Raw genomic sequence first — 288,358 nt, 5'->3', positions numbered from 1 at the left:
CTGTTTTGCACAGTCTGATAGGTGATTAGGCACCGGGTGCAGCCGGTGTCTATTATGGCCTCTAGGTCCCCATGTGTTCGGGGAACCACTATATGGGATTTTATGGCGAAGGGACGGATGGCTTCACTTACCATCGAATCCTCCTTGCCACTCCAACTGGGGTCGGTGTCCACCTGAGCTGGAGTTTCCCCCTCCTGGGACAGCAAATGGGGGATCTCCACGGCCTGACAAATTTACCTTTGTATTGCAGTTTTCTGCGAGTTTTCTTTCACTTTGCTGTCGCTGGTGTTCGCACCTAGGAGATTGGAGCTGGTGCGAAGCATTCTGAGACTCAGTGGCCTTGCTGGCTGCATCTGAAGCACTTTATGCCTGGCACAGTTGCTGTTCTTGTCTCAGCTACCGGATTGCTGGCTATTCTGCCTCCCAGTGGTTGCTTAGGGGTTTTCTCTGGTGTAGATTTTTGGTGGGGGTGAATCTCCAAGTCCATAATCACTGCCATATGATGCCAAACTTGGATCCGGTTAGGTATCGCCCTGTAGGCACACGCTTGCCTAAAGTCTGGACCCAGGGCCTCTTTAAAATAGTGAATAAAAAGTCACTCAGGCCAGTCCCGTAACTTGCTGGCAACCCTTCTAAACTGTCAGAGTTTATTGGAGAAATCAAATCCAGAAAGCACACACAGATGACTGATTCAGCAGGATTCAATAATTTCTTTATATACATAATTATTAGTAAATGTACAATACAAATAGTAGATTCTTCCAACATGGTAGTAGTTACAGACAAGCCCAGACAAGTTTGCAGCTTCAGAGCTCAGAGCAGACTAGTTTCAGTTCTCAGCACAGCACTCAGAGCTGCAGGGCCACACCCAGGCTCCTTCAGTTTCAGTTTCTAATTCTCACACAAACTCCTTGGGGGAATCGACTGCTTTAACCCCGCACAGGCGCAGTGGCATGGTGCACTGTGGGGGGATCGTGCGTGCATGTGCAGGGGATGTGGGGGGGGGGAACCCAGCATGCATTGCCTTCTGGGTGCTGGCATGTAAGCATGAGTGCATGAGCACGCACACAATTATTGGCATGGGAGCCAAAAAAGGTTTGCCACCACTGCCCTAGACCCACTAAGTTCTAGGAGTCTTGATGCCCTCCACTTGAATGCCACTACAGGCTTAGGCTGGCCTAACATCTCTGGAAGAACTGGGGCTCCCATTGCTCTAACTGGTCCGATATCCCGCCTTTCAGGACTGGGCCCGCTGATTGGGATTGACCCATCGTTATCTCCTTGGGTCAGGCACCCCTCCAGAGCTCGGCCTTTGCTGCCTCAGCCTCTGTGACCACAGAAGTTGATGGGTAGTAGACGACTCCACCAGCCTCTTCAAAAACGGACTCGGTGGCTTCCTCAGGAGTTACTCTTCTCTGCTCCATCTTCTCTGAGTCTTTGTGCTTCCCAGTAGATTGGGGTGTGGCTGGGGCTCAGGATCCCAGACCGTGGTACTGCTGTGCGAAAAGCTGCTGGAATTTTCTTATTTGGAGATTCAGGTTAATGTCAGCGTTCCAAGTAAACCCTCTTTTCAATTCAGAAATCTGAGTCAAAGTCCATCAAAATAAGAATTTATTAGAGAAATCATGTTGGCACATCTGGGGAAAACTTAAATCTGAAATCCCGCGTTTTCCCCCACCCACACTAAAAATCACACCCTGCCTCATTCAATGACATTCACATCACATAGCCCAATCCATCTCCTGCCTCAGCTGCCGCCAAACTTCGGTCACTCCCTTCCAGGTGTCAGCAGCTCGTCCTTGATCTCATGTGAAAGAATGTTGTTATCCCTTTGCCACTCTCCCATTCCCACAGTTCGCCCATCCCCCGCTGTGGCAACCCTAAAAATCTTGTCCCAAGATGGATCCAGGGCTGACACTTTCTATATTTTGCATACAGTATAATAATCTCACTGCAGTTACTAATATGTACAAAAACTCCCACAGGACTTTTCTCATTGTCTCTCCATTCATCCAAGCAAAAAAGTTCTGCTTTCAGTTGATTAATATATAAAATTCTTTATATCACTGTTTTTGAACCCAACATTTCCTAGCTTTTCTACAAACATGATAAAAAGACCTTTCATATTTTCCACATATCCAATATAAATTAATACATCTGAAAAAGTTTCCCTAATGTCGTATACCAAAGGAATGTCAATTTATAAACATTTTCTTTTAAACTGTAACAGGTAAATTTCTAAGGTGACCAACTTTTTTACAATAAGGAGACACAAATAAATTGAAGAAAAAAAACAAAGCCACTTGCACACAGCACACACTTGCGCGTGGTACACTCTCTCAAAACAATTCTCCTGTGTGGAGCGCCTGCGTCCCATAATCGTGTCTCACCGCACTGTACCGAGCCTTGACGAATTGCCATGTCAAATACAAATATGTCACATCACACACAACGGATCGGCTCAGCTTCGATCAAATATGGAGATTTACAGATTAGTCTTCAAATATTAAAAAGAAAGACATGTAGGACACTTTTTGAGACAGGACAGGGCATGTAGGATAAAAATGCTTGTATCTAAATCAAATCTCTCGCATTCAGAATCACTGAAAGTGTACTGTGGTTATTCAATAAACTGGTTCAACGATGGCTTAGCACAATATGTAATCCTGGGTACTTCCAAGTGGAAAATTTATTTCAAACAAAAAGCATTCCATAAGTATGCTCCCTTTTTCTGCTTAACAGATTTTATTTTATGTCACTGATGAAAAAAAATATATGACAACTGTTCTTGATCTTTAGGACCCACAATGGAATTTAAAATAACGTGATTCTACACTAAAACAGTCCCTATCTGAAACACACATTGTATTTATCTCCCATCTAGAACTGGCAAAATCTTTATTACATATATTTCAGATTATTGAAATCAGAATCTTTTCTACTTCATAAATTAAAAAGCAGCAATATGCCCTAAATTGAATTAGATCCTTACATACTTAAAAGTTAATTATTTTTTCACTCCAAGGCATTTTCCTCATTAAAGTTTTTCCCAACTATTATTTTGCTACTTAACTGGAAGAACAAGATACCCAGCCTCCAACTCCTTTTGATGAAGAATATCTGAGCTTCACTAACAAAATCAAATTTAAAATAACGAGGAAGATTCTCATTATGTGTTGCTTCTATCGTGACAATTTGTTTCTTTGGAGTACTTTTGAAAAAGTTTATAAACCATGTTATTATGTGGTGTAAACCTAATTAACATGATTTATTAAATAGACATTAGTGCAATGTGTGAAGGATTGTACGTATGTATGTATGTACGTATGTGTATATATTTTAATCACATAATCTAGAAACCTGATTTCCAGTCATAATGCAATCATTTGGCCCAGGAATTTCTTTGTCCTATGTTCCCTTGGCTTTAGTAAATCAGTAAAGATGAATTGATTTTGGTAGGCGTTTAATGTTTCTTTAGCAGTATTTAGCCTTTGCATTGAGTTATTCATTAGTCATCTTAAATGCTCATCTGAACATAGCGATAGGATATAAATTGAATGATCTATTTATTCAATTAATAACTTAACTAAGCAAGATTTATAAAACACAAGTTATTAAATACAGTACAGTCTTCTTCTGGCTTTATACATGGATTAAGCCACAAGCCAGTTCACCAAGCACAGAGTCTAGATTCACACAATATACTAAGGGAACTAAAACTAACTATATCATGACAATGTAATGCATACCATATGCTTTTTTTAATTCAAGAGATTCAGTGATTCACATAATACACTACCAGTATATAACTACAGCTAAATTGATATGTACCCTAGATCAGGGGTCACCAACCTTTTGGACCTCAGGGACCACGAAACTCATAATTTTAAATCCCAGGGACTACTAACTGGTTTTCTGGGCATGGCCTAATTTGTGGGTGTGGCTTGGTGATCATGTGACTGGCTGGGCATGGCTTGTATGTAAATATTATAAATATTTGTATAAATATTGAATATTTTATTAAAAAAGAGAGCAACTTTTACCCAAAATCAGGCAAAGCAGGCAGGCAGATTTAGTTGCTCACAGAATCACAGATTCATTCAGAGATCTATCTATCTGCCATTGGCTAGCTCAATCTGTCACATAAAATTTGCTTGCAAGCAAATTAACTCACAACACACTATGTATGTAATATTGGTGGGGTGGGGTGGGGAGAAAACTTGCCTTTAGGAGCGCCCTGCAGGTAGCCTAGACTAGAATACCCCGATCTACTACTGATAGAACATCAGCCGATAGAAGGTCCCCAAAGGCAAAGTCACCAGCCACTTCGATCAGCCGGTAGAAGCGGCCTCGGGGCGAGCGCCCATGCACACTCCCCTCGCCCCGAGGCTGCTTCTATTGGCTGATGAAAGCTCCCCAAAGGCAGAGTCACCAGCCGCTTTGGGGCGAGGCGTGGCTGCCTGCAGCCCCTTGCCATGTGGCAGTGTCTTTCAGGTGATAAAAGCTCCCTAAGGGCAGTCACCAGCCACTTCAATAAGGTAGAAATAAGAAAACACACCTTTATATAAAGCAATCATTAGATGGAAAGATTGGCAGTTAAAGATGGTATTATTAGATATGTTTAAATAATAGGATCATTGGTACTAGAATGGTATATTGAGACTTTGAATAACCAAATCATGAAGGACTATGTCTTAATATAAACCTGTGTATTAACTCTAGGATTAGTAATGGTGGCCTGATTAGATACTAGAATAGAAACAGAAATAAGAAATAGGAGGAATATTAGCAGATATAATTTTTATATAATAGTATATAAGTAATAACTAGATGGAAAGATTAGAGGTTGAAAGATGGCATCACTATGTATGCTTAATAATACCATTAGCATTAAAATGGAACATTGAAATATTGAATAGCTACTCTAAAACAAACATGTATATTAATACTTGGATTATGTAAATTTGATTAATATAACAAATATTATTGCTACTTGTATCAAAATAAATTATACCTAGAGGCCACACTGTTCATGTATTGATATTGATGTATATTTAAAAATAAAAATCCAATAAAACTTTTTAAAAAGTTTGTTACTTTTGCCCCATTTTTAATCTTTCCTGACACTTCTTGTTAAGTGAATCACTGCAGTTATTAAGTTAGTAACACAGTTGTTAAGCGAATCTGGCTTTCACCATTGACCTTGCTTGCCGGATCACAAAAAGGTGATCAGGTGACCCCGGGAAACAGCAACCATCATGAGTCAGTTGCTAAGCATCTGAAATTTGATCATGTGACCATGAGGATGCAAGAGTTGTGTGAAAAATGGTCATGCCACTTTTTTTCAGTGCTCTTGTAACTTTGAATGGTCAGTAAATGAACTGTTCTAAGTTGAGAATTACCTGTATAAAGCATTCATAACTGATTTTCCAGTGTGTGCTACCTCAAAGGGATGACAGCAGTAGAGAGATAATAATAAAGAGATATAGAAAACTAACTGCTAGAAGCTGCTATCAAGTGGTCACCTAGATATGTGTACATTCAAAGAAGCACTTAATCGGAGAATCATTTATGGTCCTCAGTATTTTCTCAGCATAACTTTTGATTAATAAATGGTACTTCCCCAATTTATTATATAAAATTCTTGTTTAATTTAGATTCAGAGCCATGGCGAGATAAAAAAAAAAGTACCTGCAAGTATATTTGATTGTGCCAAAATCCAATTCCTATTAATTTCTTAATGTGAAACATTAAATAAAACAGATCAAAAGACTTTATTCACTGCAGCATTTTCATATAATTATGTGCACTCCCCCACCCCCACCCCAAAAATTTTTTTGCCAGATAGTCAAGCCTATTTCCATGCCATTTTGGATCAACTATTGTAGATTATTCTTTTGAGCAGTAGAAGACCAAAAAAAAGTGGGGGAAGGTTATAGAAGGTGGTGACATTCCAAGATTTCCATTTGTGTGTTTGTGTAATACAGTAGATACAAGGAATTTTCACCTAAGGAAATCTGCAGTTCTTGTTTCCATTACATGTGTTAAACAGTACATGTCTTTAAACTTCTAAATTTTAATAAAAGTTCAGGCTTTCATTGCTCAAACCTGTGGCACAGAGGGCAGGAAGTTAGGAATGGCTGCTTTAGTGACATCAGACTTTTGCATTTTAAACAAATACTGTATATTGCTTTATTGAAAAGAATAAGAGAATAACAAGAGTTGGAAGGGACCTTGGAGATCTTCTAGTGCTAGTCCAAGCAGGAGACCCTATACCAGGAGTCCCCAACCTCCAGTCTGTGGACCAGCACTGATCTGCAGCATGCCAGAAACTGGGCCCCGCAAACTAATGAAACCCCATCTGTAGAATGCAAGCAGCACATCAAACCACACTCCCTCCAGTCACAGAAAAACCTCTCTCCAAGGAACTGGTTCCTGTTGCCCAAAAGCTTGGGGGCTACTGCCCTGTAGCATTCAGAAAGTGCCTGTCCAGTCTCTTCTTAAGAACCTCAAGTGATGAAGCGCCCACACCTTCTGGAGGCAAGCTGTTTCACTGGTTAATTGTCCTCGCAGTTAGGAAGTTTCTTCTTAATTCCAGGCTGTTTCTCTGTTTGATTAGTTTCCATCGTTTCTTGACCTGCCCTCTGGTGCTTTGGAGGGCAAGACAAAAAACAATGGATGGAAACTTATCAAGAAAAGAAGCAACCTAGAATTAAGGAGAAATTTACTAACTGTGAAAGCAATTAACCAGTGGAACAGCTTGGCTTCAGAAGTGATGTAACTTACAAGGAAACACGAGAGCTTTTAAAGAAGCGGGCAATCAACAAAGGAAATGTATGCCTTTCACGTGAGCGAGGAATTTTTGTGTGTGGCTGTTTTTGTACGAAAGTCACTTTTTAATGCACAGTAACGAAATATTGCACTGTATACTATATGCTTTATCTGAGACTGTGTACATTTAGCTTCTAAATACGGATATTTAGCTTGCTTGGCGAGTGCCCAACCGTGTGAAATGAAAAACGGAAACGATCATTTTTGAAGCATTAACTCCTGAAATACTTCCCGCTCTGAGGATAAGGTGGGCGACTGCGCATCTATAGGCCGCCGGTTTTCGTGGAAAAAAGCCGGCGATTCTGTGGCAAAGGAGGCTACGCAGTCCACTTTTTAAAAATTGTGCGCTAGTCATTACTTCCGCTTCCGGTCACCACCGGAAGTTCTCGTTGGAGTTGGTCGGGAACATGTCTCCCACCATGGCGGCAGCCGCGACAGGCCCTGATTCAGCAGCAGAGTTACTCTTACAGCGGCTGGAGCAGGTGGCAGCTGACGGAGAAGCCGGACTCTGCAGCCTGGAAGCAGCAGCAGCGCTTGGCCTGGAACACCAAGTTTTGGTCGGGGCCGTGAAGAGTCTTCAGTCGCTAGGAGAGGTAAGTCGGCAAGAAGGCAGAGTTACCACGCCCGAGTGGCGCCACGCAGGGTAGATGCGGCGCTCAAGCATTTGCGGCAGAAAGGGGCGGGTCTACCTGTTGTCAGCCAATGGAATGTGCAGGCTAAGGCTATGCCGACCAATTTATGGATTGCATGTATGTGGTTGTGCTGTCCAAGGCTACTCAGAATTGTAAAGAAAAAACAAAAACAAAAAAACCTTCAGAAAGCCCTCAAAGCTGTGTTTGTATTTAAACAACGCGCTGTACCACAAACTATTTGCTTTATGCCTTCAAGCCTTTGTCGACTCCTAGAGATTGCCAGGATAAGTCCCTGCAATTTTCTTTCAGAAGTGGGTTGCCAATTCTTTCTTCCTTGGGCTTTGAATGCATAAACTGGAGAACATGTTAAAAAAAAATCCTTCAGTTATAACATCTGTAGTATCACAATGAAATCATGAATTGTGTTTTGTGACTTTCTTTTTTGGACATGCCAGCAGTTGTTTATCTTTGTCTTTGCTGGTGGAAAAGATCCTATGCAGCTGTTGGTGTAGCATTGGATAAACAAATCTGATAAGTGGAAATGAACTTTTATGGCATTAACACAGTCCTTATTGATTGAATTAATAAAGCTATAGCATATGTCTTGATTGAAGGCAGGGGCCTTGACATGACACATAGAATAGGGGAAACTAGGACCCTCAGGCTGCCTTACACTTTGCTTTGCTCCTGGTCCTAGTCAAAAATGAATGGTATACATTTAATAAAATGCCATCAACAGTCCATGTTTCTTGGAGTGGTATTATGTCATGATGGGAGAGAAAGGAAAATAAGGGTCTCTGGTGGATATGGAACATGGAATCATAGGGCTGGAAGGACCTTGGAAGTCTTGTAAGTCAACCTTCTGGTCAAATGGTTTCCAGTCTTTTTTTGAAAGCTTTGAAAGCTTTTTGAAAGCATCAGTGATGATGCACCCACAACTCCAAGAGGCAAGTTGTTCCACTGATTAAATGCTCTCCCTGTCAGAAAATTTATCGTTACTTCCAGGTTGGATCTCTCTTTAGCAAGCTTCTATCCAACTACTTCTTGTCCTGCCTTCTGGTGTTTTGGAGAATTAAGTCAATCCCCTCTTCAGGTATTATTATGTCTATGGAGAGTCTCAGTCATCCAGGTCATGGTTGTCCCAAAGGTGCTTTTTCAGGCAACTGGACTTCCTTGTTTTTATTTGAAGGTTTTTTACTTCCCATACAAGAGCTGGAGAAGCTTCTTGGATGAGAAGCAAAACACCTTAAAAAAACAAAAAGTCCAGTTACCACCTGAAAAAGCACCTTTTGAACAGTTGATGTTATGGCTATACATGTACACAATGCTAAATAGATTGTTATAATTTCATCAGATTCTGAAGTAAGGCCAATATTTTGCTCACCTTTTCCTTGTTAATTTCTGTTGTGATTTTCAAGGGAAGAAGAAATATAGTACAGGTATAGTCCTCAACTTACAACAGTTCATTTAGTGATCAAAGTTACAATAGCACAGAAAAAGTGACTTATGACTGTTTTTCACACAATCATTGCAGCAACACCATGGTCACATGATCAAAATTCAGATGCTTGGCAACTGAGTCATATTTATGATTTTTCTTTAAACAAACTTTATTGATTATAGAACTAAAATATCAAACAGACACAACGCACAGAAAAAAAGGAAAAAAGAAAATGATTAAAAACTAACAATTTTACTATTGACAGTCTATGGTTCCTTATTTGTTATCAATATTGGTGATATATTTACAAATACATCTTATTGTGAATATATAATTACTGCCTCTTTTACATTTTACGTTGTTTACTAATATATTTTCTATTTTTGTTCTATCCAGTCATACCAGCATTCCCAGCTTCTATAATATTCTGATGTTTCTTTTTCCTTAAGTGCTAAGGTTAACTTATCCATCTCTGCACAGGCTATTATCTTCTGAATAACCATTTCCTCTGTTATAATATCTGCTTGTTTCCAACACTGTGCAAAGGTTATTCTGGCTGCAGTAAGAATGTGCAGTATTATATATTTGACTTTTTTAGAAATTTGTCTATTAAATATCCCCAATAAGAAGAATTCTGGTTTTAATTCAATTTTCTCCGCCGTTATTTCCTCTAACCATTTTTTTATTCTATGCCAGTATCTTTGGGCTTCAGTGCAGGATCACCACACGTGAAAGAATGTTCCCTGTTTCTTTTTACATTTCCAGCAATTCGGATTAATGTTAGGAGACATTTTCGCTATTCTCGAGGGGCAAAGATGCCATCTATAAAATATTTTATAGGCATTTTCTTTATATGTTGCTGAATTTGTAATTTTATTATTCCTTGTCCAGACCTTTTCCCATTCTAATAATGTAATGCTACGCCCTATGTTTCTGCTCCAAGCTGTCATGTTGCCTTTGACTACTTCCTCTTCTAATTCCATCTCTAATAAGTAATTACAAAATTGGGTTATTTTTTTTTAATCTGGACCTAATAGGATTTTATCTAATTGTTGTGCCTTAGTATAAATTCCAAAATTTTTCTTGTCCTGGCTATATCTATTTTGAATTTGCAAATAAGCCCACCGGTCTACATGTAGCCCTTGTTCTTGGAGATCTTGCCATGTTTTTAAAGTTCCTTGCGCATCAAGAAGATCTTTGTATTTTATCATTTTATTAAGATTTAGATTATTTGGATGTATCATTGCCTCCATCGTTGAGATCCAGATTGAGATTTTTAAATAATGTATTTTTTTTGTTCCAATTAGCCAATAAGGAATCTCTAATTATATGTCTGTGGAAATACTTCTGCTTAATTTTTCCAGTGTCCCATAAAAATGCGTGCCATCCCCTCTGTAAATCATGGCCTTCTAAAAAGAATATCCTTTTATTTGACCAGTTTACCCACTCTTTCAACCAAAGTAAGGAGGCTGCACTATAGTATAATTCCCAATTAGGGAGTGCCATACCTCCCCTGCTCTTCATATCTTGCATTGCCTTTAGGTTTAAATTTGGTAATTATCTTGTTAAGTTCCACAAAGTAATTTTTATGTATTTTTATTGGTATTGTTTGGAATAAGTAAATACATTTGGGCAGAATGTTCATTTTTATAGTGGCAATCCTCCCTAATAAGGAGATTTGCAATTTAACCCATATCTCTAAATCTTTTTTGACTTGCTGTAATAATTTATTATAATTATTTTCCATTAGAGTTTTGCATTGAGCTGTCAACCAAATTCCTAAGTATTTAACTTTTTTTACTATTTGTAATCCCATTATCCTTTCCAATTTTAGTTTTTGTTTTTCTGTTAAATTTTTAGTTATTAATTTCATTTTTTCCCTATTAATTTTAAGTTCTGTAACTTCCCCAAATTGATCTCACTCTTTCAATAGTTCTTGACCTGTTTCAATTGGTTCCTCTATGAAAAATACCATATCATCTGCAAATGACTGATGTTTATATTCTTCTTTTTTAATTTTTAGTCCCTTTATTCCTGGGTTCTGTCTAATTTGTGTAAGCAATGTTTCCAGGGATAATATGAAGAGCAGGGGAGATAATGGACATCCCTGCCTGACTCCTTTCTCTATTTTTATTGAGCACCTGTAGTCTCCATTAATTATAATATTCGCCTTTTGTGAATCATAAATTGTAGTCATGATGTTTTCAAATTTAGTGCCTAAATTCATATTGTAAATTTGTTGGATTAGGAATTGCCAATTTAGATTGTCCAAGGCCTTCTGTGCATCCAAGAATACAAGGGCTATTTGTTTTTCCGGAGGGGCTTCGTAGTATTCCAAAACATTTAATACTATTCTTAAACTATTCCTAATTTGTCTATTGGGAAGAAATCCGTTTTGATCTTTATATATATATATTCATTCAATTTTTTTTAATCTATTTGCTATAATTGTGATAAATATTTTATAATCAGTATTTAACAGGGAAATTGGTCTATAATTTTGTATGTCGTAAATCTGAATCTTCTTTCGGAATTAGTGATATCAGTGTCTCCTTCCATGAATCCAGCATTCTTGCTGCTAGTAGGACCTCATTATATACTTCCACCATAAGAGGTCCTATTTGTTCTCCTATTTTCTTATAAAGTTCCCCTGGTATCCTATCGGGTCCTGGGGTTTTATTGTTCTTTTGGTTTTCTATTGCTGCTTTTAACTCGGGGCATGTGATGTCTCTAGTTAACATTTCCTTCATCTCCTCCTTGATTATTTTATCTTTAGTAATACCCAAATAGTTTCTTATCATGTCCTCATTTACCTCCTTCTTTTTATGAAGATCTTCAAAAAATTTACATGCAATTTCTTTTTTCTGTTCTATCCCTTGTTGGGCATCCCCGTTCTCATCTATTAATTGGTAGATCAATCTTTTTTGTTTTTCTTTTTTAAGTTTATAGGCCAACCATCTTCTTGGTTTATTGGCCTGTTCAAAAAATATCTGTCAGGCTGTATTCAACGTTGAAACCATTTAGATATTATCTGTTTTTTCAATTTACAAACTTTTGGGGTGTTTTGCAGCTGAATTTCTAAATCTTTGATTCTTTGTTCTAATTTATTTTGTTGAGCATATTTTTCTTTATTTCTTTTAGCAGTGTATGATATCGTTGTGCCTCTTATTATTGCCTTCATTGTATCCCAAATATTCTGTTTCGTAGTTGCCTCATTATTTTCTTTTAAAAAATAGTCTAATTCCTCCTCAGGTTTATTCAAAAATTCTTTCTCTTTAATTAGCTGTATATTTAGGGTCCACCTTTTCCATGGTTTCTTCCTGCCTTTCCACGCTGAATCGGGTTGTGATCTGCCCATTCGTTTGGTAAAATTTCAATCTCTTTTAATTTTTTTACTAACTCACCATTCATCCACACCATATCGACTCGTGTCCATGATTGGTGAGGATTGGAGTAAAATGTAAATTGCTTTTTCTTGGGGTTTAATTTCCTCCACATGTCTATCAAATTTAGTTCAAATCATTTCTTCACATGTTTTCAATAGTTCTCTTTTTTTCTTCTTTTCACCCCCACTACTGTGATCTTTCTGGTGGTCCACAATAGCATTGAAATCCCCCAAGATGCAAATATTTGTTTTATCTAATTCCACTAATTTCCCTTGTAATTGTTTAAAAAATTCCTTTTGGTTATCGTTAGGGGCATAAATTACCATTAGTAGAATTGGAATTGATTTAATCCAAATTTGTAACACCAGAATTCTTCCATTGGGGTCTAACCAAATTGGCTCTGTTTTCATATCGTCTTTCACATATACTGCTATCCCTTTTTCCTAAAATCTGCTGGCGACGTATACAAATTCCCCAGCTTGGGGCCTTCTAGATATTTTTCTTCTTCCTTCCTTATATGAGTTTCCTGTAAACATATTATATCTGCATTTTGTTTAATTAATTTGGTTAATATTCTTTTCCTTTTTATCCTAGAGTTTAGGCCATTTATGTTAATTTATAGTATTTTCTTTTCTTCATCCATCACCTAATTGACCCTTGCTCTTTGTCTTGTAGTTACTCCTGTCTTTCTTTGTGGCTGATTGTGCGTCTTCGGTTCTTCTCTCTCTTGATATTGTTTGTTTTTCGAATTCCATATATAGGTCTGCTAATATACCTGCCATCACTTGTTCTAAGTCCTCTTCTTTAGATTCCGCTATATTTTGGAATCTCAGATATGCTGCAGCCTTGTCCATTTCCAGATATACCAAGGAGTCATCCATTTCTTTACTCACGTTTCTTAATTGCTCACCAACCATTTCCAGCTTCTTTTTCATTTGTTCCATTCTTTTCTCAACCTCCTTTATTGTTGATTCATTCCTTTCTAGTGCTTGCTGTATTGTTTCAATTTTTTGATCCAACTTTAAGATGTCTAATTTCATTTCTGCCTTTAAGTTTCCCATCTCTTCTTTTAGTTCATTTGTGTCAGCTCTTGTTTCGGTATGATTTTTCACCATTATTTCCTGAAGCTTCGGCATGGACTCTTGTAAAGTAAGAAGGGTCAAATGAATATTGGCATTCATTATGGTAGGTTGTTTTTCTCCAGGTAGAGTTTCTTCAATTGTCTTTTGTGCCATCACTGAGGTTGATGGCATTGGAGTTGTTTGTATTGAAGAAGTCTTCTTTCCAGTTTTAAGCGTTGTGTTAGTGACAGAGGTCATTTCTTGTAAAATTTGTTTTTGTTTTTGTATTATTTTAAATATGTTGTCCCAAATTAACATTCACTATTGAGAAGTATCAACTATAAATGGCCACTACACTAATTAATATGATAAGTTACAGGATTAACCACTCTTATCAATATATATATTCTCCAGAACACTTTTACAGCTAATTTCTAAATCAGATATTTGTAGATCTTAATAATATATCAAATTCCTCTATTTAAATTTAAATACTATTGTCCTGTATATCTATAAGTGCTATAGAATCCAAATCTCAAAATAGTGTTATGAAATAATATTTCAAATACTTGCAAATCTAAATAAAGATATATCAACCTTGCTTTCCAATAATTAATTAGTTAATCTGCAGTAATCACAATTAATCACAATTATTTAATTCAATCTAATCAACGCCTATAATCAAATATCTATAACTAAATAATTCATTAATTATCACCTCCCTTTTTTTGTATGTATTATATAACCAAATATAAACTTCAATATTTACTAATGTATCAATTAAATCATATATAAATTACATTTACCACATTCAAAAATCAGTTGAGTTGGTGTCAAGAAATAATTATTGCAATCCGCAAAATTTAAAAGCCTAAGGTGTCTTAATATGATTGTTCAGTTCTTCGAGATTCCTTCACTGAGCGCACCGGAAGCACAGAGTTGATGAGTAATGTCTCTGATTTCACTGTCTCACCACACTTTCCGCTGTAGCCGTTTCTCCTTTCGTTTAAAAGTTTTACAAGTCAATTTTTAAATTCAAATAGTCTCTTTCTTTAATAAATCTTCTCCACTTACTACAGCTCCAGTCCAATAATCCAAAAAGAGACCAGTAAATTATTCAGTTTCGTTCGTGGAATATTTAAAGTTGTAGTTTAATTCCTTACTTCAAGTCTCCCCCCATCTCAAGTTCATCCTTCCAGTTTTCCCCAAAGTCCACAATTCCAATCCTTCAAAGTTCCCTTAAATTAAATTGTTGTTCTTTCTTTCTTCTTCTTTTTTCTCTCCCCCAATTATCAGTCTCTCAAATCCCTCCGATTCTCTTATCTTCTCTGTCCAATCACTCGCGTCCTTAACCTCTTCCGCCTCACGAGCCCTTTCGCTTTTGCTGCCGCTTGTATCTGCTTTGGCCGCTGTTTTCAGGCTTCGCTCCGACTAAGATTCTCCAATATTCAACACTCAATCAGGATCGCAAATCCTTTCACTTGCACTCTTCATTCACCACAGTCTGTCACTCACTCGCTTCCTCTTGTATGCAACGATCAAGGCTTTAGGACCGCCATTACTGACAGTCTCTTGTTGTCAGTCTCCACAGGGTTTAACCTTTAGGTATAAATATATTTTTCCACATCCACAATCCAAGTAGGTACTACGAATCAGCAGAAGTTCTGAGGTACCTTAAAATTTCCTAAGAACTCCACAGACTTATGATTCTTTTATTAAACACATAATTCTTGTATTTTTATCTACTTTTTTGATAAAGGAAGATGTTTTTGATGTTCTTTTTAGGTGATCGAGGCTGAGCAACGTACATCTAAAAAGTGGGAGTTGACACCTGAGGGCCAAGAGATTATTCACAAAGGGAGCCATGAGGTCCGAGTATTTAATAGCATCCCCTCTGAGGGTCTGCTTCAGAGTGAACTCATGGTAAAAAAATTCCTCATCTCTATATGCTTATTGTATTAAATTTGTTTCTGAGAAAGTATTTGTTTGATGTTATCTGCTGTGGATCTATATTTAGCATGTATCTAAATTTAAGTAACTTGTTTTTGCCGATGTGATTGTATGTCTTCTGATCTGATGGGATAGTGTTTTCCTTGTTTTACTGTAGCAGCTGCCAAGTGGAAAGGTGGGATTCAGCAAAGCAATGTCCAACAAATGGATCCGGCTAGACAAGAGCTCAGAAAATGGCCCTAGGATATTCCAGGCAGTGAGTAATCAAAATTCCTATCTGTGTGGGGTCCCTGCTTCTGCAGCATGTCATATTTTTGCTCCCTCCAAAGGTGAGCAAAGGTAGTACATATTTAAGAAGGAACTAAGTAAATTCAGGATTGCCTGAATACTTTGAATCCAAGAAAAACAGATGGGAGTGAGAACTTTGGGCTTCTATTCACAGTTAGTTTCTTTTCTCTCCTAGGTGGAATCTGTTCAGGACACTGTAAGGGAAAAGCTACTTCAAGTTCAGAATGGAGAAGCTAACTGTTTAGAAGAGAAAGATAAAAATGAACTGAAGAAACGAAAACTCCTAGTAGAAGTGTGAGTTTTAATTCTAATATCTGTTGTAGAACGATCAGAGATGAGTTGGGATTGATTTCTGTGGCACTTTACAACTTCATAGGATTGAGAGTTTTTGCCCATTTATCAGCACAGATACTGTAATGGGATTTGTTTTATCTTTTTGTTTTTATTATTTTGTTTGTACTGTTTATTGTTTGTTTATGTCCTAATTATAGAATAATTAGGAAGAAGTACATGAAGCACTGTATGTATTGTTTTAAATACATACTCTGATGCTTGTTTTAAACCCTAGCTTTGGTTATTGGGCAGAAATGTTGGTTAACTAAATTGTTTTACAACTAAATATAAAACCAAAAAACCCTCAAAAAAGTAAAACAAGTTAATTTTTTAACATGATTATACAAGTAACACATTAAGCAACCACGGTAATGGTTTTTGTATACAATCAAAGACATTAAAATATGTTTGAAAAGTATGATTTTTTTGTAAAGGCTCCACGCTAAAAGGACCATAGCGGTAGTGATTAACAGGCCTTGCTCTTTGCACCATCACTGAAAAGTATTTTTCCTTATTGAGGGGGGAATCAAGCACTCAAACAAAGGTATCCAAAGATGGTCTTATATTGTTCAGATAAGCTGGTTTTGGTTGCTTGCTCCATTAGTATCCATGTTTGTTGCTTCTTCATCAATATTTGGTAGAAAATTTTCACAACAGAATTTTTGTAGCTTGATACACTATGTGTCTTCATAGTGAAATAAACGTTTCAATATGGGATAAAGGTAGATTATACTCCTATCAAATCTTATACTCAATACATCTTTTGTTGTGTAAGCTCTTCATACAAGTTTCTTAAGTTATGTTTCCTAGGTTATTCTTTTTCAAGTTTTGGATAATATTGGAAAGCGTTCAAGAAAAGAGGTAGTCACTCTGCAGATAATTACCTCATTTACATTCTTATTTTTTCCAACAAAGAGCCATGGCTCAGGGGGACTAGTTGAATAAATCTTTGGCTATGGGGATTTGAAAATAGATGGATGGATCTGTCTTTCTCATTAATTCCTACTCTTTGTGTTGATAACTCATTTCTTCTGGAGTTTTCATCAACTATTTGTTTTGTTTCATATATGTTCTGATTTGATTAATTTTTAAGGCAATTTGCTTTCATGTTCAGTAGAGAATCGTATGAATACATTGTAAATGCGTATGTGTATGTGATTTATTAATTTAAGGAATTATTCTAGTATGTAAAACTCTCATGGAATGCTCTGTAATAGAACTTTGAATGATTCTATTCTCTTCCCAAGAGATGATGCATCAAAACTTGTGTTTCATTTTAGGACCATAAAGACATATTGGGTTAAAAAAGGAAGTGCTTTTAGTACAACTATTGCTAAACAAGAAACAGATCTTACACCAGAGATGATTGCCAGGTAAGCAACTCTGGTGTCTCTTATAGTATGGTCTTGATTAAGCTTGGATCTGGGCCTACAAATTGCCATTTCTGTCTGAAATTTGCTTTTGATTTCTGCATGTGGACCTTGGCTAAAGAATTCTTGGCTATATAGAATCTATCTATCTATCTATTTATATAAAAGAATATTCTTCACTATATAGAATCAAGTTTCATCCATCACAGTCTTACAGCTGACAGGATGCTAAAATGGATTCATAGCTTCAAACCCTTCGTGGCAAAATTCTTAACCTCCCTGTTTTCAGTTGTGTTTGTGTTGACTTTATGATAATTTTTTTTTTAAATGAAGCTATATTATTGAAATAGAAGCTGTTCTCAAAGAAATCACAGCCTATTGCTAAATGAATTATCTTTCTTGTGTTCTTCCTGTTTTCCCCCTTCCTTGCAGTGGTTCTTGGAGAGATTTGAAGTTCAAGTCTTACAATTTCGAGGCACTGGGCATTATGCCTGAAAGTGGCCATCTCCATCCATTGCTGAAGGTCCGCACTCAGTTTCGGCAGATCTTCCTTGAAATGGGGTATGTGGGCAGGAGAAATATAGCTGCGGGAAGCTTTTAAAATATCTACTCAACTAGCTGAAAGAATTTAAGAAGTGTCAACTCAAACATACCCGTCTTTGGGATTCAGTAACATTTTATACAAAATAATGGCTGCTAGGAAAATCCAAGTAATTTATTTTTGTTAATTGGGTGTAAATAATTTCCTCTGAAAAGTAGCAGAATACTTTGGCTAGAGCAAATCCCCTCTAGTGACTATTCTGGCTACATGTGATGTTTTTCCTTGTGTTAATGTCAGAGTATAAGCTAGTCATGGGACCCATTCCCTTAATATTTAATTGAAACCTTGTTTCCCTCTTCAGTTTCACAGAAATGCCCACCAATAATTTCATTGAGAGCTCCTTCTGGAACTTTGATGCCCTCTTTCAACCACAGCAGCATCCAGCCCGAGACCAGCATGACACTTTCTTTATGAAGGGTTGGTTCCACTGCTTGTCTAAAATATAACAACTGTTATCTCTTGTTATGCTAAGGGTGAAGAATAAAAGTTTGGTCTCCTTTTAAGGCTGACTTGGAGCTGCAGATTCCTAGGCAGTTCCTACAGAGATCTGATCAGGCACATGCATCTGGGCCATTTCGTTCCCATCTAAAATGTGTAGCTGCCATTTTAAATAGTTCTAAGTGTATTTTTACAAATTGAGCTATAAACATTGGAGAATTTAGAATGCTGTCTGCATTCTATAGATATGAACCGAACAGCTCCATGTGAGGAACCTGCCAACATAAGGAGTAAAAATGAAATGTAGTTGTATAAGAAAGGATCTAATGGCAATCCTACAGTGTAGCCTGCTGTTAACACTGCACGTCAGAAGTCAAGATAAACATCCATCAATTTCTCCTTGTCCCTTCCCTTCCATAGAATTGCCCTTTCCTTGGACAATACCAAAAGTCCATTGCTTTCATTTCCCTTCCGACCCCAGACCTCCTCTCTAAATAAATTCATCATTCACATTTGTCCCAATTTCAGTATTCTAAATCTAACTTTTTATCATTTTGTGAATGGATATTCTCCTTACGACTTCCATTTTGAGAAGTTGTAATGCATATTACTACATAATTCCAGATGTATCCTTTGGTCCAAAAGGTTGGGGTCTTCTATAGAAATTCTTCTTTTTAAGATGATTTTTGTTAATATTCTAGGATGTGGCACCCATTTTTCTATGGGAAATAATAGGTGCGATATGGTTTTTATGTTCTTGCCTTGAGCCTGGACAGTGATGAATGCAGCATCTGCAAACTCTTCTTGCTCTTTTTGAGTGCATATGGAGGCTTTGCACGTCTGAATACTTTTCTACAAATTTATTTCAGATCCTGCTGAAGCAATTGACTTTCCCATGGATTATTTGAAGAGGGTAAAGAGGGTACATTCACAAGGAGGGTACGGTTCTCAAGGGTAAGTTCATTAACATGGTTTTGTCCTGACGTGCAAACCATACAATAGAAAAGCATGAATAATTGTTGTGGAGAGTTCAGTGCAACAACTGGCATGGAAAGACTTTTTTCTTGTTACTGAGTCTAGAAGATGAAGGGAGATACTTTGCTGTGAGATCTGTGACATTAGAGGAGGCAAAGATGGGAGGTTTGATGCTGACACATGAATTCAGTAGTGGAATCTTGGCATCTTTTGGAACTGGTTCATACTGAGTAAAAGTGCTATTGTATAGCAATAGCATTTAGATTTATATATTCCCCCATAGTGCTTTACACAACTATCTGGACAATTTATAGTGCTAGCATTATTTGCATATTGTCTCCAGCAATCTGGGTCCTTATTTACTGGCCTTGAAAGGATGGAAGGCTTGAACCCCATCAGGATTGAACTCCAGGCTGTGGGCAGAGTTTGCCTGCAAGACTGTTCTTTAATTAAGACTCTCTATACACCAGGGCTGTGTAAGGGACAAAAGTCCCAAATGCCTAATAGAAATGATAGAATTTTTAAACATTAGGTCTAGTGGACCAACTATTTTTTTTGTTCTGCAGAGAAATCACATTTATGCTGATTTCTCAAGTCATGTAACTCATATGAATTGCTTCTTCCAATTCCTGCATGTTTATGTTAATCTGTTCCCTTCCTCCCTTTCAGTTACAAATATGAATGGAAACTGGAGGAGGCTAGGAAGAATCTTCTTCGGACACATACCACAGCTGTCAGTGCCCGGATGCTCTATCAGCTGGCACAGCGGGTAAATTACTAGAGGCCTTTTTTTTTTTTAGTATTTTGAAGAATACTTGCATTGCAAATCCTTGTTACAAAATATTTGTGGGTTTAAAGCTGGCAGAACTAGATAGGCATAAAACTGGGTATTTGAATCAAATGAAAATGCCAAGTGATGATAATTGCTTCTACTACAGGAAAAGTTCACACCAGCCAAATACTTCTCCATTGATCGGGTCTTCAGGAACGAGACACTGGATGCTACACATCTGGCAGAGTTCCACCAGATTGAGGGTGTGGTGGCTGATTATGGTTTGACACTAGGGGATCTTATGGGTGTCCTGAAAGAATTCTTCACCAAACTGGGTAAGACATGGTAGAAAGTCAATGTGCAGGATAAAGGGCATCAGTTTAGGCAAGGAGCCTTTTAGGCGTTATTTTTCCTTTTCCCAGAAACCAACTTCTTCTTTCTATGTAACAGGAATCACACAACTGCGCTTCAAGCCTGCTTACAATCCTTACACAGAACCCAGCATGGAGGTTTTCAGCTACCATCAAGGTGAATTTTTTTAAAAAAGGATATGTACAATCAAAAGAATTGTGTAGTTGAACCATAGTTTTATCTATGGCAGAATTTGAATGCTCTTCCCTCTTCAAGTTCAACTCTTTTCCCAAATAACTTAGTTGATTTACAAAATACCTTTGGTAGTAAAGATCAATCATGCAAAGTACAGGTAATAATGAAAGCAACTTTTAAGGAAGTATCAGTGAGTCTGTTTTCAGCTTACTTTCTTACCTATAGAAAATGGTTGCTTCCACTTTCCAAAACTGATGTAGAGTTGCTCAAAGCTTAAGAAATCTGTCCTTGATTTAATCATGGAGAAAATTGAACAAGAGCTGGGTATGACTGTCTTGTCCTGTTTTACACCATTTCAGACTATTCCTTCAGCCACTAACTTAGCATATTTCTTTCTGCCTCTCTTTGTTAGGGAGGGACCTGCATTTCTGTATTGCTCAGAATCCCAGCAGAAAGTGCTGAATGGATTCCAATAACCAGGCTTGAGTCTATCCAGTAACCTGAAACCCTTGGCTTTGCGTACTCCCATTCCCACTTTATCAGCTTAACTATAGACATTTCCATTTTCTTTCAGGGTTAAAGAAATGGGTGGAAGTAGGAAATTCAGGAGTCTTCCGCCCAGAAATGCTGCTGCCTATGGGCCTTCCTGATGGGGTGTCTGTCATTGCCTGGGGGCTATCACTGGAACGGTGAGTGTCTTGGAGAATCAGTTAAGCTGCCTTGTGCTGTCTGGGCCAGAAGTCTCTAAAGGCCAAGGGCTACTTATATTTATGAGAGAAACTATGAAGTACCTCCCATAACTCGTCTTATACCTTTCTATGATGATTAGCAGATGAAACTATGGGAAGCTTCAATTTGCAATTTTTAATTTAGATTTATTTAAACATTAGAAGAATAACTATTAACATCAATCTCATCTAATACAGACAAATTGTACACTAAGAAAACTAAAGAGCAATTCTACAGAAAAAGACAAAAAGAACACAAAAAGAACACAACTGGAGAGCAACCAGAGACAGCACTGACCCTCAACCAACCCACGCAGCCTCTCCAGCAGTTCACCTCCCAATGACCCTCACCTAATGTAACCTACCCATCACAAGACTCTCACTGGTGACTCACACCTGACCCATCACAAGAGCTTCACCTGACATACCCAAACCTGAAGCTCCTATAAACAGAAGAACACTGCCATCCCCTAAATTCCACTGAAAATGTTACCTAGCCTGGTAATGAAACATTCGGAAACCAACCCACAAGCTCAGAGAACGAACCTTTGCCCTCAAAGAGCACAATATATTGATACAATATATAAGCATTTGTCTAAATAAAATCCTATTTAAGAAATCATTAAAGTCAACATTTGAACCAATTAAATATCTCCCGGATAGGAAGGATGGTAACCAAACCTTTCAAAATTCATCCACTTCATTTGTTCAGACATAATCAGATAGTTGTTTTAGATCAGGCTAGATTAGATCAGTGTCTTGGTCCATAGGATTTCAGTCCAAAGGGTGGTCTTTGTAGGGGTACGATAGATCACCAGTGAGTGTGGGGGAGATAGATGGACACTGTATTGTGGATTCTGTTCTAACTGTCCTTGTGTGGCTTGTTCTTTACCTTGAGTTTCCATTGTGATTCAGTGCATTATCATTGTCTTGTGCAGGGACGGGGAATAGTTAGCAACTGCTTCAGGTTGCCTGCTGTTTTGAACGGGTGAGCATTTATAGTTAAATTGTTTCCAACAAACTGTTTATGAGACTTTCCTCTGTTCTTTTCCAGACCCACCATGATCAAGTATGGCATCAATAACATCCGGGAATTAGTTGGTCACAAGGTCAATCTGCAGATGGTATATGACAGCCCGCTTTGCCGCTTGGATGCCTAGGACTTAGAAACCTGGTGGTCTCTTCGAGTCTCCTTATTTATTGCCACTGCTCTTTGCCAGTAAGCAGATTGGACCTCTGTACTCCATGCTGCTGGCTGCTGTAGGGAAAGGAGTAAGACCATAGGGAAGGTACCTAGTCTTCATTTAGCAGCATCTTGGATCAAGATTGAATGGATTCTCCTAGTCATAGTCCTATATGTTTCAACGTGAAATTGGAATGTGGTAATTCAAATGAATAAGGGCAGTTTCAGTTATCTGATTTCCTTGTAAGGCAAGTGGGCTAGTGTGCCATCAAGGTCTTTGGAATGAAAAAAAAAATCTCAGTAAAGTTATTTACTGTAAAGTGTACTTGTTTCAGTAAAGTTCTGGATTTTATTTTTATTTTTATTTTTAACAATTACAAGTAAAAGAAAGAATCCTAATGTGCAATGGAATCTGTGAACCGGCAATGGAAATGGAAAAAAGCAGCAGCTGCTTGTCTTAAGGATTGGTGACCATTGATTATGAATTAAAATACCCCAATTAATGACCATTTAAAAAGTTTCAGAAGGGCAATCTCTAGGCTGATGTTAAAAGGTGGAAGCACTACAACAGAGCAGTCCATAGCTTATTCACCTATTTAGCCTGCCTCTTTTTGCTATGACCAGACTTTCCCTTTCAGTTCTGGGAGCCTTGTTCGGCATAGCCATGTTCTATGTCTTCATCTTTGTAGTCCCGATGTCATATGCGGAGCTGCTTCTAGGGTTATGTGTACTTCCTCGGGCTGGGCTGGGGAACATGTGCAGGTGGGAGTTCTGGTCAAAAGTGAAGGCTGGAAACCTGAAACAGTTGAGGGCTCTGGTTCATCCTTGTCTGGATCCTCTGGCTGTGGCCCCAACAGGCAGTCTAAAAAGAGAAATTGAAGAGCATATCAAGCAGCCTTAGAGAGAGTGTTTTATCCTAATCTTTGTTGAGTAGTAGTAAAGATGACACATAGCCACACCATGTAATTGATAGGCTATAGGTAAATTCCTGTAATAAAGGAAAGTTAGATTGATCATAATAAAATAAGACAACTTTCTGTGATAGCTTCAGACTTTCATGACAAATATTTCTTGCAAATCTCTGTTCTACAAGTTCTATATTATAGTCATTCCTCATGCTTGAATATAGCATGTAAGTTATCTGAAAGTGCAGGGGTCAGGATAATTGAGTTAAATACCAAGCTCTACAGTAGTAAAAAATTTAATGGTTGTAATTCATTGGTAGTTATGAATTGAGTTTCGGTGTTATAGCACTTAACAGAAGAATTCTAGTGATTTCTTTGCTACATTTTTCCAGGTCAGGGAAAGGCCTGACACTGGGGAAGGGAGGGTCCAGGAATTCCAGATAATGTTGGAAATATTCTGCAAGAGAAACAACTATCAAAAACTAATTTCCTCCAGTGTTGAAAGCAAAACATATGAGCCATAGGTTATTTTTTTTCAAATAAGCTACAAACCTCAGAAATCCAAAGCTTGTGTGATATCTGTCCTGACCACACTAACATCAAACTCACTGTGAAAATTGCCTCCTCGTCTAGATTTTAGTACTTATGAAATAATTTGCAGTAATTATTATTATGGTTCATTACACAATCAACTAGATGTTTACACTGGATTTGGTATTTTTACCCATGTATTGAGTCCTTCCCAAAGACTTGGGATAAGTTTTTTGATGGTGTTATTTTTACAGGTTAGGAATAAATCAAAGGGAGTAGTGGTTTTCTTATTTTTTGCGCCCCATAGTTGAGTATGGGATTTGAAGCTGACCTCTTAAGAAATGGCATGAATTTACATATATCTCATGTACCTCAACTTCTGCAAGAGGAGAAGAAACCACAATTAGTAGTATGATGTGATAGGTATGCTGGGGACACTCTTTGGTCCACACTTGAAAATGTATTCCCTTGTTTTGGCCTTTAAGTTTTGCAATGCAATGTCTGTCTTTAAATGCTTCTAACATGTATATTAAATGTATATTTGCCATAAAAGTTTATTAAAATATATTTCTTTGTATTTGAAAGTGCAAATTAATGCAAAAACAGGATAGGCAGATTTATAATCATATTCAAAACTGACATACATTGAAGAACAGCAGAGAAGAAACGATTGTAGAATTACCCCAAATATAGTATTTATGATTATAGCTGTTTTAGGTGATGTGAGCATCAATTTAGTTTTGCAGTATTTCTGAGTACAGATCTACTCCCTGTTTTCCTGATGTAATGAAAGGCATATATTAGGGGAAAAGATTCTCAGCCAGGATGCTTTACGTAGGGGGGGAAATTATATAACTCTGTTTATATGTTGAAACACAGTAATCCACATAATTCTTGGAGAACAAGTCTTAAGAGAATCTTATAGAATGTCTAAAGCATTCTCCAATTCAGATATTAAGCACCAGTTGACCATACTGAGAAAGATTTTGTACATTGAGATGGTACAAGGACAGAAAAAAGATATGGAGTACAGAATTTCTGCTCCTCACCATTTCCGTTCTAAGAATATGTGTCTCTATAGGCCTATAAATATATTCCTGAAATAATAGGTAATATTTACTGAAAGAAAACCAGTAGACAATTAAGATTATGATTCTGTGATTGTCTTTGATGCCTGGCATGGCATATTGCCTTTTCCCATGATGAGCCATCAGTACGTTACTCAAAAATAAGACCAATAGTCCTCAACTCATTTGTTCAGCAACTGTTGTAAGTTAAGGTGGTGCTGAACAAAGGGATTTATTACCAGTCCCCGAAGTTATAATTGTTGCAGCACCTGTGCAGTTATTTGATCAAAAGTTGGGTGCTTCATAGTCTACCAGCACAGGGTAACTTCAGTTCCTTACCTCTTTCCCCACCCCACCTAGTTCCCTGCATTCTATGGCCCCTGCCATCCTTGTCATCTTGCTCCAGCTGATGGTCAAACAAGTTGTGCCTGGTTCTTTGTGAGGCGGTTGTTGGCTGCATGAGGCTTTCTTCCCCAGATCACCCACAGTGGTTTCCTCACAACACTGGGAAAGATGGCCTTAAAGTCAGATGGACAGAGCAGAAGGTGGATCTGGAGTGTAGGGTGATGAGGGGACCTGCAGTCAGACTAGGTTGGAATGGCTGCAGTTTTGCATAGTGCTGTGGCTCAGGAGCTTCTTGCAATTGAGCTGTAGCATACCAAGAAGCGTTTGGGGTCTTTCTGCTGGGTCAGCTGAGGCCTCAGGCCTGCAGCTCAGCAGGTTTTTGCAGTCCCAGTCCCATGGCATGCCAAGAAGCCTGTGAGTCCTAGCATGGCAAGCAGTCCTAGAACCACGTAGGTCTGGGACTGCTTGCTGCTCCAGAAAGTAGACTACAGGGTAGCGAAAGGGGAAGGGAGTTGAAAAAGAAGCCATCTCTTGGAAGAATCTAGACTAAGTCCAAAATAGCTTGGATTGGAAGAGGTCCTTGGCTATCAACTGGTTAACAACAGCAACAGGAAAGCGCAGGGATCGCCATTACTAAGCAATGTCACATCATCATTTTTGTGATTAACAATTGCATCGCTTGCTGCTGGATTTAATACTTGAGCACATAGGTGGTGCTGCAGAGTCTGGGTGATGCTAGCACAGCACACAGTATGGCTGTTTCTAGGGTGCGTTGTGTGCTTGCTACACAAGGGGGCACTAGAGGTTGCATAGCGAAGTCTGAAGACTTGAGGGCTAAACGCAGAAATATGCCTGTTAGTGTTGCTTGCTCAATAAGGTGGAGGTAGAGGTTGCGTAGTGAAGTCTGAAGACTTGAGAGCTAAACCCAGAAATATGAATAGCGAAGTCTGAAAACTTGGAGGCTAAACACAGAAATATGCCTGGAAGACACTGTTGCTACGCCCATGTTAGGTTGCAGTTAATCCTGGAACCTTGAATTAAATTGATTAAATTGTTCACAATAATTGCAAAAAGGTATTATCATTGGATAAACACTCTGGTCAAATTTGAGAAACTTTGTAAAAAAAAAAATCATATAAGAATTTGCAAACACGTACTGGAAACTCTGAGAAATTTTTCCTTGACCACCAGATGGTGCTAGACTCTAGCGGTTGAATGGCAATTGAGAAGGCTGGAAGGAAAGGTGATTACACAGACACAATGTTTTAGCATGTTGCATGGCCACCGGGGTTTCCTTGTAGATTGCTACTAATTTTGTTAAAGGAAAAATCCTTATTGACTTCAGCAGGATAGCAAAAAGCAAGATGCTGACTTTGTTTAAATCATTGCTAGATTAAGCATCTCCAGGGGGGAGGAATGTGCCCATTGCTCTGGAGACGGCTTTGGCGGGAGGAATTTTTATGACCCTGGCCTTTTTTATTGCTTTGCCACCCTTCCAGATGCGCAGAAGATCAGCTTTCGTTTTACCCCCAAGCACACAGGCGTGATTTCTCAGATTCTCTCACTGCATTTGTAAAAGGTTTCAAGACAGAGGTTTGATTTTCCTTTGAGAGTTGGGGAATCTCCAACTCTACTTGTTATGCAAATGGAGACTCTGAGATAGCAGGAAGACAAATTGAGCAGAGGAGGGGAGGGTTTACTGGTTTGCAACTGTGCGGTTCAGAAAGAGTTCTCTTTGTCTCTAGCATGTGGGGGAATTCCAGCCCCTCCCACCATCCAAACAGCATGTAAAGGGTTCCCTTGCTCACAGAGAAAGAGAGAAAGAGACAATGAGAAAATGCAGGCTTAGATTAACATTGCATATTCACTCCTGGCTTCAATATTACTTTGCTTTATCACAAATCCAAATTAACTATCTTTATATTGATGGGCTTCAGGACTTCAAATTAATCATCTTTTTACTGTTCTGTATTCTGTACAAAACAGTACAGATGCAGATAGATAAACTCAACAAAAGATCCATAACAAAGTACTTTTATTGGTTCATCAGGTATCCTCATAACTCACATTTATGATGAAGTTCTTCTTTAATGACCAATACTTTGCATATCTGTCTTGTAGGTAAAAAGATGGTAATCTTCTATCCTTTTTCCCCTCATCTCGTAGTGATAGAAGTAGAACAGTTACCATGAGTCCATGAGTTCAGCCAAGAGAGAGGAAAACTCCCCCAACCCATCAAGGGTCAATTCAGTGACCAATCAGGATAACAGATGTGGTCACGTGACATGGACTACATTTCCCAGGATACCTTAACTACATTTACCATGATGCATTCCCTTAAGGGGACAGCTCACAATTGCTATCTAACTATCCAATTCCCATATACTGGCTGGACAGCACACTTAGTAAATTCTGGTTGCAATTCTAGTTGTAAGTCAAGGACTACCTATAGTTTATATAATTATAATGAACTTAGCTTTTTGCCATAGAACAGTGGTTCCCAAAGTGGGCGGTACTGCCCCCGGGGGGGGTGCCTTAGGGGGGCACTAGGAGGTAAGGGTGCCGGCAAGGGGGCGTTTGAAGTGCCGGCCCTGCAGGTTCACCCATTGACTAGCACTGCTCCAGAGCCGGTGCCTCCAATGCGGAAGCAGTGGCATGTTACGTGCCGCCACGGCTGTGTTTGATGCGCTGCCCCCCTGCCACCACTTAGTGCCCCTCTGCTGGCCCTCTTGGGGACACTAAGAGGCAGCAGGGGGACATTTGAGGCACCGGTCCTGCAGGTTCACCCATTGACTGTAGCACCGCTCCAGAGCCGGCGCCTCCAATGTGGAAGCGGTGGCACGTTATGTGCCGCCACAGCAGCGTTCAATGCACCATCCCCCTGTCACCACTTAGTGTCCCCAAGGGGGCCGGCAGAGGGGCACTGAGAGGTGGCAGGGGAGGTGTTCAAGGCACCAGCTGGCCCTGCAGTTTGAGGCGCCGGCTCCAGAGTGGTGCTACAGTCAATGGGTGAACCTGCAGGGCCAGCGCCTCGAACGCCCCCCTGCCACCTCTTAGCATCCCCAAGGGGGCCAGCAGAAGGGCGCTAAGAGGCAGCAGGGGGTGGCACGTTGAATGCGGCCATGGCGGCATGTAACGTGCCATCGCTCCGCATTGAAGGTGCTGGCTCCGGAGCAGTGCTAGTCAATGGGTGAAACTGCAGGGCTGGCCAGCACCTTGAATGCCCCGGTTCTGGAGCATTACTACAGTCAATGGGTGAACCTGCAGGGCTGGCGCCTCGAACCCCCCGCCACTTCTTAGCGTCCCCAAGGGGGCCAGCAGAGGGGGGCTAAGAGGTGGCGGGGGGGGGTTCGAGGCGCCAGCCCTGCAGGTTCACCCATTGACTGTAGTAATGCTCCAGAACCGGTGCCTCGAATGCAGCAGCACGTTGGGAAAAGCCGCTGCCACCACTTTCCCAAAGTGCCACCACTGTCGCATTCTGTCCATCTGTCCATCCATCCATCCATCCAAAAGGTCTGTCTGTTTGCCTGCCTGCCTTCCTGCCTACCTATCTGCCTGCCTGCCTGCCTGTCTGTCTGTCTGTCTCTCTTTCTCTCCATCCATCCATCCATCCATGTTCAAAGCGCCGGCCCCGCAGGCACATCGGGAAAGTAGAGCAAAGCCAGTCTGAGAGGGAGGGAGAGAGAGAGAAAAGAGAGAGAGAGAGACCTGATGCATCAGATTGAATGAGGCCTAGTTTAGACTGAGGCCCTTTTCCACATTGAAACATCTTTGCCAGCACATTGAAACCTTTTTGGCTTTTATTAAAGGTTTTGTGGACCAAACATGGTCAAAACTATCAGGAAGCTCTCACATTTTGTTGAGGCTTTAAACAGGATCCATTGGATGAGATCTCCACCCTAAAAATTACTTTTCCCCAATGTATTACAGTGCCAATTCTGAAGAAGGCAAATTACAAGAAGGTAAATTACAAGGAGAACACACACACACACACACACACACACACACACACACACACTCCCTTCTAACCCTGCTGGAGCAGGTGATTGGACTAGAATAGATATCTCATTATCTTTCTCCTCCCTCCCTTCCTCCTTTATTTCTTTTTCTTTCTGTCCCTTCCATCCCCCCCCCTCTTTCTTTGTCCCTTTTTCTTTCTTTCCCTTTTCTCTCTTTTCTCTCTCTCTTTCCCTCTCTCAGGCTCATCCCTTTGGATCAGGGGCCGCCAAATTTTTGGACCTCAGGGACCACCGAACTCATAATTTTAAATCCCGGAGACCACTAATATGAATTTTGACTGACGGTGGCTTTCTGGTGTTGGTGGGAGACAGAGAGAGAGAGATCTGATCCAACCTCTCTCTCTCACACACACAGGCAGGCAGGGGTGGGATTTAGACCCCTGATCTAAAGCTGTCAAAACTCCAAAAACTGGTCAAGTAGCTCTGGGGAGGCCAGTCATAAATTAGAACATTTGTTAAACAACCGGTAATTAAGTTAGGACCACTTGTATTTGGTTTGCCAGTCACCTGGCCATGATCAGCAAGCCACGCCCACCCAGTCATGTGACCAGCAAACCACACCCTCAAATTAGGCCACACCCACAGAAATTTGAATCCCACCCCTGGATGCGGGGCACCGAGGATGAGTTTGTAGCACCAAGGGGGCAGTGTACCGGAAAAGTTTGGGATCCACTGCCATAGAACTTGCATTTAAAAGCTGTACATCTTAAAAGTGTTTGCCTCAGCAATATTGTCCTTACCTGCTAGGTCATGAGCCAGGTCCTTGATTAAATGACCAACGATAGCATAGGCCACACTCACTATCACCATGGCAGCCATGAGCATATAGAGCACAGCCTTGGACACAGGGATGAAATCAAGAGGTGTGGGCTGGTAGTCCCTGTAAAGGGGCTGCTCATCAGAGGAAGAGGAATACTGAGACAGAAGGGCCATGGTCTCTGTATGGTTTGAGATGCTGATGTTTGTTAGCTGTATCTGTGAGGCAACCTCCATACTCTGGCAATGTTGAGTCTGGCTACTTGTGAAAGGAGACTGCACAGCCTTTGAGGATCTGAAACATAAGCAAGAAGGAATATGTTTTAGTATATAAATAATGCATGGTTATTAGTAGCTTGACACAGACCATGATGTATCAAATTGTTTCCCCACATCAGAAATTTGGGGCTATGAGATCATTTGGATTTCTAACCATGGGTTCAGGATATTTTCATTTAAAGGTTGTTTTGGAATGCCACTATGATGTTATCCCTAGTTCTTCTCTTTGTTAGACCATTCATCATATGGTTTAGCCTCCAGATCCTGTATAACAGGGGCCTTCAAACTTGACAGCCTTAAGACTTGTGGACTTCAACTCCCAGAATTCCTCCTCCAGCCATGTTAGCTCAGGAATTCTGGGAGTTGAAATCCACAAGTCATAAACTTGCCAAGTTTGAAGACCCTTTCTGTATAATCTTTGTTGCTCTTCTCTGCACTCTTTCTAGGATCTCAATATCTTTTTTGTATTTGGTGACCAGAATTGGATGCAGTATTCCAATATGAAGGATAAAGCAGTGCAAAATCCTGCTACAAAAAGTCCAATTTGTTGCTTCATGCTATATATACTCTACCTCAAATGCTCTATATGTCATCGATATTTAACAAAGTATCTGGCATTATCTATATTTTTATGAATGTCTTTAGATTCAAACAGGACCTATAGGCAGTCTTAAGTTACAAAAACAAATACTGTAGAAATTATACCCTGCTAATTTTCTTCATATGACAATCTGTAAGAACTAATAAAGAATTAACCATTTTGTGTTAAGCTCAAGTTCATTAATTCTCTTTAATATTCTAATATTTGGGGGACATGTATGCACCCTTTAATAGAGCAATTTCAAGTAGGTGGCAGGAAAACTAAGTGGTAGAGTACCCACCAGTTATTTATCATGTACATACCAAAAAGAAGATGAAAATATAATAAAATCTGTTGCATTTATCTGGTTTGTCGTCAACATCAGTTCTGTCAGTGCTTTGCAAATGACATGATTGCCTAGGGTGTTCTATAAATTCATTTGGGATAATTTATGGTTTGTTGTATTTGGCACACTTGAAAAACGGATTGATCTAATTTGGTTAACGATCAAGGCAGCCATTGCAAGTCTTTAAAGTGTTCTATGCACGCTTGTAATCTGAATTTCCTAATTTAGTGTTCTCCATAAAATAATTGCAATTGTGGAAAGGAACTTCCGGTTGCAGGCTGCGGCGGCGGCATGAATTCACGATTCTGCGGGTCCCTGCTGTGCTCGCTGCCGAGGTACCCCCAATCCAACTGGATTTGGGGGTTGTCACTACCCTGGAGGGGCAGCGGAAGACAGAGGAGATCCGGGCAGGGGTCTGGGGACATCGCAACCCCTTTCCCCAGCCAGCTAGACTCCTTTTTCCTGAGGCGGTGGAGCGGCTGTCAGAAATGGCAGCCACAAAGGAATCTTCAACCGGGTAAGATTTGTGCAGGAGGAAGAATCAGAAGGAGAAAGTTTTCTTGGCTGAACCAGGACATGAAGATACTTTTAAACACCCTGGAAACCTGACTTTTCATTGATACATTTGTTTCCAAAAGAAGTTGTTAAAGCAGTGAAAGTGCTGAAAGGAAAGTTCACTCCCCTTCCTTATGGAGAAAGCAAATGAGCACTGAAAAATCTGCTTCTTTAAGGTAAAAATAAGCTCTTTGTTATAGGTGGGAAGGAGAGGACTAAAAAAATCTTTAAAAATTTGTTGGAGGAGACGCCTTGAAGATTATAAGACCAGCAACTAACTATAATACGGCTTTAAAATATATTTTGGGATTTTGCCCCAGGAGAAAAATTGCAAAGAGAAGAAGAGGAAATATTTTGTGTTTGTTTGGATTGTACGATAACTTTGACAACTGGAAATTACTTCAAGATTAAAAACATCTGGGTTGTTCTTAAAAATTTACAATGGCACTATCTGTGGATGAATTAAAAATGGAATATGAAAAATTAAAGGAAAGAGAACAAGAAGGCAAGGATTCTTTGGGAGCTGTCTTCCACTTTTTAGAAATGGCAGTTTCTACATATCAGCAGATACATGAGGGAGAAGGAGAAGGAGAAGGAGGAGGAGGAGGAGGAGGAGGAGGAGGAGGAGAAGAAGAAGAAGAAGAAGAAGAAGAAGAAGAAGAAGAAGAAGAAGAAGAAGAAGAAGAAGAAGAAGAAGAAGAAGAAGAAGAAGAAGCCATTTTTAATGGACAAAAAAGTTCAATTAAGAAAGAAAATAGGAAGAGAGGAAGGAAAAATGAGAATTTAAGATTTAATAAAATAACCAAGAAAAAGAAAAATATGGTGAAAAAAAGGTACAATGTTAGAAAGCAACAGAAAAGAGAAATACAACGGAGAGGGGAAGTCAAAAAGGTGGAGGTTAAGAGAGCGGGGGGCAAAAAGACCAGACTGGAGAAGAAAGGGAGGGAAAAAGGGGAAAAAAGTCACAAAGGTCTGAAACAAGATGTAAAAAAGCAGATCTTTTTCAGAGATAAAGGATAGAGTATAATTAAAGAAAGATTCTGCAAGAGTACATAAGATAGTATTGTAGTATTTGCATTTGAAATAGTCCATTGGAATATTATAAGATTTAACAAAATATTAAAATATTAAAATGCTTAATAATGACAGATTTCAATATTCAATAAAATATCAAAATGTGTAAAATTAATAATGTTTAGTTATAGTTTAATTTGTTATTGTCTTAATGTTATTATAAATTTATTGTTTCATTTTCTTATTTTAAAATAATGCATTAAGTAGAATTAGAATTAGAATGGAAATTATACATTTAACTACATTATAAATTTATTACTCCTTTATTTTAAAATGCAACATGTAGAATGTACTAAGCAGAATCAGAATGGAAATTATGTATTATTTTAAGTGTTAATTTAGGGGAAAGATAGAAAGGCATTACACTTTAAAAGTGATTACAGGGGAAATTTTCTGTTAAAGAGAAGTGATAAATAGATAATTGGAAAAGAACGGACAAAAGATACAAGCATAATGATTTTAAAATAAGATGAAATAAACAAAATATAATTAAGAGAGTGAAAAGAAGGGAGAAGTTATATAGAAAATATAGAATGGTAAATAAGATAAGAATGGTATACAAGGTGAGCATGAATTTGATTTAGGTCTGTAAAAAAAGATGTAACCTGGGGCTAAGCCACTTTTCAAAAGAAGTTTTATGTTTTGTGTTTTGGTTAGCTATGTTTGATTGAGAATTAATAAAACCTTGGAGGAATAAAACTAAAGGGAGAAACAATGAGAAATTTGGAAAAGACATGTACAAATGATAATTAAGGAGGTTTTATGTTTTTATGTTTTGTTTTATGTTTTGTATTTTGTGTGTTTATGTTTGATTGAGAATTAATAAAACCTTGATAGAAAGAAATATAATTGAATAAAAGTGAAGGGAGAAACAATGAGAAATTTGGAAAAGATATATATGTGCTTAAAGGGAAATGTGATAATCTGGAGCTATGCCTTAAAAAATAATGTTTTACCTTGTTAAAACTTATAAGTAAATTTTAGAAAGGAGGTTTTATGCCTTTATGTTCTATGTTTTGTTTGTCTTTAAAAAATAAATAAAATTTGTTTAAAAAAATAATAATAATTGCAATTGTTGATAATGTTGGCTAACAAAAACTAATATTTTTAAATAAAGTTTATTTCATTTTTTGCTACCAAATGCCTAATTTTTGAGTACCATAGAGCAGCACAGCTCTTCTCCCACAGGAGTATGACAATGAGTATTTATGGGATTATCCAGGGTTATCTACTGTCTATCCTCCACCCCCAATGAAATGCCTCCTAAACTGGAAGTTAAACTGGGGAATATCTGTTTCCCCAAAGTCACCACCCAACATCCCCTCCTAGATATGCTCTACAGCAGCGGTCACCAACTGGTGGGCCGTGGCCCACTGGTGGGCCTTGAGAAAATTTTGGTGGGCCGCAGAGAAATCTCACCCCCAGAGCACCCCCCCCAAAACAATTAATCCAGGCTGCGCAGAAACACAAGGGTATGCAGCCCACATGGCCCGCGGGAACCCTCCCTGCCCACTCACTCCTTACCCGGCAAACTTGCCTGCTAAATTGCTATTTTTCCTTTTTTTCCCCCGACCATCAGCTGTTCTGCTGTGCCGGGAGATTTAAATTAGCTAGGAAAAAGGAAATGGTTGGATTTCTTGCTTTCTACCTAGTCTTTAGATCTTCAGCTCTGATTTTAAGCACAGCCGAACCTCCCTTAGGACTGAAGGTTCTATTATTCAGTGCAGACTTACGGCAAGCAAATTTGAGAGACTGAGCTAGCTGATGGTAGATAGATAGATCACTGAATGATTCTGTGAGCAATTCAATCTGCCTGCCTGCTTTGCCTGATTTTGGGTAAAAGTTGCTCTTTTTTAAATACAAAATTCAGTATTTACATACTTGGTGTGTTGTGAGTTAATTTTGTGAGTTTGCTTGTAAGCAAATTTTATGTGATAGACTGAGCTAGCTGATGGCAGATAGATTTCTGAATGAATCTGTGATTCTGTGAGCAGAATCCTGCCTGCTTTGCCTGATTTTGGATAAAAGTTGCTCTTTTTAATAAAAAATTCAATATTTATATAAATATTTATATTATTTACATACAAGCCATACCCACACAGTCACATGACCACCAAGCCACATCCACAGATTAGGCCACACCCACAGAACCGGTTAGTGGTCTCTGGGATTTAAAATTATGAGTTTGGTGGTCCCAGAGGTCCAAAAGGTTGGGGACACCTGCTCTACAGATTACTTGCCATGGGAAAGCAGAAGGAGAAAGCAGGCAACTAGAGCAGGGGTCCCCAACCACCAGGCTCCAGACTGGTACCAGTCCATGGATCATTTTGTACCAGGCCACAAAGAATGAATAATCTTGATTAAAATATATATAAAAATATGTTTTTGCTTCCGGGTGTCTTATTTTGAAAGACAACCACTTCCGCCCTCGCCTAACTTCCGCCCTTGACTCTTTGGCGCATATTTATCCTGCATCAGCAATGCAAGCTAGCCCTCGCAAAATGAGCCAGAAACAGAGTTCACTGGAAAGTTTTTTTGGAAAGGGTAAATGAGACAACGATGAGACAGCAGAAGGGTCACAGACTTCCTGGTGAGTTGATATTTTAGTGTAATAGTTCATGAAAGTGCCTAATATAAAATGTAATTGTTGCATTCAGATCACATACTAAATATAATGATTAAGGTTTTTGTTATTGGAACCTTCACACCCCTACCCGGTCCTTGAAAAAGTGTTTCTGCGTGAAACTGGTCCCTGGTACAAAAAAGGTTGGGGACCACTGAACTAGAGGACCTGAACAATGAGGTGTCCTACATCAAAACAATTAAAATATTATATTGTAGATTGGTGCAGAGGGGTTAATACGAAATTCAATTTATTGGGGGGCGGGAATAGCATGGTTTGCTACAGCAATCTGTTTCAGCCCAATTGGCCTCTTGAAATTAAGTATTTTAGCTCATATAATCCACAACCAGAATAGCTGTTTTGATGTGGAATTAAGGGAGTTTAAAGATCAGCACACAAGTTATCAGGAATCTAATTGAAGCTCCCATTTCAGAAAATTGTGTTATTTTTGTTTACTTATTTTTACCTTTCCTGGGCAATTTACAACTACACATAAGATAATATTTTTTTCCCTTATGCTTAATACTATAAATTATTTGCTGTCCTTAGGCACCTGCAAAAATGATATCCAAATCCTTTCACTCTGATATAATTAATTGCCAAGCCCTATTGCACTTTAAAAACAGCAAGTATATATACTTCCATGAACTTGTGTCCACTTCATTACATTTATCCTGCCATTTGAATTTGTTATTTATATAACAGACCACTGTTAATGAACAGGTAATTATTTTATACTCTAGTCAGGCTCTAGTCTAACTGAGCCTGTTTGTTCACTTTAGATCTTAATTCCCTAAAGAGTTATCGCTTTGATCCATCTGGAAATATCCTGACTTGGAAGCCCTTTTTCTTAATCTCCAATATGTATGAATTCTGTTTGTTTATTTATATTTGTCAATTGCTTAAAAGATAATAGGTATAAGTAAAAACATAGTTATGAATACATGGATACATATAAGAAAAATAAAAAAAATAAAAAAGAAACAATAGGGCAGGGATAGTAGGCATGTTGGTGCACTTATGCACAGACCTCTTAGGAAAGGGGTGAGGTCAATAGCAGACAGTCTAAGGTTAAAGTTTTTGGGGTTTGGGGAAAAAACCACAGAGTCAGGTAGAGTATTCCAAACATTGACCACTTTGCTGCTGAAGTCATATTTCCTGCAATCAAGTTTGGTGCTATTAACCTTGAGTTTGTATCTATTGTTTGCTCTTGTGTTGTTATGGTTGAAGCTGAAATATTCATTGACAGGTGGGACATTGCAATGTATGATTTTATATACTATACTTAGATCGGACCGAAGGCGGCGTAGTTCTAGGTTTTCTAGGTCTAGAATTTTGAGTCTGGTAATTTAATAGTGAGGAAAATGCTCTGGGTCTGCTTATAAACTTTTATGATATAGAGACAGAATTGGCTTATTGCCAGTGATTGAGCCTGCCGTTTCTAGTAGAGTTGAATTTTGTAGTCTTTGCCAAGAATTAAAGTCTATTCCAAAACAATTATATTTTGCAGGTCGTTGCCATTGTCAAACAAGAATGTTTATTTCCCTTTAACATGGGGACAAGGTGGTGGGTTTCATTCTATAGATTAAGGAAAGCACCACAAAAATATTTGGTGAGTGACCTAATGCTAAAAAGTTTTTAGTGCCTTTATGTTATCTATATATCCAACAGCCTGTGTTAGTGATGCATTTTGCTCTTTTTATTATAAGTATTACATTTTTCTGCGTGATTCAGTGCTTCATGTCAGCAGTATTTCATGGGTTTTAAAAATGTTCCTGTTTCCTCACAAGGTGTCTATTTATTGAAAACACTCAGCATTTCATTTGTGGAAAAATACTATCCTGGCTTTCTTAGTTAGTGTCAGTAAGGCTGCTGAGGAAAGAGCAAGGGCTTTGTGGAATCCCATTCCTTTCCTCCTAAGCCTCCAAGCATATTAAGATTTACAAACCTTAAAATAGCTGCCCTTTTCACTGGTTGTTTTAGTCCTTATCAGTTATGGTTTAAACACCAACACAATTGGTGTTCCAGATCTGACCTTTCTAAATGAATAATACTTAGTGATCAGCTTTTGTTTATCTCTGTCAGTACACGGGCAGAAAAAGCTTCGTTCAAAGAGATCCAAGAAGCTCTTCGGAAACATTCACCAAGCCAGAGCAGCCAACGGGTTCCACTGTCGTTGGGGGGCCGTTCCCACCAGCGAGCAGATGCAACGCCGGTTCTCCCAGAAATAGTTGTGCGTAACTTGAAGGCAGGTCCGGAAAAATCTGAACACCCTGCCATAATTCTAACTTGATGCCCACGGCGCAAGATTTGTATTCGCAGGCTGCACGGTTATGAAATGTCTCTCCTCCCTCCCCTTCCCAAATCTCACCGGAGTGGCGGGATTTCCCCACCTCGGAGGCGCTCGACCGGTCTCCTTCAAGTTTTGCAGCTGCAGCTGTCACCCGATAGAAGTCAGGCAAGTCTGTCGCTGTGGCTCCTGTGGCTCTGCCAAAGCAGCGCGAGAGATTAAGAAACGGCAGGTTTCCATCTGAAAATCCGGCAGAAGACGTGCCGGGGAAACCCGGAGGAAAAGCTCCACCTACTTGGTGATGTCACTGAAGAGTTCCCTATTCGGAGGATCTAGTTTAGCTCTCGAAAACAACCCCTAGTACAGTATTAGATGAGAAATTACAGCGATTGACTTGCTCGGGCTGTTAAACTAAAAGAGAAGAAAGGTCTGATGGATATCAGCATCCCCCTCCCCGCAAAAAACACCTCATTCTGAGGATTTCCCCCAAACGTCCTCTCCAAGAAGCTCCTGGACCCCCCACTTTGGGATTACATTCCTTAACTTTTTGGAAACTTGGTAGACCTGACACATGTTATAACAAATAAATGCTCTGTCTTACATATTGGCCAAAAAAAATAGAAAATAAAATACAAGCTGAATAGTCAAGACCTTGTTGATGATCCAAACTCTATCAAGGACCTTGGAGTACTCATCTCTAATGATCGAAGTGCTAGAGCCCACTGTAACTACATAGCCAAAAAGGCATTAAGAGTTATTAACTTAATTCTACATAGCTTTTTCTCTGGTAATATTACACTACTAACTAAAGCATACAAAACATTTGATAGACCAAAACTTGAATATAGCTCATCAGTCTGGAACCCGCATTACGTATCTGATATTAACACAGTCCAGAAATATTTCACAAGAAGAGTTCTCCACTCCTCTACTTGTTGCAGAATATCTTATGCCACCAGACTTGAAATTCTAGACCTAGAACACCTACAACTATGACACCTTCGGTCCAATCTAAATATAGTATACAAAATCATACATTGCAATGTCCTACCTGTCAATGAATACTTCAGCTTCAACCGTAACAACACAAGAGCACACAATAGATACAAACTCAAGGTTAATCGCACCAAACTTGATTGCAGGAAACATGACTTCAGCAACAGAGTGGTCAATGTCTGAAATACTCTGACTGTGGTTTCTTCCCCAAACCCCAAAAACTTTAACCTTAGACTGTCTGCTATTGACCTCACCCCTTTCCTAAGAGGTCTGTAGGGGGCGTGCATAAGCGCACCAACGTGCCTACTGTCCCTGTCCTATTGTTCCTTTTTATTTCTCTTATATGTATCTATTTCATGTATTCATAACTATACCTGTTATCTTATAATCATTTGACAAATAAATAAATAATAAAAAATATGGTTTGCTCCACCCTTTAATTGCACTTCCAATGTGGAAAATGTTTGTGCAAATACACACACACGTGTGTGTGTGTGTGTATGTGTTGTTGTTGTAAGTTGTGAAGTTGTGTCCGACCCTATGGACAACCTTCCTCCAGGCCTTCCTGTCCTCTACCATCCCCATTAAACTCACACCAACTGTTTCATGACTCCATCCTGCCACCTCTGTGTGTGTGTGTGTGTGTGTGTGTGTGTGTGTGTGTGTGTGTAGAAGTCAGGAAGGCCTGGAGGAACGTCCATGGGGTCAGACATAACTTCATGAGGTCATGAAGTCAGGAAGGCCTGGAGGAATGTCTATGGGGTCAGACATGACTTCATGATTTATAACAACAGTGTGTATGTGTGTGTGTGTTGTCATAAAATAATTACTTAATAAAAAGTGTCCAGAAAAGAGACCTGAAACAAGATGGAGCGATGACATCAGCAAGTATTGTGGGCCCAATTGGCAAAGGAAAGCTCAAGACTGCATTAGTAAGGCACATATTATTATTTATTTATTGTGCAAACTTAATGCTACAAGCAAGATAAAAAGTTATAAATGCTAACTGCAGTGCACAATTCATGTTTCCAATCAAAATTAGTGTCCTTATGCACTAGAAAAAACCTTCCAGGAATGTCTAGTTAGTTGGGCCAAGGAGCCCTGCCTTGAAGGAACTATAATCCTTCTAGGAACTCTGCCCACAATCTAGTAATAACAGAGGAAAAATATATTAAAAAGCACTCAAGGATTATCTTGCAGGCTAAGATTTTCTTGTATTTTGCTGTTTGCTGAGCTGTAGCAAAACAATGGTAGAGTAGCAAGATGCTATCTGCATAAGATAATATTGTCAGAGCCAAGTCATTCTTTTTATTAGTCAAAGCAATAGGTATACATTTGTCAAGACTTATCAGGTATTTCTTCAAACTTTTCCTAATAAAGGAATCCGGTAAATCTTTAGGATCATCAAATCTTGTGATACCTCTTGTTGTTCAGGCTAGGAACAAAGGCCATTAATCCGTCCTAGACACCTGACTCAATCTTTCCCCCTTTCTTCTTTTTTTTGTGTCTCCCCCCACCTTTCCTGCTTTCTACTCATTTTTTTCCAAAATAGGATTGCCTGTTTTATTAATATTTTATAAAAAGGAAACCCTACCTCTCTTGTTTTGCCAGCCCATGCTCTCCTCTTATCTTTTTTTAATCTTGTCCCATAGCTAAAATCATTCAGAAGAACTGCCCAGACTTGAGCTATTCTCCTCACTTGCCAACATTTTGCTTATCTTGGAGAAAAACTTCTCATACTTTTGAACCCAGAATTTTTCCTCACCTCTGAAATTAGACTTGAGTCCAGCTAATGTGACCTTCATGCAGGCAGCTGCTTGTCTCATTCATTCATTCATTCATTCATTCATTCATTTATTCATTCATTGAATCAGACTTGTAGTACAACTGGTAGGAAGTTGCTTGGTCCTACAATGTTGCAAATGGCTCAAGGCTTTCCAGTATATTGCCTTCTTAGACAAGAAATACAGCCTTACTGGGTCTACCCAAACACATCAGATTCTGAACAGCTGCATCCAGAATTAGGCAAAGAAAGCACCATTTTATCTTTTGTCTCCAGCTCCGTGATTTTAAGAATTCAAAGAGCATGAGCAAAACAGTGTTGACAGGAACCCTCTATCTTCCCTGCCTTCTGACTATTGGACTCCATCTAACATGACTTTCAAGAACCAGAACTCTGATGAAGCAGCAAAGACATGATTCCTTTCTTTTCCCTCTCTTTTTTCAGTTCAAAACATTGTCTCTGCTTATTTCTCCAGAGCTGAAAATGTCAGACCTGCCTCAATCTGATACCTTATGAAAGAAAGACCCTGGACTCCCTTTGGGTGAAATGATATTCTCTTACTAGAAGATGCTGGCTGTAGTGAAATCAGGCTAGAACTAAAATTCTCGTATGAAAACATATAGGCTTCCCCCTTCAATCTGATCATTTCACCTTGACCAGTCCACTTTCAGCCAATGGATGGATGCCTGTTTTGGGAATGTTCAGTTTTTGGAGCATTCTGCAATCCATTCCCAAGAATCTCTGGCCTCTTAGTATTCTTGAAGACTGACATGAACTGGATCAAAGTATCTCTAGTCTTTTCCACGGTCATTCCCCACTCCCAATTTCCCAGCACTAGCCTAATACATGTTTATCACCCATTTGGTCCCTCGCTTCCTCCCCCCTCCCCCACTGGCTATTGATGGGAGGATGACGATAAGGCTTGGAGCCAAAGATGGCAGAATTGACAAAGAAGATAATCACTTTTTAAACTCCCTCGTTCTCCTGCCATTCTATGATCTCCTTGCTTTATCTTACAGAATCCAGTCTTTCTCTTTCTGAATTAAATGTGTTACTATCGATTATTATCGCCTCTTATTTAATTGCTTCATATGTCAACTTTAAATATTGATAGTTCTGCCCTTCCTTCCCTCTCTAGGAGATCTTGCAGCTCAGATCACAGAAACATAGGTGACCAATTAGTAAAAAAGAAAAACCTTAAGAAAGTACAGTGTTCTGGATAGCTCACAAGACAGTGGCAATTTACTACAAATGAAGGGCTCCCTGCCAGTATCTCCAAAAAGATATTACAAGTTTCAAATTAGAGATCACAGGAAATTATTTTACCTTAAAATTTCACATCTTCAGCCTCTTTTGGATAAAGATTGGATTTACATCTGATTTCCTAACATGTACTGAGAATCAAGAATGTGGGATAGCACAATATAGCAAACTAGAATTTAAAAATATAGCATAAATTATTGGTTAGATAATTTCTATTTCTAGAGAAATAGGCATTTTGGTGGGGAGCAAAAATTCCTGCTTCTCCAGCATCTTTGGAAATTCAAGTACTAATCAGGGGACTAATGGGGAATAGAAGCCTACTCCTTACTAACTATTCTGTGAAACTCTGCCCCTTTCTTTTAAAGAACTGGACTTTCTCCAACAAAATAAGGAGCTAACTTGACAATTTGCCTGACAGTTGTATCTCACTCAGGAATGAGGTCTGCCTGCAGGCTGGCAGCAAGGTTAAATTCACAAAAGCCTTAAAACCACATTCTTTCCAGCTTTCCATACAAACCACTGTCCATTTAGCAATCTGTCCAAGGTTGATTATGCCAAGTACTTTTGAAATGAAGAAGCTCAGAGTCTGGATCCCAAGGCAGACAGCTCCCCATCCCTATGTTACTCCACAGTTGAAGAGCTAGTGACTAGATATGAGTTGTTGTTCTGATAGCCAGAGACTACACACACAAATCAGTCTGGGGAGAAAGGATAGCAACAAAAGTAGCTCAGGGGGCTCTCTTGAACAAGTGGGAAGAAGCAGTGCCAGGAAGTTGCCTCAGCATCAGAACTGGATTACAAAATTCCAAAGGACAACTAGATGATACCAGTAGCAGACAAACAGGTAGTTTTCTGTCTCTCTTTGCTGCCATCTATGGGTATTGCTGGAGGCCTTGGTGCTCCCTGACCTGTTCTGTTTTCTTGCAGATGTTTCATTACCAAACTAGGTAACATCATCAGTGCATAGAGAGCAGCAAGGACTCCACAGTTCAATCCTGAGCTACATTATTCTGTTCTAGGGGTTCTTTAGTCAGCTATTGTTCCTATGCCTTGAAAAAAGACAACTGCCTGGGTTAGTCCACATGGAATATTTTTTACAAAGTTTTTCAAAAATGGTTTGCTATTGTCTTCTTCTTTCCAGGGCTGAGAAAAACTGCCCCAGGGTCATCCACCTAGCTTCATGCTTCAAGGAGAACTAGAATTCTGTCTTCTGGTTTCTAACCTGGGGTCTTGTTGGTAGCAAGTAACCAGGAGTCTGGTAGCCCCTTTTCCAGTTACTGTAACACATATTATTAGAAAAGGCATATACTTTTACAATTCCATTTGATCTGATAAAGTGAGCTTACAAAAGTTGATGCCTTTCATTAAAACATATCATCATAGTTGGGAAAAGGGCTATCAATTATCAGCTTTCTCCTAGGTTCATAATAGCAATAGTAATAGCATTTAGACTTATACACTGCTTCACAGTGCTTTACAGCCCTTTCTAAGCGGTTTTCAGAGCCGGCATATTTCAGAGTTGGCATATTGCGAACAATCTGGATCCTCATTTTACCAACCTTGGAAGGATGGAAGGCTGAGTCAACTTTGAGCCTGGTGGGATTCAATCTGCCAAATTGCAGGCAGCTGACTGCAGCTGAAGTAGCTTGCAGTACTGCACTCTAACCCACTGTACCACTGAGGCAACCTGCCTGCTTGAGGCAGATCAGAGTCTGTTTCTCAAAAGAGAAACATGTGCCAGCCTTTCCAAGGATCTCCCCCTCAAGAGGAGTTGGATTCAAACACCTATCTATCTTCCTACAGAAGTACTGGCTGAGAAACATAGGCGTTGGAGTCTAAGATGTCTGAGGGACATGAGATTGAGGGAGGCTGATGGACACAGAAGGCTTAGCTTGAGACCCTAAGCTTGAGGAAGGCTTATGGAGGCATCCTTCTTAGAGGATGTTTGATTTCTTTAAACTCACAGGCTCCTCCCACATCTGCAAATACTGTGAGGGGAGAGGGGGAAGGGAAGAATTTCTCCTCAGGGCAGAATCCGTTTGACCTTTTTCAAAACAGGGCAGAAAGTCAAAGAAGGTAAACCATAACTTTTCCTCCAACATAAATCTATGGATGTGTTTGTGTGGGTATCTACACACACACACACACACACACACACACACACAAATGGAAGGAGAGATAGAAATTGAACAAGATGATTTTTCTGTGGAACTCTCTCCTCTTCAGAGTCTATCTGAATTTTATGTTATTTTGTTTTATTTTATTTTAAATTTTAACCCTTATGGTAAAGCAGTTCATTAGAGCCAGTTTGGTGTAGTGACTGAAGGCATCAGGCTTGAATCAGGAGGCCTTGAGTTCTAATCCTGCTTGAGACATAAAATCAGCTGGCTGACCTTGGGCCAGTCACTCTCTCTCTCTTGGCCTTAGGAAAGAGGAACGATTTGCCCTTGTGAAAAATCTTGGCAAGAAAACTGCAGCGACCAGTTCAGGCAATTGCCAGGAATTATGTCTCAGAAAGTGCACGCGTGCACGTGCAAACACACACTCACACACACACACACAAAGCTTATAAAATATGAATTTGTAACATATTCTTCAGAATTTACAGATAGTTCTCACTTAGTGACTACAATTAGAGCTGGCAATACAGCAATTAAGTGAAGCAGTTGCCAAGTGAAACTGTTACTATACTTATAATCTTACTTCAGCTTTCCTTTGCTTTACATACTTGTAAAGGTCGAAAATGCAAGTATTGGTTGTAAAGCTATTTTTTCAACACTGCCATATTTGTGAATGGTTGCTAAACAAGGCAGTCACTAAATGAGGACTACCTGCATTATCAGTACTCCAAGTAGAAAATAGAAAATGTGGTTTTTTTAAAGACATTATATCTTTAAGAAAATGGAGAGCAGTATTTAAGGGTAGTCTGAAAGTTAGTGGTTGCCCAGTTTGATGACTGAGGAAGTGTTAAATAGATATTTCCCATGCTTTTGAGTTTTAAGATCTATCAATTCCATCCCACTAGCTATTCACTAGGATACTTTATGTTATTATTTTCAAATTCTGAAGAAGCAAATCTGGGGGCTACTATTTGCCTCTCAGCATAACTTTCCCTTACATTGGCATCCATTCACATACCTCTATTTTGTTTCTTATTGCAACACTGGAATATACAGGATCTGATGTCTTTAGAAAAATGATGGAGACTTACTGCTACAAATTGGTCATTGGAAATCAATTAGAGAATTCATAATCTTAACTGCTCATTTTGTCAATTTCAGCTATTCTAAGAGCAGCCCTTTGTGTCTATGGATGGGTGAATGAATTTTGGCAAGTGCAATGTGGAAACCTTGTCATAGAAATAAAGATGACTGCTATCAAAATATTGAAGCAATTTCTCAGAGAGTAGTGGAAAGTATCACAATTATAGAAAATCCTTTCATGTGAAATGGATTTTCTATTTTGTAAAGCTCAGCATGTGTCCAGAAACTATTGAATCGTGTTCAATGTATTTGAAATCAGGTTATATTTAAACTACATTAAAAGGATTATACAAAATTTTATCAATTATTTTTGGCTTTCACAGAAAGTTGATACAATAGCATGATTAACAAAAATGTGGATTAACTGCCTTCTGATGACATAACTTTTCTTCATCCTTAAAGGTTATTATGTCTACTGAAGAATTTCAGTTCCAAGAGCCAGAGCAAGAACAAGATAAATCAAACAGTCTATTCTTCACTAATTCAGAAAGAAATGAATTAAGTGATAATCCATTACGGTATGATTTTTAAAAGTATTGTGAAACTTTAAAATCTTCCAAAAGTCAAATGTGAATCAAAAATGGGTATCATGAGCCATACTATCTATGAACAAATTTCCCCCCAAAAGAGGTTGATTTTTAGCATAACATTTACTCAAATCTACAATCTTGCATCTATGAAGAAATAATGTAATAGTAATAGTAGCTACAATCACATAAAGTATCAATGATGCAAGTTTGTGCCCAATGCAACTAAAATGACATTTTAGAGATGATGTGCTTGCTGTCTTATATTGATCTTGTTAATATATGTTAATGTGTTGTTTGAATAACAATAAACCATAGTCTGGTTTACAATTTGCAATGGTTAGTTTCACATAACCAATTTATGCCGCAAACTGACTATATTATAGATTAGTATGATATATGAATGCAGTTGGAATAACTATTCTTATGCAATTTTGTCTCTTTGGGCAATAGCATTCTATAAGATAGATGTCTTACCAAATCCTCCTGACAATTTAAGTAAATAAAGATCTGCTGCAGTCTACCCCACTACCCTCGTTTGCTATGTGAATAAAAATAGGATAAAGACTAAATACTACCCTATGTTTTTTGGATAAAGCTAGAAAGATGAATAAAAGAGCAAACATAGGCTCAAATGAGTTATTATCGTAAATAAAAGTAGCATTCTAGAATGAAAAGTTAAAAATTTTAAAATAATAGATTGAGAGAATTGGTCATGTTTTTCTTTCCGTATCGTGAGGACAAGAATGTCCTTAAAATGATTCCCCTTTTTAATGGGATATGACTACGTAAATCTAGTGGACAGTATAAAATCAAATAAATTAGCTACATTTATGCCTGATGGAATGTAGCTCTACTTAATTCAAAGGTAACATATACAGAGGTAGGCTCTAGAAAAACAGATGAAAGTAAACAAAAGTGATAATGGAAAGAAATAATTTATGACATTTAAAAATTGATTTGCTATATTGGGGCAGTATAGATCAGGAGTAAACTCAAGGCCTGCGGGCCACATTTGGCCCGCAGGGTGCTTAAATCTGGCCTGCGGGGCTGGCCTGGAAATAGCAAAGGATTGGCCTATGGTGCTTCTGGTAGCCAAAATGGGGTCCCCGTTTTTGGCTTGGACGGCCTCCTGCAGCACTTTGCCGGCCAAAATGGGGCCCAGAGTACTAGAGGCTGTTCTCGAAAAAATCTAGTTTGACACCTCTGGTATAGATATTTTGTTAATTAAAAAACCTGAAGAAGTAACATGAAAATTATATGAAATACTATTCTCTGCAATCCATTGACTTCCATTGTTTGAATATGGTAAAGTGAGATAGTAGTCAAACCAAATTTTCTTGGAGTAGATCTGGCATGTGACTTGCATAGATTCAAAAAACTCCATAATTATTGTAATTTGCACACTTCATTATGAAATAATTTTACTTGTGATAGAATTAGTTCTACCATATCCCTATGCACAGAAACTATTAATTTTATACCGTGAGACATTTCATTTTTTATTTTTCTGAAAATATAGGAAAGATTCTCCAAAAACACTTCTTCCCAATGCAAATGTAAGCGGAGGAAGGCCAGATAGCAAAGCCTCAAATTACTTTATAGCCCTAGATTCAACTATTGAAAGTCTTCAGGAAAGAACACAGCAACTAATTGATAAGATTAATGAGAATAGGAAGAAAGACCATGTACTCATGAACAACTTCAGGGAAAGTCTTCTGATGAAGGTAAAACAGGAACAAATCTGGTGGTGAATACATTCAGAAGTTTTGAGAAATAGGAAATAATTATTAAACTTAATTTTCCAAATTATCCCAAAGAACTAATTCTTATGAGAGCCTCATTTTTCAAATACTCCGAAAAAGGTAACTAAATTCACCATGAATGTATGGCTGTACTTTCTACTCCTTTCCTAATCTTTGTTTGTAATTCATTTTCTTCATTATCTTTCTGCTTTTAATCAAAACGATGACAGTACCATGACAACATGACTAAACTTAAAAAAAATAAGCATGATCTAATTTGATTAGAACATGAAGAGGAAATCATTAGGAAATTCTCTGGCTGTAGATTAGACTGGAAACATCTTTTTGAAAAAGTCATATAAACATTTTCATATTCTAAATAGCTACTTTGACTTTGGATAAGCTGTTCCAATCTAATTAAGTCATTTCGAAGTTGTTCTGGTATTCCTAAGTTTGAAGTATCTCTTTTGAACTTGGAACATTCTGGAACTATTGGCAAGGTCAGAATTATTCTTTCCAGTTGAAACAACTTAATTCAAAATGTTTATGCTTTTTTAAAAAAACCTAACAAAAATTAATAATAACTACTTCTGTATTTTTGCAAAGAAACCAACCTGAACTCCTCACCTAAGAATCAAGCTAAATTTGAGGGTATTTTGGACAGCTAGAAGTATTACCTATTTTATGTTTTACCTATTCCTGGACTACTTTTAGCTATTGTCACTCATTATTTCATTTGGTGCATTTCTTCTATTTTTCACCATTTTCTTCAAATATCAGTTACATATTTTTATATTTTTCTTTAATAAGTGTGTATTATCTTAGAGGCAAGCTGGAGCAAAAATACATATGTAAGACATTAAAATATAGGCTCTTCAAGTATTCAAAGACAGAATATTAAATCAATAGTATTTAGCTCGATTACCAAATATATATTAAAGGAGTTTGCTTTTTTGTTTTAATGTAATATTTCCTGTCAAAAGAACTGTAATCACAATAAATCTATTTTTCTAATATTTTTATTATTTTTAACCTCTTACAGCCTTATGTACTTCTTACATAGATACTACTTTTATATGTATTTCCATAGAGTTATAAACTTCAATAGGATATTAATTGTTTATATTATACTGTATATCAGGTTGAATTACTTCAGAAATGATTTTAAATCTGGTTTCCCTTTAAGATTGTAATATTAAACCCTGTTGCTTCTTTGTTAATATTCTGAATTCTTACAACTCAATTTTATGATTCAATAAAGTTGGCCTTTGCTAAGAAATAATTCTTCAGTTTAAGTAACTTTATATATGAATTCTATATCTCACCTTTCCACTGAACATAATACAGTATGCAGCAATATAGTAAAACATTTAAAATTCAATAATCAAAAATAAAAATATGTAAATAATAAATAGCAGTGTTCTCTTGGAATATCCTGGAAAATATAATCAATTAGCAGATTCGTGAGCATCTAGAAATGAGCAAGGCAATTTCCAGAAGCCAGCATGGACTTGTTAAAAACAGATCATGCCAGACAAATCTTATTTCCTTCAGTGACTAAATTAGAAGTTCAGTGAAATTCTGTCGACATAGTTTACTTAGATTTCAATTAGATTAACTGAAAGTAGACCCCAGCTTACTTCTTAGTAAAATATAACTATGTGGGATATAAAGGACTACCAGTAGGATTTGCAGTCCTACCACACTCAGCATGTAGTCTTCAATGGAACTACATCTGCATGGACGGAAGCATACAACGGGCTACCTCAAGGTTCTGTCTTATGCCGAGTACTCTTTAACATCTTCATAAATGATCTAGATGCGGGGATAGAAGGGAACTCATCAAATTTGGAGATGACACAAAGTTGGATAGAATAGCTAACTCTGAACTCAAGATTCAGAAGGATCTTGGCAGATTTGAACACTGAGCTCTTTCCAACAAAATGAATTTTAATGGTGAAAAAAGTAAAGTCCTATACTTTGGCAAGAAAAAACAAATGCACAAGTATAGAATAAGTGGTACCTGGCTCAATAGTAATAACTGTGAGAGGGATCTAGATGTCCTAGTGGACCATCACTTAGGTATTGGCCAGTAGCTTACTAAAGCTGCCAAAAAAGCCAATGCAGGCCCAGGTTGCATCAACAGAGGGATAATATCAAGATAATGTGAAATGATAGAACTGCTTTATACTGCATTAGTGAGACCACGTTTAGAATACTGTGTTCAATTCTGGTCACAACAATACAAAAAGAATGTTGATACCTTGAAAGAATGCAGAAAGAGCAACAAAGATAAGGGATCTGGAGGCTAAACCATATGATGAACAGTTGAGAGAACTAGGTATCTCTAGTTTAATGAAGAGGACGTAGGGGTGACATAATAGCAGTCTTCCAATACTTGAGGGGCTGTCACAGAGAAAAGGGGTTCAACCTATTTTCCAAAGCACCTGAGGACAGAACAAGGAATAATAGGAAGATCATTAAAAAGAGAACCAATCTAGAATTAAAGAGAAATTGCCTCCCAGTGGAAACAATTAATCAGTAGAATGGCTTGCCTCAGGAAATTCTGGGTTTTCAAGAATGGAATAGGGAGTTGGACTAGATCTCCAAGAATCCTTCCAACTCTGTTATTGTTATCTTATATTATTCTTTATTAAAGTATAGCTGAACATTCCAATATAAGCAGCAAAAATACATCACAATAGTGGGAAAAGCAGAAGAGCTGCAAGGGCAATTATATGCTCACTACAATATCAGCCTGTTATATTAATAACTGTTGGGCTGTGTACACATCACAAAGGAATCAGAAAATGACCCTTCATCTTTGGCCTAAGCAATTTCACCTCTCCTTGGGCAGTCTGGCTTCCCAGTAGTCATCATATTGGTGCCGAACTTAGTACATAGTACTTATTATACTACAGCCCACAACTTCCAAGTCAAGCAATCTACCAGCTTTCTGAATATTTGAACAACCCAGTTGTTCCTGTTTGCTATACTCTATTACTTCGCCAGATTTTTGATTACTCTGTGAACAGTTACTCATATTATCATTTATTGTAAGTGGACACATTTATTACTATTTAGAATCAAAAGTAGGCAAAGAAATGTGCCAAGTTCAGTTTAACTGTTTCTTTTTTTCCCAAAGGTTTCAAGCTTGGCAGAAAAATTGGAGGAAAGTGTATTTCCTGTTTATGACCATAATAACAAGCTTATTCAGGATAAGCTGCAAGAGCTTTCTGAGATCATGGAGAAGATCAGACAGATTGAAAATGAACTCAAGCAGGTTTGTCATACCGTGGAGATGATGTATAAAGACCTGTGTGGTCAACCTGAACTGTAATCTCATGGAGAAAAAATAAAGGAGAGGGAAATAATACAGTAAGAAAGAAAGAATATATAAAATAAATAAATAAATATATCTGTGTACCAGTAAGTAGTAATTTGGCTTCTTTGAATTGCAAAATGGCATCCAAATCTATTCTGTTCATAGGTAAGTTTATTTTCTTGCATTCTTTTGGTTTTTCATTACTCATTTGCAAATGAGTTACTTTCTAGTTCATAATGTCAATAAAATTAATTACATTAATATACAGTAATTTACTTTCTTTTCAAAACATTTGAACTATTATCAGTATTTACAGAGGTATACAATCAATAAATACCCTAGCAAGTGTAGTCAGTATGTACCCATGTTTCCTTGAAAATAAGACCCAGTCTTGTTTTTTTAGGCTCTAAAAGGGAGCCAAAAATTATTAGGGCTTATTTTCCAGGAAACATGGTATCAGGGTGATGGAAAGGGACCAGTTTTCACCACCTTGCTCCAGCCTGTATCCACCCCCTGGCACGCACACAAGAGGTAGCGAGCATGCGGGGCCAACGATGGCCGGTAGCAACTTCAGCCCACTGCCCCCTTGCCCAGCACACCCTGGGGCGGCGCAGACTACGCAGTGCAGGTGAGTCCAAGCCTGGCTGGCCCTCCAAGCAGTAACCAAAGACAGAGGCGCAGGGGGAGGCATGCGATCCAGCCCACCGGATGTACTGCATGGCTACCTGTCCTGTCCCAGCTGTAGGCAACCAAAGACATGGTGGGATGGAGTGGACAGGCTACCATGTGACACATCCAGTTGCCCCGGATTGTGTGCCTCCCCCACCTCTGCCTCCACCTGCTGTCCTGGTGGTTGTAGCATTCACACTCACTTGCACGGTGCAGGCTGCGCAGGCCGAATGCGCTGACCAAGGGGCCAGCAGACTGCTGCTGCTGGATACCGTTGGACCCCGCGCACCTGCTACCTCCTGTGCTGGCCACGTCCCCCAAGAGCTGATGAATTTAACTGGGGCTTATTTTGGGGTAGGACTTATATTATGAGCATCTCAAAAAATTATGCATGGATTTTATTTTCAGGGAAATATGATACAAACATGATACTCATTTTTTCTCTCTTTTCCCTTTCTCATTCCATAAAATGGGCATTTTCAGCAAGGCAAATACTTGTTTGGCTGAGTTCTTTTAGTCTGATGACTATAATTAAGCCCAATCAGTGTTGATATTGTGCAATCTTTGAAAGTCATCACATCAAGAACATGAAGTGCTATAAGGACAGTTTAAGTCTGTCATCACTGACTAGATAAACATCTATAGGTATTCAGTTGAAAGTCTCAGATTTATAGTATGAAAGTACAAGAAAAAAAATAGCAATTATCTGTAAAAGTAATTAAGACAAAGATGATATCCAGTGTTCTAAGAAATAAACAAGTTATTTAAAACACGGTAAACATTAAATGTTTACTTTTAAATGTAATACTTCAAACATTAAATGTTCACAAACACACCATAAACTTCAGAAATAAAAATAATTTGTTGGTATTTCTTCTGTTATGATCTGTTGCAGTCAACCAGTTGTTTAGACTAGATTAGGCATTTTTATCCACCTATCAAGTTCTTTCAAGGACCTGATAGACAGATATTGTTTTGGTGATGTTAGAGGTATCATCACCACACCAAAGTAAGACCACACTTAGAGTACTGCATTTAGTTTTGGTCACTACACTATAAAAAAGATGTTGAGGCTCTAGAAAAAGTCCAGAGAAGACCAACGAGGATGATTAGGGGACTGGAGATTAAAACATATTAAGAACAGTTACAGGAACTGGACTTGGCTAGTCTAGTGAAGAGAAGGACCAGGGGAAACATGATAACTGTTCCAATATTTGAGGGGCTGCCACAGAGAGGAGGGGTCAAGCTATTTTCTAAATCTAAAGCACTTGAAGACCACACAAGGAATAATGGATGGAAACTGAGCAAGGAGATACTTAACCTGGAAATAAGGAGTAACTTTCTGACAGTGAGAACAACCAACCAGTGGAACAGCTTGCCTTCGGAAGTTGAGGGAGTGTCATCACTTGAGACTTTCAAGAAGAGATTGGACTGCCATTTGTCAGAAATGGTGTAGGGTCTCCTGCTTAGGCGGGGGTTGGACTAGATGACCTACAAGACCCCTTCCAATTTGATTATCTGTATCACAGGTTGTAAGCTGTTCAAGTAAAGCTGCCTTTTGCAGTTGACTGATGGTGAACTTATTAATACCAATGTTGTTCAAGTGGTGCTCTAGTTGTCTTGGGATTGCACCCAGAGGGCCTATTACTATGGGTACTACCTTTGCTTTCATTTGCCACAGTTTTCTATTTCTATTTGCAGATCTTTGTATTTTGTTACCTTCTCCATGTCCTTCTCTTATATTCTGCTATCTCCAGGTTCTGCCACATCTACTATCCAGACTTCTCTTTGTTATCAACAATTGTTAACTCTGGCACATAATGAGGCAGGTGCCTGTCTGTTTGAATTCTAAAGTCCCAGAACACTTTAGCTTTTTCATTTTCTATTACTTTATCTACTGTATGGTCCCACCGGCTCCTGCTTGTAGGCAAATGGTATATTTTGCAGATCTTCCAATGTACCATTGTTGCAACTTTGTCATATCATTGTTTGTCTGTGACATCTTCTTGTAGCAGCTAACCAGGTTATTTTCTGTGCTGTTATTTTTTAGAATGTATTTTTTTTGCTCATGATTGGCTCATGATTACACAATTTTTCTTGAGATAACAGCTTTACTTCTACTTTGAGTGGTATGATGAGACTTCTACCCCAAAAATCAGGCATAAGGAGGTTGTGGAGTCGTAAAAAAAAATGATTACATTTAAGTTGTCTTTAAATATAATCATTTTTTCCTTTTTATAATGTGCTGGCAATATTTGGTGGTCTCTGGGGGCTACATTCAAGGCTCAGAGATTGGACCTCATGTCTTACAGTCTTAACTGTTTCATAATGTAACTTCTGTTTTAGAAAATATATTAGTTATAGTACATAGGTTAAACAAACAAAAACCTTGACATAACACATAACAGATAATCAGAGTTGGAAGGACTAGGTCATCTAGTCCAACCCTCCACCTAAGCAGGAGACCCTACACCATTTCTGACAAATGGCAGTCCAATCTCTTCTTGAAAGTCTGAAGTGACAATGCTCCACAACTTCCAAGGGCAAGCTGTTCTATTAGTTGATTGTTCTCATTTTTAGAAAGTTTATCCTTACTTCCAGGTTAAATCTCTCCTTGTTCAGTTATAAACATTTAAAAGTGATACTGCATATAAAAAAATATAGTGAATTAAGAATCCAAATATATATTATATTTGAATTTTGATGATAGGGAAAATTTACTGAATTATATATTTGTTAAGAACCATACGAAATTATAAAATTCCCAGCTATTTGTGAAATATAACCCAATATCACTGATTTTGGAACACCATACATCAGTTTTCAAGCCACCTTACTACATTCTATCTAAACCCTAACAATAAGAAATCAGAATTGTCATACCCCACTCGTTGGTTTCTGAATTCTTAACCACAGCAGCAGAAGTGTAACAACCAAAAGCTACAAGTAGTATTTTACTACTTTAAATAAAGATAACTTCAAGTATTCTCTTACAAGTATAGTGACAAAACTCAATGCCTTTTTTAATTTTGTCACTATACTTATGACAAACGGTGTCACTCACAGTCTCCTTGGGTAGAAATGGACTGTTTTCTCTATGTAATCTCTATCCAAAGAGTTACATAATTAAAAGTGCTAATAAAGATGTGAAAGAACTGCTTACAGAAAAGGCCAATTTTCTTTGGTCACTAATATTAGCATATCAGCTTTCAACTAATTATCCTATACAAGCTACTGTTGGAAATTCATCACATTAAATTTATTTTTGAAAGCACAATGGGGACTTTATTCAAAGGGGCAAGAATCTGAGCTGAAATAGCTTAACACGCCATCAAAAATGTGTTCTAATATACAAAAATCAGTCTTTACTTAACATTGTCAATAAAGGCACTAAAAACCAGCAGCTAGTTATGTCACATGGCAGGAAGAGCACAGAGTAGGTAGTATATTCTGATTTTCGTCTTCTGTGTTTGCAAGTATTACAGTTTCCTCTTACACAAAAAGAAGAATCTTACCTGGATTTTTTAAAACTAAAAATTGTAGATTACTCACTCTGGTATAGACCTCAAGGCTCTGACTGGATCCTGGAACAGCAGTCAGCTTTAAAGTATCAAATTTCTTATAATTACATACCCAGATAGTTTGTCTCAAAAATAATTAGACAATTCCAAAACATTTTCTAGACCACAGTGTTATCCTTCTACCAATTAGAAAAAGTTTTTCCCTTAGCATAATGCAGCACTTTTAATTTCTTTCTGTATTTTTGGTGAACAACAAAGAATTTTTAAATGCCTGATTTGTTTCAGCTTACAAATAATTGAGTTGAACTGAATAATTTGATCACAATCTGATGAGCAGAAGCAGTCCATGCTCATCTTCTAGCATCATAAACCATCTCGAGTGATGTTCCCAACTGGAATCATGTAGAGGAAAACTAAAGTCTAGGGAAATGTATTTATTTCCCAACTGTGAATGCCTGAAGTCCAGTGATAGCTCTACCAAGGATGAGAGCATGGATGTCATGAGTCCCTGAAGACAAAAAGAGGAAAATGTTAGAATTGTCTCTTAAAAAAAAATAATATATAAATGAAGCAAAGTAATAGAACATGTTTCTAAATAACATGTTTGCTGGACACAATTACAATCCTTTTTTTACCTTCATATGTGTTTACTGCCTCCAAATTCATAACATGCCTGATAACATGATATTCATCTGCAATTCCATTGCCCCCAAGCATGTCACGGGCTTGCCGGGCAATCTCCAGGGCTTTCCCACAGGAATTCCGTTTCAGCATAGAGATCATCTCAGGAGTTTCCCTGGGGAACATAGAACAAACGCTAAAATCAAGCAAGGGTTGAAAGGGCTTAGTCCCTAGGCTTTTGTTAAGAATGTAAGTCACCTAATAGTTGGGTTGGAAAATATATAAACCAGGATAGACATTTTAATAAAATTGTAATTGGGTGTGGTTCCTCAAACGGCCATTAGATGGAGCCAGAAACCTGGGTTGTTCTGTCCTTTTCTTGAGAGTGTTGCTGTTCCTCCATTTTTCCCCATTGACTGTTATTCTTGGATTTGATGTAAGTCTGTTGCTGAACTGTTTTTGATACTGGACTTTGATATTTGGATTATCCCTGGACTGAAAACTGACTGCTTTAACCGTGAATGACTTGGACTGTTTTGTTGAACTTTGTTTAATCGTTTTACTGGAAGTAAAAAACCTACATTTTACTATACAGTGTGGCTGTGTGCTGTGTGTTTTATTCTTCACTACTCTCACTACATCTCCCTGTGTGCGCTCATTCTCCTAACGGGGAATTACCTCAATAGCTTTCATACAAAACAGATAACAAGTCAGATATGACAGAAATCACACTTAGCATAAGCACTTAAAAAAAATGGATGGGAAGACCAAGGTACATAAGATGTAAGAATTCCCCTCCCTAAAAATAATGAATCAGGGATGGTTTTGCGTGCACACAAGACACTTCCACAAATGCACCCACTTCCTGCTTGCCCACCACTTGCACGACCCAGTTCCCAAGGGGAGAAGCTTTACAGAATAAACATATTGCCCCCAACAATCTGGATCCTCATTTTATCGACTTCAGATATTTTCTTTCTACAGCTACCACCACAGCCAGAGTTTTATTGGGATTATGATGAAAAAGAAAGGAATGGCGATAACTAACCACATCTTGTGGTCATGCAATTTTTTCTTCTTCTTGCTATTAAAAGCACAGGTTTGAGCACTATAGTATCAGGCTCTTTTTTCTCAGTTGGTTCAAGCTTAACTGCAGCTTCCCAGGCACTTAACAGCATATTTCACAGATTGTCTTCTGAGAAATGAAACCGCAGCTCGGTTTTATATTCTCTTAAGCTTAAACTTAGCTCCTTTTTCTTCCTTCTTTCCTGAAGCTTAATAGAGACCTTGCTTTTTCTCATGCCTAGTATAAAATGGTAATGGGTTACTATATTTAGAGTATAATTTCTAATTTCTATCTTCTGCAATAGTCCTAGATGTGTGCTAGCTGCAGCAAAATGAGTAGAAATGATTTATTATTGTTGTTGTTGCACATAGCAATGCTGGGACTGAAAAACTAAAAAAATTACAATTTGTGGGTTAAAAAAAGGAGAACAATTTGATCCTCCCTTTTATCTCTATCTCTTTCCAGCAGAGAGGTACTGATCTTATAAAGTGTTTCCCCAGATACAAAATGAAGTAGTACACTCCATTTTATCTTGACTAAAACTTTTTTGAGAAAAAAAGTTCACTATTCACAATTCTGCCATTAATCACATATACAAATATATGCCTACTTGTCTTCATCTTTCAAGCGCCCCAGTTGCAGACAAGCCTGTAAGCCAATAGTGATCTCTGTGAGCATGTCAGCCAACTTCTTCTGGATCAATTGGTTTCTTGCCAAGGGGGCTCTGAACTGCATTCTAAAATGAATGGATGAGATAATTCAGCTAAAACCATTGCATAGGGAAAAAAGATTTGATAAAATACTGGAAACATCTGGAAGATCATCATGTAGAAGGTGATTCTATCTTACTGGAGAAGTTTTTAAGCACATCAAGTTAATTTTAAAGAAAATTTCAGATATAACAAAGAGCAGATGAAATAGCATAAAGTCATTTCTGTATCCTGTAAGATGCAAACTTGGAAAAACTCAGAAAAACTCAGTGGAAGAACAGCATACAAACAAACAAACTAGATATATGAGAAGCAACTTAATAACTTACAGAATAATTTCTGGGTACAAAGTCCAGCCTGAAGTATGATTTAGGACTGGAAATACAGTTTAAATAATATAAAGAGAATTACAGAAAATTATGGAGACATCTAAATCTGAAACTGAAGCTGCTTCTATTATTCAGTGATCCTAAATATGTTCCCTATAACAAATGACCATGGAACTATACAAATGAAAACCATCAATGAATAATCTTGAGTTTATTATTTATTTAACCCTGGGGACCTAAGGAACTGTTAAGAATCCATGAAATATAAATAAAATGTATAACTTTAGGGATCTCCTTTCATCCAATATATCCTTAGCAAAACTGCCATTGCTGGGTATCTTTTTTCAAATCTGACTTCAGTCAAGGATGCTCAGCATGATCTTGAAACAAATCTTCCACATGATTTGACATTGTGGGATCATATCACAGTCATAGTGTTTGTGTAAATGAAATAAAGGATACCTACATATTAGTATATAAGCATCATTGTAAGCACATGCCATTTCCTCTAGAATATCTCTCCAGAAATCTTGAAACTTTACCTATCCAAAGTATACTGCCTGGCTGTATGCATACAGAACTCAGCAGCACCCAGTGCTCCCCAGGAGATGCCATAACGTGCATTATTCAAGCAGCCAAAAGGTCCCTGTGGGAAGAGGAAGACATTACAATTCAGAGAAGGAATTTATTAATATTCCTTCTATAAATGTATATAATTAAAACATCCCATCCCAATTCAATTCTATCATTAATATTAATATTCATTAAAGTCTTAACATCTTTAACCTTACTTTTCAATTAAATATCATACTTCTATGGGAACAATTATAAGCTTTCCATAGTTAATTCCCCCTTCACTTATATTTTATAAAACATTAATTAAAATGTTCCCGTTCCTTCCTAATTCAATTTTCTCATTTATTTTATTTCACTTATTTTATTCACAAACATTTCACTAAATTACACTATTTTATCCCTCATTTTAATCATACGTTGTTTCCAATTTTCTAAAGTTATTTCTATTACTAATATAACAATACAATCTTATGTACCTTTACTGAATCCCTTTTTCAGTTAGATTTTCACCCATTATCTCTAAATAGGTCCTGTTTCTGTATATCTTGCTCCGGTCCTTTGTAACTTCTTTTCCTTTCCTTCTTCCCTCTCTTCTTCTCTCTCCCCTTTTTATCCCCTTGTCTCTCTACCTCTAATTCTCTCTTCTGTATTCCCCTTTTCTGTTGCTTTCCAGTATTATACTTATTTTTTGAATTATTTTTCTTTTCTTTGGTTGTTTTTTTAAGTCTTAAATTCTCCATTCTCTTTCCCCCCTTTCCTTTTTCTTCCCCACATAAAATTGCTTGTTCATTAAAGATGGCTTCTTCTTTGTCCCAGTCTTCTTGTTTTGCAGTCGTTTCTTGTTGTTTTGCATAGTTTCAAATTTCCATTTCTAAGAATTGAAAAACTAAGCCAAAAGAACCCTTCCCTTCTTATGCATCTTCTTTGTACTTTTTAAGTTCCATTTTCAATTCATCCAGAAGTGGTGCCATTATATAAATTTTTAAACAACCACCCGATTGATTTTAGTCATTCAAATATAATAACCAAGAATCCAAAGATCACCAAATAATCCAAATACATGCAAGCTGTTTCTTTTTTGCTCTTTTTTTTCACTTTCTCTTCCTGGGGTTACTATTTAGTTGCAAAGTTTCAATTAAAATGTATCTTTTAGAAGTCTTGAAGTTTTACTGTAGATTATTTTTAATTCCAGGCAGTCTCCTCCCTCTTCCAGATCCTGCCCTTATTCTTTTTGTCTCCCTTCCTGCTTATGAAAAAGAAAATTTTAATGTCCAGAAATCTTTATTATCCCTTTGGCATTTTGTTTTATTTTCAGCTTAATTGCCTATTGATGTCAAAGCGGATTTTTCCGATTTCTTATTTAAGTCTCTTAGTTGTCAGTATAGGGAAGGAGAGAGAAGAAAAAAAAAAAGCCAAATCTTTCCCTTATCACTTTCCTTCACTGCTTCCGACTCTTCTTTGGGAGCGATGTTATTTTTTGTAAGTTTAAATTCCAGGGTACCTTAGTTGCTGCTTTTACAGTTTAACCCGGTCAGCCAAAACTTACACTTCTTATCTTCCTCCTGCACATTCTTTTCCGGTCGAGTTCTCCTTTGTGGTGTCCATTTCTGACCACCGCTGCAACCGCCTTCGGGAAAGGGAGTAATGGCCAGCTGAGGAGGAGAGATGCGGCTCTCCTCAACCCTGCTGGCGGTCTCCCCCCTCTTCACCACCTCTACGGGGTGGCTTAGCCCCAAAACCAGCCGGCTCGGGGCGCTCCAGCGGCGAGCCCAGACAGAAACCGTGCACGATTGCGGATTTCTGTCTGTCGCTGAAGCCCTTCAAACTGGAAGTCCTGAAATTAGTATTTCATATGGCTCTTTTGAAGGAGGTTGTTCAAAGACAGTACCTCATAATATAAACAAATATGGAATACTAGATTTATATTTGTTCCTTAGTTGTACAGTTACTACTTATTGTCGCAATGCAATTTTCACATTTATAATGAAATAAACTCAAAACTTATAGCTAAGCTTCAACTAAAATGTATTTTCAATCTTTCTCAACTTCCCCTGGTAATAAACTCGGGCAAGCACTTCTTGTAGCATTCCTGGTCACTGCACCATTCACAATGAGTAGTCCTACTGCACATGCCAATGAGTATCACATGGACTGTGGAGAGATCTTACTGCGAGTCCAGACACTTTGGGTAGTAGATTCTCTTCAGGCACTTCTACATCTTCCATAATAATCATCCCAGTAAGTGAGGCACGTAATGAAAATTTGCCCTCAATTTTTGGGGTAGAAAGACCTTTCATTCCTCGTTCCAATAGGAAACCCCGTATTTTGCCATCATGACACACAGCCCACACTACACATAGATCAGCCACTGGAGAATTAGTGATCCTAAAAGAACAGCAAGTATATTGTCAATGTTTGACAATGTTCAACACATTCCTTATAGAAATCAAGTTAAAATTCAAGTAGCTAAAATGGCACACTCTAAAAGGGGAAATACAGTGTGAAAATTATCTCTGAACAGAGCAAAGCTTAGTTAGTATCTAATCTCTCAGAAACAAAATTTAATTCAGTCCTTTCCCCTCAAAACTGTTACCATAATTATCAGGGGCTTAAAGTTTTACAATTATTTTAAAATAATCCTAGCGGCCTAATTTACTTCCCTATCCTGATCTGCATACAGGAGGACAAGTGCAAACCTCACCAAGTCTTGGAACCATTCAGTGTGTAGGTCTTCCTGGAAGAGTTGTACTGGGCCCGAGTCTCCATGCTACCAGGGTCACTTCCATGGTTAGGCTCTGTAAGCCCAAAACAGCCCAGCAACTCTCCTTTAGCTATGATCAAAAAAATAAAAATATGAGTATAGCAACTCCCAAATTATCCTTCTCACTTATTCACTTATTCAAACAACTTCACAGGGATAAATCTACAGTGGTACCTTGCTACTCATCCACTTTGAAACTCATCAAATTTGGCATGCAACAAATTTTGATGTGAAAATTTTGTCCTGGTACTCATCCTTCGTTTGGTACTTGATGCACAAGCTAGAACTTAATTTCGATTTCAATTCAGAATAGAGCTGGAAGGATCAAACTTGTCAGTGTCAACTGCTTGTGATTCACTGCATTATTCCTTATGGGAATTTGTTTGATACTAATATTTTGGGTACACATTGTACCTCCTAGAACCAATTAACGATGAGAATTAAGCTACCATTGTACTATGGAATCTGGTAGGCAAAAAATTCACAAATTTTATCAACCAATTATATATATTATATAATTTACTTTTAAAAAAAGAGTATTCTTTAAACAAACTAAAAAAAAACCCTGAAGCTATCTTAATAAACTGTGGTAAAAAAATCAGCAGAACCAAAAAGAAAAAAATTGAAGTTGGTCTGAACTACAGAGCCAAACCAGAAGATGGAAGGAAAGTATTGGGAAATGGGGAAAGGAACAAAGTAACAATTAACTAAAACATGAAATTAAAATATAATTTAATAATTTAAAATAGGTAAACTGTAAAAATAAAATTATTAGGGTTAAAGAAATAAAAAAAACTCAGCCAAATTTAAATTGAAGGATAAAGAGAATCTGGAAAAGAATTACATCACTATTTTTCAGAACAGTAATGAGATACTGTACATGCTAAAATGAAAATAAAGGAAGAGATTTGAGATACTCAAGAAAACAAAACAGTAACATCACTGTCTTCTATGTGAATAAAGGAGATAATTATAATTTTGTATTGTGCAAGTTTTAACTGTTATTTCCAAAGCCTGCAAATCAAAACACTGTAAATCGGAACTTTTCTAAAATACAAAATATAGGATAAAAATAGATAAAAAAGAGAATTTCTAGTACAAAGAACTCTTTAAAATACTTTAAAAAAATCAAATGTAAGAACATCAATATGATCTGCGAAGCACACATTTTTAGGACATACAGAATGCTGAGATATCGGCTGGATAGAATAAAATTGGTTCCCTTCAGGATTAGGGCAAGTTTACTTCTGGTGAAAAGATGGCCAACAGACTACATGCCCAGGGAAGGATACCTGAGGTGGTTTCCCCTGGAATGTAGCTGCTTCAACTATCAACAGAAGAAACCAGCATTCCTTTAATTTATATGACTCTCCTGGGCTAAGGAAAGTCCCTCAAGATCCTCCAATACAGCAAAGGTCTGCAAGTAGCTTCAGGAGTTGTTCTTTGAAGCAGCTTGTGTGCTGAAAGCTGTGGAGGCAGAGCTGCAATCAGTTCATTGTTGAAGAAGTAGCCATTTTGGAATCAATTTTTCAAATTGTGCCTTTCACTTCTTAACCATTTTTAAGGACTATTAATCTTTATTAAGCTAAAAGAGGCTCTCTTTAGCTATAGCCTATTATTCCTTTTTGAAGATCTGTGCCATTTTGGGGATTTCTTCTTGTTAAACAACAAGAAAGAAGGCAGCTAAAATAAGGAAATGTGGACTATCTTTTTTTTAAAAAATGATGGAGAAATATAAGAGCAGAAAGTTGTGGTTCTAGTTTATTATTTTTAGTAATTTGTAGCTTAGTCTGCTTTGCTGGGGGGGGACTAAAACTTTCTGATTTTTATGATTCCTGATTGGTCAGCAATTCTTAAGTGACTTACAAAAAAGCTATTCTTTAGCTAAAGAGAAGATGGAAGAGCAAATTATTAGAGATTTGAAAAATCTTTAAATAAAATCCATCAGTTCATAGAACAGCTATGCTCCAAGGATGTTAAAAAGACTATTCAAACTACTTCAAAGATGCAAATATGTGTAGAAAGTTACCAAACCACTGAGGCAATTTCACAAATAGCTGACAATGCAGACGAGTCAACTGTAATTTTGCAATATAAACCTGACACCAATTTTTATTATGATGCTTTAAATAGAAGCCTCCCAATATAATTGAAATAAGAGCTCCAAAAAAATTGCAACTTTTAATAGAATATGTTTGGGACTTTTTTCACATGAATATTCACAAGGTTGAGAAATCCTTGAGAAAAAAAGAAGCTGCAAGGAGTGACTTAAACGTAATGAGTCAATGGAATTAGGATGGATTTTCATCAGTTTGATATTTATAATTGAAAGAAAATCTTAATCTAAAGTTTGAAAATGTATTTTTCCTTTATATATAATGCTTAAGTAATTCCTAAAGTTAGTAAAATATAATACAAAGTATATTGGAAAATATCTATGTTAAGAGAAAAAGATGTATTAGCTTAAATAAAAATCTAGAGTTTTAAGAAGAAAGTATAAAAGAAGAAAATATTCTATGAGGATAAGATCTAAATTTAATGAGGTAATTGGAGTTAGCTGGAATTTGATTGGTATGAATGTGGATTTTAAAATATATTATACTAAGAGGAAGTTAAAAAAAGATGTATGAGAATGCTTTTGAAATGTTTTTAAAGGAAAGCTTAGTGTTTTAAAATAGATGAAAAAATATTTTCCCTTTAATCTGAAAAAATACAGTGAATTTTAATAATATAAATGGTGATAGTTTATAAAAATTTTTAAGTGCAAATAGAAATACATATTATTTCAACAAGATAAAGCAGTAATGGTTAAATTGATTGTCTATTCAAAGAGGAGTATATATTTATGTTTTTTATTTGGATATCACTTCTGGATTTTGTGCTTGTGTTAAAAATATGAAGTGCTGACTTAGATTTGTTGTTACAGAAATGGCTAATTATATACTAATACGTAAAAGTAAAAAGTTGAGGTTGTAATGTTGTTATCTTGTACTGTGCTAAAAAGTGTCAGAAGTCAATCTCTTTTTCTTTCTTTCCTTGTATCTCATACTTTCTTTCCTCCTTTTGTCGGAGTTTAAATCTGAGGGGAAAGTTGACAGGGACTAGGACAGCAGCTGTGGAGGAAAATGGGGAAGGGCAAAGTCAGGCTGGGCACAGCAGGGGAGAGGTAGAACAAGAGAGAGGGGGTTCAGATGAAGACCAAGGCCCACCCCTTCCTCATCCTAGGGCACACAGGGAAGAACGCAGGAGAGAACAACGTGGGTTGCATGGCTTACGAGGAAGGAAAGGGCCCCAAATCCCTTTACAAGGCACACCTGGAGATGGAGTTTAAAGGAGAAGCAGTTGGGAGGGGCGTTTGTCAGGAACAAACACTGAATTCACCTCACACTCCTTCTGTTTTGTGAATTATTGACGTGCCTCTGCCTTGCTGGAATTATTGGGCTCATTATCTTGCCCTGCTGAAGTGGTTGATTGCAGTTATTCACTTACAGCGTTTGGCCTGGAATATCTGCAGCCAGAGGCTGTTGTAGGTTCATGGGAGAATTTTTCTCCAGGCCGGAGAGTAACCGGGATATTGGGGGCAAAGTTGGAGCAAATAAAGGGACTCATACTTATTTTCTGGCTGTGTTGCCTTCGTGCCATGCCCCGGGTCATCTCACCTTTCTTTTTTCTTTCCTTAATTTCCTATTTTTCTTTGTATTTTATACATTGATAAAATAAAATTTATAGAAAAAAATAAGAGGATTAGGGCAAGTTTAAATATGATGCAAATGTACATGCATACATAGATATTCATGTATGAGCAATAATAATAATAGACAAGATAAAACATACCAGTGTTGATGTAACTACAGAATAATCTTCTGCATTCAGTCTTCTAAACTATTAACTCACCTAGACCTGGAAGATATTTCTGTTTCTGCTTTTCTGTCCCATATGCATATATAGGATGCATCACCAAAGATGACTGAACACTCATGACTGACCGATAGCCACTGTCCACCCTCTCAATCTCCCTGGCCAGGAGTCCATATGCAACATAAGTGGTTCCTGCGCAGCCATAACCTAAGGCAAAAGAATGGAGAATCATAAACCCATCTGTGTCTAGAAATCAGCCTGTAACCCACTTAGGTACAATAACTCTCCTGGAAGATCCTACCTGGCAAATATTTAGAAAGAAACATGAAAATAAAGGGGATAATTTATTAATAATTTCGTAACAGTGACCTAATACTCCAAGAAGCCTCAAACATTTTATAATATATCTTACAGATACAAAGTAATTGTTACATCTTCAACAGTCCCTAATATGAACTAAAACCAAGTTTTACTAAGTCTCTAAAACTAGTAACCCTAGTATTTCAAATATGATAAATGATTGGTAATTTCTAAATCTGGATGTCAGCGTTCCAAGTAATGCACCCATTAAAAGCAGGACTCTGGGGCAGGTAGATTCCTCTAAGATCATGTTTATTGGATATATTGTATCAGCACAGCTGATGAAAACCAACTCTGAAGTTTTCCGTGGTTTTCACCTAATTAAAAGAATACCTCCCCACTCCCCAGTGTCAACAGTCCAATGAATACGGCTGGCAGGCTCCTCTCATCCTCTCCTTTCACCAGCTACCTGTTTGGATGACCTTGGTTCCCACAGGAAAACTTTTTATTTTGACTGAAAGCTGGGCTATCTACTTCCCCCCTCCCCTTCTTTCTCAGGCATCGTAGCAACTGTGAGGCAGGACACGATGGCTTCAGCCACATTTGCCTCAGAGTTGACACTGGATTTTAAAATTTTGTATCCTACCTTATCATCTTATCTTAAGAAGGTCTTTCAAGCATTTCACAATTCATAACAGGGCATTTAAAAACAAAATCTAATGTTTAATTCTGCGAGATAACCCACAACCAGATAGGAGCACAACCAAATACATCATATTGTTACACTTCCATACATACTTTATTCTTTCATTCATTGATTTGTAACTATATTTCCTCTTATAGGACAAATAATGAGTCACTGACTGAATACAAATGCAAACTAGCAGAAACAAAGAACTGATCAGTCAAATAAAAGAAGTATACAAATACCTATGGTAGAAAGGTAGTGCCAATGATTTATCAAATACTTAAACTACAGCTGAAATAGAGACATGATATATTCTGAACTTTTCCTCCCAAGAAACATGAAAAAGTTATGAAAAATCCTCCCTTTCTGCTACAGATATGAGCTCACTCACTGTCATGAAAATGTTTGACAATACCTTTAATGGTTGGGCCCAAGACACCAAGGGTCCCCATCTCTGACACAATTTCCCGGTGAAAGACTACAACGAAAATAGGAGAAAACCTATTTTAATATGCATTAAAATATCTATATTTTGCAGAAGCCTGTTATGCAACATAGAGGCGTGTTATAATACTGATAAGTAACTTTGATAATGCCTGGAGCCCCGAAGTCAGCAATTACTGAATTTACATGAAAACCAGTATTTTAATAGCAATAGCACTTAGACTTATATACCACATCATAGTGCTTTACAGCCCTCTCCAAGCACTTTACAGAGTCAGCATATTGCCCCCAACAATCTGAATCCTCATTTTACCAACCTCGGAAGGATGGGAGGCTGAGTCAAACTTGAGCCAGTGAGAATTGAATTCCAGGCTGTGGGCAGAGTTAGCCTGCAATCCTGCATTATAGGGCACATGGTGGTTCAGAGGTTAAGACGCTGGGCTTGCCAGCTGAAAGCCAGTAGCCTGGGTTCAAGATCCAAGCCCCACATGATGTGAGCTCCTGTCCTTGCCCCAGCTCTTGCTAATCTAGCAATTTGAAAGCATGCAAGTGCAAATAGATAAATAGGTACCACTTCAATGCTCTGTGACATCATGCTAGACACATGGCCCTGGAGATGTCTTTGGACAGCGCTGGCTCAATGGCCAAGAAACGGAGCTAAGCACCACCCCTATAGTCAGTAACGACTAGTGAAGTAAAATCCACAGGAGCCCCTACCTTTACTGCATTCTAATCACTGCATCACCACATTTGAAATAATAAATATTTAACAACACATACACAATGTATATTCTTTCAAGGGAGTCTTGATTTCTAATTCTGGATTAGTTCATGCAACTTTCTTGACAACAATTTAGAAATGGTATGCCTTCACTGTCTTTCTAGGACTGAATATGAGAGAATAGCCCCAAAGCTTGCTTTATGCCTGAGGCAGGATAAAAATAAGGCAGGATCTCCTGGTGTCCTTCATCACTGCACCAAACTGGCTCTCCTTGATTTATATACACACATATTTTCATTTCTGACATTTCTAGATAGGTGTCATTATCACTTCTGAGAACTTTAGTATCTGAAAGGAAATTAAAATAAGTAGAGATACTACCACTCCCTTTTTAAAACTGATTCAAAACAATTTCCAAATTTTTCCACTGCCCCCCATTCTGCTCCCACAGGGCTGCTGAATAAGTAACTTAGCTATTTAATGTATTGGCATATTCAGCAAATGCCAAACAGGAGATTCCCTATTTCTAAAGGGAGAACATGTCATAATACATAAAGCAATAATAGACCATCTATTGCCCTACATAGGTTTTGAATTTCAATTCCCATCATCCTCAGCTCAGCCAGCAGTTCCAAGGGATTGTAGCCTCAAAGTATGAAGGACATCACATTGTTAATACAAAGTTACCTTCATTTCGATTGGCCATGAGGATCCTGGGCATCAATTTTTCTTGGCAATAGGCACGAAATGAGTCCCGCATCATTATTTCCTCTGGAGTAAGAAGCTTTTCCAATTGTAGGGCATCACGCCAGTCAAACTGCGCTTTTGGAACTGGAAGAAGAAAGCTAGAGCTAGCCTAAAGAACAAAAGGACTGATAAAGAAATTCCCCCATCAAGCACCGTATAAGGCCTGCTGAAATAATGGAAGTACACAGTCCAACAGTTCTCCCTATAGACCAGTGGTTCTCAACCTGTGGGTCACGACCCCTTTGGGGGTCGAATGACCCTTTCACAGGGGTCACCTAAGACCATCTGAAAACACATATTTTCAATGGTCTTAGGAACCAAGCCATAATTTTATGGTTGGGGGTCACCACAACATGAGGAACTGTATTAAAGGGTCGCAGCATAAGGAAGGTTGAGAACCACTGCTATAGATAGTAACATGAATGCCACTGAAAAGTTGTGTAGTTGGCAAGTGCAAATCTGTATAAATCTCTGCCTAGCAGTACAGATTTTTCTCACACAAACACCCCAAGATTATTGTCCACTTTAGTGTATACAAGCAAACTGCAGAACTGCAGTGATACAATTCATTTTTCTTGAAACTATGTTTTGTATTTGGAATCTTTGCTTCAAGGTGTAAAAAATATTTTCTTAAAGGATAGTATGCATGATTCCAAGAGCAACATATACTGAGGAAAACTCTTATAAGGGACAGGTTATTTTTATACATATTCACCGGTTTTTCAAGTGTTGACTTGTAGCCTTAATTATTCTATTTCACCTATCTGCTTTCATTTTGGAATATTTGAAAAGTGTGCTAGGCTGAGAGACAGCAGCTTCCCTAAAATTATCCAGTGATTCCCCTGGCAAGGAGTGAATGCAAATCCATGTGTTTCTAGTCCAAGTCCATGCCTTAACCATTATACTATATGGCTCTGAAATATACATGTCAAAGTTTACATTCTATATAATTTGTTATTTGTTGCCAGGGTGGTGGGACTTATTTCTGGGAACACATATATACAACAGTTTTATAAAATTATCAATTGTGTTAGTGGCAGTAATGGTTTGTATTTTATAGAACAGACTATCTGGAACCAATTTTTGAGGGAATAAAATCTTTTAGTTATCTAATCAAAATCTAATCTATGTCTATAGATGCATAGATCTCTGGAAACTCACATCCTTCCTCAGACCCACCAAACTAATGACAAGGAATTAACAGTGATTGTGTATCTTATACATCAGAGCAAATAGATGTTCAATTTTTCCCAATGGAAGGATATATGAACTAGGAGGAATGCTGTTTCAAGAGTGACTGGCGATTATAAGCTCAGATATGCAGCTCTAAATCACAATTGGCAAGAAATAATCTTTTTACCTTTTGATCCATTCACCAAAGGTTTTCCTTCTTTTTCTGTAACACAAGTGACAAAATAAGCCCATTTCTCAATCCAACTATCGTGCTCCTTCCCCATAAAATCCAAGAATACTAAATAGGTTTGTCTATCTCTTAGCCATGGCCCTACTATCTCTACCCTCACTTTGATAGGAAAAATCAGTCACTGACCTTTTGGCACAGGTGCACTAGTGCTCTGTGTTCGAGTATCACAGAAGTTTGCTATACTGCCTCTGCATTGCAGAAATAGCCTGTTAGGTAACCTTAGCGCCATGGAGGATAAATTCTGGAAAAGGTCAAACGAAGAAAACTGTAAGATCCTAAGTCACTGAAGTGTTCAACTAAGTGCAGTTGTCCTTCTTCTCCAGCAAAATGCTGGAATAGAAGAATGGTGATATCCAGAACTCAGTTCAGTCCTATTTATAACACAGAAGCAAGAATTTAATTAAAGCACCACATACTAAACAAACAGGGCATAGTTCCTAGGATTAAAGAAATAAAATGAGGGGAAAGAAATGGGAAAAGGTATTCAAGGGCCCTTTAAATTAGGAAAACAGAGAATATGCGAGGCCCACTTCCAGAAACCCGATCCAACTTTGCGAGAAGGGGTCTAGCGCTCCGTAGAGCAGAAAACACAACTCGGGGGGTTTCTTCTGTGGGAGGCGGCTGTTATTAGGGGGAAAAGAGAAGGGATTCGGTCGGAGATTTTCCTTCTCCTACCAGCAAGTGCTGGGAACGCCACTGATTTCAGGGTCAGCACTCCGCCCCGTAGTTTAAAGGAATACTGACCGAGATTGGAGCTGATCGAGGATTTGCTTCTTCACGGTTTGCTCCCAGCTTTTTCGCGGAAGATTGACAGGCCGGTAAGTGAGGCGACGTCCCCTCCCGGGTTCACCACAGCCCCTCCTTAGGCCAATGGACTTCGCTTGCCCTTCCTTCCTAGCCGCGCATGGCGGCGCGCTCCTCTCCCATTGGCCAAGCGGAGGAGGCGTGTGGCCACGACGCAGGCGACGGGGGCGGGGTGAATTGGGCGGCCGGGGAAAGGAGCGCGGGGGGGGGGGGGGGGAGTGAGTAAGTCCCGAAGCGGCTCGGGCGGCAAATGCTCGGTTTCTGCTGTTCCTTGGCAGTTTTTTCCCCCCCACTCAGTTTTGTATTGCTGTTTCTTATTTTGCTTGTTTGCCTCATTTAACACATATATGACACTTTTCAAACGTTTCAAAAATTGCACTTTTTCTCGCTGAGCACCAATCCTGGTAAGAGCTATGCAGCTTAAAGGGGTGTTTCTTTGCATAGTGTGGAGGTCTTGGTTCACAGACCTCCAAACTATGGGTTTATGTGTGTGCTTTTGGGTCATTATTGACTGTAGCGATTGCCAGGACTGGTTGCTGCAATTTTCTTGGCTTGGACGTTGTTTGCCCTTGCCTGCTGTCTAGGGCTTAGGAGAACGAACATAACTGGCCCCAAAATCAGGCTTGGCTTCGTGCCTCAAGCAGAACTACAACTCTGAGTTGTTATTTTTTCCCTAACTTTTCTATCCATGTTAAACCTCTTTCCTTAGATTATTAGAAAATCATTTAAAAGAGTCCATCTGTTGCTAATTGTTCGTTCCATTGTCTTCATCTTAATTTCTTTATTGGGTATTAATAAATCTTCAAATGTTAACATTTTAAAATAACAGAGTTGGAGGTCTTCTGATCCAACCACCTAGTCATGCAGGAGCCTTTATATCATTCTGGAAAAATGGCTGTCCAAATTCTTAAATTTTTTTGTGTAGATGCATCCACAACTTCTAAAAAAAAGCTGTTCCCTTGATTAATTGTTCTAGCTGTCAGGAAATTTCTTGTTAGTTTGTAGGTTGAATCTGTCTTTGGTTAGTTTCCATACTTCTTGTCTTGCTTTGGAGAATAGGTTGCCACTCTCTTCTTTATGACAGACCCTCAATAATTGGAAGACTGCTATTATGTCATCCCTAGTCCTTCTGTTAGTTAGACTAACATACCCAGATTCTGCAACCATTCTTCATATGTTTTAATCTCTAGAGCCTCCATATCTTTTTTGTACTATGGTAACTAAAATCTGGTCAAGTCTGGTCATGCTAAAGAGTATAAGCACATTTCATTCTTTATGAATGAAATAACCCAAATAACTCATACTCTTGGGTAAAAAGTTTTTTGTGCAATGATCATTTTGGGCCAAATCCAGACTTACATTTGATCTTAATGTAACCTCTTAATGACATATTTTTCAGGTAATGATTTTTAAAATCTAAATTTCTTTCTCACAGTCTGGCAAGTCAGCATATCCAAAGAGGGAAAGTATCAATGAATGAAGGCAAATATATTTGTTCCAGGCTAATAATACACTCTGCAAGAGAGAAGTTTCCTGAGGATGGGCTCTAGCATGAGTCCAAAAGCTTGGAAGACTTAACCTCTGGTCCTGGTGACCAACCCAGATTGGATCCTGCAAAAATATCAGTGTTATATAGCGGTGGCTCATGTGGTAAGATGCTTGGTTTGCGCACTGCTGAGGTTGGCAGCTCAGCGGTTCAATTCACATGAGTGAATAAACCGTGCATGGAAAAAGAAAGGAACCTCCCCAAATGTCTACCAGCATTCAGGCGTTTTGTGGGTAAAGAAAACATCACCCCCCAAAAATTCCTTTCACAGAGGCAGGCAGCCACTTCAGTGACCCCTGGCTAACACATGCCATATGCTAAATAAATAAATAATCCGTGTTATACATTCAACTTGTATAAAATAAACACTTCTCTTCATCCCCAATTTGAGCTTTTAATATCATGGTAGAGCACAATATTTTAGCAGCTGCAGCTTATCTCTTTATAAAAGAACAACAGTTGGATTCTGCATGTCACTTGTTCATTTATTTTATCCCTTGAAAATAATTAAAGACACAGAATCTAACCCAAGTGTGCATGTTTGAAGTTAGGGGCTTTTATCCATCCTCATATAATTGCATAAAATGCAGAGTTTACTTACCCTTGCTTTAATCATAGTTTACTCAATTCCTGTATGTTTCTGCATTCATACTAAATCATAAATGAATCCCATTCATTTGCTACCCTAAGCCAGCCCTACCATAAGATTTTTATTCCTGTCTATAATTGATTTTCCTTGTCAATCCCATTAGGAAGGGCCAATGTAACCTTTTTTTCAAAGTGTCTCTCCTCTCAGTGGCAAGACAGTGTTAGCCCTCAGTACTATATCAGAACAGAGCCTGCTGCCAGACCCCTCTGAGACCTCCTGATACAAACCCAAGGCAAGCTGTTAATCTGTATTTATGCTTTTCCCCAGCTGAAAGCTGCCCGCTCTTTTGGCTGTCCTGTCCTTGCACAGCAGAGTTGCAATCCAAAATATCAGCCCGAGGCTAGTGTGGCTGAGGGAGGCGAGATGAAGGTAGAGTCCACAGTCTTAACTCCTCCACACACTTCTGGAGGACTCCTCCATTTGCTTCTGCCATCATTAGAGTCAGCTATGTCAGAAGAACTGAGGGCTTTCTTCCAAGTGCATGCTTAGTCATGAAGCCATTATCTCTCAGTTTCCATTCCCCTTATGCAAGCACGGATTAGGATCATATATCTTATCCTGAGAATTGCTCTCCATGTACAAGTGAAATCAACTCTTTTAAAAAGCCTTTAACATAGGAAAAGTAGTAAAGCACACAAGAACAGTAAATGGCCACCATAGCTGGGGGCCATAGATTTATAATCCAATAGCTAGTTTTATTAACTGTCTAAGTGCTGGGGTTTCTTGAAAACTCAATATGGCAGGTGACTTGCAATTTATCTAGAAAAATGACTAAAATGGGGAGGTAGGAAGCACTTTTGGGGGCTTAAAAGAGAACTAGTGGGAAACAACTTGCTAGTCAGCTTCAAGAGAAATAGGTGTTTTGTGATTATGATATATACCTTTGTAGAGATTTTGCAAATAAAACTCCCCCTCTCCCCCCCACGCCAGTAGCCTTTTTTCTGACAGTGTGCACAATATGAGCCATGAAGGTTCATTTCCCTTATAATCAATGGAGTATGTATTTTTATTTCTTATACATTACTTTATTGCCTTCTATATTGTGAATGTTGCTCCAAGGTTTCCTTTCAGTCATGATCTTAGCCTGATGGTATTTTAAGCTAGAGAGTGTAGAAAAATTCTTTCAAAGCTCAGAAAGCCAGACTACTATAAATCTGCATGTGTAAAACTGGTGATTCACTCACTCCCTGTTAGATCTGCAGATAGTTTTCTTAGAGACATCCCAAAGCTCTCACTTTATTTACCAAGGCATTTCTATAACTAGAGCCCGTGGAAGTTAGTGAGGCATTCTAGGTGTATATTTTAAAAATTGCATTATGTATTGCAGAAAGTCTTAAAGGACTTTCAGATGCAAACATATAATCTTTATTGAAATATAATCCAACTAAATTTAATGCAATTTACTTCTGAGTAGGTAATTATGACTGCAGGCTAATCCCTGATGGGTTTTAAATTGCAGTTTTGGGGTGCTAAATAATCTCCTCCCTCAAATAAAATGGCTACGGAAATTTTTTTTTTACTAATAACCTTAAATGCCGAAAGCATCTATAAAACTGCAAAATATATGCCTTCCTTTGATTCTTAAATTTGTAAAATACATAACAATATAATATATATTATAGTTTGATCTTTTTTTTTAACTTCAACAACAGTCCAGATTAGAACTATTTGGTCCACATTATTTCTTCCAGGGGTAATATATACTTCTATATTCTAAATAAACTAAATACATATAAATAACACACATATATACACACATATATGTAAATACACTCACACATACATACACTACACACATATAGTACACACACACACATATATATATATATGTATATAATATAAACAAAAGTTGACAATTGACTGAACTGAATTCATCCTTATCTCTTATTTAAAAAAGTAACTACTAAACCTGCTGCAAACAAGTTGATTGTGGTTAATCCTAATCCAGCTGCAGCTTGTTCCTTCACTAGTCACACCCCCTTCTTTTGATTGGTTTAGGTAGCTTCATTTAATCTTGTCTTGTTGAAACTGAGGAAGGAAAGAATTAAAAGAAGAAAAATATTGATGGTAACACCTAAAAGTAGAAAGGTTTGTTCTTAAAGATGGAAAGAAAGGGGTGATGTTTGGGTGGGGATTGTGTTTATATGAGAGAGTAACAGCAAACTTTTACACCTAAGAAGTGTGTAGCTAGGTATAAGCAAAGATTTGAGAGGTGGAATGCTACCTTATTAATTTCTCCTTCTTTTCTTTCAGGGATATAGCTTTTTAATAAGCCATGGCTTTCGTGGAGGCTGTGTTACCCCCAGCTGGTATCCTGGGCAGTGTTAACAACTTCCAGGATATACAATCTGAAGGTTTCCAGGTGAGAAGTTGTAGGGGATGCTGGCTGGCTGAATGTGTCCTCTGGTAAGAATTAAAAATGTCTGAAGGGAGGGAAGGTTCTAATAAATATAGGCTCCCAGCTGGACCAAGGCTGTTTCTTAAAAATCAGGGTTCCTTTGCAGAAAGATGTGGCAAGGTATTGTATATAAACCTTTGCATTTTAGGAGTTCCCCAAGTCAGATGGTGGAAAGAGAGTCTGAGGCATTCTTGGTCTTACCCCATTATAAAGAAAGTAGAACAGAATGTTTGGGGCACCTTTCTAAAGGGAAAACAGGACATTATGCTAATTATGGTACATAAATAGAAGTTGGTGATTTTGGAGCGCTTGTGCTTGTTTAAGCTTAAATGCAAAAAATGTGTAGAATGTTTGCATGTTTGGAACATATTTCATGTCTGTTTGGGAGAGATAATGTCATGTAGTTTTAGGGTGTTTTTCCCACCTTAAATTAAGAGATGTGTATGTAGATAAGACCCACACAAATAACTAGAGCTAAAGTCTAATCAGTGGGTCAAATCAGTGGATATAATGCTTCTCAGAAGGAACTTTCCTGAAGTCATCTGGAACTCTTGATATAATCTGGTAATCAATATGAAAGGAACAAAATGGCCTGCCTCCCATTGCCTGTATTTATGGTTTGAAAGACAAATTCATGATTAAACTATGTTTTAGCTGAATAAAATGCTGTAGCCTCACACTGGCTGAATCACGAACTATTTGTAGTAGCTAAATTTGCACCATGCTAGCTTGCAGTTCATGCTTTATTGGTCTGACATTGATTATGCATCATAGTTTACTTTTAAAGTCAGTTTCTTCACATTTTTTATTAGAACAAACTATATAGAAAAGGAGACTGCCTAAATTGCAAGGAATTATGACCTGTCCTTTGACACTTATGGTGGGATTAAGGTACTAATAGGGAGGAAAAGGAACCTTGTTGCACTTGGAAAGCAGAAGTTAGGGAAAAAAAGATAGTTTAAAACTGCCAAATTCCAAGCAGAAGCCATTGTATTATAGTTATACCTTAATTGAAATGCTATATTGCAAAGTGCATACATGTGGTTGTTTTTGTATAGTAACCTATTTTTTAAAATGTAGTTTATCCATAAAGAAAAATATTACAAGCTTACAGAATAATAGTTGAGTGGCATATTTTAGGCCCAGTAAAATGTGGCATGTTGTGGTGTGCAGAAGTCATCTTCAGGCAGATCTTGTTTTTTAAAAAATAGGAAAACAAGGAATTCAAAAAATTGGATGGGAATCTGTCCCTCTGACCTGGAGAAACCCTAAAAGTTTAGCTCACACATTTCTTGGACTTTTTTTTCTATAACTTCTTGCACTCTGCTCCTATAATTCTACTTATTAGTAGTAGTATCCATGGTTCTATGAACAGTTTGATTTGCTTCTTACTGTAGGAACTCTAGCATCCTTAGAGGAATTGCAAATTTTCTTTTGGCTGCCATTGCTTCACACAGGAAACTAACATTACTAATACTATTAATATTAATACATAACTATTAGTAAATACACACACACATATAAATACTATATTCTATATCTATATATAAAATTAGTGTGTATGTATATATGTTTGTATGTGTGTGTGTGTGTATGTATGTGTGTATATATATAATATATATTTACATACATATTACTTCACCATAATATTTAGTATGTAAAGAGTTTTTATTCACAACATAGTTTTATAATCTTGTCAATTAGTTTTTAATACTAAGTTTTCCTAATGTTATCTGCATTTATAACAATAGTGTCTATGCTTTTAATTCTTCTTTGCAGCATCGTATAATTTCATAAAATGGTGGCCAGGAGTCATAATAAATTTAAAACGATACTTTATCATACATTTTGTAGTTGCAAGTCAGAACCTGAATGCAAGCAATGGAGATACTGTATTTGTGATATCAAATCCAATTTTAGCAAGAAATAAATGCTGCTTCTATATTGATTACCTGGCAGTACTAATACACAGATCACAACAGATTTATTGTACTGTATTTACTCAGTCTTTACAATAATGTGATGTTCTTCAAAGAATAAATGTTAAATATTCAACTCTTCTAATCTGTAGTCCTTGAAAGTCTCCAGTAGAACAACCATAGGATGCTGTCCAAGCCTGAAAAAGCCTCTTGAGTAGTGAATGTTTCTGTTGCCTGTTTCTAAGGGCCAGTGAGATAACTAACATTCTGCCTCTCCCAACTGTAAGACAGAAACTTATGCAGCCTTGTGATAGTGGGCTTCTTATCTCCACCTTAATGGCAGGCTCCAGCCTGTGCCTGCCCTGGCTTCTGAAGCTCATCCATCACAACTTTTGTGACCCGCTTTTGTCTTTCAATTAGTGAAAGTCACTTACTAAAACAAGTCTATCAAGAGTCTGCTTGCTTCCCCATCTCCCAACCCCACCCCCAGCTTCTACCTGCACTTCATACCTGGGATGCAATTTATTTCATGAGCTATTTATTTGCTTTCTAGTGGTGGAAGACGGAAGACTGCCCTGAAACTCCATCTCTGGAGTTCTTGGAGTCAAACCAACCTGAGGGGATCCAGCATGTCAAGCAGGAGCATGAGGAAGCCTATTGGGATCTTGACTTTCTCCTAAGAAATTTTTCTACCTCGGGACGAAATGCTGGTCTTACTCCAGTTGACCAAGAGGACCAGATCTCGATGTCTGCTGTCTGTCAGGCAGAGTCAGTTGAGGAGGAATTCAGAGAAAAGCTCCCAGGAAGCCTCAAGGTTCCAGAACTTCCTGGTCCCTCAAGCTCGGAAGTCCAGTCCTTGCTAAAAGAGAACTCTGTGAACTGTAACCCGGTTCTACCCAGTTATATCCAGGATATAACAGAGCCCAATAAGGGCCTAGTATTTTCCAACAATCAGTTGCCACACTTTGCCCAGGGAGATTCTATGGCTCTTGTCGCAGCAGGGCAACAGCCCAGGGAGCGCAGACAAAGGTCTCTTGGCCAATATTATCATTTAACCTGTGAAGCCTATGTACAGCCAAGTCCTCACTTGCTAGGCAAACATGTTTCTTACAATCAGCTTCCACCAGCTGCGGTGGCTTCCCAGCTGCCACATTGCAGTCTGCTGAATGGTTACCATCCTTTCTCCCATAGTCCATATCAAGCCCGAGTTCAAATGTACCAGACTGATTCTGTTCTCCATGCTCTGCCACTCCTTGGTTTCAGGAAACCACCTTCACCTATTAGAGAAGCCATAGCCAAGCCAAGGAAGGGACACAAACAATGGCCCCACAAGCGGCCTGCTAGTCACATCTGCAGTCATCCCAGTTGTGGGAAGACATATACCAAGAGCTCCCATCTCAAGGCTCATCTTCGCACACATACAGGTAAGAAAGAATGATATGGAGCAGGAGTGTCAAACTCATGGCCCGTGGCCAGATGTGTCACATGCTGGCCCTGACCCTGCCCAGTTTAGCGAAGGGGGGAAAATACGTCAAGTGACACCATCGTGATGGTGAGAGTTTGACACCCCTGATATAGAGGCTGGGTGCAGCTGGGTATTGGATCTTGGAGCATTTTATCCTCTGCTCTGGGGCCTTAGAAATTGCTCACCTGTTTTGAGTGCACCTTCTGCTGTGTCCACTGAATATCTAAGGTTTGGATGTTTCACTATGTGGTGGCCCCTTTACCCTGAGACTTGGGGAGGAAGTGGGAAATCATGTAATTTTGGGCTGCTTGTTTCCTCAGAATTCTGTGCATGAATGTTAACCGTGTAACTTAAAATAATGACGCTCCTTGGGCCCAGTGGTAGCACAAGGACATAGTGGTACTATCTGTTTTACAGGAGAGAAACCGTATCACTGCACTTGGGAAGGATGTGGTTGGAAATTTGCCCGTTCAGATGAGCTGACTCGCCATTATCGTAAACACACAGGACAGCGTCCGTTCAAGTGTCACCTCTGTCAGCGTGCTTTCTCCCGTTCGGACCACCTCTCTCTGCATTTGAAGAGACATGTGTGACAAATATAAACATTTTGGACTTCAATGGATGTTCTAACTCACAAGGGAACCGCGTAGTGGGATAATGATTATGGGTGAGGGGGTCTGTGTTTCCATTTCCTACAAAGAAGGCACACCTGCCCCTGCCCAGTAGTATTAGTCAAGAGAATGTAATAGAGACTAGTTACCCAGTTGGACTCCCAGACAGAAGGATTTTGGAATCTCAGCTGTGTTATTCTATCACTACTACCATAAAAATTCATTTATATGATAACCATATTTTGAAATCTATGTACGTGTCTTTTTCTTCCTACTAAATAGCAGTCCAGACCACAAAGTTATTGTCATCTAGGATATAGAAGAACCTTTTGTATTTCATTATCCATGCAGTAAGGAGGGATCATCTTTTCCATAGTCTAAAACATTCCTGTAGGTATGATCTACTTCTATTTAATGCCAGTGATATGTGGAAGGGATCTAAGGCAGCAGTGCAGCCGAAGCAATTGGTCTAGCGCATTCTTGGATATATTTTCTGAATAAATGAAATTGGGATAAGGGCTAGGGTCTGTAACTAGCAGTATTACAACGAATGCATTGAAGTTTCCATCAACAGATCCTGGAAATGAGTTTTATCTGTATCTTCTATTAGGGTCAAATGTTGAAGAGGCTGATAGAGTAGTCCTTTCCCTGGGCTAAAAGATAAGGGGACAAAGGAGTTCCTTTATTGGATATGGCATAGTTTCATAAGTGAAAAAATGGGCATGCCTGCACCTATCAAATTGTTATTCCTTTTTTATATCCATCTAACTTAACAACTATGATGCAAAGGAGAACACAGCTCATTTTGAGCAGTTATGTGCTGAAGAGTGTAATTTCTTATGCAGATTAAACCAACTGAGAGGCTTGTATCTTGCAGCTATTAAAAGACCTCCACTCAATGTCAAATGAGCCTTTGGTTCTGTTACTTTAAGTGTGGGTTCACAATGCTAAGTCAAAATATGAGTTGCATATTTCTGGCATAATGTTATGCAACCCAGTAGGTGTGACTTCGATTGCACATGGCTTAGTATATTATGCATGGTTTATTCAATAAACCATGAATAATAAACCATTCTCATTGGCTCAAGGTTGACTTGGCCTTCCAAGGCTGATAAAATGATGACCTGGATTGTTGGGGGCAATATGCTGACTCTGTAAATAGCTTACAGAGGGCTGTAAAGCACTATGAAGTGGTATATAATCTAAGTGCTATTGCCAGTTGTTGTGTCACATGAATCCAGCCAATGTATAGTTGCTCTTCCTGTTCAGCTTATACTGTGTGAGAAGCAAGAGACATCTGGGAAATTGCTATGCAAAAGGTCTCAGCTGTTATCTGAATGCTTAGATACAGCTCCAACATGACTAATAATCATATGTAAACCTGGCATTTTGAAAAGGAACAAAAGTTACTAGCTGTTCTGAGCTGCCACAGGTCTACGGCAACAAAGTCTTATTCTTTGTATCAAAAGAAAAGCTGCAGCTTTTTTTTCTTTTTTGAGGGAACAGCTTTTCCTATGAGTTTGAAGAAGCTGCAGCTGAGCTTCAGCCTCAGAGTCGCTGGTTTCCTCAACAATATTCACTGAAAGATTACTTTTGGACACGTCTAAATACTGGCTCATCTTGCCTCTCTTACCCTCCACAGTGGTTATGAGCATTAATACCAGTATTCTCACTCTGAGAGGACCAAAAAGGGATCTCCCTCGTCAGTGAGATAGGAGAACAGACATTATAGCAAGCACTCTGCCACTTCTTTTCACTCTGGATTTGTTTTTGCAATGGAAGAATGCAGGATATTATGAGGGGGCTCAACTAATCTATACCTGCCCTCCTAAAGAGAGATCTGATGGCGTCAACACATATGGGGCCTGGGTTTTGAGGTGGGATGAGGATAAATTCCTAGAGTCCCTTGGCATGTCATTGGGATTCATTTCAGTGTGAAACTGCTTATCCCACAGTTCAGGAAAAAATACCATAAAGTTGTTGCTGCAGTTCCAGATGTCCCTCCAAGATAATAGGTGAAAAAGCCTAACCGATTTTGCCTGCCTTAGCATGCTGGGCTAAAAGGGAAATGTTCACTGAAGCAATGAAAATGATTTAAAACTGTTTCACTCATAGTCTGCTAGATGGGAGATGGAGGCAATATCCCTGGGGGCCAGTGAAAAAGCTATTGCCAGGGCGGATTGGTTCTAGGATTAGAGCATGTGAGGAACTAGCCCTATGTTTGAGATGCATTGGAGGATAGAATGGTAATGGTTGGCAGTTGGTTGCCAAGCAACATGTTCTTATGTGATGGCAACTGGCCTAGGGAGTGACTCTTAGAAGGTATATTTGATTGGCTTGGTGGTCACTAACTAATGTCCTGATGAATCTGTCCCTGAGTCGCAAGTACCAGGTAAAGGCCTCAGTTTCACGACGCACACACAAACATGCAAGTTGGCCATACAAAAATATGACTTACATCTGGCCAATTTTTCCTGCCTGCTTTTATTTTTGTAACATGTTTTTATGTATGCATTGCATCACATGCACAGCAATTTTGGTGTGTCCTTACATGTAAGTGGTTCAATATTTCTAAATGCTTGAATAGTTTGATCTTTTCTTTTTCAGGGTCTCCAATCCATGCTTGCAAATGTATTGATTTTCTCTAAGAAATAAATTGCCCAACTAAGGAATTGTGGAACATGAATATGGCGCTGAGTCGAAGCAGTAAACTCAAGCAAGGAAGTCCTGGGTGTGTTTTAACAACATTTCTTTGCAGCCTGATTGTGAGAAAGAGCTAATTGTGAATATGGGAAGTGGTCAGGCCATGGGAAATATGTCACAGAAAACAGATATCTTTAGCATACTGAATAGGGAGTGGTGTGGATCAAACTAGATACAATATTTACACTTGTCCCTTACCTGTACAGGAATAGCAATACCATCATCAACAATAGAATTATTTGGGGCTTTTCATACAGCTAGAAGAAACAAATTCAGCTTTTAGTACAGTGGGTATAAAAAGAACATACCTCTATTAAAATGAAAGGTTTTTGAAATATAAATTTCGAACCAAGATAAATCACTTCCGAATTTTTCTTCCTTTAACATATACTGTAAGCTGTACAGTGGAACCATTTGGGGCTTTTCATACAGGTACAAGGGCCTAGACCCAGTTTTGTATAATTGTTACCATTTTAGACTGGGACTAGAGAGATCCAGATTCAGGCTTGGGTTCCCATTCAACCATGGAGTTGGCTGACCAAATGAACCAACAGTACCTTTCAACTCACCTTACTGAGGACAAAATGGGAGATGTTCCATGTATAATATACTGCCTACAACACCTGAACAAATTGCAATAAACCCCCCCCCCCCCCCCCCCCCCCCCCCCCCCCCCCCCCCCCCCCCCCCCCCCCCCCCCCCCCCCCCCCCCCCCCCCCCCCCCCCCCCCCCCCCCCCCCCCCCCCCCCCCCCCCCCCCCCCCCCCCCCCCCCCCCCCCCCCCCCCCCCCCCCCCCCCCCCCCCCCCCCCCCCCCCCCCCCCCCCCCCCCCCCCCCCCCCCCCCCCCCCCCCCCCCCCCCCCCCCCCCCCCCCCCCCCCCCCCCCCCCCCCCCCCCCCCCCCCCCCCCCCCCCAAAACCACCTCTTTTGTTTCCACATTCTATTTAGCCAAATAACCTGTTCTCCCACTACACATCCTATTCGAAATTTGGGGAGGGAGGCTTGATTCACATTCCCTTTTGATTTGGATCACCCCTCCCTCTCTTGTCTGCTATTTATATAAATAATAGCAATAGCATTTAGACTTAGATACCACCACATAGTGCTTTACAACACTCTCGAAGCAGAGGTGGTATTCAGGAGGTTCTGACCAGTTCTGGAGAACCGGCAGCAGAAATTTTGAGTAGTTTGGAGAACCGGCAAATCCCACCTCTGACTGACCCTGCCCCCATCTCTTCTCTGCCTCCCAAGTCCCAGCTGATTGGCTGGGTCTTCTTTTGTTGCCTTGCACAGGAGAACGGAGCTAGAAAGTAGGTTAGTGGGGTGGGGAGGGAATGGAGATTTTGCAGTATCCTTCCCCTGCCATGCCCACCAAGTCATGGCCACCAAGCCACACTCACAGAACTGGTAGTAAAAATTTTTGAATCCCACCACTGTACTCTAAGCCATTTACAGAGTTAGCATATTGCCCCAACAATCTGGGCCCTCATTTTACCAATCTCAGAAGGATGAAAGGCTGAGTCAACCTTGAGCAGGTCAGATCAAACTCCTGGCAGTGAGCAAATTTAGCCTGCAATACTGCATTCTAATCTCTGCACCACCAGGGCTCTTTAAAAAAATGTTAAATACACATGGGCAAAACATGTTGGCTTCATCTTCACAGAACAAATAAAAAAACAATCTTATGCAATTGGTGAATATGGTCAGTTTTAATTATAATCAGCTGTTTCCCTGAATAAGCAGACAGTGTATGTAACAACTTATAGACCAAGGGTCTTCAAGCTTGGCAAATTTAAGACTTGTGGACTTCAACTCCCAGAATTCCTGAACTAACATGACTGGAGGAGGAATTCTGGGAGTTGAAGTCCACAAAACTTAAAGCTGTCAAGTTTGAAGACCTCTGTTATAGACAGAGACATGCTGAAACAAAGAATCTTGAATTTTTAGCCAAAAGAAAAGATTGGCAATAAGTTTACATTAGTATGAGAAAGGACATTCTCATAGTATATAAGAAAGGAAGAAACAAATTCAGCTTTTAGGAAATACAGTGGATATAAAAGAAGATACTTCTATTAAAATGCAAGGTTTTTGAGATGTAAAAATCAAACCAAGATAAATCACTTCAGAATTTTTCCTCCTTTAACATATACTGTAAGCTGTACAAGGGAGAAATAAAAATAATCTTACAATAAGGTTGCATAAGTGTGTACATCCTCTTATCAAGAGGAATGTGAATTAATCACATTCAAACTGATATTAAAATAGTGCACACTTGCCATAAATTAAAATGACTGATCAGACCTTATAAAGTTCAGCTGTTGTAGTAGGATTTTTCTGAGAGTTACTCAGTTGCCTTTTACAGCAGAAGCCATGGTCTGCTAAGAGCTTACAAAGGATCAAAGGGATGTCATTGCTGGAAGGCATCAGTCAGGAAAAAGGTACACAAAATTTCCAGGGCATTTGGGGGGGGGGGATACAAAAAACTTACAATAATGCAAACTTAAAAGTAGTATTTAGTGGAAGCACCTTTTGATTTTATGACAGCATCCAATATTTTGAAGTAGAAGCTATCAGCATGGCACATCTTGCCTTGGGAATCTTTGCCCCTCTTCCTTGCAAAAATGCTCCAAATCTGTCAGTTTGTGAGGGCATTTTCTGTCACCCCATAGATTTTTAATTGGATTCAGATGGGCCATTCCAAAACTTTGATGGTCTTCCAGCTAAGCCATTCTTTTGTTGATTTAGAGGCATGCTTTGGGTCATGGTCATTTTGAAAGGAGAAATTCTTCATTTTCAGCATTTTCACAGAGGCCTGAAAGTTTTGTGCCAGAATTGACTGATATTTCGAACTGTTCATTTCCCTCTACCTTGACTAATGCCCCAAGTTCCAGCTGAGGAAAACAGCCCCAAAGCATAATGGTGCCACCATGCTTCCCTGTGAGTATGGTGTACTTTTGGTGATGAACTCTGTTGCACCAAACATACTTTTGGAGATTATTATGACCAAAAAGTTCAGCCTTGGTCTCATCAGATCATCACACATTTTCCCACATGCCTTTGTCAGACTTGATGTAGATTTTGCAAAATGTAGCCAGGCTTGGATGTTTTGTTTGTAAAAAAAAAAAAAATGCTTCCATTTTATCACCCTACCCCATAGCCCAGACATATGATGAATATGGGAGATTGTTGTTGTAGTACATCACCAGTACTTTCCAGGCATTCATTCCTACAGCTCCTTTAATATTGCTGGAGGGCTCTTGGCAGCAATTCTCATTTTCTTCTTGTTTTTTCATCAATTTTGGAGGAACATCTAGTTCTTGCTTCTCACACTTATCAGTTGGACAGGCAGTATCACTTCTGCGACCTCTCGGTTTTACCAGAATGCCCCCCATCAACTCCTCATCAACTTTCTCTCCTACAAACTCAGGAACTTTGAAGATGAGAATGCTTGGCTACAAGAATGGATCCATGAAGAACTTGCCCACGGTGAGGTCTGGCAGAAGGAATATGAGGCACTGTTAAGACATCAGGCCCAGCTTTGTACCTTGCTACAGACCAAGAGGTGAGAGGCTCTCAGGAGGATCCTCCCCAATTTTTCCTGGCGATTGCTGATCCCTCAAAAAGCTGGAGAGAAAATGGGCACCCTTGAAAATTAATTATTCATAATTCAGCCTGCCATTTTTCTATTTAGTCAACAATCAGGAACCCTTTGTTCGATGTAGAGAAAAGTAAGGTTTTACATTTAGGCAAGAAAAATAAATTAGGTGAAATGTGGCTCAGTAGCAGTAACTGTGATATGGATCTTGGTGCCCTAGTAGACAATCATTTAAATATGAGCCAACAGAGTGTGGCAGCAGTCAAAAAAGCCAACACAATCCTAGGTTGTATTAACGGGGATAGAATTAAGATCACATGAAGTATTAGTTCCACTTTATAAAGCCTTAGTACCATGATGGCAAACTTATGCCATGTGTGCCAGAAGTGACACACAGTGCCATCTCTCTGGGCATGCCAGCCTTCGCGTGCCGGCCAGCTGGTCTTCATGCATGCAGGAGCACTGGAAACCAGAAGAACAGCTCCCCGGAGTGCATGTGCGTGCCGGCCAGCTGGTCTTCAGGCATGCATGCGCATTAGAAACTGGAAGACCAGGAGGCTGGTGTGCATGCGCACGCCAGGAAGCTAAGCTTCCAGTTTCTGGCGCTCCCATGCACATACATTGGGGAGCTGCTCTTCCAGTTTCTGGCACCTGAGTGTGCACATGCACTCCCATTTCGGCACTTGGTGCTGAAAAGATTAGTCACCACTGCCTTCGTAAGACCACATTTAGAATACTGCATTCAGTTTTGGTCATCATATTATAAAAAAGATATAAAGACTCTGGAAATAATATAGAAAAGAGGAACAAAGATGATTAGGAGATTGAAGGCTAAAACATATGAAGAATGGTTGAAGGAATTGGGTATGTCTAGTCTTGTGAAAAGAAGAACTAGGAGTAATATGATAGCGGTGTTCCAATATTTGAAAGGCTGCAACATAAAAAGAGAGGGTCAATCCATTTTCCAAAGCACCAGAAGGCAAGACAAGAAACAATGGAAATTAATCAAGGAGAGAAACAATCTAGAACTAAGAAGAAATATCCTTAACAGTGAGAACAATTAACCAATGGAATGGTTTGCCTTCAGAAGTTGTGGGTGCTCGATTACTGGAGGCTTTCAAGAAGGGACTGGATAGACACTTATCTGGCATAGTGTAGGGCAGGGATGTCAAACTCAAGGGGGCTGGATCCGGCCCATAGGGTGCTTAGATCTGGCCTGCAGGGCTGCCCTGGAAGCAGTGAAGGACCGGCCATGGTGCCTCTGTCAGTGAAAACGGAGCTTGTGAGGACTCCCCACGACCCTCCCAAACTCTGTTTTTGCTGGCAAAGTGCTCAGCCCACCACAGCCACCCCCAACACGAGTGATGTCATGCTGGCCATGCCCACATCGACCTCACGAGGTCAAACCCAACTCTGATGTGGCCCTCATTGAAATTGAGTTTGACATCCATGGCACAGGGTCTCCAGCTTGAGGAGATCTCCAAAGGCCCCTTCCAACTATGTTATTCTGTTATGGCTAAATTTAAAGCAATTTTTGTAGAGGTTTTTCTTTATAGTGATTTAACTGAAAAAATACTGCAAGGCTTTGCAAAGGTTAGCTGGGAGGGAGTAGGCAAGGCTGAGCTCAGTATGTTGACCCAGGTGTAAATGGAAGGGACAGAAATCTGAAGCAAGGCCGGGATTCTTCTGAGTAAGGTGCTTCGGAGATTAAATTCTTGGCATAGGAGATGGTGAGGAAACCTTCCCTTTTCTCCTGTGCAGTCTTAAGCCCCTGGAGAAGAAAACGCAAGCATTGCAAGAGGAGCTGGAGGAAATCCAGGGTGTTCTGCAGGAGTATCGGAACCGAAGCCGTCAACGCCAGTTGCATATACAGAAGCAAGTGAGCCCCTCAGGGGACCAATTTAAGAGCTTTGTGTTCTCTCCTCATTGTCCTCAGCTTCCCCTCCTTCCTCCTTTATCCTATTGTGTTTACCCCTCGGGGTGAAGATAAGAGAATTGGTTATGTCATGTGACATGGCTTTCTAGAAACCTTGGCCAATTTGTATTCTAGGAGAAACACAGATTGGTGTTAGAGTGGCTCTCTAGACCAGGGCTCTTCAAACTTGTCAGCTTTAAGACTTGTGGACTTCAACTCCCAGAATTCCTCCCCCAGTCATGTTAGCTCAGGAATTCTGGGAGTTGAAGTCCACAAGTCTTAAACTTGCCAAGTTTGAAGACCCTTGCTCTAGACTCACAGGAACCAATAAAGGGTGTGTGTTTTTTTGTAACGTTTGTAATTGCTATTTCAGTGTTCTGTTTTTAGTCTTCATTTCTAATGGCCAATGATACACCGTCACTTTTAGGCATGTTAAAACAACTTTTTAAAAATACCCTTGAGTGAATTGATCACATTTAGAGAAGTATTCGTGCCAGTATGTGGGTTTCTCATTATTGTATCTGATATGTAACATTTTGAAGAAATAAAAACAATGTCTTTGAAGATAGGCATTCTGGTGCTCTCTAAATGTTTTGGACAAGAGTTTTGACACTCCTTTCTCATTAGCCATGCCATCTTCCTGATGAGAATCTCAAACCTGCCTTTAGTATGTTTGCTATGGCAAATGCAGTAGAGATTGGATTCTTTTAAAAAAAACTACCCTTTTTGAGAATTTCAGACTAAGGCCATTCAGATCAAGAAAATAGTGCTAAATTTAATAAAAGTTTATATTCATTCTTTTTTAGTTTATTTTAGAAAATTTATATTGCCACCTATTTGCACATGGTGACTCAAGGTAGCTTACACAAATATAAAAACATATATAAAAATAAAACTAATAGAAGAAAATAATCACATAATAAATTAATAAAATAATAGTCCCCCACCCACACCCTGGTGACAACACATCACACAAGCCATTTAATGGGTTCAGGCCTGCTGGCAGAACCAGTGTCAGATCCCTAAAAGTGATACTGCCATTCAGTTGGGAGAAGGGAGCAGGGCTTGAATTTGATTCATTACTATTGCCTGTGACAACTGTTATTTTATAACTTGTATCCTGGTGTCAGAGATATTCTCACCTCTTGGGGAATATTTAGAGGGGAGGGCCGTGTGGGTTGTTTCACTTTGAAAGCCAGCAGAAGATGGCCATGGGAACGTGTGCTTCTCTGTTTCTCAGAGTGGCTGGTACAACAACATCTGCACACCAGTGGATTGGCTGAATTTGCATCTCGCTAAAGGGAGGGGTCTCTACTGCTTTAATTCTACTTGTCTCGTCTAAGGATATCCAGACACTGCTTTGAATGTATTGCTATCACTTCTGCTCAATAAAAGGTTCCTTTTGAAATACTTCGTTTTCAAGAGTTTTTACTTTCTTGAGTTAGAAAGAGAGGCAATTCTTACAACCAGGTCTTCAGCACCTTCCAGAAGAGTGCTAGAGTCGGGGCCAGTCTAATTTCTGGGGGAGTGATGTTCCAGAGAGAGGGAGCCACCACAGAGAAGGTCCTTTTTCTGGGTCCCACCAGATGTATCTTCCTAGGGAATGGGACCCACAGCATTCCTTGCCCCTCCACTCTAGTGGCACTTTTAGCCTGCAGGATAGGAATAACAATAATAATACTGACTTTACTGTATACAAATTGCATAAATCATGTTGAATATTATAAAGTGCAACACAGTATAATTTCTAAGTGTTAATAGTGCTGATAATAAAAAGAAAATACAAAACTAAAATTGTTCAACAAAAAAAATCTGAGCAGCAGGATTTAGATTGTTCCATTTCTTTGCTAAATTTCAGGAAAAGGAAAATCAGAAAATGGCTGAGATAGTTAAAGAACTGGAAAAAAAGGTGAGTACTTAAGAAAGGGCAGAGTTCAAGAAGATTGCTGCCCTTATTCTAGAATTCATTTGATTATAAAATAAAGGGATTAACTTTGGCTTACACTTATCAATTTATGCTCTGAGTACAATAAATAATAAAACATAAACTTGCAAAATAACAGTGGCATACCAGATTAAATATATTAATGTTATAGATAATGCCAAATTTCATTAACCAACATTTGAATATTCAGCTCTAAATTTGCAACCTGAAATAGAAATTTGGCATTGTACCTGCCATTTGACTCCTGGTGAATCTAATGAGATAAACCCATGTAGCTTTCTTAGCAGTTTCATGGAAAGGGTTTCTTATTGCCTCCTTAAAAAAATATATTCCCAATTCCCCAACTCCAAGATTTCCTGTTAATCTCCCATCCAATTATTAACTAGATTGTCTTTGCATGGCATTTGAAGATCTGCTAAATTTGGTTATATAGAAATGGTGGAATAGAAATGGTTATATAGAAATGGTGGAAAAGCAAGGATAATCATGGGAAGCCAGGAAAAATAAATGATTTATCTCTCTTTTTTAAAAAACAAATTTTATTCAGTTTTTCACATTAAAAACAAAAATCTCTTTTTAGTGGACAACATATTTCCGGGTCATCACCTTTACATACCAATATGACAGCAATTATACATTCATATATGCATACTTAATTCTATTATTACCTTTTCCATACTAAATTTTCAGTAAGGAGAGAAACACATTAATTCTAACCTCTTTCATTAATCTCAATCAAAACATCTTTTTGTTTCATTTCAATTATTTCAAATATAATCCTTTAATATTTATTTTAAAAATAAAGATAAACAATATGTGTTTGCCAAATAATAATAATAATAGTAATGATGATGATAATAAAAAAGTTACCAATGTCTCTCCTTGCTTTTAATAGTCTATATTAACTTATTAATTTAGTTGGCTCTTTAGTCTGTCATATTCCCTTTCCATTATACATTCTTTTTATAAATTCTAGATTAATACAAATTTTAACACTAAAAAAAAACCAAGTATAGGTTTCCCCCACTTTTACTGTTTTGAGTGTGACACCTCAATGATTAGAATATACCTTTATTCCCTCATCTTGATTCCCAATAAACCATTATTTTTAAGAAGTTACAATAATAATCATTACATCATTTCATTTGGATTCCACAGCATATTTTCCCCCCTTGATTTTTAATAAAAGTTATCAGTATCTATATTACCCTATTTTCTAAATATTTTTAATTGCAGAAATATTCTTATTACCCCTTGTCACCCCGCAGAATCCCCTTTTTAATTCATCAACCATTATCTCTAAAAAAACCAATTTCTTTTCAACATTTTACTATTTCTGTATTTCTTTATTTCATGCACCTGTTTCTTACTGCTTCTCCTCCCCCTCTTTTCCCCATATCTTTTCTTATTCCAGTTTATATCCCTCTTTTTCTTAATATCTTCCTTTCCCCTTTTCTGCTGGGTCTTTCTGCCTTTCCTGACTTCACAGGTATTCCCCCTTTTGATTGCCTTCTTAAGTCTCAACTTTTTAACCTTCCTTCTTTCCCCACTTCTTTGTTCGTGTTAATTGTCTATTTAAAATGTCTTCTCCTTGAGTTGACTCCTCCTCCTCTGAAGCTCTTTCTTCTTGTTCTTCAATCGCCATTTCCATTTTTTCTAACACAGAGCAAAGTGATTTGCTTCTTTCCTGTAGTAATTCTCTCATATTTTTAAGTTCCATTTTTAATTCCTGAAGAGATATCATCATTACACACTCTTATATTTTATGATCGTTAAAGTCCACACAAAAAAAAACCACTTTTACTTTCCTTCTTTCTTCTTTCAATTTTCTAAAGTTCTCAGTTATTCCAGCCCAGGGTCTATACCAAAAATATCAATCAATCCCACAGCCAGTCTTTCCTTGCTTTTTTCTTTATTCTGGTTCTGCTTTCACTTTCTAAGATTCTTACTTTGTTTCAATATTTCTTTAATGTTGTATCCACACAAGTTCATTCAGAAACAGGATGCTTTCCCTTTTGTTTGAGCTCAAGTTTTTGTCAAAAGGTGGCACTCTCCATTATACAAAGTCTTCACCTTTTCCCCCTATTTTTTTATTTAGGGTTTTTCGAACCTCAATATTCCAGCACAGTCCAGTCTCCAATTTGTAAACTTTATTATTATTATTATTTGACAATCTTAAGTCCAGCTTTATTTTATGCCTGTTTATTCCCAAAATATTTTAGTCCAATTTAGTTAAATCTTTAGTTCCAGCTTCTTCCTTTCCTGGTTCGAAGCCCCTCTTAGCTGTCAAAAATATTTTCTTATATTTTCCTGTCCCTTTGTAATTTCACCGCTCACTTTTCTTTTCTTAAAAATTCCATGTTACCTTATTCCCGGGGTACTTTTGTTTAATTGTATTGCCCAGTTGTCCTGGTTCAGTTGTTATCCACCTCTTTCTTCCTTCCTGCACAAATCTTAATCCAGCTGAGTCCTCCTTTTTGGGGTGGCCATTTTAAACCACCACTGCAGTCGTCTTTGGGGGGAAAAAGACCAAGCCCAGAGGGGGAGATGCGGCTCCCCTCAACCTAGCTTGCGGCTTCCCCTTACTCTACCGCCCCTCCAAGGCAGCTTCAGCCCCTAATCGTAATGATCGGGGTTCTCCAATGAAAGAGCATGGACCATAGCCGCAGAGAGTCACGATCTACGCTCTGTCAGCGAGGAGGCTCCACCTTCTTGAATGATTTCTCTTTTGATGGGAAGGGGGAGGAGTAAAACCTTAGAAACCAATGCAAAACACCAGATGCTAAATAAGAAACCAATTATAGCCGTGTAAGAATGATGAGAATAAATCAGCAATGCAACCCTGAATTTGGGGTAATGTTTACTTGGAGTGGCAATTTTCAACATGTAGCAAGACTCATTATGTCAATAAAAAGATACCAAGTCAATGTTAAATATGTATCAGAACTATACTTAGATGGTTAAATTAAATTTGGATATATGTTGCTTATCTAGCATTATTTCACAGTTGTAATTACATAATTAATGGTGATTGCACATACAGGAATTGTATGACACTACAAATCTAATCTAGCTTCAAATATAGTTCACATGAATCTGAAAATTCAGATCAGAAAAGCTAATGCAGTAATATAGTCTGACTAAGATACCAGCTACAGTGGCTAGATTTATAAAGATAAGGTCAACTTTCCTGTCTTATGTAGGATTCTGGATCTTTGCTGATTTCAGAAATCTGGAAAATCTCTTTCCACCCACTGCTGTTCTTATTTTCCCAAGCCAAATTAAGTTGGATGCAGGTTGGCCATCTCTGGTTCATAGGGGCCCTTTTCAGAAACAAATGGGGGAACAGGATATGAACATAGCACTAGCAGTAATTGTCTTTGATACGAGATTCTTCATTTGCTCATTCTTCAAAACGTAAAACTGTCAGCAGATGCAAAAGACATGTTAGTCTAGGAGAATCTGTTCTTGGCTCATCTCTGAGAGGGCAGGCTGATGTGGAAATGTATACAAGATCAAACAAGAAACCAGTATCCTGCTTCCTACAAAAGTAACCATCTATCCGTGAGCCCACATAACAGCAATGCCTTCTTCCCAGCTATAAAAACTTTTGGATTATTATTATTATTATTATTATTATTATTATTATTATTATTATTATTATTATTTGCAATAATTACAAGCAACAGGTCTTCAAGCAACAGATGGATGAGCAGTCCAACAAAGATGCTCTGAAGGAACTCAGATCAGAAGGAAATGAACTGAAGGTAATTTTCGCATGTCTTATATATTTGTTATAAGGACCTACTAGACTAGGAAATCAATACAGTTAATGTAAAAATGATCACAGAATTTGGAAGAATAGAAAGTCTAAGCATTGATTTGTTATCTTGTGTACTTATTTTGCACACACACTTACTAAATACAGTTCTGCTTCTTTGAGTAACTGTCCCTTCTCTTTCACAAGAGAAGAACCACTTAGCACAGGCAGGAGGAATTATATACTCATGTGTTTATATATTATGCCACATGCTACAGGGCCAGATTTAGTAAGACAAGGTAAGATTTTCATATGCAGCAGATTATTAAATTAATAGTGCTCTACTGCTGCCCTATTCCCTATAACTAGATGCTGTAGCTGTTGGGCAGTGAACAGCATGGGAAATAGGAAGTCTGTTAATTCATCTTCTGTTCTTTTCCAGGAAGTGGGAAAAATCTGAATGGAGATAGGCATCTCTGTAGGTCTCCTCATGGGAAGGGAGAAAGGAATGAGCTTTCTTGAGCTTGGAGGGATCCTCTGAGCAGGAATATTGTACCCATGGTTGGTTCCCTTCTGATCCCCAAAGTATAATAATGGAAAATGTCCCTACTAGGAATACATAAAGTTTAAAGGACACCTCTTTTTGATTCAGCTTCGAAACAAAACTACACAGCCCCTGCTTCCATGCATTGGAGAGCTGCCCTCCTTTTGCTGCTGTCCAAGCATGTAGTCCCTGGGCATTTCCTTTGGTATGAGCTGTCAATCAAGAAGAGATATGCAACTCAGTGCTTTGAGAAGTAGGGTGAAGCACCAAGGCAGAATACATTACAGTATGGCTTAAAAATGTGTTGGTGAGGTGGAAGTACAGTATTTGGTAGGGCAATTAGAGCTACTAGGGGAAAAAAGTCTTCATGTGTGAAGAGTTTGAATGCATTCTTGATGTTCTGAGAATATCGTTTCTCACCAGCTTACTTGTGGAAGATATTGAAATTACAGCTCCACAATTGTGTCTTAGTTTTGGGCCAGAAATAATCTCAGATGCTCAAGATATTAAGGGACAACTCATAATTGTGACTGTGTCTTTGCATTTCAAGACTGGAAGTTGCTGCAACTATATTATTATATATTTTTTTCTTCACCAACATAGAGGCACTTGTTTGAATGGGAAGCTAAGTGGCAGACAAAGTATGACAGGATCAGGCAGGTAAATCAATAATGTTTCTGGTTTCAAAGCTCCTTTGTTTTTGATACTAAAGTACTCATGGGTCTTTGGCTGAGAAATGTGAGTCAAGGTAGGGTGATTTTTTTTCAGGTCTCTATAATAATCAATTTTGTCAAAGTTCACAACCTATATATGTTATTTAGCAGACAGGGTTATTGTTCATTAGCTAACTCAGCTGCTTCTTCCTGGATCCTTCCAGTTATACTTTAATTTGAGAGACACGTCATTGCTTAGAAGCAGCTTCTAAGACTACAAGGTTCATTTATTCACAATAAAAGTAGTGTTATGGAAATATCGAATATAAGAATTTGAGACAAAGGCCCTGATGATACATATTAATTTCCCACAAATCTCAGCCAGGGAAGTCCCCAAATATTAATGCAATAACTTATTCCACTGCAAAGTACCACGTTGATGAAAGAATAATAGAACATAAGTACATGCTAATATAATTTCAAAAACTACACTTTTCAGTTACATATTTTAGCAAACTGGTTAGTGATTAGCTAAGTATTTTAGTATTTTGTAAAATACCGTACATTAACATCAAAGAAGTATAACACAACAAACCTGTTCACAAAGCAATTGCAATTCTCCCTGTAGCTTCTAGAAGAGTTAATTATATATTAATTCTATGGGTTTTTAGCATGGAAGCACCTCCACATTCATGCTCTCAAAGTCTGTAAGGCTCATTTCTTTCTACATATAAATAGAATAAAAGTCTTCTGATTTTTTGCATTTTAGAAACAGCAGCACATTGAGAAACTAAGCACGGTAATCCAAGAACTATCTCTGAAGAGTCAGGTATGACTCCCTTTAGGCCCAAACTTTGTTGCCTGCAACAGAGATGTCACATATATGAAGCTAACAGAATCTATGCAGGATCAAAGGGAATCACAAAGTAAGAGTGAATTAGTACTCAAACAAATGAGGCACTGCACTGTCTTCTAAATAAGACATAAACTTAGAAAATGTACCCTGGAGGGGGGGAAAAGACAGCAAAGACAGCTTCTGCTTTGGCTGGGTGCAAAAGGTAGAAGGTTGGTGCAGGGAACTGAGAGAGAAGGCAGGTAAGCAAGCAAATGTTTGCTGGGATAGACTCTGGTGACTGAGGCTTCCCAGGACATGGTTAGCAGCTCCAGAGTCACACAGTTCGGAGGCCACTTGCCACACCCCAAGGGAGGGTGCAGGATGGCCAAAATACAAAAAGCGGGGTGGGTGGGAAACCAGTGGTGTTGGGAGTTGGAGCCTGTCCTTTACCTTACTGAGGTAAGGGAGGGACCAAACCTGGAATGGCTTGAGTTGGAGTGGGTAGTTGAGTAAATACCCGCAATTCCTGTTTAATGACTGCAGTGGGGAGTGCTGGGATTGCCATCATATGTTGATATGGTCATGTGACATCTTGCTTTATGACTACAGTGATTATGACAGCAATCCTAGTCCCAACTGAGACCATAAATTTCGGACTATCTGTAGTTGCAACATCAATCTAAGTGCTGAAACAGTAGATAAAAGTTGAAGATTATGATGGAAATGGTATCTGCCAAATTCCTAGAAAAATTCTCTTCTACACTTGATTTCAGGTTTAGATTATTTTCAATTAGAATTAGATGGCATATAATGCAATTCAATGTAAACTATTAAGGATTAGAGATCTTCAAATTAATCTCTCTTCCTGTATCCTGTCATCTCAGGGCTTTCAGGAGAGTTTGAAGGTTAGTTGAACTAGTGTAAACATTAAGATAAAAATATATATGAAAGCCTAAAGCATTGTTGTTTTCTTTCTAAATCAATGAAGGAGCTGCACCAAAATATCATCTTCTTGGAAGACAGTGTGGTGGAAGTTCAACAGGAAATAGCACTGTAAGAATGACCTAATCAATCCTCTTAGTTGGCTATGATGATCAATTAATGAACTGAGAGCATCAGAGACTTAGACCAAATCTTGACCAAAATTAGTATGGTCACAATTTCTTGGACTCAGTTCCTCATCTGTAACAACACGAATAGCAGTAATATCCATTTTAGGGTTTCTCAACAAACAGGCCTTGGGAATGTCGGCTGAAAATAAATAAAAGCAGAGAGACATCCCCATAAATCTTTTAGATTTAGCACATGTTGTCATTGAAAATATCCTGTGAAGGAATTAAGTATCAGAGTTTGCTACATTTGACAGTGGAATTGTATTTATCTGCGAGAAACATTGTGTTTGTGTGTGTGTGTGTGTGTGCACACGTCCATGCATGCATAAGAGAGAAGATATTTTTGGAGACTTCAAACTTAAGTTTAATCAGCATCTTAAAAGACCTAGAAGCCAAGTTCATATTTTCCTATTATTCCAAGAATAAGTTACAGAGTTGCAAGTCACAAAATATTCTGTCCAAAGTTACATTCTCTTCTGTTCTGCTAGGCTTGTTATGCACAAGGAAAACATAGCCTACCTTTTTACTACTGTGTTCTATTTTAGTTTGCAGAAAGATGCACTGTCTGGAGAAATGGTGACCTCGGCAGGGGGCTTTCTTTGGGAGGAACAAGTGTGTGACCAGATGGTATGAAGTATGTGGGTGGGTCGTTGCAATTGTTCTTAATGCCACCTTCTTCCAAACACAAAACTTTGGATGAGTTGGCCAGTGCCTTCTCCAACTAGTCCCCCGTCTTGAGATACTTTGGTATTTTCCTCTGACCAGTCAGTATGAAAGGAGCTGTAACTCTGTTTTTTTTTTAAAAAAAAGATGGCACAGGATCATGATTTTAAGAGTGAAGAGCCAATGGGAATAAAACAAGAGTCTGTATCAATGGGAACCTTGACATTCTGACATGCACACTATAGACAGAGGTTGCAGTGATTTTAAGTATGTTGGAGCAGAGCTGGAAGTTAATACTTGTCCAAAAGGGTCTAGGACAATTTGTTATGACCAACTCGCTAACGGCCAACTTGATGCAGGATAACTCACCATGGGACAAGAGTACATTAATACCAAAGAAATGGTGGAGCAGAATAAGCAAAAGGAAGAACAGAAAAGGAGCAAAAGGAAGGGCAAAATGAAGTGTGAATGACAAAAATTAAAATATGTTTAAAAAATACTTTAAAAATTATTTTAAATAATTAAATCGAATTGTTGAGTTAGCCCATGGTGACTTAGCCATGGTGAGTTGGCCACAACAAGTAGGCCATGACAAATTGGCTGTGGTGAGTTGGCCGCTGCGAGTTGTCCCATTCTGTGTCCATAAGACTGGCAATTGCACTTGATCACACAGCTGTAGAACCAGTCCATGACAGCTGCAAATCCTATCTTTGGAGGGCCTTCATCTTTGCCACATTTTTCAGTTTGATACTTGCTTCTTAAAGGGGAAAGAAACTGTCAAAGGATACTCTTAGTTTGCACTCAGGTAGTCCTCAATCTATGACCACAATTGGGACTTCAAGTGATGCAATCATTGAGTCACCATGTGACTGGACCTGATCTTACCACAATTTTTTAATTGTGATCATTAAGTGAAACATGCAGTCATTAAGAGAAATCCAGCTTTCCCCAACTGAGTTTGCTTGCAAGAAGCCTGCTGGGAAAGTTGCAGATCATGATCATGTGACTGCAAGACTGTACAACAAGTGTACAAATGTAAGTGGTAGCCCAGTGCCCAAATTGCAATCATGTGATTGTGGGAGTGATGAGATGATTGTAATTCTAAAGACAGATGTCACAAATCATCACCTTTTTCTATGCCAATCATAACTTTGAAGTGTTGCTTAAAAATAGTTATAAGTTGAGGACTATCTGTATGCTCTGTTCTTTGAAATAAAGCAACACACTCTTCTTAAGTGTGCTCAGTGGAACTCTTGCATCTCACATCTTGCTTTTCCTATTCTCTCAGAAGAGACTTCCAAGTCTGGAACTATACAGAAGTACTTCCAAAGAGTACTGCTCATCCATGTAAGTGACCAATGGACTAACAGAGATATGATTTATTAACATTTTATACAATATTTTAATTGTATGACTGTAAGCTGCATAGAGTTGCCTTGACAAGTTGAGTGGCATATTAAGTCTAGAACTCCAGAAAAAATAAACATGCAGGTACTGTAAAATAGGTAGATGCAAAGCAGAAGAGTTGGAGGTGGGTGGGATGGGGAAAAGAAGGAAAGGGCATTGGCTGTATTCACACAACAAGCTTTAACCATATTAGTAGAAGACCAAAAGCTGAATTGCATGATGTATAAAGCTTACTTAATCTAAACTTTCACCCCAATTCTGTGTTAGGTGTTTTCTGTACTTTAAGCTATTAATCTCCCATGAATAAACCAGATGGAAATAAAGCTAGTTTAAGAAATCCCATTCTGGATTTCAGTTCCTCCCACTGCTTTGGCTATGATTGTGACCTGTTATTCTGATTGGTGATTCCTCACCCCCCACCCCCTTTAAACTTCTCCTGAATTAATTAAAAAAAAAAGACAGTACTACGGCTTCACCATTTTTTAAAATCCTTGGGCTATAATTTAGAAGAAAGTGATGACTCTTTTCAATTTAACCTGATTAAAAAAAGAGATGGTTCCTTCATAGCATTATTCCAATATTAAATCAATGACTTATTTTAAAAAAATGAAGAAAAAGTAAATCCACCTTTTCATGGTTCCACTAGGAACCACCAGCTGTATTTGATGCTGTTCTTGTGCCGTTGTTTACATGTCATTCTTTCCCTTTTTTTGTGCAGCACTTTCCCACGTCCAACTCTCCGGGCTGCCTGGAGGCTGCTGTGGGCCTCAGCCAAAGTCCTGCTTCTGATCCTGCTGTTAGTTCTGCCTCTCCATTTCTTTCATGGCGGGTACTCCAGGCAGCCCTGCTTGCAGCTGCACTCAACTCCCCTGCTCTACTTGCAGTCCAAGAGGTTGTTTCCCCTTTAGCTTCTTGAAGGCACTTATGCACCCATCTTTAATGACCTTTAATAAAACTGAATAACAATCACCACAAACTTCTCTGTTTACCTGAAATTGAAACTAGGTTGTGCAACTTTCCTTTATGTGGTTGTTGTTGTTTTTCATTTACAATAGCTAGACTAGAGTATCTGGTCTCAATTTGGAACCAAAAATTTATTGTTATGGTTCGTCGCACAGTCAGCCAGATCTATAGACTGGGTTTGGCATTTTTGTCTACCTATTGAATCCTGCCTATCTGGGATGGGAAGATGTGGATGTTTGATGGTGTTCCAGATATTGTCACAGGATGGAAGCTGTTCCCAATAAAGCCACCTTTTGCAATTGACTGATGGCAAATTTGTCAATGCCAATGGTTGTTGTTATTTAATGATTATTTAATCCAATTCATAGTTTGGGACTGGTAAAATCTTAACAGTTCAAGTACTAACCAAGGAGCTAAGAGCTGTTAAGGTAGTGTCTTAGAGTTTATAGGCAGTTCCGAATAAAGTGTTGTTTTTTTTTCAAAGTCAGAATATTCAGTCCTGATAAATTGAAAATTTCCAAGTATCTAGGCAACCCTTTGGGTATTGCTCTAAGGGCTCCTATTACTATTGGTACAACCATTGATTTCTTCTTCCTTCTCTTTCTTCCTCTTCCTCCTCTTCTGTTGCTGCTTCTGCTTGATCTGCTTTCTCTTCTTCATCCTCTTCTTCTACTTCTTCTACTCTTATTCCTTTTGGATACCTATTGAATGTACTATAGAAAATAAAAGAGGCATAATGGTGTATGTGCTGGACAAGAAACCAGGCAACTGTAAGTTCTAGTATCGCCCTAGGACATAAAAGCTGGCTGAGTGACTTTGAGTAAGTCCCTTTCTAGGCCCAACCTACCTCATAGGGTTGTTGCTTTGGGGTAAAGAAAAGGAGGAAGGAGTAATAGTAATATTTAAGTGCTATTGCTATAAAAGCAATGAATATATTTATACTGTACATTGCCCAGAGTCTCCCACTGAGGGAGATGGCAGCCTATAAGCATTTAATATATAAATAAATATATGTAAAAATAAAGGTGGAATAAAAAAAAATCTAATATAGAGAAGAGGAAAGAAAACGTGGATATTCTATCAATACTAGTTACAGTTTAAAATATTAAAAGTTACGTATTATGATTATTTGTCATTCTCATTCATAACATTGAAAATGACATGAAGGAAGAGCATACAGTATATCAAGATACTGGTTACGTAATAAATGTTTTGGTCTTAAGCTAAATAACTGAATATTGAAATTTCTTTAGAATCTTGTAGAAATTTTTGCTTAACACTAGTCTTTGTTTAACACTAGTTATGTTCCATATGAAGTTACTGTTAGATTCTTGCCATTTATGTGGAATTGTCTCAGAAATTATATTTGATACCATTTCAAATAGATTGTTTACTTTGCATAATAGATTTATTTTAGTGATTGCAATTGATCCCAAGCAAGATATGGATTTCTCCACCTTTCTTTTAATTCTTTAATCTTCTTGCCATCATTTAACATTGTTAACATAGTTACGTTTCTTGATTATTTGTCAAATGCAAACCAAAATATTTTGCTTAGTGGGCTACTTGACAGCAGATTCTTCTTGTAAAAAACAGAAAATCTCTTTCAGAGTTTTCAGTCTTTAAAGGTGTGTCAGGGCGTGTCCAATTATCCTCTTTTCTCCATGGTTATTTAATAATTAAGCATAGTCTAGGACTGTCATTAGGTGGCATGCAAATTGATTATTTATTTACATTATTTTTTACTCCTAGCTTTCACACAGATAGCTTTTTTGGGTGACAGCCTATCCCTAATCTCTTCCTTTAGGTTTCCCAATGGTGTACTCCTTGCCATTATCATCAAGTCCATCCACTTTGCTGCTGGTTGTCCTTTACTTTTCTTTCCTTCCACTTCTTTTTCCAGAGTGTTGGGTCCTTGCATACTGTGACTGAAATGGAGTAATTTATGGTCATTTGTGCCTTAAGTGAGAACTTTTGGTTGATTTGTTCAATTTTCTTGGCTGTCCACAATATTCTCATAAGTCTTCACCAACACCGGGGTTGAAAGAAACCACAGTACTCTTTCTATCCTGCTTCTCTGAAGTCTTTAAAGATACAGGAATAAATGACTTAAAACATGCAGATCGTGTGCTCTTGGCGGAAAGAGGGTCAGGATTCAGATTCTGAAGAAACTGCTCCAGCTGAACCTGCCAGGATGTCAGCTCCAGAAGAGCTCAGGCCACCAGTCATACCAGGCTGATTTAAAAAAAACAAAAAAACAGACACCACCTGGACAGAAGGACACATAGGACAACCAACAGCTTAAAAAGTCGGATTCGTTGCTGTGCTGCTTGTCTGGATCACCTCAAAGGCCGAGCTCTCGGATCTTGATCCATCCAAGGAATTAAAGCAGGGTCAGCACTTGTCGGCGCTGGGAAGATCGCCAGAAGATTCCCCGGCAGTAAATTTAATGGAGAAGCAAAGCCGCAGTCCGTGTAATTGAGGTAGTCAGCTCGAAGGAGCCTTGGCAACTACAACAAACTTTCCTACTGTTCTTTTCCGAAGAAACCACCGAGTAGCTACGACTTTCCCACCTAGCCTGCAACTTACAGCAGAGGCGGCTGGTGCAAATGGCCCTCCTCCCTCTTCCCATAAGCGCAGCTGCCAGGGCATATAGGCAACCGCCGCCAAACGCTTTCCGCCACCCCAGCCCGGCGCCTGCTGAGCTTGGTATCGCCTTCTCTTTCTGCCTGGGGTTTGCAGCAAGAGCCGCCGCCGCCGCCGTGGGAAGGGTGGAGCTAAGGCACATGATTGTCTTCTTCGTGGGGAAGTAAGTCCCGGACAGTATTGCTGGCTGAGCTTTCTCCTTCCCTTTCACCTGGAACGAGGCGGAGAAACGCGGCGCGCTCGGTCGGGCCCCTGCTAAGGCAGCTGTTTTAAGAGCCCAGTCCGCACCGTCCCCCTTCGGTGGCTGTGCTACCTGAGTAGTACGCCCTCCGGAGCCTCCGAAAAAGCTTTCAAGTGAGTCAGCCTCGTAACAGGCGACGCGAGGAGGAGCAGACTCCCCGGCAGGCGGGGTGGGGGGAAGAGGGCATCGTGCCCAGGAAGTTGAGTCAGAAAAGGATCCGCAAGCGGAGGGGAGCGCTCGCTTTCTCGGATTACAGAGCGCCGGGGCGAGCGCTCCCCTCCGCTCGCTCCCTTCTCGGTGATTTCTTCCGCTCCCGAAAGCTTTAACGCTGGGAAGAAAAACTCCCTGTCTGGCTGGGATTATGACTCAGCCTTCCCAACGCCCTTCAGCAGCGTTGGGTTTCTACTCCCATTTCCCATAATTATGCTTTGCAAGGAATGTGGGCACTGCAGTCTTAAAATAAGTGGAGATCATCAGGTTGGGGAAGGGTGATGTACCGGTAATTTCTCCGTGTTAATCCTTGGGCTAGAATGAGATGCAGGAGAGATGTAAATCTCTTTTTGGTTAGACCGATTCTGGGTTGCCTGTTGGTTTTTTCCTCTTTTGAGTTTTCTATGCCATGGCTGTCCTAATCTGAATCTTTGAGTTACTGGGGGGAAGAAGTAATAATTGTACTTTGATGAAAGATGAATTTTCCACCGGACTAGAGGCGCAACAGGTACTGACTCTAGGGGCAGTGCTTGCATGGATTGGTAGGTACAGTGGGTGATGGGTAAGACAACTAGTCTCTGTTATGCAAATCCAGCACATGTGGTTGCTTTATGCTTCAGTGTGAATGTATCCTTTGAACACAGTTATAAGTAGAGTCTGCCTGGTACTATGCAAGAGAAAGTAATTTCTATTTCTATTACAAACTCCATTTGCTAAATGGAGAAGTGAAAATATGTTGGGAAGAAAATTTAAGAGAATTGACTACATTGGACAAGAAGCCAGTTTTCCTCCCCTTAAAGAATATTTAATTAGAAAACTGCCCTCAGTTAAATAACAAAAAAAGAGAACCTCATGGGTATACTTAACAGATATATTAGGATAATGGTGGAATCGTGGTGATTGTTGTCCTGATTTTCATTTTTAGCCATACTTGTACCTCCTTCGGATTCTGCCGAATCCTGATGCTGCTCGTTCTGGCGTTGTCTTTGGCTCTCACACATGATGTTGCGTATGGGAGCATTTCCTGCTATGGCGACTCTGGGAAGCGTGTGGACTGGTATGTGTCTATTTTACCTGGCTTTATTTTTTGTCTTCTCAAAAAAGATTCCTTTCCTGTCTTTCACCAAAGTCTCTAAAGCAATTTACAAGAAGTAAACTAAATTCTCCACCTCTCCCTTCCTTTTTCTTTGGCAGTTTGTAGGCTTTTCAACTGTTTACCCCAACTCCTTCCCTGCAACCATCCATGAACAAGTGGTGTATTTGAAATGCCTTCTGCAAGCAGTACACTCTATCCTGGCTGCCTTTTAGTCAGAAATTGCATTTATTTATTGTATTTATCAACAACCACACTCTACATGGACTCTTGCTGGTGTACAATTAAGACAGAAGTACATATATACTGAAACAATTCTTAAAACTATCCAAGTTTTTCATAAATTACTACAAACAAAATTCCTAATGGATGTATTGAAGGACCTTAAATAAATACCCCATGGAACATCTTCCCTCAAGGCTTTCCTAAAGGTCAGAAATGATCTGAGTCATTTGGATTTCTGGCAGAAAATTGGTATGTAATGTATGAATTCCCTTCACTGCTGGGAAACATCCTTTTTCTCAGTGAATCTATGTTTGAAATCCTGTGAGCCTTGCCACTTCCCTAGATTGCCTTGGGAATTTACACACCTAATGTCAGATGTCTCATCTCCTTTCAGTCTTAATCCTACAACAAAGTCATGTTGCATACTTCAGTGGAAATTAGAGTTTTCTCATCCTTGGGCTGGTTGTGATTTCTAAAGGCCTGTTTTACAGGTTTATTGTTTACAAGCTGCCAAAGTCCCATCACAGTTCCCCAGTAGAAGGTATGCGGTACATGTATCAAGATGGACGTACCCAGGGTTGGGTGAAAGGCAGGAGCTTGATGAACAGTACTGAGGGAGCTGTGGGCAGAACACTGAATCAGCTGTACCTGGAGGCAGCAAACAGGCAGGTGAGTCTGCAGAAAGAGCAGCTTCTCATGGTTACCAAATTAAAAACCATGGTCATGGGGTAATGTGGCTCTCACTGAAAAGACTCAGTTTCTACTGACCAAGATTTCCCTTGAATCACCCCAATGACTACTTGTCAATCACAAGTAGATCCGTCTGACCAGGAAAGGGATTGGGTGCTAAACTGTGGTAAAGGCCACATTAGTTGAGGCTGGTGTCAGGCTGCCACAGGTCCTCTTAACCTTTTCAGACTGTGGGACTAAAGAAGTAAAACAGTATGTCAAGTCGTGAACATAAAAGACCCCTGGAGGGAAGGGTTTGAAATGTCACCTAATAAGCCTCCCCTTAAAAAAATTGCTCTGGATATCTAAAGGTCTGCATTCAAGTGAATCTCTTTTTGCCACTAATCTCTCATGAAGCTACTCAAGTTCTGCTTGAAAAACGGTGCTCTACCTGTGTTTTATTTTCCCTCCAGAGGGAGGATGAGATGGCCTATGTGCTGTATAACGATGAGCCTCCAAAGGAGACTTTCTCCGGTTCTAAGGGTCATACAAAAGGTAATGCTCTTGCATCAAGCATATCAAATGTATTCGAATAGGCTAGCTGTGACCTGCAGTCTTTGACTGTATGCTTTGTTTCCCCCCGTCCCCAATCAGGGGTCATCCTCCTGGACAGAACTCAAGGATTCTGGCTTGTTCACAGCACACCTCGGTTTCCTCCCAGACTGGATGAGAAGGAGTATGCATGGCCCCACACTGCCCTGACTTACGGACAGAGCTTCCTGTGTGTCACTTACCCCTATAGCCAGTTCAAAGCCATTGGTAGGTGTGAGGGCTGGGGTATGTTAGAATGTTTAAAAACTTCGTGCTGAAAATCAAAACTTTGGGATTATTTCAGGACCTTTGGCTAGGAAGTGCTAAAACGTCTTTCCCAAACCAAAATCTTTCTGAATTTGTGGCTTGTACAGGAGAATGAATGGATTCTGAAGATACAGATAGGATAATCAAGGCAGCAGAGCTATTACCATGAAAATAAAGAGGAATGGGTAGGTTCATGCTCTTAAGAAGCATGACTTCTAAAAATATTGTTCAAGGGCTACAAAAATTTGTGTGAAAGAATTGCAGCCAAACATTTCGACGCGAGCTTTCCTCAAATGCATGTGTCCATCTAACCACGTCATTCCAAGCCTTCCCATAAAAATGGGAGGACAGTCCGTCCCTCGTCCCCACAAAGGAATAGCATACACACAAGGAGACCGTCACTAAGTAGCACCATCTCTCAACATGATTCCATTTCAAGAAGCACACTATGCCTATGGATAAACTGAGGCAGATTCCACACAAGGTAGTGCTATATTCCTAGCTTCCCACATTAGCAGCCGTATTCAGCTGCTCCAAATCCCAAAATTCTGGATTGCCGTTTGTTTTTAAGAATCCCTGTCTCCTTGCCTTTCCCCCTTCCTAACAGTCAACAAACTGCTGCCTTGGATAGCCAGTCAATTAATGGTGGGTGGGTGGGTGGGATTAGCCTCATTGCAGAGACAAGCATGATGAGAATGGGGACGTGGCAATATGTTCCCAGCCCAGTTTTGGCATCCTCTTGTAAGCCAGGTGAAGGAAATGCTGGTCAACTTTGGCAAATGGGGAAAGCAATGGGTCTTTCCGAGACTGGAGAAGGTAGATCCCAGCAGTATAGAAATATCCTTAGCTGTTTTCAGACCACAAAGGTGTTCAAATATCTGTCCCCTCTCCCCTGGGCAGGATGATAATGCGCTCTCAGCCAATGAATCCAATACTGTAACCCCGTATTTCTGCCTTAGGGAATCAGCTGCTCTTCACGGAGCCCCATGTCTATGATTACCAGGTGCAAGGGGCCTTTGCCCGGGATCTGCCTGCCTTGTTGAATGCTTCTGAGGGAGAACATGTACAGGAGGAGCCTTGGAATTCCCAGGTGACTCTGACATCAAAAGGGGGCAAGGAATTTGTCAGCTTTGCAAAATTCAGCTTCTTTGATGATGGTAAGTAACGATGGGGGGTGGTTAGCCTTGGTAGGCACCGAAAGCAGAGGAATTACTGGAGAGAGTATGGGAATATGGCAACCGAGTTATATCAAAACTATCCTCGTACATTCATTTGCTATTATTTCATCTCCCCAGATCTGTACTCTGGCTGGCTGGCCCAGGCTCTTGCTACTGATCTCTATGTTGAGTTCTGGCTCAAGTCTCCAGGGGTTTTGGCATCCAACTGCTCTGGACAGTACAGAGTCTACAATGTGGAGCAACTGGCTTTCCAGGACCCAGCTACCAGCTTCTTTTCCACGTCGGACCATTCCAAGTGGTGTGTTGGAGTAGAGAGTGATTCGGGGTGGGCCTGTGTTGGAGACATGAACCGTAATCATGCAGAGGAACACCGTGGGGGTGGTACCATCTGTTGCCATGATGTCACAATTTGGAAAAGCTTTCACTCCTTGGTACAGAACTATACCGATTGTGATACAACTGGATATGGACTCTAACTGGCTCAGATTGTCTAGGTTATTAAGGGAGCAGAATCCAGTTCATTGGGAAAGAGGGCTAAAGGATGATTTGAAGGAGTAGGTGTCCCTGCCTCTCTTCTTCACAGTATATTAACTCCCTATATAGCACAATGCAGGGAGTTGTGCTGTTGCTTTGCTCTCCCTTATTTTTTAGAAAGTTAATTTCCAGCCATGGTTCCTTTGTGTTCTGGACTGTTTCCATTACTATTTTTTTCCTGACCCATAGTAACATTTCCAAGGAGTTACATGAGCTATATGGAAAAATACAGAAGGAAATTCTTTTCCTGAAATAAAAATGTATACGGTGTTTATTTTACGTAATTTTCCAAAATCTGGGTCTTCCAAGGAAAATAATTTTATGTAGCAGATTCTAGGTGTGTGAGAGACCTGGGGATAAGCCTCCCTTCTCCCTTCTTGAGTAATGGGAAAGTCTTTAAACAAGGCCACGGTAGCCTGTTTAAATACAGCATCTTTTAAACCACAGCAGCCACAAACCTATTGAATACCTTCCACGTGTGTATCAAAGTTCGGTATATTTATAGAATACATGGTCTAGAAAGTAACTCAATTTGAAACAGAGCGACTGGCTCCCCTCTCTTGTTCTTGGCTAGCAGCAGGCCATGCCAGAGGATCTCCCACAAACATAGCCATGGATAAAAGAAGCAGAGTCTTTCAGATTGAGAAAAAGAATACCAGAGACAAAATGAATAAAAGCTAAAATGCTTTAAAGATGTGTTTTGATCTTTTCATTTTTAAATTCTTTAAATATCCGTTTTACAAAAACAGGCCTGGTCAAAATCTCTTGAGCAATCTGGAATGGGTAAGATATTGCAACCTGGGCTGTCATCTCCTTTGAATAATACTACAGACGAGAAGCCAGATGGAAATTTAGGAACATCTGGACAATCATTCTAAGCAGTCAAGAGACTGTACAGCTACTTGTCTGAAATGATACACGGTTCCCTGCTTAAGTAGAAGGTATGGACTAGAAAACTTCCAAAGTTCCTCCCAACTCAGTTATTCTGTATTCTCTGAATGGATCAGAAGATGGGAGGGGCCTTCCAGATGTTACCATAAAAGAGAAGCACATTTTAACAAATGCAGCACAGGTGATGGTGGGGTGTTTCTTTGCTTTGCTTAATTTATTACTGTTTGAAATCCAGTGACACTGACACAGTTATTCCTGCCACCCTCTCCTTGCTGGCTGTTTGACCTGTTTCATAAAATACAGTACTAGGAAGTGGACTGCTTACACACATGCACCCACAGGTTAAAACTACAGTGATTCAATACTGCAACTGAAAATAGTACTGCCATTAAATAGTACTGCCATAAAAAAAATAGTACTGCCATTAAAAAAAAAAAATCAAGTATTCCCTCAATCATAATCTTTTTAAAAAACAGTTAATGCTGTTACAAACGCTACTGATGTGAGGACAAGGCAAGACACAAATAAGTCCTACATCTTCACTGCAGTATAAATATGGAAGAATTTATACAGTTTACCCCACATCCAACACTACTTTTCTTGCTACCCGTTGCAGCTAAAGGACTAGAGCACCTCTGCTTTGGAAAAAAAATGACGTCTGAGGTCTCCATCATGGAATGTCACCTAGTCATCTTCTGTGCCACTTCCTGAGCGATCCTAGGAGAGAAGAGAAAAATTCTTTTTAGTTATACCTTATACCTGGGTATCTTCCAGACTGTCCTGGGGAAGTAGGTAGCCAGGCAAAAAAGCAGTAATCCTCTGGGAGATCTCATGGATGAACCAAGGTCTAAAATTTTTACTCATTGTACCATGTTGGTTTTTGAAAAGTAGACCTTGGTTTTGTGTTTCCGCTTATTTAAATGGAAAAGGCCCTCTTCTTCTTCTTTTTTTATATGGCCATCTCTCTCCAACGAAAGCACTACTCCTCCTGGGATCACTGATGTCATTTGGGGAGAAAAATCTGTTGTTTTACCTACCTCGTCTTGCTCTTCCTCACTATCATCATCACTAACTACGGGTTTAGCCCGGGACCCTCGGCTGGTGCGTCTGCGGCCTTTCATTCGGTCTGGTACTTTTTCCTTTCTGCCCAGTTTAATCTTCACTTTGACAGAACGAGCTGGGAAGAAGAACAGACAGAGATTGTAAAGACTGTAAAGATGGCTATGAGATTATGTTCCTGTTCCATTATAAATTATGACTGAAATGATTTGAAATCTGTCCTGGATTTTCATATTCACATTACACGAGAAATAGACACAATTCTTACTTAGATATCTGTATTTCCAATGCTCCATTAATCTGCTTCACTGTATTCCTAAACCTAATAACCTAGCTTGTTTTATGACATAACCACACAAAAACTCGTATTCTTCTTAGGAAAAAACCAAACAGCCTTTTATGTACACCTAAGGATGGTGCAAAAGGGGCAGGATGAGGCATTCCTCACAAGCTTTGGATGCTAACTTTGTCAAAGGTCAGCCTTTCCTGATGGCTTTAATTTCAGGCTTTCAGATACACTTTTTCATCTGCCCATCATAATTTTTGTACTTTTACCTTATATTTGACAAGAAGTATCTAGCCAGTTCTGGCTATCTCCAAAACCCCAAAAGGATCACAGGTGGCTGTGTGGTCAGAAATACCAGGAACATGGAATACTATATCCAGCTCTAAGCACCAAGATTCAAGAAAGGCAGTGACAAATTAAAGCAAGTTCATAAAAAGGGCACTAAGATATGAAATGTTTGCCCTATGAAAAATGGATATCTTTAGTTTAAAGAAATGTGATTTAAGGGAAGATACAATAGCCATCTTCTTGTCTACTGAACCACCGGAAACAAAGGGGACCAGTAAATTAAAACTACAAGAAAGGAGATTTGGGGCAAATATCAGGGGGAATGGTATATGCTATAGGACAGAAGCTCTTCATGGAGGACTTCAAAGGAAGGTTGGATGGGCATCTGTCAGAGATTCCTCTTATATATCTAGCCATGAGTAGGGGATTGAATGACTTCTAATGTACCTTCCAATTCTATAGTTCTATCACTGAAGTTGAAAAGTATCCCAGGGAAGGCACATTACTTCTGTATTGCTACCAGCAAAATGACACAGATGTGTCCATGAAGTTACCAGGACAGTGATGGGTAACCTTTTTGTCATTGTGTGCTGAAAGTGTGTGTGTGTGAGTGTGCACACGTGCCTGCGCCCATAATACAATGCATGCAGGACCCTCCCACTCCCCCCACCCCCTGTGCATGCGCACACGTCTCCTGCATGTGCCCCGCCCCTCACTCATGCACGGCAGATACCCCAATATTCAGCTGGCTGTTGGGAGGTGTGTGCGCAGGCGCATTGGAACTGAGCTGGGGTGACGGCTCGCGTGCCCACAGAGATGGCTCTGCGTGCCATTTCCAGCAAGCATGCCACAGGTTCGCCATCATGGTACTAGTTCAGTTCAACGGGAAGAAGCCATTTAGACTTTTTTTCTGAAAAATTTACACATTTGTTTTCCAAATAAAATAATGCAGAATAAAAAAATACACTCACATTCTGATTCAGATCCTTCCTCTTCTCCCTCTTCCTCCTCTTCACTCTCTTCTCCCTCGCTGTCTTCCTCTTTTTCAATTTTTTGCCTCACACTAGTAAAGACAGACTGCAGTACAATTGAGTCTTCATAAATCTACAGGAAACCACAGAAGAAACGAAGAAATTTTTTTTATTTAACCCTTTCATTCCATTGGGCTAAGTTCTATATTTATCCTCGGCCCATGCCCTCAGTTGTTATGATGGTTTTGTTTTTTAAAAAATGGGGTCATTCTTAATACTACTGGGGACATACAACACCTTTGAGTGTCTACTCCTATCATATATCTTGCTGTAATCTTCCAGCAATCTTGTGTTCCTTATTGAATTAGGAAGAAGAATGGGAAAAAGTGGCTGCCCATCTTAACTGGTTGCAGTAGCATTTAAAACAGCATCAGATACAGAGGTGGTATTCAGCAGGTTCTGACCAGTTCTGGAGAACCACTAGCGAAATTTTGAGTAGTTCAGAGAACCAGCAAATACCACCTCAGACTGGAGGTTTTACAGTATCCTTCCCCTGCCACGCCCACCAAGCCACGCCCACAGAACCAGTAGTGCAAAAAACTGAATCCCACCACTGATCAGATACATACTGAAGTAAATTGAAGGGAGTTTCTAAAGCTTGGTTAAGGATGTGAGAGATAATAGAAAAGAGCTTTATGAGAGTCATAAAACCCATTATCTCCTGGTAATTCTTACCCATTATTTAAGACTAATGATTTGTCATATCTCTGCAAGTGAATTCTGGTTACATGTATTCTGCCCACAACCATGATATTATTAAAAAAACTACAGGCAGCCCTCAACTTACGACCCCAGTGGATCCCAAATTTTGTTAAGAAAAAAATTTGTAAAGTGAGTTTTGGCCCACTTTACCACTTTTCTACGATTGCAGTGTTCAATGAGCAGCATGGTTGTTAAGAACCTGGCTTCCCCATGAACTTTGCTTGTCAGCAGGGATCACATGACTCTGGCCATAAATGTGAGTCAGTTGTCAAGCATCGGAATGTAAATCACGCGACCCTGGGGATGCTACAACGGGCATAAGTGTGAAAAATGATTATAAGTCACTTTTTGAGGGGTCCATTGTAACTTCAAACGGTCACTAACAAACTGTTGTGTAAGTCAAGGAATATACTGAATCCAGCGGCTTACATGGCACATCTCTCAAAACGCATTTTAACTGGAGGAGAACCAGTTCAATTCACAAGGTGAGGGGACCATGCACTTTTTTTAGTGTCAAGGCCATGCTTGAACTGCCGGGAGGTGTCTTACCAGGGATCCTTCGAGATTGAAAGTCTGAGCATTCTGACACAGAAGCATGACATCCTTCTCCAAATCATTCAGGCTGCGATATTTGTGGTTCCGGATACGCTCCTGAAAGTGAAGTGGGCATGGGTGGGGGCAGAGGTGGAACAAAACGATGTTTTACTGAACAGAAGATTCAGATTCCTGCCTTCATTCAACTTGTCATCAGAGTGAGATGATGCCCCTATAGCTGTAGGCATCTTTCAGCAATCGAGTGGAGAAAAAGGAGGGTATCCTCAACAATTTTTTTTTTAAATTAGGAACATGGACAGAGATTTACATCAGTACGGATTCTATAGCACATCTTGTGCTGTTAATTCACTTAGAAGACAGAACCAATAGCCACTGTACAATTATACAATATTTATATACAATTATACAATATTTCAATAGTATTAGTTTTGTGAAAATATTGACTGAAGCCCTGTTGAAAAAATGAACTTGCACAACTGTCTGATGTTTGGCCCCTTAAAAAGCCTCAAGGGAAATCCCTAATTGTGCCCTTCAATTGATGATTAGGTGAATCTTTGGTAATCCACACTATCCCCCTTTGTCCTGTAACTAGTTTGAAAGCCTCAGAGGATATAATGCCGTTTTAGAAAGTTAAAATGCAAAAGGGAATAATTCAGGATCTACGATGCTCAGGAGGAGGGGAGGGCATTTTGAAATTTCTGTATTAAGCTAATAAGTCTTAAAATCTAAATTTATCGAAACAAGTGAATAAGATTCACCGAAGTTTTAAAAAGGTTACCTTTACTAACTTAGAATGGCTTCATTCAGTAAATCAGAGATATGACAAACTACTACAAACACTTCCAACCATCCTGTTCACGAAAACAGCATGCTATTGCATCCTTTGAACGTGTGCAATTCAATGCATTAAAATATATGAAGAACAATTTAAGATATACTCTATATATCTTACTCTATTTAAGATATACAATGTAATATTGATGGCTAATATTTCCATGTTTCAAACGGGCTATATGTGCAACACTTCTTTATTTAGCTTCATCAGAAAGTGTTCTTGAAAATAATGCAAAATGATGGGCATCCCGCAGTTAGAAATTGCAGTGGCACATGTTTTTTTTAATTATGTTGCAATGGGAAATCAGTTCACTAACCTTGTAGGCATTAAACTACAGGGCTCAGCCTGTTCTTCTAAATAAGGGGACAAAAGGTAGGCTTGTGATCTTATGAGAAAACTGCAGTAGGTGGTTTTTCCATCACATGACCAATGTCAAGTCAATCTTCTCAACCTGACCAGATATCATCTGCTGAGTGGGTATGGGAAATGAAATCTGCTGTGGTTATAGGCCACTCTGCTTTCTCTCAGGTTTGTTGTCTCACATGAGGTGAAACTACCCTATTTGATGCAAATCCAAGGTGCTGCATCCTGCTTAAGATGGGCAACAGGCCTATTTTATCATTCCTGTTACCAAGAGCCACTTTAGTACTAAAGTGTTGAAGTAGCAACTGGGCTTTCTAGTCCCACCTTAGGCATAGGAGGCAGAGCTGGGTGACTCTGGGTCAGTCCTTTTCTCAGCCTAATCTACCTTAAAGGTGGTTGTTGTGGGGAAAATAGGAGATATAAGCATTCTACATGTTGCCACAAATAAAGATGAGATATAAATCAAGTAAGGAAATAAACAAACATTGGGCCCATGCCTAAATTAGAGAAAGATAAACAATCGCTAAGGTACCTTTATTTTCTTGAAATCCACTGGTTTGCGAATGAGTTCATAATATTCTGGAAGCTCTTTTCGAGAAGGCAGTTGAATGAAGACTTCACTAAGCTGACGTCCACTGCTGCTACAAGACAAGATGAAGGAAAACATCTAAAACATGGCATATCTTTCCCAGTGCAGGTCAGTTCACAGGCATCTACTCTGGCTGTTATGGACTGAGAAGTGAAATATGAAGGTAATTTTATTTTATACACTAATGCCTTATATGCTGGATTAGTAGCTAAGAAGGAGCCAAGTAAGAGCAGGATTAATGTGCATTTGTTTATGTGAAGCACAGCATATCAATTTTTATTTATACAATGTATCAGAACATTTAAATCTAAACCTACTTACTTCAAGCTGCAAATCTGGTGAAAATAGTTTTCTCCTGCTGGTTCATGTCTTTTTTAAAATGTTGATTGAAAAATGCAATTCACCCCCTGCTTCCTTCAATACTTTAATTTCAGTGGGATTATGGTTGGAGAGAAAAATTGTGGTATCTCATTCTGGCATGTTATCTTTCTTTTGAAAATTGCTCTCTTCCCCCAGTACTAAAGTTTAATCATAAAAATATTGTCTGATGTGGCTCTAAAGCATAACATTACCTGCTGAATTTGAAATCTTGGCATGCAATGGATCAAGGCTTTCAAAATACTGGAGAGCAACACTCATGGGGTGAATCGGACCTGAGAAACAGTATCTGTTCAAACCAAAGCTTCGTTTCACAATAGAGGAGAGGAAAGTGAACTGCTTGTCATATGTTTGTCAAGACTGGGACCTTAATAATTTTATCTACAATTAGGTAACAATTATATTTACTGTAATGGTAATTCAGAGCTGTGAGGCTCTGGCAGGGAGCAGTTTAAGAAGGATGTTTCTATGTTAGCCTTTTCCAATATGATGCCCTCTAGATATACTGGGACATCAAACTGGTTAGGAATTCTGGAAGTTGTAGGTCCAGTTCAGTGGAAAATGATATTGTGAAGAAGGTTCATGCAGGAGATGGAAGACATTGTGATTGGTTTTCTGCTGCCATCTCTGACCCTCTGAAAAATGGAGCTTTTGGCAGGGGGTGCAGTGGCTCAGGGGTTAAAGACCCTGAACTTGACAGCCCAGTTCGAGATCTGAGTGCCATGCTATGGGGTGAGCTTCCATTCCTGTCCACCTAGCAATTTGAAAGCATGCAAATGCAAGTAGATAAATAGGTACTACTCCAACGGGAAGATAACGGCATACTGTGCACCTCAATGTATAGTCATGCAAGCCACACAACTGCAGAAATGTCCTTGAACAATACTGACTCCCTCTGCTGAGATAAGCAGTGCCCCCTAGAATCAGACACGGCTGGGCAGGGGGAACCTAAAGGAGCCTTTCTCATAAAGCAACCACTATATTGGTCCACTGTTCCAGCAGGACACTCATAACTCATTTCACACCACTCCATTCTAGTTTTCCACATCTCAACAGTATCTCTCTCTCTCTCTCTGACATGTATAAGTTGGTCCTTGACTTACAACAGTTCGTTTAATGGCCGTTGGAAGTTACCCCAGAGCTGAAAACAGGCTTATGTCCATTTTTTCACGCTTACCACCATTGCAGCCATCACCATGGTCACATGATCAAAGCTGAGATGTTTGGCAACTGACTCTCATTTATGACGGTTGTAGTGGCCTGGGGGTCACATGATCCTCTTTTGCCACCTTCTGAAAAGCAAAGTCAACGGGGAATCCAGATTCATTGAACCATTGCCTTACCCACTGCGGTGATTCACTTAACAATAGTGGCAAAAAAGGTCATAAAATGAGGCAAAACTCACTCAACTGTCTCACTTAGCCACCAAAATGTTGGGCTCAATTGTGGTCGTAAGTCAAGGACCACCCGTGACCTCACTTTTTCACATAAATCCCAGTATTTCACATCATGCTGGATTCCCCTTCAAAGTCCAGAGGCAGCAGAAACAATAAATATTTAGATACTGCCGAGCAAACACCTGTCCAGATGAGAAATGCCGATGGCTGAGGATGTGAAATGTAAAATTACCCCGGAGAAATATCCCTTCTTTTGGTTACCTGTCTTTATACTTAATCACCGCATCCACAATCTTCTTCATCTTCTTCGTGAGGTTGGGTGGATTTGGAGAGAGCTTCTCGGCAGGAGGCCGTCCACGCTTTTTCTGTTTTTTGCTGTCATCGTCTTTGTCCCGGCTACGGGTGCTGGTGGTCGGGGTGGAGGAACTGACATCCACATCTCTCTTGCGCTTGCGGGAGGATTTCTTCTGACGCACCTCCTCTTCGATCTCCTCTAGGGTACCCTCTTCTATGGCCTATAGATAAGAGCAGCAGCCAATCAGCCACGGACAGTGAAAAGCAAGTGGGACAACAGCACACCGTGAAATGACTGAACGCGAACATTCACACACAGCCGAGCCACCTAAGCACAGTGAGGAATGGGATGTCCACATGGGCGGCTTCCCCAAAGGCATCACTTCCCAGTGTCGTCAGTTATGGATCATGGAAGGCTGCAACACTAAAAGGTGGGAAGGAAAGCCAGTTCTCTTACCTACAAGCTTTTCTTCTCATGTTAAACAGGGCCAACAGGCAGAAGACTCTGTAGAAACCATGCAGAGCAGGTTGTGGGGATGCCCCTTCCTGCCAGTTCTGTTGCAATTTCTTCCAAAGCAGCAAGGAGACCTGAGGCTACTAACCACCCGTAAGCCATAAATTTTTATGCTTCAGATTGCACAGTAAGAGAGGAAAAGAAGCAAGTTGACTGAAGGCCATGTATAACAGAAGTAGGAAAACTCAGAAGTAACACTACCCATATTTCATTTTAATTGTCATACATGGCTACAGGATCTCACTTACTCAACAGTCAGAGCAAAGGAACCTAAAATTGAAACTGCAACAGCTCTGTAATGTCAGCAAATCACGGAAAGTCTTTATGTGGAGAATGGCCTGCCAAAATGGTTCTACTTTGTTCATCATTTGTTCCTTTCATGATATTTAAAACAAACGTTCCTGACCTCAAATAGCTTTGCAGGACCTCTTATGAGACGTACCTGATGAAAAAGAATGAGATCAAGGAGGCCATTTTTTAATATTGCAATATAGAAATAAAAAGCATTAACTCCTTAAAATACTTAATTGGTGGCATCAAACTATTGGGAGAAGGAAGCACTTAACCCCACCACTATTTTTATACTATTTTTTTGAAATAATTGTTTGGCTCCTATTCTATCCATAATCTGCTAGTTCAGACCATAACAGAAAACTGGTTAACTAATCTACAGGGAATTATGGCATACTGAAAATAGATGTGGGAAAAGGAATGATAGTTTAATCAATTAAGATATACACATGCAAATAGGTCCAATGGTTGTTCGTTCCATTTTGAACATCTGGGTTTTAAACTAAAGGTTCATTCAATTTATGACTGAAACTTCACTTTTTAATGATTAGGTAGCAGCTCTGATCTTGGATAGTGGGAGATATATTACAGGGTTCCTCAAGATCCATATTTCTTTTTGCCCAGGAAATATAGGAAAATATAGAAATATAGGAACTAGAAGAGAATCATTGGTGGACAAATATGTAGTATTAAACTCAATATATTAATGAGCTATTCTTAGCAGCTTCAAACAAGGGAAGCAATCTATTTAATTATGGTATTATTTGGGGGGCTCAAAGAGAACAAAAATGAGCCTTGGAAATTACAGCCTAAAATTCCAGGGTCAATTCCAGGGTCATTTTCATTACATCTGCAGCCACCCTCCCTGCAACAAGGCAACAGACATGTACAACCATGGGGCGTTTTCTGACCTAGGAAAAACTAGGCCATGGACATCATGATTAAGGTCTTTGGGAGACAGCTACATCATCTCTGATTTACTCAATTCCTCAAAACAGTAAGAACGTGAATTTGTACTTTCATTATACTACAAGTAACGTATTTCAACCGTGGCAGTGTAGAAACCTGACATACACAGAACTTCTTGTCATTGTGTTTCTCTCACAACTAGAACAAAAATATAAGAATGGGCAAGACTCTTCCTGCTCATCTTCCATCCAATGTCCCACCATTTCATCCCTTGGCTTAGCCAAAGCCTCCTCCAGAGAAAGGTGAATGAGTTGTAAGGAACTATGAACAATTGTAACTTCTATTTTCTCCTGGTGTCTCTGTGTCTATTAGTGACTAATTTGTGGCTATCTGGAAAAGTTGTAAAATGTTAAATACTGCTGGTGCAATTGGCTGTGCTGTTCTGGCATGATTCTTAAATCTTTTCCTACAGAAAAGATTTAAATATCTGTGGGAACAGAACTAGAACTGCCTGCCTCATGACGGTCACAACAAAAGCTTGCCTCCATTTTGAAATAGAATTAATTTCACTTGCAAGTCTCTATTGTGGATGAGGCAGCCTGGTTCCTTCTCGATATTTTTGATTAATAGCTAGCCTCTCCAATGACAAAAACTTGTAGAAAGTGTAATCTGAAACTCAGAGGGCACCAGGCTGTCCATTTGGGAATGCAACCTTCCTTCTCTCTGAATCCATAGCTCAGCTATTCAGAATTGCTGAATACTCTTGCAAGCACGAATTCTCAGGGCTAAAAGAAAAGGGAAAGCCACGAAGGAGGTTTAGACCATGCAATTCATATAATGTATAAAAGGTAGGTAAGGAAGCTATCATTATGTTAGCAAGACCCTTGCTAGAGATGACTGCCATCACTGAATTTGCTTTGTGGAATCTCTTGCAACATCCCATTCAAATGACGTTTGTCGTTTTGTCAGCCAGCATTTGCCAAATTGCAGAGAGAAGCCAAGGCTCTTGATTTAACATGGTGTGGACCTTCACTGATACACTAAACAGAACTGGAAAGGGAAATTTAGGCACACAGTTCCATTATATAATAAACCAAGTTTGAATAAGTTTCCTCGGACAAAATGATTAGCTTCCTGTTTTCTGTTATGGCAATTGCTACCCTCCCGGAAAAACCTATCTCTTGATTCAATACAGTTATGGGAAGTGCTTTTGTTCCTCTTAGCTACAGCTCTTACTAGCTGTTCTTTTGTTAGAGGAAGGCCACAGTGTTACTCAGAGGTTTATAGTTCCCCTAATTTCTTTAACAGTTTTACTGATTTGTGGAAAGTGTCTCATTTCTAAAAAAGAAACAACCCTCTTTTATTAAACGACATACCGTGTTTCCCTGACAATACGACCTATCACGAAAACAAGCCCTAGCCTGATTTTCACACCTGAGCATAATATAAGCTTACCCCAAAAATAAGCCCTAGTTAAGCCCACCAACCACCTGGTTGTATGTGGTGGGGCAAGGCACATGTGTAAAAATCAAGCGAGGGGGTGGGTTGCTTACCTTAAGGACTGCCGCAGCCAGGCCTCCTGTGCTCCAACACCTATCGTGCCGCTGCCTGACTTCTTCTGTCGGTGTTTGTGGCCGCTTGCGGTTGGGCACCACATTGTGCATTGCTTGCGGCAGGATGCCACGTGGCATGTTGCACTGGTGCCACTGCTCATGCAATGCCCCAACACAAGCAACACTGGTGCGATGAGTCACGTGGCATCGGGCTGCAGAAGTTGGGCAGTGGTGTGACAGGTGTCAGGGCTGCGAGGCCTGCCTGCAGTGGTCCTAAGGTAAGCAGGTAAGACACCCCCCGAAAATAAATAAGACCTGGTGCTTATTTTGGGGCCCAAAAGAAAATAAGACTGGGTCTTATTTTCGGGGAAACACGGTAGCATAATAGTAGCATCTGATTAAGTTTTTATATCTAACTTGCCTACTTTTGTGCAATTTTTATATTAAAAGATGAACTCATTAGATCCACCAAAAAATAACAAAGAGATCTGCAATAAAAGAAATAGACGCAAAAACCTTCGTTTGGCAGGTCATTCTGATTTTACTTTATGTTTCTGTGGTAAAGTGTTGATCACCACTCCCCTTTGCTAAAACATTTTACTTTTTGACATATCTTTGTGTAGAAGCAAAAATGGCTAGGCTACCTTTCTCCCTGCCACCCTCAAACATGGCATAAAACAGAAAACTTGGTCTTACCTTCTTTGTTTCTACTTGTTTGATAGGTAGCAGTCCAGACAGAAGGCATATTCCCTGCCCAGTCAATGGGGGCAGATGCTAAGGAAAATATAAATGGGCTGAACTAAAAGGTCACCACCTCTTCCTCTGGACAACCAGTCACTCTTAGCCTAGCAATAAGGAGCCCAACCACCAACAGGCTCCATAGTGAACAGGTATCCTAGAACAGGTAAGTGCTGGATTACTGCCCATTAAAAAACAGAAGGAAAATTAATAGTTAAGACCAAATTTTCTTTTCTATTTGTTGCTGGGCAGTGGTCCAATCACTGGGATGATTCAAGAAGTCCATTGCTTTACCTACATACAAACGATGTCACCATTTTGCTTTAGACTCTATCCTTAGAATTATTTCATTTAGCAATAGCATTTAGACTTATATACCACTTCACAAGGCTTCACAGCCCTAAGCCGTTTACAGAGTCAGCACATTGTCCCCAGCAATCTGGGTCCTCATTTTACCATCCTCAGAAGGAGAGAAGGCTGAGTCAACCTTGGGCCTGGTGAGATTCGAACTGCCAAATTGCAGTCAGCCGGCAGTCAGCAGAAGTAGCCTGCAGTATTGCACTCTAACCATTGCGCCACTGCAGCTCTTTAAACAAAGGTGTTGAATGCCTCAGTAAGAAGGCACCCAAAGAAGCTTCTCTCCTATAAGTCATTTGCAAATGTCACATAATCCTATGATAGAACTTGATCTTGATCCATTGATGCTCTTCTTGTTCTCATTGAGTACTTAGGAAGTGGATAGGCAGGGTATCCCTCCATAAACCCAGACATGTAATCTCTCCCTTCAATGCTCATATGCTGATTTGGTAATATTAAGTTTAAATTAATCAATTTTCTTGACAAACACTAATTTGGAATGTTCCATGTTTGATTGCAGAAGTTGACTTCTTTCCATAAAAATTATTATTATTATTCCACAAAAATTAAATGTAATTATTGTCTTTTAATTTTCAATATTGAACTGAAGCCATGAAAACTGCTGGCTGTCTGTTGATTTTCCTTTTAATCAGCAACTATCTTGTACTACTACATCTTCAGCAATGCTTTAAGTTCACTGCCAAACCAAATTAATCCAGTAAGTAGTTCTCTTCCTGCTGACAGAAGCCCAAGTTGTTCCGCTAAGGATAGGAAAGTTAAGGAATTCTGAATAGCTCTAGATCTTGTATGAATTGACGTTATAATGCCCAAGAATATTTTGAAAGTGTAAAAGGTGAAAACCAGGATTCCCAATCTTGTAGCCTTGCACCTGTCAATGCAGTTACACTTTTATGGGGACCAACAATTTAGGAACCATCACTTCTAATTCTATAACATCAATTAATCTCCTTTCCTTCACCAAAACAGGCATCGGTTTCAGAATCAGATGTTTTTGAATGAGGAAGTTGAATGAATGCTGATCTTCATAAAACCATTAATGTAGCAGTTTCATGTCCACAATAACTATAGAAGTGAATCTATTGAGGCTCAGCTAGTAATTCTGCTTGATGTGTTGAAACTTGCTGATGTATCCATGTGCCCTAGACTTGGGCAAGAGTCTAGTAAAAGTATGGCCATTATTGATGAAATCATAATCATTACAGCAAACTTGATAAGTACCCAACATAGCTAAGCAGAAAAGCAATTGGTATTTTATAGGCTGCTTAATGCCATGTTATCTCTGAAAAAGTATGAACTTATAACAATAGAAATTACAGATAAATTTCTGCCCCGAAGGAAGGAATTATATACAACAAAGGAAGTTAGCACAAAAATGCCAGGAAACAAACTGCAGGTTACTTTGACTTCTTCGACTTCTTCAGATATTTTTTCACATGAGGTCTTCTTAGTGACTGCTATAAAAAGATTCCAATTTTTAATTTCACACTGTTTTTTCCTGTGGTCCAGCTTACAGAACTCCAGCAAGAATAAATTAATGCCCTCTATGAGTAAGAATGTAGTAGCTCAGGAACAAAGAACAAGTCCTGAGTGGAACAGGTACATTAAGCAAGTATGCTTTCTGTAGCTTATCCTTAGAAGTGTACACAAATGCTTGGAAGCCTGGGATTACCAGGATGACCTTTGGTAACAAGACAGAAAAGAGGAGAACATCCTAACAAGATTCTCTAGTGCCAAGACTCAAAAGATGAATTACAGCAAAAACTTTTGAGAAGGTTGCATGAATAGTCATATGTCTCCTTCTTGTTAGCTTCAACCATCACTCTTTCCTCTTGACACATTTCAATGGTAAACAGAGCAGAAGGATACGGGTGTAAGTAAAGCACAAACCAACAATCTTTGGGTTATTTTACAAATGAATAGTGTCCTAGAAGATCACAGCTAACTAAGCCTCCCCATTTCTCCTGCAGTAGTAGTGACTGGATCACGGAAGGAAGGGTGATGCCTCCTAGTCTAGCTCAGGGACAGTTTCTTCTCCCCATCCCCCACCCCCAGTCTGCCTCTTAATGGCCAAAGACGGAGAACATCCAATCTCTGGATCACTGCCCAGCAACAAATAGGATGAAATGTTTGCTGGGACAGGCAAGAAGAGGGCACACTCAGCTGCATAGTAAGTAGGCTTTCTGCATCTGAAATTTTTGACATCTGTCAAGGAGATCAATTGAATTTAAGTTTAGCAACATGGTTCCACACAGTTGAGTTGATAATACCCAACAGAAGTTTTGAATGACACGGAAGAAATTTGCTTTTAAAACAATCCACCTGGTTTAATACAAAAAAATAGGCATTAGCAGTGGTACAGTGGTTTCACTGTTTATGGCTAGAGATCTTCGAAAGAAGGATCAAATTGAAATTTGGTTGCGTAAACTCAGCTAGTCCTCAAAACTTCTTGCGTTGGGTATTTTCTCAACATTCAGACACACAGACAACAGAGATAGGTAGAAATAAAATTTGAGAAAATCATTGGAGAACGATGCTATACCATGTATACCTTGAGCCATTGCTTCTCAGTCAGGGAATCACTATAATCCACTTCCTTACGGTGACGGGAACCTCTACCAAACATCTTCTCTTCCTCCTCCTCACAGGTTAGTCTTTCTACTTCTGCATCATCTTTAATTATCCAAGAGGGCAACTCATCCTCTTCCATCAATCGTGGCTTTCGCTTAGGATTGCGGGCCTCCTCTCGCCTGCGATCCAAATCCATGCGCTGCAGAAGGAGAACAGCCATTTAAACTACACGCACTGGATTTTCTAAGCTTTATGCTCAGTATAGTCATTTATGGGGAACAGATGCAAGTCTTCCTAGTTTCAACATAACAAAGTCCCTTCTATCTTAATTAAAGGGGGAATTATCAGGTATAGGAAAACCATCAATCTTAAATGTTTGGAGTTAATTTTGCAAATTACTTGGCAAACTATTAAGAGATTTTGAATAACTAAACAATACTTGAATTTTTTAGTGAAGAGTAAAGTCTATAATACTCAGTTTCAACATTCAGATACAATGGAGTAAAATGTTCATCACTACCAAGCAACATGCCAGAATATGGTGATATTTAAAATCAATCAATCAATCCTTGCCTTAGAGTGAGATTATCTTTTTTCATAAAATGGAAAAACCTTTCAGCTTTCCATCTTTATACTTTATTCCACTTGTTATTTTATCCTAGACTCTAGAATACAACAATATCAGAAACAGAATGCAATGACCCACTGGTGCTTTCCATCTAGCCCCCACTTTGAAGTTCACTATCAGGCTGGGAAAGGCTGCTTTAGATAATCAAAATGTAAGTAAATCAAAACTATGGACAACAAACTGGCTCTTCATTAAAAAAAAAAAAGTGGTTCCTGAGATCTAAGGAAGATGGACTGTAATCTTGTTGGTGTCACCAAAATGAGTAAGATTTTTTTTTTCCAGGTTTCTTGGTTTGATAGATTTCTGAAACATGAAACATTATTTCAAATATATTCCAAAAATTTTTTTTAAAGAAACAGATTTATAGTTATGTAAAAATGAATGATTTAAAAGCAGGTACACTTTTTTCAAGAATGCAGAAAACTGTATTGGTCTCAAATTAATACTGGTATACTGATATATATATACAATTTCAATATACTACAATACACATTGTTTTTTGGATGTAAGCTGCCTGGTCCGGCTAGTATTATCTTCTCCATGTAATAAATAGATGAGACTGGAGATGAAGACTCCTGCTTGCCTATGTCCCTCATCACTTCCTGTATAAATAGTTAGGCAAGTAGTTGATGTTGGCTCATCTCAGTAAGTACAACAAGAGTAAATCTGGTTGCTCTTGGATAAGACTACCAGAGTCTCAGGAATGCAAGTTAGACTGGGAAATTAAAACAGACGAAGATAGGGGACACTCACTTTTGGCATCAATGCTCAATTTTCCCAATAAGGATGTGCCCATAAGCCGCTTGGAGTCAAGTTTGACTCAAAACAAACTTCACTTTCCTCCAGCACTGAAGACAGGGGACTGCTGATTTCCCCCCCTTTCCAACTTCCTTTCTATACTTGGAAGGAAGAAGACTTAAAACTATTGGACAAGGTGGGACAGAAATGGATGAGAGAAGAGGCCATTTTCCTTAGGAAGGTAAACTGCAACCTGGAAGGATTTGGAGGTAGCCTGAAGTGAAACAGCTGTAGAGTGTTATTTGTCCCAATTCCATAACAAGTCCTAAGTATTTATATGAAACATACACGCTGGGACAGGATTTTGCTTCGCGGTTTTGCTTGTTCTCGCTTGCTCTTTCATTTTTTGAGTGGACATTTTTTAATCAATAACCACAATCTTCTCCTCCCCAATAACATGAGGCTTCCCTTGGTTCTCAAAATAACCTTAAAGCAGCACAGAGAGTCACAAGCTTCTTGGGTTGTGTGCATATGAAGGAACCCTGATACTTATATTGAACTAGGTGATTCTGGGTTAATGCCCTTGAACTATTTTTCTCAAGTATTGTGAAATCCAAAGGATCTATAAAAGTCTCCTGAACAGGTGTTTCTTCTCTCTTTGCACATAGGTATAACCTGCCTTCCTCTGACATGAGTGTTATCTCCTACTGACTTCCTAAACAAAATTTAGCTAACTTAATGTATCGGAAGTAATAGGTTGAACTTAGAAGAATAAAGCTGGCCTCTATGAAATACAACAAGCAAAACAGCCACGCTCACCATAAAAAGATCAAACTCCTCCTCATGACGGGCAATCATCTGGTTAACTGTTTCGTCATCTGGAACTTCATCTTCTTCCTGAAAGATTTCAAAGTTTCCCCCATTTAATTCTTCCATGGCAGTCCATGTGCTCGGAGTTTTATACTGATTGTTTTACCATCTCAAGTTTGATTTGGCAACTTGTGTAAAAATATATCTGGTGGTCTCAGTGGACAGTAGCCACGTGGCAGACGCTCCCCATCGGTGTTGGCAATTTTGCTGACAGTCTTAAAACAGTGAGGACTAAGGACTGGACGGGCGCGGCGACTGAATTACCCCTCTCACCTTTAAAGGTGGCTCCTCCGAGTCGGAGTTGAGGCACAGGGTTGAGGCAGTGTGGGGAAAGCTTGCGCTGCCACTGCCACTGCCGCTGCCCGTACTGTATCTGGTCTGTGGATAGATAGAGGACTTCAGTCTCCAGGGCTGTCAACCCAGCACCTTTCACTGACACTCAGATTCACTTCCTAGGGTGACAAGGGTTCATGCCACTTCCTTCCAGCCCACAGTCCCTTGGCCTCAGGTTTACAGAGAACAAGGATCGAGGCAACACATTCCTCAGTCACGCACGAGAGAAGGAGAAAGCCACTCCCCGTCGCCCCTTACCTCATCTTGCTCCTCATGCTCTAAGATAGCCTGTAGGAAAGCTCGCCTTTCATGGCTGGAGGACTTCTGGTCAAACATTCCAGCTTGGATCACCTTCTGATCAACATTCAGCTTATACTTGGCTGCAGCAAGTATCTTCTCTTCCACACTGTTCACAGTGCACAGGCGCAGCACTCGCACTTCATTTTGCTGCCCAATGCGATGTGCTCGATCCTGTGCCTGCAGGTCCTAGAGTGGTAGACAAAAGCCTTCCTCACTGTTCAACAACTACACTCAGCTTTCTTTCAGTTACACCCTAAAGACAGAAGAGGCGATGTTGTACCAGCAGAGGGGCCCAAGACCGGATAGCTCTCCCTTTCTATAAAAGCAGCATTCACGCCTTCCAATAGACTCAAGACCAAAACATGCATCTGGAGACCCATTTCTAATCCCATAGATCAGAGGAAATGCTTCTGTTTAACTCTCTGCTCTTTAGGTCTCTGGCTGACCTGTGAATTGGCGGTATGTCCCAACCTACCAACTGAAGACTAATGCCATTGTTCAGGGTTATCCAATGTTTAGAGGACAGCAGCAACATCAAGGGATGCTCTTGGTCTCTAAATCTTTATTGATGTAATAATCCTTATTATACTTGTTTGCTTACTTGTTTGTTTGTTTGTATTTCATACTTTTTACCATCCATCTCCCACATAGATATTATTTTAATTGACAAGTATTTCTTGGTTTCACACACCACTCCTTTGATTTGGCACATGGGTACAATTTTGGTTTTAATTAGCAATTAAATGTTCCTCTTTAACTTTGCTTCAAGATAGTTAAGGCTATGCCCTGAAGACTAGACTAGACTAAGACCAGACTAGGATGAGAGTGTATACTATCAACTCCTGAAGAGATCTATTATCAGATGACATTTTTTTTTCTTTTTCTCCTAAGGGCACAGAACAACTATTTATGACAATATTTTAAAACGGTAATCACCCATTTTGCCGGAATTCTCATTATAGATTGCAGGCAGAAAAGAAATGCCAAAGATTCAGATATTATTGAAACTACAAACTTCAATAAAAATGCCTTATATTTATAATCCACAATCCTTGATGAAATATAAAAAGTCCTTTCGTTTGCATTAGTTACCATATATGTAGCATTACAAACTTTAATTTCACCATTAAAGGTTAATGCTCTACTTATTAATATTTTTCCCTTGAAACATAGTAAAAACACTTTTGCTACCTGGTGAGGATTCCAGTCACTGTCAAAAATAATCACAGTATCAGCAGACTGCAGATTCAGTCCCAAACCCCCTGCTCGGGTGCTCAGAAGAAAAATGAAATATTCAGAGCCTGGCTCGTTGAAAGTTTTCAGCAGCATCCCACGATCTTCAGCTTTAGTGGTCCCTTTAAAAGCCCAGAAAAGAAAGGGTTTCCCCTAGTGCTACAATATTTTACTTCAGGATAAAAGCTATTACAAAAATTCCCAAACTCAGAAGAAGACATAGAGAAAAAACAAATTTCAACAAAAGTTGACAAAAGTGACATTTTAAAATTATTACTTTTTGGGGAAGTTACATAACAATTGAAGAATTCAATTCTTAACAACATTAGGGAATTTACAAGGATAAATCAGATGGTTTGGATTGGCAGACATTGTTTGGACAGAATTATCAAGATAACACATGGAAATTGCATTTTGTTAACTACTTTATAACTTGCTTCCTTTCACTTCTGAACTTTGCAACAAGTGGAGAATAAGCTAAAACTGAACACTCAAGAGAAGCTGCAGTTAACTGATACCAGGTATTTTCCTTTATGCCATTCCCAAAATTATTGGGACAGGCCTATAATTTCCTTAATTAACATCTAAACCTTCACTCAATATCAGCAGCCTCAGCCAGTAATGACCACATGATACAGATGAATCTCTCAGAGTAGTGTGGCTGTTAATTATAGTCTTAAGTGGGCAACAAAAAAGAAGAGCATATTTTTTTTAAATAAAAACATTTATTCTTTCCTAAGCTTTTCTTGATAGTCAGTTCAGTATAACCTAACCATAATTTTTGAGCAATGTTGGGACTTTAATCATAAACTTTAGCTGATTATGCCACTGGGCTACATACACTAGACTGCACATACTTCAAACTATATAGCATCCATTCATAAATACTCTATAAACTCCTCTTTTCTTTCCTCCTCACGAAGTGTTATGGGGAGAGGGAAAAAGCTCAGTATCCACTTTTGATTTCTTTCTTTACAGAAGGGCAAATTAATGCTGGATTAAAGAACAAAACCTCAATCAAGAGTGGAAAAAGAAAAATTAAAAAGAGAGAGAAAGAATTTTTGCCTTGGCTAAACAGGACTAATCTATTGGAACTAGACCACAAATATGTCACTGTAAATTATATTTACCAAAATACCAATCAATCAATGCTATTTTAGGATCAGAAAGACATTCAAAATATCTCTTATCCAAAAGAGATTTGTAATTCCATGAAAGCATTAACAAAGTAGTTATTGGAAAAATGATTGTACATTACATAGTGGTTTGAGACTCAAAATGACAAGTTGGAAACAGAAAAGTTAGTCAAATGAAGGAACCCGACGGACCCCTGAAGAAATGGAAAGAACACTTTGTATTTCTTTTAATAAATGCATCCTTCAAACACCACAACTACCACTAGTCAGGTATGCCTTAATACAATTGTCATTTATGTGGAAAGGAAATAGTTTTCAAAATATTGTCAACTGCTGTAAATGTGAGCTCCATATTTCAAAAAGTTTTTAAAAATACGAGAAAATTATCACAGAATCAGAGATTTGGAAGGGACCTTGGAGATCTTCTAGTCCAACCTCCTGCCTATGCAGGACAAATGGCTGTCCCACCTTTGTTTGAAAATCTCCCATGATGAAACACTCACAACTTTAAGAATCAGGCTGTTACATTGCTCAACAGCGCTCACAATTAGAAAATTTCTCCTCAGTTCAAGTTTGGATCTTTCACTCCAAACTTCCACCAGTTGGTGGATCATAGTTCCTAATGTCTAAATCTCAAATATTACAAACTGTCAGGTTTGCCTTCTTCGGCTTGGTGCCTCGCTGGCATCCTGCCATCATGGGGAGGGGGCACGGAGGGGGGGAGACAATGGACAATAAACCTGTATGGGGATGTGATGGGAAATAAGGAGTGGGGGATGACAGCTTGATGAAGACCAGGGAAGCACAGAACCAACTTGTGCCAGCACTCAAGGCCACGCACTCTTGGATGGAACACGGACTGCCCCAAGAATTTCAGTGTTTCTCAAAACACCTATGCAGTTCTTCATTGGCTGAAGACAAACTGGTAATGAGAGAGGACAGGGATGGGAGGAGGGAATGTTTAGCTTTTTATGCAGGAAACAGTTCTAGCTGGACTTTACTGCAACCAGCAACCTTCAGTAAAAGAACTTATCACTTCACTAAAGTGGATTGTTCATAAGGGCCCTGACTGGGGCAGGTCTGACACATATTTCAATGGCTTATACCAGCACTGAAGGAAATTTCTGTTTGCCCATATTGAAAGAGAATGAGCCATTTTTACTTTTAAAAAGCAGCTCCACACTCACATTGGAAGTACAATGGTTTTTTTATGTGCTTTAAAATATATTGCCAGGAGAGGTCTTGTGAGGCAAAGGTATGGAAACAACTAAATCCTTTTTAAAGGATTTACATCTTAAGAGAGCAGTTCTAAGCAACTTGCATGTACTGACACTGTGAAGAACCACCCAGCTTAATTCCACCCATACTAAGTGGTATAGCCACCACCATGTCACTCGTTTTCCCCTGCAGAGACATTCTGCTCTTCAAAGAAATGACCCAGACCCTAGGCCTGAGAAAAAGCTTGTACAAAAAGAACATGAAAAAGAATGGCTGCATTCTTAGTGTGTGACCACTGCCAACACAGTGGCTTAACATGGCAACTTGCACCTACAGTACATATGTAGAATGGTATGCGCAAAGAACACTTATTTATCTTTGATGCAGGAAAATTATATTCCATTTTTTTTATATGCAGCTCAAAACTTCACAACTTAGGTGACTCTTCAAAAAACTCTGTAGCCAAGTCAAATTGGTACTTCCCAATCTAAAATCTGCACAGCATGTAAGTCTAACTGACAAACTTACCATCTAGCCTGAGGTATTTGAATCCACGGTAGGCAAAATAATCTTCCATTATGGTCATGAGAGAGGTCATCTGACAGAAGAGCAGTACCTTGTGGTTGGTAGCTCGCAACTTGGGAAGAATGCGATCTAGAAGCTCAAATTTCCCAGAAGCTCGATAGAGATCAAGACTAGGTTATGCATGAGAAACAGAAAAAAGGAAGATTTTTCTCCCCACCAGAACAACCAGTTTCACATGTTTTAACTGCAGGATTCCCCTTCCACATTAAACCTTTACAGAACAATCTCTCTTTTTATATTTAGACCATAGAAGTCCTATTTTCCTAAGTTTGAAAAACTAGGACACTCTAGTTGCTCTTATGAAAGTAGCTATTCTCCATTATAGCTATTGGGTTACAAGAGTTGGAACTGGAACTTCCATTGCTAAGGGGGGTGGGGGGTGGGGGCGGGTAATAAAACACAATGTCATGTGATCATATTGCTTAGCAACAACAATCTCAACAGTCTTGGTTAATGCTGTAACCCCAAGATGTGCAGGTTGTTAAGTGGCAAGTGGAAGGTAAGCAAATCAGGGATGCTCCAAGGGAGTGAGGAAGGCCAGGAGAGACTCTCGGAGGGCTGATACAGGCTAGATGTAATTTGAGGGAGGCCGGGGGAGAGCTTGAGAGCTCTGGCACATGCTGTGCCCAAGTGCAAGAAGGGCAGGGGATGGATGATGTGGTACTGCATGAGCATAGGAAGATCTTGGGGAAAGATGGTACAGTGGGGCACGAGCACAGGAAGAATGGGGGATGGTCAGTACAATGGGGTGCAAGTTCAGGAAGACAAAAGGGAGTTGTGACCTTCCCTGCCAGGCTTTCCCAATGACTCTTTGTGGAGAGCCAGCAGGGAAGGTCACAAATGGCAATCACATGACTGCCACCTCACTTTTATGATGGCCAATCACCATAAATGCGAGCTGGTTGCCAAGCACCCAAATTGCAAGTGTGTGACTGCAGGGCGCTGGAGTGGCTGGAGCTTTGAGGACTGGTCATAAGTACTGTACCACTTGTTCAGCACCACTGCAATTATGAATGGTGGTCAGTAAGTGAGAACTACCTGCACAGATCTTAAATTAAGTAGACCCAGATAAGCTTTTAAGGAAGGCCCAGACCTTAAAAAGCATCACTCCCGAAACATTAATCTGTATGATTAGAAATTGTCCTAGTGCCAGGATTGTCCATCAAAAACAGATAGGAGATGCCTCTGGACTTTAAGAAGCCAAGCATGAAGTCATTATTGGTTCAGATTGTTGAGTCTTCACAAATAAAACAAACCACATAGTCCAAAAATTTTGGAGTATGCATCTTACCCTTGCACAATGCCTCCAGTGAAGCCTAAATGCTCAGAAAAGGACTCCTGTAACAAAATGAGTGGAAATCAACATAAATATGAAGAAATGATGCCAAATATAACAAAAGAGGATTTTCACCGCTTCAAAAGGCATTTTGATAGTTAATAGTCTGGGAGACTTGTACTGCACATCTTAGGCTAGTAACTAAGACACATCTTTGTCGTAACTAAGACAAAGTGATATCCATACATATCACTTTGGACAACATTCTTTTTTAACATTTAAATTAATACAATTAAACAGTTTTTCAAATAAACAATGTTTCAATTATAGTTAAAATTATTTTCAAAGCAGCTGGAGATTTTTCCTTGTTTATTTCATGAATGCAAACTTAGGGGTTTATAATGTTGCAAAGTTCTTCTCAATCAGCCTTCCCCTACTGGGTGCTCTCCAAAAAAACTATTGAAGTCCAACATATTTTGAGGCTTTAAATGGCATACATACAATGCTATATTGAGAAACCAAATGTTAACTCGTGAGCTTTTCTAATTTTGAAATAAACCTGGAGGAAGGAGGGAAAGTCATGAATTATGACATTCTGGAAAGCTTCAGCCAATAAAACAAACTGAAGATTTCTCTTCTGCCTTGCTGAACTCCATACACTTTGGACAACAGAGTACAAGGTCTACATTTTTGATGCCAGGGTGAGGAGGAAAGGATAGACAACTGCTACAAAATATTCCTTGAGAACTATTTGCTTCAGGAACAAAAATAATAAAACATATATAACTGTGTACCACTCTTAGATTCCCATGCCAGTTGGCAGAGCCAGGTCTTCATGCTCTTTCCAGAAGACTGGAGGGCCAGCCTCACCTCTGGGGGCAAGATGTTCCATAGGGTGAGAGCAACAGCAGAGGTTCTCTTCTCAGACCTCGCCAGTTGAAATTCTTTAAGCAACAGGGTCTGTAATATGCCCTCCCTGCCAGACCAGGTGGAATGGATCAATGTAATAGGGACAAGACAGTTCCTAGGTAGCCTGACCCCATGCCACAAAGGGCTTTAATGATGATAATCAACATCTTGAATTGAACCCAGAGGCAAACTGACACCCAATGTCATTCACGCACCAAAGGTGTTACATGCACAACCCTTGGGATGCTCAAAACTGTTTGAGTGGCAACATTCTGCACCAGCCAGCTGCAGCTTCCAGATACTCTTCAAGGTAGCTTCATGTAGTACATACTGGAGCACATTGCAGTAGTCCATAAAGGAGATGACCAGGACATGCGTGTTTGAAAGAAGAATTTTTTTGATCCAGGAAAGAGCACAATTGGTGCACAACATGAAATTGAGCAAAAGCCCTCCTAGACACAACTGCCACCTACTACTTGAGGACTCCCCAGATTATGAGCTGGGTCCATCTGGGAAATGGTTAAATAGAAATGGCAGTAAATTATCCACACACGCTCCCATTAACTCCTCCTTCAACACATTTGCTCCAGCACATTTCTCTTTGCTCGTCTCCTCTTTAACAATGCCACATTTTTACCTCTATATGCTGAAACATATATGGATGGTTGCAAATCTTCCGCAGCTGCATAATAGTGTTCATGAGCGTTTTTGTACCACCTTTGCCCTACAAGAAAGTGTGAAAAATATTGAAGAAGGCAAACTATTTGTAGCATACCTACATTGCCCAGGGGCCTATTTCTTCCACACTGTTCAAATCATAGAGCAAATGTTGGATAGTTACAGCTATATGAGTAGGACACCAGATATGGGACTTTTAATGTATTAAGCTTCATTTCCCCAAAGTTTTTTGTTTTTAGTTTAGTCTTGTTTTGCTATTATTTGGGGCGGCTTAAGTTCTCATCACATGAACTATTTGAGGAAGGTGTAAAAACGTACATTTATTTATGTTAAGGTCCACAAATTTCTTCTAAGAATCTTTTGTTGTATTGCACTCTCTATCCAGCAACATCATTTGAAACCGATTTCATGGAAGATCTCAAAGAATGAATGCTACAGCAGGGAATCCAACCACTCGGATACAGCTTGAAATTTGGGGGCAAATGAATGTTTTGACCATTGTGCTTTAAAATACTGTTATGATCAGAAATACAATACAATGATGTGAAATATTTGGTTGCATTTGACTATGCCTCATTCTGGCTAGCTACAGAACACTCCACATATTCAAAACTTAAACCTCCCATCCTGGCTCCATTTCCTATCTGCTGCCCCTTTCCAGGTTGGGATCACAAGCCTATTTATCTAATGTGGAGTCCCGCTGTGAACTAACTGAAGCAGCTATTATGTCCTGTCCTGAGCTCCAAAAAAGAAGTAATCTGACTGGTTAGGGATGCTGAAAGTTGTAGTCCAGCTCAGGGATGTAATAAATCAATCCAATAAAAGAATGCCCACCCTTTTTTTTCAAGATAAGTATAAAAAATGCTGCTCTCCAAACCTTTTTGTCTTTCTCAGATCCATCTGTAAGCAGCACACCCTTTGCTTGCATGTGCCTATAAAGCACTCTTTGTAATGCAGACATATCACACTTAATAACATATTCTACCTGTTTGGAAGAGAGGAGACACATGGATTCATTAAAATGCAAATTGTTTTCATATTGCATGGAATCCAACCTTATGCTGGTGGTTGACATTTACGAGTTCTTTAAATTTTTGATCATATTTAAGTAGAACCTTTAAAATTTATTTGGTAAGGGATGCAGCTTTGTTGTAGAGTACTGTGGATTAAATCTCCATAGTTTTTAGACAGAGTTGAAAATGTACATTGGATCAATGGCTTTGTACATGGCATATCTGTATATCAATAATATTTTCATTTTATTTTGTTTCCGGTCTGAGTAGATGTGGAAAATAGGATCCTGGTGAGAATTTGTAAAGATTTTGTCAGGAAAGCCAATTAATTATGCATTCAGTCAGGACAAGCATCTTTTTCAACCTTAAATGCCATATTCCTTAAGGCCACCTTTGTGGATGCTGCAGTTTAATAGTGGATAGAGTAAAAGAAAAAGTGAAATAGGAGATCTATGCTCATTTCTTAAAAATACTCATAAAGATATGCATGTATACTCACATGAATACTCATTCTTAATGCCATAATTAGGCTTCAACATTATCTTTTCAAGTATCTTCTAGAGTAGAACATAGGGTTTAAGAAAAGGAAAATTAACTTTTCTGTCCCTAGCTTCTCCCTCTAATTCTGACATCCTTTCCCTTGTGCAATATTGAGTGATAGAGGTTTCCACAGGGGGAGATGACCTAACTACATGCAAAGAGGCCAGGGAGAAGAGAGAAGAAGCTGAATTAGGAGATCATACTCTACATCAGCAATCGCCAACCGGCGGGCTGTGGCCCACTGGTGGGCCATGAGAAAATTTTGGTGGGCCGCAGAGAAATCTAACCCCCAGAGCACCACCCCAAAGAAATTAATTCAGGCTGCACAGAAACACAAGGCTGCTCAGCCCAAATGGCCCGCGGGAACCCTCTCCACCCACTCACTCCTTACTCGGCAAACTTGTTTGCTAAGTTGCTATTTTTCCTTCTTCCGACCATCATCTGTTCTGCTGTGCCGGGAGATTTAGATTAGCTAGGAAGCAGGAAATGGTTGGATTTCTTGCTTTCTAGCTAAGCACAGCCGAACCTCCCTTAGGACTGAAGGTTTGCTTGCAAACGAATTCAGTGCAGACTCACGGCAAGCAAATTTGAGAGACCGAGCTAGCCGACGGCAGATAGATAGATCACTGAATGATTCTGTGAGCAACACAATCTGCCTGCTTTGCCTGATTTTAGATAAAAGTTGCTCTTTTTTAAAATAAAAATTCAATATTTACATGCATGGTGTGTTGTGAGTTAATTTTGTGAGTTTGCTTGCTAGCAGATTTTATGTGATAGACTGAACTAGCCAATGGCAGATAGATTTCTGAATGTGATTCCGTGAGCAACTCAATCTGCCTGCCTGCTTTGCCTGATTTTGGGTAAAAGTTGCTCTTTTTTATAAAAAAATCAATATTTATATAAATATTTATAATATTTACATACAAGCCATGCCCAGCCAGTCACATGACCACCAAGCCATACCCACAAATTAGGCCATGCCCACAGAACCAGTTAGTGGTCCCTGGGATCTAAAATTATGAGTTTGGTGGTCCCTGAGGTCCAAAAGGTTGGCGACCCCTGCTCTTAGATGACAAGCCCCGTGGATACTGGCAATAGAACAGAGGCACCCACCACTGCAATAAATAATAAACATAAATTCAACAAAAGCTTTATGAATAGTTTTGAAATAAGTTGAGGTAAAGTAGAATATTAAAATATTTTAAACATTAATATATTGTTAGTGGATTCCTAGACAAATGTGGGAGAGGACGTTTCTGAGTTGATTCTGGTCCAAGGCAGGCAAAAAAAAAAAAACACCTTGAGAAGATTTGAGGTGCATTCATTTTGTGACACTTTAGTTACTTTTTCCTCCGGACAGTGTAATTTATTCAGATTAATTTCTTGCAGCTGTGCAAGCAGCAGTAGACACCATTTTCATAATAATCACAATGGACCATAATAGTAGCTGGTTAACCCAAGTCCACTTGATTTGATCATCTTTGCAGGCATTTCTAAAATGAGATTCCATACAAGGTCAAAAATCCATAGTTGCCAATTCATTTGGAGGATCTGTTAAGAACCATTTTGTTGGATTCCTGCTATTTTATTTTTAAATAGCATGACAAATGGATTGCAATTGTCAGATCAATACAATTATTAACTTGAACATTGAGAAAACAGTGTTTTCCCCAAACATTTAACAAGAACTACAGAATCTTACAAAATTTTCTGATTGGAAATTCCTCTAATATCACTAAAAGATGATATTTCATGTTTGGAGGATCAAAACTATTCAAAGAAGATACCAAACTTTCAGGTTTGGTACAACATTACAATCTGATAATGTTGGTTATTTTCATAGGATTATGACAAAATTGACAAAGGCAGCCCAGTTCTTGTTAAATAATGTTACAGTGGGTTTCTTGATGAGAATTTGCTTTTAAAAGTCATGAATTTGGGGTAAGTGGGTAGTTAGAGAGGTAAATTACAAACATGATATTACAAACATATTTGTATTATCATAATACAAGCCCTACCTCTTTTGTATGTGTGTTGTAACACCGCATATGACCACAAACAGGGTAGTTTGTCACATGACAACTTAATTAAGTGTGTTTCGTTATTCTGATATAGTAATGTCCTTTAATGTCGATGGTCGAAGAGATCTAAAGTTTTTTTGGGGAATGTTGTTATAGGTATCAGCTACTTCTGACTTCTCCATCTTAAATCTCTTATCAAAATATAGATCAAATCCAAAGGGAGTCTTTCTCTACCTCTTGCAAATGTATGCAGATAAAGCAGAAGAGCATTTGCTGAAAATGAGAGGTCAAACATTTATCGGCAGAGCCCTGATTCTCTTGGTGCCACTATTAACTGGGATTCTATGTAGACACTTGCCAGCAAAAAAAGGCCCAAGCTTGCTGGCAGAGAAATCAAATGCACACGAAGGGAGTGCTTACCTCTGACATCCTTAGCAGCAATCTCTTTGTTTTATTTCCTCTATTTACACAAACACCAGAACCAACAATCCATCTAGCATGGCAATATTCTTCATCCTTCCAGATCCATGACCTTCTCAGCATTGCTATTCTAAGCCTTTTTTTAATGGGCACTGAGTAGTAATGAACCATTAACTCTTCTATTAAGTCATGTGCCCTCTTGAATATTACATCCTAAGCAACCAGACATTTTCCTGACCAACAGAATTTTTCTAAGTAAATGAAGTAGCAGCTATCAGATTCCAAAGGGATCAACTTAAAGATAAACACTACTTTCCATGAGCCAAACAGATTCCAGAAAGAATCTGGAATAGTCTCCAATATGTATAATTACCTTTTCAGGTAGCTGTGCCTCCACTTCCTTCTTCAACCTTCTCAGTAGGAAGGGGCGCAAAACTTTGTGCAAACGACGGATAATTAGAATAGTTTCTTCCTCATTCAAATCCACCTGTATCAAAACACACACAAATTCAAGGAAACACCAACATTTAAAATACAGTATCTTTCATTAATTATATATCCACACTTATAAAAAACAAAATATTATTTCATTGTTTCCTCTTCTCTCAAAACTTAACATATTGCCTACAACAATGAATGACCAATTAATTTCACAAATAAATTGTGTCAAACCAGATTACAACTATGGGATAATATGAATAAGAAGTGCCTAATGTACTAGCAAACAGCTCCAATTGATACAGCTAGCTTTGGTTGGCTTTACTGGGACCAGGTGGAATACAAGTATGATAAACAAATATACTCTGCCCATAATTCATTCAGCATTCTAGGTGAAACAGAAACTTGTATTTGTATCTGAGAAACTATTAAAGTCAAATATAAGGAACATTCTTTTGGCTAGAATAAATCCATGTTTAACACTGAAAAAGTTATTAAAATAGTTAGTTTATATAGCTGCTTTGAATAACGAGCACAACCAATATCCAATCTTGTTAACAGCAATGTTAAATTTAGATTGTGACAGGTGAGATTTGAACGCAGATAATTCAAGAACATTTCCATCTTTCAAACTTGATCCTTTAAAAGAGGGTAGTCTTCTCAGGGAAAAAAAATCAACTATCTATTCAGAAACAACACTCTTTTAAAAAAAGTCAACCATAAAAAATCCCAAAGTTTGGGCAATGCTATACTTTACTACTATAATCAGATTATTTGGAGTTGTGTTCAATAGATTATTATGATCCATCGCAAAGAGTAAGCAAATCCTGTTCTTAAGTGGAACAGGCAACTCTGCACACGAAAGAGTGAAATGTCTGAGGCAGACTGCCACTGTTCAGACAGAACCCAGTGGCTGAAGAACAGAGTTAGATGCTTCTTTCAGCACTTACCTTTTCTCCAGTCATGGCAAATGGAGCATTAAACCACTGTTCAAATGTGCTACAACTTTTGAAGATAGTTGGAAGGAGGAAATTGAGCAGAGCCCATAATTCTGGTAGCTTATTTTGTAGTGGAGTTCCTGTCAGCAGCAAACGACGTGGGGCTACGTAGTGTGTATTCAGAACCTGGGTTAGCTTGCAATGGTGATTCTTCATCCGGTGACCTTCATCAACAATCATGTATTTCCAACGAATCTGACAATATGAGTTGGTAGCTTTAAGGATTTGCCTGAATTCCAGAATGCAAACTTCTTCCCACAGGACACATTCTCATTGTACAGACACTGCCTGCCTGAGCTAGGTTGTTACTGATTTTGGCTTTAAAATGTTATTTAAGTAAACAGTATATATTCTGAGAGGAGTGAAATAGGAGTCCTCAACATGCCAGTAATTTATATATTCTGTATCACAGATGCTACCAAAAATATTAAATAATGAAAAATAAAATCATCTCATTTATACAGTCTATACAGAAACACTGCTTTTAGAAAAACTCATTTAACTCCAACTCATAAAGATTATTCATTTATTATTTGGTAGATTTTGAGACCGACAAACAACCACAGTTCCATAGCTTGCCAAAACTAAGCTTTATTTTGAGTTTTGAGATATCACATGCTCCTTGAATTTAATCATAGCCATGAAAGTTGTGAATCAGTTATTACAAACCAATCTTTTAAAATTAGAATTAAAATTAAAATTAGAATGCTGCTAAGCTACCTGCAGAAAATCAGCAGAAGCACCTCTAACACACACATACACACACATTCTACTCGCTTCCTGCCTCCTCCCACCCCCCACCCCCAAATTAGTAATTATCTAAAGTAAACAAAATAAAATCTGCTTGATCACAAACCTGCCCATGTTATCCTCTAGGTAACGACATGGAATTCATTTGCCACTGATCTCTTTCAAGATGTTTTCACAACTTCCCAGGCTAATCTTAAAGTACTCAAAGTACATATAAAATATATTGACATTTAGGACTGGGACACAAATCATGCTTGCCTGACAATGCACATTAATGCTGTTTACTGCTGGCTGCCACTGTTCTATGATTGTATGTTTATATATTTATAGTATTTTTCAGTTGTTCATCGGTGTTTGTCAAAAGTTTGCAACTTTTTTCCCCAGCCAGCATGGGAATTGAGTTCCACATATCTTAATGCTGCCAAGTTTGAAAAACATTGTTCTAAATCAATTTCTTCTCAGATGCTTTAAAAAAAAATATATAAATAGAACGACATAAATTAAAAAATATAGGAAGATGGAAATCTCACTTTTGCAAGAATGTGTTTGTCTTTGATGATATATTCGTATGTAGTAAGCAAAACATTAAACTTTCCACTTCGAAGCTGAGGTACAAAGGCCCTTCTTGCAGCTGGAGAGCCCTAAAAATAGGACACACACACAAAAAACTATGTATAGGTTTTGACATTTAATCTATGTGGTTTATTGCATGTACAACTATGAAATGAATTAACTGACCTACTTTATAAGTTTTCCACATGATAGGAAAACGAATCAATAGCCCAGAGAAGGGCATGGATTTAAAATTCGCAGAGGTTTTTGTAGGAGAAGAACAGGCTGAGCCGGAGGGAGGAGTCAAATGCATCATAAGTCTCTGCGCACCTCAAGAGATCTGAATCTAACCTTGAATGCCTCTCTTATCTCCAGCACATTTCCCTTAACTGCCAGTTGGCCAGATTCTTGTACAGAGATTAAGCTTGAAATAAATTTTCATACGTATTTGAACTGCCTGAATCTTGTGATTTTCTGGGCGCTTGGAGAGAGGTTTTAGAGGGAAACTCTGTTCACTGGGGCTGGTTGAACAATTTGAGAAGCTAAGAGGCAATATCCAGAATTGAGGAGAAACAGAAACATGAAGAATAAAAAAAAGGAAAATCTGAGGAGAAAAAGGAAGCAGAGGTCAGGAACTAAAAAGCTGATTGGAGGTGGAAGATCTGATGAAGACTTTCAGGCCTTACACACAAAAGTGATACAACATACATCCACGGACAGAGGATAGCATTAAAAATGGCATTTCAGATCATGAGAAAGAATATGAAAATCCCAATCTTGATGTTTACCTTATATGAGACTTTAACCACAGAAGGAGCCCATTTATCAAATTCATAGGCCCAATTTGACAGAGTTCTAAAACAGAAAAACAGTGAAAATTCCATTTTATAAAAATTATCTTCTGATTTCTTTCAAGAATTAAAAGTTAAATCTCATAACCATTTGTTTAATGAATAAAAACTGTGCACTCAAGTATTATGTACTTATTTTAATTTAATAATTTATTTCAACAGAAGATGGAAAAAGATGAACAAATATCAATAAAGGGTTTACAATGATAGAATTTAAAATTCACTATTTTATTAATTAATTAAGTTCATTGTATCATTTTAAGAAATAACTAAAAACTCTACAAAGCTATAAACATTAAAGTTAATACTGGCATCACCATTATTTGTCATTCTTCCAAAAAGAAGCAACTTTTTAGAAGTGTAACACAAAATTGTAGCCATATCTGCTGGCTTATCAGATGGAATCTACCAGTGCCATACTTGCCCCCCACCTGTGCAGCTCTTTTTAACTAAATGAATTAAACCATTTAACTGTCTTTTATAAAATTAATGTACATTAACTATGTGAAGCACAAAATGCTTGAAATCTTTGATTGCCAATTCTCAGTAGTTAAGTTTCTTATGGAATTTCATGTAAAGCATTTGTGCAAAGGGTTTTTATTTCTCAAAAGTTTTATCCAACTGAGTCATTCAAAAAACAACAATAGCAACAGCACTTGAATAGAGCAGACAAGCCACAGTCATGAATACCAACAAGTATAATGCCTGAACCAAACTTGTAAATTTACTAATTCATAATAAAAAAATGTTCTCAGACATTTACTGTTGTTATTGTTGAACTCTGTTATCTTTTTATTGCCCATCTGGAACAGCTACGGCAGCACATCACACGTTTCTTTTGCCTTGAATGTTTCAGACACGTGTGCTTGGACCACAGACTTTTGAAACCTTTATTTATTGTTCCTATTAAATTACATCCCACTAACGCTTCAATCAGCACACACTAACAGCGCCTTTTCACAGATACAGATAGTCTCAAAGTTGCCCACCTGTCTCCAAGGTATACTTACGACAGAGGTACTATAATGAGGAAGGGTCCGTTGATTCGTTTGTGTTCCATGAGGTATGTAATTAAAGCAATGGTCTGGATTGTCTTACCCAGGCCCATTTCGTCGGCCAGGATGCCATTGAGATTATTATTGTACAACGATACCAGCCATTCTAATCCTTTGATCTGTGGACAGGAAAAAGAAGCACAAAGACATTATAGGGCCTATAGAAATAAAATGATGGCCTTGTTCTACAGAGCAGCTCAAAACACTGAATTTCCACGTCCAGGCTCAGCCAAATGGTAATGTAATGGACTTGCTTTCTTACCTGATACTGTTTGAGGACACCGTTCACCATGAGGGATGACTGTTTGTCCACCCTTTCAGTGACTGCATGAGCCACAGCATAGTAAGACTGCAACCCCCTTGCCAGGGCCTGAGACACACCATACTCATCATCCACATCTTGCTTGGCATTCCTGAGAAAAGGTTTCAAGGGAATGAGAAAGATAGAATGGGAATGTTAACTTTACTGGTGGTACAACTGCTATCTTAGGGGGAGTTCAGAGATTAATTCTTGCTAGGTGTAGGAGAGCAGAAACCCCCCCCACAAGGATTGACTTGTCTTTTGGGGGTTTAATTGTGTATGCGTGCTGTTTTTTTAAGAAATACTTACAGTTTAAAAAACGACTTGACAGATTATCCCTCCTTGCTACCATCTAGGTTTACATTCTCTAATTCTGAGGCTTCAATTTTGTAGAAAAATTCTGTTTGGGCCTTTGGACAACTGGGAGCTCAGATCTGCTCTGGGAGCTCAGACCTGCTCTGGATTTGTCCTCTCTGGTTTGGGATGGATATGACTAAAGTTCTAGCTTCGTGAACAGAAAAGGGATGTCAGTAATACAATGGGGAATGTTAACAACTAAATTCTATACTACACGACTGATTCTTTTTTTCAGGAATCATCCAAGAATCTGTTTCCCTTCTGGATGAATGACTGGAATTTCCAGTGAGGTTGCCCGGCTCCAGACTGATTGTACCTGGAACTTCTGAATAATACCTAAAGCTGGGGATATTTCTCATCACTGTATACTAGAGTCTTCCAAATTCTTCCTTGCAGAAAGGCCTGAGGAAGAACCAGAGAATGCAGATGGTCTTGGTGGGAGCTGCTCCACTTCAAGGAAGCAAAGCTTGGTCCTTGTTACTAGGCGGCATATGTTCTCCTTATGGTAACCATGGAACCATTAAAGAGTAGCAGACAGAATAGACAATTTTTCCCCTTGTTCTCTTCAAGCCTTCCCAAATAAACAATGCTTTATTATGTATAATTATGTAACTGTTTTCATTTATTATTAGTTGCTAGAGGGTTGCTGTCAGGAGAAAGAGGCATCTATAATCAGAAACAGCTCTAATTTCAGAACCTAGGATCCATAGCAGCATCTATTTCTGCATTAATATGAAGGTAAAGAAGAAGAGCAATGACTGGGTTAGCACCTTTCTTAACTACTATCCTACTACAGTAACTATGCAATTATGCTTAGCCATTTTGCTACTCCTTTGCAATAGAGATTGCAGAAGAAGGAGAGGGGGGCATCTACCTTACCTCTTTCCTTTTCTGCCATTTTGTATTTTGCTAGGCTATTATCTCCTAGGGACTATGCCCCTTAGGGAACCAAGGGGAAAGCAAACCCCTAAGGGGCTTCCGAATTCTACTCTTCCCAAGGCAGAAGATGAGTGTGAACTACCTTCCTTCACTTAGGGGAGTTGTCCATATGCATCCACTCTCCTTTTCCACCTCTGTTTAAAGAGAATGACAAAACACCACCACCATCAGCATGAGTCTTACTCAATAATGTGCCTTGCATCCACTTCTGATACATCATCACTGTCTGGATCTGGAATCTTTTTCTTCTCCTCTACAGGCAGAGCAGACTGAGCAGGCTGAGGTTGTTCTTCCTCTTCCTCCTGCCACAAACCAAAGTAACTTAATGTAACTTACAATAACTTGGCACTGAAGGATCACCCCGTCCGTTCTGTTCGTTTGCCTTCTCCTTCCGGCCCCCTCAAGTTGTTAGCAGCAGCAGCAGCAAAAAAAGAAAAAGGGGAGTGGGTGGGCTGCAGAGCTATCCATTCCCTTCCAATTTTTTCTTTTTAAGCTGTCTGTTATAAGAATTTTCTAATATTTGGTCCCTGGATATGCATTTTCTTCTCTTTTTACTGCATTCTGTTTTTTTCTTCTTTTGTGACATTTTTAGATAGGAAACCTACAGAAATAGGGACCATCCAATTCTCAAAAAAAATTCTCACAGTGTTTTTGGATGAAGATTGAGGTAAAAACTGAGAACAGTTCTAGCCACTTTCACTTTCCTCACTGTACGACCATCAACCAAACAAAAGGGGAAACACTTTGCCTAAACAGGAACAAGGCAATAAATGCCTGCATTAGAAGCGATACAGTCTTAATTAAGAAAACAGACTGCAGAAAGATTTATACCATTATATTCTGACTCACAGAAAAGGATGTATCTTAGACTTTGTGTGTGTGTGTCTAATTAACTTTTCTGATTAGAAAGACAATCGGTCAGTACAGGCTCTCTGCACTGTCTTTGCTTAAAGCTTCAGCTATCTTTGCTAGAATGTTGTGCCTCCTTTACTCCTTTCCCATGCTCACATGCATCTCCACTTAAAATGGTACAGTGCAAGGAGAAGAATGGCTCACTGGAGATACAGTGTCAGATCCGTGTATCTGTCATTTCTTCAGTGGAAGAAGAAAAGGGGGGGGGGGGAGACTGATAAAGAAATCCTTTCTTGATGTAACTTGAATACATTCAATTTTATATTGAATTTGTATAACCCACACGATACAATGGAGAGAGGAATCCCAGATGGCCAGAACCTAACACCTCTGAGCCACACAGCCACGAGATGAGAAGACCATAAAAATTCCAGTGAGATGTATGCTTGGGAAACTGTGAAAAAGATTGTTCCTTCAGAAGGGGTGGGGGTGGAATAAACTTACTGGCTTTTGTTTCACAAATACACATTGAGAGAAGGGGAGGGGTTCTAAACTCTCTTATCTATCCCTGTATGCTTGAGAGACATTAGACGCTGCTTTTAACCCCCACATGAATTGTCTCATCTCAAAAGAGGATTTCTTTTTGATATGTTTCCAGAAGTTCATTCTAGTTGATTGAATGGGAAAAGTTCTGTAGCCTGACATAAACCAGCGTCTGCAATAGAGATCAGCCTGGAGAGGAAAATAATTTTTTTTAAAAAAACCTTCACTCTACTGAGGGGACCCTGCAAGAAAGAAAAATGTCTGAGTACAGCAAGGACCAAGGGGAAGCCGAATGCTGGAGAGAAACGTCGACAGTTACCCAGACAGATACTGACTCGATGCACCCCATCGAAGATAGCAAAGCTGCCTACTAAACCTCCACAAAGCCCTGGTGGTCTATAGGTGTAGGAAAGAGAGACAACGGGAACAGAAGAACTAGGGGAGTAACCCTCACCCGGGGCAATTATAAACCCGGATGGAAATTGGAGCTGGAGGCCCTATCGGATCAGAAAGAATGGGACGAGGAGCCACCGGCCAATGACCGACTGAGATGGTACATAAATCACCTCATGAGGGAAGCCCTGGAGAACCTCGAGGTGAGGGATGCACCAGGACGCCAACGCAGGAGAGCGAGGGAACCAGAAAATGAGAGAACCCGAGCTGCCACCCCGGATTCAGCTGAGAATGATCGGGTAGCGGGACAAGCTGAAGAACCAGCAGCCATACCAGGTACCCAACCCCAGAACAGGGGATTAACCCTGGCCAACCCAGAGACATACAACTGCAGAGGAAGGTCCCACCCCTGGGAGTGAAAATTCAATGGGGACCCACAGAAACTGGGATTTTTCCTGGCGCAAGTCCTCACCTACATGCAAGAATATAGGCAGAATTTCCAAACCAAGGGATCCCGAGTATGAGTCGTCACTCTGGCCCTCGAAGGGGCAGCAGCCAGATGGATGGTGACGCTCCACAACATCAATGCCCCAGAATTAAGGAACCTCGACCGCTTCATGATGGCCCTACACCACCGCTTCGAAGACTCTCTCGCAGAAAGAAAACCCTGAAACCGCATCAGAGTCGTAAAGCAAGGCCGTCGCCCGGTAGCTGAATACAACGAGGAATTTCCTGACCTGGCTGGCCGAGTCGACTGGCCAGAGGATATCCTAGTCTGTTGGTTCAAAGATGGACTAAATGATGACCTGTATGCTGCCTGTCTGGCCCGTGGGGCCCCAAACCTCTTGCATGAATGGTACATGATGGCAGAGGAAGTGAAAATAGACATGACTCATAACTGGTACTGCCGTGGCAAGTTTTGGAAAAGATCCCCACCCCAGGGGAAACAGGAAGTTTTCAAACCCCAAACCACCATGACTCCAAGAATGTCTGGTTGCTTTAAGTGTGGAAAGGAGGGACGCCGCGCAGCAGAATGCCATTCGAAAACCCTCTGCCAGAAAGCCAGACTACCCGTAAGGGAGGAAACCTGGAACATCCAGCCCTTGAGGAAAGGATACTGGCCTGAGAGGCCAAGTAGATGTGGGATTCCGATCCCCCCCAACCCAGAGGAAGAACCCCCAACACTCCGAGGGGACCTGAGCCAGTCCGAAAGCGATCCGGAAGACGACCCGCTGGTAAGCAACCCTATTGAACCAATCACTCTACCCCCTAAGACTGTTTATCCCCAGCCGAGGGAAGGGGGAGGAAGTTGCAGTGTTGCTGGATTCAGGATGCACCCAATGCCTAATAAACCCCTCCCTTGCAGAGAAATTGGGGATCCAATTGAAAGAAATAGAAAATCCCTTCGCTTTCTGCCAATTAGATGGAACTATAGCGGGGTGGGGTGAGGGAGAGCCAGCTAGGTTTACCACAGAACCATTGAAAATAAGACTAGGGAACCATAGGGAGATGCTCACATTCATTGTAGCCCCAGGAATGGAAGAGCTGCTAGTCCTAGGCCTCACATGGCTGCAGAAATGGAATCCAAAAATAAATTGGAGGAGAGGAACCGTACAATTCCAGAGAGATGTAGTATTTGCAAATAGCTCAGAGGAAAGGATAAAGAAAGGAACAGAGAACAGAGAGTCAGCCATGACCGGACAGTCGGCTGAACCCATTAACATCCCCAATGTGTACCAGGATCTGGCCCAAGTATTTAGCAAGGAAGCTTGTGATGAACTCCTATCCCATCACGCCACAGACTGCACTATTGAAATTCTACCCGGGGCTAAACTCCCAAAACCACAAATGTACTGCATGTCTCCCAGAGAACTAAAAGAACTCAGAGCATTTATCGACAAAAATTTAAAAAGGGATTTCATCGAACCCACCTGACCAAAAATAGCTGCTCCAGTGTTATTCCGCAAAAAGAAAGCTGGCTCAGTACGCTTGTGTGTTAATTACAAAAAAGTAAACACAATTTGCGTAGAGAATATGTATCCACTCTCCCTCATGAAGGATATGTTAGCCCACCTCTCGAAAGGAATTTTTTTTCCAAAGTTAGACCTATGAGAGGCATATTACTGCATAAGAATATAGGAAGGGGATGAGCGGAAGACAGCTTTTAACACACCATTGGGATGCTACCAATTTAAAGTGCTCCCCTTTGGACTGCAAGGAGCGCCTGCCGTGTTTATGCAATTGATCAATGAAACCCTTCATGAATTTTTATATAAAGGGGTTCTAGTGCATCTTGATATTTTAATCTACACGGAAATGATGGAAGAACACATCAAGCTACTCCGTGCAGTCCTCACAAAACTTTATGTCCCTACAAGCCAGAATATGGACCTCATGAAACGCTACCACGACTCCAAAATAGTGGGACACTTTGGGTCGGTTGCACCTAATCAAAAGACAATTTTGGTGGCCATCCCTCAAAAAGGACATTGAAAGCTATGTTGCGAGCTGCCCCACCTGTGCTGCTGCAAAGAGAAGACAAGGAAAATATCCTGGACTTTTACAAACGGTAGCAGACCCTTCTGCTCCCTGGAAAGAGATCTCTATGGACTTTATAGTGGAGCTTCCCAAAAGTGCTGGGAATACTATCATTTGGGTTGTAACTGATCTTTTTTTCCAAACAGGTTCACTTTATTCCATGCCAAAAGATCCCAACTGCCAAGGCATTGGCAAAGATGTTCCTAATACACATTTATCGCCTTCATGGAACTCCCAGCGGATTATCTCAGATAGGGGTGTTCAGTTCACATCCAAATTTTGGCGGGCGTTTTTAAACCTATTAGGCTCCACCCAGGGGTTATCGTCATCAAGTCACCCCAAACTGACAGCTCGACGGAGAGAGTGAACAGTGTATTAGAACAATATTTAAGATGCTTTATTAATTACCAACAGGACAATTGGACTGACCTTCCTTTTGCAGAGGTAGCATACAATAACTCAGTTCATAGTAGCATGTGGTTCACTCCATTCCAAGTAGCCACGGGCCAAGAATTCAACGCCATGCCGAAACTACCCATCAAAGAACCTGAAATCCCCTCCCTTAAGGAGTGGGTGGATAATTTACAAGCCATGTAGCCAGTGGTAAGATTGTCTTTACTGAAAGCTAGAGCAGTCGTCAAAGCTCAAACAGACAAAAAACGTTGCGACCCTAAACCTTTCAAGATTGGGGACCATGTATATTTGTCCACAAAATTCTTAAAATCATTACAACCCTCTAAGAAATTAGGACCAAAATTCATTGGCCCATTTCCAATCTCCAGAATTATTAACCCCGTGACGGTAGAGCTTCGACTTCCCAAAACACTTAGGCAGATTCATCCAGTATTTCACTGTAGCTTGCTCAAACTGGAGATCACTTCAAACCTCAGACCCTCCCCCTTCTCATACCTCCAACCCCCATCATGGTACATGGGGAACAACATTTTGAAATTAAAGATATCCTTGATTCATGCACTCACCGTGGATCCACACAATATTAAGTAGCTTGGAAACACCTTCCTTCCTCAGAAACTGAGTGGATAGCCAATCGACACATAAAAGCACCCACATTACTGTGAAAGTTCCACCTAAAATATCCTGATAAACTATCCTGAATTGCTGATGTAATGCATGACTTTTGTTTTTTCCAGGTAGACCTGTCTGTTTTTTAAGGAGGGCAGGATGTCAGATCCATGTATCTTTCATTTCTTCAGTGGAAGAAGAAAAGGTGGGGGTGGGGAGACTGATAAAGAAATCCTTTCTTGATGTAACTTGATGTTACTAGTTGATTGAATGGGAAAAGTTCTGTAGCCTGACATACAGTTTAATTCTGCTGGACTGATTTCTATGGTACTTAAGTGAAAAAAGCAAAGTCTAATGGGAAGTAGGAACTTGTCATGCCCCTAGTCGGAGTCTGAATCTGAGGAGGAAGACAAACAGCTGACAGGGAGCAGGAGTGTGGCTCTGTTGGCTGTGGAGGAAACTGGGGAAGGCAAAATCTGGCTGGGCAGAGCAGGGGAGAGGTAGAACAAGGAAGAGGGAGTTGAGAGGAAGACCGAGGCCCACCCCCTCTTCATCCTAGGGCATGCAGTGAGGAACAAAGAAGAGAGCAAAGTGGGTTGCATGGCTTTCAGGGGAGGAAAGGGCCCTGATTCCTTTCATTAGCCACAGCTGGGAAGAGAGTTTAAAAGAAATGCATGCTGAGTGCAACAGCTGCTGGGAGCAAACATGAGTTTATCTTGTATTGACTTTGCTTATCTGTGTTCCTGGCGTCTTCCCAACCATGTTGAGTTATTGCCATCCTTTCATCGCTGGAATTCTTGCTCCTGCCCTGTTGGATTAATTACCTCATTTTGCCTTGATTGGACTTATAGTTACAGTTTTTGTTGACCACGTTTTGGACTTGATTCTCTGCAGCCAAAGGCTGATCCTAGGAGAGTTTTTCTCCAGCCAGAAGGTAACCAGGACATTGGGGGCAAAGTTGGAGCTAATAAAAGGACTCCTATTGATTATCTGACTATGTTGCCTTTGTGCCACGCCCAGGGTCATCACAGAACTGCTAGTTAACTGCTAGTTACTGTTTTCCTGATGACAAGACAAGATGACAAGAAGGCTCTATCTGAATATACAGTAGGTAAGATTAGATAAAATGGTTCTTATCAAAATTCTTTTCAATACAGGATAAAAATGCTTCAGCTATATCTGATGTTAATCTAAACAGATCAAATGGATCAAGAGAACATTCCTCCTCACCTCTTCTTCCTCCTCTGATCCGCTTTCTTCGCTGTCAGATCTTGGTGCTACTTCATATCTATTTAAATAATTATGACATTGTGAATTATTATAGAGAAATACAAACCAAGTCAGTTAGAGGCACCCCTTTCAGGATTATTGGGAAACTGGGAGAAAGATGAAGGAAGAAAGAAGGAAAAAGGAAGATGAATTCACCTTAAGGCTAGAAACCAGCAAAATATGAATTCTAGTCCCAACTTAGCCATTCTTTTCATTATCATTCTTTCAAGATAACAAAATATAAAATTGAAACTTCCAGTATCAGATCAACAGAATCAAAGAATGGAAATGGAAAAAAAATATTTCATGTGATGAAATGCAATCTTCCTAAAGGAAGATTTTATGGAAGTGAATCAGAGGTGGTATTCAGCAGGTTCTGACCAGTACTGGAGAACTGGTAGCAGAAATTTTGAGTAGTTCGGAGAACCGGCAAATACCACTTCCGACTGGAGATTTTACAGTATCCTTCCCCTGCCATGCCCACCAAGCCACACCCACAGAACCGGGAGTAAAAAAAATTGAATCCCACCACTGAAGTGAATGAAAGTATATCATAAGAGGTAGCAATCCAAGTTAAATATCTACCCCCACCCCCATCCTGTTCTTATCAGTTTACCAGGAAGACTGGGCAAGAAACACGACTAGATGATTTAATTTTACTTAAAGTAAGGGCCACATTAATAGAATCTTCCAAGTCTGAAAGTATATTTTTCCTGTACTCTTTTTACACTTTACACTCTTTTTAAGACTATAAAATTAAGGAGAATTTCTTTTAAAGCTCTTGTCCCACCTACTACCCAACTGTGGACTATACTGTCTCTTATCAGACTATTCCCTAGGCAGCATTCTGGGCCCAGTCACACAGGGTCATTCCCACACAACCATTACAGTTCCCAACTCTTGTAGTAATACACTTCAAGAAAATGCCCACCATCATCATGTGTTTTTGAGCTTCCTCTTCACCTGGAAAGTTTAAGAACCCTTATTCATACCTGAATTTGTCTAATCCCTTTTGAAAATCTAAAGTCTGTCAAACTGAGGTGCTAGCCTGCTTTGACTCCAGACCCAGAGTCCATGGCAACTTCAGCAAGTTCTTTAGCAACACATATAGGCTACAGTCTTCTCAAGCTTGACGGCACCCACTCCACTGCATTGCTATGGTGTTTTTTTTTTGAAAAAAATATGCAGAGAATAAACATGTTGCATGTCACTTTTCTTAGGGAAAATATAACAGTGAATTCTGCAAGCAACTTACCCAGGGTTCATTTCTAACCAGGTATCCAGCTGCCCAGCCTTTGGTGCATCTGAGCCAGTAAGAATTTTCCCACTTTCAACATGAATCACTTTCACAGGGAGATCACTCATTTGGCTGGTTTCATCTAAAGGCTGAAGAAATACAATATGTCAAAATGTATTTTTCACATAAAGTATGATTCTAATGCAGTACGATTCTAATCTCATTTAATATTAGACCTCAGGAAATGGAGGAGCAAGGAAAAAAAGATTGTACCATATGGCTAAGTTACTGCCACAGCAGAGTAGGACTCTAAGGTTTGCATAAATATCTTTGGTGAAGTAAAAACAAAAGTGTACTCTCTATTAGAGATTACTGAATTATAAATAGGGACATAAAAATATAGAAAAAGTGTATCACCCCTTGCTTTTCTAAAATGAAGTGAATGCAAAAACATTTCATCAATAGATAAATAATAATTGGTATAGATTGCAAGATTTATTTAATCTTTAATAAAAACAAAGATAAAATCTTTTTATACTCCTCCTTGGTCAGAAATTCCTAAATGGTTTCAATTAACTGCAATTTCAGTTGTTTAGTTCAAAAGAATGACAAAAAGAAAAAGAAACCTTCAGAAACCATGATTGAATTTGAAAGGTTTATAACAGAATATTCAGAACACCTGCTATGGTTTATTCATAAGTTGTTACTAAAATATGATTCAGAAGCAGAGATGGAATGATTAAATGGATGCACAATTTAAACAGGGCAATTGATATGCAACAGTGGGACTATCAATGAAAGATAAATATCAAATTTACTATGAGAAGCAATTCATAATAGGAGAAAACAGATGCACAATATTTTTGTTGGCACATTGTATCAGTGTTGATTGCCAAAATAGTTATTTCAAACTGTTGCAAATGAAATAATCAGGTTGGATAATGTTTTCTTGCTTTATGGTAATACCATAAAATTCAACAATTCTGGAAGATGATTCATTATAAGATGATATTTTCAATTTGGACATTTCTGTCTTACCAGCATAACTAGACCAACAAATTACATGAAGTTGGCTTTAAATACAATAACAGCTTAAAGTATAAAGCTGTTCCTTTCTGGAAAAGGAACTTTATGTTTCTTTCTGTAAATACACACAATTCATTTCTTAGAAGAACGGCAAGTTACATTATGGGAGTATTAATGTCAAGTTAATTTGCATTTAAAAGACAAGTCTGATCCCTCAATTTAAATCAACCTAGAAACCATTTATTGATCATAACTCTGCATATGGATTTATACAAATCAGAACACTTGGGGTTTGTTAACATAAGGCTTTAAAATACCAGATTTCCATAGCAAATGTTTGCCTGGTTCATTATAATATAGCCAGACTTTCTGAACTTAGAGAGAAAATTCTATTAATTGCTTATTCTGACCGATGTTTTAACAAGCTGCCATATTAATTAATTTTTTTATTAATTAATTTTTTAAAAAACATTGGGACCCTGTCTATCAAAGAGGCTCATAGCTTTCACCAACCTTATCTAATCTGTTAGCACTTAAAAAACAGATTAATCGGGCACAACTGACTGCTTCAAAAATGTTCCTAAGGTAGTTAAGTGTATTATGGTTCTGTTCCAATCAATGTGTTTATTTGCATCAGTAGATATTTGCAAGCATATACAAATGGAATCACAGTCCTTTTTCCAGTCCCCGCGCCCCCAATAACAACACTCTTGTGAGGTAGGCTAGATTGAGAGAGAATGAGTGGCCCAAACTCACACATTGAATGCCACCTTCCTTCTATCTGGCAATGTGCAAATGGCCAGTCCTATTTGTTGAAGCCACTATTTTTGCTGATTATACTGATGAGTAGATGAAGTGTCACAGGTTTTGCCAGAATGCAGTAATTTCTAACTGTCAGGATATTGATGATACAAACTGGACGAGAAAATATGTATTCCTACAAGAAACATTTAGGAGAATCCACCAATTGATGAAACTTTGATCCACCAACCACAGTCTCTAAAGCAAGTTTCAATGCCAGCTGCTTGCATCAGTGCATTCCACTTGGTAGTCCAAATAAAAGCAGTTTCCCTACCATAAGAAAGCAAGTACTCATTGTGCAAAAAAATCCATACACAACTTTACAGCCACAATTAAATTAGTTTGGGAGGGGGGAATCTTACTTCACCATCGGGTCCAATTGCTGGGGTCTGTCCTTCCGCAACCTCAGCCTTCTAAAAGAAATGAACATCAGGAAAAACTTATATTACAATGGAGAGTATTTTAGATCACAGAAGTAATTTGAAAGGCATCCAGGTTACTTTTCCCAGTTTTAAGCAGAAAAAACCAAGTTTCATTCTGACGTTTAGATATTTGAACTTCTATATCATTAATGTAGAAAGGTTTATTTAAATATATTATTTTCATTTGGAAGTGCTCTGATTCAGTTTTCTAATAAATTTTGGAGGTGGGAAATGCAGCATCAGTAGATAGCATAGCTTAATGACATCTCAAATTGATGCCAACATTTATAAACAAAAACATGTATCATTAAACATGGCAGAAATTTCAGACCCTGGAAGACTGACACGGGACACATCTCAAAGATTTACGCAGGGCTTGCTTCTGAGTGATTTCACTGACCCGAACAGGTTGATTTAACTCACCTTCTTTTTCTTCTTCTTCTTCTTCTCCTTTGCCACCTGTGCAGCCTTGTGCTGTCTCACCAGTTCTGTGAGGTTGGCCACATATTCATCTGTCTGCTGAAGCAGGTAGGCTAAGCGTTTATCTTTCTTTTGATCAATAAGCTTTCGGTACCCTTCTTCATCCTCAGCCTGTAAAATACACAGACTCAAGTTATAATTTTCTGAAATTATACCGGGAGCATTCATGTAAATGATCAGTCAGATTCATTCTACACACGGACATGAAAAATCCATACCATCAACCGGCGCATTCTCTCCTTCTCAATTCTCTCGTTCTCCTTCTTCTGTTCACGCTCCGTATTCGCATGGTAAGTGGCCACAGCCTTTGTCAGCTTCTGAATCTTGCCGGTGACTGATCGATGGTATTCTTTGAAATCCTTGGCATGCTGGAGAATGCTGTTGAGGTACTCCTAAAACAGTTCACAGAAAATGGCTTCATGAATGTGCCAGGCATGGGTTAGGGCAGTGTTTCTTAACCTCAGCAACTTTTAAGCTGTGGGGCTTTCAACTCCCAGAATTCCCCAGCCAAATGGCTGACTGGGGAATTTTGGGAACGGAAGTCCACACAGTTTAAAGTTGCTGAGATTACACTGGATTAGAGCTTGTTTGTATCACAAGCATGGTATCAGTAATTACACAGTATGCTGGTGTTAAATCTTTATTCAAGGATAAGAAAGGTGTTTCACTGGCCACAGCCTAAGGCACATTTAGCTCACCCATGTTTGACAATGGTCAGTTACTGTCCAAATGTACATTTTTGTACCCTTTATTTATTCCAACAAGCTAATAATAAATATAATGCATTGATTATTTATCCACTCTGGCATCCTATTACATGTTGTCCTTAACTTACAACCATTTGTTTAGTGACTATTCAAAGTTACCATGGCATTAAAAAAGTGACTTACAGTTGGTCCTCACACTTACGACTCCAACAACATCCTCACAGTCACATGAGCAAAATTTGGGCGCTTAGCAGCAGCCTGAATTTACAATGGTTGCAGCATCCCAGGGTCATGCAATTGCCATGTGTAACCTTCACAGTCAGCTTCCGACAAGTCAACATGGAAAGCCAGATTTGCTTAACAACTGCAAGGTACACTTAATAACTTCAGTGAGTCACTTAACAACTTCAGCAAAAAGGCCTGTAAAACCTGGCATAATTCACTTAACAACTGCCTTGCTTAATCAATGGAAACTGTGATCCCGACTGTGGTTGTAAGCTCAGACTATCTGAATACATGCCACTTTTTCAAATTAAAGTGGAAACCATAGGTACCTGATGTTTTTGCCGGCGTTTTCTTTCTTGTTCAATCTTCTGCTGTTTTTCCAGCTTCTCAGTGATGCGAGCTTCCCGTAGAGATTGCCGTTTGCTGCGCTTATATGCCTTAGCATTCAGGGCTGTTTCCAGGGCAGTATCCCTTCTCATACAGACCACGACTTCTTGCCGCAGCTGTGGAACAAAGTTTTAAAAGAAAAGTAGACACCAACTGAGAATAAAGTGTGCTCCAATCAAATGCTCCACTTACTGTATATGTTGACTAAAACATTTTATGTTGTCTATGTATGTTGTCAAATAATGGAATCCATGTTAAAATTTAAACATCTATATTTTACATCACCAAGGATAATGAGAAATACTTCTGAAAAAGAGTTCACTATACCTGACACATCTCTGAGAACAGATTTTTCTGTTGCTTTTCCATAGTTTAAATAGTTTTACCTATTCTTAAGTGTACAGAACTCTGCCTGGACAATAGAAGCAAAAGAAAAACACAACACCCATCGAACTATCCTTCTGAAAAGTAGAACAAGAGTGGGTATTACCAAGCAACATAAGACAGAAATATAAAACTGATTCTAAAAATCTACGGGGAAGAGAGATTAACAAAAAGTAGCAAAGTGTTGAAATAGGAACGTGCCTCAGTTCCAGTTTGGTGTCTAAAAGAGCACCTGGACATTTATGTGAAACCTGGCATTGTTACTACACTACCATTATACGCTCTGGCTGAAAGAACATTTATATTTAAATATTATGTATACTTTGAGTAATTTACTTTTCCTTTTCCTGTTTTGTTCTTCTGTTCTACACTGCTCAGAGTCACGTTATATGAATTGGGTGGCCTTACTAACCTAATAAAATAAATAAAAGAAGGCTATTACAGGGAAACCAGGCAGCCAAAGCCACTACAAGATTCAGAAGAACTAGACATACTCTCTAGCTTGAGTTGCAAAGGAGCTTCTTTATCAAAATGTACTTCACTTCTGTCCTGGCCTCCTTGTTTTCTCTAGAGTCATGCTGCTGCGAAGACCTATTCATGTCAAACTGTACCAAAAGCTTAATGAACAAAATGAAATACAAAACCCCTGGGCCAGCAAAGCCACTATGATTCTTTTATGCATGCCATTGTTTTCTATATTCCAAATGCCTGTGAAATTAGGGGCCATTTCAGAGGGCTAAAATTGAACAGGATGATCCACTGGCATGTGAAACTGGAGCTCCGATGCAGCAGAAAATACAGGATCACTCGGTTGCATGGGAAGAACTATCTGCAATGCCGCTTGGCACTTATTTAGGTAAGCTCCATTAAGGGAAGGACATTCTATGAGTTTCTATAAGAATTTTATTTAAAGGAAGCTACTCAAGCATAAGCTTTATTTTTTACAATATATACAAGCTCTAGAGATGACTGATTTAATTTCAATGTTCAAAGGTGTCCTGAGTAACAAAATTTCAACAGTGTATCACCGACCTGTCTCTGGAAATTCAGCAGTCGTAGGGCTTTAAGTTCAATGGTTGCTTTGGTTCGCAGGTCTCCAGCCAGGGACCCAGGAAGATTTTCAAGTTCTTGGATTCTATGAGCAATGCGAGCCTGCAAGCTGCAGACAAGAGATTAGGACATCCAGTGAGCTTCAGCATTTAAGGATTGTATAGATCAGACAAAAGATATTCAAGAAATCCAGTGTTGATCTGCAAAACTACTTTTTCCCAATATGGTGCCTTAGGAATGATGGGAATTTTAATTCAAAGCATTTGAAGGGCACTGCTTTGAGAAGGTCACATTTAATGCCCAACAGCCAAAGGTGAGACAAGAGACACTAATTCAGTTCTTGGGGGGGGGGTTCCTTAAATTCTTGGGTGTTCCATTAAAGACTAAAAATAACACTAACACCCCCAAATCTCTGAATGCAACCAGGGACATATGTAGCAAGTTTTCTTAAGATACAGCAAAAAGGCTATGTTCCAAGTAATAGAATCCACCCTTGGCAACCAGATAGCTTTTAATAAATTGCTAAATTTATTATGCTGTCTTGGTGCCAAACAGGCTTACCCTGTAGTTTGGTTACTTAATACAGTTAACATAAAAGCTAACCATAACATCAATAAGACCATTCATTCAAATTAATCTCATCCAGATATCCTATCAGGGCAATACCAGCAAAGTTGCTATTGAAAGCCATAGTTTTACCGGTATTCTCTCTCTTGAAGGATTTCAACTGGATCAAGTCCTCTCGGCTTCTGGATTGGAGTGATACGGTTCTGCTTCTGATGGAACTGCACCATTGGGGCAGGTTGGGCTGGTTGCCCGGGTGACTGAGTTTGGGGAGGCATGACAGGGGATGCTGCTGGAGGTACCGCTGGGGGTGCTGGTGAAGGACGGCCTGTTGGCTGAGGAGGAATCAGTTTCTGAGGTGTGCTAGTAGGGGCTGCAGCATTTGCCATTGGTCCTGTGGAAGAACAATGTTAGGAAGATGTTTGTGGGGTTCCTTCATACACCAACCACATATACAAAATAATGAAATCTTCAGAGACTGGCCTCAACATTTAGGTGAACATTTTGCCCTTGAAGAAGTCGATGCTTTTTATTAAAAGAGCAAAAGGCAAGAATATGCTAGCATATGCTAGCACTTCCCTGCCTTAGAAATTTCATCTTATAGTATCATCTTTGGAATGGGTTGGGGGTGAGGTCTAGCACTGTCCATCTTAAAATGTGATGCCGCTCTGCATCTGTTGTATGGCCATTACATTGTGCTGGTTCCCAAAGCAGTAAGCGACCTGAGAGGCAATTAACAAAGATCTCTTTAGCCTTTCATCAGGCGCTAAAGACTTGGCTGATTCCCCAGACAGTTGGTCCAAGTTGGGTGAGCTCAAGTAGTTTTTTTATTGTTTATCTTGAGCATCACTGCTTTAACCATTGTTTTAAGATCAATCATAGTTGTGAGACAGGTGTCTATGTAAATTGTTTAAATAAATAATTTTTAATAATTAATAATTATTTAGCCTACCTAAAGAGCTCTCAATAAAAGCTGCCTAAATATGAACATAATTGCTGAGAATTATCCATGTAAAAGGTTGAACAATATTTGATTATAATTTTACCTGATCATAGGTTTTCTCCAAGCTATAGATTATGTTATGTAGTAGCATTCCAATGAGATACTGACACTGACAGAAGAATTCAGGGTTGCTGGGAGGGTGTTCATGCATTATTATTTTTATTTATTTTCATTATTTATACCATATTGTTAGCCACCTTGATGGTCATTTTGAATAGAGTATGGGATATAAATCTTGTGAATAGAGGAAAAATAAACATTTTCTGATAAAGTAGATAACTTTATCCTTGAAAACAGAAGTAAAGATATTACAGCGGCTGGTGGGAATGACCCTGGGAAACGGAGGCACAGCTAAGGAAACAGTGGAATAAGAGACGGCTTAGTCTGGAGAAGAAATGTGAGCATGGCAATACTTTAGAAGGAACCCTCCCTAGTTTCTTGAGCTATAAAGGCAATGGGGCAGAATGTACTTTCAGACTACCAAGATTCTGTTAATGAAAGTTACAAAAAATAGAATTAGTTCATCTAGGACAGAGGTGTCAAACTCTCAGCCCATAGGCTGGATGCATCACGTGCTAGCCACGCCCATGCCCAGTTTAGCAAAGGGGGGGGGAATAGTGATGTCATGTGATGATGTGAGTTTGATACCCCTAATCTAGGAGTACTTCCTGTCTAGATTATTTTGCAAAACTGACAGAGATACCCATCCTCAAACAAAGTAACTACCATGTCACATTTTTTCAGTGATATACGTATGACTTTTAGTACCTGAAAATATGTCACCACTAAAAGTCATACGTATATCACTGAAAAAAATGTGACATGGTAGCCTCTTACAGCAAAAGCCAGGCTGAGGCTTGGAAGCTTTTAATTATTGAGATGCTAATGAAGCAATGTAGCAATGAAAAACCCAAGTCCCCCAATCTACAGCCTTACCTTCTGGCCAGGGCTTAGGTGGTCCACCAGGGGGCTGCCCAGGCATTCCTGGAGGAACTCCTGAGGGTCCAGGAGGGGGCATATTAGGCCCTCCCATACCTGTGAAGACATGGGAAAGCATAGGGACACCATTAAGCTTTTCACTCCTCTGGTCTAAGCAGAGGAAAGACAACTCAGAAGAGACCTAGGAGAACCTCACTCCAGATGAGTCTCAAAGACTTCAGCATAACTCACCATGAGGTCTGTTGTAGTTCGGAGGTGTTGGTCCAGGTGCAGGCCCTGGTCCTTGCACTGGTCCTGTTCCAGATACAGAAGGTGGAGGTAGAGTTGGCATTTGCTGCTGCATTCCAGGCATTGGCCTTTTTCCCTGCACAGCCATGTGAAGATGGTCGGGTAACGGCTGCCCTCTGGCTAGCATCTTGTAGGCCATGATCTGAGCCCTCAATTGATGCAGTTGATTCTGGTTAAAAGGAGTTGGGCCTCGATTCTGCTGCCCTAATGCTTGGGCATCAGTACCATCTAATGGGACTCCACCAGGGCCAGATGGCATCTGGGGGCCAGAAGAAGGGCCATTAGCTGGAACTGGACTTGATGCATGCTCAGAACCACCTAGTGGAGAAGGGTAACCTGAAAAAGGGCAAGACAAAAAGAGAAAAGAAATGAAAATGGGAGAGATTAAAAAGAAGGCTTAATTTGCTTTGTACTTTCCACAATCAATGATAAAGCAGTTTTAACAGGAGCACCTGCTTGCATTTTAGTAGGCAAAGCTTGGTAGAAGCTATCAGATTGGTATATATTGGGTTTCTTTTTGTAAAACAAAGGATGACATTGGTAATATATCATATGAACAGGAATCCAACAATGATGTTATTGACACCCAAGTAGTCCCTAATGGTGAGATAGTTAAATCATCAATAGCCATTAAAGAGGAAGAACAGGCACAGGAGGAAGTAGAACAGGAGAGTCCACCAGAAAGCCCTGAGTTGCCTAGACATTCAACCCGTGTAACACAACCACCAGATAGATATCAGGCTAGTATAGTATGCCAAGTAAATATAGTTCCTACTAACTATAATGAACTGAAACTGTATCATGCTAAGGATCAGGCTGCTTGGCAGGAAGCAATGGATAAGGAACTGAAATCCTTACAAAGTTTGGAGGTATATGAAAATGTTAGGTTACCACCAGGTGAGCATGCCATAGGGTGTAAGTGGATTTATAAAATTAAAACAGGTGTGGATGGGACTGTTACCCTTAAAGCCAGGTTAGTAGCACAAGGGTTCGATCAGTCAGCCAACGACTATGACGAGGTGTTTGCACCTAGTCTGAAGGCTACCACATTACAAGCAGCATTAGTGTAGGCAGCTAAAAATAAATACACAATAAACCATTCAGATGTGGAGACGGCATTTCTTCATGCACCGTTGCAACAAACTATACATTTAAAGAAGCCTTTGGGGATAAAAACTGACAGCAAAACTAATAGCTAGAGATTAAAAAAGAGTCTATATGGCTTGAAGCAATCAGGCTATGAATGGAACCAGTGCATAGTGAAGGAATTAACAAAGATAGGTTTTGTAGCTGGCATGGCTGATCCATGTTTATTCAAAAAGGAAAGTGATGATGTAATTTCATTGTTGCTATTGTTCACTGATGACATAACATTAATCACTAAGACTGAGAAAGAAGCTACTGAGATTATTTCACTGTTAGAGAAAAAATTTAAAATAAAACATTTAGGTGAGATTAAACAATATCTTGGTTTAAAAATAGATAAAACTAGGGGAGGCTACAAAGTCTCATAGGCAGATAAAATTAACCAGTTACTGAAGAACTTTAAAATGGAACTTTGTAAGCCGGCTAAAACACCAATAAGCCAGGAGTTTAGCCACAGTGATGTGCAAAGTCCTGTTTTTGATAAAGACATTTATCAATCATTAATTGGCAGTTTATCCTATCTTCATAATTGGTCTAGGCCAGACATAGCATATAATGTCAACCAATTAGCCAGGTTTAATGCTGAGCCTACTGAAAGGCACTGGCAAGCTGCTAAGCGTGTGTTGAGATATCTTAAACAAACGATGCATTATGCATTATATTTGGAGCCTAAGGATGAACGAAGTTTAACTGCATATGCCGATACAAGTTTCGCTACAGTACCTATACGTAAATCAACATCAGGTACTGTAGTGTTATTAGGAAGGGTGTTAATTGGATGGCAGTCTATTCGACAAAAACATCTAAGCTTATCAACAATGGAGGCTGAATTCTCATGTTTGTCTCTATTATATACGGATTTAGTATGTTATAAACAGCTAATGATGGATATGGGAATTAATGTAAAGGGACCTAGTGTTGTATATGAAGACAACCAATCAGCGATTCAGATGGCTTCCAATCTCGCTGTAAAGACAAGATCAAAACACACCGATCTACAATATCTGAATGTGAGACAATGTGTTCAAAGTAAAATGATTACACTGGAGTACTGCATGTCAGAGAGTAACATTGCAGATCATTTTACAAAAGCCCAACGCACTGTAAAACATAAGACTTGCTGTGAGGAATATGGACTTAAACTGTAAGGTTTTATATATTGTCCCACCCAAAGGGGAGAATGTTAGGAATGATAGTCACCTAACAATTGGGTTGGCAATATATAAACCAGGATAGTCATTTAATACTGTTGTATCTTTAAGAGAATGCTGTAATTGTGATTGGCTGAGATTCCTCCAACGGTCATAAGATGGAGCCAGAAACCTGGTTTGTTCTCTTCTTGCATTTCCCTATTGCTTTTGCCTGATCGTCATTCTGCTTGGATTGCTGTGAATCTTGCAAACTGTAAGCAAACTCCGTTAACTGAACTTTGTTTATGATACTGGACTTCATTTTTGGATTATCCCTGGACTGATTGTATTGAATACTACCTGCTTTAACCGTGTATGATTTGGACTGTTTGTCGGACTTTGTTTACCCGTTTACAGGAAGTAAAACCTACATTTTACTATTCAGTGTATCTGTATGCTGGTTGTGTGTTATTCAACACCACTCTCACTACATTTCCCTGAGTGCACTCATTCTCCTAACGGGGAATAGCTCAACAACCCTCCTTCTTGCTGGCTTAGAAAACATGGCTCTAAATTACACAAAAAACCTTTACAGACAGAGAAAGCTTTTTGTAGAAGCTATCTTAAAGTTATGAAGAATCAGAAGGGTAGAAGAAGATTTAATTGTAGAACAAATGCTACATTTAACCAGCAATGTGCTTTACACAAATCCTGAAAGCATGTCATACCTTGAGAATGCTGATCCATTGGACTTGGTGGGGGTCCCATTCCTGTGTGTCCACCAGCCCTTATTCCCATGCCCTTCATTTGACTGTAACGAGGGTCTTCAGATATTCCCTTTTCATGCATGGAATCCATTGGCTGCAATAATGCAAAGCCCACATAAAGAACTCCTCTAAACAAATTTGTTCCAGGGAAGAACTAAACTATCCATAGAACAGTGAGCAAACACTCTGATGACACGAGAGTTAAACAAGACTGAGATGAACTAGAGAGACCAAGCCATGCCCTCTTCCCTAGACATAAGTCTCATTAAACATAACTGGATTTATTTCTTAGCTGACATGAATGAGATTATACTTTTAATGTTCTATTTATATTTACACGATAAATGTATTGACTATTTGAAGGCACATAATGAATAAAATAAATCCAATATATAAATGAAAAAATATTCAAGATCTAAGTCATATTCAGCTTGAATTACATTTGTATGATATTTTAAATCAGCTTGTTAATATACATGCCACATTTTTTACTCATCCTCCATGTCTTCTTAACTACATTCTGCATCCTTTTTTATGGTTTACACTGACATGTGATAAATGTGTCATAGTAAACCACAAGAGAGCTATTACACTAGGTTAAGGAGTGATGCAAAAGACAATAAGGAGGCATTCACACTAACCAGCTAGGGTGATTTAATACAGTGTGCAGATACACACTCACTATCTAGCTCCTAGAATTCACAAATACTAAATTGTGGAAAATTGACATATATATATACAGTATATATACAGTATATAGCATGCATGTGATATTTTGGACTACCTTCTCAATAGCACATTACTAGAGAGGCAAAGGCCTTACTTATAAACATGTATTTTACACAACGTCTTTCCTCTACCTTTCTCACTCCAGGAACTATTTTGCTTCATTTACATATATGCAGCAATACACCTTTAGTGCGCTGGTTTCATATAACTGCTTCCCAAGACCAGTATTATCTCTCACAGCATGTTAAAATTTTCGGCTTGGCATTTTGTTAATAGCTTTTAGTATTATTCTGATACTCACTCTTACTTGCCCTAACATAAACCTTCTGTACAACCCTTCTTGGTGATGGCCCTTGTTTCTATCACAGAACACACCCTCCCTATAATGTTTGTTTAAAGACATTCAGACAGGCATTTGGGGACAAATAAAGATCACAATGCCTCCCCTTCCCCAAAATGGTGGTGCATCAGAACAGCGATTATCCTAAATGTAGTTCTTAATAAGCTGCTCAGTGGTTTCAGAAATGGAGTAGCATAGAAGCCAGATAAATCAATAAAATATAGTCCAAAGTAATATAACAAAAGCAATTTGTAACACTAACAATCCTGTTACAGGTAGTCCTCGACTTATGACCATTCATTTAATGATCTTTCAAAGTTACAATAGCACTGAAAAAAATCACTTGTAACCAGTCCTTGCACTTACGACCACTAGAGCATCTCCATGCTCTTGGAACCAGCATTACAACAGTTGCAATATCCCAGTGTCATGTGATTGCCGTTTGCAATCTTCCTAGCCAGTGACTGACAAGTGGTTGCAATTGGGGAAGCTGGATTCACTTAACAATCCCATGATTCACTTAACTACCATGGCAAAAGTTGTAAAATCAACTTACGTAACAACCACCTTGCTTAGTGACAGACGTTCCAGTCCCAATTGTGGTCATAAGTCAAGAACTACCTGTGCCTCATTAGCCTGGACTGTGATCCATTAAAAGCAAGTGATAATATATGTAATTGGTAATATATGTGTTAGTCTTACAATGCTGCAGAATATTTTCTTGCTTCTACAACCCAAGACTAACACAGTTACTCCTTGGATACTATTCCAATGCAGACTGTTCTCTTTGCAAAATCTTTTTTTGTGGAAAGGCACGGATGTCTTCTATTCTACAAGATTTCTACTTGGTTGCTGGTTGCGTAGAAGGTGTCACCTTCTCTTATTATAGGTAGTCTTCAACTTACAACAGTCTAAACAGTTTGTTTAGGGACCATTTAAAGTTACAACAGCAGTGAAAAAACTGACATAACCGTTTTTCACACTTACAATCATTGCAACATCCCTATGGTCACGTGATCAAAATTCAGATGCTTGGCAGCTGGTTCATATTTATAACAGTTGCAGTGTGATCCCTTTTGCAACTTTCCGATAAATCAAGTCAATGGGGAAGCTGGATTCACTTAATACAACCATGTTACTAAGTTAAGAATTGCAGTGATTCGATTAACAACTGTGTCAAAAAAGTTTGCAACATGGGGCAAAATTCATTTCACAAATGTGTCACTTAGCCAGAAAAATTTTGGGCTTCAAGTCAAGGACTAATTGTATATGTTTTATTATTTATTACATTTTTGGGAGGAAAAACAGAAGGAGAGAGTTCTATGTACATCTACCTGAACTCCTGAATAAATTCTAACACAGAAATACAACTATTTTCCTCCCTTGTTGAAATTTAACACTAAACAAAACATTCTGCTGCGCTATATTTCATCACCGAAGTAAAAAAGGAATTGGTCCCCCTATTTCCTTTTCTATTTGAGTAAAGCAAGTCATATTGTTAAAGATGTAGACAGATGAAAGAATATCAACATTAAGAATATCAACCTCGATTACCTTATGCATCGGATGCATGTTATCCTGAGTATAACCTCCAGGCCCTTGTGGTGGTATAGAGTGCCCTGCTGATGGTGGTCCTGGGCTGGGACCCATCATACTGTGTGCAGAACCCGGGGATGGCCCAGGACTAGGGCCCAGCATAGCACCAGGAGAAGGACCAGGCCCAGGGGAAGGTCCAGGACGAGGTGTCCCTCCCATTGGAGGATCAGGAGTAGACATTTTCAGAGATGTTCAAAGTAGTATCTTTGGGAAAGAAAATTTATTATCAGAGGAGAGTATTTGTTAATTAAATGCAATCATCGTTAACAGTATGGCATAACCATAATATGGGCTTTTCTAAAGATACCACTGCCTGTTGTCAGGGAAAAGAAAACACTAAAAATAAGTATCTGAAATCTTTCAAGGACCGTATTGAACAGGACTTACCCTCCTTTCAAATCAGTATCCTTGGGACATTGGGGAAAATAAAGGACTATGTTGCCAAGCTCCCAAGTATTAACTCACAAATCATCTACCTATTTATTGATGGAAAATTCTATGTATTTCAAAATTAAGTGTAGCTGAACCAATCGGGATGACAAGATGGCAGCAAAGAGATACAGAAAATCCCAAAGCTTTATTGTAGCACAGACACTTTTCCAGCTTTTTAATTATTTTAAGATTAGTGTATTGCAGTCATAGACAGTAGAGTTAAAAATAAAGCACATTTTAAAAAATAAGAATAAAAACAAAACTGACTAAGAATAGTTGATGGATTTGTTGGTGGGCAATCATGTTATGTCTAATTTTACAGGAAATGTAACAAAATTAGGCTATGTTGAAGGAAGCTAAATCATGCTAACCTGATAATAATTGTACCTTAAAGAATCAGCTATTTTATCAAGGAGTTATAATGAAGGTCCTTACAGTGGGTACAATACAAGAGGACATAAGCTGTCAGTAACTCTTGATCCCACAGATTCCATACACTGCTTCTTGTTATGCCCTTTTTTCTCTGTGACAGCCCCTCAAGTACTGGAAGACAGCTATAATGCCACACATAAGCCTTTTCTTCATTAAGCTACACATACATAGCTCATTTAACTGTTTGTTATATGGTTTAGTCTCATTATCATCTTTGTTGTTCTTCTCTGCACTTTTTCTAGGGTCTCAGAATCTTTTTTGTATCATGATGACCAGAACTAAACATAGTATTCTAAGTATAGCCGCACTAGTGGAGTATAGAGTGCTGCTATCACTTCTTGTGATCTTGATCTTGAGCTATCCCTCTATTAATGCAGCCTAGGACTGCAATGGCTTTTTTGGCAGCTGCAATGCACTGTTGGCTCATCTTTAAGTAGTTGTCCATTAGGACACCTAGATCCTTCTCTGTCACTACTGGTTGAGCCAAGTTCTACCTATCCTGCATATAAGTGCAGGACCTTACTTTTCTCAGTACTGAACATAACGGTCCTCAATAAAGAGCTAAAGCCTATGGGGAAATATAATAACGTCAGATATAATGCAGATCAGAGATGGTACTGGGCAGGTTCTGACCAGTTCTGGAGAACCGGTAGGGGAAATTTTGAGTAGTTTGGAAAACCAGCAAATACCACCTCTGACTGGACATTTTACAGTATCCTTCCCCTGCCACACCCACCAAGCCACGCCCACAGAATCAGTAGTAAAATTTTTTGAATCCCACCACTGATGCAGATCCATGTACTTGTTTATATTCAATCGGTCCTTAATACTACGTTTAGTGTCAGCATTCCAATTAAACCCTCCAGACAATTCAAAACTCTGAGACAAAGTAAGACTTTATTAGAGAAGTCATGTTGGTACATCTGGGGAAAATCTGAATTCCCACATTCCCCCCCGCCCCACACTAAAACTCATACCCTGCCCCATTTAGTGACTCCCAGTTGACATTAGCCAATCAACCTTCTGTCTCAGTTACCGCCAAATTCCAGTCACTCCCCGCCAGCAACTTGTTCTTGATCTCTGGCAAAAGAATATTGTTGTTGCCTCCTGATGTAATAGGCAACTGAAGGAATTGCTCTCAATCACACTCTGGTGACCAGGCCTGTGGAACTGCAGCACTTGAGGGAGGCAACGGCTCCTGTTGCAGAGGGCGGAAATGACAGGTGCTGTCTGAGGCAAATTTGAATGCTCCCACCACTCTGCTTGCTTTTCAGCTCTGGAGATTTGCTTCTCCAGAGCCTTTTGATGCCTTCTGGCATCCTTCTCTTTGGCTTTAGAAGCCCTTTTTGGAAAAAGGGCTTTTGCTCTTATTTTATCAGCAGCTCCCTCGCTAGCCTACTTGATCTTAATGAAGCTTTGCCCTGTGGATTTGAGCAGCACAGGTGAAAGTTGTTTCTCCCTACTGTCTGCTGGCACTGTGCGCTCTGCCATTTTTGGCAGCTCCAAGCCCTGTGACAGATAGCTTGCTCTATGAAGGAGTGTTCTGAATGCAGCTGTCACAACAGAGTATGCCTATAAGGCTACCAGGCAGGTCGGGATTCATTTGACAATCAGGGGCTTACTGTGGTGGTGGCTGTTCCAGCAGAATTGGGTGAGCCAACACACTCACCAATGGCTTCAAGAGCTCCACGCTCTGAAGCTAGTGCTTAATTGAGGGGGGGGGTCCCAAGCAGCAATTAGGCACACGGTGGCGCAAGCGACATCTCCAGAGTGACCCGGGTGACCTGGGCAAGGTGCCACTAAACTGGTAGCCCAGTTGGGGCAACAGCTGTCCCCGAAGCTCTAGGGGAAGTGATTTAATCCAAAGTGGTAAAATCCAAAAGCCGTGATCACGGAATGGCTAACCGCCGCTTCGTTCACTGTTTGTAAACTGCTGCCAAACCTGCCAGGAGAATCCAAGTTCTTTCTTTTGCCTTTTTCTGCTTTAATTCTTTGAGTCAGTTGGTCCAACATCTCTCTAGGGCCAAGACTGAGTCGAAACTGGGGACTCAGACAAGTGACAGAGGGGCGTGGCCAAAACTTTGATGGACTCAGTCTCTGGGCAGAAAGGGAAGTGTCAACCCATACTTTGATTCTCCAATTAGCACACTGGAGAATATTCTTTTTAATGGTTTTCTTATAATCAGATGAAAGAGACGATGAACATGGATTAATAAAAGTTCTGGAATCAAGAAAAAGAAAACTGAACACACATACACAGAGTATGATGATCATATAATAGTTAAAATATATTTGAAAAACCTGAAGCAGATTAAAGATTATATGATGAAAAGGGCTCCAAATTTCTTTACAATATGAATATATGGGATATTAAATTTGTGACATCATTAAACAAAGAACTTCTATAAACTGATGTGCGGTATCAGTAAATGACACCAGTTAAACTATCAAAAAGATATAAAGGAATTTCAAACCAAGTGTAAGAAGTGTAAAAAGGAAGGGGAACTTTCTATCATGCATGGTGGACTTCTAAAAAAGCAAATAAATTTTGGATCCAAATGCATAGAATGATACAAAACATATTACATATTAATGTTATGATGAAACCGAAATTATATTTATGGGGATTTAAGGACGATAAAATATGGGAAATATAGGAAACTAATATTATATATGGAAACTATAGCAAGATTATTGTTATGTACAAAGCTGGATGAATAATGAATTACCAAAAGTAGAAGACTGGATTATGGAGCTTGTGGAAATGGGCAAGCCTATCTATTTTGGTCAGGAAAAAGATAATAAAGACATTTCTAAGAGACTAAAACCCTTTTCTCGACTTTTTATCAAAAGAACAAAAGACTGTATTGATGATTTATGGATCTGGGAATTAAAAAAGGTCAAAGAGAATGGGAAAAGAATAAGATGACTTGATAGGAGAGTCCCAATGTTTTATTTTCTTCCTTTTCCTTTTCTTATTTTCTATATTGTTTTTCCTTATTCTTCTTTTAATTTTGTGCACTTTTACTCTATTGAAAAAAATTGAGTTTTGTCTAATGGACTAATATAGTCATCTTATATACATGTCCTTTCCAAAGAGTTTACAAGTTGCCAATCAAAGTAAGACATGAAGACTCAGGGAAAATTTATTATAATTTCAATTTTACGTACCTTCATTTAGGTGTAACAAGATGTAAATATTAAATTAAGCTAAATATGTGAATTTTGAATAGGGGCTTTAATTAAATTAAACAGGCAGCTCCAAGTATAAGAAACAACAAGAGAAAATTAATGGAATTACTTCAGATCAAGAGAACTGGATAGCTAATATGGAGGAAGCTTGATGATGATAAATCCTAACAGGAAAATGTCATGGTAGAAATACATGTGGTTTTTAACTTACAACAGTTCATTTAGTGACCATTTAAAGTTACAGTGGCACCGAAAAAAGGGACTTATGACTGTTTTTCACATGACTGTTGCAACATCCCCATAATCACATGATCAAAATTTGAATGCTTAGCCACTGACTCATAGCTATGATGAGTGCAGTGACCTTTTGTGACCTTCTTATAAAAATGGGAAAACCAGATTCATTTAACAACCATGTTACTAACTTAACAACTGCAGTGATTCACTTAACAACTGTGGCATGAAAAATTGTAAAATGAGACAAATTTCACTTAACAAATGTTTTGCTTAGCAACTACAAATTTGGGCTCAACTGTGGTCATAAGTAGAGGATTGCCTGTATAGAGAAATGATGACTGGATTTATGCCAAGGCGTAATGAATTTTGTTGGGTTTTGACTTAGTAAAGGTATCAAGTAGACGACTAATGGACAGAAAGAGAAATCACCTAGAGAAAGCTATAAAACCTTTTGGAGTAAATAGCTGCAAGAATTGAATGGATGAAAATGAGACAACTGAGGACTGAGAAGAAAAATATTGTGTAGGGCAGGATAACGAATACAACCAAGACACATCAGTATTTTGGTTAAATTATGAGAAGATGTGGTAAAGAAAAAGCTAGGAAAAAGCTATACAATGTATCTGATCGATAGAATAGATGATGATAATGATGTCAAGAATAATGGATGGACTTAATGGATGGCTAAAGTAGAAGATAATGGTCTGGAATTAAAGAGTAGAAGTCAGACCTTTTATTACATTAATATTATTTTTAATAATTTTTTTCTTTGTCAATTAATTCCTTAAGATTTGAGTGAACGTTAATGTGACTTTACAGGCAGTCTTTGACTTATCATCATAAGTCATTGAGGTTGTAAGTTAAATCAATTTTGATGGTGATCATTAAACCAATCATTGTGGTCATTAAGTTAATTGAGTGGTCATTAAGTGAAATGTGGTTGTGTGAATTCAGCTTCCCCAATGGGCAAGTTTTACCATTTTTTAAACAGGAAATTGGCAGAAAAGATAACAAATTGCAATAATGTGATTGCAGGACACAGGAACCGGTTATTAATGCAAGCTGGCTCCCAAGCTCCAGAACTGCAACCACGTGACCTTGAGGGTAGTGCGATGGACCGAGTATAGATCACAAGTCAGAGATGGTATTCAGCAGGTTCTAATCAATTCTGGAGAACCGGTAGTGGAAATTTTGCATAGTTCAGAGAATCAGCAAATACCACCTCTGGCTGGCTCCTCCCCCCTCTATTCTCTGCCTCCTGAGTCCCAGCTGATTGGCTCGGTCTTCTTTTGTTTCCTGCACAGGAGAACGGAGCTGGAAAGCAGGTTAGTGGGGTGGGGAGGGAATGGAGTTTTTACAGTATCCTTCCCCTGCCACGCCCACCAAGCCACACCTACTAAGCCATACCACGCCCACCAAGCCACGCCTACAGAAAAAAATTTTTTGAATCCCACCACTGTCACAGTCCCTTTTTTTTGAGGCCACTGTAACGATGAATGGTCACTAAATGAATGATCATAGGTTAAGAACTACTTCGCCTTCCGGTTTGACAGGCTTCGGAGGCAGCAGGAATTCGCGCTTGTGCGCGATACCTGCTGCGCTCGCTGCTGGAGTGCCTTCGATCTAATTGGATTAGGAGGCTATAGTTATCCTGTAGAGATAGCTGAAGAGAGGGGAGATCCGGGCAGGGGTCGGGGGATATCGCACCCCCCATTCCCAGCCGGCTTAACTCCCTTTTCCAAGGGTGGTGGAGCGACGGTCAGCAATGGCCATCACAAAGAACCTCTCAACCGGACAAGTTATGTGCTGGAGGAAGTGAAGACAGAGAAAGCTTTTGGCTGAACCAGGATGACAATTAACATCTGAATACCCTGGAACTTTGGCTTTTTAAGTGATATATTGTTTCCCAGAAGATCATTAAGCTGCGGTGGAAAGTAAAGGGAAAGTTTTTTTCTCTCCTCACTTTCCTTCCCACGGAGACAGCAGATGGAAATTGGAAATACACGCTTTGGCAGCAGAAGGTACTAACTTTCAAAATTGAAGCCGACATTAGATTTCTAAACACTGATACTTAAAAATTTAAATCTTTTTGCTTTAAGTGGGAAGGAAGAGAGGTAAATGATTTATACTAACGTTTGTTGAAGGAGACTGCTTGGAGTTTTATAAGATTAGAGATTAAATTGCAATAAAACTTCCAAAAAATGCCTTGGAATTGTGTAATTGAATTTTGCCCCAGGAAGAGAAAGTAGAAGAAAGTGAAACAGACTGTGCTGATTGTGCTGATTTTGATTGCTTGATGACTTTGGGACCTTAACTATCTTCTGAAAGACTAAGAAAACATTTGGATTGTTTAAAAATTTTTTTATTTCATAATGGTATCTGTTGAAGAACTGAAAATGCAATTTGAAAGATTCAGAGAAGAGGAAGAGGAAGGCAAGGGTTCTTTTGGATCTATCCTTTGCTTTTTAGAAATGGCGATTTCTGCCTACCAGGAAATGCAACAAGAAAAAGGCTGGGATGATGATGAAGAAGCCATCTTTAATGGACATATGATTTTTAAAAAAGGGTAAAAAGGAGAAGAAAATGAAGAATTTAAGTTCTAAAAAAACAACCAAGAAAGGGAGAAGTAAGGTGAAAAATCGATATAATGATAGAAAGCAACAGAAAAGAGGAATACAACAGAGAGGGGAGATTAAAAAGTTGGAGATTGAGAGGGGTGGTGGTAAAAAAGTTAGATTTGACAAGGAAGGAAGGGATAAAGTGAAGGGAAGTTATAAAGGCTTAAAACAAGATGTTAATAAACAATTTTTTTCAGAGATAAAGGGTAAAACATAAACTAAAAAGAGATTCTGCAAAAGTACATAAGATTGTATTTTAGTATTTGTATTTGAAATATGTGTTAATAGAATACTGTAGGGATTGTGTAATTAATGTGTAATTAGTTTAATTAACTAATTTGTTATGGAACACTATTTTTAATATATTATAAGATCATTATGTTTTATATGTTAAAATGTTATGTAGAATGTACTAAGCAGAATCAGAATAGAAACTATGTATTATTTTAAGTGTTAAATTTGGGGGGAAAATAGAAAGGTGTCATACTTCAACCAGTCACTACAGGAAAAAGTTTGTGTTAAAGAGAAAGATAAATGGATAATTGAAAAAGAACGGACAAAAGATACAAGTGTAATGATTTAAATTGAGATTAAATAAATAAAATAGAATTAAGAGAGCGAAAAGAGGGGAGAAGATATATGCAAAATATAGAATTTTAAATAAGATATGAAATAGTATATAAGCTGAGCATGAATTTGATTTACGTCTGTACAAAAAGTTATAACCCGGGGTTAAGCCTCTTTCTAAAAAGAAGTTTTATGTTTTTATGTTATGTGTTTTGTTAGTCTATGTTTGTTTATTGAGGAGTAATGATGTTGGATAAGAACATATGAAATAGTAATAATATGAAATATAGTAATATGAAATACATGAAAGTATAAGCTTAATGAATAAAATTGAACAGAAATTGTTATGTCCTCGGGACTGACACAAGTTCCCTATCAGGTCCGTTCATCCTGCGGGGGCGTTTGCAGCCCCCATTGGCTGGCTCCCTTCGACAGCCGGCTATAAAAGCCGGCTGCTAGGTCGAGCCAGTCGCTGTTCACTGGAAGGTCCGCTTGTTAGCATGCAGACGCGACAGCCCCCTTTATTCCCTGAATAAAGCGTGTTATTGATATGCTCTGGTGTGGCCTCCCCTTTTTCCCGAGTTATAACAGAAATAAAGGAAGAAACAGTGAGAAGATGGAAAATAGTAATAAGATATGAAGTTGAATATATAAGATGCATATTAAATTGTGTGTGGAAACGTGATAATTTAGAACTATATTGTACTTAAATGAGATGTCTTATTTGTTTTGTTAAGTAGTTGTTAGAAAAGATGTTTTATGTTCTTATGACTTATGTTTTGTTTGTGTACTCTCTTTGAAAATTAATAAAAAAAATTTTTTTTAAAAAAAGAACTACTTCTACACTAAAAGGTAAATAATTTTGCATTAAAAAGCAAAATGCTTCCCAAATAAGCAAGAAGAGAAATTTCTCTAACTGAATACTACTTCAGTTGTAACTAACTTCTATTGTATCATCTACTTACAAGCGGATAAATAATTCCAAAATATGCTATTTATGCCATGCTTTAAGTCATCTCCATCTGCTTGTTCCTGAGCAAAGTGTGGTCTTATATACATTTAACAATTTTAAATGTTAACAAAAATTCCAAATCACCAGGCTGCCCAAGGAGATTCCAGGGAATGAAAATGATCCTAACAAGTTTGTATTTCCAGGAACAACTGAACTCCAGCAGCTGAGTTCATTGTTCCTCCATATATTACACTAACAGCAGGGTTCCTCCGCTTAAAGGCAGCCTGCTTATGGAAATGGATATTTTGCGATATAGTAGCACCTGGGAGGCTAGTTCCCTGCAGCGATGCATACAATAGGCCAGAAGTGTATGATGGTTAATGCAAGCTCCTGCTTACACTTTTTGTAATTTATTGCAAAAGAAATCATGATATATATCTCCTTTGGATATGAAATGAAAGTATTCCACTGTACCAAAACATTAGGTGGTGATCTTTATTTCCCTTCTACCATTTCTACCTGGTTTCCTTATTGCATTTTCTCTCATTCAGGCAGAAATCCACTTGCAGTCATGCCTGGAAACATCCCATTTCAAAACACAAATGTAGACCAAATGTTGTATTTTAATCAAAAGCTTCAGGTGAAAGAATCAGTAGCTTGTATTTATAAGAAAACCTTTTGAATTAAAAATTGAGTGATCTCAATCAAGTGGCTAATGAGTGAAACAAAATAAGACCAATTACATTATATCTAAAATTTAGATATAAATATCTAAAATTACATAAAAAATAGCAATGTGTGATTTCCATTATTTTAATAAATAATATTTATAAATAATAAAATTTCAATTTTAACCCATTAAGTTGTTGATGTTACACAAAATATATCACTGAAATACCTTCTATTTATATTTTAAAAAATTGGAAATTAAGGTTCGACATAATTTGTTTACAAGAAGTTCATATTAAAAAGCAACATGAACAATTGTTATTACAACCAAAATTAGGGAAATTGTTTACCTCTTTGACACAATCCAAGAAAAGAGGGGTGGTTTTATATATTAAAGAGGCCATTCCAGCAAAAATGATTTATACAGATGATGATGGGAGAATATTAATGGTAGAAATAATGGACAATAATAGAAAGATACTTTTGATTGCAATTTATGCAATAATGATAAACAGGAAGAATTCTATAGAAAATTACATACTAAGACTGCCGAACTTGACTATGCTAATGTAATTATGATGGGAGACTTTAATGGAATTGTGGATAATAGACTTGACTATATTGCAACAACAGTAAAGCATAACAGGAAAACTCTTCCTAAATCCTTTTTAAAATGATAGATGAATTAACTTTAAAAGACATATGGAGAGAAAGAAATGATAAATCTAAGCAATTTACGTTCTATTCAAATAGGCATCTATCATGGTCCAGACTGGATATGATTTGGATCTCAACAGATTTAATGTCTAGTATTCAAGAAGTAAATATTGAAACAAGTACTTGGGCTGACCATAACCCATTGACAATTGAATGGAAGGGACAAAGGAAAAGATCGAGATGGACATTAAATAATTCTATTTTAAAGGATAAGGAATTTATACAATGGATGGAGAAAGAATTGGCCTTCTTCTTTAAAGAGAACAGAAAAGAAGACACCTCAATACAGAATGTTTGGGACACAATGAAGGCCTATGTTAGAGGCTTGATAATAGACTATACAAGAAAAAGAACAACAGGAAAAGGCGAACTCTTAAAGCCTTGGATGATGAATATAAGGGACTTGAAAAAGAATTACAGAAAATGCCACACAGAAAAGATGTTAAAATGAAACTGGATATAACTAAACATAAAATGGATTTAATAGAGAAAGAAGAACTGGCACAGAAAATTAGGAATGCTAAACAGAATTATTTTGAGGATGCAAATAAGCCAGGTAGATGGCTAGCATATAAATTGAGAAAGGAGAAAGAGTCGAGGAAAATACCGCAGTTAATAGACTCACCAAGGTAAAATTTGTTATGGCAGCAAAGAAAAAAAGAGATTATTTATGATTTTTATAAGCATTTGTATAAGAAAGAAGACATTGATGAGGAGAAAGTTAAACAATACCTACAGAATGCAAATCTACCTAAGATACCTAAAGAGATTGAAGAAATGCTAGAAAGTAATATAACAATGATGGAGTTAAGTCAAGCACTTAAGAAACAAAATAATGGAAAGGCACCAGGTCCAGACGGGTTTCCTGTAGAATTTTATAAAATCTTTCAAGAATCACTGTGTATTCCACTGTTAGAAGTTATGAATGAAGTTATGTTAAAAAGATGATACCTAAAACATGGTCAGAGGCTTACATTACACTTATTCCAAAAGAGGAGGCGGACCTACTGCAAATCAAGAATTATAGACCGATTTCTTTACTAAATGCAGATTATAAAATTTTTGCTTCAATATTAGCAGAAAGACTTAAAAAGTACTTGAATAACTTTATCCACCCAGACCAAAATGGGTTTTTGCCAAAGCGACAAATCAGAGACAATATGAGAGTAATTCTGGACACCCTGGAATACTATGAGGCACATCCTGAAAAGCAAATGGCTTTGATATTTTTAGATGCTCAAAAGGCATTTGATAACGTGAATTGGAGATTTATGTTACTTTTAATGGAACAGATGGGCTTTGCTAGAAGATTTATTCAGGCAATAGAAGCAATTTATAATGAACAAACAGCTAAGGTAATGATGGAGGGAGAATTTACAGATCCTATTAATATAAGAAAAGGCACAAGACAAGGTTGTCCTCTTTCTCCCTTGATATTTGTATTGACTTTGGAAGTGTTGAATAGAAATATCAGAGAAGATAAAACTATAAAAGGAATGAAAATTAAAAAGGAAGAATTTAAACTACAAGCCTTTGCAGATGACCTAGTCTTTATCTTGGAAGATCCTATAGAAACAGCCTCGAAACTGTTGGAAAAGATAGAGGTCTATGGGGAGGTGGCTGGTTTGAAAATAAATAGAGATAAAACAAAGATTTTGTCAAAGAATATGTTGTTGAAACAAAGGGAAGAGTTGGCAGAACTGTTAAAAATTCAAGTTACAAACAAGGTTAAGTATCTGGGGATATATTTGACATCAAGATGTAGTACATTGAAGGAGAATAATTATATTAAACTTAAACAACAGATAGCTCAAGACTTGAAAAAAATGGGAGAACTTACAATTGTCATTAATAGGAAGGATTTCAACAATTAAGATGAACATTTTACCCAGAGTCTTATTTTTGTTTCAAACAATACCAATTAGGCTTGGAAAAGAATATTTTGAGGATTTAAATAAAATTGTTTTGAAGTATATATGGCAAGGTAAGAAAGCAAGAATAAAGTTAAAGCTTTTACAGGATGCTAGATTTAGAGGAGGGTTTGGACTGCCTAATTGGGAGTTGTACTACCAAGCTGCAAACTTGACGTGGGTTAAAGAATGGATAACATTAAGGAAAACCAGATTGTTGACATTAGAAGGTCATGATTTGTTGTTGGGCTGGCATGCTTTTTTATGGTACAAGGAACTAAAACACAGGGGTATTTTAGAAGGCATTATATACGGAGTCTCTGTGGTTGAATTGGGAGAAGATAAAAAAACAGTGTTATTTGAAAATTCCAGTTTGGTTATCGACGATAGAAGCGTTTTCTTATCCTATAATCTATAAAAAGGAACAAACAGTTAACTATGGGGAATTATTAGATGAAAAGGGTGAACTTAAATCGATGCAAAAATTGGAAGAACAAGGTATACGGATGAATTGGTTTTCATATTTGCAAATATATTCAAAGTACTATGAGGATTCCAAAGCAGAGGGATTTTATGATAAGCAAACTGACTTGGATAAGATTTTGATGGGTACTGATGAAAAGGTGATTAAAAATTGTATGGTTATTTATTGCAAATTAAGCTTGAGGAAGAACAAGTTAAAGAAACTATGATTGCGTGGGGAGGAATTTTGGATATGGGATTGATTTAGAGAAATGGCAGAAATTATGGTCGCAAAATTATAAAATGACAATGTCTACAGCCTATAAAGAAAACTTGTATAAGATGTTTTACAGGTGGCATTTTCCCGACAAGGATAGCAAGAATGTTTAAGAACAAATCCGAAAAATGCTGGAAATGTCATCAGAAACCTGGTTCATACTATCACATGTGGTGGACTTGTGAGGATGCTAGAAAATATTGGACTAAAATCCACATGTGGCTGGAAAAAAATGACAAAGAAGCATATAGACTTGAAACCGGAGTTTTTCTATTGGGAATACTACCAGATACTTATAGTAAAGAGTTGAAATATTTGATTGTAAATGTATTGACTGCTGCTAGGATTGTATTTGCAAAAATTGGAAAAATGAGAAAATTCCATTGCAAGAAGAAGTTGTAAAGAAAATTTTGGAATGTGCTGAGATGAGTAGATTGACTTTTGAAATTAGAGAGCAAGAAGATAAACAATTTTATTTAGTTTGGGATCTTTTCTATCAATGGTTGAATGATGAAATATTAAAATATAAAAGTTAGATAATAAGGAATAATAATGACTTTATTTTCCCTTTCCTTTTATTGGTTTTTGATACTATATTTATATAATAGTTTTCTTTGTTTCTTTCTTTTTCATATTTGGGATAGAATTGGTATGATTATAAGATTTGTTTTAGAATAAAATATTTAAAATATAGTTATCTCATAAAGGCATGACCGAATAAAAGTTTAGTCAAATTTTTTTTTTTTTCTTTAATAGAGATACTAGGATTTATAAATTTGTATTGATAAGAGTATTATATAAAGTAACTGTAATTGTGACTATGAGGTGAATGCACAAAACCGATGGACCAACCGACTTACGGTGTGTACAAAAATATGGGAGCTTGATACTTTTATGTTTTGTTGTTGTGTTTTTTATGTTAAAAATAATAAAAATTTATATAAAAAAAAAAAAAAAAAATTGGAAACAGGGCATTCTTTGTTTTCACGTACCTGGGAAAGTCAATGTGTAAATTAATTCATAACATCAGTCCTGTGTAGTGATCAGAGGTCTCTCCCTCTTCCCGATACCTATTCCAATTCTGTTGGGAGAAAAAAAAAACTGTACTTATTCTTCTATTCAAAATATCTGCTATCTGTCAGTTTGAAATTATGAAATAGTCACCGTCTGCCTGTCTAGGATTATGCCCAACACTAAAGGTTACAACATTCCAGTTCTGAAAATCAATTAATTCAACCTGATGCTCCCAAAACAGAGAGCAACAGTCAGTACAAGTACACATATACCATTTGAAATATATTTCCAACATCAATTCACAAAGAAGACAATCCTTTCTTTGAAGTATTGAATAAACTCTATCATCTTCTAGCAGTAGGGAGGATGAGAGTTGTTAATTAATACAACTGGAAAAAGGGTTGGAAAAAGGTGACTTTAAATAAAAGGTGACTCCTATCTCTACTGACAATTAAAGGATCAAGCTAAAAACTAGACCAAGAGTTGCCAACCTTTTGGACCTCAGGGACCACCAAACTCATAATTTTAAATTCCGTGGACCACTAATATTAATTTGACTGATGGTGGCTTGCTGACGTTGGTGGGAAAGTTGGTCCCATATTCCAGAGCTGCAGTAGTCACAGGACTGGCCCTTTCGTCATCCATAGCAGACCGGTGCACCCAGGTAGAGAAGCAGCTGCTCCAGGATGACCAAAGGATCAGTCCTGTGACTACTGCAGCTCTGGAATATAGGACCGACTTTCCCACCACCGTCAGCAAGCCACCCCAGGGTGGATTTCCCTCCCCCACTGTTGGTCGTACCTTCCAGTTCCAGCTTGTGTGGCTCTACTCAAGGGAAGGTTTGCACTTGGCCGAAGGGTGGGGGCCAGCGGGTGGGCGGGCCTTGTGTTTCTGCACAGCCTGGATTAATTACTTTGGGGGGGTGCTTTGGGGGGGATATTTTGTGCGGAGCACCAAAATTTTCTCACGGACCACTAGTGGTCCCTGGCTCACTGGTTGGCAACCACTGGACTAGGCTATAAGTTCCAGTTCCACATAAGGCACGAAGCCAGTTGGGTGACCTTGGGCCAGTCACTGTCTTCAGCCCAAGGAAAGAGGTAAAGGCTTGCAAAATCTTGTAAAAAAAATTGTGAGGACTGGTGCGGGCAATTCAAAGATTCAAGACAAGTTGAGCAACTGCAAAGAAGCACCAAGAATTGGGCCAGGGGATTGGAAACAGTTTGCAAGAAATGTCTTTCCTATAGTTCACTCTTCATTTATCACATTTATCCCTTGCACAATATCTTTCCAGTGGCCTTTGTATTTTCACACCCAGATAATACAACACAGAGAGTTGATATCACCCCACTGGTCAAATTTACATGGTAACCACTAGGGTGAAAGATTAGCCTTGTTTTGCTTCCTTTGCTCTGGCAAGTACATATACCATAGGTAGCCCTCAACTTAAAACAGTTTAGGGACCGTTCAAAGTTACAAGGGCAGTGAAAAAAGTGACTTATGAGCATTTTTCACATGACTGTTGTAGCATCCCCGGGGTCATGTGGTCAAAATTAAGATGCTTGGCAAGTGACTCATATTTATGATGGTTGCAGTGTCCCAGGGTCATGTGATCATCTTTTGGACTTTCTGACAAGCAAAATCAATGGGGACACTGGATTCACTTAACCATGTTACTAACTTAACTGCACTGATTCACTTAACAACCATGACAAGAAAGTTCGTAAAATGGGGCAAAACGCACTTAACAAATGTCTTGCTTAATAACAGAAATTTTGAGCTCTAATTGAAAGATATAAAATTTTTTTACAGGATTATATATATCAAGACTAGTGTGGTTTCTTACCTAAAAGGCAACTAAAAGATAATGTACTATAATTGAATAATTACAACGTAGTGAGAAACAGGTTGCATTAATCTTTCTGGACACAGAAAAAGCATTTGACAACTTAAACTGGGCCTTTATGTTTAAAGTAATGGAAAAGATGGATTTTGGATTGGGCTTTATACAGGGTCTGAAATCCCATCTATACACTCCAGAAAGCTTGGTGAATGGAGATTTTACAAAACCATGTGAAATCCAGAAGGGAACAAGACAGAGGTGTCTTTTATCCCAGTGGTGGGCTGCTGAATGGTTGGCGGGGTTCAGGTGAACCTCTACCTGTGATCTCTGGCTGGGCCCACCCACCCACCTTTGTGCTATGCTTTCCCTAAATAACTGCCTTTCCCCCCTGCCCAGGCAAGTTCTGCCCTGATGTACTCACTGGAGCTGCCTGAATCAATTAGCTGCTTGTTTGAAGCTGCCAATCAGCCCCAAAGCAGTGTGTGCAAGCAAAGTGTGTACGCAGACACGCATGGGTGCTCACGGCCAGTGAACCCCTTGTCAACAAAAGTGCAGCCAACCTCTGCTTTATCCCCTTTTTTATTTATTCTAGTGTTTGGAACTGTTAAGACAAGATAAGAGAGCAAAAGGACTACAAATTAAAGTGCATATTTACAAATTACATGCACTTGCCAACGATTTGTGCAAGATCCGCTAGAGAACAATGAATATGTTATGAGGAAAATCAAAGTGTTTGGAGAAATGATGGATTTAAAAATAAATAAATCAAAGATGACAATATTGACTAAGAATATAAATGTGGAAGATCAGAAGAAATTGGAATTTAAAACTGGTGTTAAAATTGCAAAAAAGGTACAGTATTTGGGGGGTTACTCTGAGAAAAATTCTAAGCTTTACAAAAAAAATCTAAAATATGGAAAGAGATAAAACTGGATTTAAATAGAAGGCAAAAATTACAGTTGTCATTAATGGGAAGAATTTCAGTAATTAAAATTAATGTACTACCTAGAAAAGGGGTGTCAAACTCAAGGCCCATGGGCCAGATCCAGCCCATGGGGTGCTTAGCTCTAGCCCACGGGGCTGCCCTGGAAACAGTGAAGGACCAACCTGCGGTGCTTCTGCCAGAGAAAACAGAGCTTGGGAGGGCTGCACGTGGCCCTCGAGCCCTTTAAGCTGGCAGAGGGTTGCAGGTAGCTGTCCCAGCCAAAAACGCAGCTTGAGAGCCCGTTTTCACTGGCAGAGTGCTCAGGCCTCCATAGGCGCCCCTGACATGTGTGATATCAAGCAGGCCATGCCCCGCACCCCCTCAAAGTCAAACACAACCCCAATGTGGCCTTCATTAACAGATTTTGACACCCCTGACCTAGAATATTATTTTTATTTTAGACTATACTGATAATGATTAGATTCCATTTTCAAGCAGTGGCAGAAAGATAGATCTAAATTTATCTGGCAAAATAAAAAAAAATCAAGAATTGGATATAAGCTGCTACAAGATTATAAAGGTAGAAGAGATTTGGGTTTCCAGATTTTAGATAATATTACAATCCTGTTGTCTGGTATGGTTAAAAGATTGGATAACTTTAAAAAATTCAAGGCTGTTAGACCTCAAAGGCTTTGATTTGAGATTTGGGTGGCATACCTATCTGTGGTATGACAAAGTAAAAGTTAATATTTTAAGGTTCATGATATTAGGCAATCAACAGCACGTGTATGACAGAAATTCAAAGGAAGATTAGCTATAAACTGCCATGTTGGCTATCACCTCATGCAGCACTTCATAGAACAGAGATGATATCAGAATGCAAAATGGATGATGAATCGAGACTTACTGATATTTGAAAAAGAGGGATTCAAGAGAATAATTAATAAATGGTTTGCTTGTGATTGTTTTAATTATTATAAAATTTTTGAAAGATTTAAATTGGATAAAAAATGTTTTGTTTTCACAGGAATTAAATATGAACTAGACATTAATTTATGTTGTGGAGATGGACACTTGATTTCTAAAGTATATAAAATGTTACTCAAGATGAATCTAGGACAGGCCTGTCAAACTGGTGGCCCGTGGGCTGAATATGTCATGCACAGGCCATGCCCAGGCTGGCTCAGCAAAGACAAAAAAGTTACGATACATAACAATCCAGCTGGTGACGCAATTGAATTCGACACCTGTGATCTAGGAGTATTATACTGTATATATTCATTGCCTTGAGATACTTGTAAGTAATAAAGGGAGATAAAAATCTAATAATAAAATAAACTTCTTGCAGGGTACATTCTGGCCCTAAACTAAGACATAACCTTCTGTCAAAAGTATTATATTCTTCACACAGTAGAAAGCAGAGCCTGAATTAGAAGCAGTGATTTTTTTCTGTGAAGGGCCATGATTATTTTAGCAGTTGATTTGATGGCAATGGGAAGAATCCAATGGCAATTAGAAATACTTACTAAGCAACAGCTTGTCTCAGCAGCAGCCAGCTTACCTTCCTGCACCTGGGATGAGAAACATTCAAGGAATACCTGTTCTGTAGGTTAGACTGGCAAGTCAAAAAACATCCTGGCAGAAGGCAACTGTCAAAATACTTTTGTACTGTTGCGAAGAAATCTACAGGGATATATTCATAACAATGACCAGGAATTAAGTGTAACTTAGAGATTGGAACTCCCCAGATTTAAAGGTAACAGGAAATGTGGCTAACTTAAAAAACAAGAAATTAAGGTTTTAGTGTCATAATAGATACAATAAGTTGATTTTTCCTAAACTGGCTATTGGAGAGTTAAGATTTTCATACATATTCTGTCTACAATGGTGACAAAACGTCATCACTTTCATGCAATAATGGTCAGATGAGGCTCTAGCTACAAAAAAAAAAAAAAAGAACCTGAGGGCCACACATTGCTCACCAATGGCTTAAAACTTTAATTCTTCCATAAGTCTATACATATTTTAAGAAGTTTTCAGAATAGGATTTTCTTCTGGGTAAACATGCACAGGATCGCAGCCTTAAGTACTGTTATTATTTCAACCATATAACATCAACCTGTATGGTTACATAATACCTATGTGATCAGCTGCCAACTGGCTCAGCAAGAAACAGCCCTGGAGCTTTTTGGACACATCAGCCAAATTGTGAAATGTCCAACTGTGGAGGCTTTTGTTACATCTTTCTTGAAGTGCCTTAGAGTTTCTTCCAGCATTTTTTTTAAAAATATTGGTCAAGCCTTTAGAACAGGGATGTCAAACTGGATTTCTTCAAGGGCTGGATCAGCATTATAGTTCTCTGTGGGACGGGGGGTAGGAGATGGGATGGATGCCTTCCTGCAGCACCTGCCAGCCTAAACAGGGCATGCGGGGGCCTCGTGCAGCCCCCCACGCCCCGTTTTGGCTACCAGAGGCACTGTGAGCCAGTCCTTTGCTATTTCCAGGCTGGCCCTGTGAGCCAGATTTAAGCATCCAGCGGGCTGAATCCGGGCTGTGGGCCTTGAGTTTGACACCCCAGCTTTAGAAGGATCTCCAATTTCTGTGAGACAGGATCCTGAGGTACATTCAGGAAAATTTCCAATCTGGATGGGAGAATTCCCCCCTGGTTTTCCACTTCCTAAAAGTGATTCTTCCCAAGTTGGAAATTCCAAAATCCCTCAAACACTATGTCTCAGTAGTGGCTGGCTGATGGTCTATTGAAATGGATATGTCCACTAAAGTCGAACAATGCTAGCTTAATGAATTCTCTCCCATGGAAGAGAGCCTCTTTCCTCCATATAGGAAGGGAGAACCATGGGCATAGGCATCTAAAGAATCTTGCTTTTATGAAGATGACAAAACAATATCATGCTGCAAGTTCCACTTTATTTGGAGGCATGTGCAATGCCATTTACAGAAGAAGATGGAGTTTGTTTTTTCTGATGTGATGCTACCTTTGCCATTCAGTTCCATCCAGGTGATGCTGACATCATTCATCTGCAGTCTACTGTTGGAAATTTCCTTGAATAGGTGAGATCAGGTACTCCATTTAACAAGTTAAGATTATTCTGTATATCTATCTGCTTTTCGAGGCTAAATGTTAGAAAAGCTTCACTGGAATTACTTAATTTAAATGCATTCATTATACTACTAATATTCTGAAACAAAGCATTTTTCGAATTGGATTTTTTTTCCCACAGAAAAATATTATTTTAAAAATATTGCTTTTTCTTAAGCAAATGTAATAACAACCTAAAAATAAAACCAAATTGAAAAATAAACTAAACAGAAAAAGGAAAAGCCCCCTCCTGCAAAAAAGGAAGAAAAAAGTGAAGCTGATACTCTGGGAGTATTATTTTTATATAATTGAAGAAAGTATAAACATTAAGCATCAGTATTTATCAAATCCAAATGGTAATAATTATAACTAATAATTACATTGTCCAGTTGCCCTGATTCTATCCCAAATTAAGGGGTTACAGGGTCATAAAAAAGGGGGAATTATATTATTACTTATTGCCAATTTCTAAGTACATTAGTAATATCACTAATAAATGGCATCCACATTTGACTAAATCTATTTTTTATTATAGGATTTTAAAACAGTTTTATTATCAAGTTAATTTTTCTGCCAATGCAATTTCCTTCATTTTATAAGAGCATTGTTTCAATGATAGTTTCACTGGGAGTTTCTCAGTAACAAATCTGAGTTCTAGCACTAAAAATTGATTGGATTTTTATGTAGCATTTTTATATCACAGAAAATTATAAAATTGTTTGCATACATATTACTAGGCATATGTATAATTCTACAATTTATCGTTTATGTATAAATTAATACTAATAGAATACTAGAGGAGCAATTGATTTACCTATTAGCTCTAATGGATTTAAATCTTTAGAAATAATAATTTGCTGCAATTAAATTGCTACTTAGGACACAATTTAAAACTTGACAACCTCATTTTTTATCATGAGTAGGAAGAAAAGGAAGAGCAGAGTGCCTATTCCTGCAATTTTTTGTGTTTTTTTTTCAGATACTCCCTATATCAGAACCTTCTAAGTAATCTAGTAGGCCACAAGAATATCATCATGTATTTGTAAGTATAAAAAAAGAATAAGATTTACCATTTGTTTTGGATGATAAGAAGTCAAAGCCCTACTAAACACACATTTAAAACTATCCTTAGAAGCTAAGATAAGAGAGAAACATTTTTCTCCTGTCAATCTTCTCTTAATCCATTCCCCTGTTCATCCTCAAAAAAGTTAAGAGAATAAATTTGTCCAATTCAAGGAATGGCATGAAAGAGAATGCTACTGAGAATGCAGAGGGAACGGAAATGAACTCCAGCTTGATTTCAAATAAAACAAGCACTATCTGTAAATCATACAAATTGTCTAGTTAATTTCATTCAGAGGATTCTATAGTGATAAAACTCTGATCTTTTACATGTCATCCTTGATTTACAACAGTTCATTTAGTGACTATTCAAAGTTACAATGGCACTGAAAAAAGAGACTTATGACCGTCTTTCACAGTTATGACCTTCGAAGCATCCCCATGATCATATGATCAAAATTCAGATGCTTGGTTCATACTTATGACCGTCCCAGGGTCATGTGATCCCCTTTTGCAATCTTTTAACAGGCAAAGTCAATGGGGAAGCCAGATTCACTTAACAATAAGGTTACTAACCTATCAACTGCAGTGATTCACTTAACATCTGTGGCAAGAAAGGTCGTAAAATGGGGCAAAACTCACTTAACAAATGTCTCACTTAACCACAGAAATTGTGCGCTCAATTGTGGTCATAAGTCAAGGACTACCTGTCAACTAACTGCCGGAATCCTGACACTACCTGTAGTAGTACAAGAAACTCATCCATTTTATAACATCTTTTTTTCTATCAGCCACATCAGATCTAGGAAGCTTTGAAATAGTTGGGCAACAGGATTTGAATTCCGAACTTGAAGGATTGCAATGAACTCTTTAAGGATGTATATGAATCTACCCCAACAAATTATTGAGAAATTTTACATAAGGAGTACAGAAACATCAGTTGTATTGCAGGGAATTGTCCAGGCAGCTGCTAGGAGTTGATGCTGCTTTTCAGGCAAAAAATTAAAAATAAAGTTCCAGTAAATGATTGTCTTGTAAGTATGGCAGTAAAAAAATAAATTAGTTTGCTTTTAGATAACTTAATTCAGTCTCTTGATTTAACTAATCTGGCAAGTCAGAAAAATGAACTTCAACACTATCATCATGTGCTAGGTCTCCTTTTTCCAACTGTTTCAATTCTGAATCACAGACCATGCAATGTGCAATTTATCTTATTCTGAGTTCTGATTTGTACATAGTACCAAGCATCACAGTTCAACAAAATGAAAAAGATAGGAAGCTTCAGAATTATACAGATTCAATGTTCCACTTCTCTTTCAGATTGAATGTTGTTTAGCTCTATGTGAGAATTTTAGACTGTTCAAGAACTTTAGTGAAAACAAATAAATATATAAATTATAATTTAAAATGACTTGCCTTCACTAACTGTAGTTAATACCAATAATGATTAGCACAGTTTGAACATCATGATAACATTTAGTCAAAAAACAGAACAGATTTTTTAAATTATTATTATTTTTTGCTTTTAAGCAAAAGAGGAAATGCACTCTAGATAAAGCATTGAGGAAAAAGAATAAGGGACACAAGCGCAAACAAAGGAGAAAATCTTTGAGGAAAAACAAGAAAAATTGCCTGAGCCCAGAACAATGTTCCTGTTTGCTGCAGTGCTCCTTTTGTATGTCAGTCTCAACTGAAGCAGTTTATACATTTATAAATAAATACAAATAAATAAAACAAGCTGGGAGAGACAAATGAGAAGAAAATGTTTCCTCAAGGTAAGCAAGAAGTGGAAAACAGCCAAGAGTGGCTGAAAGAAAAAACATGTTGCCTTTGAGAATCACTGAGTGCTTGATAAGAATCCCTGGATTTAGAAGACCAGTCTACCTGCAGTTGAAAAAAGAAGAGAAAAGCAGAATACAATTGCTAGAAACCATTAGGTGCTTTAGAATATTTCCTGAGAGGCTAAGGTGCACTTCTAGTGCTGGAAATGGTTGAGTGAGACAAATTTTTAAGTTCTGTGTTGGGTACAAAACAACTATGACTCCAGACTACAATAAAATGAGCACACAACCTTATTTTGCTTCTTCCTATCTCTCCTCAGCTGAAAAGGGTAAAAATAACAGATCCTCTTTTCATCCTGTTTTTAGAGATCACAGAACATGTTATGCTAGGTTCCTAAACTACCTGGAAGTAGCACAGGCTTTCATGTTGAAAGCAAGCAGAAGGCAGTAGGGTCTAACTTTTTCTGGGCCAAGGGCCATATCTGCTCTCTAAAGTAGCATGTGACGAATGCACGTTGGACAGTAATAGGTGAGAGTGATGAAAAAAAACCATAAATTTGATTTTATATCAATTTAATTAAAAAAAAATAAAGTTACAGCATTTACTCTACAAGCATGTATTTAATCATTTTGCCTATTTCTCAAATTATATTTTTAATACAGCAACTTTTAGAGGCATGGGTTAAATCTAGCACATCTGAAGGCTAGCTGATGCCTCAGAGGTTTTGCACTTTTGATACTAGATGACTAATCTTGAACATGTAGAAACACATCATTCCCTCTATTTACAGAAGGCTTCTAGATAGAAATTCACAATTATTTTGAGCAGTATATCAAAGAAAGTCAAAGCACTTTGATATATGACTTGATAGCACCATTCTAAGACTCTTCTTCAATTGTTAATAAAGAGCTTCCACAAATATAGCTCATCTGCAGGGCCACATATTCAGTCCAGCTCAAGAATGCACAATTCCAAGCTCCTTTAAGTGAGAATATCTATTCTGGTTCACCAGGGAATAAGGGACTCTAAAATCTAAGACATGAATGAGAGGGACAGTCTTTGTAGATAAAGATGTCTTTGCATTTTACCCCCACTGTATGAGGAGTTCATAAGAGCTGTGCAATATTGGAGTAGGACTAAATGCATGGTCCTTCATTTATGTTGTATTTCTAGATCCTCATCTGAAAGGGCTATATGTGTTTTCTTGTATTCTTGGAAGTTCTACACAGATTCTTTATCTCATTCTCAGACTAGGTTGGCACGCCTGTCTCCAAGAAAAGCAAAAGAGAAAAGTGAGAAATTTGTGTAGCATTTGGCCTTTGTGTGCACAAAAACACGACCATGTTCTCCAGATTCTCAAAGTTGAGAAGAGAACTTGATGAATGGTTTTCAGTTGGGAAGAAGAATATATGAATGTAAAGAAAGCAGAAGAGACTAAGGGAATCAGATTGGAAGAAAAAGAATAAGGGTAGGGTAAAAGCACTTCCATTCCTTCATTACAAGAGACCAGAAATGAGTCTTATTAAACCCTTCTTTGTTAAACCCTTTTTACTGAACAGGGTTTAGTCCAAACCCCTTTAATATGACAAACTGTACTCAACGAGCAGTCGTTAATGGTACATCTACATGGAGGAAAGTAAGCAGTGCGGTACAAGGTTCTGTCTTAGGCCTTGTACTCTTCAATATCTTCATACGTGATTTAGATGAGGGAATAGAAGGAGAATTGATCAAATTTGTAGATGACACTAAACTGGCAGGAACAGCCAAGACCCCAGAAGACAAGCTCAGGATCCAAAAAGACCTTGACAGATTTGAACAATGGGCCCTATCCAACAAAATGAAATTTAACGGGGAGAAAAGCAAGGTTTTACACCTGGGCAGGAAAAACCAAAAGTACAAGTACAGATTAGGCGAAACCTGGCTCAAAAAAGTGAGAGAGACCTTGGAGTCTTAGTGGGTGATCACTTAAACATGAGTCAGCAATGTGTGGCAGCAGCCAAAAATGCTAATACAATCCTTGGTTGTATAAACAGAGGTATAGAATCAAAATCATGTGAATTAGTACTGCTTTATAAAGCCTTAGTAAGATCACACCTAGAATACTGCATCCAGTTTTGGTCACAACATTACAAAAAATGTTGAGAATTTGGAAAAAGTGCAAAGAGCAAATAAGATGATTAAAGGCCTGGAGACTAAAACATACTAAGAACAGTTGCAGGATTTGGGTTTGGCTAGTCTAGAGAAAAGGACTTGGGGGGTGGGGGGAGTCATGATAGCACTATTCCCGTATTTGAGAGGCTGCCACAAAAAGGAGGGAGTCAATTTATTTTCCAAAGCACCAGGGGGCAGGACAAGAAACAATGGATAGAAACTAATCAAGTAAAGAAGCAACCTGGAATTAAGGAAAAACTTTCTAACAGTGAGGACAGTTAACCAGTGGAACAGCTGGTCTTCAGATGCTTGTCTTCAGTGCTTCATTACTGGAGGTTTTTAAGAAGAGACCGGACAATCACTTGTCTGAAATAGTATAGGATCTCCTGCTTGGGCAGGGAGCTGGACTAGAAGACCTCCAAGGTCCTTTCCATCTCTATTCTGATTCTAATATTTTAGAATTAGTCCTTAGAAAAGTGGAGACAAGAATAGGAATGCTGCCGATTCACACTTCCAAAATGAAAGGGGATAAGACTTGAATGAGACAATACTAGGAAAACAGTACCAAAGTTAAAAAACAGTTGGAAGAACTACATAATGAAATATTAGAACTATTAAAAAAGGCAGGGGGCGAGGTAGAGGAAAATTGAATTGTTCTTCATAAGAATGAAAACCAACCAACAGGAGATGAAATGACATCAAAGGTAGCTGGAAGAAAAGCCATATTGGAGGGCTCTTTGAATTAGTCCCTGAGAAAGAAAGTGTGAAGGAAACAGCTGGAGTGACACATAGACTAACTTTACTTGTGTACAATCAACTTTAAACATCACAAAACCAGAAGTCAACTACAGTGTTTTTAAAAAATTAGCAGGATTCCTAAAATAATGAGATATGTATCAAGCAATCTTGAATAAGCATCCTTTTGTAAGAGCAACAGACGACCCTTAAGACCTGCTTGTCCAACATGGTTCACAATAATCTCAGCATCCAGATCAGATATGACCATTCACAATTGTGATACACAAGTGGACTACAGTCTACTTTTTCTTCACCATTACTGGAACCATGAGACTAGCTAGGGTTACCACAGAACAGCAGTGGTAACACAAGATTCTGGGGATTTTGCTTTGTGGGGATGCAGAATGGAAAAATGGAAGAAAGACCACACGGGGGAAAAGAAGCTTATCAGAAAAAGATGGGCACTATCAGAGGAAGGACTAAGAACAAAGGGAAGTGAATTTATATGTTGAATAATTAATCCAACACTCTGAAATCTAAACTAGCATTTCTTTTATTCTGAAATATTTCTGAACATAAAATTTATGTTGTGATCAGTAAAAAATAATCTGATTTTTCATGTTGCCATATTAATTTAATAAATTATATACCCCCTTTCCAACTCTATTTTCTCCACAGCCAGTTTGTGCTGGTTGTAGAGAATAACTTGAGAAATATTAAAAGAGCAGGGATATAAAATGAATAATAAATGAACTACTGAAACCTAAATAGGACACATCAGGAAGGAATCCATTCCCACAAAGAGCTTGAAAAATCAATAATGAGGATGCTTAGAAGTACCAAAAAAAAAAAAAAGATGCAAAGGCTAGGGTGGGGGAGGGAGGGAGGAAGTATTGTATGCTGGTAGAAGGAGAGCAGGAGGGCGAGAGATGAAAAAAAATGCCGGGCGGGGGCATCTAAAGAGGTGGACTCGGCACACCCCCGCCTGCCTTTACCTCCTTACCCTCGAAGCCGATCGCAGAGATGAGACTCCGGCTCAAGGCGGAAAATAACGGCGCCCCCCTCCCCATCCGATCAGGATGTGCTGATTTTGCTGAGGTTGCCCCCCGCAGACTCCCGATTCATTCTAAAGCGTTCACACGGCCATTCACTCATTCATTCATCCATCCACGCGCGTGCGCGATCAACGTTCTTCTCCCCCCCCACTCAACCTTACCGTGCCGGCCCCCGCCAGCCAGGCGGCCCGAGAGCTTTAGAGCGGTGGGTGTGCGTGTGTGTGTGTGTTGGGGGGGGGGAAACAAAGGAGGAGCCGCTGCCGCCGCGCGTGTGAAAGAGATGCTCCAGCTCCCCCTCCTCTCACGGCGCGCTCCCGCAATAGGTAGCACCATACAGAGAGCGCGCCTCCCCTCCTAACAGGCTAGACGAGTTTTCTCAGGAGCGCGCGCTCATTCGTTCCTAGCCGGCAAGGGGGCGCGCTCGCTCTGGTCTGAACCTGCTTGTCTTTTCCACCAATCAGGCAGCTCTTCCCTAACAGACCTCCCGAATCTTAACATCTTCCAAAGACTTTGTACCTATTAGCCAATCACGAGGGGGAGGAAGTGCGAGGCAACCTTTACAGCATTACGTAGCCATTAATGGACCAATAGCAAAACGTCTCACGTTTTTATTCTGATCCTTCCATTTTCTCTCTTAGTGACTCGATCTGATTGTTTTTTTTAAAAAAAAGCTCAAAAGCGCTGGATATAACAGAGATGCAGCACAGTAGATAGCAGCAGGATGGCAGATATGGATACCACTTAGGAAAATGGATTGTCTTTTTTTTTCTAAGTCCCACCTTTTTCATTAGCCTCAGCCAGTAAAGTGGCGAAGAAAGGCTCTTTCGCGTTCCTTTGAAAAGGGGAGGAGTTATGGTGGAGACGCGCTTGGTTGGATGGAGACGCGCGCGGACTTGCTTTGCCTACCCAAGTTTCTCTCCCCATCCCCCAACGCCCGTCCGAGCCGACGGTGGCTATCGATGCGCATGCGCATTGGTGATACCACTGCGGCTGAGGGCAATACGGGGGGGAAGGGGCTTTACTCCTGTAAATCTGGCAGCCGTTGAAGCAAAGCTATTCGCTTGGCTGCTTCCTTCGGGGCCCCTATCCAGTGAGTTGCCTGTTTCCTTAGCCGACTGAAAAGCCAGGTATTTAAAAGAGGATTTCACAAAAGAGAAGTTCAGTGGAGCTTAGAAGATGGAGAAATGGAAGCGAAACGCGGCTTGCTAACATTTTGAATGGTTAAAAAGTAACAACACGACGTCGGCTTTCGAAAGTCAACGGAAGTTAAATTCCCCCAAGAGGGATAGTTCACCAATGTACAATATCTAGAAGTGTAGAAACGTAGATTAGGGCACATGAAAGGATAGGGCTGAAGAATCCTGTCTACCTAAAATATTTCCGTACGTTTTAATTTCTTGAGGTTAAGTAAATATTGCAGGTGGTGGAGAAAAACTATTGTGTGTGCAAACAAGAAAGGACTGATTCTTAAGGCAAACATAAGAAACTGCTGTCTCCTCTGAGATGAGATAATTGAGAAAGTTTTACAGAAAATAGCCTGGGAATCCACTTTTCTGCTTCTACAAAATTTCATTTTACAGAAGGGCCTATTGTTGAGGCTAAAAGTACCGCCACTTGCCCGACAATTTACTAGGAGTGCTGGAAAAAAACCATGTGCTCTAAAACGGCGGTCTCCAACCTTTTTAGCACCAGGGACTGGTTTCGTGGATATTTTGTGGGGGGAGTGGGTGGTTTCTTGTGCTATCAAGATCCCATGTATGCGCAGAAGAAGCTTTGTTCCCTTGAGCAGCCTGGCTCCTAACAGGCCACAGGACTGGTACTGATCCACTGGCCCCAGGGGTTGGAGACCTCTGTTCTAAAATACACGTTTGGAGTTTCTATTTTTTTTTTTTTTTTTTTGCAAAACAGAAGTACGTTTCATGGGACGGTGAACCAATTGACCTCCAAGGTCCCTTCCAACTCTGTCATTTTATGATTCTATGAGTAGTGTTAAAATCTAAATAACATGAATGTAAAGCAAAGGTAAGAATAAGCCCCAAGTGCTGAAACCCCAGTTGTCTGTCCTTCTCTGCCCTAGTCAGCTGATGTAATTTAGCCATGTTGTTCTTTTACGGATCATCATTGTGCGCTAAATCTCTTAAATGGACATAAAACTGCTACATCCTGTATTCATAGACAGGTCCTCCACCTACCCAGATGAGCCTGCTTCTCAGTCTCCTTACATTCATTCATCTGCTCATTTTTTTTCTATTATATTGAATCACTAAAAAGTCTCCAGATCGTTTCCATTTTTTCATCTCTTGTTCTGGAACAGCTTGCTTTCTGAGATGAGAGTGGCTTTTATGCCTATGGCCTTTTGGAAGATTGTAAATATTTTTTTTCCCCAGAAGGCATGTGGGATATATAAATGATATTTAGTTGAAGTCCCATATAGGGTATACCTGGTTTATTGTGTGACCTGAGTAATTCTGTGAGGTAAAACATTTGAACTTTGGTTTTTATTTTAAAATTAGATTGGGGGGCTGGGTACTCCTTGTATAAGAAAGTTCTATATTTAAGTTTTGTTCTAAACTTCACAGAATAAAACAGACACTTTACATTTTACTAGTGGAGTATGCTGGGAACCACTGTAAACATGTGCCAATTGCTGGGTGCCCAAAATGCCATCTCATGGCCATATGAGTGGGGTGACTGTCAAAACTTAATATCGAGGTTGTAAGTACCTTTTTGGGATCCGTAGTAACTTCTATTGGTGTTGCTAAAAGATCATTTATAAAGTGAGGCGTACCTGTTGTGGAAAGACCCCCTCCTAGAAGAATGAAATATTTTGGAAAATATTAAAAAGGCAGAATATTATATTTCCCTAAAGGAGAAATGGAGAAACATGCTCTTTAAAGTCAGAAAGCAGTCCCCAAATTAATAGCCCACAGTAGATGCCAGCACTTGAGATAAAGAGCTTATTGAAAGAGGAGGACAAGCATCTAGATTGCTCTATTCATAAGCAAAGCAAATACTGCAGGGAGAAATCCATTCAAGACATATTTTGAAACTCCTTGGCAGAATGGTAGGATTAGAAAGCAACCCCTCACCCAAGATCCAGCACAGGACAAAAGCCATTAGCCACAATAGGAATTGCCCAACACCTTTCAGAACACAAGCCCCTTCATTGCACCACCCCCAGAACAGTCCAAACTTCAAAGTCACAGAAACCTGGGAGCTCAGATAAACAATAAAACAATAAGCTAAAGGTTGAGCAGATTAGCTCAGACAAGCACCCAGGATTTGCAGTTCCTCTTTTGCCTATAGAGCCAGCTATGACTCCTACGTAACCCCTACATGATCCCATAGGAATCTGATAACAGCCAATAGAATATTAAAGGACATGTTCTTGCAAAGGAACAGGAAGCTCAAATACAAAGCCCAAAGAAGATATAAAAACCCACACACTCTCATCTCCATTTTTTTACCTGCCCAGAATCATATGTGATTGCTGGTTCTGCTCTATCAATAAACTTCTCTTTCCAATCAGCCTCCATGTTGTTTCCAGCATCTTTCTCCCAGCTTGGAACTGAACCAAATGGATTTTCCTTCCCACACTGTATACAAGGTTGGTCTGCTGGAGTATAATATGAAAGAACACTCCAAAAACACGCTGATTTCAAAGCTCCTGGTTAAATAAGAACAACTGAAAAATATATTTACAGAAGTCATGCTTTTTTTAGAAAGTTGTGACACAATCCAAAACTTGAGAAATGCATGAAATAATACATTTGTTAGGAAAAGTATTTAGGTGCCTTTTTCTACACAAAAATCGTTTGCAAAATACATTTCACAGGTACAAAATATTTTTTTGAATTTTGCTATTACATAAATTGATACAGCAATAAGGCAAAACAACATAGCTAGAAAAAAAATCCAAACGTGGGATTTGGTGAAAATAGAAGATAAAATTATCCTATTCCTATCAATCTAAGAATAGCAAAAGCAATAGCAATAGCACTTAGACTTATACACCGCTTCACAATGCTTCACAGCCCTCTCTAAGCGATTTACAGAGTCAGCATATTGCCCCCCAAAATTTGGGTCCTCATTTTAGTCGCCTCGGAAGGATAGAAGGCTGAGTCAACCTTGAGCCTGGTGAGATTTGAACTGCCAAATTGCAGGCAGCCAGCAGGCAGCAGAAGTAGCCTGCAGTACTGCACTCTAACCACTGCACCACTGGCTCGTAGAACATGGTAATTATGTAGTAAAGGACGAGACAAGATAGGCAAGATAATATTGCTGTTTTTTCCTCTCAATCTGATGAGTTTGCTCCAGAATGTCATGATATTAAATGAATTAAATCCTGCATTATGTTCTATTTGCCCCTGAAATCTAGTACTCTTTTTTAATGAATTTATATTTTAAATGTTTAACTACAAATATTGTGCTTTGTAATGTTTAAAGCTGAGATATACGGAGAACTGTAAACTATCTAGATCTGCCACCAAGCCAAATCTCTTGGCTAATTTCTTCAAACCTTATCAAATGTTTCAATTCCAAACTCCTTCTTAAGGAGTTTCACAACTCCTTAAGAAGAAGTTGGAGCAATTGTTTAGACAAATGCTTGAAGTATGAGCAAATACAGAGATGGCCATGATTTCTTGAGATCAACTTATTTTAGCATTGGGGAAATTGGAACAAGTCGCTCCTGTTATGTCCTAAGGACTCAAGGAGTTCTCACTCAGGTCCACTCACTTTACGTGGGCGTTATTCCCCCCATTCCCATTGGTTGGCTCTCCCCAGCAGCCAGCTATAAAAGCAGGCTGCGGGGTCCAACCGGTTGCTGATTGCTGCGAGCCAGTTCCAGGCTTGGCAAGCACGGTCAGCCCTTTATTGTAAAATAAAGTATTGTTGCACTCATGCTCTGGTTCAGCCTCTCATTGCTCAAACAAAACACTGGCGACGAGGATGGGATGGCTACCAGAAGCACCTTGCAACCGCTGAGTCACTAGCCTCCGATCCGCAGCCCAGAGAGAGCGATCGGCTGGCGACAAGGGAAACGCTGATCCGCAGCCAGAGAGAGCGGTCAGCCAACAATACGAGCGATCAAAAAGAGCAAACGCTGATCCGCAGCCAGAGAAAGCGGTCGGATTCAAAGTTAGAAGCGTCTGTAGCCGCTTGTTAGCCCCGCTGCAGGGAAAGTGAAGCGCTGCGAGCCGCAGCCGCTCTAGAGTTTGGCGCGAAATTCAAACGGGTGTCATTTGAATTTCGAGCCAGTAGGAGACACAGCACAGCGCTGTAGGAAGTCACTAGCGCCCACTTTTGGCGCGAATCAAGACACCTCCAACGGCTAGCAGCCAACGTGGTAACCCAGAGAGAGAAAGAGAGGGTAGCAAAAAAACCTCTCCAGAGCTGATATCACTCACGAGCGCCCGTAGTCCCAGAGAGATTTTTTCCGCAGGTAGCCCAGCCGCTTCCAGCACCATGAGTTCCAACCCAGTATTCCCGGCGTTTAAACCAGACGAAGAGAAGTGGGAGTCGTATAAGAACTGCTTCAATCATTACATCGATGCGGTCGGCTTGGCGGATGCGGAGAGCATCGGAAAAATCCTATTTCCTAATCTACTGCGGAGCCACCGCTTCGATACCGCCGCAGCACTCGTAGCGCCGAGAGAATTGAAAAACGTTCGTGGTCCGAGTTGCTTGAGATCCTCACTAACCACTACGCTCCCAGGCCTTCACAAATCGCCAGGAGGTTCACGTTCCGTATGAGGAAGCAATCAAGTAAGGAGACCATCAATCAATATATGGCCGCCCTCAGAACAGCAGCCCTGCACTGCGGGTTTGGAACATACTTGGAGGACATGCTCCTCGATCAATTAGTTTGTGGGGTCAAGGATCTCAACCTACAGAGGCGCCTGCTAGCAAAAAAGACCTCAACCTCGCGCAAGCGGTCGAGGAGGCCCTAGCAGCCGAGCTAGCAACGAACTCAGCCACCGAAATTCAGGGCCCAAGTGCCAAGCTAGCATCGTCCCAGTCCATTCCGAAGAGGTGGAAGCGGAGGAAACCCACAACGATGAAAACGACGTCCACCGCCTCGCCAACGACAGACGGTCGCAGGTAGGGGCCAAACAAGAATACACCGGTCCACCCAAGCACATCACATTGTGCCTAGCCTGTGGGGATCGCATCAAAGGGCCACCTGCAAGTTTAAAGGAGCCACTTGCAACAACTGCCATAAGAGGGGCACATCGCGAGAGTCTGCCAAGCCCCCAAAGCGCTGCACACAGACCCCCGTCCTCTCACGCGGGACCACAGAGGCAAGTATTAAACTGTCACACGCACCGCCTTGCCAGGCGTACTTGCCACGCTGTTAGTAAAATTTCTCTCTCCGTTTCCCTAGAAGGTAAACCGTGCCACGTGGAGGTTGACACAGGGTCAGCGCTCTCAATAATCTCGTGGAACACCCTCAAGAGACTCCACCCCAGCCTATCTACTACCCGGCTTCAGAGATGCCAGTTCGGTCTGAAGGACTACCAGGGGAAGGCCATTTCCGTGATCAGCAGAGGCAAGTTCTTTGTCAGTTTTAGAGCTTTTAAAGGCCACCTACCTCTAGTGGTAGTTAACGGCAATCTACCCACCTTATTGGGGCTCGATTGGTTTCCCCACCTCGGCCTAGGGTTAACAGGAGTCCATGCTGTCTCAACCTCAGACGCTGACTCCTTATTTGCTGACTACGCAGATGTGTTCAGCGAGGAGCTGGGGTGTTATAATGGAACCCCCATCTCGTTCACCGTTGACCCCCAGGCAGTCCCAATCAGATTAAAACCACGTAGAGTTCCATTTGCTATTCGACCAAAACTAGACGCTGAATTGGATAAACTACTAAAACAAGGGGTCATTGAGCCAACAGATTTCGCCAAGTGGGAGACGCCCATCGTCACACCCTTAAAAAGATGGTAGCCTGAGAATTTGCTCGGACTACAAGACAACAATCAATAAATATTTACAAGTTAGCGCCTACCCTGTGCCCGTCATTCAGCACTTATTGCACACATTCGAGCCGGGCAGTATTTTTGCTAAATTGGACATGTCTCAAGCATATCAGCAGTTCCCTGTTGATAACCAAACAGCGGAACTTCAGACCATCGTCACTCACAGGGGTGCCTTCCGATGCAAGCGTCTCCAATTTGGCGTAAGTGTTGCCCGGGTATTTTTCAATCCCTCATGGAGCGGATTTTACAGGGCCTCCTGGTGTAGTACCCTACTTGACGACATCTTGGTCTCGGCCAGGGACAGACCCCAACTCTTCCAGAGAGTGCGAGCAGTGTTAGAGAGGTTCAGACAGCATGGCCTCAAGTTAAAAAAAAAAAAATGCGCCATTGCCACTAGACAGGTGGACTTTCTGGGTTATAAAATTGACGCCTCTGGCATTCACCCCCTGGAGTCCAAGGTTAGAGCAATCCACGAAGCTCCCACACCAACCTCCAAAACGGAGCTACAAGCTTTCTTAGGGCTGCTGAACTTTTATGCATCCTTCTTGCCCCATAAAGCCTCAGTAGCCGAACCCTACACAGATTACTAGACAAAAAGTCACCGTGGCACTGGGGGCACAAAGAAGACCAGGCGTTTAACGCCGTCAAATCACTACTTACGCCAGAGGCAGTGCTCATCCAATTCGACCCCAACCTTCCTTTAGTACTGGCAGCAGACGCATCCCTTTTGGAATTGGGGCGGTCCTTAGTCACAGACTCCCCAATGGCGCCGAGGCCCCATCGCCTTTTTCTCCAGGACGCTCTCGGCCACGGAGCGAAATTACAGCCAAATAGACAAGGAAGCCCTAGCAGCTGTTGCAGCCGTGAAAAAGTTTCACGAATTCCTTTTGGCCATTTCTTGAACTGGTCACCGACCATAAGCCCCTCCTGGGCCTACTGGCCGGCGACAAACAGACACCTCAAGTCCTTTCCCCTAGAATGACAAGGTGGACACTTTTCCTAGCGGCCTACTCATACAAACTTATTCACCGCCCGGGCAAAACTCTATCCCATGCCGACGCTCTCAGTCGCTGCCCCTTACCCGCTCCGGCTGAAGACCCAGCTCCTGTCAACGCCATTTTCGAAATCACCCAGTTGGACCTGCCCATCACCGCCCTTGACATCGCCGCTAAAACCAAGGCAGACCAAACACTCGCCCAGGTGCTCGACTGGGTGAGGAGGGGGTGGCCGGGAGGCAACGTTGATAACAAATTCGCACCCTTTAAGACTCGCATGCAGGAGCTGTCCAGTTTGCAGGGTTGTCTACTGTGGGGCACTCGAGTGGTCATTCCGACCTCGCTGCGTCCGAGTCCTGGAGGCGTTGCACGAGGACACCCGGCATTGTGAGAATGAAGGCATTAGCACGCAGCTACGTGTGGTGGCCGGGTCTAGACGAGGACATTGTCAATTGGGTAAGTTCCTGCAGCATTTGCCAGGAATCCCGTCCTGCTCCCCCATCGCCACCCCTACCAGATGGGAGAGCGCCAACGCCCCTTGGTCTAGAATCCATATCGATCTGGCAGGCCCGTGCATGGAAAGATGTTCCTAGTGGTCGTGGACGCTTATTCCAAATGGATAGACGTGGCACAGCTATCCACGACCACCACACTAGCAATCACCAACGTGTTAACGCGCCTGTTCGTTACACATGGACTACCCGACTCCATTGTCTCCGATAATGGCCCACAGTTCGCATCAGTAGAATTCAGCCGTTTTGCTGCCAACCTGGGCATTCGCCACATTTTCACAGCCCCATTTCACCCTGCCAGTAATGGGTTGGCTGAAAGGGCCGTCAGGACCACCAAAGAGGCCCTCGCTAGGTTTGGCAGGGATGACTGGCACCACAAACTCGCACGGTTCCTGATGAGCCAGCACTCAACCCCCTGTGCAGTCACCAATAAGTCCCCAGCGGAACTTCTGATGGGCCGGCGCCTGAGGACTGTATTGGACAGATTGCACCCACAATACTGCCCTGACTCTCCCTCGCTTCTACTTCGGGGTTAGGCATTTTTGTTACAGGAGCCGATATTCGCAAGGAATTTCGCTGGGGACCCACTTTGGATTCCAGGCGAGGTCATCGCCATCACCGGGCCGAGATCGTATAGAGTCAGGCTGGAGGATGGTCGCGTCTGGAGGAGACATATAGACCAGCTTAGAAGGCGCCTCAGCACCCTTGCCAACAAGAATCCAGAGTCTCCAGTCGAAGGGGAACCGCCTCATCCGCCGCCCAGCCACATCGTACCCAGCGACCAGTCTGCACCAGCGGTCGCCCGGTCAGCCCAAACTCGGACAACAGCGCCCAGAGAGTTGACCAGCCTGATCCAACCCACGAGAGCTCGACCCCAGTAACCAACCCGGTGGTTCCCGAGGATGCCCAGTCCAGAGAGAGTGTTGGCGACACTATGCCGGCTCGACCATCACAGACTGGTACCGAACAGACAGACAATGTTCCCGAGTTGCGCCGTTCCGGGCGCCAACACAAACCCCCGTCTACCTCAAGGACTATGCATGTTCGCATCTGGGGGGAAGGGGTGTTATGTCCTGAGGACTCAAGGAGTTCTCACTCAGGTCCACTCACTTTACGTGGGCGTTATTCCCCCCATTCCCATTGGTTGGCTCTCCCCAGCAGCCAGCTATAAAAGCAGGCTGCGGGGTCCAACCGGTTGCTGATTGCTGCGAGCCAGTTCCAGGCTTGGCAAGCACGGTCAGCCCTTTATTGTAAAATAAAGTATTGTTGCACTCATGCTCTGGTTCAGCCTCTCATTGCTCAAACAAAACAGCTCCAGCTTTGTTTTCATTGGCTTCTAAAACTAGGGGTAGCATGCAGCTTCAGCCAAAGGGTTTTAAACCTCTTTCTCCTGTTTTCAAGTCAATGATCTATTGAGTGTTCTTTTCTTTTTCCTAGCTTTGAAATTGGAATGCACCTTCTCCACATTTACACAGGTCTGAACACTGCTTGTTCACATCTCAACCATTTTAGATTTTTCAGTAATAATAATTCTGTGATTAAATGTGCAAAAGGAAACAGAAATAGTTTGCATGCTGTAAAATCTGATCATATGTTATTTTTAACTAATGTTAATTGTTCATATTCAGCTCTTTAGTAAATGACAATGTTAAAATCCTCCAATATCTAAGGTATACTTTTCTACCATGAAAAGAGCTGATTAAAGAAGAGATAACATGTAAAATAATTATATTTTTGGCAGAGAGATTTTAGATTATTTTAGAATATTTATCTCCAAAATAAATTTAAGAAAGAAATTGTAACGTTCTGAACATATGAATCTGGTTTTGTTGCAAGGATTTAATGGAATGATAAGCAGAGAACAAAATGCTACATAATATGAAACCTTTTTAAAATGTTTCTTTTATCTAGCTGATACAACATAAAGATGAATACAATTATAATGTCATTACACATTTATTCTGAATATAGTATTAATCATATAAAGAATTTAGAATATATATAGAAACAGTATTTATTTTAAAACCAATTGCTTTTCATCCAAATATCAGAATGAGAATAATGAAAAATAATTGTTTGTGGTATTTAAGCAAAATAAGAAAGTTGAAAATCACAAATAGATTAAAAACTATGATATTATAGGCAATATAAAATTAGATCAAAAAGTCTCACAATTCCCATGTAACAGAAGACTTGGCTAAATAGATACTTTAAATAGATATTTTAAGATGTTAAAATATGGCAAAGAGGGAATTCCAAAACAGTACTGTAAAAGCATTTTTAAAGGAAAGGATGACCTGCTTTGTTTTTTATTCCATCTGAAATCTGACTTTTACTTTTAACTCAGATAGCCTCTTTAATTTTTCATCTAACAGTTATTTTGGATTGATATTTGCTCCTTATAATTTCTCGATTTTCTTTGGCTGTCCAAGTTTTGTGCTTCTGTCCCAGTCACTTTACAGTTGCACACCTGGTTCCCCAGCAGTAGCAGCAATTGAGCCGTGTAGCCCATTTTTTGACGGATGTCCAGGAGCCATAGCATCTGACGTGGTCCTTGTTGACCCGGGCAATGACCAATCCGGTATGGAATTTTGTTGATTTCTTCTCATCATTGGTGATGGTAAGTGCCTGGGTTGGTTCATGGTAGCTAAGCCACTACTGATCCAAAAACCAGTAATCCCAAAGGGATTGCACCCGATAGCCGTCCAGGCACAGGCATGGGGATGATGATGATGATGATTATATCTTTAGTGAGATTCACACCCTTTGGGGCTGGTTGGTAGCTCAACAGCTCGAGTCCTAATTTCAATTTGTAAGTCCCGATACTTTGTGATTTTTTTCTTGCTACACGTCTTTAATTTGTGCATCACCAGGTACTGCAATGTCAATGAACCAAACTTTTTTTTCTTCAACTATTGTTATGTCAGGTGTGTTATGGGCCAAGTGCCTGTCTGTCTGAATTCTGAAGTTCCACAAGATCTTGATTTTTTCATTCTCCAGAACCCTCTCAACCTGATGTTCCTAGTTGTTGTTACTATACTTAAATCCAAACTTTTGGCACAGTTTCCAGTGAATGATTTTAGCAACTCGGTTATGGCGTTCTAGGTAGTCAGTTTGTGAAATTTTGCTGCACCCACTTATTAAATGGTCAACTGTTTCATCTTTCTCATTACAGAGGAGGCATTTGCTGTTGGTGGTGACATGCTGAATCTTTGCCTTCATGCAATTTGAGCAGCCAAAATAAAGCCTTCAGTTTCTTTTTTCAGTATTCCTGATTTTAGCCAATTCCAAGTAAGCTTTTGGTCAGCTTTGCCTTCAATACTTTTCAGGTATTGGCCATGTATAGCTTTGCTTTTCCAATTTTCAATTCGCTTCCCAATTACTTCTTTTTTGTATTCAGCTTTTGACTTGGTTGTCTTCAAAAGGCCTCCTTTATGTACTTCCTTAATCATTGGCTCTTCACTTTTCTGGATGTAGTCATTCAAGCGGTGTCTTTCTTCTTCTACAGTCTGCTTTACTTGTAGGAGACCTTGACCACCCTCTGCTCTTGGTAAATATAATTGATCAACATCACTTTTAGGATGCAAGGCATGATTCATAGTCATAAGCTTCCTTGTTTTTCCATCCAAATTGTCCAGCTCCATCAGGGTCCAGTCAATTATTCCTGCAGAGTATTGAATCAAAGGTATAGCCCAGATATTGCTTTTATGATGTTTCCACCACTCAATTTGGACTTTAAAATCTTGCAAATTCTTCGAACATACTTGGCTGGAGTTGATTCCTTGACTTTATTATGCATTAAATCAGAGGCTTCTAAAATCCCTAAGTATTTGTAGCCTGCTTCTGGTTTCATTGCCTTTATCATTTCTTCATTTTCAAGTTCTATTCCATCATCTTCTATGACCTTGCCTGCTTTGATTGCCATTGTTGCACATTTGTCAATTCCAAAGTGCATGCCGCTGTCCTGGCTAAATTCTTTTGTGCTTTCAATTAATGAATTCAGTTCACTTTGTTTTACCAAACAGCTTGAAATCATCATCATCATCATTAATAATAATAATAATTGTTCAATTTTCTTTGTTATACATAAAATTTCCATATTCATAAAAAAAGTGCACTCTCTGGGTACAATCTCTTTTAAATACAAATAATAAGTCTTATACACATAATAATTATAAGTATTATTTACTTTCTTTCTTTTCCAGATCTGACAGTGGCTCCAGTCCAGGTCTTAGTTGCTGCTTATCACCTCAGTTGAGTTCCACTTTCCATAGGGGAAATTCCATGGCCTACGTTAGAAAATTCTTACCCATATCAAGCATACTGTTTCAGGATCTTTTCTTCTCTTCCGTTTCAGCTGTCACGGCTTCTGTTCAGCCATAATGCCCATCTTCTCTTCCTCTGATTAAAGGAGCTTTCTTGTCAAATGGGGAGGCTGCACTCTCCTTGCAACCACCAAAGTATCCCCTCTACCTTCATAACCCTTATAGGGTGACTTTTGGCCCCATAGAGCCTCCTGGCTTGAAGAAATCGACAGGACTTTGCAAAACTCTGCTCATCCGTACCACTTCATCATGACATCAGCTGTCATTTCCCACCAGCCCTGTGTTATTGTGTCCTGCTCTTATCAGGCCTGAGATTCCTCTTCTTGTAAGCACCTGTACCTCTGAATGACTGGCAGAACCTTCTGGTGAGGTAGAGCACCAAGTAACTTTCTGCTTTGTGGAGAGAAATGACATCTTTTTCTGAGATGGGAGTTACTAGGTGCACCCTATAAGGCTGTTTCTCCAAATAAAATGGAGAGGTAAGTCTAGAGCTTGGTCTGATAGGGCATTGGCATTTGTTTCCACTCTCAAATTTACACTCAAGTTTGAGAATGATAACTGTATGTCGTAAGAGTTTACCTTGATTAGCAAAGCCACAAACAGATGTACAACATTTGTGCTAGACCTCCTTCAGTATTTTGTGATAACTATACCGTTTCCAAGATAATGATACTGGTTTCATCATCAGTGTTTTCACTCATAATCTTTATACTGGTTCTGATACATTTATCTAAACATCAAAGGTGCCAAGGCAACAAGCTGTTTGCTATGAATAATCAAGTTTTGTAATGGATTGTAACTGATGAAAATTGTGAAATTAAAAAAAAACTTAAGTGAGCTTCATAATCCCTATTGTAAAATTGTAGTCCCATTGATAAGTCATGCAAGGAAAGAGCTTGAAAATTTTGATTTTACAATTTTCACAGGAGTTTTCTTCCCTAAAACCTTATTAGTTTCTACTACTACCACTATTGTCCTGTATTTTTTTCTTTGCATCCAGTTAGTGGTGCATAGTCACATAGTTGTCATGGCCCAGATCCTCAGGGATGACAAAATACATGATTATTGCAGAAAACCGTAACAGCCAGAGAGAGAGAAAATAAACAAATCTTTTATGTATATATGTGAGGTTACATTCAGCACTGCACACATATTGTAGGTTACCCTACCCAATATAAACAATTAGCATTAGGAAATAAAAACTGAATGACTGCTATACACCACACAAACAGGAACTGGAGAATATAAGCCAGCAAGTCCAGGGAGCAATAAGAGGGGTTTTGCCCATGGAGTTCAGCAAGTAAATATGATAGGCTATCAAATGTTCTTCTGTCAACAGGGTGCACTTGGCTCAGCTGAACGTGCTAAAAAGGAACAAAAAAGAAAATTTTAAAGCTTTTTTACATGAAAATGGATAGAATGAACATTTTGTGGCATGGTTCCAGTTGTTTGTGAATACGATCTTAGTTCTATTTTCCGTGTTTGAAGAAATATTCAAAGGATTTGAACAGCAAGTGACTATTCCTCATGAGAGAGCCAGTTCTCAGCAGGTTCACAAACAAAAGGAAAGTCTCATACCAAAATAAGACAAACAGAAATTGCCCCTCCCCTCCAAAAGAGTGGCTTCAAATCTGTTACACAGTACAAATGGAATAAGAAGAGCAAGAATTTGAACCTTGATTTCACTATAAATAGGACTTGCATTTGATGTACTGTAGTAGTGGGAATTATTTCATAACATTAGTTCCTAAAAATCTCCTTATTGGAGTTTCTGACCTTGGAAATCTAGCCACGCCAGTTTTTGCCTAGAAACCTGAGGACAAAGCAGTTTTATTACATCAGATGAAAGAGACACTACAACAGAAACTGAAACAAAAAGCAATTTCCATAAGGAAAGCAATGGTGATGATAGTAGAAATGTATTTTTGAGACAAAGATGTGAACAACCTCGATGACGATCTGCCCAACTTCTGATAAAGGCTGGATAGAATGTATCTTGATTTCAGCAAAGCATTTGACAATATACCCCATGCTATTTATAACAAGAAGCCAGTTATGCATAGGTCTAAGGGCATCACAACTAAGTTTGTTCATAGCTGGCTTGAAGATTATACTCAAAAAAGTATACTTCAAAGGCCTTTCATTAAACTGGAGAGAGGTATGAAGCAAGGTGCCAGAAGGCTCAGTCATAGCCACTGTAATCTTCAATGTTTTTATTAATAAATTGAATGGACTTGGGGGGAATGCTGCTCATATTTGTTAACAACCCAAAATTGAGCTGGATATCCTAGAAAAAAATATTGAAAGAGTGATCATTATTATTCAGTATTTAAACTGAATATGAACTGGCAATGTGATGTGATGTGGCTTAGAAAAAAAAAACAAATGCAATTTTGGGTAGATTAGTGGGAGTATAGTTTTCACATCATGAAATTAATAGTTTGCATCATGTCTTCTGATTAGTGTTCATGGATGACCTCTACTAGTCTTCTGTCTTATCGGTCCTATGCAGTAGCTGTTGCAGTCCTTATACAATATGCTGTAGAAGACTCCTGTTCTTTCTTCTGGGACTCAATGAGTCTTCAGGTTTACTTAATATGTTTTGGAGGGCTTTATAGTTGCTTTGTGTGCTATGGTGAAGCCATGTGGCTATAGTAGTTTGTTGGTTATTTTTGAGATATTTTTTATGTATGGCAGTTTTTCATAGCTTCTGTTGGTTGTGCTGTAGTGGGTTGAGTGGTCAGGTACTTTTTGATATGCCTGTTAAGTAACACTTTTTTATCTGAATTTATTTTAATTAAAATAATCTGTAATCTGATTGAACACGGAGTCTGTTGGCACTAGTAGCTATAGTGTCACAGGAGTAAGGTTGTACCTATTAATACAGAGTCCTTACATGTAGTGAGATATTTGAGCTAGAGCTTCTCTGGTAGGGACTGCAAACAATAGGATTGGATGCACTGTTGATGACAGTCAGTGGTGGTATTGGCCAAACCAGTAGCTCCGACAATCATCTGTGAGTGAACCTGTTCTCTCCAATGATCAGCTGCTGGCCCTCCCACCTACCCTGGCTCTATACTGACCTTTATTTCCTGTTTATGCTTATTTGTATGCTCAAAAAAGTGACTAGTATAAAAAGAGAGAGAATTTCACAGAGGAATAGAAGAAACAACATTAGTACTCCCATGGCAAGGTGGAGGACTAGACACACAAATCTTTGAGCCCAATCTCTTAAATAGTTTGCAGGAAAACCACAAAGCTGCCCAGAGTTGCTCTGGATAGTGAGATAGGCAGCATATAAATTTAATAAAGTGAATGAATAAACAAATAAATAAATCTGAGTTGAATGAAACCATAAGTCAAATGGGCAAATTTATAATTCAAAAATATGAATTTTGTAATAATGCACATTAGGATTGGTTGATAAATAATTGAAACCATTATATCCATTTCTATTGTTGTTCATAGTGGCTGTTCTAGAAATTTAAGGGTTAAAGTTTATAAAATGGATTGAGAGGAAGGGATTACACAGAAATATCTCACCAGATCCCACAGAAAGAGATTGCAAGATTATTGCAGAGTAGATTGAATAGATTAAATTAAGTAGATTGTCCCTGTCTTGTTGTTTCTTTTATTTTTCTTATATGTATCCGTGTACTCATAACTATGTTTTTATTTATACCTATTATCTTGTAAGCAATTGACAAAAATAAATAAATAAAAATAAATATATTTACAATATATAAAAAATAGTACTGGCACATTATAATACATTAATAGTGGATAAAACATCCCTGTTAAGAAAATACATGTTCTTAAACAGTTAGGGTCACTCCCTGGTTTATATGAGTGGAAAGCCAATAATAATGTGTGTAAGTATCATTTTCCAAAGATCGTTCTATCTACAAATATTGGCACAAATTGACAGCTATAATTCTGTCACAATTTTTTTTCTTGTAGACATTGCAGCAACACCTGGTGTTTAATTTAAAAAACCTAGTGTTTTAAAGAGTGTAGGGGCAGATAAAATCTTGTCCAGTTATGTTTGACTCTTCATGACCCAACAGAGATTGTTTGATCAGGCTTACTTCTCTTTGTGTTCTCAGATTGCATAGAGAAGCAATAAAAAGGATAATGTTCTATTGAATGCCTTTGCCTCCCTAAGTGCAATAAGAAGTAATGAGAGATATGGTTCCCAAATCCACCTGGGAAGTGCACAACTTGGTTTAAACCAACCACTTACATGAGCTAGCTTAACTTTCTTCAACTTGGGTCTTCCAGATAAATATGTTGATTGTGCCATCTTAAGAATTCTTGGAGATGCAATCTTTACCTTTGGAGAATTATGGGCTATTTATTTAGGAAGATGTTACATGTGGGCAGGTTACTACTGAAAGAATTTACTTTTTAAAAATATCATATCTTGCAGCAGTATAAATTTCTGGCTTTATTTACAGAGAGAGGTTTTGACAATTGAAATCATTTAATAATGCCTCCTCCAATTAAGACAGGCTGGTTTGATGACACTGGTAAATTTTCAATTAAGATAGGTCCTTGTATGAGTAGGATATTGCCCTGCTCAGAATATTTTCTCCAAAAATAAGAGAGAGAACCAAAATCTTTGATCTCCAATTCTATAGAAAAAGAAGTATCTGGGGAGATATAATCAAATAATCTTGGATATGCTTAGGATTGTTCTATTAGTTAAAAACCTCTTCACAGTGGCTCTCTTTTTCCTTAATGAAGCGGGGAGGCAAAAAATTAGAAAAATTGTGGGTTTTGTGTAATAGAAAGAGAATGCTGCATTTGAGGATTACAAAGAAAATATTACACCTGTTATTTCTCATTAAGATTATAGGAATAAAACAAGGCAGTTGCACGATGAAAAACTGACCAGGAGCCCCCAATGCTTACACTTATATTTTCCTCAAGGTTCATCCTTAAAACTAGCGTCAAATAATAGAATCGGTAATGAATAAACACAATATGTGAACTATACAGTGAATACACACTGTCCTTATTTAACCTCTAATAAATGCTAACGTGGCATACCTTCAAATCAGGGAGGGGTTTTATAAAGCAGAGTATGCTATAAAGTGCCATAGCCTGAAAATCCAATTCCTGGTCAAGTTCTCACATTAATTATAATGGTTTCATGTACCCAAGGAGTCCCAATAAGGACAAAACTGGTCATACACTGCCTCCTGTTGGTCAGTAAATTACAAAAGTTTCCTAGGAACAATAATATACTGTATGTACTAGTATACTACAAAATATGAAATTCAAGCTTCCTATTTAGGAAGGAAGGGATACTTGTACCTAAGAAATTTTGATAATATTCACTTGTCAGTTGACAATAAGTTGATATAATGGAGCAGGAAGTCAGAAAGGATCTGCCTATATGTCTCTTCAGCCCTTCCTGTCTTTTTGTCTCTTGCATGATTTATTACTCATTCCACTACTCACTGGGTGAAAAAACTGTTTGCTAAATGTCACCTATCTCACTTTTTTCTTCCTTGTGCCTTCCATAAGCAAATCTCTACAGTATTTCAGTCTTTAGCACAGTCTCTACTTAGATCTCTTTCCAGAATTTCTATAAGTGAGTCTCTTTCTTTTAGTGACAAAGGAATGGAATAAAAAAGAGTCACGTTAAGTTTGTGGCATAACTTTTTGTATCCTACACACAGATACTCTTAGAATAAGAATGGAAGAGAAATTTGACATGATCACATTTGGCAATATTATAATTATAAATATAAAAAGTTCAGATAATGGCATAATAGAAGTTCTCTTTTCAGATAATTTCCAAATTTATCTCTAAGAAATGGTGCAGTTATACTGTAGATAGTGCAATGCAGTGACTAATACTCAGAAAAGTTATTTTAAAGACTTGAAGTCATTCAAAAGGAAAGGTTGAGTCAGCCTTCCATCCTTTCGAGGTTGGTAAAACGAGGACCCAGACTGTTGGGGGCAATATGCTGATACTGTAAACTACTTAGAGAGGCCTACAAAGCACTGTGAAGCAGTATATAAGTCTAAGTGCTTTTGCTCAGTGCTAAAAGAGTTTAGATGACAGGTTTGGTGTCATCTAGGCATACATTGATCCAATTTAGCATAGTGGGAAATATACCCCAAAAGGATAGTGCCAGAAACCTCATAGCACCAGAAACCTCAGAAAACAATGCCAAGAAAAACTCAAGTTAGTTCTTCCCCCTTTAAGAAAACCAAGAATCACCAACTGAAAGAAAACTCAGCAGCCGTGCTAACAGAGCTGACAATAGAAATAGTTAAGTAGAGCTATTAAGAAAAGGAGAATCAAGCTAAAAATAAACTCAAGGGAAAACTGAAACTCCCTTTTTCCTGCCTCCTGACAAGATTAACCCCCAGGATAAGAAAGACAAAGGTCCTGGGACAGGATTAACCCATTAAGGCAGGAAGACAGGATCTAGGGCAATCACTTTAACTAGAGCAGGGGTCTGCAACCTGCGGCTTTTGGTCCTCTGCTGCAGCTCCCTGTTGGCTGATCCCACCACTGGCTGGCCCCTCCCTTCCCCTCCTCATCACTCCTTGCCTGTCCTGAAAAGGTAAGGATGATGGGGAGGGGGATGGAGACTCGCTCCATATTCCAGAGCAGGAGGTGAGTGGGTGGGAGTGAGTGATGTCAAGTTGGCCATGCCCACCCAGTTACACCGGTTGTTAAATTATTGGCTCCCAGTGTTTTCTCTGGGACTTGGGTCCAAATGGTTCTTTGAGTGTTTATGGTTGCAGACCCCTGAACTAGAGGCACACAAATAAACCCATCAAGCTGCAGGAGGTTCAAAGGGGAATTAAGCATAAAAGGGTCAGATTCACACACCCCAAGCTGGATTGTAACCCAGGAATGCTTGAGCTGTGTCACACCTGCTTTTTGTCATCATTAAAGAATGCCACAGATCTTACCTGGAAAATCAACACAACCCAGGTGGCCAGAAAGGCCCAACAGAGACTCCATTTCTTCAGGGTTTTGCGAAAGAATAAAGTGGAACACAACTAATGACCTCCTTTTACCAGAACACTGTAGAAAGTGTCCTCTCATATTGCATTACGGTGTGGTATGCTGGCTTGACAGCCGCGGATAGAAAGACATTACAGAGGGTGGTGAGCACAGCACAAAACATTGTGGCCTGTTCCCTGATACCACTAGATGACCTCGCTAGGACTCGCTGCGTTGGAAGAGTGAAGAAAATTCTCAGGGATGACTCACACCCTGCTCAGCACTTCTTCACTCTCCTACCATCGGGTAGGAGATACAGAAGCATAGCCAGCTGCACCAACAGGCTGAAGACCAGTTTCTACCCATAGGCTGTCAGACTCCTGAACGGAAAATAACTTCGTGTCAACATAGTATAATAGACTTGTGGAGCCGGTGCATTGTGCAACAAGTCCACATGGTACAACAAGAATGTGTGTTTGTTAGTAGGATTCATTGGGTTGGGGACTTCTGTCTTCACTAGTGAGTTGTGTTGGGGGGGGGTTGCACAAATGGGAGGCTCAGCCAATCTCGTACACATGTTGTACTCTGACAATAAAGGTTGATTGATTTCTGGCAGCTGCTTCGGAATTCATTTCTTTTCTGCGTCTGTGTTTTTTCCCAGCTGGGAATGAACTCGGGAAAATTTCTTCCAACAGCATAAACCAAAATGAAACTTCATTGAAAGCCATGTAGACGAGCCTTCTGTTGCAAGAATGTCATTAATACTGCATACATAGCCTTCAAGTCTCTGCTTAAATATCCTTGATAAAGGAAAGGTCAGAGCAGAGTTCCATTACAGAGTGGTTGCCAGAAGAAAATTCTAATTTTGAATATATTTTTAAATAAATTGAATGCAACTGGGTTCAGAGGAATTAAAAAAACAATCTTCTAATATATATTTTCCAAATATAATTTCATACCAGAACAATACACTACTGTATATGGATATTAACTTAGATACCAGCATAAAATGATAGTTGCTTCGATTGTCATGCTAAAATATGCTCCATAATTTAGGAATTGCTCTTCTGAGCAGCATCTATTCTATCTTCTTAATGCTTTTAAACAATAAGAGATCTTAAATGTTTCTTGGATAGTATCCCCAGAAAAGAGAATTCAGAGGAAATTATAGTTCAGAAGACTATGTAAAATACTCTAATTCTGAATATCATCATTAAATCATATAGCCTAGTGGTACATGTATTTTGTGCTAATTGCACTTAATTTCAGGTAAAAGTTTTGTTCCAGTTTATTCTTTTTTATTTGCATCTAAACTGGAAATCCTAGATATTAAATTGAGGATAATCCATATGCATGGTACAACATTGGCAACTCAGAAAAAAGTGTTTGGTTTTGCAAAGCTGTTTTCCACAGAAAGAATATAATTATTGCCTGGTTTAAGCCGGAAGATCCCAGGAGTTTTAGTGCCACATATGAACTATTTCCTTTGTTATTCATTACCAGTAATGAATAAAAGACTGGAGAAGTTGCAACCCAGATTTCAGACGAAGCATAGTTCTACAGCATTCTACAGTCTGTTGGATAATGGAAATTTTTTTTTAAAAAAGAACTCCATGCTGGAGTATGCAGTTACTATAGATATCCAAAAGGAACAACCTATTGTTCTTATGAGTAATTTTGAGATTTTAAAGAAAATAGTTTCTGTATCGTAAATTTTTACAATATTTTTTCCTCTTTAGAACAGGGACAGACACACGCTTTACCAGGATGTTATTTCTACAGTACCCAGTTTATTAGACAAGAACATGTAATGGGTGGAGGTGGGCAGGATCTGAAGCAAGAGAAAGAAGAGTTCATAAATAATAGTTTTTGCACATGAGAAAAATGCTGCATTGAATGTGGTGATCTCAGCAATATTCTGAATAATCCTCTTCTACATAATTTGCTGGGAACCAGCCAATCTGCAGGGAGAAAAGATAGGCAAAGGCTTATTAGAATCCAATAAACAATGAAAATATTCTAAGCCAAGGGAAGAGTCACGGATCCTTGCTGTTGAAATGTTAACTATTCCTCTATTGATGCCAGCATTTTCTAAAATCTAAACTAAATTGTTAACATAGATTTTTGTCAAATCATCCAGCAGTAGGAGCCTAAGATTTGCAGCCACAGCTTATCCTAATTGAAAGTTTGACTTTTTAGCAGCACCTGCTTCAAGGGAATATACCACAGCAGGTCCAAATAACTAGCTGATCAGTTTGCATATGAATCCCATTTCTATCCTAAATTCTGCAATCAAACAATTCACACTTATATGGATGCAAAGATGCTTACTCGACCATAGATCTCTCCTTTCCACCATCCTGGCTGTCCTTTCTTATTGAGAATCTTTATGATGTCTCCCTCTGACAAGGACAATTCAGTCAGATCTCGTGCACAGAAATTATAGCGAGCCTTGGCTGAGCCAAAGTACTTGAGACTTTTTCCTGTCAAAGAAACAATATAGATTTAGCAGTAATCAGAAGATTCACCAAGTCCCTAGAAATGCAGAGAATCTTAATCATTCTATGATTCTTATAGCATGACCATAAGAAGACCAAGTCATATGCTGTCTGAGGATCAATGTATGCCTGTAAAATCTCAACAAGCAGAGCTTTCCTCATTTCAAACTTCTCTGTAGAAGACATAAGCCCACAGTAGTTAAAACTATATCTCTTGTGCTATGGCCAGTTAAGTGGGAGCTTATATGAGCCAAATAGGATTTAGCAAGCAGGAGGAGGATAGAGAATGTCTAGCAAGTTTACAGCCAACCTTGGCTAATTTCAAAAAGCTAAGCAGGGTCAGTTCATATTGGAGACCATCAGGATATAAGACAGATTGAAAAATTAAAAGAAAAAACTGCAGTGGCAAACTTTCTGTATCGTTGCCAAGAACACTATGTAGACATGTTCATGAAGTCACCAAAAATTGAACTGGCCTTGAAGACAACTTTATCTTTGTGATGCAGAATAGCACATGATCAAAACAGATATTTTGCATAGTTTATAGAAGATAGTACTCAATTTGTGCTTTCCCCCTTCTTGAGATGTAGCAGACTAAGGGGTACAAGGAAAAGGCAAAAAACCATTGAAGGAAGATAGGAAATTATTTATGTCCAGAAGTTGCCCTCTTCTTCCCAACCAAACTATCTAAATTTTGCTGGCTCTTATTCCTTTGGAATGTACTCCGTCCCTCCTGGGAGTCTAGATTACACTCCACCACAGAATACCTGTGCACTGCCACCATGCAAATCTGATAGCAGAGCCACACAATGATCTCCATTGCTTTTCTAGTTAATTCTTGTTCCACATCAGGTCACTTGAATTTTGAAAGTAAAGGTCTAAATCACATACCAGGTGGCTTGGATCCTATTTTACTTTCTGGCTCTTTGAAAGAAAACTGCAGAACCGTATCAAGAGTCTTAAAGCAATCCTTCAAGGAATTTTCTTGGTAGAACTCCACCAGGTCCTAAGAATAAAACAGAGAAGTGTTTTTGAAGTAAGGCGGCAGCATGAGAGATACATTTGTCATTAGCAAGATGTATCCAGCCCATACATATGAGAAAGACATGAAAGGAAAGCACTTATGACAATGTAACACAGCAAGTTAGATCCTGCTCTGAACTGACACTTTAATGAGACTTTCCAGAGTTTCTTCCTTGATCTCTGCATTACAAATAGAGAAATATAAACTGGCTCTGTGGTGATCCAGTATTATATCCTGCATAAGAGATACATAGTCTCTCCATAGCTTGGGTTTCATTTTAATGAAGAGTATCCACAGTAGATTGCCAATTAGAATGGAGAAAATAGAAATGGAGAAGATTTCTGTCATTTGCTAAACCACTGTACCACCTCTGACCGTTTCATTCAAAAGATGAATCTTTTTTTTTTTAAGGCACTCATTTATTTGAAATTGGCATAAAGCTGGATTTCTTTTTCCTGCAATGTTACGGCTAAACACAGCTTGTGGACAGTTTGCATTCTCACTGACAGGAACTTCCACCTCACCTACTTCCTGTGGTCAAGCAAACCTCTTTTCTCCCTTTCCCATAGACGCTCTACTTCTTTTTGTCAAGCTTGAATATATGCACCTCTATGTTGTCCATGGGGTCACGATGGGTCAGACACAACTTCACAACTAACAACAAAACTATTTTTAGAGTTTTGGGGAGAAAAGTGCCTTCCTATAAAACTAGGATATGCTGATGTTTTAAAGGCACAACAAAGCAATGTTCTCAAGTGGTCAAGGTAACATCATCCTTCACAGTCACAATAAGGATGGGAGGTACACTCACTTAAGCAATTTCTCTTGTAGAGTGCTTTGGATGAGATATTTTTCTCTATTTCAGCATCTGCACTAGTTTGGGATATGGGGCACTGACAGGCCATTTTTGATTTCTACAGGTCAGTTGGAGGAAGCATTAATTGGCTCATATTATTATCTACCTATTTGGGTGACCAATTTCAGATAGTCTGCAGGAATAGTGAGTAGAAACAATGCTGGGGAGAAGAGTACTGAGTTTATCAAAGGCCCTACTTGTTCTAAACCTAGAAGTACTATAATTTTTATGTTTCCTTCAATTTTCCTTCTTATTTCTTTTCTTTCTTTTTTTACTTTAATCTCATTTTTCACTTGTGCTGCAAAAATAATTGTGGTGAAGATCAGTTCTTACTACAAGTCCTTTGAAGGCTTTCTTCTCTGTAATGCGATACAGCTCCTCCTTGGTCTGGATTTTGATGTGCTTGACTTCAGCATTGAACCTGTAGACAAGAAATACATATAACAGTAGCTTTTAACAGTAGGTTTCCTTTGAATGATAAGCAATGATAACACAGGTTCACAGGTTGAAAACAGATGTACTGTAAACTGAACAGAATTAAAATGTAGGAGAGGCCAAGGACTCATCTCATTCAAATACACATTGATAGAGCCAATAGTCAAGTTGAAAACAAACCAAAAAATGGCTCTAGAGTCTGTATTTACATTGCTTGAGTTGCATAAAATGGCAGGTCTTTGTTTCAGCAAAAAGTCTAGTCCAAATAAAAAGGCAAGTAAAATCTGGAATCTCTTTCTTAGCATTTACATATCTTGCAACTATATAATGAGCTGCCTTCTGAATAAACTGATGAAGCTCCTGCCTGTGGGCCATCTTCTTTGTGGATGGTGCATAGACCTTGTGTGTGCATTCAAGATCTTGATATCTGATTTGGAAACTGCTGATTCTGAAGCTGGAATGTCAGGTACCAAAGCCTCCTCAAGATCCTGGCAGCCTGATGGGGAGTTCTGTTCCTCTTTGAGATTCCAGTTTTAGTCCTAGGTAGGACTGAATCCTGACAGGGAGCTACACAATGACTGCATTCACTCTGGCTGAACTCAGCTAGATTCTGGTACCAAAAACAGTCTTTGCACCAGGCCTCATGAGGGTTCTTAAAATTAGTAAAAACATAAACTGATCCTACGTCTGATATCTTTGCTTTGGCATATCACAAACCCGGCCTGAGTCTCAGAGAAAGTCCAATTCCAACCATGCTAATTCTGTTCCATATGGGATTCAAAATGGAACATTTTGCAAACATAACACATATTCTACCTGAGTTACATCCTCCTTTATAACTATAGGTGCTATGGAGAAAGAAAATATGGTAACATCCAAAGAAATGAGTCACAAGATTCTAATGAAAAGCAAAATATAGGAAAAAATATACTATGTGTTTCTTGGTTCCTTTCAATTCTCTTGGACCTTCTCCTTTATTATTGTAAACACCCAAATCTTCATGATCTTACCATAGACAATTCTGACAGGAATTAGGCTTACTTGATGCTGATGGCAAATTCAGTTGCATCTTTGATTCTCTGCCGCACCAGGTAAGTTCCATCTGACCGGCTGGCAAGGATTTGTTCTGCTTCTGCCCGCTCCATGGGTCCTGCATACCTGTATAGGGAGGGTTATTTCTTATTAGCAGTGCAATGCTTAGTCACTGGGTGTCTCCATACTCCGTATAACCACAATGAGACAAGAATGCTTCCAAGTGGACAGATCCAGCTATGACCTCTCAAAAGAATCTAATAGGTAGTCCAACTTTCCCAATAACAATGATTCTTTTTTGTTTTCAAAAAAGGAAGAAAAAAAGTAGTATGATGGAATTATAGAACAGGTATAAATAGAAGAGGTCATTCTTTGGGCATCTATAACATTCTGTGAATGAATCAGGTTGATTGCACTTAAAAAATACCCTTCTGGAAGCGTTTAGTAATTTGTGACAATGTCACAAGTATGACACTATGTAGTGGGAAAATGTATTTAATAACAAACTTGGGAAATTCACATAACAAATACTGCATCATATCTACCTGCAGTGGAAAAGTATACTGAATGCAGTTGAAAATATAGGCATTGATACATCCCCAAATTTGAACCCAGCTTAGGCAAATCAAAAGCATTCACACTTCATATGACAGCATAGAATGAAAACATGATTAACAAGGTGATGGAAATCTGAATTAATACTTACCAAAGATAAACTGAGAGATCTGGACGAGGACTCTGGGGAAGAAAAGGTATAAGGGTGGTTTTTCTTGAGGAAAGTTGTGTTTAATGAAAAAAATGAATCATAGAAAATTATTTAAAGACACTTTTCCAAAGGGAATTACCATACCAACCTTCCCTTGCTCACAACCTTTTGCCTATATGACATTAGCCATTCTTGCAAGCGAAGAATGATCAGCTAGGAGACTTAATAACTCCTGCCCAAGTCCTCATTTTTCAAATGGAGTGTGCTTACTGACTTTTAAGCAAATACATAAAGATGTCCAAATCCCAATACCTCCAGTGATATACTACTTACAGAGATATAAGGCTTCACTTTCCTACTAGGGAACCAGCCGACTTCATTGCTTGATGTGTTCCTTCCCTGCAATCCAAATTGAAAACAAAGGACATATCAGATAGAGTTTTTCAAGTGTAATTTTTCAGCTTATTTAGCAAAGGCTGCCATTATATAATGGGAAAAAAATCACAATAATTTTATGTCAGAACTAGAATTTATGTTAGAACTATACTGAAATGCCCTAAATTATTTTGTCAATTTATTCACTTGTGTCTGCCATTAAAATAGATAAGTTAGCTAGCTTTTGATGTCAGATTTAGTATACTTGAATAGAGAGCTGAACTCTTGACTAAGCTCATTTCCAAACCAAGCAAAGAGACAACTGTTCTGAGATAATAACAAGCCTATAGATGGTGAAAAGCAAGCTCAAAGCACTGCTCAGAAGAAGTATGAGTGTTGCCTGCCACTTGAGCCTTTCCCTTTGATGCTCTGATATGTCAGTGATAATTTAAACTTAAAGCAACATGTCTTCTTCCAATGTACATACTGGAGTAAATTGCCAGCCAGCTTGATTGCCTAAATTATAATAGAGTAGGTCTAGAGGCACCGTATAGAAGAAGATTGATAGAAAGAACCAACAAGGAAGGTTGAAATCTTCTCTTCTACGATTTTACTTTCCTTCAGGCAGCGTTCTGTAAGAGCTCATCATCATGACCAGGGCACAAAAAGTGTCACAAAGTGTTCTGAAAGGTTCTTCCTCATGATGTTACCACCTTCTCATCAGTGGTGAGATTCAAATTTTTTTATTACTGGTTCTGTGGGCGTGGCTTGGTGGGCGTGGCATAGCTTAGTAGGTGTGGCAGGGGAAGGATACTGTAAAAACTCCATTCCCACCCCACTCCTAGGGGAAGGTTACCAATGGTTCTCCGAACTACTAAAAATTTCAACTACCCATTCTCCAGAACTGGTCAGAACCTGCTGAATACCACCGCTGCTTCTCATCCTGAGCCCACAGAGAGTTTTACTTAATTCCTAGATGTTTCATTTTTAAAGTAATGTTTTCTTCCAACAAAAATATTGCTGAATGTATTTATTAATCAAATTTGTATAGCTATGCATCTCACCAAAAGCAACTCTGGGCATACAACCAGCAAATAAAGACACTAGACATAAAAATAAAAAAAATATGAAAATCACAATTAAAAATAAATAGTATAAGAACAGAAAGGACAGTTTATGATGATTTGTTGATGATGCAGCTGATGATACAGTCAAGGACTGTTTTTAAATTTTCAGTTCAGCATGAAGAAAGAAAAGAGCCATGCATGTGTACCATCCAAATAAAAAAGACAGGACTAATATTTGTTGAGACTGACCTTTCACTCTGTTGCAATTGACCCACTTTATATCTAAATTATTTCCCTTCTCAAAAATGTCTTTTTTTTAAACCATAGATTTATCGTATTAAAAATGGGTAACAGACACAGGAAGGCACTGATCAATGCAATAGGAAATCTCCTTCCCACATCTCCTTACAACTCGTTAATATATGTCAGTTGTTTAATGGACTACTTCTATACATTAGTGTTATTCCACAATCCTGTTCTTCCCACATCCTGTGTCTTTTAATACCATGCCCAAAATGAGACCATTAGCTAATAATTGCTCTTCCTTTCAGCGCATTCATAAAAACACAAAATCAGAATATGCAAAACTTAAATCTCAAATTCCAGTCTTACTTCACATTAATGTGGATGTTTGTTCTACTGGCAGGTGACAATGGGAAGGAAACAAAACTAAGGGAAGTCTCCAATTGCTTTCCTAAACTTTCCAACATTTAATCTGTAAAGACAGCACATTAGTCTTCTTGAAGATGAACAAGACTTGGTCATAAGAGCAATGCAATTTATATTGGTCTATTTTCTTTTGTGAATTCAAGACTGAAGGAATGCATATTTGTGCAACTTGGAGAAAGGATCCCAAGCTAACTTGGGTGAAAACAGTTGCTGTCAAATCACTGTAATAGATACTTTACAACCTGGTGTTCCTTTTGGCATTTTGTATTTTAATATGGCAGTTGGGATGAACCAATTTACATACTTCTTTCAGGGGCAATTTTCAATAAAAGATATGCACCTGCAGTGTCATCTTAGTTTCACCTCCATTGCCTGCTGGTGCCACTCCTAGGCTGCCCCCTGACAGTCCTGGGAATGACATTTACCTGCCACCACAGCTGTTCTGCCTCAGCTTTGTTCAGTTCCACAATGTCCCCTACACTGAGCCTCAGGGGTGGACCAAATGCTACTGGTGGAGGAGGGACACCATAATACTCCTGGCAGACTTCCAGTTTGGGCAACCCTGAAGAGTGAAAAAATAATCACGGTTGAATTGTGTCTGAAACAAACCAAATTCTCATTTTTTTTGCACATTCCATACATGTAAATCTTTTCAAATAATTAAAAAGAACAAGTAGGCAATGAAAATACTACAATTATTGGCTGTGTTCAAATGATACAGCTAACTGGATCATTCATTCCCAACATAAAGGTTTTTTTATCTCCTTGTACAGAGTCTGTGAGAGTCAGAGAGCATATACTTCTATTATTATTTTGGTTGGTTGTAAGTCAGCCAGATGTTTAGACTGGATTTAGCATTTTTATCCATTTGTCAAGTCCTTGCCAAGGACCTGGGATATGCAGATGTTGTTTGATGGCGTTAAAGGATGTAAGCTGTTCCAAATAGAGCTGTCTTTTGCAACAGACTGTTGGCAATTTTGTCAGTGCTGATGGTGTTCAAATGGTGCTCCAGATATTTTGAAACTGCACCCAAGATCTCTATTCTATTGATACTGTATTTGCTTTTTTTGCCATATTCATTCTACTTCTATTTGCAGGTCTTTGTAGTTTGTTATCTTCTCTTGTTCTTTTCTATTTTGCTGTCCCCAGGTACTGCAATGTCCATTCTGCATGTTTTTTTGTCTTTCTTATGGACAATTATTAAGTCTATAGTATTATGTCATAAGTGCTTCTCTGTTTGAATTCTAAAGTTCCAAAGCACTTTAGCCTCTTCATTTTCTATTAATTTGCTAATTTTGTGGCCCCACCAGTTTTTGCTTGTTCTGAAGCAATAAAATAAAAAGAATGCCATAAATGGGATGGAGAACAGATGACACAAGAAGAACCTTTCTGTCTTTTAATAATGGCAAAACCATTAGGGGAGGAGAATCTCACTGGAATTGCTCTTAATGATTTTTGAGCTGAACCTAACAGAACTATATATTCTATTTTCTATAAGGTCCAACTTTATTTAATTCTTCTTCCATCAGTTATTATCCCCATTACCATGACAACTAAATATCATTATTCTGTGTTCTTCACTATCATTCTGTAAACTAACTGCCAGGATAAAAACAATAACTTACCTAGATCTGTTTTGTCTCTTTCCATTGTTTGTCTGTTGGATTTATTCTGCACCAAAAATACAGAAAATTAGGTACAAACAGTAAAAATGGAGTCGCAAATCTAGAAAAATGTCCTACTTGGAGATTGCTTCTATGTGATTCCTTAACTTTACATAATGTACACATTTTAAGTTACAGTCATTTGCTAACAATGGCCTGTAGACCTTTCTTCTTGTTTATTCTTGCCTGTTTTGTCATGGTGACATGTAATATTTAAAAATGCTCACACAGAGGAAGATTCTACAAATAGCATGAAGGCAAATCTCTGTCATAGAAATTGAACTGCAATTCATATCCTTTCCAGAATGGAGGTGAAGATCCAGCTATGGAACAAGTTGAATTCCTCTCCCAGTTATTGCAAAAAGAATGCAATTATACCAAATCCCATCATCCTTCTGTTTCAGTTATACGGATTTGGGCACATAAGTTTGGCATCCTGGGAATAGACGGAGTGGGTGGGTCTAATCTCACTTGATGTACTGCTTTTGGTATTAAGGACAGAAAACAGAATCTTTGAAAACTGAAGAGGTAAAGAATCAAAGAAGGAAGAATACAATAGGAAATAGAAGATGGAGGTATAGGGGAAGATATACTTAAAGCAAGGAAGAGGCTCGGACAGAGATACATAAAGGATAAAGGGAGTTAAAAAAGGGGGAAATAAAAAGAGCCAGAGATTCAAATAGCAAGAAAAGGCAAACTATTATGGTAGTGACTATATTTGTACCTCATGCTTAGCTGTTATTTGTTTCAATCATGGTTTGCTAAACAAGCCAAAATCAATCTAGTGGAGGAGTAAACTAATAATGGCCAGGTTGGCCAATTTCTTATTTGGTTTTCCTTTTTTTAGATGCTCTGGCCTTGCACATAGTATGCTAAAAACCTGGGAGAATATATAGTCTGAACAGAAACAAATCACAATTTCCATTTACATACTACAACAAGCTATAGATACAATCAACAACTATTGATTTATAATATACATGCTGAAATTAAAAATGTTTAGATCCCTGTTATAAAGCCCCAAATTCATGCACAGGCTTTAACATTCGGACAGAATAAGAAAATAAAATTTTCTATTTCTTTTCTATTAATTTCCTCACACCAGAATGATTGGGGAGGGAAATTTAAGGTTGAAAAAAATGTGTGTTGTGTCAGCCTGCCTTCTAATCCAGCAAGTGCTTTTCCTACCCATCTTTGCAGTGATGAAGTTGCTGAGGAAAATGGCCAAGTTACCATATTGTCTTTAACTAGTTTTTTATTTTGTGGTTTGCCAAATCAACACTAGTGATCTGATTAACATATTGTGCTAAGCCACATTGGCTGGCTTCACACATTCTGCTATATGAAAACCAAACTGCATCATTAAAGGCATCTATGGGACAGAGTTTTCAATCATCCAGTCCTTTCACCATGTTGGATAATGTCTAAACCAGGCCCAACTGTCTTTCTTCTGTTTATCCAACATTAATTCCCCATTTTTAAAAACTTGTCACAAATTTAAATTTCAACTTTCTTTTTTACCTTTTTTACAGTAAATCCAGAGTCACCTTTAAACAGAAAAAAGCAGTATTACAATTGTTACAGGGACAAGAGAATCTCACAATTAACATGATGGAACAAAGATGATGAGCCACCAGCAGTAAAGAAGGGAAGAAAGAAGGAAATTAAGCAGGCCCAGTGGTGGGATTCAGCCAGCTTGCACCAATTCGGGAGAACCGGTTGTTAACTTTCTGAGCAGTTTGGTTAGCTTGTCATTGGAAGAAATCATTAGGGCAGAGTACCGGTTGTTAAATTATTTGAATCCCACCACTGAGCAGGCCTGTGCTAAAATATCAGAAGTGGTATACTCTATAGACAGAAGGGAGCCACCTAAGTTTGACATCAATTTACAGTGTATATTTGTCCTGCAGGGAAGACATATTTCAACTCTTTGCTAATCCTTATTGTGAGAGCATAGAATAGGACTGGAAGGGACCTTGGAGGTTTTCTAATCCAACCAAGCAAGAAACCTTATACCAGGGGTGTCAAACTCATGTCGTCAAGGCATCATCGCAAACAAATCGGGACTTTTCCCCACTTCACTAAACCGTGCATGAGCGTGGCCAGCGCATGACGCATCTGGCTCATGGGTTGGGAGTTTGACAGCCCTGCCTTATACCATTCCCAACAAATGGCTATCCAGTCTGGGAAAAAAAGGAGGATGGAATTCCTTCACACATCCAGCCATTTCTTTGCATTTTCAAAGTATAGTCAGAAGCAACCTCAACAGTTTGATACACAAATACTTGTGACTGATCACATTCACTATGGCAACTATTTTATAGGTAGCTGATCTCACCCCCAAAATAACTATGTTATCAAATTGTTTCCATTTGCCCTCCAAATTGTTTCCCTGCTGCCTTGAGACATTTGGACTAAAATTGCCCAACCATTTATAGCCCCAGATATGCAGAGGGAACAGGTAGCCAACCTTTGATGCATATTTTCCCAAAGAAAGCCTCACTTCCAAAGGCTGAGAACAGCTGCAGGACCTGGGCACACAGATTCACAGGCTTTCGCCATTCCTGTGCAATATCATAGCCCTTTTAGGGACTTCCCTACCACTGATTTAATGTCCTGAGTCAGGAATAAGAACTGCTGCCATAAGTCAGTGGCCTTGCCTGTGGCCTTCCTGTAGAGCTCATAGCACCTTGTTAAATAAATTAGGGTCCTGCAATAGAGGGCAAGAACACTGGGGATTGCCAGATTGTTATGGCACATCCAAGCAAGGAGAAGGATTTAGCTACTAGAAACTTACCTGAACTGGACTTTCCACATGGTGACACCCGGCCAAGACATTCCTTATGAGCAGGTGACCTGCATTTGCTGCAACGATAGCCCTGGTAGAAGGTTCCTCTGTGAGCAGATAGAAGGGTATGGAGAGTAAGTCCACATATTTGACTTTTCCAGATAAAGTGGAATATGGCCTAGTTATTTTGCAAGGCTGTCTGCTTCTACGCATAAAATGGCAGCTGTATTATTAAATATTTAGAATTTATTCAAGCAGGGATTGAAGAATATGGCATAGCATATACATACCTCAGCAGCATCTGGCAGGCTTTGCAGGAGGTGGTATCTTCAAACGAATACATGTAGAATTCGTGTCTATTGGCCTTGGCATTTTCAGGATAGATATTGGAGCTGTACCACGGAATAAGAAGGCACTTAGCAAGTAAAATGCAATACCTCTGCTTGTTAGGTCTTTTGCTTTGTAAAAGGCATTAGGAAAGCAGTATATAAACAATTTGGCCCTCTTAAACTAATTCTCTCTTTTTGTTCCTGAGCAATTCAGTTTGGTTTTCTACACTCCAGCTGGTAAAAATAGAAAATGCTGATATTCTCTGAAACATTCCTATGATTTTGTTTTAAGAGAAAGCAAAAGAAGTATAGGCTAGTTTGTGAAAAATTAAGAATGAATACACAAAGATTCTTAACAGAAATTGTTGCAGTCTGAGAAGTCCTCTATCTTATTTTCTGAATCCTATTTCTCATCTTGCTTTGTCAAAAAGAACTCAAGGAATTTTGCTGAACATGTGAGAAATGTTACTGTTTTTGTTGATCATCTAACAGGAAACACATGATTAATGACTAACTATCTAATTTCTATAGAAGCCTTCTGATTAATCGATTCCTTTCCTTCCTTCCTTCCTTCCTTCCTTCCTTCCTTCCTTCCTTCCTTCCTTCCTTCCTTCCTTCCTTCCTTCCCTCCCTCTCTCCCTCCCTCCCTCCCTCCCTCCCATTAATGTGCCCTGTGAAATCTGGAATGAATGCATCATGCTGAAATTGGTCCAAAGCACAGCAGACTTGGAATGATAAAGGTCATCATGCCAAAGCTAGAGGAATAGAAGAGACTTACAGAGCCATTTCAAATTGTTCCATCCATTTCTTTTTCAGCTCGCGTGTCTTGAAGTACAATTCAAAGCCCGAGAATCCATTAAGCTCAATTAGAATGAACATATGAGTCCACTGACAACAAAAATTGAAAAATAATTTATTAAGGGAAAATCTGGGGCACTTTAATCCCAGACCCCTTTTCCCTTATTAATCCTCTTTGGAGAGAACATAGTAGAATGGATTAAAAAGGAAGCACAGTATTGTCCTATTGGGCTAAAATAAAATTTAGGTCTAATTCTAGAGCAAAGTAGAATCCATGATTACCATCCCTTTCCCAGGTTTCCCCCCTATAGGATGTAACTCAGACTTTACCTTCTTGTTGTCTTTTTCTGCAGAAGAATCATCTCGGACCTGGTAGTTACACAGATCCACAAATATCTTCATTTCATATGAATCCCCTTTTCGCTTGCAGATTAGCAGAGCTTTATCCAGGAGAAAACCATATCTACAAGAGATGGTTAACTTGAGAAAGTCCAGCAAGAAATGTATTTTATAAACAAATGCAATGCTGAAACAGACCTCTCTGGATAACAACTGTAGTCATCAAACAATGTTGATTTGCTCAGTATTCTCTTGAGCTGTATGTACATAGAAATTAAGAGCATCCTCAGTGACAACAGCTACCTCTGGCCCTTCCCTCACCAACTCATAACTGGTTAGACCCTTCATGTTACTTGACAAAGAATATTAGAAAGCAACAATTAGATGGAGAGTTCCACTGATGAATGAAAACAGCTGCGGGCATTTGAAGGCGCAAGCTTTCTCCCCGTCCTCTCCTCAAAGAAAATTGTTATCAATAAAGAGAGTAACTATAATGGCAAAACCAAGCAGAAAAAGGTAAGGTTAGACCTATTATTAGGCAGAGGAAGCAGATGTTAGTTGCTATGAAAAAGAAGCAAATTGTTGTGGAAGATGATCTTGTACATGGGATAAGCATGAAAAATAGACACAGAGCTATGAATGAGCAGACAAACCAGAGCTATCTGCTTACCCTGCAGAGAAGAGATAGATAACAGGAACCAGACTGTTGTCTGGTCTTAAGGGAGGCAATATATGGACACAATAAACCCCACTCATTATGATCCATGCTGTTAATTAGGGTGGGCTAATCCTTTTAGTAGAGAAGAACGTAGGTAGGTAGCCATAGTAAAGTCATCCTACTGTACTATCAGATGTTACATTCCATGTTACATCACAGCTTAAAGAACACAGTTTGATATATCACTTCCTTTATCATTCCTGTGTAAGAGTTCTGGGGTATATAACCCATAACGTTGCCTAGTTTGAGGCTCTTTTGCATTCTTTTGGCTAGGAGCCCAGTGAAGGACATTTTGTTGCATCTTGGTTCCTTATTTAAAGTGGGCATTTTCTATTATACATCCTATTTTGCTGTAAATATTTTAAAAATATACAACCTCCCCCCACTAATTTTAAAATATGACAGCAAGTACAATAATGTTTTGATTAGAATAGGGCTTCTATACCTGGACTGCAAAATTCATTAGATGTCAGAAAATAAATGCTAAATAAAACATCTTTTTACTGCCATTTAGTGACAGATTTTTGCAGCCTGGACATGATAGGCCTAGTTCAGAAATAAGTATGATTGCACTGAGTACAATAAACATTACTCAAATGGTAACTGACCATTAGTTCTCCCACCATATCCAGCAGAAAGCAATAAAATGAACCAAAGCAATTACCCCAAAACATCTGCAAATAAGCCACTTAGTTTATCGTCTGTACTAAATAGGTTTGTGCTATAAGGCAGTAGAGAAAATACTGGTTGCTCCCTATCTCAAACTTTTTTGTCTTATTTCTGACTCTCTCAGGTTAGGCAACTAAAGCAGAACAGCTAATAGCAGATTTAACAGATTAACAGAGTTGGAAGCAGTAGTGGAATTCAATTTTTTTTTACTACCCATTCTGTGGGGGTGGCTTGGTGGGCTTGGCAAGGGAAGGATACTGTAAAATCTCCAGTCAGAGGTGGCATTTGCTGGTTCTCCGAACTACTCAAAATTTCTACTACTGGTTCTCCAGAACTGGTCAGAACCTGCTGAATACCATCTCTGGTTGGAAGGGCCTTGTAAGTCATCTAGTTCAACCCCCTGGCCAAGCAGATGGTACATCATTTCTGACAGATAGCAGTCCAGTCTCTTCTTGAAATCTTCCAGTAATGAAGCTCCCATGACTTCTGTGTCAAGCCTGAAGCTGACTTGGCTCTGGCCCATTTTCTGTTCTGTGGGAGAAAGGTCTTCCTTCCAAGTAATAATGGGGTTATTACTTGGAACGTTGACATTCCATTGGTTGATTGTTCCATTGGTTGTTTGTTCTCACTGTCAGAAAATTTCTCCTTATTCCAGGTTGAACCTCTCCTCCTTTATTTCATGTCTGGCCTTTAGGTGCTTTGGGAAATAGCTTGATCCCACTGCTCTCTGTGGCAGCCCCTCAAATATTGGAACACTGCTATCATGTCTCCCCTGGTCTCTCTTCACTAGACTAGCCATGCCCAGTTCCTGCAACTGTTCATCATATGTTTTAATGAAATGCTTTCATGCTTGCAAACACTACTTTTGCTTTCAGTATTTCAGTAAACATCATAATATACAGTATCTGATACATTTGGCTTCGGGACATATGAATTTATATTGCTACCCAAATGTTCATGCTATCCATCACCTGTCTAATTTGGAGCGCTTCTCCCCAATGATAATCTTCAGCTCTCCATCAATTTTCGGCCTCCCAAAGTGAGCCAGGGATTGTGACTAGGAAGAAAGAAGACCATCTTATTTACAAGATATAAACTCTTTACATGTAAGGAGTTGCTTGGGACCGCCAACTCCTTCCAGTAGCTGGTTTCCAAAATAACATTAATGAAGGGAAACATGAGTGATTTCATTCCCCAGATTTTATTTTCCCAATAGTAGAGCTTCTGCATGAAGGCCATGATGTTAAGGTACAATATAGTTTTCTGAATAAAATATTACTTCTCCGCCCTCCCCCAGCCTAAAAATAAGAATGGATATCAAATGGAGGGAACAAATCAGGACTGGGAATGAGAGAAAGAATATTTACTGGAAGAATGGTACAAATGCCCTTTATTCTTGAGGCCATTGTTGAACAAAAGGCAGTCATTAGCAGATTTGCATTGCAGGCAGCAGCAAAAGAAGAAAGCTCTTTGGAAAAAGCCATTGAATCAATCTATTGGGAGTCATGGAAGATGAAAGAAGGGTGGACTATATATAATGTGGAAGAAGCTGAAATTCAGTGGTAGAATGCTACAGATGAAAATTAAAAACAGAACAGGTTTTGGTGAAAAGAGCACCCAAAGGAGGCAATGGAAGGAAGAGGCTGGGCTCTGGGCAGAGGCTGGAGAAAAGGGGGGAAAAATAGACATCCATTCTGAAACTACCCGGCAACATTCCCTCAGAGATGAAAAGAGCTAAGCAAGACATAACAGCCTGAAACAAAAACTAAGAGGTAACCAGAAGAAGGTAAACAATGGAAGGGTCAAAGACAAATTAGAGAGTCACAGAATGAGCATTAATAAGTGAATGGATCTGACAAGATGTGGAAAGAAAAGACCCCCCCACCTTCAGGATGAGGATACATTAGAAACTTCCAAAATACTGGATAGCAAGATATACTAGCATTTGGGGAAGAAGGCAGGTGATATATTAGTAGGCTGTGGGTGTGGGTGCTATTTTAGGGATTTCCTTCTTAGTGATTTCCCCTTCTTAGACTGAATCCACATAACCCACCTGTTGGTGACCTGTAGATACGATAAAAGCCACAATGCCCAACCAAGAGGCTCAACAGCTGGGCTAGCTGGAGACAATTGAACTATATAATCTATTTGGACCAGTGATCTGTCCCATTGGTTTGGTATTGGGTGTGATTAATGTACAGGATTAATCTCAAAAGGAATTGAAATTGCTCAAATCTAGATTCTACGAAAGTCCCTCACAGCAGCACTCACCAAATTCTCTATGGAAAGTTGGAAATTAGTTATTTGTTTCAGTGTTTCATTGTCCCTTTTGACCTCATTCACGCATTGAGCCAGATCCTAGTGAAATAAATAATTATTATTTTTCTTCCAAAGAGAAAAAAGTCATATATTTAAAAAAACTCCAAGAAAATTATATCCAAATTTTTCCCTAAATACCCAAGATGAAGTGGCTTACTTCCTAAACAATCTTTTGCTGAACTGAATATATTATCTGATTCTGAGAGAGTCCTGCACTATAGAAATAATGTAAATCAATTTTGACCTTCAAATATTGTTTTGCAACCATTTAAATTTTCCTTGGCAGCTGGTTGATGAGATTTATAGTCCCAAATTGGAAACCCCTTGGATTAGAGTGGGAGTAAATGACTCCTTCTCCTTCTACTACTACTACTACTACACTACTACTATTACCACTACTAAGTTTCTTTCCTGGTCACTGAGGTTTAGACTATGGCTATGGGAGCTCCAATAGAGCTACAGGTTCGTAGTAGCTACCATCAAAGAGATTACATTCCTTTTTAATTATGCCTAGAAAAGCCACAGGTATTTCTCTCACCCGCATGGCATCTAGCGCTTGCCTCAGGTTTTCCTTTTCAGTTGGGTCTAATGTGTATTTGGTCAGCTCCTGGAAGAAAGAAGGAAACAACAGGAGTTAACAGACTTCACAATTATATGATAAAATGGTTATTGTGTGTTTCTCTGATTTTCATGCTCTACATCTCCACTGACAGCTGAAACTAAGATGGGTTTTTTTGACTGTATAAATTGTAGAATCTTGTCCCAAGGAACAAAAGGGTAGAAATAGTCTCACTGCTTTGAAGAAGTCTCTAAGAAAAAGAGTCAGGAGACTCAAAGTAAGGAAACCTTGTCTAAACAAAATTAAGATTCTTGGCTTCCAGCTTCTTCTTTGTCTTCTTCCTTCAAACTCCCTCTCCCCCTGCCTCCAACCAACCACCACATTACTGAATTTGTTCAAGGAACTGGCTGTAGGCACCTGACCTCAATTTTCTGGGAATTTCTCCAGCCCAAACTCAACAGGAGAGAAAGCTGCAGAAAAGACCTTGCTTAGGTTTTCTGAGCATCATTCCCCCTTTTCCCATTCTTCATTCCCTCTCCATGACACGGGGGACATAATCTGATAAAACACTATTACCTGAAGGAGAAGATGATATTTCAAGACCCGCTGCATGGGTACCATAAGGAGATCACGCAGGCTGAACCGGCCGTTATTGGCCCGTTGGGAACATTCCTGAAAGGCAAAACATGATTTATGATTCATTCAGAGCCATTTATACTTTTCCGGCAGTGGGGAAATATTATTGCACAAGACCAAACTATAACTTACCAGCTATCAGGTATAGTTTCCTGGTACTATGAGGTATCAAGAAACAAAACTCCACAGGAAGTTAGAACTTAACTTTATTGAGAGAGGCTTTACTTACAGAATTTTGCAGACCTGATTGTGCTGTCCCTCCATTCCCTTTTACATCCCAGAGGGTCAGAGAGGATCCTGCCTGAATATCTTTAGAATATTACTTTGTACCCTATTATCATATATCCCAGGACTTAAGGGATGTCTCAACTTTCTCGACCTATATAACAATTCTTGCCTATTTCTCTCCAGATCATCTCCCTGGCCCTCCACACCAGCAAAACCACATTTGCCATTCCTGACTTCTTGTTTTTAACTTAATATGCCAGTGGTAAGACCACATGTCTGCATCTAGAGCCTTGGAGTAGCTGCCAGACTCACTAGTATTGCAGCAAACCAGCAAGGCTTCTGTTCACTTGAGAACTAGGACATGACACTGTTCTTCCTCTTTCCTTTTGTTCTGGGGTTTTATTTTGCACATCTGATTTTTGCTGAGGTGGTTTTGTTCTTTAGATTTTTCTCTGGTTTTGTTCAGGATCACTCAAGACCTGAAAGTCTTGGGTGTGGGGGAAGGGACTCAGAACTTTCCAAAAGTAGCAGTTGAATTTTTTTTACTTTTAATGTAACAGAGAAAAAAGACTATTACTAAATGTATTGGTGCATTAATTTGATTGGGCACTTTTGTGTAATTCTATTGCATAATGACAGCATGTAACAAGAGTTATTTAGTCTCAGCATTCCTAGGTAAACCAAATGGGAAACAGATCAGATGAGTTAATTCTACCGTATTGTAAGGCTACAGTAATAGAATCTTCCAAATCTGAACATACAAAGCTCCTGATAAGAGGATCCATTTTGACTTTCTTTCTCTGCCAATTATTCAGCTGCAGGCTGCCCCTCCCCTTATCTGTTTGTTCCCTAGGTCACATCTCTTTCCTTGTTTACCAAAGTAATTCACACATACCATTACATAATTCAATGTACATTGATTTTTTTTAAAAAAGTTAACAGTCTTCCTCCACTTGCCCTCCAAGCATGCTAGCTGAGAATTATGGGAAATGAATCTCAATTCATCTGACAGTAATCAGGTTGATGAAGCTGGGTTATATCATTGCTAAAGTGAATAGGCCAATAAAAGGATGATCATCTGTGATGCAAAAACCTTGAATGATCACTAGATGGCAACAAAGGGTAAGCGTTGTCATACAGTATATCTTTCTTTGTTGCCATCTAGCTGTCATCCAGTTCTTGCAGCATAGATATGGAACCCGTAGATCATCATGAAAGCAATTCTCTCCACTAAAAATGATACATAAAGCAGCTTTTTGGTGCAATGGGAGAGTCTAGCACATGTATGAAACAGCATCTCTCACCTCTAGTTTCATGCGCACATCCACACTAATATTTGATACTTGGTCCAGGTATTTAGTAGCTGCCTCTATCTGACTGCAGTAGCGACCATAGAGCAAGAACCTGTAAGTGAAGTGTAAGAAACCAGGGTAAATGAAAGTTACATATCTATATTCTAACTTGAACTTAGCTGTTACCAGTACAGTTTATGTACTTGTGTATATTGGCAGGGAGTATTAGTGTTTGAATGGGTGAAAAGTCCAGTTCTGAATGTTAAACAACACTCAAGTTATTTGATTCAAATTTTATATTTCTCTGGGAACACAGGGAAATTAAGCAATTGAGCTACTAAATTTGGGCTCCAAATATATGAATAGCTATTAGATAGCAGCTATCTTTGTCTTGCACTCAATTCTAGATGAAATAGGACCAGAATGCTTACAAGAAGATCTAATGAAGCTAAAGCTTAAATAATTTGGACATTCAAGGAGGCAAAATAATACAGGATGCACATGAGGAAAAATTGAAGGCAATTGAGAAAGGGAAAGGACAAAAAACAATGTGGCTGCATACAATTTCTCATGACATTAGCAAGCACTTATGAAAAGAACCTCAAAGAAACATTTATTGAGACATGATGTTGATGAAATTATGTCTGGAGTTGAATGAATGATTGAATGACCAAGTGGTTATGCTGAATGTCTGCAGCTAGATTAGGTTGTCCTAATTTAAAATATCTGCTTCTGGGATGGGTATAGAATAACATGCCTGTTATGTTATATATCAGCATGGGGCAGTATAGAAATGGCATCTTTCCAAAGACATGGTTTCTATGTCAATAAAGATCAAAGCATCTAGTACAACTCTATATCAATCTTTTTATCTAGTAGTGCATTTCTGCTATAACATGTATCTATTCACAGATCTTGATACTTTATACATTTTGTAGCCTCAAAGTGTTTATGTAAGAGAAAATACTTCTATGTTACATTCTCAGGTAATCTATAGCATCATGGATATGATAAAGGGCTGGGCCAACTTTGGCTTAGATTTCCATAATTTGGGGGCAGCTTTAGACCTGTTGAGGAAGGCACTTACCGTTCTTTGTATTTGATAAACACTTGGTAGAGATTCTGAGAGTGATTGAAAGACAAAGCATTCTTCAACTCGACTAGAAAACACCGATGAACTTTCAAAAGTTCCTGATGGAATAGAAAAACCGTTGATAAAATATAACTCATTTGCTTGGCTTGTTTACATCTGACATTTCTGTTCCAGATTAACTCTGTCAGGCAATTGTCTAAAGATAAGGATTTTTATGTCACAGTTGTGCTAAGTATTTAGAGAAAGGTCAGATAAAAATATGAAAATAAAGACACTTGTTTAATAATCGTCTGTTTTCCTTCTTTTTTTTCTTTTTGGTAATTTAAAAATGTTGAATTTAAATGTCATGGAAATTCTAATTTTTTCCATTTTTTAAAATATATCTTTTCTATATGGGCTATATCTTTCTAGTAAATATATATTGTTGATATAAAGGAGGAGAAGAAGAAAGAGAAGGAGGAAGAGGAGATTATTAAAAAATTTAGATTAAATTTCACTGAACACAGTGGGAATTACTTTGAATTAAGCTTTCATCCTAGCCAGACCATTTTGAAATGAAGTTTCATAATAAATATACAGATTAAAGCAAAGAGAATGTAAATGTCCAACCTCCCAAGTAAACTAGACAGGAAACAGAATTAGATTAACTAATTCTAATTTATTTTAAGGAAGCATTAATAGAGTCTTCCAAGTCTGAAAGTAAAATTTCCCACCATCACTTTTCAATGGTGGTGGGATGTTAGGATAAGATATTAAAAACAAGAACAAATAGGCTTGAAAACAGCTTCTATCCCAGAGCAGTAACTATACTGAATTCTACTTTATAGTGAAATATTAATGCAATATCAGGGATTTTCAATTCAATTGTATAGAATGTGAAGGATGTGAAGGATGTGTGTTTGTGTTTTATTTTTTATAGTTATAATGTACACTGAAGATGGCATTTAATTTTGTTGTACAAGATACAATGACAATAAAGCAAACTAACTAACTAAATGCTAGATCTGTTAGGGCAGGTCCTTGCTAAGTTTCTTTCTCTGACCATTAAGCCACTGAGGGCTCCTGCCTCTCTGATCTGTTTGTTTTCTAGATAGCATTTCTTCCCCTCACTCCCCAGGGCCATCCACACATTCCTTTACAGAAAGCAAATTCAGTCTTTATTCTCCATAAAAGTAAATAGCACTTAGCACTTAGATTTATATACCACTTCACAGTCCTCTCTAAGTGGTTTACAGAGTTAGCATATTGCCCCCAACAGTCTGGGTCCTCATTTTACCGACCTCGGAAGGATGGAAGGCTGAGTCAACCTTGTGCCTGGTGAGATTCGAACTGCCGAGGCAGCCGACAGTCAGCAGAAGTAGCCTGCAGTACTGCACTCTAACCACTGCACCACCATCTGCTTTTTCACCCTTTGGAAGGGAAACCCCATTCATTGGAAAGGATAATGAATCCAAAGACTCCTCCGCTGCTATTTCAGGACTGAGGTTTGAGCCACAAAGCTCTTGTCTAAAATAAATAGCTCATCTTTGCAGGTGAGTCACTCTGGCCGTGGAAAGAGAGAAGGGAAGTGACACATAAGCAAGCTCAAACCAGCAAGGTTACAGAGGACATAGCAAAGGAAGGAAGTCTAGGCCACAAGTGTAGCAAGATGAAAGGCTGTCCAGGAGGGAGATTATTAGAATCAGTTGTCCTGGGGGCCATAGACAGAATGCAGTTCTGTTAAATGCATTGCAGATGAGGTTTTTGGTGCTCTGTGGTCAGGGGGTCTGAGGACTGAATCAACATGCAATATAATGCATGGGACATATATACTGCAAATCACTACAAATGCATTATGATTATTTGTAAAAAAAAAAGTGGCTGTGTGTGGGTTATAAAGGGAAAAGGGGCAGGGGAAACTTCAAGGCTGGAGTTGTCTGGCTCCGTATGGAAAGACTGCCAGGGCCAAATATATTATTATACTATGGAAGATATTGAAATCATGTTGGTTGACCACTAGAATCCAGTCTCAATCTTTCCTGCTTAGTACTATAAAATCCATCACTGGTCAGGATGGTTTCAGGATGGTGGGCCCCATCCCCTCAGTGTAAAAGAAAAAGGGATTGAGATGGTTGTAAGGAAATTAAATATTTGTATTTATTTATTTGGTCATTACTTAATGAGGCAAAGATAGTTATATTTATGTCTGAAAATAAATTTTATAACCTTTATTTTCCTTCTGCTGATTATTTATTTATGATATTGATTTATATGACCAAATGACAGGCAAACAATTTAAGATAGCTAACAATAAAACCCCCACCATGATTAAAACAGCAGCTCACCCAAAGAGCTTGAAGTCCCAAGGTGCATTACATTTATGTAGGATTGCTGATACAAAATTCCTGAAAATTAGTATAATCAAAACATGGGACGAACTTACCTCAATATTAATAAAAATATTCTCAAGGTCCTGAGGTTGCAAGAACAATTGCAGTGGTTTCATAAAATGCTGCAAAGAACAGATCCTAGTTGAAATGACCAGTAACAAGATAATTCAAGAGAGATTACTGAAGAGAGATAAATATGACGTGTTAGGTGAAAGAACACTTCATGTTAGGAGGAACCAAGACAACCTGCAACCACATTTGCACAATTCTCATCAAAATCTTGTGGAAGAAGTTCAGGAGACTCAAAAAATGAGTGAATGCATGTTCTGACTTTGAAATGAAAGTACTTGACATCTAAACTGCTGGATTAGGAATAGCATGGAGACAGGGTGGCATTTTTCCAATGGCTATAGAACGGTGATGGTATTCAATTTTTTTTACTACCGGTTCTGTGGGCATGGCTTGATTGGTGTGACAGGGGAAGGATACTGTAAAATCTCCAGTCAGAGGTGGTATTTGCTGGTTCTCTGAACTACTCAAAATTTCTGCTACTGGTTCTCCAGAACTGGTCAGAACCTGCTGAATACCAGCTCCGCTATAGAAGCTCATGCCACCCTAACAGATCTCTTAGAAGACATGTTTGACTAAGGGATTTCCAACCCCATGTTCTGCATGTGCAAATCAAATGGAGGGGTGGAGAACCCAGGACCATATAGATTTCCCTTGGACCTCATGATATTAAAAGTAACACAGCATGTCCATTTTTTCAAAGTTGCTGCGTTCAGCATTTCCATGAGAGCATTAAGTAATGAAATGGGGAGACAAAGCCCTGAGGGATTTCTGTACCTAGTCAATGGGGCTCAAGATCACAACTTATATTTTGGTTAGCTATAAATAATGGAGTACTAAACATTGTGGCAGTAGTGGGCCAACCCCATTTTTATTCCTTTTCTGATACTCAATAAGGTCCCAAGTCACTGACTTTATGTTTCTTATCTTCCATATCAATTAATCCTGTTCCAAGGAAGCTGCTCTTTTCAAATACATGGCAGAGAAAAATACAGGACCGGTAAGGAAGAGGTGAATTAGATGGATATCGAACATAAATACCTGGTGAATAGATTCTAGTGTGCTTGTGTATTTTTCTTCTGTTTGTTGGATCTCCTGAAGGCAGCATTTCCTCTTATCGAGTTCAGTCATTCTCTGTTGCAAGACACAAAACATAGTGAAAGTTCTTGTTTATGGAAAAAGGATAATATGTCTATTGAATATCCATGGCCTCTGCCATTGAAGCCAGGAGATTACATTTCAAATATAACTCCATCTATAAAATGGAAATTCCTATTTTTAACTTGGTTTAGTTCTTTCTCAAAGTGCCTATAATCTGTTGGGGACATAATTCTCCTCTACAAAAAGGTATTAACACATCAATTGCAGAAGCAATATTTTCTTTGGATAGATTGCTGAAGTGTTTGAAAGTTTTGTAGCCAATTCTGCCTCACAGAGGTACTTACTGGTGTGGCACTTGACTCTGATCTCATCAGGTCCTGGTAGATCTCATCCCCTTCCTCTTCCTCATTCTCAACACAGTCATAAAGGTCATCATCTTCCTCCATAGTGTCACTGGTGAAAAAGGAAACAGAAAAGGTAAACCCACAGTGTAAATATTACAAGACCAGCCTTTTCCAGAGAAAGGTGGGCAATCCAACATTTTAGAGAAGCTGAATCCAAATGGCAGTCTGATTATAAGAAATCATCTGGATAATATTAAAGGCTGGTGCCCCCAAAGTGGCAAAATGTGACTTTTGAAGGTCTATATCGCTATCTCTTGGCATTGAAATATGTGATGTATAGCTAACAGGCTGTTCCTAACAATAATATCACTAAACAAGACCTTAAGTGCACTTCTAGTATGGCATTTCCCTTAAAAACAGAACTTTAGGATATTCATAGCCATCATTTATTCTAACAGCTAATTGCATTTCTCCAGTCTCTGTGGAAGATGCAATTGCACATTTGTTAGTTAGGAACCTGCATAACATGTAAAAACATTTTCCCCAATATGCCCTGGTTTGTTAGAGAAGGTAAAGATTCAGTGGCAACAATTCGTAGAAGTTTGAGGGCTGATTTTGTTTTAACATGAAAAGGATGAAGCATAAGCACCATAGTCCTCACAATTTTTTCTTACAACTGAGGACACATCTATGTGTCCCAGGATAATCTTGCAGAATCCAATCTGAGCTGGTCACTGGGACCAAACTTTATTCTTCCAAGCTTTGGGGCTTGGGCTAAGGATGGATTCCATACCAAACTTTGATTTGGGTGACCAACTCAGTTTGGATCCTGCATATCTTTTTCTCCCAAATATCTTTACTCTACTCTGTAAATACTTCTTTAACTGTGATGTAAATAACGACGTCAAAGGAGACAAACAAATCTACAGTTGGTCAATATTAGGCCTCAAGGTTTAGTGACAGTGGACTAGATGACAGATTTCCTAAGGTCAAGAAGCATGACTAGCATTAAGGTGGTCTGTAAACAAATCTGTAGGTTTTCAACATGCAATAATACAAAATGTTGAATTTGTAATTGTATATTTATTCAAGACTTCCAACCCATAACCACCCCAAAAATCAAAAGCAATTCCAGTCCATGATTATCTTTCCCTTCTCAAAGTAAAGGGCTTCTTACTCAATTTGATCTGATAAACCACTGTAGATGTCATCATCTGCAATGCTGTCTTCTGTGGGAAATGGCCTGTAGAATAATAAAAATGCTTAAGTTCAGGCAAACATAGCCACAATGCCAATCACGCAATTATAGAATATTAAAAGTAATATTCACAATATTTGGAGATTTTAAAGCCACCCATTTCACAAAGCAAGCAACACCAGAATGTTTCCTTCCTGCCTTCCTTACAGGATTAGGCCAGTAATTTCTTCTAACAACCGGTTCTCCGAACTGCTTAGAATGTTAACAACCGGTTCTAGCGAATAGATGCAAACTGGTAGAATCCCACTCCTGGTTATGTGTCAAAAATCTTCTTCAAGTAAGGGTCATAGTCAATGTCCTTATGGTATATGTATCCCAAAAAGAAGCAAGGCTGCTTCTCATCCTTAATTTAAGTCATGGTGAAAAGAAAGACCAAGGTTTTCCCACCCTAGAGTGCTATTAATGTAGGAGGTCTATGGCATAAATTCTAGAGGGATAATACAATTCACCCAATAAAGAATCCCCGGGCATTTAAAGGTGAATTTGTTTATTAGGTACAAGTCCATCAGCTGCATGTAATGATTTAGTTAGTCAATGCTTATGCTGCAGTGAATGCCATAATTTTTTGTCATAAAGCCATAAGCTGAAAGTGATTATCCATTCAATATATCTGTCTGGATGGAGTTTAAAGTACTATTCAAGTACTATTCAAGTACTATTAAAGTACTATTCATTGCCCTTTGATCTTTTTTTTTTTTAATAAAAATTTTATTTGGGTTTTCACAAAACATAATACAAGTAAAATTTCTTTTTTTGAGAATAGCATGGTCTCAGGTTATCACTTCTCCATACAGACACAAATTCAATTTCATATTCCTTCTATTCCATATTGTTCTATTCCATATCTTATTACTATTTTAACATTTTCTCAATAATTTTTCCCTTCCCTTCGTTTTCTCAATCTTTAAATTATCTCATTCCTTTCTAAATTCAATTAAATATATATCTTTTTCTAAGTTTCAATATCTTTCTAGTCATTATATTTATACTTTTGTCTGTCCTGTTTCAATTTCATATTTTCTTTTCTCAGTAAACAAAAAATTTCCCTGTAGTTACTAATTGGAGTATGACACCTTTATGTCTTTTAATTTTTATCCATTCAACTCTTATTTAAACTTCAATTTATGCCTTTACAATTATAACATTCAATATAACACATAACTTCCAGTCGGATTCTGCTTCGTACATTCTTAAAATACGCACAAAGTTCTTAAAGAGAAAATATATATATATAACAATAATAAACAAAATATTTATTCTATTCTATTTCAGCTCTATTGTTAATGTTAGTTATAATCTTTGACATCTTTAACATTTCTTTTCAATAGGGTATCATACTTCTAGGAACATTTATAATATTGCCATAATTTTTTCATGTTTCTTTCATATTCCTCTTCACTTAAATTTTTATAACACATTTATAATAATTAAAATGTTCCCCTCCTTTCCTAATTTCATTCTCTCATTCTCTTTATTTCATTTATTTATTAAACATTCCATTACATTGCAATGAGTATTTTATCTACCATTTTAATCACACTTGTTTCATATTTTCAAAGTTCATTTCTATTTCTAATATAACAATACTATCTTGGGTACCCTTGCAGAATCCCCCTTTCAATTAGGTTTTCACCCATTATCTCTGTGTCTTCTAAATAGGCTTATACCCTTAATCCTTATATGTTTTCCCTGTTTCTCTATGTCCTGTTTCTGTCCTTTATAATTTCTTTTCCTTTCCCTCTTCCCTCTTCTCCCTTCCCTTTTTGACCCCTTCTCTCTCTAATTCTGATTCTCTCTTCTGTAATCCTCTCTTCTGTTTCTTCCTAATGTTGTAATTACTTTTCAAACTATTCTTTTTGGGGTTGTTTTTTCAAATCTTAAATTTTTCACTCTCTTTTCCCCCTTTCCTTTCTTTTCCCCACATAGAAATACTTGGTCATTGAAGATGGCTTCTTCTTTGTCCCGCCCTTCTTGTTCTACAGGCATTTCTTGTTGTTTCTCATAGTTCAGGATCTCCATTTCTAAAAATTGAAATATGAAGCCAAAAGAACCTCTTCCTTCTTGTACACCTTCCTTCTGTTTTTTAAGTTCCATTCTCAATTCTTCCAAGAGTGATACCATTTTAAAAACTGTTAAACAACCACCCAATTAATTTTAGTTCTTTAGATCCAATAGCCAAAAATCCAAAAATCACCAAGTAATCCAAATAATCCAAAGCTGTTTCTTCTTGCTTCCTTTTTCCACTTTCTCTTCCTGGGGTTCTCTTATCTTGTTACAAAGTTTCAGTTAAAATGTATCTTTTAGGAATCTTGTTAAAGTTTCACTGTTAATTCCTTTCACTTCCAGGTGGTCTCCTCCATTTTTCCAGATCCCACCCTTTTGTTTTTTTCCTTCTTTTAAAAGTTTTTGAGAATCCAGAAATCTTTATTATCCCTTTGACATTTTATTTTCAGCTTAAATACCTGTTAATGTCAAAGTGGATTTTTGCCGGTTTCTTGCTTAAATCTCTTAGTTGTCAATATAGGGAAGAAAAGAAAAAAACTCAAATCTTTTCCCTTCCCTCTCTCATTTGCTGCTTCAAAGTCTTCTTTGGGAACAATGTTGTTCTTTATAATTCAAATTCCAAGGTACCTTATATTGTTGCTTTTTCATTTCAACCCAGTCAGCGAAACTTTCTCTTCTTATCTTCCTCCTGCACATTCTTTTCTGGTCGAGTTCTCCTTTGCGGTGGCCATTTCTGACCACCGCTGCAACTGCCTTCGGGAAAGGGAGTAATGGCCAGCTGGGAAGGAGAGATGGTGAGGAGGGGGGAGTCACATCTCCTCGACCCTGCTGGCAGTCTCCCCCCTCTTCACCATCTCTACAGGGTGGCTTAGCCCTGAAACCAGCTGGCTTGGGGCGCTCCAGCTGCGAGCACAGATCGAAATTGCGCATGATCGCAGATTTCAGTCTATCGCCAAAGAAGCTCAAACTGGAAGCCCATTACCCTTTGATCTTGAAGAAAACTAGAATAATATAAAATTTCCTGCCCTTGCAGGCAAACTTAATCCTGCCAGAGATGCAATGCTGGAAAACGGGGCTGTTCTTATTAATTGGTGGACAACCAATTAAATATGAGCTAACAGTATGCGGTGGCAGCCAAAAAACTAATACAATCCTAAATTGCATTAACAGAGGGATACAATCAAGATCAAGTGAGGTACTAATACCATTCTATAAAGCCTTAGTAAGACTATATCTAGAATACTGTATTCAGTTTTGGTCACCACACTATGAAAAAGATGTGGAGGCTCTAGAAAGAGTGCAGAAAAAAGCAACCAAGATGGTTAGGGGACTGGTGGCTAAAACACATGATGAACAGTTGCAGGAACTGGGCATGGCTAGTCTAGAGAAGAGAAGGACCAGGGGAGACATGATAGCAGTGTTCCAATATTTGAGGGGCTACCACAGAGAGAAAGGGGTCAAGCTATTTTCTAAAACACCTGTAGGCCAGACAAGGAATAATGGATGGAAACTGAACAAGGAGAGGTTCAACCTGGAAATAAGGAAAAATTTTCTAACAGTGAGAGCAATCAACTAATGGGACAGCTTTGCCTTCAGAAGTTGTGGGAGCTCTATCACTGGAAGCTTTCAAGAAGAGACTGGACTGCCATTTGTCAGAAATAGTGTAGGGTCTCCTGCTTGGGCTAGGGGTTGAACTAGATGACCTACAAGATCCCTTCCAACACTGTTAATATGTAATCTGTAATATTTGCAGTGTAAATGGAACCTTAAGGATAAGAACTGGTGGATCTGACAGCTTTGTTGTCATTTTCAACCAAAAGTTGTCAGCTGACAGGAAGATATCCATCAATCAAACTCCTTAACATGGAATGGGGGTGAGCAAGGGAAGGAGGCAAGTGGTCACAGGCAGCTAAATTGATAGGCTTAGTCACCTAACAAAATGTTCTCTAATTCTAGAGTATTAGTTGCTTTTAAACATGGGTTAACTTTAGAACTATTCCAGAACAGTGCTACTTTGGAATTATATAATCACAATACAATGGAAATTAATAATTGATGGCCCTCTGCAATTATCCTAAGTCCAAAAGACATTGAAATAGGATAATTTTCACTTTCTTGCAAAATTCAAGTAGGTCCAGGACCACTGTACCTCTAAGGAAAAATTATCCAAAATGCAAAATTCACTGCAGAAAAAAACCTATTGTATAGTCAATGCCACCTATACTTCCAGGGAGAACGGTATCCTCAGCAAATATTTTTTCAGTGTTTGGACTGAACAAACAGAATTATATTTGGCAAGGAGGTTCTTGATGTACCTTGATGCTATACTATATTGGGATGAATAACTGCCACTCAAATTGAGCCAGGAGGCAGCACATTCCATTCCTCTTAATAGTGCTGCTAGAAACTGCCCTCCCACAAGCTGGCCCTGAGCGGAACCTAGACCAAGGACAACAGGCTCAGATGACACATGGATTAACAGCCATATATTATGAGCAGCAACCTTCTTTGCCATCTGTCCTGCCTGCCACTTTACCACTGTTGGGAAGTGTCCACACAGAGGACCAAAGTAAAGGTGGCAGGAGACAACTCACATGGACATGAAATGGCATTCATTGATCTGAAAGTGAATCTGCAAATTATGGGGGGAAACTAGGAAGAAGATTTGAATTGGGTCAGGAAGCCTATTGGTAAACAATGCAGCAATTTCAAACTAGTCCTGCTCTGGAGTAGCAGGTTTGCCCTATTAGCAGCAGCCACTATTTTGGTACTACCTGTAGCTTCTGAGACTTGCATGCTATATACTGTAAGAAGCTTACATTAAAAGCAACTCAGATTAAAAAGTTGTTTTTAAATGAAAATTATACAAATGTCTCTTTGAATACATGAACTAATTTTGTACTTACACGAACCCTTTCTTTTGGGCAACTTGTGTCCATGATAGTATTGATAAAGTGTCAATTACCTGCAGGGAAGAAGGAAACAAAAAAGGCAAAGATTCAGGGATGTGCAGATCATGACATTTTAGGATTTAATTACTAAATCCTCATTGATTTAGATATTACTTTTCAGGTCAGGATAGATTTTGCAGATTAAAATTATGTGCATAACACCAAAAGACTGCAAAAAATCTGACTGAAGATAGAATTTATGCCCAAACATGGGAGCAACTAATGTCCCTATCCCCAAAATAATTCTTGCCTGAACTCTTGTTTGACCTATACGTTCCCCAATTTTTCTCCAGGCAGTCTTATAAACAATACCCAAAGGTAGAAGTCACATACTTTAGCCAGGTTGTGATGAAAGTTGGTGGATTATCCTCTACTGCAGTGGTGTCAAACTCAAGGCTCAGGGGATGGGTCTGGCCCACAGGGTGCTTAGATCTGGTCCATGGGGCCATCCTACAAAGAGCAAACGACTGGCCCTCAGTGCCTCTGCCAGTGAAAATGGAGCTCAGGAGGGCTGCATGCCAGAGGTGGCATTCAGCAGATTTTGACCAGTTCTGGAGAACCAGTAGCGAAATATTTGAGTAGTTCAGAGAACTGGTAAATACCACCTCTGACTGGAGATTTTACAGTATGCTTCCCCTGCCATGCCCACAGAACCAGTAGTAAAAAATTTGAATCCCACCACTGCTGCACACTCCATTTTCACTCACAGAGGGTGGCAGGAGGCTGTCATGACTGAAAACAGAGCTCTGGAGCCTGTTTTCACTGGCAGAGTGCAGATGCCCCCGACACAAGTGATGTCAAGCTGGCCATGCCCATCCCAGCCCTAGAGGTCAAATACAACCTTGATGCCTTCAATGAAATCGAGTTTGACATCCCTGCTCTACTGCCTGTTTCTCTGTTTTCTTTCTTTCAATAATGTCTTCTGTATTTTATTACTATTTTAATCTTTTAAACTTAGGTTCCCCAAGGTACAGAATAGTACATCAAGTAAAATATGATTAAATATTAAACATTTAATCCCAGATATACCTAGATATAATAATTCAGATGACATTTTGTTCCACCTTGGTTAGACTCACTTATTTTGCCAATATTTCTTAAGTTTACAACAGTTAACTATATTCTTCAGTTAACTGTTCAATATACCTGACTGATTTATGGTGTTCAACTTATTTATTTCATTTATTTATTTATGCTCCACAACCAAGTCACAAGTTCATTATCAACTGCTGATTCATGTTTTTTAAAGCATGTTAACATGTAGCAAAAATTTTTTTACAGCAAAGCAGATGTAACCTCCCTATATGGATGTGTGTGTGTACGTATATAAAAGATGATATATTCTTGAAACTCTGTTAGTTTTTCAGCCAATCCTATTTCCCTCACTGCTAAGTACCAAAGAATAATATATTATAGGTTTTCAGTATTTTGCTATATTTTACAGCTAACCATATATTTTGAATTAGTCTCTTCTGTTGCAGTTTTTATATGAGGGGATGGGCAACATAACCATACTAACATTTATGACTAAAAAATAGGAATGCAATTTTTCTAATATCTTTGAATACTTTCAGCCAAAAGGAGCATCATTCATTATGGATATTTCAGTAGAGATGGTAACATATATTGGTTTGCTTGTAATCATTCCAATTCAATCTAGAACACTTTAAAAAAAATGCAGTGTTAAGGAGTTGTTATAAGTTCTAATGCAGGGCTGTCAAGCTTGCAGCCCATGGGCCAGGTGCGTCACGTGCTGGCCATGCCCAGTTTAGTGAAGGGGAGGAAAAGTCACAATACATCATGGGATGATGCCATGACAATGCGGGTTTGACACCCCTGATCTAATGACTTATTTTTGCTGTCAATTTCTGATGATATCATAATCCGTTTAAAAATATACCAAGTTTCAAGGTGACTCATCTAGTTCAAATCCCAAGCCTGTCTTCTTAAAACTTTCTTGTGAATTTTGATTTGGTCTCAAGAGTATTTTTATAAGAAGTTCTTCAGCAAAGCAAACACACCATACTGTTGTATGTTCCCATTACCTGGAATAAAAGTATTTTAGATCTCATGTCATGCAGTTGTAATATAGCCTAGTCTAGCCTAGCATACCATATAGTTACATAAGCATTTTGTAGAATCGGGCCAGCCATGTTTTGCAGCAGCAAAGTGGCAACATCTATTTGTTGACAATAATAGGTATAATAGGTTATAAGGTTGGAGTTATCCTCTGGCTTTGTCTCCAGCAGCAAAATTCCTCAAATAGTCATTATATGAAGAGTGGCTGCCATGATAAATATGTTAGTCTTCAAGATGACAAAAGGAATTTTTTTTCTTTTTATGCTTATTATATAGTATAGAGTGGGTGTGAGATGGTGATTCAGAACAAGATGTGGAAATCCCCTACTTCAAATTTGGTCTCAGCCATAAATTCAGTTGGCAAATCACTCTTTCTCAGCCCTTAGCTCTTAAACTAGATCTTAAGGGTTCTGAGATGATGAAGCTTTTAATTAGGGATATCAAAATTCCCTATTTTGGAAACAGAACATTTCAAAGAATTTGGGAATGCTCATCTTTTAGCTTTTGGACCAAAATGACAATAATATAATTCAAAATAAATGAAACTATTACATGTGTTAATAAAACTATTGTTACCACTAGATAAAATCATCCTACCTAAATCTCCCTAAAAGAAGTCTTTCATAATTTTTCTAAATACTATAAGGAATGGGCACTGGACCTTAGAGACCCAGACTGGCATGGTAATTAAGGAATCAGCATAGAAGCCCTGAATTCTAGTTCTGTTTTAGGCATAAAGCCAGCTGAGTGACCTTGGGCCATCATACTGTCAACTGTAGGAAGGAGGCAAGGATAGAGTACTTATTAAAATCATGCCAGGAAAACTCCAGACAATTACCAGGACTCAAAGGCAAAAGAAAGAAAGAAAGAAAGAAAGAAAGAAAGAAAGAAAGAAAGAAAGAAAGAAAGAAAGATAGATAGATAGATAGATAGATAGATAGATAGATAGATAGATAGATAGATATGGGATATGGTATTCCAAAAAGGGGTTTGACTGAAGTTCATGTTTTAATGCTTTTTTCCTGGAGCATGCCAGGTTTGTTTTGTTTTGCTTTATTTTATTTTATTTTGACAATCTGTGGTTTCAAGAAAACGTTCTGCTGCAGCATGTTACAGCCAGACCTTAGGATATACCCACTACAGCCAGCTATGTGGTTCTGCTACTGTTTCACATCCTATTGTGGACAACAGCTCATGGTTGCTCCCAGACTTGTTGAATGAAAGCAGAAGGTCAGGGAATGCAGTGAGGTTACACTGCACCTCTTTTCAGAAAAGGCTAGGTAATGCCGCACTTAAGTGAAACCAAGAATGACACAATATGCTTGGCTCTCTCAAGCAGTTGAGACATGTTTTGTAGGTACTAGAGATAGAAATGAGAGACAGGTGGGGGAAGGAGAGAGAAACAGAGAGACAGACGGAGACAGAACAGGCTTTGGGACAAGGCATATCCAGTTTGCAGCTGCCAGACAACTCCAGAAGTGATAATCTACAAGCATCACCAAAGACAAATAAGAATATCCACCTGCTTTGAATATCTGAAGGGATACACTCATATCTGTGAAATGCTGGTTGAGCTATCATTTCATAAAGATTTTATGCCCTTTTTAACATAACTACAACTACTCCTCTTAAAAACACCTCCCTCCTTTTAAGTTTTCTCTTGAGGTATCAGATCCTCAGTCACTGATGTGGAACATTTTTTGGCTCAATAAGGTGGCCCTAATCTTAAAATCTGAGCATCAGGGACCTGCCAATCCTAGTTTGCTGAATTGAGATGTCATGCCCAGTCAGGGTATCACAATCCTGAGAGGGGCACAATGGAGTACACCCATATTCTTTAGCCATTATGTTTGATTGTGACCTCTGAATTCATTCCAAAACAAATACCCTAATTTGCTACAATTTGCACATGGTTTTACTTGCTGTTCATTTCCCCACCCTTGCATTGTAAAAGTTGCTTAAATGTCTGCATCTCAATGGAATTGTTGCTTGTAATGTAATGTAATTGATTACGTTGTTTTATGGTTTTTAATATATTAAATAATCTTATGGTCCATCCAAATGCAAATGTAAATAAATAAATGCAAATAAAATACAAATAAAGAATACAATAGTTTAATAGATATTTGATTTGTAGATAGATATAGATAAAGATAGATGCTAGAGGTAGAGATAGAAGACAGTAAGGAATTCTGCTAGCTGCAATTACAACATCAGCTAACTATTTTTACTAGAAGTGGGATTTGGTTTGGAAAATTCTGAAAATTGCTTTTAGGAGCAAATACTAGCAACAATAACGAATATTAATAATTAAAGCTGCTTTTTCCAACATGGTGCCATTACTGAATCTAGTATTCATAGAGGACTGAGAATCTTCCATTCCATCCATCATTCCATGATGACTTCTTTGTGCTGATATAAAACATTCAGGATCAAAAGGCCTTTGATTACTATCATATGCAAACTGTTAATGGGGAGAGGGAAGTACCTTTGCAAAATCTTTTACGTCGAACAAATCAAAGACCTCAAAAAGATCACTTTTCCGCAGACCAAACTTCTCATAGCAGGTAGCAAGGAAGGTTCGGATATTCTTTAGGCACAGGAACTGGAAAGGAAATGTAACGAATAGACATAAGGCTATCAGAAATAGGTGATATTGAGTAAGAACATTGGCAAGCAGGTCTTCATACTAAATATATAGTTAATTCAGTCAAAACACTAGTTTCCAGTTTCCTCTGAACAATTTCTGTTTCATTGTATTACTGGTAGGTTGCCCTAACTTTGAGCCAAATTAGCAATAAATGATGCTGATGAAGTGCAATATTTATATTAAAAAAAATAAGTTCACCCTAAAAGTTTCATTTCTTCTGTTTTATTTTTTTAACCTTTTAAAAATTTTTATTTGTTTTATTAATATAATATATAAAAATTCCATTTCAATCCAACCGTGTGTTGTCTGGGTACAATTGTTTTTAGGCAATCGTAATCAAGATGTTTACAATAACATTCATTACAATAACATTAATAATGTAGTAACAATAATATTTTGTTTGTCCATTTTAACAAATTTCCATTTTAACATTTATCTTTTTTATGTCCCTTTCTTTCTAACTTCTGTTTTTATTGTCTAGCCATCGATAAAATAAGTCCCATGTCAAAAAGTATTTAGTTTCTTCTTTGTCCTTAATAGTAAGCATTAGTCTATCGATTTCTGCACATTCTAGTATTTTCTTAATTACGTTCTCATCTGTTGGGATCCTGTTATACTTCCATTGTTAAGTATATACAATTCTAGCTGCTGTCACTATTTATTTTATTTATTTGATTTGTCAATCACTTACAAGATAATAGGTATAAGTAACATAGTTATGAATAACATAGTTATGAATACATGAAATGGGTACATATAAGAAAAATAAAAGAAACAATAGGACAGGGACAGTAGGCATGTTGGTACGCTTATGCACGCCCCCTACAGACCTCTTAGGAAAGGGGTGAGGTCAATAGTAGACAGTCTAAGGTTAAAGTTTTTGGGGTTTGGGGAAGAAACCACAGAGTCAGGTAGAGTATTCCAGACATTGGCCACTCTGTTGCTGAAGTCGTATTTCCTGCAATCAAGTTTGGTGCGATTAACCTTGAGTTTGTATCTATTGTGTGCTCTTGTGTTGTTATGGTTGAAGCTGAAGTTTTCATTGACAGGTAAGTCATTGCAATTTATGATGTTATATACCATACTTAGATCAGACCGAAGACGGCGTAATTCAAGGTTTTCTAGGTCTAGAATTTCAAGTCTGGTGGCATAAGGTATTCTACAACAAGTAGAGGAGAACTCTTCTTGTGAAATATTTCTGGACTTTCTCACCACTATTGACTGGTACAGAATTTGATAGGACACTCCCATTTTGACCATTTATTGTCTGTTTGACAGGAATGCTTCTATCCAATTATGCCGGTGTCCAGAGATACCATAAGATTTTAGTTTTAGGAGTAGTTTGTCGTGTACCACTGAATCAAAGGCTTTATGGAAGTCTATGTAGATTGCGTCAATTGTTTTGCCCTGATCGAGTTGTGTAGTCCTTATGTTTTTGCAGTGTAAGAGTTGCAGATTACAGGATAGTTTTTTCCTGAAACCAAATTGTTTATTGGAGAGTAGTACATGTAAAATGAAGTATACAGTCTCTTTATCATATTTTTCTGGTAGAATGCCCAATAAAAATATTTCTGGTTTCGTGTCTATATGCTGTTTTATCATTTTTTCCAACCAGGTATGTATTTTTGTCCAATATTTTTTAACTTGTGGACCTGTCCACCACATATGGTAATATGAATCAGGTGTATTTTTGCTTCTAGCAGAACTTCAATATAAATATCCAACATCACTATGCCTAATATATCTTGTTACTCTTTATAAAATTCTGTCAGTAACCCATCAGACCCTGGTGTTTTATTGCTCTTTTGTCTCTTAATTGCTTCTGTCAATTCCATCATAATTATTCTTTCATTCAAATGACTTTAACTGTTTCAGGTACTTTACGGAGTTTGGATTATTCCAAATATTGTTGTATTTTGTTTTCTGGAATTTTCTCCTGATCATATAATTTCCCATAGTACTCTTTTATTTTTTCTATTTTTTATTTTGGTAATAAAACATCCCTTTCTCATCTATTAGTCAATGTATCATCTTTCCCTCTCTCCTTTTTCAGTTTATATGTCAACCAACTTCCTGGCATTTTCAAAAAAGGTTTTGTTTTGTATTTTTAATTTTTTGTGCCACTTCGTCTTTTTCCAATAGATTCACTTTGTGTTTTATTAAATCCATTTGATTTTTTAGTTTCTTTTTTGTGGTTCTTTCTGTAATTCTGTTTCTAGTCTTTTGTATTCTTCCTCTAGCATTTTCTTTTGTTTCTTCTTCTTGATTTTCTTCCCCATGTAAGTTTATAACTAATCCCCGAATATATGCTTTAACAGTATCCCATACAGTTTGCAGTGAAATCTCTCCTTTCCTGTTCTCTTTGAAAAAAAAGTCCAATTCTTTTTCCATATGTTGTATAAATTCTTTATCTTGCAATATTGTTTGATTCAACATCCATCTCAATTTTATTTTTTGTTCTTTCCATATAACTTTTATTGGATTGTGATCTGCCCATATATTAGGTTCTATTTCTATCTCTCGTACAATGATGATGTAAAACTATTCAACACCACCGTCAATGCTACTGTCCTTCAAAAAGATCTTGATTATGTGTCTGAATAGTCTAACACAGTGGTGGGATTCAAATTTTTTTACTACTGGTTCTGTGGGTGTGGCTTGGTGGGTGTGGCAGGGGAAGGATACTGTAAAATCTCCAGTCAGAGGTGGTATTTGCTGGTTCTCTGAACTACTCAAAACTTCTGCTAACGCTTCTCCAGAACTGGTCAGAACCTGCTGAATACCACTAACAGTTGGCAACTCCAAATCTCGACCAACAAATGCTCTGTCCTGCACATTAGTAAAAAAAAAAATCTATATACCAAATACAAGCCAGGCGGATATGACCTTGTTGATGACCCTCTGTCAAGGACCTTGGAGTTCTCATATCGAACGACCTAAGTGCCAAAGCTCACTGCAACCGTATTGCCAAAAAGGCTTTAAGAGTTGTAAATCTAATTTTATGAAGATTCTCCTCTGATAATACTGATTTGCAAACTAGGGCATTCAAAACCTTTGCTAGACCAATACTTGAATTCAGCTCTGCTGTCTGGAATCCACACTGTATATCAGACATAGATACAATTGAGCGACTCCAGAAGTATTTTACCAGAAGAGTACTACATTCCCCTGTTCACAACAGAATACCTTACACCACCAGACTTGAGTTTTTAGGCTTAGACAACCTTGAACTACGCCAGCTAAGATTGGACTTAAGCATAGTACATAAAATCATACGTTACAACATCTTACCAGTTAATAAATATTTCAGCTTTAACCACAACACAAGAGCACACAACAGATATAAACTTAATGTAAACCATTCCAAACTTGATTGCAGAAAGATATAAACTTAATGTAAACCACTCCAAACTTGATTGCAGGAAGTACAATTTCAGCAACAGAGTGGTCAATGTCTGGAACTCACTACCTGATTCTGCTCAAATCCCCACTCCTTCACCCTCAGACTAACCTCTATTGACCTCACCCCATTCCTAAGAGGTCTGTAAGAGGCATGTATAAATGCACAATTGTGCCTACTGTCCCTGTCCTATTATCCTCAATTATTAGTTCCTATTTCTTAAATTTAAACATGTTTATTCTTATTTCTATTGTATTGTAAGCTTTTGACAAAATAAATAAATAAACAAACTAAATAAACATGTTTTCAATTCTGAAGACATCCATGCCATATCTATTCTAGACCAGGATTTATGCCTATTTGAATAGAATGAATACTGATTTTTCTGGGGGTGCGCTTCTCTCCATACATCTTGAATTCCTATTTCTTCTGCCATTTTAAAGAAGGATTTAGGGAACATTTAAAAAAAACTTTTTAACCTGTTTTACTGCTCTTATAGTCAAGTTCTATATCTACAATTGCATTAAAATCTCCTACCATACAAATATTTTCATATTCCAATTCTATAATTTTCTTATAAAGTTTACAATAAAACTCATCTTGGTTGTTACTAGGTGCATATATTGTTTTTTGTTGATTGTTATCTCCACCACCAACATTCTTCCATCTTCATCTGCAAAAATTTGTCTAGCCTTTATTGTTTCTTTAATATATAACCCCCCATTTCTTTTGCTGTGCTAATGAAAAATATAGTTTTCCAATTTTGGGATACTCTAATAGTTTTTATGTTTTATTTTTTAATCTGATGCCTATTTAAACCAGATACATGCACCTAAAATTATGGCATATTACTTTTTAAAGTGATGTATGTAACTCTAAAATGTTTGAATTTATAAATACAAAAGAGGCTATTGGAGCTAGTGGCACAATTGTTTAGCTCAACCCAACCTATTAATTAGAGAAATTCTAGCAAAATCTAACACATTCACTCAAATGGGAAGGAAAAGAACTTTGATGGCATTTCCTTCTCAGGTCCTTTTTCATTTCTTGTAGACAGAATTGATCTAAGACTATACTCCTAATGGCGCAATTAGGTTGTATAAAAGTGTTGCCTGAATAGATATAGGCAAAGAAATGACATCATGGTTAAAATAGGATTAGGAAGACACAGGCTACAGTTTCTATTCAGCCATGATGTCTCCTACTAATCTTTAGCCAATTGCTATCTGCTAACATAATTGATCTCATGTGGTTGATCTTACAAGGTTCTTACCTTACATAAATGTAAGGTAAGAACCATGTATATTATTTTAATTTGAAAATATGCAGGATGTAAATGTAATAAATGAATGTATTTTAATTTGTTGTCAAAATACTTTACAAAAATTTGGGTAGTGTGACAAAATAGTATAATCTTCCTTAACCTGACTGTGTCCAGATTATCCATTTGCTTTTGCTGTTACTAGGAAATGAGCACAAAGGCAAAATGCCCATTATTATGACAGAGAGGAACAGAGGAAGTCCATATAGGAAGCTAATTGAACGGAAGCCATTCTCTCATACGCACAACTGACTTCCTTATACACGGTAGATGGGAGGAAACAGTTATATTTCTTCAGCATATTTGTTTATTTCAGAAAACTTCTGAGAATCATATCTGGTGCTGGGAACCATCCAAATTTCTTAATTATGCTATAAGACTGATTCATATTTCATAACATTTGGTGGTTGAGAGCAGATTGGAGAGTTCCAGTTTTTTCCATTGTTCCAGTCAATGTACCCTAAACAACCAAGGTGTAGTGACAGCCTGGAACAAGAAAGGAATTAAAGATTCCTACTTCCATTCATTCTTTGCTTTCCTAGCCATCAAAACAACAAATCTGGTCCAACTTCTTACTGCACTACACTATATACAAGCACTTCCATTTTCACAGAAGCTATTTTGAGGTAGGAAGAAAACTATGCTGGACTGAATGTTAGGCACTTTCCAAGCAGAATGTTGAATGCTATAGAACGGTGATAGCAAACCTATGGCACACATGCAGGAAGTGACACGCAGAGCCACTTCTGCTGGCATGTGAGAGGTTGCCCAGAAGAGCCCCACTGCACATATGTGCATGCTGCCTGCCCGACAGTTCATTGTCGGGTATCTGGCGTTGCATGCACGGGGGATGTTGTGTGTGTGGGAGATGTGCGCGCATGCTCAGAGATGGGTAGGGTGTACGGGGGGAGTCACACATGCATGTGCAGAGGTGTGCCCCCCCTGCACGCCTTGCCTTCTGGATGCTGGCATGTGAGCGAGCGAGCACGAGGACGCACACATTTTTCGGCACGGGAGACAAAAAAGGTTAGCCACCACTGCTATAGAAGATATATCAAAGAAGGCTACTGCACTGTGATCTCCTGACCATACATTTCTTAATTCCATCTCTTTTGGGGGATTCTGTGCACATACTGTATCCTATTCATAAATCATGATCTCTGATGTGCTAATCCCTGCTGGCCTATATAGTGTATGAAAAAGCTTCCAGCAGCAGCAACACAAGGCAGAAAAAGAACAAAAGGGCAGCTCATCTTCTTCTTTGTGAGGTTCTACCAACACTATCTGTACATCCTGTCTCACCAAAGATGCTAAGACCTTTCCTTAGCAGTTCTACGCCCTCTCCCCACTTTTTTTTTTTTTTGCTTTTTAAAGATTACTACAAACTTTGGAATTCCACAAGCCTGATGATTTTGACTTCTGTGCTTTATGAATTTTTAATGGCATTAAGATGACATTCTCATATTCTGAAAATAAACACCCTGTGATACAAAGAACTGTAGAGAAAACATTAGATAATGTAGCACGCTTCCAGCCACACCTTTCCTCATTCCTCCTATTCTATTTTTCATTTCCAATAGTCCTTGTAAATCTTTCTTTTGGGAGAAGGAGTTCTTAAGCATTTGTTGTGTTTCTGCAAAATGTAGAATTTTCCCAATGCTGCTGATACAAACTTTTGAGTTTCTTTAGGGCCAAAGTTGTACACATATTGACTTTTGTTAGTTTAATAAGAATACAACAAATGATTCAATAATTATTGCTCATTAAGTTATTCTATACATTATTGCAGATAGAATATATTATTTATATCATGTTCTGATTCAGAGCCAATCACATGCATATTAGCCTTCCAAAGTGCTTATTGGAATGCTTGGGCTAACAGACAATGGAGAAATTGTTCAGATCCAGATCCAGAAATCTTGCTTTGAATTGTTATTGAATAATCAATTATCTAGATGTCTCTAAATGTATATTATCTAAGCTTTGTAAATGAAAATATAATTTTTGGGATATCTATACTGCCTCATTAATGTTGTGATTCATGTTGTGTTTCTTATTCAATGGATAGTGGATGCTGATGTTTGCAGAATAAACTATTCAGTCAATGATTGTTGAGCTCCAAAATTATTATCCAGCTGTTTCATCATTGCATATGATTAGTTCTTGAAAATGAGTGTCTCTTGGCTCATGGAGAACAACTACTGTATATTGAAGATATTATGCATGCAAAGAAGGAAGACTACAAAAAGACCAATTATGGAGAAATGAATTGTGAAGATGGCTGAGTTTGAAAAAAATGGCTAAACTGACTTTTTTGGTTAAGGAGGAGCTTCTCTACATTTAAAAAGACTGGAAAACTTTTATAGACTTTTTGCTGAAAAATAGGTAAAAATGAACTTCAGGTTTTAGGATTTATTGATTAAAAGCTTTGTTTATATGAAAAAGGAAAGTATGTTATCCAGTATGGGAGGGTAGAGGTGATAATTGTTATCTGTGTAATTGCTGCAAAGAAGTTTAAAAGTTGCTTCTTTAGATAGTTTTCTTTTTCTTGCTTTTTTGTTATTTTCCACTTTTTCTTTAACCCTTTTATAACATTTTTTTATTTCTTCTTCTCTGATTCTGTAGTTTTTAGAATCTTTGTAAAGATTTATCTTTCAATAAAAATTATTTCAAATAAAAAGAAAATGACTGCCTCCCATAGAAAGACAAAAAAAAACACTTGCTAGTACTTTCTCCACACATCTATTTATGTCCTGTAAAAACAACCTTTTGGAGATTGGGTGGATAGGTAAGTGAATGATTTTCTGAAGCGGTAGGTGGGAAAGAAATACATTTGAGTGAAATGACCTCATAAAGCAATTGCCCCTGTAGAAAGTGAGAAAGGCTATGAGATTATAATGGGCCTGAGCCTGTTTCTGAGGAGATTTTTTTATGACAGAGGACAAATTCTGGGCTGCCCATTGGATGAAGTTGATGTAGCCAGAAAAATACGTTCATTTTGTAGAAATGGAATATTCTGGTGACCCTAGAAGACCCCTTAGATCCACAATTTTTGGGACCTGAGCAAGCAACTGCAAAGCTTACATCTAATGTGTTCCTCTGTTATCATACCTTGCAAATCTGAGTCATGAAATAAGATTAAATGCCATACATGGCTAAATGCTTATGTTTCTATGTATCAATTTGGAAAGAGGGCAAAGTATTTGAGAAAATATGAAATTCATTTCCATTTTGCTTTGAATCTTATGAAAGGATAAGAAATCTTGTTATCAAATTATATAAACATGCAAACAATTTGCTCAATAATTTGCCAGCTACTTTTTAGTATTATAGATTTAGTATTAGAAAGCAATCCTAAATGGGAGTGGATGTGATGGTTATTATCCATAACATCAAAATTTTAACTTTAAAAATCTGTCTCCCCACCCCCATACTTTGAAATCGGTAAGAAAATGAAATTTGGCTTCACAGGACTCCATTCATGATCCTCAACAAGAACATACTTCAAAAGGAAGCGCTAGCAAGATTTGCTGAATCAGAACTATTGATTTTTGTCACTCTATGACAGTTAAAAAGCAAACTATTTTATTGTCACTGGTTACTGACAGTAATAATTAATCGGACATATTTTTCATGCTTGCAGCTAATTAGGGTAGTCATTAGCTTGTCAGATAGGGCCCAGAAGCCTGAATCCATATACAAATCATTCAAATCATCACCGTATACAAATCATTCTCCTTGCCTTAGCTACATTGCAGAATTGTTCTAAAGAAATTATGTGAAAAGTCCAAGCATATCAAACTGAGCTTGGAAGAAGTATTAAACTTTGCATTTATTTGCATTTTACTAAACTAGTATTGTCTGTTTAAGTTTCTTGGAGCTTTGACTTCACCTCTGACTATTTCTCCCTGCAGCCATAAATCTGCCTCTAGTGTACAGAGAGGCCAAATGAGAACCCCACACATATGGCAAAATATGCTCTTACACTGTGAGAAAGAACAGGCCAAACTAGATTATTTTTGGTTATTAGCCAGAAGCAGTACATCTGGGATTTCAACCAAATATAAAGTAACCCCAAAACCACTATTCCTACCCAAATAAAAAGTAAGCAAATGCAGTTTTTAGGTATCGACAGTATTAGAAGAGAGACTTTCTGTTAAGATGAGAATCATTCATAGATTGTACAAGGGCACACCAAGGGACAGGGTCACGTTCATCTACATATGAAGAATATTTCAGTTTACTACAGGTGCAACATTGAGCAAATATTCAAGCAAGGCCCTAAGAGAAGATTTTGGGCAAAAGGAGAGAGGCCATAACAGTGCAATCAGAGCTGCCTGTTTTTTTTCTTTCTTTCTGTGCATCACACAAAACCAGTAACTGGGTGACTGGTTCAGATTAGTAAAGTAGAGCTGCAATTCTTTTTGGGGAAGTTAAATCCCACTGAATTAATTTTTTCCCATACAAGAGGTTGAAAATCTTTGCAATCTACAAATATATTTTAGTCAGAGGATGGAAGTGGGGATTTTGTTTAATACCAGAAGAGCTGTGTTTTAATAATTTGCTGCTAATTCCAGAATCCTTGATAATGCTTCAGAAGATATTGAAACCTTTGGTTTGCCCTTTAACTATGTGCTGGTTTCAGTTTCTAATCACATTCATTTTGCTACAGCTGTCAAACATGGTTAAAACCAAGAGTGTTGCTGCTAGGTTGATGGGAAAAAGGAAATTAGAAGCAAACATGCCATTCTCAGTCTCTGGGCAAACTCACTTAACACTTTAATGTCTAACTAACTTCTGGGTATTTCCAGAGCATGTCTGAATATCATATGAGCAGCTAGGAAAGATCTAGATCAATTTCTGAACTAATCTCAGCCACTTGTTAGGTTGGTTGAGTTTCTGAATTATGCTGTAACCATGGTTTGTTAGGTAATCCCCAGAGCCTGATTCATGTGAGCTGGTTAAGGCAAAAATTATCCCTAATGCACAACAACTGCATGAAAACCAATATAACATATTATGGTAAAGTGCAACCCACTTTAGGTTTTGAGAGCAAGGTGAATGAATAATATTTCCCTTCTTTATCCTTCAACAAGACAATACTATCAGCTTCTAAAGGAATCACCCAAAATAAAAACATTGGGAAAAGAAATCCTTAGATTTAAATTTCCCCAACAGCCCCAAAGACCCATGGTATAATCAGAAATTGATAACTGACTTAAAGAATTATGTAAATTGCATAAAATATCATACAGTGGGCCAGTTTGTTGGGCTGTCCAGTCCAGTATTGTCTATTTTAATTGACGGCCAACAAATAAACTACATATGACATTGTACTAGTGCTCCAAATAAAATCCCCTGATAGGAAAAATAAAACAGGTGGTAATATGGTCTCTGAATTCTTTTCTTCTTCAACCAGTAGCAGGTAGGGAGAATTACTGTCATTGGGGAAACCAATGAAAGCCACAGAGGAGATTAGATCTCTTGAAAAACTCCTTGGGGGCAGTTCCTGGAAATTATAAGAACTGATTTGTTTGCTCTTGTAAGATGGCTATCATGGCCAATATTTTACCATACGATATGTGTCCAGACATCCACAAAGAAGGCAAACGGCATATCTCATCCCTGTTTTTCTATTAATCCAGGTTTTTGCTTCTTATTCTAGCTTAGCTTTGTCTTTGGCTAGGCACTAAGTTGAGCCTTACGTTCAAATCACCAGCTATTATTACTTCCTAAGCAAGCCCAAGGGGCCCAGGTAAAAGAGAAGGTGTTCCCAGAGGAGGAGAAAAGAGGGTTGCTGTCCATTGGCATTATTTTTCACAGGATGCCAGTTTTCCTTCATTTTCTTTGAATTAAAACTATATTTGAAGGTAACTTTTAAAAAGTCAGATGGGGCTGGCACTCCTACCAGGGGAGTTTTCTATGGATATATCAACTGTCAGTGGGTATCATGTTACTTAGCTATATCTGAATGACATCTGAATGATCTGAAGACACTGGAGACCCTGAGAAATGCAAGTGTGACCTTCTGCAAATAAGAAGACACAATTATGCTCCTTTCCTCATCAAACAGCCAAGTGACTTTAAAAAAAAAACAACTTAATCTGAGCTTTTCTCTCAAATGCTAGCAATTTGTCCTTAGTCAATGCTGCTTTATTTTTCCTTCTAAGGCTTTCTGTACTTGACTATGTTCTGTCCATTTATAGCAGGGGTGTCAAACTCAATTTCATTGAGGGCCGCATCAGGGTTGTGCTTGACTTTGGGGGGGCCCGGTGGGTGTGGCTATGGAGGGTGTGGCCAGCTCAACATCACTTGTGTTGGGGGCGTCTCTGGTGGCCTGAGAGCTCTGCCAGCAAAAACAGGCTCCCAAGCTCCATTTTTGGATGTGATGGCCTCCTGCAACCATCTGCCAGTGAAAATGGAGCTTGGGGGGCCCACATGCAGACCTCCCAAGGTCCATTTTTGCTGGCAGAAGCACTGCAAGCTGGTCCTTCACTGTTTCCAGGGTGGTCCTGTGGACCAGATCTAAGCACCCTGTAAGCCAAAACTGGTCCCCGGGTTTGAGTGGAACAGCCTTTAACTGAAGAAAATTCAGTCCAAAACAAGGTACATACAGACTGTAACTAAAAATCCAAACAAACCAAGCTGAAGTAATTAGCTTGACAGGGTAGGAGAAGGAATTTCAGAATTGAAAGCACAGCAAAACTCACACAATTGGGAAGACACCAGGAACACAGATAAGCCATGATGATACAAGATAAATTCACATTTGCTCCCAACAGCTTGCTGTGCACAGCTTCCTTTTTTATACACTGTGTTTCCAGCTGCAGCTAATGAAGGGAATCAGGGCCCTTTCCTCCCTGTAAGCACGCAACTCACATTGCTCCTTTCTCTGTTCTTCCCTGTGTGCCCTAGAATGAAGAGGGGGTGGGCCTGGATCTTGCTCTACCTCTCCCCTTCTCTGCCCAGCCAGACTGTGCCCTTCCCCAGTTTCTTCCACAGCCAACAGAGCCTCCTCCTCAGCCTCAGATTCCAACAGGGGCATGAAACTCCCCTTGTTCCTCTGCCTTGCTGCTGTCAGATTCTGGAGGCTCCGGAGTCAGCACATAATTCCCAGATGGCCCTGGCCCCATCTCTGTATTGGATGTAGGACCCTTGTCTGAGTCCTCCCCAGATTTCTGGACTGGCCCATGTTCCTCCCCACTGTCCAACTCTGCTGCCGTCTCTGCAGGCTGCTGGTGGATCACAACAGTTTGGACTTTATACTCATAATCATTTTTAAAGAAATTCTTAGTTTTCCTATTCCACTTCTTTGATGAGGTTTCATAGAGAAAAGAAAGGAATCTTTCTAGGATATACTGGTTGAGAGTAATTCTGGGTTTTCAGGCCAGGGAAATTTTGCACCTCTAAAATGATCCAGAATTCCCTCTCAGGATACCCCGCAAAGCCTTTGTGGATATATAGGGTATATAAGGACACCCTAGTATGCCTTGAAACATTGCAGTAGATCATGAGCGCATTCTGCAGAATAATCCCAAAATAAATATTTGATTTACTTGTTTATGCTGAACCTGGATGCATATTGATTGTATTATGCGTAATATTATGTAATATGAATGTTGCTTGTGTATGCTTGACTTTCATACAGCAGTATCAAATAACAGAATCACAAAGTTGGAAGAGATGTTCTAATCTAACCTCCCACCCCAGCAGGAGACCCTATGCCTATACCATTCTGGACAAATGGCTGCCCAATCTTTTCTTAAAAATCTCCAGTGATGGAGCACCCACAACTTCTGAAGGCAAGCATCCCACTGATTAATACTTAGTGCCTAAGCAGGGGTGTCAAACTGGTGGCCCACTGGCCAGATGTGTCTTGTGCAGGCCACACTCACCCCAGCTCTGCAAAGGGGAAAAATGTTGCAAAATGTCATGTGATGGCAACATGACACCATGAGTTTGACAGCCGTGGCCTAAGGGTAGGACAAAAATCCCTGGGTAGATGCTTTACAGAGAAGAAATACAAACTCACAATGAGAAATTTCCTAAGCATGAGAGTAATTAGGCAGTGGAATAACCTGTCACCTGGGATTGTGGATATTCCATCACTGAAGGTTTCAAAAAAAGGTTGGACTGCCATTTCTCTGGGATGGTTTCAGGATTCCACTCCTATGATTCCATGACTCCATGAACTGCTGTTCACAACATGCAGCTGAATCTGGCCAAGAATGGAATTCCCAGTATTTGATTCAAGGGAGGAATTTAATTATCCAGAAATGTTTTGGGATGATCAGATTACATCTCTCTTGGATATGCCTCCTGGATTTCCCCTATCACTTTTTTTCTATCTTTCCAGAATAAACATATGTTTTCCTGGAAGCTTCTCAGAGTTTGGAACATACTTAAGTAGTGCTTTGAATTGCAGCAAGTGTTTGCAAACAAAACCGCTTTTCCCAACTGCTATGCTAGCTATGCTAGCTCAAGGTATTTGATGCATTGGGCTGGCACCTTTTCGAGTTGTCTACTCTCCAGCATTACACAACCACTTTGTCAGCAACAATCCTCTTGCTGACATAGCCCTGCCCTCTGTCACTTTAATTTCTATACAATGTCTCAGAATGCCCTGGCCCAATTTCAATGCATCCCTAGAATCCTGGAAGGAAATTAACAATTAGTTGTAGCTGCCCACGTTTCAGTTCAACTTGGGCTCAACCATATCATGGAAATGACCATCGTCCCTTTTAAAGAAGACTTGCATCATCAATCTGGAACAGGTTCCTATGGTGCTGCCTGAAGCAGCATCAGTGGGTGAGTATCTTGTTCCCTACAAGTCCTTTCCTCTTTTCTACAACTCACTGCAGTCATACCTGTCCCCAGGCACTCTAGAGTGGAGGAATTGGGTAATTCAAACATGAAGAACCCAAGAGCTCTGATTAACAGGATGTATTAGAAGAAATATTAGAATCACCTAAAACAGAAGGTTTCTATGAAAAACTGACTGACTTAAATAAGATTTTGACAGGTACTGATGAAAAGGTGATTAAAAAATTGTATGGATATTTATTAGAAATTAAACTAGAAGAACAAGTTAAAGAAACTATGATTGCTTGGGGGAAGAATTTTGGATATGGGATTGATTTAGAGAAATGGTAAAAATTGTGGTCTCAAAATTATAAAATGACAATGTCAACAGCATATAAAGAAAATTTGTATAAGATGTTTTACAGGTGGCGTTTCCCCCTGACAAGAATAGCAAGAATGTTCAAGAACAAATCCGAAAAATGTTGGAAATTAGAGAACAAGAGGATAAACAATTTTATAAAATTTCGGATCTTTTCTATCAATGGTTAGACAATAAAATACAGTAATGAAATATGTAGACTTTTAGAAAATAATAAATATATAAAGATGTACTTCTTTCTTATTATATCTACAAAATGATTTCAGGATAGATTTGGGGTGATAATATGAACTGTTATAAAACAAACTAAGTAAATTATGATTATCTTGTAAAACATGAATGAATAAAAGTATAGTCAAATGATTGATTAATAATGATACCAAGTTATTTAATTTTTGATTGACAATATGAGATCATATGCAATGTAATTGTAATTGAAGACTATGAAATGGAAGCACAAAACAATTTGTAAACCAACCGGCACACTGTATGTACCCCTATGGAAGATAGCTTGATGTTTTTATGTTTGTTTATGTTTGTTTTTAAAAACCAATAAAATTTAAAAAAAGAAGAAGAAATGTTAGAATCACAATTTAAAATTTCCAGCCAAGCGTCCTCCTTTCCGATGAGAGAAATATATGGGCAACCTATGGCTGCAAAACCCTTGTCAATTTCGGCTTCTTCCTCCCCCTCCCGTAGAACAGGGAAACATTCCAATTTTATGAATGGGGATGGCAACCTGCATCTGAGCATTGTTTTGATAACTGCTTTTCCTTTTATCAGCATAAGAAATAACTTACACAACTGTCCCTTTCTCCCTCTTCCCTACAAGAGTAAATTCCTTCCCCTGAGGCCTCATTGAGAGGCTTAGGAGCAGCATTGTTACAGTGAAACACAGGTTCCTCCTTCCCCTTTTGTTCATGCTCAGGCATCATTAGTCTCCCTCATTAATTTTAAAGAGAGAGCTGGCCCTTTATGTACTTCTGCAAACCATGATTTACTCCAACCCTATGAAGTTCTTCTTGTTTTTCACTGGCCTTATGCCAGTAGAAAATATTTGCTGATTCTGGTCTTCTGCAAGCCTTATCAGAAGAAGTGAAAATGTTAGACTTAATAATTTTCCTGAAAATGCAAGTTAAACTAATGGGTGTATTTTACCTTGCCCTGTAATAAATGCCTAAAAAGATTATTTAGTTTTCATCTTTGCACAACTGGATTCTACAATGGAATAGCATAACTTATAGATGAGAGGCCAGCTAGAGAGACACCAGAGAGTATGTTCTAATCTAGAAATATTTGTACTATGCTACTGCAATTAGGCAACTGAGCTCTAGAGTTGTAGCCCTGCTGAAGTCTCATCCACATGTCCTGGTGGCTGTGAGACAAAATTTACCCACCCACCATTTACTGAAGGTAAGTCCTCACGACAGAACTTCCATTTTACTACCAGCCAGTGCTGTGGCAGGCAGAAGGTGTTCCAGCAAGATATGTTCCATTTATGCCAGCAGACAACCGTCCATGTGGACACTCCAGACCACTTAGAGGAGATTTTTGAGACTGGTGATCTGGTGGCCTCCAACTGGCCCCTCTCATCCGGCTAGTGGGCTTTCTACTTCTCTGACAGTGGACTTGACCTCTCACTGGCACCATGAGATTTGTTGTTGTTGTTCAGAATGGGGATATTAACCTCAAAAAAGATTGACAGCAAGTCTACTAACAGCTCAATATTCCCTCAATTGGCAGAATCAATTGGCATCAATTGGTTTTTCCTGTTGGTAGGTGAGGTAAATGAATAAGCGGAAAGGAGTTGCTGCAGGATATCACAGTTGGTTACACAATTCTGAGTTTGTGCATGTGAAAGTACATGTAATGTATAAGTATGTGCACACATATATGGAGGTGTGTGTCTGTAGGCATGTGTTTGTGGTGTGTGTGAGATAGATCCATAATAAAAAGACATTCTGAAATATTTTTTTCTTTTCCCTAACCAATTTGCAAGGTAAATTACTCCACCAGCTACATTCCTCCACATTTGACCACCCATATGTATTAAGGTAGCATCCATTTATATTTATTTGAGGCAAATCCCATGCATTGTGTATTTTTGAATCACCTGTGTATAGAACAACTTAGGGAGTACTTGGGAGTGTCTGAAACAACATTTAGATTTTCCAAACAGGAGGGCTTATTTCAGTAGGAGGGAGGAACGACATAGAGTTGGAACTGCAGGACTGTTCTCATTCAAGAACTCCTTTTTATGTGCAAGCAGTAAAATTGAATGGTTCTGGTGCCAAAGTATGGCAGGATAACCTATTGGGGGCTATTGGGGCCTATACTGTCTATATATAGACACCTCTTGACTCAAGGGCAGGAGGAAGAGTTCCAGGACACTCTTCCTCATTAGTTCTCCTCAGATGACTTTCATTGATAAAAACCACCACATCCACTGATATAAAAAGCTGCTGGAAAGGAAATACTTTTGTATGACTTGCTTTGGGCTCCTTCCACTTTCAAGGAAGCAAGCTGCCATGCAATTTACACCTGTCTCTCAACTTTCTGCCAAACAATTTGCCAAATGTAGATTGCCACAAGTGGCATTTTAAAGAAGAGGCTATTTATTTTACTACTTCAAATGTTTTACAAAAAGAGGGACTTTTCTGGCCCTGCAATAAGTATTATGTTTCAATGTGTATATATAGATCACTCAGGTAAACGTGGCTTGCACTCCCCATCTATACTTGTTCCTTCCCTTGTTCTTGCTCCATTCTTTGTAACCTGCACAATTATGGGAAGTGGGAAATAAGATCACATTAGCTCAATGATCTTCAAATGTGGCAAGTTTAAGACTTGTGGACTTCAACTCCCAGAATTTCTGAGCTAGCATGACTGAAGGAGGAATTCTGGCAGTTGAAGTCTACAGGTCTTAAAGATGTCAAGTTTGAAGACCCCTGCATTAGCTAATCCTGTCCTTATCATGCCCACCAGCTCAGCATCATACCCTCTGCACTTCTGATTATTCATATGCTGGGGAGAAGACAAACTGCAGATGGGGGGTGGGTGGGAATCACATAAGACTGAATCACAGACTCCAAGGACAATCAATATTCTAGGCACCAGAAGGCCTGCAGCCACTTTTCCTCTGGAGATCTTCTCACCAACACCTGGATTCAAATAGGGCCAGGCCGAAATGGAGGTGATGGAAGGGCCAGCTGACATGGCCATGTTCTCTTTGTATTACCATTGTATTCATCCAAAGAATTATTCCTGAATACAGCTCAGACTGTTTCCTGATCCATGTTGTACCAGATTAGTGGAAGTTGAAACAAAACTATCAAAAAGAACTGCAGTAACCAACAGGGTTGATTTTTGAGTTTAGAAATCAGGTATTTAAGAAAAACAGAAGGCAGAGCCGGCTGGGCTTTGTGGAAGCAGAAACGTGTTTTCTTCCTGTAGAGGGAAGAATGTCTTGCATCCTAAGGCAAGAAAATACATGCAATGCCCACCCTCATCTCCACTGCACCTGCAAACAGTCCCCTACTGTTGTTCTTAGTCCAACACACTTGAATTGAGGGCTTTTTCATGGCACTGTGTGAAACCTCGTGTGCATGAGCAAGAACTAGGAATTCAAATATGGGTGCTAGGTAAAATTGATCCTGAGATCTGCTGGCAGCTTACTCAAGAGTCATCCTAACCTAAATAAATTCATTTTATTCTCTACATTCTTACATCATCTTTCACCCAAAAGGCTTTTAGAAATATTCACAAAAACAACATGGTCCCTGGCCACCTTAACAAACCCTCTTGCCCTCAGTTGAAGAGCTGCTCCTTTCTAAACTAAGTTAAGGCATGAGCTCAAGTCAGTTAAGAGAGTGGAAGCCATGAACTGAATTAGGGTACATATGCACAACTAACTGATTGATTGATTAACTGATTATGTGCCATCAAGTCGCATAGATCTGTTTTCTCCACAACATTCATCCCTAATCTGTTCTTTCAAGTCTCCCAACAGTGCACTCATTTTCTCTGTAACTACGTTGACCCCCTCCTCCCTTGCTACTGGTCATCTCCTCCTTTTTCCTTCTACCTTCCCAGCAGTCTCCTTCTTTTTCCTTCTACCTTTCCTTCTCTTCTCTAGAGAGCTTGATCTTCTCATAATCTGTCTGAAGTAGGATAATTCGAGTCTGGTCATATTTGCCTTGAGTGAGAACTTTGGGTGATCTGTTTGATGATCCATTTGTTGGTTTTCTTGGCTGTCCATGGTGCTCTCAAGAGTCTTCTTCAACACCAGCATTCAGAGCAGAGGTCTCCAAACTTGGCAACTTTAAGACTTGTGGACTTCAACTTCCAGAATTCCCCAGACAGCATAGCTTAAAGTTGCCAAGTTTGGGGACCCCTGATTCGGAGGTATCAATACTGTTCCTGTCCTGCTTCCAGTGGTGCATTAACCATTAAGCAAACGAAGCACATGCTTAGGGCACCAGGCCCAAAGGGGGCACCACAAAAACTTTTATGCAGCCTAAGCTTGGCTTTGTTTGTACAGTATGTACAAAGGAAGGGGGGCACCAAGATTTGTCAGTGCTTAGGGAACCAATGAGCCTTAAGCTGCCATTGCCTGCTCCTCCAAAGTCAAATATGTAAATTTCCTCCCAAACAAGCCTCAAGTTTCCCTTCACACAGAGCCATGCAAACTAGCTGAATTTGGCAGGCAGGCAGTCATAAATTTTGATTGGAACATGATGGAGACAATAAAAAGTAGAGCTTGGATTTAAATGGTTAAGGAAAAAAATAATAATGGCTCCATCATACAGCATCCCACAGTCCTTGAAATGCTGGAGACACTAGGCTGTTTACCCAAAATGGAACAAAGGAAAATTCTTCCAAGGGACCAGGTTAATTCAGACTGGATGCTTGGGTGATCCTTCACAGCCTCTAAATGTCATTTAATCTAGTTCAAAGTTCACCAAAACAAAATGAAGATTTCCCCAAAGGCGCTATGTCAAAAGGCAGCTGGACTTTATTTTTCCTTGAAGATGGTTCACTTCTCATCCAAGTAGCTTCATCAGAGCTGACTGAAAAAATACCTTTGGGGTCACCGTGACCTGGATGACTGAGAATCTCCATAGACGTATCTTGTTTTTTCCAATACCATCCCTAATAAATTGACCCTGCTTCATGTAGCTGTTTACCCATACTTTTTGTGCAGCATTCAACAAGGAGGATTTTAATAATAATAACAAATAGATAATATTTAAAAGAGGACATAAAAAAGTAATGTTTTGACTACATTCATATATTGATCCATGGTTAGTCTATTGAATGTTCTCATTTCACATAGCCTCCTGAAACATAAATTAGTAGCTGTTTTCCACACATATTTATTATATGTATATCCTATCTCAAGGTACTGCACACAACAACACTCCCCCCCCAAAAGCAGCCTTGTGAGGTATGTTGGGCTGATAGAGAGCAGCTGGTCTCATATCACCCATGCAGCTTCCACAGCTCTGGGTGGACTTGAATGTGGGTCCCACACTTAGTCAGCTCCTTAGCAGCTACACCACTTTGGTCTTTTCTTATGCAACCATCCCACTTCCTTTACAACATGTTAAGGTTTTGTGGAGATGAGATGCTCACCCTGCATTTATAAACCTATGTTTTTTATGGCTTCTCTCTCTTTTTATGCCGAGACAGACACAAAGAGCTAATCTGGAAGAGAGAACAACTGCTCTTCCTTTGACTGACGATCTGATCTTTGTTTACAGATTAACAGAGTCGGGAGAGGGAAAGTCATCTAGTCCAACCCCCCACCGAAGCAGGAGACCCTATACCATTTCTGACAAATGGCAGTCCAATCTTTTCTGGAAAGCCACCAGTAATGAAGCTCCCACAACTTCCGAAGGCAAGGTGTTCCATTGGTTGATTGTTCTCACTGTCAGAAAATTTCTCCTTATTTCTAGGTTGAATCTTTCCTTGTTCCCTTTCCATCCATTATTCCTTGTCTGGCTTTCAGGTGTTTTAGAAAATAGCTTGTCCCCTTCCTCTCTGTGGTAGCTCCTCAGATATTGGAAGACTGCTATCATGTCTCCCCTGGTCCTTTTCTTCACTAGACTAGCCATGCCCAGTTCCTGTAACCGTTCTTCATGTGATGAGCTGTCCTTGGTTTGTGTCAAAAATTCTGAAATTTGATTAAGGTAAATAATAAACAAATAAAATTAAAAATAACAACTGGTATTTTGAATAGTCATTTCAACTTCTGCAGAAGATGAAAACTATATGTTTTTGGCAACTGCTTTTTGTTGCAAAAAAAATGATTGATTTCAAAATTAGCTAAATTTTGAATTAGTAACACAAATCAGTACATTAAAACATTCTTCCAATTTCAGTGCATTGAATGATAGCACCAGGAGCTGCCTCTTTGGAAGTCTCACTCTCTGCGTTTATATTTTAAACTAAGGTCAGTTTGTATATATGCCAGATGTGAGCTTTGTATTATAATTTCTGTTTGGGTATATGAGCGCTGCTTTTTTCTAATTGAATACTGCTTAGTTTTTACTCTTTATTGCAGTGTCTTCTGATGATACTGCAGCATAGAGAAATTATATGGAAGCAAGGTAAGCCAATTAAAAATACTGAGATTATTTCCTCCTCTCTTTCCTCTCCCTCCCTCTCTTCTCTCTCCTCTCCCTCTCTCTCACAGACAATACTATAAGAAATGAGAATTTTCCTAATTTTCTGTATAGTGATGTGCCAGACAGAGTAAAAGAAAAATTGAAATTTCGCAAGTACATTATATTTTAGTAATCTCACTTGTGAGATTTCATGAGAAAACAATGGATTTTCATTTATTTATATTGTTTATAAGACTGGGAACCTGTTTCACTTGAAGGCAATTCTAAGTGGTGTTCAATTAATGATCCCTTGAGATTTCAAAAATATTTTTGTTTTTAATATATTTCATGTTTAGTAATATAGGGATGTTATTGGCAACATTGGGCCCATGGGTGCCACATTACTGACTCTCTTTTTCTTAGTTAATCAACCTAAGTTTTCAATAGCATCAATAGCTCATTGGGGAAAGCTCTGTTCCTAGGAAAGGTTGAAGGAATGTCTGCAACACTTGCACTCTAACATTCTAACACTTGCATACTACTCCAGCAGGGCTCTGGGTGCACTGTTGGAAGACCTGAAAAAACTATGCCCGATCATTGTGGAGTGATTGTCTATGTGATCATCATTTTGATAGCACATAATCAATCAATCAATCAATCAATCGATCAGAACTCTGATTATGCTTTTATGATTCCAGACTTTGCATGTTATATCAGAAAACATTTGGATCATCAAGGATATATATGGATTCCAAAAGAATTGTTTGCAATTTAGGCTCTCAGATCAAAACAGAATTAGGTGCAGTCCTCATCTTATGTCATGGATCCTTTCTCAAAGTATGTTGTCTGCCTCCTGCCCAGAATTCTGGCTTCCCTAAAATGGTGATTTTCTTTTAGCTGAACTCAGATCACACTCCAGATTCATGGATACATCCATGTAATTTGCTGGATTACTTTCTTCCAGGACTGCTTCTTTTTAAACATTTGAATCTAGAAACACTGTGGGGGAATTTCCTGATTGTCTTGTCCAAGTACCAATCAGATTTAACCCAATTTATTTGGAAGTAAGGGCAGGGATCAGCCAAGGCTAGCCAAATGCCACATTCTTGTACAAAATTTTTGCAAAACTAAACACACACACACACACAACATATACTGAACGAGGTTCTTTCCATTCCATTTGTACGGCCTCCCACTTGCAGACATTTTCCTTCTCATTTCAAATAGCAAGTCTCACCTCCTATCTTACCAACAAAGTCAAAGTGAAATCTACAGATCTGTTCTCTGCTATGCACCTTAGTAACTCCACCCCCATCATTACTTCAAACATAGCTACGAGCAAACCAATATTCCCCACCCACACATATATGAACACACTGCAATTACTTCCTTAGATACACATTAACCATTTTGCTACTAGCGCAAACCAAGTGGATCTCAAGATCCTCTTAATGCCCAGGACTTTATATTATCTCACATTCCACTGGAAGTATCACAGCTCACTGATTCTGGTTGCACAATATCAGATTGTATAACTCTATAATTCTTTTCTTGCTGCCTGGAACTTCCACCTCACCCCATTTATATGCATATGTTGGCAAAATTACAAGTTTACACAATCACACATTCACCCACTTCCACTCAACCACATTCTTAGTTGCCGCCGTGACTACTCTGGCTTTGTGAACTTGATATGTTTCTGGTAACCTTTGGCTCTGGCCCCTCTTTCTCAGCACTGAGGGATCTGTGCCTCTGCCATCCAGATACCTTTTCTCCCTTCCCCCATCCACTCACCTGGGACATTTGGGGGCGCAAATTGATTTCCCGAAGGTTGACGGCTTGAGGCATGAGATTGTTGAGAAGCTGGCAGAGGAGGACACCATCACGCAAGGCCTGGGCCAAATCACAGACCTGGGCCCCCTCCGAAGTCACCCTGTGGTTGGGCGGCAATACCCGGCACTGGATGAGCCATTGGGCGCACTGCTTCCACAGTTCCATCTCCTGCCACCCCCAAGTGGCTGTTTCGGTTGCTGGAAGAGCTGCTTTCCACTACCTTCCTTGCAGCTGGGAAAGACAATGAGAAGCCACCAGCTTCCTCTTCTGCAACTGACATCAGACCACAAAGACAAGGGCCAGGGTGGGGGCTGGGGAGCTTCCTCACCCCACCCCTGAGAAGGAGGGGCTGAAAAGGAGAAAAATGAGCTCAGCCCTTCCTCCTTGAAGAACATTGCAGGAGGGTTGTTGTTGTTTTTGCAGGAAAATCTCCCTTTCCCATATATCCCTAGTGTTCAAAGTCTCTTTTCTCTCATAGCAGCATCATAAAAGTGTTGAGTTCACAGCCACTGGGATACAACGTGAAGAGGAGACATGTCACCGGCAGATTCTTAAGTCTAAGGCAGACTTTGGTTGAATTTATTTTGTTCAGAAAAATCCTTCAATTTGTCAGATAAAATAAAAGTAACAGCAAAGAGGAAATACCCAAGCAAAGCCACAAGAAGCAATGAATTGTAAAAAAAAAAAAAGGCAGTTTAACAATAAACATGAAATTGAAATACTTGAATTGTACCATTTTGTGAGTCTCTTGGCTAACACTAACTTTTGAATAACTCCCACTGTGGAAACTCTTTCTTGGGTTCCTCTAATATAGACTATTCACCTAGCACATCTTTAGTTAGTTGGACTGTTGGGATAAAATGTTAGTTGGGAAAAAAAATATAATAATGTCAAATATTATCTTTTATTAAGAAGATTGTGTTACGCCAACTTATTTCTGGGAAATGCCATTCTGACATGTTATTATAGGGTAACTTAGATCTTAGAATTAATTAAGAATCTATTATATGGAAAAGGCTGATGCAAGACAGAATTTATATTTTGGGTTAATTAGTAGAGAAAAATGATTACTTTATATCATTTTCCATTTTAAACACCTAATATTATGTGTTTAGAATCTTTCAGTAATAGTGATTTAGACAAATGCTATTACTGGTAATACAGGTAATCCTCGGCTTATAACCATTTGTTTAATGACAGTACAAAGTTATGATGGCACTGAAGAAAAGTGTCTTATGGCCAGTTCTCATACGTATGACTCTTGCAGTACTCCCATAATCCCATGCTCAGACTTGAGGTGCTTGTGCAACCAGCATGTTTTTACAAGGGCTGCAGTGACTCTTGGGGCCCTGGGGTTGGTCGTGAGCAGCCTTCCTAGGTAGCTTCTGACAAGCACAGTCAATGGGGGAACCCAGATTCATTTAACAACCTCACGATTCACTTAACAGTCACGGCAAAAGAAAGAGGTTGTAAAATAGGGCATGACTCACTTAAAAACTGCCTTGCTTAGCAACAGAAATTTTGGGCTCAATGGTGGTCATAAGTCAAGGATTATCTGTAATCCATTTGGCAACAAAAGCTTTCCAAGTTTTGGAACACTCTGTTAGAAATGATCATTAAATCCTTAAATCCTAAAATTCTGTGTGTGATGAATCGATTTAACAGATAACAGATAATCAGAGTTGGAAGGGACCTTGTAGGTCATCTAGTCCAACCCCTGCCCAAGCAGGAGGCCCTACACCATTTCTTACAAATGGCAGTCCAGTCTCTTCTTGAAAGTCTCAAGTGATGGTGCTCCCACAACTTCCAAGGGCAAGCTGTTCCATTGGTTGATTGTGCTCGCTGTCAGAAAGTTTCTCCTTATTTCCAGCTTAAATCTCTCCTTGTTCAGTTTCCATCTGTTATTCCTTGTCTGGCCTTCAGATGCCTTGGAAAATAGCTTGACCTCTTCCTCCCTGTGGCAGCCCCTCAAATATTGCAAGACTGCTATCATGTTACCCCTGGTCCTTCTCTTCACTAGACTAGCCAAGCTCAGTTCCTCTAACCGTTCTTCATAAGCCTTAGTCTCCAGTGCCCTAATCATCCTGGTTGCTCTTCTCTGTACTTTTTCTGGAGTCTCAACATCTTTTTTATAGTGTGGTGACCAAAACTGGATGAAGTACTCTAGGTGTGGTCTTACTAAGACTTTATAGAGTGGTATTAGTACCTCACTTGATCTTGATTGTATTCCTCTGTTAATGCAATTTAGGATTACATTGGTTTTTTTGACTGCTGCTACACACTGCTGGCTCATATTTAGCTGGTTGTCCACTAAGATTTGATATGTCAGCTTTAACAAATGAATGGAATAAAGAATTAGAAGTTCTTATTTTGTTCAGAAAGTAGGAAGAGGGTATTTATACTATTCCCAAAAATGAAAGTAGACCTTAGATTTACCTTATTCAACAAATAATAATGTTTTGGACTTACTGCTGGTGTCACTTGTTATAAATACTTAGCACAGGAAATACATTGTAAATTATACTGGTTAATATTTTCCCTGTGTTTTATTTAAAACCAGACAACCTATGACCCACTGGGTCATTGTTTCAGAAACATTTCCTCACCCAGATTCCTCAATGTCCAGCAGTGGCAGAAATTCTAATATACTTCTAAAGTTCTTAAAAATTCAGTGAGATATTCAGATATCGGCCTTGAAAATAGCCTATGTTGAACCATACAGCACAGTCAAACATCCAGAGTTAACGACAGGAAAGTTTTTATAACATTTTGTATTATGTCATGAAATATTTTATGATAATTTTTATGTCATAAAATGTTGTAAGAAATTTTCCAAATTTCAGTTCCATAGGAGTCATTGATTTCCATATTTGGACACATTCTGAAAGTTAGCTCATTTGAAGTGCCATGGTTTAAAAATAGTTGCTCCATGCTGCACCATTTCACCCAGTTAAAGGTTGCACACAGACAAACATGAGAGTTTTAGTAATATATAGATTGTTGTCAGATATTGGTTAGCAAGATAAAATGCATTCAAATCCTGGCCCATCCACATGGTCTCCTCACTTCACTTTTTGAGCTACGTTCCAGGATGCAGAAAAACTGTACAGGGAATACTATACAGGGCTTGGATTATGATGACTGAACCATATTGTTCAGAGCAGGAAGAACCTCAAATCATTCTCAACTCTTAATGGCACTCATGTCGTTTTGTTGGCAACACCAAGGAAGTGGTGCTTCTCATGTGTTCTTCTGTGATGCTTCTTCTGTTCCTAGTGTATCCTTAGCTCTGAGCTTTCTGGTGTTTTCCCATCCAGACAATGACTAAGTCTAACCCTCCTGCTTTTTTCAGAATCAGTATCTTTGAGTATTTAGGGAAAGAATTTTGAGGAATATTCCACAGGAAAACAAGGACAAATAAGCTGAAAAACAGGGCAGTAGCTATCCCAGGGCAGTAGCTCTTTTAATTCTGCTGTATAGTGCAGTGTTGGTGTGGTGTCGGAGGTTTTTGGTTCAATGTGTGAAGGGTGAAGGATGTGTGTTTGTGTTTATTTTCATGGTCCTGGTCATGATGTGCACTGAAGATGGTGTTTGATTTCGTTAGACGAAGTGCAATAATAAAGTAAACTAAACTAAATATTGAATATGGAAGGTTATTTTTTTTGAAAAAAGTTTATGCTTGTATTTTCTTGGACTTGATGGTTTGGAGGCAGGACCAGCCGTGTTAACTAACCAGATAGACTCTTTCCAAGTTTGCCAAATTATCCCATGAACTTGGTACTCTTTCTTCTCAGCTAACGTTTATCAATAGAAAATAATGCATAAAATATCATTTATACCCAGACCCTTATTTGATGGCTTTCCCAAAATTGTAAAAGAAGCATCGTCACACTTGCAAAAAGACAAGTTCAAAATAATTCTGAACGAGCAGAATAGATCAAACTACTAAACTTTTTTACTGTGATAGTTTTGAAATGCAAATATTCAAGTCGTCTGGGATTATCACATTTACATATTGGCATGGCTGAGTAAACTTGACCTCACTGAGGAAATGCAAGAATTCTATTCTATTACCATTCGGCTACTTAAACTTCATTTACTCTATTGCTAACCTCTTCTCCTTCCTGAAGCCTGATGAGATGAATCTGCTCTTTCTGTAGAAATCAGGCTTTTCAGTCTTCTGGATCAAGGGTCTGGGTAGAACAGGCTCCAAGTGGCAGAGTAGCTGCCATCTGGTGCATGGCAAAAAACAGGAAAGGAAAAACTGGTCTGCCGCCACTATGCTCCTTCATCTTCTGGCAGGTTACAAAAGCTCAAAAGTCACATGAGAGGAAAAAGGAGCAATAGACTAGTAAAATTATGAGGAGACAACTCCTTGAATAAGAAATAATGGAGATGTAAAAATAAACTCAATAATACATAAACATTTAAAAATGTATTTGAATATAAATAGCTTGGGTTGGTAGTTGGGCTGTTAGTCTGAGCTCCGAGTTTGGCAATTTGATTGCAACCATTTTGGCACCATTTAAGGAGAAATTGTCAGCGCATTTTTAATTGTGCTCATCTGTCAGAGCACTGCTCTTTAAATGCCTTTTTATGTGATGCAAATTAGTGTGCATGTTGTTTTTTTGGCTACTTCTGATCTGACTTCGGACTGTTTGATTGGCTAACTGTTGTTACTGAGGCATGGTCTTTGGTTTTAAGTATCATCTGATTTAAATTAGTGTTGTTTGTTCAGATGCTCTTTCTCTCTTTGATTTCGCCTGGGTTACAACTATAATCCTGGTTAGATCAAATTTGTGTCTTTCTGAATCTTCATGGACAGACATGAAGGGTGTGGCTTTGGTCTGGCCTCTCCTGCAGTTTAGTTAAAATGCCCATGGAAGACAGTGCCTGCAACTGGAAGGAAGGAAAAGTGCCTGCAACACTGCAACAGCCTAATCTGGCCAATAGATAGGGGCAGGTCATACTAGTGACTCTCTCAGAATAAGAGAGTTGGAAGGGACCTTGGAGATCTTCTAGTCCAAATCCTGTTCAAGCAGGAGACCCTATACCATTCCAGACAAGTAGCTGTCCAATCTCTTAAAAGCTTCCTGTGATGGAGCACCCATAATTCTGAAGGCAAACCGTTCCATTGGTTAATTGTTCTCATTGTTAGAAATTCCTCCTTACTTCTAGTTTGTTTCTCTCCTTGATTAGCCCATTGATTCCTTTTCTTGCCTTCTGGAGCTTTGGGGAATAGGTTGACACCCTCTTCTTTGTGGCAACCTCTCAAATATTGGAACACTCCTATCGTGTCACCCCTAGCCCTTCTTTTCACTAGATTAGACGTACCCAATTCATGTAACTGTTCTTTGTTTTTTTTAGCCTCCAGCCTCCTAGTCATCCTTGTTAGTTATGTCAATTAGGAAGCATCATGGATCATGTATATGGCAAAAAATATGTCAGGAGAAAAAAGAAAAAAACCACTAATATCTGAACAAGCTAAATAAATAATAAGTTGCCATAAAAGATCTTTTTAGAAGGGACCACAGTAGTGCTTGCCTGCCAATGTTTTAGTGCTACCAAATAAAGATATAAGAAGCAAATTTTTCCAAAAGGACTTATCTGAAAGTATTGCTAATAAAATTTGTTCTTGATCTGAATGTTTGTTCATTGTCTGAGGTCAAGTTATTACTACAGAACTGGCAATGTTTTCAGGTTTACAGTTTAAAAGACAATATTCTAGGAGCTAATCATTTGTAACAGTTGAAAATAAACATAAGAGTATAACCCTAATTCAAGTAGACATAGTATTGTTGGTCATTTCTGAAAACACAGTGTCCACATAAAAGCTACAATTATTTTGTCAATCACTATCAATCTGCAACAAGGACAAACTACAAAGTGGGATCATTTCATCTGCCCTCCTGAATTACTAGCAGAGTACTTTTTGAGTATTTAAATCCCTGGATATCTTGTCCAAGAACCTAGTCATCTGACAAACGCATCCTTAAACATCAAGAATCCAAATAATATAACTTTCCATAGATGTCTTGCACTTGTCTATAGAATGTTTAGGGGTACTTGTTCATTATTCACGTGATTAGCTTGCTCAAAGCTTGAAGCAGCTCTTGCATGATGGAAATTGGATCACACAGAACTTCTGCAACAATGTTCCTCTGCTGAAATTTTTTAAAGGGTGCTTCCTCCTTTTTTGGAGTCCTTTGTTCGTTGTCAGCATTTTTTGGACAATATTAATGGATTTTTTAAAGGACAGATTTAGAACTTCCTTGTTTTAACAAACAGCCCCATCAAGCACACAATCACATTAATAGAGATGAATTGTGTAATTCTATGCAAAGGGGATAGATAGTATGACAAAATAATATGGCTCCTTGATGAGGATTCTTTGGTCAAACATTTATGTAACAGTGTGCTTATGTGCTTGAAGATGTATTTAGAATTGTCAAATATACACAGAAACAGAAATACCCTGTTTTTTGAATCTTGTGTTTAATATACCTCTGCATAATAAGAGAAAGTGTAAACAAAACATAACCCAGTATAGAATAAATGAAAAAGCTAGTCAGATAATAGATTTGGCTCAGAGACAGAAGTCAGGGGACTGGAAGAAAAGAAACTAATTCATAGGCTATGCCAAGTCATGATTTGCATGACTATGGTTTGATGGATTAAACATAATTAATTGATACTATGAATGCTGTTGTCTTGCCAACTGGCAGAATTCAGATATTCCTAATAAGCATTGGCATGTGTATACTGTAGACTTAGAATCTACATTTCCATGAGGCTCTTTGTTATGAGAAATACACTGCCTCTTCCCTTTATTCTGTGAAGAAGAAAAAAATGCTTGTCTTCCAAAAGGCAAAAGCAGAACTGAAGGAATAGAGAGAAGCAAGGATGAAGCTAGGGTGTGTGGCTAACATTTTCCCACAGTCTCAGATTAAAGACCAGAATTTCCAGAAAAGAGGGAAATCCAAGAAAATGGCGGGGAGTTTTCTAGTTTCAGAAAGCCTGCTACAGTCAAATGAAAGGGGAAACTATAATAATCAAAAGTTGCATTAGTTCTTTAATTTCAGATTTATTGTGATTGTACTAAATCAAGTTTTATAGCCTTATTTCTATCTACAAACATATCTATGTACACATTATAACACTGAGTTTTCTGTCAGCCTTGAATCAAACTTCAGATTGTAATCAAGAAGAAATTGATTACGTTTATAATTTTCTTATGATTTGCATAATACCATTCCTCTATATCAATGACTTTTTTATTTGTAGCAGAGCTGTATCCCCCCTGTTATTCACTAGAGCATATCTTTTGCATTTGGATTTTCTAAAATGTTGGCTATTCCCCCCAGTTTGGTATTGTCTCCAAATTTGATGCATTCTCCTAATTTGTAATCTACAGGTGAATAAAAGAATGAAAGGGGGGAAAAATAAAATCTCAGCTGAAAAGAAAAAATGAAATATCAACTCACAGTTACTATAAAATGTTATCAAAGAATAGTAGTTGTAATAGTACTGAAGAAAGCCCCTTCTTTCCTTTAAAATTTTTGTAGCTTTTGGGTTACAAGATACAGTTTATAATCCACATAGGGAAGTAGAAATATTTTTGCTGCAGAAGCACATATCCTTGTGTTAAAAATTATTTTTTTGCTCCCTGTTGTGGCTAATATTGAAGCAGAAAAATAGATTGTAGAGAAGAGCAGCAAAGATGATAGGAGTCTGGAAGCTAAATCATGTAATAAAAGGCTAAAGGAACTAGTTATGTGTCAGGCTACAGAACTTTTTCCCATTCAATTAGCAAGAATGAACTTCTGAGAACCAAACGTATCAAAAGGAATCCTTTATTGAGATGAGACAATTCATGTAGGAGTACAAAGCAGCGTCTGAGGTCCCTCAGGCATACAGGGATACATAAGGGAGTTTAGAACTCCTTTATCTCGATGTGTATTTAGAGAAACAAAAGCCAGTATGTTAATTCTCCTCCCACCCCTTCTGTAGAAATTATCTTTTCCACAGTTTCCCAGGACATACCTAATTTTCCCCACCCCCTTTTTAGAACGAACTTTTTCCAGAGATTCCCGGGATACATCTCTCTGTGGAATTTTTATGATCTTCTCATCTCCTGGCTGTGCCTCTTGGAGGTGATAGGTTCTGGCCATCTGGCTTTTCTCCCTCCATTGTATCATGTGTGGGTTATACACATTTGATATAAGGTTAAATATATTCAGGTTACATCAAGAAAGGATTTCTTTATCAGCCTCCCCCCCTTTTCTTCTTCCACTGAAGAAATGACAGATACATGGATCTGACATTATGTTTATCCTAATGGAGAGAAGGCCTGGGGTAACATGACAGCTGTCTTCCAACACTTGAAGGGAAATCACAGGGAAGAAAGGGTTAATTTATTCTCCATAACACCCAAGGGAGGGACAAGAAGCAAAAGAAAAAGAGAAATTTCCTCACAGTGAGAACAATTAACAACTTGTCTCCCAAAGTTGTGAGTGCTCCATCTCTAGAGGTTTTCAATAAAACATTGGATGATCATTTGTTTAGAATAGTATAAGGATTCCTTCCTTGGACACAGGGTTGGACTAAAAGACCTCCAAAGTCCTTTCCAGCCTTGTGAGTTTAACTATTGGATTCTGCTTTCAATAATACTTCAGAAGATTTGGGATCTGGATATCTCAGAGGTGGTATTCAGCAGGTTCTGACGAGAACCAGTAACAGAAATTTTGAGTAGTTTGGAGAACCAGCAAATATCACCTCTGACTGGAGATTTAACAGTATCCCTCCCCTGCCACGCCCACCAAGCCACGCCCACAGAACCGGGAGTAAAAGAATTTGAATCCCAGCCCTGGGATATCTGCTTTTAGGTTCACTTTCCCATCCAGCATCTAAGTTTGTGGGTGTCTATTGCAAAGTGAAGCCTCTAGATACTATCCCTCATTTTAAAATAGTAAAAGTTCAGGGGGTTTCCTGTATCTTGCACAGAGGTAGATTTGTAGCTGTGCAGATGCAGATAGATAAAATTCCACAAAACATCCATAACAAATTACATTTATTGGTACATCAGGTATCTTCAGCACTCACATTTGTGATGAAGTTCTTCTATAATGACCAATCCTTTTTATATCAGCCTTGCAGGTGAAAGATGGTTATCTCCTAACCCATCTTGTAGCAGTAGAAAAGCTGCTATCAGTTCATAAGTCCAGGCAAGAATGGAGGGAAACCTCCCCCAATCCCTTGAGGGTCAATTTAGTGACCAATCAGCATTACAGATGTGGCCACATGACATGAACTACATTTCCCAGGATACCTTTAACTACATTTACCATGATGCATTCCCTTAAGGGGACAGCTCATAATTCCTAAGTAACTATCCAATTCCCATAGACTAGCTGGGACAGCACAGGGGGACCTAGAATGTCATGAGGAAATCCCTGAAACCGGTTGATGATGATGATCATGATGGTGATAATGCTTGAATTTTGCAAAAGTTATCTTCAAAGCAAATTACAAAATTCTCAGAAACAGATCCATATATCAGTCAGTAACTTCTTTCTCCTATTTCCAGCAGATCTATGCTGCAGGAGGAAGGAGACCGAAAAATAAATACTGTAGTCTTTTTTCAGTTTGTAATACAGAGAATCTTTCATGTTCTCTTTAAGAAACTATCCCTCTGTTGATACAACCTAAGCTGCATAGATTTTTTGGCAGCTGCAGGGGCTCATATTTAAGTGGTGATTGACTAGGACACCTAGAACTCTCTCACAGTTGCATTCTCTCACAAAGAATCTTTCCTGTTCTCTTCTTCCCAAGGAGCTGCTGATACAGTTCTACAGAGGAATTATTGAGTCTGTCATTTGCACCTCTATAACTGTCTGGTTTGGTTCTGCAACCCAACAGTACAGACACAGACTTCAGAGGATAATTAGGACTGCAGAAAAAACAATTACTACCCACCTGCCTTCCATCGAGGACCTGTATACTGCACCAGTCAAAAAAGGGACTGTGAAAATATCTACAGACCCCTCACATCCAGGACATAAATTGTTTCAATGTCTATCCTCAAAATGACACTATAGGGCAGAGGTCTCCAACCTTGGCAACTTTAAGACTTGTGGAGTTCTCTGGGAGTTGAAGTCCACAAGTCTTAAAGTTGCCAAGGTTGGAGACCCCTGCTATAGGGCCACTGTGCACCAAAATAACTAGACACAAGGACAAGGTTTGGGGCTGCAACACAGATTCAAACAGGCAGCTAATCGACTCAGGCAGCTCTGGTGAGTACAGCAGAGTGGTGCAGAACTCACCTGGGCAGCCTGGGTGCCGGAAAAGTTACTTATTTAGGGAAAGCATAGCACAAGGGTGGATGGGCTGACCCAGCCAGAGATCACAGCAAGGGATTTGCCTGAACCCCACCGACCATCCAGCAGCTCACCACTGCTTTTGAAGTTCTGCACCATCTGTCCTTTTTTTGATACCTGTGTATACTTAGATAGAGATTCCTTGCTATATGTGTGTGAAAAGGACGGAACTTGAGATTAATTTATAAATGGTGGGCTTTGTAAGTATTATGGGGGATTGGCAGGGAGGTTGAGTGTCAAGAATTGCTCTCAGTCAGGATGAGAAATAGCTGGTAGATGGGAACAGCCCATAAGACTCCTAAGGATATCAAAGGGCATTGTATACCTATTAGGTGGATGTATAGAAGAAAAGATGGAAGTAGCAGTAAAAAAGCGTGGAAAAACTTTTTTCATAGAGAAAGAAGACATTTAAAATGTCTGATCTATTCTTTGCCATGAGAAGTCAATTAGCTGCACCCATGAATTTAGAAATCCTATGATTGTTAAGTGAGATTCATGAATTGGACTGTGATTTCACAGGATTAGACGACTAATAAATCTCAGACTGCTAATTTTTAGATTAGGAATGCTACTTCGTAAATTTTTCCATCTTCCTTACAAGTTACAACCACACGAGGTCACTCTTCTCTGTGAATTGTAGCTTTCAGAGCTCAAATGATTGGAAATTATATATTTAACTGAGAATTAAAGACCCAGATCACATACAACCAATTGTAACTCTTGCAGTTGTTGCATAGTTTATCTGTTGTAATTCTTTTTGTTTACCACAATTCTATCTGCTTATTTTTGCTTACCTTTGCAGTTCCTTTTTCTATCGTTTCCTGTGTAAAGAGCTTTAAACTGGAGAATGTCTTGTAAGTTTGGTTCTTTTGAGTTGATCAATACAAAAAGGTAGCCCAGCAAATAAAACTTATTTCTTTACTTTTAAATAATAACACTTTTTACATTATTCTGAAATTATCTCCAGTGCTAACAATGTACTGTAAAGGTCCAAAGTGGGTGCATGGATATGTTCTTGTAAGGAGATCCCTGGTGATTGATAACATTTTATGATTAAAAAATATTGACATATAGATTCAGAATGAGCATAACATTAATGTTTACTGCAGGCAACAGATGCTTTTCTGGATTAGAATCCCCAGAATGCCCAGTCACATATTTACTAGGAATTATATTCCCAATAAATTTGGAAGGTGCTAGGTTGCAACTGGCTGATTTACCAAATAAATAAGCAACAAATCGAACAGTTTCTATGGGAACTCACAGAGTTAAATTGATCTAAGATCATAATACAGTTGCTTCGGCATAGGTTAATTTATTTTAACAAGAAAAAATGGTTACTTCCTTTGCAGGCCTATTTCTATCACAGCCCTGTCACGAGATGCCAACCTGTCCTGGCATCATCTATGGAGTAGTCATGTACATGGAGATGCAGTGCTAGAGAAATAACCAGTGGCTGCTCCAGTCATATTAGGAATATTTGACTGGCGACCAGCCTACTTTTGCACCCATCATTTTCTTGTCCACCATCCCCTTTTGGGATTTATTTCAGGAGCAGAAAGAAAAAGTGATCAGGAAAGCCCTATTTAGAAGCTCATCCGGCTTTGTATGTCCCAAGGCTGAAATCAATGTTTAATGCAGTGAGTATGTCTTCTGAATTCAGGTGAAACAGGAATTCAAGGTTGACTTCCAGTGGCATTTCCATCAGTTCTTCTGGTGGCACGGTGGCACTTCCATCAAAGATGGATCGGAGTCCACGATTGTGCGCAGCTTTGATTCATGCTCTACCTGTTGGAGGGTCCCAAATGGGGCTGGAACCACCTTGTAGGGGTGGTGAAAAGGGAGGAGACTGCCTGCCAGGTCAAGGGGACCTGCATCTCCCCTCCTTGGCTAAGACTCCCTCTGAAGACGGGTTGTAGTGGTGGTCTAAAATAGCCCCACTGTGAAGACAGAAGGCTAATCGGGAAATAAGGTTGTGCCAGAGCAGAGAAGCTGTGAATAGTGTGTGGACCAGGCGAAATATTTGGACATTTAAAGGTAACCCCAGAATTAAAGGAAATAATTTTTATTAAAGATTGTAGAAGCGGCAATCAGAGAGAGAGAGGAGAATTGCAAATTTATGAAATTGGATTTTGTACTTTGTGAAGAATTAAATTGGATGTGGAAAATTTTAAAGGAAAACATTTGACTATAACAGATTTGGAAATTGAACTGGATAATTACTTAGATTTTGGCACTAAATAGGCATTGATTAAATGCTGGAATTGACTGTGTTAAAAAGGAATAATAGCTAATAATTGGGAACTAGCGAAATAAATAAAAACTCAAAAAAGATAAAAAGCAAAAAAATAAAGGATGGACAATCGGATTGGATATAAATATTAAAGAAGGAAAAGAAGAAGTACGCAAAATGAGTGAATTATGTGTGGAAATAAGATTGGAACTGAAAAGCATGAAGGGAATGATGAAAGAAAGCTCAGAAATGTATAGTATTATACTACAAAAATTGGAAATGGTGATGCAAATCAAAGAACAAAGAGAGCCAGAGAGGGAGGATTTAAGCAAAGGAGAAATCAGCTTTAAAGAACAAGTGGAACAATGAACAGAATAAAAAACAGGATAAAAAAAAGAGTTAAAATTAAAACTTTAAGGTCTGATGTGAGAAATAAAGAGGGAATTGTTTGGAAGGTAAAACAAAGGAAGAAGAAACAACAGAAAAGGGAATTACAGAGGAAAGATCAAAAGAGGGAGGGGGATAAAGCAAATAATTGAGTAAGATATGGAGGGAAATAACAGAGAAAAAAGGGGAAATTAAGAGAAGGGACCAGAAAATGGTAGAATATAGAAAGCAAGCAAAAATGAGAAGAAATTATATAGGCAGGAGAGTGAGAGACAATGGCTAGAAGAAGACTAGGAAAAGGGATTCTGCATGGGAATATATTGTGGTATTTAAGAATACAGATATAAAAATAGAAAAAACTGGAATTGACATTTTAGTAAGAATTGTTGCTAAATTAGACATAAATCTAACTGAAATAGATATGGAAATAAGTACTCACTATAAGAATATTATTTAATATTTAACAATGTGATGAATAAAATAAAAATGAATTATGAGAATTGCAACAGGAAGATAATTATCAGTTTTCAAAACTAATTGAACAGATCAATGTCCCCCAAGGAGTGTTCTAGGACCCACACTCTTTAGACTCTATATAAATGACCTTTGTGATCACCTTATAAGCAACTGCATCTTCTTCGCTGATGACATAAAACTATTCAACACCACCAGCAATGCTACCATCCTTCAAAACAACCTTGATTATTGAAAAGCATGCCACCCCAACAACAGATCATGTCCTTCTAATGTCAACAATCTAGTATTTCTTAATGTTATCCATTCCTTAACCCACATCAAATTTGTAGCTTGGTAATACAACTCCCAATTAGGCAAACCAAATCCTCCTCTAATTCTAGCATCTTGCAAAAGTTTTAACTTTATTCTTGCTTTCTTACCTTGCCATATATATTTCAACACAATTTTATTTAAATCTTCAAAGTAGTCTTTTCCAAGCCTAATTGGAATTGTTTGAAACAAATATAAAATTCTGGGTAATATATTCATCTTGATTGTTGATATTCTATTAATGACAGTTGTAAATTTTCCCATTTTGCCAAATCTAGCACTATCTCCTGTTTAAGTTTGATATAATTATTCCCTTTTAGTGTACTGCATCTTGCTGTCAAGTATATCCCCAAGTACTTGATCTTATTTGTGACCTGAATTTTCAATAGGTCTGCCAGTTCTTCCTTTTGTCTTGATAGCATATTCTTTGTCAAGATCTTTGTCTTATCTTTATTTATTTTCAAACCAGCCACCTTTCCATATACTTTTCTATCAATTTTGATGCTGTTTCTAGTGGGTCTTCTAAGATGAAAACCAGATCATCTGCAAATGCTTGCAACTTAAATTCTTCCTTTTTAATTTTCATCCCTTTAATATTCTTTTCATCTCTAATATTTCTATTTAGCACTTCCAAAGTTAACACAAACAACAGAGGTGATAGTGGGCACCCTTGTCTTGTTCCTTTTCTTATATCGATAGAGTCTGTCAGTTCTCCCTCTATCATTACCTTTGCCGTTTGCTTATGATATATAGCTTCTATTGCTTGAATAAATTTTCTAGCAAAGCCCATCTGTTCCAGCAGTAATAACATGAATCGCCAATTGACATTATCAAATGCCTTCTGTGCATCTAGAAATATCAGAGCCATTTGTTTTTCAGGATGTGCCTCGCAGTATTCCAAAGTGTCCAAGATTACTCTCATATTGTCTTTAATTTGACTCTTTGGCAGAAATCCATTTTGATCAGGATGGATAAAATTACTTAAATATTTTTTAAGTCTTTCTGCCAATATTGAAGGAAAGAATTTATAATCTGCGTTTAGTAGGGAAATAGGTCTATAGTTCTTGATTTGTAATGGATCGGTCTCCTCCTTTGGAACAAGTGTGATATAAGCTTCTGACCATGATTTAGGTATCCTCTTCTTTAACATAACTTCATTCATAACTTCTAGCAAATGGAAAATTCAATGATTCTTGTAATGTTTTGTAAAATTCTGCCGGAAGTCCATCTGGGCCTGGTGCCTTTCCATTATTTTGCTTCTTGAGTGCTTCAGTTAACTCCATCATCGTTATATTGCTTTCTAACATTGTTTCAATCTCTTTAGGTATCTGGGGTAAATTAGCATTCTGTAAATATTGTTTAACTCTTTCCTCATCAATATTCTCTTGTGTGTATAGTTTCCCATAATAGTCTCAAATGATTTCCTTCTTCTCTTTACTACCATAGCAAACTTGGCCTTGGTCATAAAAAGAAAAGGAAGGGAAACATTAATACTAAAGCTTTTCCTTTAAAATAAAAAGCAAGCGTAGAAATTTAACTTCCAAAGACAAGAAAAAAAACAAAGACAAGTTCCAAAGAGCCAAAAATCCAAATAGCTATTACAGAAAAAAGTAAACTGATGAGGAAGGGTAGCACAGCTTAGAAAAAATAAAAAGAGCACACTGCACTTTAATTATCCAAGGCTCTTGTTATAACTCTCTTCTCCAAAGACTTATCACCTTTTCTTTTCCTATAAGCTTCAACACCAGACTCCAGCTGTTGATAGAAACCCAGAAGAGCACCTGCAATAATACTCTCCCATGCTCTTCCCTCTATCTTATCAAACAGACAATGTCCTTGAAAAAAAGTCTCAGTTCTTTCTCAGCTTTGTCTGGTCAAAAGAGAAATAGAATATTTTCAGCCTCTAGTTGGCAGTGCTACAAAGTTTCTTTAGCTTTCACTTTCCCCCTCCTTTTCCAAGCAAAATATAATAAGGATTAATTAAAAAAAGAAAGGGATATTAAAAAAAAATAACTAAAAGGGAGTCTCTGGCTTAAAATATTATAAAGTCAAAAAGGAGAAAAGAATAGTTAAAAAGAAGAGAAAAAAAACAGTCCAGTTTCAAAATATAAGATCATGTGTAGAAAATCCAGCAATGAGAAAAAAAAAAAATTACTTTGACATTCCTGTTTAAAATTGCCGCTTAATCATTTCTGTCAAAACTTTTACAGATTCTTTCTTTTCCTTAGGGTGTCTTTTCAAATCTTAAAATAAAGAAAAAGTTCTCACCAAACTGGCACACTCTCTCTTTCCATTCTCTTTCGTTTCGGAGCTGTCCCAACTTCAGCAGCTTTAATGGCTGCCTCTTTGCCGCTGGCAAAAAGAGCTTTCCCTGGATCTACCAGGGACTTTGCGGTATCCCTGGGATCGACAAGATGTGCTCTTTACACTCACTGTCTCTTCGGGACGGTTTAGATCCACTTGGACCATCCAGGAGCAAAGATATCAGCAGCGATCTCAGACCTCCAAGATCACATGCTGTATCGTCGCGACGCCAGCTCCGCCCTCCTTTCTATGGTATAAAGAAACTAAAACACAGGAGTATTTTAGAAGACATTATATACGGGAGTCTCTATGGTTAAACTGGGAGAAGATTAAAAGACAACGTTAGTTGAAAATTCCAGTCTGGCTATCGACTATTGAAGCATTTTCTTATCCTATAATATACAAAAAGGAACAAACAGTTAGATATGGTGAAATATTGAATGAAAAGGGTGAACTTACATCTATACAAAAACTAGAGGAACAAGGTATAAAGATGAATTGGTTTTCATATGTGCAAATACATTCAAGGTATGATAAAGATTTTAAAACAGAAGGTTTCTATGATAAACTGACTTAGATAAGATTTTGACAGATACTGATAAAAAGGTGATTAAAAAATTGTATGGATATTTATTAGAAATTAAACTAGAAGAAGAACAAGTTAAAGAAATTATGATTGCTTGGAGGAAGAATTTTGGATATGGGACTGATTTAGAGAAATGGCAAAAATTGTGGTCTCAAAATTATAAAATGACAATGTCAACAGCATATAAAGAAAATTTGTATAAGATATTTTACAGGTGGCATTTTCCCCTGACAAGAATAGCAAGAATGTTCAAGAACAAATCCGAAAAATGTTGGAAATGTCATCGGACACCTGGCTCATATTACCATATGTGGTGGACTTGTGCGGATGCTAAAAAATACCAGACTAAAATCCATACGTGGTTGGAAAAAATGACAAAAAAACATATAGACTTGAAAACAGAGATATTTTTATTGGGAATTTTACCTGAAATATATAGTAAAGACTTGAAATACCTGGTTGTAAATGTATTAACAGCGGCTAGGATTGTATTTGCCAAAAACTGGAAAAATGAGAAAATACCATCACAGGAGGAAATAATTAAGAAAATATTGGAATGTGCTGAAATGAGTAGATTGACATTTGAAATTAGAGAACAAGATGATAAACAATTTTATAAAATTTGGGATCTTTTTTATCAATAGTTGGACAATAAAATATAGTAATGAAATATGTAGACTTTTAGAAAATAATAAATATATAAAGATGTATTCTTTTCTTATTATATCTACAAAATGATTCTAGGATAGATCTGGGATGATAATATGAATTGTCATAAAACAAATTAAATAAAATATGATCATTTTGTAAAACATGAATGAATAAAAGTACAGTCAAATGATTGATTAATAATGATATTAATGTATTAAATATTGATTGAAAATACGAGATTATATACAATGTAATTATAATTGAAGACTATGAAATGGAAGCACAAAACAATTTGTAAACCAACCGGCACACTGTATGTATATATATGGAAGATGACTTGATGTTTTTATGTTTTGTTTGTTTATGTTTGTTTTAAAAGCCAATAAATTTTTTTAAAAAAACCAACAACCTTGATTATGTGTCTGAATGGTCTGACAGTTAGCAACTCCAAATCTCGACCAACAAATGCTCTATCCTGCACATTGGTAAAAAAAATCAATACACCAAATACAAGCTAGGCGGATATGACCTTGTTGATGACCCGCACTCTGTCAAGGACCTTGGAGTTCTCATATTGAATGACCTAAGCACCAAAACTCACTGCAACAGTATTGCCAAAAAGGTTTTAAGAGTTGTAAATCTAATTTTACGAAGCTTCTCCTCTTGTAATACTGATTTGCAAACTAGGGCTTTCAAAACCTTTGCTAGACCAATACTTGAATAAAGCCCTGCTGTCTGGAATCCACACTGTATATCAGACATAGATACAATTGAGCGAGACTCTCGAAGTATTTTATGAGAAGAGTACTACATTCCTCTGTTTGCAATGGAATACCCTACACCACCAGACTTGAGATTCTAGGCTTAGACAACCTTGAACTACACCAACTAAGATTGGACAAGCATAGTACATAAAATCATGTTACATCTTACCATTTAATGAATATTTCAGTTTTAACCACAACAACACAAGAGCACACAATAAATATAAACTTAATGTAAACCACTCCAAACTTGATTGCAGGAAGTAAGATTTCAGCAACAGAGTGGGCAATGTCTGGAACTCACTACCTGATTCTGATCAAATCCCCACTCCTTTACCTTCAAACTAATTTCTATTGACCTCACCCCATTCCTAAGAAATCTGTTAGGGGCGTGCAGAAGTGCACAATCATGCTTACCGCCCCTGTCCTATTGTCCCCAATTATTAGTTCTATTTCTTATATTTAAACTTAAGTTTATTCTTATTTCTATTATATTGTAAGCATTTGACAAAATAAATAAATAAATAAATACTTTTGGAATAAATATATGACTTAGAATGTAATTGAGAAAAGGGAATACCATGTGGAATCTGATTTACATATGTGTGTGTGTGTGTGTGTATGATATATAGTAGGTTAAGGGATTATTAATGTAGAATGTGGTGATTAAAAAATGACTATATTGTGGTAAATTTGGGGAAATGTATAAGGTAAAGGGGTGGCAAGCTTGAGCTGACAATGAAAGGGGATAATCTTTGGATAATAAGAATTAGGATTAATTTTATTGAACAATGAATGGAATAATACTGTAGTATGTGATAAACTTGCAAATGTGATGGATGTAAGAAAATGTGTGTAATGAATATAGAAATGGAACAAGAATTTAGATAATATTGCAAAATAAGGTATGAGAATATTCAAAGAAAAATTAAATAAGCTATAATATGAATTGAAATTGGATAAAATGAGTGTAATGAACATAACAATGCATGAAAATATTTAAAGAAATATGGAATAAGCAATAATATGAATTGGATATGAAAGCTGAATATGTATCATGGTCATGTTTATACTAAAATGTAAAAACCTGGAACCATATTGTTTCACCTAAGGAGATGTT

The 288,358-nt window shown here is 38.7% G+C and overlaps 9 protein-coding genes and 1 long non-coding RNA gene across 37 annotated transcripts; 6 read left to right on the top strand and 4 right to left on the bottom strand.

Annotated features, from left to right (window-relative positions):
* The first annotated feature begins 7,188 nt into the window (after positions 1-7,188).
* On the top strand, positions 7,189-22,934 carry FARSA (phenylalanyl-tRNA synthetase subunit alpha). The gene is made up of 13 exons (XM_026716733.2): positions 7,189-7,424; positions 15,137-15,274; positions 15,459-15,557; positions 15,765-15,883; positions 17,203-17,295; positions 17,725-17,853; positions 18,195-18,310; positions 19,201-19,285; positions 19,976-20,075; positions 20,245-20,413; positions 20,529-20,606; positions 21,199-21,313; positions 22,407-22,934. Exons 1-13 carry the CDS (start codon positions 7,239-7,241, stop codon positions 22,510-22,512), a joined length of 1,533 nt encoding a protein of 510 aa, XP_026572518.1. The 5' UTR covers positions 7,189-7,238; the 3' UTR covers positions 22,513-22,934.
* LOC148127171 (uncharacterized) lies at positions 22,833-38,141 on the bottom strand. The gene is made up of 3 exons (XM_087925941.1): positions 37,987-38,141; positions 30,143-30,453; positions 22,833-23,397 (listed from the first exon to the last, which is right to left on the bottom strand). Exons 2-3 carry the CDS (start codon positions 30,393-30,395, stop codon positions 23,213-23,215), a joined length of 438 nt encoding a protein of 145 aa, XP_087782067.1. The 5' UTR covers positions 30,396-30,453; positions 37,987-38,141; the 3' UTR covers positions 22,833-23,212.
* SYCE2 (synaptonemal complex central element protein 2) lies at positions 35,488-50,851 on the top strand. 3 transcript variants are annotated; one of them, XM_087925940.1, is made up of 4 exons: positions 35,488-35,582; positions 45,613-45,728; positions 47,260-47,464; positions 50,628-50,851. In XM_087925940.1, the coding sequence occupies exons 2-4, from the start codon at positions 45,619-45,621 to the stop codon at positions 50,820-50,822; spliced, it is 510 nt and encodes a 169-aa protein (XP_087782066.1). In that variant the 5' UTR covers positions 35,488-35,582; positions 45,613-45,618; the 3' UTR covers positions 50,823-50,851. The 3 variants fall into 3 exon arrangements, 2 of the variants coding, with proteins under 2 accessions (XP_087782066.1, XP_026572569.2); XM_026716784.2 differs by lacking the exon at positions 35,488-35,582 and having other exon boundaries at positions 45,553-45,728; XR_015742020.1 differs by lacking the exons at positions 35,488-35,582; positions 47,260-47,464 and having other exon boundaries at positions 45,635-45,728; positions 50,628-50,763.
* A 3,883-nt stretch (positions 50,852-54,734) lies between these two features.
* GCDH (glutaryl-CoA dehydrogenase) lies at positions 54,735-70,147 on the bottom strand. 2 transcript variants are annotated; one of them, XM_026716739.2, is made up of 12 exons: positions 69,986-70,147; positions 69,368-69,482; positions 69,179-69,214; positions 67,759-67,902; positions 66,322-66,384; positions 64,955-65,125; positions 61,001-61,130; positions 60,468-60,684; positions 58,266-58,369; positions 57,295-57,420; positions 55,633-55,793; positions 54,735-55,505 (listed from the first exon to the last, which is right to left on the bottom strand). In XM_026716739.2, exons 2-12 carry the CDS (start codon positions 69,468-69,470, stop codon positions 55,432-55,434), a joined length of 1,329 nt encoding a protein of 442 aa, XP_026572524.1. In that variant the 5' UTR covers positions 69,471-69,482; positions 69,986-70,147; the 3' UTR covers positions 54,735-55,431. The 2 variants fall into 2 exon arrangements, with proteins under 2 accessions (XP_026572524.1, XP_026572526.1); XM_026716741.2 differs by lacking the exon at positions 69,179-69,214.
* A 4,068-nt stretch (positions 70,148-74,215) lies between these two features.
* Positions 74,216-79,539, top strand: KLF1 (KLF transcription factor 1). Of its 3 annotated transcripts, none has more exons than XM_026716743.2 (4): positions 74,216-74,328; positions 74,494-74,602; positions 77,111-77,981; positions 78,440-79,539. In XM_026716743.2, the coding sequence occupies exons 2-4, from the start codon at positions 74,516-74,518 to the stop codon at positions 78,613-78,615; spliced, it is 1,134 nt and encodes a 377-aa protein (XP_026572528.1). In that variant the 5' UTR covers positions 74,216-74,328; positions 74,494-74,515; the 3' UTR covers positions 78,616-79,539. The 3 variants fall into 3 exon arrangements, with proteins under 3 accessions (XP_026572528.1, XP_087782065.1, XP_087782064.1); XM_087925939.1 differs by having other exon boundaries at positions 74,276-74,328; positions 74,494-74,646; XM_087925938.1 differs by lacking the exon at positions 74,216-74,328 and adding an exon at positions 74,336-74,356.
* A 1,775-nt stretch (positions 79,540-81,314) lies between these two features.
* On the top strand, positions 81,315-98,726 carry LOC113446932 (uncharacterized). Its single transcript, XM_087925937.1, has 12 exons — positions 81,315-81,364; positions 81,543-81,590; positions 84,760-84,897; positions 86,692-86,809; positions 88,704-88,754; positions 92,480-92,557; positions 93,698-93,754; positions 94,517-94,576; positions 95,571-95,635; positions 96,240-96,321; positions 97,646-97,704; positions 98,483-98,726. The coding sequence occupies exons 1-12, from the start codon at positions 81,315-81,317 to the stop codon at positions 98,670-98,672; spliced, it is 996 nt and encodes a 331-aa protein (XP_087782063.1). The 3' UTR covers positions 98,673-98,726.
* Positions 98,727-100,127: 1,401 nt separating this feature from the next.
* DNASE2 (deoxyribonuclease 2, lysosomal) lies at positions 100,128-107,073 on the top strand. 6 transcript variants are annotated; one of them, XM_026716827.2, is made up of 7 exons: positions 100,128-101,536; positions 102,750-102,881; positions 103,634-103,811; positions 104,285-104,366; positions 104,466-104,630; positions 105,629-105,826; positions 105,965-107,073. In XM_026716827.2, the coding sequence occupies exons 1-7, from the start codon at positions 101,337-101,339 to the stop codon at positions 106,321-106,323; spliced, it is 1,314 nt and encodes a 437-aa protein (XP_026572612.1). In that variant the 5' UTR covers positions 100,128-101,336; the 3' UTR covers positions 106,324-107,073. The 6 variants fall into 6 exon arrangements, with proteins under 6 accessions (XP_026572612.1, XP_087782059.1, XP_087782060.1 ...); XM_087925933.1 differs by lacking the exon at positions 100,128-101,536 and adding an exon at positions 101,587-101,727; XM_087925934.1 differs by lacking the exon at positions 100,128-101,536 and adding an exon at positions 101,590-101,720 and having other exon boundaries at positions 102,762-102,881.
* Positions 107,053-190,516, bottom strand: SMARCA4 (SWI/SNF related BAF chromatin remodeling complex subunit ATPase 4). Of its 18 annotated transcripts, none has more exons than XR_015742011.1 (37): positions 190,269-190,516; positions 177,436-177,524; positions 163,937-164,182; positions 161,275-161,407; positions 158,214-158,606; positions 157,980-158,078; positions 156,176-156,434; positions 155,459-155,585; positions 153,985-154,158; positions 152,942-153,115; positions 152,667-152,834; positions 152,184-152,234; positions 150,013-150,143; positions 148,719-148,776; positions 142,323-142,441; positions 140,805-140,955; positions 140,498-140,661; positions 139,425-139,491; positions 138,615-138,725; positions 137,287-137,529; positions 136,272-136,385; positions 132,782-132,889; positions 131,864-131,950; positions 130,333-130,379; positions 128,985-129,151; positions 126,061-126,224; positions 124,828-125,055; positions 124,510-124,614; positions 124,186-124,263; positions 121,972-122,199; positions 115,017-115,270; positions 112,924-113,029; positions 111,188-111,289; positions 109,877-110,009; positions 108,310-108,449; positions 107,692-107,989; positions 107,053-107,654 (listed from the first exon to the last, which is right to left on the bottom strand). XR_015742011.1 is itself a non-coding variant. In XM_026716822.2 (36 exons), exons 3-36 carry the CDS (start codon positions 164,156-164,158, stop codon positions 107,957-107,959), a joined length of 4,932 nt encoding a protein of 1,643 aa, XP_026572607.1. In that variant the 5' UTR covers positions 164,159-164,182; positions 177,436-177,524; positions 190,269-190,495; the 3' UTR covers positions 107,053-107,956. The 18 variants fall into 18 exon arrangements, 9 of the variants coding, with proteins under 9 accessions (XP_026572607.1, XP_087782055.1, XP_026572605.1 ...); XR_015742012.1 differs by having other exon boundaries at positions 112,924-113,032; positions 121,981-122,199; positions 190,269-190,495; XR_015742013.1 differs by having other exon boundaries at positions 121,981-122,199; positions 190,269-190,495.
* A 9,392-nt stretch (positions 190,517-199,908) lies between these two features.
* Positions 199,909-205,654, top strand: LOC148127170 (uncharacterized). The gene is made up of 3 exons (XR_015742009.1): positions 199,909-201,211; positions 201,767-202,276; positions 202,797-205,654. It is a non-coding gene; the product is annotated as an uncharacterized LOC148127170 (long non-coding RNA).
* A 6,005-nt stretch (positions 205,655-211,659) lies between these two features.
* VAV1 (vav guanine nucleotide exchange factor 1) lies at positions 211,660-269,428 on the bottom strand. The gene is made up of 27 exons (XM_026716799.2): positions 269,113-269,428; positions 246,647-246,763; positions 242,035-242,093; positions 237,044-237,109; positions 235,867-235,975; positions 235,463-235,555; positions 234,406-234,474; positions 231,978-232,081; positions 230,903-231,002; positions 229,311-229,406; positions 228,714-228,782; positions 228,128-228,214; positions 226,828-226,913; positions 224,461-224,593; positions 224,111-224,220; positions 223,294-223,395; positions 223,013-223,110; positions 221,737-221,762; positions 220,177-220,222; positions 218,977-219,113; positions 216,774-216,839; positions 216,441-216,472; positions 215,744-215,860; positions 214,601-214,688; positions 213,279-213,393; positions 212,221-212,372; positions 211,660-211,850 (listed from the first exon to the last, which is right to left on the bottom strand). Exons 1-27 carry the CDS (start codon positions 269,314-269,316, stop codon positions 211,797-211,799), a joined length of 2,535 nt encoding a protein of 844 aa, XP_026572584.1. The 5' UTR covers positions 269,317-269,428; the 3' UTR covers positions 211,660-211,796.
* Positions 269,429-288,358: the final 18,930 nt, after the last annotated feature.

This window comes from Pseudonaja textilis, chromosome 2 (genome assembly GCF_049901715.1).
Source record: "Pseudonaja textilis isolate UNSWEBS1 chromosome 2, rPseTex1.2, whole genome shotgun sequence".
NCBI lineage: Eukaryota > Metazoa > Chordata > Lepidosauria > Squamata > Elapidae > Pseudonaja > Pseudonaja textilis.
The sequence above is the reverse complement of the archived record's forward strand: the minus strand, read 5'-3'. Positions and strand labels throughout refer to the sequence as shown.

Coding starts and splice junctions, on each gene's coding strand:
- FARSA (XM_026716733.2), top strand. CDS start 7,239: ATGTCTCCCACCATGGCGGCAGCCGCGACAGGCCCTGATTCAGCAGCA. Junction 7,425..15,136: donor GTCTTCAGTCGCTAGGAGAG/GTAAGTCGGCAA, acceptor TGTTCTTTTTAG/GTGATCGAGGCTGAGCAACG. Junction 15,884..17,202: donor CGAAAACTCCTAGTAGAAGT/GTGAGTTTTAAT, acceptor GTTTCATTTTAG/GACCATAAAGACATATTGGG.
- LOC148127171 (XM_087925941.1), bottom strand. CDS start 30,395: ATGGAGGTTGCCTCACAGATACAGCTAACAAACATCAGCATCTCAAAC. Junction 23,398..30,142: donor CCTGGCTCATGACCTAGCAG/GTAAGGACAATA, acceptor TTCTCTTTTTAG/ACTGCCTGTTGGGGCCACAG.
- SYCE2 (XM_087925940.1), top strand. CDS start 45,619: ATGTCTACTGAAGAATTTCAGTTCCAAGAGCCAGAGCAAGAACAAGAT. Junction 45,729..47,259: donor TTAAGTGATAATCCATTACG/GTATGATTTTTA, acceptor CTGAAAATATAG/GAAAGATTCTCCAAAAACAC. Junction 47,465..50,627: donor GGGAAAGTCTTCTGATGAAG/GTAAAACAGGAA, acceptor TTTTTCCCAAAG/GTTTCAAGCTTGGCAGAAAA.
- GCDH (XM_026716739.2), bottom strand. CDS start 69,470: ATGGCGCTAAGGTTACCTAACAGGCTATTTCTGCAATGCAGAGGCAGT. Junction 65,126..66,321: donor CTTGGGCCCAACCATTAAAG/GTATTGTCAAAC, acceptor CTTTTGCCTTAG/GTTATGGCTGCGCAGGAACC. Junction 60,685..61,000: donor CTGAATGGTTCCAAGACTTG/GTGAGGTTTGCA, acceptor CTGTTCTTTTAG/GATCACTAATTCTCCAGTGG.
- KLF1 (XM_026716743.2), top strand. CDS start 74,516: ATGGCTTTCGTGGAGGCTGTGTTACCCCCAGCTGGTATCCTGGGCAGT. Junction 74,603..77,110: donor TACAATCTGAAGGTTTCCAG/GTGAGAAGTTGT, acceptor TTTGCTTTCTAG/TGGTGGAAGACGGAAGACTG. Junction 77,982..78,439: donor TCATCTTCGCACACATACAG/GTAAGAAAGAAT, acceptor TCTGTTTTACAG/GAGAGAAACCGTATCACTGC.
- LOC113446932 (XM_087925937.1), top strand. CDS start 81,315: ATGAATATGGCGCTGAGTCGAAGCAGTAAACTCAAGCAAGGAAGTCCT. Junction 81,365..81,542: donor CTCAAGCAAGGAAGTCCTGG/GTGTGTTTTAAC, acceptor TTACCTGTACAG/GAATAGCAATACCATCATCA. Junction 94,577..95,570: donor AACTATCTCTGAAGAGTCAG/GTATGACTCCCT, acceptor AAATCAATGAAG/GAGCTGCACCAAAATATCAT.
- DNASE2 (XM_026716827.2), top strand. CDS start 101,337: ATGGCCCTCCTCCCTCTTCCCATAAGCGCAGCTGCCAGGGCATATAGG. Junction 101,537..102,749: donor ATTGTCTTCTTCGTGGGGAA/GTAAGTCCCGGA, acceptor TTTCATTTTTAG/CCATACTTGTACCTCCTTCG. Junction 104,367..104,465: donor TTCTAAGGGTCATACAAAAG/GTAATGCTCTTG, acceptor GTCCCCAATCAG/GGGTCATCCTCCTGGACAGA.
- SMARCA4 (XM_026716820.2), bottom strand. CDS start 164,158: ATGTCTACTCCTGATCCTCCAATGGGAGGGACACCTCGTCCTGGACCT. Junction 156,435..157,979: donor ACCTAAGCCCTGGCCAGAAG/GTAAGGCTGTAG, acceptor GTTCTTCCACAG/GACCAATGGCAAATGCTGCA. Junction 115,271..121,971: donor AATGGCTCAAGGTATACATG/GTATAGCATCGT, acceptor TCTTATCTATAG/GCCATAGAAGAGGGTACCCT.
- VAV1 (XM_026716799.2), bottom strand. CDS start 269,316: ATGGAACTGTGGAAGCAGTGCGCCCAATGGCTCATCCAGTGCCGGGTA. Junction 246,764..269,112: donor TGCGCCCCCAAATGTCCCAG/GTGAGTGGATGG, acceptor TTTCCTTTCCAG/TTCCTGTGCCTAAAGAATAT. Junction 216,473..216,773: donor AAGTGAAGCCTTATATCTCT/GTAAGTAGTATA, acceptor TTTCTTCCCCAG/AGTCCTCGTCCAGATCTCTC.